General features: G+C 40.0%; 3 protein-coding genes across 3 annotated transcripts; 1 reads left to right on the forward strand and 2 right to left on the reverse strand.

Annotated features, from left to right (window-relative positions):
• Positions 1–68,452: 68,452 nt before the first annotated feature.
• Positions 68,453–71,077, forward strand: LOC134224367 (UNC93-like protein). Its single transcript, XM_062703698.1, has 6 exons — positions 68,453–68,814; positions 69,013–69,305; positions 69,505–69,905; positions 70,012–70,276; positions 70,706–70,868; positions 70,941–71,077. Exons 1-6 carry the CDS (start codon positions 68,534–68,536, stop codon positions 71,023–71,025), a joined length of 1,488 nt encoding a protein of 495 aa, XP_062559682.1. The 5' UTR covers positions 68,453–68,533; the 3' UTR covers positions 71,026–71,077.
• Positions 71,078–88,363: 17,286 nt separating this feature from the next.
• LOC134223129 (protein nubbin-like) lies at positions 88,364–237,441 on the reverse strand. The gene is made up of 12 exons (XM_062702268.1): positions 237,397–237,441; positions 237,166–237,237; positions 145,240–145,438; positions 144,863–145,156; positions 143,307–144,162; positions 128,530–129,125; positions 113,849–114,029; positions 113,069–113,125; positions 112,155–112,238; positions 111,849–111,997; positions 89,879–89,973; positions 88,364–89,434 (listed from the first exon to the last, which is right to left on the reverse strand). Exons 1-12 carry the CDS (start codon positions 237,439–237,441, stop codon positions 89,417–89,419), a joined length of 2,646 nt encoding a protein of 881 aa, XP_062558252.1. The 3' UTR covers positions 88,364–89,416.
• Positions 237,442–268,486: 31,045 nt separating this feature from the next.
• On the reverse strand, positions 268,487–270,610 carry LOC134223130 (uncharacterized). Its single transcript, XM_062702269.1, has one exon. The coding sequence runs from the start codon at positions 270,608–270,610 to the stop codon at positions 268,487–268,489; it is 2,124 nt and encodes a 707-aa protein (XP_062558253.1).
• Positions 270,611–287,734: the final 17,124 nt, after the last annotated feature.

Raw genomic sequence — 287,734 nt, forward strand, 5'->3', positions numbered from 1 at the left:
ACAGCCAAGAGCAAAACGCAAACAGCTAAATTGAATTCGTTCCAATTTGATTAGGTGGCACTCAGCTGCTGAGAGGAAGCAGAAAGAGCCATACTCTAAAACAGAGAGAATAGTCGTTTTATATAGTTTGATGAGGTCTTCCGGGTGAGCGCCCCACCAAGTTCCAGAGATAGAACGGAGAAAATGGATCCTTTTTCGGCATTTCTCTAACAAATAATCAATATGGGTTTTCCAGGTACACTTGGAATCAAACCAGACCCCAAGGTATTAGAAGATAAAGATTGGTTGATGTCACCTTTCAACAGCTTTAGTTTCAGTTGAGCTGGGTACCGCTTCTTAGTAAACACTACCAATTGAGTTTTTTGCGGAGAGAACTCGATCCCAAGCCCAAACAGTCAGGTTATTTAGGGAATTTGCAGGTCTTTGCAGGACATTTGCACATGAATCTCTTAGGGAGATCACGGCACCAGTTGTCTAAGCGTGCATTGTCCTTCCAAACAATTGTCAATATCTTTAACATAGAAATTGTAAAGCAAGGGACTTAAACATAAACCTTGGGGAAGGCCCATGTAGCTATTTCTGGAAGTTGTCAGAGTTCCGAGAGTAAAGTTCATATGTTTCACTGACAAAAAATTGTACAAGAAATTATTCAAAATAACGGGTAATCCACTACTGTGCAAATTTTCCGACAGTACTTCTATGGAAACAGAATCAAAAGCGCCCTTAATATCCAAGAAAACTGAAGCCAGTTGCTCCTTGTGCGCATAGGCCAGCTGTATATCTGAAGAGAGCAACGCTAGACAGTCATTTGTTCCTTTACCTTTTCGAAACCCGAATTGAGTATTTGACAGTAATTAATTTTGCTCGACCCAATGGTCAATTCTTGAAAGGACCATTTTCTCCAATAATTTCCTCATGCACGACAGCATGGCAATCGGTCGGTATGAATTGTGATCAGACGCTGGTTTCCCAGGCTTTTGAATAGCTATTACTTTGACCTGTCGCCATTCAGGTGGCACAATGTTGTACTCCATGAAACAGTTGTACAGGTCAAGTAATCGTCTTTTTGCGATATCTGGGAGGTTTTTAAGAAGATTGAATTTGATATTATCGCATCCCGGAGAAGGATTGTTTTTTTATGAAAGAAGAGACATAGAAAGTTCCAGCATTGAGAATGGTCCACCCAAAGAACCGGGATCAGTGACTGATTCTCGAAATAGCGGTTCTGCTGGTACGGAATCTGGGCAGACCTTTTTTGCGAAGTTGAATATCCATCGATTGGAGTATTCTTCACTCTCATTGGTGGAAATGCGGTTCCGCATGTTGCGGGCCGTTTTCCAAAGTGTTGTGATTGAGGTTTCTCGTGATAGTCCCTCCACAAAACGTCGCCAGTAGCTACGTTTTTTAGCCTTGAGAAGATTTTTGAGCTTTCTTTCAAGCCTCAAATACTCTTCAAAAAGCTCGGACCTTCCGTGTTTACGAAAGGCCTTGAAGGCATCAGATTTACAACTACAACTTAGTACATTCATCATCCCATCCAGGAGTGGCTGCTCTTCTTATGACAGATGTACTTGGAACGCGTCGTTTCTGAGCTTCTAGTGCGCTTTTATGAATCAATTCGGTAAGGAATCGATACTCATCCAGTGGAGGAAGAGTATCAGTTGATTCAATACCAATTTTTACCGCCGATGCAAATATTTGCCAGTCAATGTTTTTCGTGAGGTCAAAAGGAACATTAACTGGCACTGATCGTTGATAGCCGCTTTAGATTGTGGTGACTATCGGCATGTGGTCACTACCATGGGGATCTTGGATTACCTTCCACGTGCAATCTAATGATAGTGAATTAGAGCATAAAGACAGATCTATTCGACTTTCCTGACCTTGAGGTCCTATTCGAGTTACTTTGCCTGTGTTCAAAATATTCAAGTTGAAATCGTCGCACAAATCATAAAAAATAGGCGCTCTGTTATCGTCTCTAGTTTCGTCCCATGCAATACCATGTGCATTCATATCACCCAGTATTAAAACTGGGGATGATAAAAGAGAGACTGCGCTCCAAAGATGCCGACGATTAAGTGAGGCATTTGGGGGAATATACACTGAAGCTATGCAAAGGTCTTTATTCTTTACATTTCCTTGGCAAGCGACGATTTCTAAACCATTAACAGTCGGAATGGGAATTCTGTAGAAAGTGTGACATTTTATGATTCCCAAAGAACGCCACCATAATGATCATTCCGATCTTGGCGAATAATGTTAAAATCGTGGAAGTTGATTTCATCTTCAGAAGAAAGCCATGTTTCACAGAGTGCAAATATATCGCAATCGGAGTTGCGAATTAAAAAGTTAAACACGTCCAATTTATGTTTCAGACTGTGACAGTTCCACTGCAGCACAGTGATTGTATCTTGTATGGCCGTATTATCCATCGAAAGATACAAGTCCTGCAAGAAGGGGCCATGAAACAGTCAATTGCTTCAGATAACTTTCAACTGTTGGAAGGTCAATGATTGGCCTCAATGAATTTGGAATTTTGAATAAGTTCAAAATACGATCCACAAGGTCCTTAAAGGATATCAATCCTCGCTTGGACGAGATTCTTTTCTTGGAAGTGCGAGTAGCAGTTTTCTGCTCAGAGATATTCCTTGATTGATATTTCTTTGTAACATCAGTTTTAGGCAATGGCGGGAATGTCTTACTGCAACATGGGTCAAAAGGAGCAGTATAGACAGGCTGCTTCGGGATTTTAAATAATCCCCCATTACCATCAGATTTCGGCAAGCTTCTAGGGATGATTTTTGTTTTCTTACGGCGCAATCCCGGGGAAGAGAGTTTCTTCCTCTTTTCGGGTACGTGTACCTCCGCAGAATCATCCATATCGGCTACGTCAGAGTCCGATTCGTCTATGGAAATGACATCATAAAAATCACTAACTTGAACGGCAGCTGAAATAGCAGCCGTTGCGTTGGCAGTTGCGGATGTGTCTTGCGACTTCACCATTTCTGCATACGACTGCTTAGAGCGCTGTACTAACGAGCGCTTCACTTTTTGGGTGCGCTTTTTGTACACCGGGCATTCTTGCAAACCATGGGGAGGGTCCATGCCACAATAAGCGCACTTTGTAACTTGTTATTGGCAGGACTCCTCCCTATGCTTTTCAAAACATTTGCCACAACAGGGCTTGTTGTCGCAAAACTCGGCAGTGTGCCCCAACTGTTTGCAGTTGGTACAATTGAAAACGAGTATCGAACCGGCAAATGTTACCCGTAGCGAACCTGACTTCGAATATACTTTTTTACCATCTACCATAGCTGCTGAATGCAATTCCTTGCAGTCCAGAATATCCACGGTAGACTGCAGGGCATTCTTTAAACGGCCTTTTCCTGCAAGTACATCCTTGCAAGTCAGGCTCGCTGCGTTAATTACGCCTTCAATCTCGACCTCCCGCGAGGGGACATAAACCAAATATTCCACATTATAGTTCTGGTCTTTTGCGATAGCATTTGCATCCTGGTATGTAGGTGCGGTTACACGTAGTTTGTTCCGATTGATCTGATGAAAATCAGTTTTCGGAAAACGACGCGTCAAGTCACGTTTGATTCCTAAAAAATCAATACTTTTCACTTTCTGCCGAAAACAACCCAGGGACCAGGTGATGTGGCCGGAGACGAGCCAGCCTTGGGCTGAAAGTCTCCTTAATAAAGACACAAAAAAAAAGATAAAAAAAACTTAAATAAATTTATTTAAGAAAAAAATATTTTTTTGGACCGGGCTAATGCCCACTCTTTCTGCACTGTCCGATTCTTTCTGTCGAGAAAAAAGTGTACCCAACTCCACCGCATGCAAACAATACAAAGCGAATAGGTACTTAGCCGTTTTGTTGCTGCCTTTGTAGGTGCCTACGAACGTCGTCGTACGGGGATGGATGATGCTCTGTCCGAATGCTGATATCCACGGCGCTGTAATGATTACCGGTTGGTAATTTACCAATTACAGCCCGCTTCCTTCTGGTCGCCAGGAATTCACCTTGCGAAACTTCGGTGCCGTTTATTTGGCAACTTAAAGGCTCCCCCAGACCTAAGCTATTTCATCGCCGCGACGGCGACAACTAGTCGCCACGATTCTATCGTTGGGTCGCTGCAGGCAATGTTCTATTCACGCTTCCATATCAACGGCGACAGAATCGCTGTCGCCAAGCGATAGAATCGCGTCGCGACTGTCGCGTCGCGTGTGTTTGGGGGAACCTTAAAAAAGCACTTGATCGAGTTCGCGTGAGAGATCCAAACTAAATGCGTCTCGTCTGACTCGGTTCGATGCGACACAGGGAATGAAAGAAAGGACATTTCATCGAAATGGCATTTAATCGAAAGTAATGTGCACCGTAACTTTGCTTATGCTTTTTATGAATACTCTTTCATTCACTTAATATTCATACAATAATTAGTTCACCAAAAAATCACTTTCAACCTTAATTTCCGCCAAATAGTCATACGACCTAATGTCTAGTCGACGTAATGTCTTTTTGACCGAATGTAATGCGACAAAACACCTAAATGTCTTTTGCCCAGGTCGAGGTAATATCCTTTCGACCAAACGACCAAATGTACGAAGATTCTTCATTCTTAAATGTCCTTTCGATTAAATGTTAATTTGATCAAATGTCTTTCTGTCGTAGTGTCCTTTCGAATAAATGTCATAGTCTATTATTTATTCAGACTAAGGCCGAAGTGGCCTGTGCGGTATATAAGAGTCTTCTCCATTCGACTCGATCCATGGCTACACGTCGCCAACCACTCACCTTGCTCGCTGCGCACCTCGCCTTCTTGTGCCCCTTCGGATCGTTGGCGAGAACCATTTTTACCGGGTTACTGTCCGACATTCTGGCTATGTGCCCGGCCCACCGCAGTCGTCAGATTTTCGCGGTGTGAACGATGGATGGTTCTCCCAACAGCTGATGCAACTCGTGGTTCATTCGCCTCCTCCACGTACCGTCCGCCATCTGCACTCCACCATAGATGGTACGCAGGACTTTCCTTTCAAAAACTCCAAGTGCGCGTTGGTCATCCACGAGCATCGTCCAGGTCTCGTGACCGTAGAGGACTACCGGTCTAATGAGCATTTTATAGATTGTCAGTTTGGAACGGTTAGACGCTCCTTGCGGAGTCCAAAGTACGTACGATTTCCAGCCACTATGCGTCTCCGAATTTCTCTGCTGGTATCATTTTCGGCAGTCACCAGCGAGCCCAAGTGCACAAATTCTTCTACCACCTCGATTTCGTCACCACCGATGCAAACTCGAGATGGGTGGCTCACAATGTCTACTCTTGAACCCCTTCCTATCATGTACTTCGTCTTCGACGTGTTGATGACTAGTCCGATCTGCTTAGCTTCCCTCTTCAGTCTGATGTAGGCTTCCTCCATCGTCTCAATGTTACTTGCCATAATGTCTATGTCGTCGGCGAAGCCAAATAACTGGACGGACTTATTGAAAATTGTGCCACTCGTGTTAATCCCCGCTCTTCGTATTACTCCTTCGAAAGCGATTTTGAATAGCAGACACGAAATACCATCACTAGGGTGGCTCAAAAAACACTTTTTCCATTTTTTTGTGGGCCGCCCTCTAATTCGGTTCTATTTGATTCCCTGATGCTCTGGACAAAATTTCAGCCAAATCGGTCAACGTTTGGGCGGTGCTAAACTCGTTGGAAGGTTATATTGAAAAATGTATGCAGAAACATCCAAAAACAGTGATTTACAGTTGGACGGCACAATTAACGATCGAGAACCATGATACTCATTCAGTTCTTGTAGAATTAAAAACAGAATGTTATGCTGAAAACCGCGAGGAGATTAGAGTTTTTAGGCAAAGATATTAGCATTTTACTGGAGTGTTGTAGGGGTGAATTTATTTCTTTTCAAAGGTAAAAGAAACAAAATTTGCTCAAACTCCACTTCAGAGAATAACTGATAAATTAGCCGGGAAAACTCTAATCTTCTCGCGGTTTTCTGCATAAGATTCTGTATTTAATTCTGTTTATAAGTTTAGCACCACCCAAACGTTGACCGATTTGGCTGAAATTTTGTCCAGAGCATCAAGGCATCAAATGAAACCGAATAAGAGGGCGGCCCATAAAAAAATTGAAAAAAGTTTTTCCCGTACTAATTTGAGCCACCCTTACCATCACCTTGCCGTAACCCTCTGCGCATTTCTAAGGGACTCGAGAATGCCCCTGAAACTCGAACTGCGCACATCACCCGATCCATCGTCGCTTTGATTCACCGTGTCAGTTTATCCGAAAATCCGTGTTCGTACATTAGCTGCCATAGCTGGTCCCGATCGATTGTATCATATGCGTCTTTGAAGTCGATGAATAGATGATGTGTGGGAACGTTGTATTCGCGGCATTTTTGCAGTACTTGGCGAATGGCGAACAGTCGACGGCGAATGATGCTAGTCGACGGCATAGAATTTGGGAGAGTACCCTGTAGGTGGCGTTCAGCAATGTGATTGCGCGGTAGCTGCTACAATCCAGCTTATCGCCCTTTTTGTAGATGGGACACACGACACCTTCCATCCACTCCTGTGGCAAAACTTCCTCCTCCCAAATCTTGGTAATCACCCAGTGAAGCGCTCTAGCCAATGCCTCACCACCGTGTTCAAATAGCTCTCCTGGTAGTTGGTCAACTCGAGGGGCTTTGTTGTTCTTCAGCCGACCAATCTCCTCCTGGATTCCCTGCAGATCCGGAGCCGGTAAAATTATATCCTGCGCGCGTTCTCCCAGGTCTATCACCATACCGCCATCTTCGTCTGCCACATTGCTATCCAGGTGTTCTTCGTAGTGCTGCCGCCACCTTTGGATCACCTCACGCTCGTTCGTAAGAAGGTTCACGTATATGTCCTTACACATATCAGGCTGTGGAACGTGGCCCTTACGTGAACGGTTGAACTTCTCATAGAACTTTCGTGCGTTATTAGCGCGGTACAGTTGCTCCGTCTCTTCACGGTCTCGATCTTCCTGCTGGCGCTTTTTCCTCCGGAATTCGAGTTTTGTCTGCTCCGCGCCCTTTTCTATCGTGCCTCGTTCGCCATCGTGCGGTGTTGCAGCAATCCCGCCCATGCTGCATTCTTCTCCTCAACTAACTGCTCACATTCAGCGTCATACCAGTCGTTTGTCTGATCCGGGAGCACCGTCCCTTGGGCAGCGGTTGCGGTGCTTCCAATGGCGGACCGTATATTTCTCCAGCCATCTTCGAGAGACGATGCGCCTAGTTGCTCTTCCGTTGGGACTTCCAGCTACTGCGCGTAGTCTTGGGCTGAAGAAATGGTTCAAACTCGATTTAATGGATTGTGTCTTTTCTCTGAGAATGATAAATAAACAACGTGAAAATTGTTGCTTAGATACGACAGCGTCAAATACAGTTCGGCGTCGGAAGCAGTTACTGTCAGAAATATTTATATCAGTCGCCATTATGGCGAGCGTGGAAAGCTGGATTGTGCCTCGTTCGCCCTCGTGCAGTGTTGCAGCAATCTCGCCCATGCTGCATTCTTCCCTTCCACTAACTGCTCACATTCACCGTCATATCTGTCGTTTCTCTGATCCGGGGGCACCGTGCCAAGTGCAGCGGTTGCGGTGCTACCAATGGCGGTTCGAATATCTCTCCAGCCATCTTCAAGAGACGCTGCGCCTAGCTGCTCTTCCGTTAGGAGTGCCACTTCCAGCTGCTGCGCGTATTCTTGGTCTAGTCTACCGTCTTGTAGCCACTCATTGTTAAGCCGCGGCGTCCGACTTCGACGCGTGTTGTACACCGTCGAGAGTTTTGAGCGCAGGCATACTGCAACGAGGTAGTGGTCGGATTCAATATTCGCACTGCGGTAAGTGCGGACGTTCGTGATGTCGGAGAAGAATTTAACGTCGATTAAAATGTGGTCGATTTGGTTTTCCGTTACTTGGTTAGGTGATCTCCATGTGGCCTTGTGGATATTTTTGCGTGGAAAGAAGGTGCTTCGGACTACCATTCCGCGGGAGGCTGCGAAGTTTATGCATCGTTGGCCGTTGTCATTCATTCATCATTGTCCTTTTTTTCAAATATCCATTCGACGGAACGTCAATAGACAACATGTACCAAGATTATTCACATTAGAATTTGCTTTCCACTAAATGTCCATTCGACCAAAATGGTATAGATTCATCCTGCGAACCTTACGAAAAAAATAATTTTGTCAATTGGTATTGCGAACGATCTTGGCTACCGTATATACGGTAAATACTTCTTGAGAAATGCGTCGAATTCACAAGCCAAGCTACACTGGGTGAAATAAAATTAACACTCCCATATTTTCCTACAATATTATCGTAATTTATGAAAAAGATTATGATAATTTGTTGTTTGGACTATTAATACTATCTGTTTTGCAAGTTTTTAGTCCCATCTGTTTGTATAAGTGTGGACCATTTACCATCCACGAAGAAATAAGCGAAATGAAAATTGCTGCACTCAGGGACGGGAATGGTTGACATTTCTTTTTACCATTCATTCTTCCATGCAAAAAAAATAAAAACAAAACCACGGCAGCCGCAGCAGCAGCCACGCCAAGCAGACGACGGTCAGCTCATGGTTTTTTTATTTTCTCTCCCCACAATTAATGTTTTCGTACAATAATTTCACACCGTATAACCGTTTTTGGTGGGAAATATTCATTTCATTACTCCTCGCTCATTTTAGAGATAAGAACAAATAAATCAGTACCTACGGATAGCACTCCTTCTAGGATTTGCGCCACATGTAAATAAACTCGATTCTGTGCTGTTTACGCTGCGCACGAGCCGAAACAAAAAATCTCATGCAAAAGCTTACCGCACGCCGGCACGACTATAACGTAGCAGCAAACAAACAGTTTGCTTTATCGGAAAAAATAATGTCACGAATAAAAATAATGTCGGCTTGTTTGGTGCATGAAATTTGACTGGATAAAATGTAAATATTCGCATAATCAGAGTGTTTTAATGTACATTTCCAACACGGGCTGCACTTCAGTTTTTAGTCAAATTTTTGTAACATTCCACAAAAGCCATCCTGAAATAAATGTTGAAGTACTTGCATACGTCACCGTATTTGATTAAGCTTATCTCTAACCTTCATCAATCATTAAAATTCACACAAATGGAGATTTACTCAAAAAAAAAGCTTTGTAAACCTCCAATACATTTCTTAAGCTCCAGCTAATTTGAAGAGCTGGTTATTTGTGGAGATCGTGCAATTACTATTGTCAACCATCTGGGCCAACAAGATTTGACTTTCCAACCGAAGAAAAAACATTCCACGTCTGCTCAGGAAATGTACGTTTCAGCTTAATTGAATCGATTAGGTTCATGCCCACTGACTATTTAGTCTAGCCGAAACTTCTTTACCGCCCCAATATTCTGTACCTTGACAGAATATGCTGCACATGTCTTGCTGTGACTGGATGTTGCATTATATGTCAATTTGTGATACTGTTCACATTTTATTGTATGCTTTCTCAAAATTTATCCATTAATCTGACTATATTGGCAAATAAAAGTGAGGTTAAAATCAAAGGATAATCATTCTATAAACTGATGATTAGCGTGCTCTATGCACTACTTCTTGTGTTTAAAATGGGGTCCTGACATCAAACCCCACCGAAGGAAGTGGTTACCTCCAATACATGTCTCGTTCGAACTACATCAATCTTTCACATGTTGTAGATATGCACAAATCGAGTTTCAGACACAATAATGATAGTTTTATACTAATGGCAACACTTTCTATTGACAAAAGATTCTTCAATGCGCCTAATATTATTCTTCTTGAATCTATGTATATCTATTAGGGTTCTTTTTTCGGCGATAGCAGTCCAAATTTTGTTTCGGCGTTTCGGATAATTTATGTAACTGTCGGATGTAGGAACATCAAAGTATTTGCTACTTATAAAGATTGCTATCGCCGAAGAAATCAATCTCAATAGAAAAACTTCAGTCGTCAATTCCCAGATAAAAATCTATTTAGCGCGATTTCGTCCGGTATCAAAAGTTCTAATAGAAAGATATTTGCTCAACTTTTACATATATGGTTTGTAATATTATTTGAGCCTTACGGTAAATCTAATCTTTACAAAAATAGCCTCCTTCTATCTGAGAATGCTTCAAACTATTCCTTGTTTTTATGAAAGATAGCTAATGTGATTTATCATGGTTTCGAATGCTTTTTAATTGATCGGCAAATGCTTATCTAACCAGGCCCATCTAACATAATCACCTTGCAGCAAAATAAAAATTGCCCCCCTTTCCCCGCTGTGTAAAAATTTGCAACCAGAAATTTTCCCTAAGTTCATTTCAATACCGACCGATCCCTAAAACCGAAATTCTTCTCTTCATTTTCTAGGAAAAGGAAGCAATCACAGCCAAAAGTAACACCTACATATACTAGCAGTTGGAATAATATTTATTTGTAAATTTCTAAATTAATTAGGGCATATTTTACTATAAGCTAGTCAGTTCTCGAGAAAAGGAAGAATCGAAATCGAAAAATCAATGTTTCATTAAAAATGCTTCTTATTATCATCGACATAAGTTTTCACCCTTTGATCAAAGTCGAAAATCGAGGGAATCACAATATACCGTTTCTGTTATCATCGTTGTTGGAGTAAATAAAATTTACAATTTTTATTTTGCACACATGCCAATCTGTTCTATTCGTTGTTCATTGCTGTTATGGTGTTTAACTAAACACGACTGTTTGTTACTAAATTAATAATAAAATAAATTCACATTTTCATACGCTGGAAAGATGCTTCCTAGCTTGAGCACGTGGTGATTTGGAATTGTAAGTAACAAATTTTTGCCAGAAATTAGTACAAAAGCAGCCTGATGCTGATTGCTATCTTGTATGTGTCACGTGATTGAGGGAAATTTGAGCAACTTTTCAAATTTCTCATTTCTTCGAACAAACAGCCACTGCACGACATCGCAGACGATCTGGTGTACGCCGACCTGGACGAGAGCAACTACGGTCCCATCAACTACAAGGCCGCGTCCATCTACAACATGGTGAAGTTCAAGGGACGAACTCAGAACTAATATTTCGTTTGATTGGGAGAATGGGAAGGGGTGTTAAACTGCTGTGCTTTTGTAACTTTTTGAAAAATTGAAAGAAAATTTGCACTCATTGCAAACTATAATCCGTGAAGTGACGTGACTGTGTTTAATAAAGCTTATGCGTATACTATCGAGGATCAAAATACGATACTTCTATGCTTTTTTACATCCGAAACAATTCATGTCTTTTTGAGAGCAAAAAATCATTAAAGCAACGGATGGCGTAGCCAGAGGGAACGATGCCTTCTCCCATAGCTTCGTACAACACCTATTGAGTACGCACTCGTTAACAGGCTGTAATACCTTTCTACTCAGGAAAGTTGAACGATCCATCTACTGGGTAAACGCGCCACTAAGTGTATAGAACAATTTGACGCTTTCCGGACCTGGAAGGCCAAACCGCGGTAACATTATCTTCGCCAACCTGTTCTACAAAGCACACCTCTAAAGATTTGTTAATGAAGTAAAGAATTGAACGACAGGGTCCAAATTTCCGAGGAATTGACTCCAAAATATATGTGTAGTGTTAAAGTAAAATAAATGTAGTTTCTGTTAAATAAAGTGTTGTTTAAAAAGCCAATGTAGTGTGATCTGCAATGTACTATGATCCTTGAGCAAATAAATATGTAAATGTGTAAAAGACCTCAAGGTCAAGTCAAGGTCAAGTCAAGGTCAAGTCAAGGTCAAGTCAAGGTCAAGTCAAGGTCAAGTCAAGGTCAAGGTCAAGTCAAGGTCAAGTCAAGAAGAGTCGAGGTCAAGTCAAGGTCAAGGTCAAGTCAATGCCAAGGTCCAGTAGAGGTCAATTCAAGGTCAAGTCAAGGTCAAGTCAAGGTCAAGTCAAGGTCAAGTCAAGGTCAAGTCAAGGTCAAGTCAAGTCAAGGTCAAGTCAAGGTCAAGTCAAGGTCAAGTCAAGGTCAAGTCAAGGTCAAGTCAAGGTCAAGTCAAGGTCAAGTCAAGGTCAAGTCAAGGTCAAGTCAACGTCAAGTCAAGGTCAAGATCAAGTCAAGGTCAAATCAAGGTCAGGTCAAGGTCAAGTCAAGGTCAGGTCAAGGCCGAGGTCAAGTCAAGGTCAAGGCCGAGTCGAGGTCAAGTCAAGATCAAGTGAAAGTCGAGGTCAAGTAAAGGTCAAGTCAAGGCCATAGTCCAGTAGAGGTCAAGTCAAGGTCAAGTCAAGGTCAAGTCAAGGCCTAGTCAAGGCCAAGTAGAGGTCAAGTCAAGGTCAAGTCAAGGTCAAGTCAAGGTCAAGTCAAGGTCAAGTCAAGGTCAAGTCAAGGTCAAGTCAAGGTCAAGTCAAGGTCAAGTCAAGGTCAAGTCAAGGTCAAGTCAAGGTCAAGTCAAGGTCAAGTCAAGGTCAAGTCAAGGTCAAATTAAAGGTCAGAGTCAAGGTCAAGAAGTGTAGAGGTCAAGTCAAGGTCACAGTCAAGTCAATGCCAAGGTCCAGTAGAGGCCAATTCAAGGTCAAGTCAAGGTCAAGTCAAGGTCAAGTCAAGGTCAAGTCAAGGTCAAGTCAAGGTCAAGTCAAGGTCAAGTCAAGGTCAAGTCAAGGTCAAGTCAAGGTCAAGTCAAGGTCAAGTCGAGGTCAAGTCAAGGTCAAGGTCAAGTCAATGCCAAGGTCCAGTAGAGGCCAATTCAAGGTCAAGTCAAGGTCAAGTCAAGTCAAGGTCAAGTCAAGGTCAAGTCAAGGTCAAGTCAAGGTCAAGTCAAGGTCAAGTCAAGGTCAAGTCAAGGTCAAGTCAAGGTCAAGTCAAGGTCAAGTCAAGGTCAAGTCAAGGTCAAGTCAACGTCAAGTCAAGGTCAAGGTCAAATCAAGGTCAGGTCAAGGTCAAGTCAAGGTCAGGTCAAGGCCGAGGTCAAGTCAAGGTCAAGGCCGAGTCGAGGTCAAGTCAAGATCAAGTGAAAGTCAAGGGCAAGTCAAGGCCAAGGTCAAGAAAAGGTCAAGTCAAGGCCGAGTCAAGGCGAGTCAAGTCGAATCATGTCGAGTCAAGTCGAGTCAAGTCGAGTCAAGTCGAGTCAAGTCGAGTCAAGTCGAATCATGTCGAGTCAAGTCGAGTCAAGTCGAGTCAAGTCGAGTCAAGTCGAGTCAAGTCGAGTCAAGTCGAGTCAAGTCGAGTCAAGTCGAGTCAAGTCGAGTCAAGTCGAGTCAAGTCGAGTCAAGTCGAGTCAAGTCGAGTCAAGTCGAGTCAAGTCGAGTCAAGTCGAGTCAAGTCGAGTCAAGTCGAGTCAAGTCGAGTCAAGTCGAGTCAAGTCGAGTCAAGTCGAGTCAAGTCGAGTCAAGTCGAGTCAAGTCAAGTCGAGTCAAGTCGAGTCAAGTCAAGTCAAGTCGAGTCAAGTCGAGTCAAGTCGAGTCAAGTCGAGTCAAGTCGAGTCAAGTCGAGTCAAGTCGAGTCAAGTCGAGTCAAGTCGAGTCAAGTCGAGTCAAGTCGAGTCAAGTCGAGTCAAGTCGAGTCAAGTCGAGTCAAGTCGAGACAAGTCGAGTCAAGTCGAGTCAAGTCAAGGTCAAGTCAAGGTCATGTCAAGGTCAAGTCAAGGTCAAGTCAAGGTCAAGTCAAGGTCAAGTCAAGGTCAAGTCAAGGTCAAGTCAAGGTCAAGTCAAGGTCAAGTCAAGGTCAAGTCAAGGTCAAGTCAAGGTCAAGTCAAGGTCAAGTCAAGGTCAAGTCAAGGTCAAGAAGAGTCGAGGTCAAGTAAAGGTCAAGTCAAGGCCATAGTCCAGTAGAGGTCAAGTCAAGGTCAAGTCAAGGTCAAGTCAAGGCCCAGTCAAGGCCCAGTAGAGGTCAAGTCAAGGTCAAGTCAAGGTCAAGTCAAGGTCAAGTCAAGGTCAAGTCAAGGTCAGGTCAAGAAGAGTCGAGGTCAAGGTCAAGTCAAGGCCAAGGTCCAGTAGAGGTCAAGTCAAGGTCAAGTCAAGGTCAAGTCAAGGTCAAGTCAAGGTCAAGTCAAGGTCAAGAAGAGTCGAGGTCAAGTCAAGGTCAAGGTCAAGTCAATGATAAGGTCCAGTAGAGGCCAATTCAAGGTCAAGTCAAGGTCAAGTCAAGGTCAAGTCAAGGTCAAGTCAAGGTGAAGTCAAGGTCAAGTCAAGGTCAAGTCAAGGTCAAGTCAACGTCAAGTCAAGGTCAAGAAGAGTCGAGGTCAAGTCAAGGTCAAGATCAAGTCAAGGTCAAGTCAAGGTCAGGTCAAGGTCAAGTCAAGGTCAGGTCAAGGCCAAGGTCAAGTAAAGGTCAAGTCAAGGCCGAGTCAAGGCGAGTCAAGTCGAATCATGTCGAGTCAAGTCGAGTCAAGTCGAGTCAAGTCGAGTCAAGTCGAGTCAAGTCGAATCATGTCGAGTCAAGTCGAGTCAAGTCGAGTCAAGTCGAGTCAAGTCGAGTCAAGTCGAGTCAAGTCGAGTCAAGTCGAGTCAAGTCGAGTCAAGTCGAGTCAAGTCGAGTCAAGTCGAGTCAAGTCGAGTCAAGTCGAGTCAAGTCGAGTCAAGTCGAGTCAAGTCGAGGTCAAGTCGAGTCAAGTCAGGTCAAGCTGAAGTCAAGTCAGTCGAGCCAAGTTCGAGTCAAGTCGAATCAAGTCGAGTCAAGTCGAGTCAAGTCGAGTCAAGTCGAGTCAAGTCGAGGTCAAGTAGAGGTCAAGTCGAGTCAAGTCAGGTCAAGTCGAGTCAAGTCGAGGTCAAGTCGAGGTCAAGTCGAGTCAAGTCAGGTCAAGTCAGAGTCAAGTCGAGTCAAGTCGAGTCAAGTCGAGTCAAGTCGAGTCAAGTCGAGTCAAGTCGAGTCAAAGTCAATCGAGTCACGTCGAGTCAAGTCGAGATCAAGTCGAGTCAAGTCGAGAGTCAAGTCGAGTCAAGTCAAGTCAAGTCAGGTCAAGTCAAGTCAGAGTCGAGTCAAGTCGAGTCAAGTCGAGTCAAGACGCGTCAGGCGGAGTCAAGGCGAGTCAAGTCGCGTCAAGTCGAGTCAAGTCGAGTCAAGTCGAGTCAAGTCGAGTCAAGTCGAGTCAAGTCGAGTCAAGTCGAGTCAAGTCGAGTCAAGTCGAGTCAAGTCGAGTCAAGTCGAGTCAAGTCGAGTCAAGTCGAGTCAAGTCGAGTCAAGTCGAGTCAAGTCGAGTCAAGTCAAGGTCAAGTCAAGGTCAAGCCAAGGTCAAGTCAAGGTCAAGTCAAGGTCAAGTCAAGGTCAAGTCAAGTCAAGTCAAGGTCAAGTCAAGGTCAAGTCAAGGTCAAGTCAAGGTCAAGTCAAGGTCAAGTCAAGGCCTAATCAAGGCCCAGTAGAGGTCAGGTAGAGGTCAAGTTAAGGTCAAGGTAAAGTAAAGGTCAAGGTCAAGTCAAGGTCAAGTCAAGGTAAAGTAAAGGTCAAGGTCTAGTGAAGGTCAAGTGAAGGTCAAGTGAGAGTCAAGTTAAGGTCAAGGCAAGTCAAGGTCAAGTCAAGGTCAAGTCGAGGTCCAGTAGAGGTCAAGGTCAAGGTCAAGGTCAAGTCAAGGTCAAGTCAAGGTCAAGTCAAGGTCAAGTCAAGGTCAAGTCAAGGTCAAGTCAAGGTCAAGTCAAGGTCAAGTCAAGGTCAAGTCAAGGTCAAGTCAAGGTCAAGTAAAGGTCAAGTAAGTTAAGTCAAGTGAAGGTCAAGGTCAAGTAGAGGTCAAGTAGAGGTCAAGGTCAAGTAAAGATTAAGGTCAAGTGAAGTTCAAGGTCAAGGTCAAGTCAAGATCAAGTCAAGGTCAAGTCAAGGTCAAGTCAAGGTCAAGTAAAGGTCAAGTCAAGGCCAAGTCAAGGTCAAGTCTAGGTTAAGAAGAGGTCAAGTAGAGGTCAAGTAAAGGTCAAGTCAAGGTCAAGTGAAGGTCAAGTTCAAGTAAAGGTCAAGTCAAGGTCAAGTAGAGATCAAGTAGAGGTCAAATCAAGTCAAGGTCAAGTCAAATCGAGTCAAATCGAGTCAAGTCGAGTCAAGTCGAGTCAAGTCGAGTCAAGTCGAGTCAAGTCGAGTCAAGTCGAGTCAAGTCGAGTCAAGTCGAGTCAAGTCGAGTCAAGTCGAGTCAAGTCGAGTCAAGGCGAGTCAAGTCGAATCATGTCGAGTCAAGCCGAGTCAAGTCGAGTCAAGTCGAGTCAAGTCGAGTCAAGTCGAGTCAAGTCGAGTCAAGTCGAGTCAAGTCGAGTCAAGTCGAGTCAAGTCGAGTCAAGTCGAGTCAAGTCGAGTCAAGTCGAGTCAAGGTAGAGTCAAGTCGAGTCAAGTCGAGTCAAGTCGAGTCAAGTCGAGTCAAGTCGAGTCAAGTCAAGTCAAGTCGAGTCAAGTCGAGTCAAGTCGAGTCAAGTCGAGGAAAGTCGAGTCAAGTCGAGTCAAGTCGAGAGTCAAGTCAGGCAAGTACGAGACAAGTCGAGTCAAGTCGAGTCAAGTCGAGTCAAGTCGAGTCACGTCGAGTCAGTCGAGCCAAGTCGAGGTCAAGTCGAGTCAAGGCGAGTCAAGTCAGATCATGTCGAGTCAAGTCGAGGTCGAGGTCGAGTCGAGTCGAGTCAAGTCGAGTCAAGTCGAGTCAAGTCGAGAGTCAAGTCGAGTCAAGTCGAGGTCAAAGTCGAGTCAAGTCGAGTCAAATCGAGGTCAAGTCGAGTCAAGTCGAGTCAAGTCGGGTCAGGTCCCGTCAAGTCGAGTCAAGTCGAGTCAAGTCGAGTCAAGTCGAGTCAAGTCGAGTCAAGTCGAGTCAAGTCAAGTCAAGTCAAGTCAAGTCAAGTCAAGTCAAGTCAAGTCAAGTCAAGTCAAGTCAAGTCAAGTCAAGTCAAGTCAAGTCAAGTCAAGTCAAGTCAAGTCAAGTCAAGTCAAGTCAAGTCAAGTCAAGTCAAGTCAAGTCAAGGTCAAGTCAAGGTCAAGGTCAAGTCAAGGTCAAGTCAAGGTCAAGTCAAGGTCAAGTCAAGGTCAAGTCAAGGTCAAGTCAAGGTCAAGTCAAGGTCAAGTCAAGGTCAAGTCAAGGTCAAGTCAAGGTCAAGTCAAGGTCAAGTCAAAGTCAAGTCAAGGTCAAGTCAAGGTCAAGTCCAGGCCAAGTCAAGGCCCAGTAGAGGTCAAGTAGAGGTCAAGTAAAGGTCAAGGTCACGTCAAGGTCAAGTCAAGGTCACGATCAAGTCAAGGTCAAGTCAAGATCAAGTCTAGGTCAAGTCAAGGTCAAGTCAAGGTCAAGTAGAGGTCAAGTAGAAGTCAAGTAGAGGTCAAGTAGAGGTCAAGTGAAGGTTAAGTAAAGGTCAAGTGAAGGTCAAGGTCAGGTGAAGGTCAAGGTCAAGGTCAAGTGAAGGTCAAGGTCAATTAAAAGTCAAGGTCAAGTCAAGGTCAAGTCGAGGTCAAGTCAAGTCAAGGTCAAGTCAAGTCGAGTCAAATCGAGTCAAATCGAGTCAAGTCGAGTCAAGTCGAGTCAAGTCGAGTCAAGTTGAGTCAAGTCGAGGCAAGTCGAGTCAAGTCGAGTCAAGTCGAGTCAAGTCGAGTCAAGTGAGCCAAGTGAGTCAAGTCGAGTCAAGTCGAGTCAAGTCGAGTCAAGTCGAGTCAAGTCAGGTCAAGAATCGAGTCAAATCGAGTCAGAAGTCGAGTCAAGTCGAGTCAAGTCGAGTCAGAATCGAGTCAAGTCGAGTCAAGTCGAGTCAAGAATCGAGTCAAGTCAGTCAAGTCGAGTCAAGTCGAGTCAAAGTCGAGTCAAGTCAGGTCAAGTTGAGTCAAGAATCGAGTCAAGTCAGTCAAGTCGAGTCAAGTCGAGTCAGAGTCGAGTCAAGTCAGAGTCAAGTCGAGTCAAGTCGAGGTCAAGTCAAGTCAAGTCGAGTCAAGTCGAGTCAAGTCGAGTCAAGTCAGGTCAAGTCAGAGTCAAGTCTCGAGTCAGAGTCGAGTCAAGTCGAGTCAAGTCGAGAGTCAATTCGAGTCAAGTCGAGTCAAATCGACTTAAGTCGAGTCAAGTCGAGTCACGAGTCCAAGTCGAGTCAAGTCGGAGTCAGAGTCGAGAGTCAAGTCGAGTCAAGTCGAGTCAAGTCGAGTCAAGTCGAGTCAAGTCGAGTCAAGTCGAGTCAAGTCGAGTCAAGTCGAGTCAAGTCGAGTCAAGTCGAGTCAAGTCGAGTCAAGTCGAATCAAGTCGAGTCAAGTCGAGTCAAGTCGAGTCAAGTCGAGTCAAGTCGAGTCAAGTCGAGTCAAGTCGAGTCAAGTCGAGTCAAGTCGAGTCAAGTCGAGTCAAGTCGAGTCAAGTCGAGTCAAAGTCAAGTCAAGATCAGGTCAAGTCAAGGTCAAGTCGAGGTCAATTCAAGGTCAAATCAAGGTCAAGTCATGGTAAAGGTAAAGTCAAGGTCAAGTCAAGCTGAAGTCAAGGTCAAGTCATGGTCATTTCAAGGTCAAATGATCACGTAGTCAGCTCACTGGTAATAGATTTCAGACCTTTTCCCAACAAATGCATTCTCTTATCTCTTATATATTCTAGTGAAACATAGGTACAGATTAGACATGTGTCGAACAGGGATTATAAGTTTTGCTCATTTGTGGAACATAAGAAATTCTGACGTTCAACCATCGGTTTCTTGGACGCGCAAGGAGGATTGGATTTGTTTTCATTGTGAAAGGCATCCGAAGTGTTTCCTTATTAAAAAAAATCCTATCCTCCTTGCACGCGTCCAAGAAACAGATGATTAAACGTCGGAAAGCCTTACCCAAGTAATATTTCAAGCTTGATAACGCTCTTGTAGATCATAATTTAATCTTCAAGAGTGTTATAAAACCAGCATGAACCCAAAATGTTACTAAGCCACTAAGGTATACGATCATCTCATCGGGCGGCCCTATAGCTCTATTAGTGGAATGTCTTGAACTGTCATTAGACGAGTTTAGTACTTTTCATTTGATTCCACCACGTTTTGTAATCTTTGCAGATACGTATTGCGACCTCAACTATGAGGCCGTCTTCAGTGTCATGACTCGACTGACAGTTGAAACAAAAATGGTCGAGCTAAATCCAAACAGAATTCCAGTATGTTCTGGCATCAAAAATAAATAAGTACGATTGCAATAAACATAATGTTAAATTTCAAACGACCATAATCTATTTTAAATCAAACATGCATTTCGAAATGAATCATTTGTTTGAGAAACAGCAGTTATCAATTTAAACAATTACGAGAATTCAACGAAAAGCTGTTTGTCAAAAATGGTACTGAGTCTTTTGATATAGATTAATAGCTTTATTTTATTCTAAGATAGTTTATTTATTTTTTATACCACAGATAGTTTATTGTAAGCTACTGTCACCGAAATAAGGTTCACATTCGATTTTATCGTCAAAGCTTGTGAAAAGTAAAGTTGAACGCCATGCGCCGGAGATCGAGTGTAATCGAGTATTAAATTAATTATTTGATAATGTCTTAAGCGCTTCATCATAGCCATAATAATAGGGATTTGACGTTTGAAGCTTTCTTAACATTTTCCTTTAGGAACGCCATTAAAAGTGGGCTGCTTATTATGGTGATTGTTGTCATTAATCCGCAATAAGAATTGAATAAAACTAAGAAGCACTAAGCATCTAAGAAGTAGTTGTTACTTAGGATAGCCATTACGTACTTAGTGTACGATAAAAGCAGAAACATAAAGCTTTTTATCTCGGTAGTTGGTGAGCTATTGTGTAATTTATTGTTGAAATTTGTTTTACCCAATTTTTTAAAAAGCTTAAAAAGTCCAACCTTTCTTGACAGTCTGTTCGAGCAAAAGTGACGACAGCGACAATCATCCTCTTCAGTTTACTATCTCTATAGGTTTGTATCATGCCATATGCTTCAATCAAGCTATTATGTGATGCTCTTTTCAAAGTGGCAAGATATCTCGCGAGAATTGAAATGTCACCCCACCATAATTCACTTGGCAGTATTTTCCATCCCGAAAGGAAATTCCCTACGGATAAATCCACTCTACTAACTCCATAATGCAAATGCCACCATCCGTTTCCCTGGCCGGCATGTAGCTGCAACAACCGGTCGCAGACATTTGCGCAACATCACCACACCGACCGTCCGCGCGATTGCTTATAAAAGTCCCCCATCGCGCCGAGTGTCCTTCCAGAACCTCATCAGCAATCGGATATTCCTCATCGCTAGTGCTGGCACTTTCGTTGTTGCAACGGGTGTCGGGGAACGATGAAGGACTAACGTAGTCTGCAAACATCTTTCAAAAAATAACTATTTTTGACCGCTCCTCGGCAACAGAGAATTAAATTTCCTGGCTGGGGAGGCATCTTCTAAAAAAAATAAAACTTTTTGTGTTTGTTCTTATAAGTTGCACCGAAATGTATTGAACATAGACAGTTCAGTGAACAACGTGACGCAAGGAATACAAAGCGCATGTCGGACCACCGGAGGATGACCGTTACGCTTGGATTAATCGTCAAAGATGGTGGATACGTCCCCCACTATGTGGGGATTTGCGAAAGAAAATCAGAATGGCTGCATAATTTCAAGTGAACAGTGATTTGGTGCAATTAATTGCATATTATTCGGCAACTCGGCCGAACGAAAACCATTTTTTTGTTAAATGTGATTTGGTGCTTTAAAATGTTTCTTTTTGTTTAAGTTGATTAGATCAATGAGAATTTCAATTGTCAATGTTATATCCGAAATTTTATTGGAGTAAAGAAGTGGCTTTCAATTATCAGAAAAAAATATTTTAAACTATTTTTAGTGGAATGTATTCAACCGTCTAAGACGAGTTTAGACTCTCCATTTAATTCCACAACTGTGTGGTCGAAATACGTATCTGCAAAGATATCAAAATAATCGGTGGAATTAAATGGAGAGTACTAAACTCGTCTTAGACGGTTTTCAATTATCTTTACACAGTATGATTGTCTAAAACTGCTATTGAAACTTTTAACAATAAAGTGAATTTTAAATTTTTCGACAAAACGGATAATGTGATTTTCAATGTGCAGGGATTCAGCATTAACAAATTGAGTTTAGTTTTATAGCAGCATAGACTGATGTTCACACAAAACGATCAATAAATAGCAGTGTTGTTTAGGCGATGATCTAAAAATAGAGTTCAGGAATTTTAAAATCTACAATTTTCCAATTACGATGATTGCACTCCTTAATAAGTAATAAGTCGAAAAACGGCAAAAGTTTTGCAGTTATTCAAAATTGTCTTGGAACTATGACGTTAAGAAACAAACCACTATGGCAAAGTAATTTGTCTTTGTTTCTTTGATGGAGAAAGCGATATCTAATTGATTATTATAAACTTCGTCGGCCTGAAAAATAGCACTCAACTATGAGACTTTATAATTCTTCAATTTATTTCCACTACACCCAGGTTTTTTTTACACGGTTTGGTTTTAGTCGTTTAAGACTTTCAGCGTCAATGAAACAATGAGTTAACCCCACGAAAAAAATCACAAAAAATCAAAGAAAATTCAGGGGGTATTTAAAAAGCTGTGAAAGTTCAGGTTAACCGAGAAATTAATGAATTCCAACCGTGTAAAAAAAACCTGGGTGTATAATAAAATTTTGTGTATCAACAGATACGTACCTATTTCGTTTTCTACTTGAAAACTTTTTCAGTGATTTGTTATCGACGAACCACTGAAGAAATTTTCAAATAGAAAACGAAATACGTATCTGTTTGTACACAAAAATGGACTATAGTGGAAGTAGATTTAAGATTATAAAGTCTTATAAGTGTGTAACATTACTCATAAAACGCTCTGAAATAGTAAGTCAGCACTCAACTGTTAGATCATCAAATTTAAAATTGAAGATGTGTGTAATCCAATATCATATCTTGACTTCCAGAGCACAAATAATGTTCATAAAGAGAAAAGTTTGGCAGTAACTTTTCCTACAACTTTGATGTATCTGTATAATTGGAAGAAGAAGAATTTCTATTACACTTTTAGGGAGAATTAACATAAAATAATTTGAATAAATAACATGAACTCCTGGATTAAAAAAACATGGCAACGTTTTGACGAGGAAATTGTGTCTTTTTCCCCGTTTCGAAAGATTGGGTAAAGAAAATACTGGTTTTGAAATTATAAGATTGAGTGCCGTTCAATAAATATAATAAAAGTACAGTTCGTCAGGAATTTCCTATGAACTTTCTCCAGGAATTTCCTCGAAAATTTCCTCTAAAAACATCTCAAAGAATTGTTTTGGGAATTCTTTCCGAAATTCCATTGCAGATCTTTTTGGAAATTCCATTATACATTTATTTGGAAATGTTTTTGAAATTTCTTTTGATAATTCCTTCAAGAGTTCCTTTGGAAGTTCCATTAGAAGCTTCTTGAGAATATCCTATTATTATGAGAGAATGGAATTGTAAGCCCTTAATCATTAGTAGAATTAGAAATGTGTTCGATTTGTGTGTGAATTCATCTTCGGTGTTCTTTTGCCTGCCAATCGAATAAACAGAAACGATAAAACAGCAGCACGGGAGTGACGGAATTGAAATTTCCGTTGCTTAAAAAGTGAAACACCGAAGGTGTAAGTATTTATTTGTTATGTTTTAAGTACTTTGATATTAATATAAAATAAATGTAGCTTTATAGCATGATGCAATATAACTTGTATTTATTGCCGCGTTGAAAGATCGGTGACTTTTGTGCTGTGCGCAACACTTATATAAAAAAATCATCCAGAAATTCTTTTGGAAATCCTTACAAATCCTGACATTACAAATTCCTTTGGATTTTTTTTTGAAGACATCTTCCAGAAATTCTTTCCTTTTCCTACAAAAATTCCTTCACGAAATTCTTCGTAAATTTATTTACGAAATGTTTTGCATTTTTTTGGGAATTCATTCTGAAATTTATTTGAGAACACTATAAAAAATCTTTTTAGGGATTTTTTCCGGAAACATTTTCAGATATTCCTTTGGAAACTCTTTCACGGATTTTTTCGGAAATACTTTAAGAATTTTTTTTGTGAATTCTTGCAAGAATTCCTTCTAGAAGTAAAAATTCTTTCAGGAATTCTTTGGATGTTTTTTTAAACAAATACTTCACAAATTCCTTAAGGAATTGCTTTTGGAAATCTCTTCAGGTTCTCCTTAGAAAATTTCTCCTGAAATTTGCTTTGAAAGACTTCTAGGAATGATTATGAAAATTCCGCCAAGAATTTATCTAGACACTTTTGTGATTTTTACGGAAGATCCTTCAGGAATTCCCCCGTAACGCCGGATAGACACCTTTGCGTGGTGTGCAAGATAACGTGCCCCATCATGACTTAGCTCAACTTTACCAGTGCACTGCAGTGTGCTTAATAGAGATGACCGCCCACTCTCGAGTTGTTTTAAAGATTCGATTCCTAACATTGAGCTGATGAGCCATGGTTCTTTTTTGAAGAAGCCTAAAGCCTAAAATTGATGTTAGATATATCATTGTCATAAACTGTAAAAGTCAAATACCGTGGCGCATCGAAACCCGTACATTTAAGCACTTCAGTATATGTAAAAGTCTCTAGAAAATACAAATCGAATGCAAATCGAACGTTCGTCATTGATCTAACTGCACGAGGGCCTCTATTTTTTGTGTGCTTCACTGTATTGCGTTGAAAGTAATGAAAAATATGATAAAATTACAAGCAAAATCAACACCTCCTGAATCGAAATCCGTCCACCGTGGACGGACTTCGAATCATAGAATCATAATCCGTACAGCTATTTTCTATTTATCATCAGACTAAGGCCGGAGTGGCCTGTGCTGCACATAAAAGACTTCTCCATTCAGCTCGGATCATGGCTGCACGTCGCCAACCACGCAGTCTGCGGAGGGTCCACAAATCGTCCTCCACCTGATCGATCCACCTTGTCTGCTGTGCACCTCGCCTTCTTGTTCCCGTCAGATCGTTGTCGAGAACTATTTTCACCGGATTACTATCCCGACATTCTGGCTACGTGCCCGGCCCACCGTAGTCTTCCCATTTTCGCGGTGTGAACGATGGATTGTTCTCCCAACAGCAGATGCAACTCGTGGTTCACTTCCGCCTCCCTCCACGTACCGTCCGCCATCTGCACCCCACCATAGATGGTACGCAACACTTTCCTTTCGAAAACTCCCAGTGCGCGTTGGTCCTCCACGAGCATCGTCCAGGTCTCGTGTCCGTAGAGAACTACCGGTCTTATAAGCGTTTTGTAGATAGTCAGTTTGGTACGGCGGCGAACTCTATTCGATCGGAGCGTCTTGCGGAGTCCAAAGTACGTACGATTTCCAGCCACTATGCGTCTCCGAATTTCTCTGCTGGTATCGTTATCGGCGGTCACCAGTGAGCCCAAGTACACGAATTCTTCAACCACCTCGATTTCGTCACCACCGATAGAAACTCGTGGTGCCACCCACTCTTGAGCCTCTTCCTATCATGTACTTCGTCTTCGACGTGTTGATGACCAGTCCAATCCGTTTAGCTTCGCTTTTCAGTCTGATGTAGGCTTCCTCCATCCTCTCAAAGTTACGTGCCATGATATCAATGTCGTCGGCGAAACCAAATAACTGGACGGACTTCGTGAAAATCGTACCACTCGTGTCAATCCCTGCCCTTCGTATTACTCCCTCCAAAGCGATGTTGAATAGCAGACACGAAAGGCCATCACCTTGCCGTAACCCTCTACGGGCTTTGAAGGGACTCGAGAATGCCCCTGAAACTCGAACTACGCACATCACCCGATCCATCGTCGCCTTGATCAACCGTATCAGTTTATCCGGAAATCCGTTTTCGTGCATTAGCTGCCATAGCTGGACTCGATCGATTGTATCATATGCGGCTTTGAAGTCAATGAATAGATGATGTGTGGGCACGTTGTATTCGCGGCATTTCTGCAATACCTGACGTATGGCGAACACCTGGTCTGTGGTAGAGCGTTCACCCATAAATCCCGCCTGGTACTGCCCCACGAACTCTCTTGCAATTGGTGTTAGTCGACGGCATAAAATTTGGGAGAGTACCTTGTAGGCGGCGTTCAGCAATGTGATTGCGCGGTAGTTGCTACAATCCAGCTTATCGCCCTTTCGTAGATGGTACACACGACACCTTCCATCCACTCCTGCGGCAGAACCTCATCCTCCCAAACCTTGGTAATCACCCAGTGCAGCGCTCTATCCAGTGCCTCACCACCGTGTTTAAACAGCTCTCCTGGTAGTTGGTCAACTCCAGGGGCTTTGTTATTTTCCAGCCAGCCGATCTCCTCCTGGATTTCCTAGAGATTCGGAGCCGGAAGTCGTATGTCCTGCGCGCGTTCTCCCAGGTTCATTACCATATCGCCACTGTTGTCTGCCACATCGCCATTCAGATGCTCTTCGTAGTGCTGCCCTCACACTCGTTCGTAAGAAGGTTCCCGTTTATGTTCTTACACATATCGGGCTGTTGCACGTAGCCCTTACGTGGACGGGTTAACTTTTCATAGAACTTTCGTGCGTTATTAGCGCGGTACAGTTCCTCCGTCTCTTCACGGTCTCGATCTTCCTGCTGGCGCTTTTTCCACCGGAAAATCGAGTTTTGTCTGTTCCGCGCCCGTTTGTATCGTGCCTCGTTCGCCCTCATGCGGTGTTGCAGCAATCTCACCCATGCTGCATTCTTCTCCTCAACTAACTGCTCTTATTCGCCGCCATACCAGTCGTTCCTCTGATCCGGTGCCACCGTGCCTAGTGCAGCGGTTGCGGTGCTTCCAATGGCGGATCGAATATCTCTCCAGCCATCTTCAAGAGATGCTGCGCCTAGCTGCTCTTCTGTTGGGAGTGCCACTTCCAGCTGCTGCGCATCCTTTATTCGTCGCCTAGGTCGTTGCCGATTGTATCGAGTCGTATTATCTTCAAAGTCGTTCGTAATAGTTGTTTAGGCGGCTTATTGGGCCTGCGCAAACCTCCTGTCTCGTCGGAGGGCCGTCGTGTCAGAGCTGTTTAGCGTCCCACCTAACACCAGGACTTGGGCTTGTGTGCTTTGAGCGGCACACGGTCGCTTTGGCGGAGCCTACTTGCGGATACATGCAGCTTTTTATAGAGGTTTAACAGGGCCCACTGTCAAACCCCACCACATCCTAGGCAGCCGCCACAACTCGCAGATGGCCTGGGGAGGGATCGTCAAGCCCTTGGACATAGTCCCTGCTGCCCTCAATTTGCCTTCATGCCTGCCGTATCCTAACGGAACTATCAATTCTATACTTTCGCCTCTAATTCTATCATGAACATGTACGTCCAAGTTTGGAAGATGATATTAGCATTTCCATATCATTGTAAATCGTTTAACTTCACGTAGAAGTAACACACACGAAATCATTAATTTAGTGTACACCCAGGTTTTTTTTTACACGGTACCCTTGGTGGGGGCATCCATCAATTCAGCTGTTATTGGTCGACGGTACAGCAGCAGTGCCTTTCTCTGCTTTGTTCTCTCCGAGGCAGCCAAGTTGGTTGCGACGAGACGGACGCAATGAGAAAACAGAACTGTGCAATAAAAATCCTATTCGACTAAATGCTGATGTCATATTAGAAATTTGGAGACAGCACTCGTCGATAGAAAATCCTTCCGCACGCGATGGCATGTGAGCAAATCAAACCACCTTCCTTTTGCCAGTGGAGATATATCAGCTTCCACACTGATATTCTTCCCTCCCCCTTCATACGGGAGCTTGGCAGAAGGAAGGTCGTGTGATATGTGCCATCACAAATATTGCCCTCCGCTCGTTTCTATAAAAAACATTCTTAATGCCTGCCGTATTCTAACGGAACTATCAATTCTATACTTTCTCCTCTAATTCTATCATGAACATGTGCGTCTAAGTTTGGAAGATGATATTAGCATTTCCATATCATTGTAAATCGTTTAACTTCAAGTAGAAGTAACACACACAAAATCTCGCGTAACTTTTCAAAAGGACCTAAGTAACATTTTTTTCATGAAATAATTTGAATAGCGCAATCAACAGAAAAACATGAAAGCTTTTGATTGCAGTACTCAAATTAATTCATGAAAAAAATGTTACTTAAGTCCTTTTGAAAAGTTAAGCGAGAAATCATTAATTTAGTGAACTGTTTATCTTTTTTCACATTGCAGTAGTCGAATATAATGCTCGTTAACTCTAGTTTCGTAAATATTACGTCAATTGTGCTAAACTTATGTTGCTTTGTTTTTACTACAATAAAAACAAACTACCACAATAATAGGACGCAGTTGCCTATCGTTGCAATATTTTTTGAAGGTCAGTCCTATTGTTGCGGTATTGCCTATATTTCTTATGGAGAGTGATGCCACACTAATAGGACCTTAGCACTACCGCAATGATTGGCCCAAAGGACTCAATTTTTTAATGAAAAATGTTGATTTTTCATCATTTTGAACGGAATTGTATTAAACAAAAGGTGCTCTAGTGGTTGAGTCGAAGAGTTTTAGCGGACCCACAATTGTTTTTGATGCTATTGTATCCAGGATGGACTACAGGCATACTACAGGCGTACATTTTACCTCGATAGTACGTACACAAAAAAACATTTTTTTTTTCGTTCAATTTTCTTTACGATTTTAGTAAAAATTTGAATATGCTTTGATCATGGCACATGCGAGGGTCCTTCATATGTTACGTAATAATTTAACAACTGATTTAAACACCATCGTGAGCTTATAAGGAATTTAGTAGCACTTTGAAAAAGCAGCGTGTCATAAATGTTTTCCAGTCTTACGTAACACATATTATACTATAATTTTAAACAATTGAAGGAACATCTGAAACAGCTGAGCGATGCGGAGCGCGTCCAAGCCCTCATAAGCAGAATATCAGCAAGAGGAATTCTTTTATCTTGGACGCGTTGGCACACGCACTCGTGTGAGTATGTCAATTTTATGGGTATGATTGTCTTAGAAAGCAGATTAGCTATCAACTTAATTGAACAATTATTATGTTTATGAATTATTTTATCTGTCAAGGAAATTAGTTTCAGTTCTAGAGCCCTTCCCCATGCATTAGTTCACCTGATAGACCAGAAAATATTTTCCCGAAGAGTAAATTAATTCCATCATGGGAATCGTGATTCATAAAATAGAATTTTCGGCAAGATATTCTACTGTTTAATTTAGTTTACGTTAAGTTTAGTTCCATTCTATCCACTTGTCGGTAACATTTTTTTCTCTTGAGAAACATATTAGCAGCGTTACTAAAATTAGGAAAATTTTTGGTGGAAAATTTCCTCTGAGACGTCTTACTGAGAACTCCGAAGAAGTTTATCATGGAACAGTAGTTTCTCCCAAGGGTTCTTCCTGGGATACGTTGGTAGTTTGGTCGAAAATTCCATACATGATTTAACTTGATATTCTATCTAGACCTGTGCGCCGATTGAAATTTTATCGACCGTGAGGCGTGATAGATCATTTTCAGCCAGTGCTAGTGGCGTGGTGGTGATTGGCGGCGGCGTGAGTCAGCGTGAATCAATTTCGTGTATTACAAGTTTTCCGGAATTTATCTGGATGTTCCTCCAGGAATTCCTCCGGAAGTTTCTCCGGGAATTCCTACGGGAGTTTTTCCCGATATTTCTCTGAAAGTTCCTACAGGAATTCCTCCGGAAGTTCATCTAGGAATTCCTCCGCGATTTTTTACGAAATTCCTCCCGACATCCATCTTAAATTATAGCCAAATATTATCCAAATATATCCAATTATACCCTCCATTATTTTCGCGGTAATTTCTTCAGCAATTAATTTAGGAATTCTCTTAGAAATTTCCACATCCCCTTTCCCAGAACTTCCACCAGAAAATCATTCAGAAATTCCCATGTAAACTCCTCCGGGCATTCTCTCTGGAGTTATTCCAGAGATTCCATCAAGATCTCTCCATTAATTACTTCGAGGTTTTTCCGGATTTTTTTCAGAAACTCACGTGGAAGCCCTTGATACTCACGCCCCAGAAATTCTTCCAGAAATTCCTCCAAGAACTCTCCCGGAAAATTGTTCCCGTTTTTTTTCTTCGGGAATTCTCTTGGAAATTCCTTGCAAAATTCGTCTGCAAATTCATCTGGCTACAAAAATTAAATTTCGTCAAAACCAGTGCTGGAAATACTCGCTTCACGAGTAAGAAAAGAGTGTAATTGGTCCTACCAGAAATGCCATACTCGCGCGAACCTACTGCCTGCATTGCTTGCTTTGTTCGCGAGTACGGGCAGAGCAAAGACAAAAAGCAGGGCAGAATTTTTTTCGCGAGAAAAAATCACGATCGCGTGTATTTGTGGTTACTTCGAACAAAATGGATAAATTTCATAAACACAGTAACAATGAACAAATGTGTTCTTGCTCGAACATCCATGAGAATTATGTTCCGATGTTGGTTTATGACATTTTGTAAATTAACCCGAATGACTCGCGAAGCTCCACGAACATTTTTCGGGGTTCGCTTTTCTGTTTTCTCTGCGAGTAGTAGATAGGCAAGAAAAGGCAAAACAAGTGTTCGCGAGTATTTGGCATGGCATGGGATTTGTGAACAAGGTTCACAGATATCCACCACTGGTCAAAACTCTTTCGGAATTACCTACAAAAATTCCCCTTGAAATTCCTACGGAAATTATTTGAGGGATTCTCCCGGAAGATCCTGCAGCCATTCTCGAAATTTCTACGGTACTTCGCTTAAAATTTCAATGAAAAATCATCCAAAATGCCCTTCAGTATTTTCCGAGATTTTTTTCCAGGAATTTGCAGCAATATTCTGGAGATATTCTCGAAAAAAAAACCTAGAAGAATATCTGAAACAAATCTAGGAGAAATTTGAAAATAAGAAGTTTTTTAAATGAATTCCCTAAGGAATTTTCAGAGGAAAATAAGAATGAAAGTCAAAACAAATTTCAAATAAAGTTTTGAAATAATTTCAAACTAAAACACGAGAAAAATTCTAGTAGAATTTCAGAGGGTTCTCATTGAGTAATTTCTAAGTTTCCTGAAGAACAAACACACATTTTTAGAAAAAAGTATCTTTATGTTTGGCCGAGAATGTATTGAATAGTGGCCATGTTGCCAAAAATTATCCCTCGTCGCACTTTTTGTTGTTATCTTTATACTCATCTTAGTGTAATGTACTTATGTACACAATTACGAATCATAATGAAGATTCCTTAAAACCAACGCGATGCGTTTGTTGCTACAGCTGGTAGTTTGCGCTTTGGTAAAGAAGCGTCAATAGAGCCAATAAAATCGCAACGATAGTGACAGCGCAGGACAACCTTAAAGCTTTTCATTTACATAAAATCTATACTGCCTATAACCGCATATCAGTCCCATATGAAAAAATAGCAAATCGAGAAAACGATTATTTAAAATATAATCAATATTTTCTTCAGCAATGCTTGATTGAAATGCTTTTCAAGCATTTTTCACGCCAGTGTGGTGTAAAAATATGTATTTTTTACTATGCCTTGCATTATTAACATAATTTTCGCTTATTTTTTACGAAAATAATCCATGGGACAGGATATGCGGTTACTTTGCCTGTTGGAAAGGAAAGTAATCGCATAAGCTGTCCCACTACGTTGAATTATGTAGGAAGTTACATCAAGAATTACAAATCGTGCATTTCGCATTACCGTCGTGTACATGCACCGAAACGGTTGTAATTGCTATCATACTATCCTGTACTAAGAGTTTTAGACTATTTTTATAGCCAAATTATAAAAATGTTCATTTTTATCGTGAAATGAGAACACGAAAGTTGTGAAACATGTGATTCGACAGAGCAAACCAAACATCCTCTGGACATTCAAATGATAATTCCTTATTCATCCTAAATGTTTACCGTATTTCAAAAACCGTGTGATTTTTCTTTATTTATGATTTTTTCAAAACATGTTCTAAATGTGTTGGTGGCAAATTGAAGTTACACCCGATGATGGTCACGCAACCGAGTGAAAATTAAGAATCAGTAATCTGATAAGTAAAAACAGATACATTTTAATGCTAAATTAGTATATCCACAAAAGGTAATGTGACATTGCCGTGTTTGCATAGAATTCTGGTAGATCAAGTCTTTAGTAAACTTTTGGGAAATAATATTCAATGGGTTTCTACTCCATTCAATTTCAATTTGGTATGACCGGGCCTTTAACAACATCCGTTGGCCGAAATAACAGTTCGAAGAATATTTACCATAATAAAAACAAGAAAAGCAAATCTTTTTGAACCAGAGTCAGTTAAAATTCATGTTTATGGGACATATTATACGGTTACTTTCACAATGGGACTCAAATACGGTTACTTTCAAGATGGGACAAATCGACAAATCGTATTTTTTTTTCAAATTTTTTAGAACAAATTACACAGTTTTATTTAAAAGCATACAAATATAAACCAAAATATAACCATTGGTCATCAAAACTAAAAAATTATAAAAAGTCATATGGGACAGTTATGCGATTACAGGCAGTATAGGTGGAATCCATAAAATACGTCACGTAAAAATGTTGTGATCAACTACTTTTTGTAGTAACATGCATAATTATGCATGATGTGTAACATATCTTTAAAACGTCACGAATATCACGTAATTTATAGATGCTCCGAAGCATTAACATACAATATTTCATAAAAAACAATAGCCTCACATTTACAAGGACGATAAGTTTGCGCAATGCTATATGTAGGCACTATTTCAAGAAAAATCTGAGTCATACTGGTCCGTTGTGTATAGTACACAAATATAAATTTGCTTAGAATACAGAGCCTTCTATCGAAATTTTGGCTTCCGATCAGTTTTAAAAACATTACACCACTCCCATATAAAAAGAAAGGCAAAAAAATTATTTTTTGTTCGGTATTTTTTTGCTTCGATAGTACGTACGCTTCGATAGTACGTACACTAAAATTACGGAGGTGTACGTACTATCGAGGTATGCCTGTATTTAAACACTACCGCAACATTAGGACATACCACAACGATAGGACGTTTTACCCTATAGCCTATCGGAACACTTAGTGTACGAGAAAAGCAAAAACATATTAGAGAGGTCAAAATATCACTTAAGGACATAGTTGGAAGAATACCACGATGGCCGCCAATATGGCACCGGACCTTCCACGGACCAACCCCACACCTCCCGCACTCCTCTCCCACCAACATTCGAATGCATCGAACAGCATCGAACAAAAGTTTAATATTCAAATTACTAACCTGCTCACAGCATATTTATTCACTTCCCGTGATAATGAACATGTTTATCCAAAGAGTCCCATGCATTTCGGCTCGAATAATATCATAAATCAGCAGTTTCGTGCCAACTTATTAGCCGTTCGCGATTTGGTGGGCTTATCACTGCACTTCACTTCTTCTCAAAGGGCACTGAAAAAATCAAGTTTTCACTCACTTCTCCGTACATGAGGAGCCCGAAATGTTGATGGAATGCAAATTAAACATCACTTTTCGAAATCAGTCACTTGTTTAAACCGAAAACTTAATATAAACTGCTATTTTTGCCCGAAAAAAAACGATTAAAAACTGATCGCGGAGCGAATGTCAACAACGGCACCGGCAACAGCAAACTAATAATTAGGGTGGCTCGAAAAATAATTTTGCTCCCGCTCAGTCGATTGTGCTTTATAATTTGGGTGTCATCCAATGGTTGGGGCTAGTTTGAATAGAGGCTTACCGTGCACAAATCGTTTCAGGCTTGTATGACAGTTTATATGGCGAGATTGAATTTAACATTATTTTGATTGTGGTGCTTTGTCATTGGGCCCTGGCGAGGGGGGAGACCATATGACTGGATGAAATATTCAAGAGTTTCAACTCCATAGACAATCCATATTGAATGGTCGTTCCAATAGTTGCGAGTCGATTTTAATCGAGGTTGCGAATCTTTAGCATGATAATTAGGCTTCTCAGAAACGTGAAACGTGCAATTCAACAAAATACCCAGAATTTGTCTGTGATATCCATCGCACCAGGGGCAGATACTGCTAGTCTAGTCTAGTCTACACTATCGCACCAGGGGCAGATGCTTCATACAAAAAGTGTGACATGGGGGTGAGTGGGGTATAAAATTCTATTTTTGCGTTACGTAATCAATGAATCTTTTCTGCGGTGCGGTTTTTTTTTCAGTGAAGTCTCTGGAATGTTGCTTTCAGCTATGTGGATTCTCTTTTCGCCAGCGTGTGGAGGGGAGGCACTGTAGCCAGTGTAATAAAAGGTTTAGTTTCCATACTAGTTTTCATACAAACTTGAACCGGCATGCGCTCAACCACTTTTTGTTCAAATCGGTTTTTGGAGGACAATCGGAGCATGGGACGGAATCGAGTGAGCGTGGTGGTGCTGGGTCGTTTTTTGAACCACCCTACTAATATTCTTTGTTTTTTTTAATACGACATCAATACTACTACAGTATATGACAGTTTTTATTGTACAAATACTTTCAAAGCTTTGTTTTGGTACTCAACCCACCTTCACCTTAAGTGAGATAGATTCCATTATTTCCATCAGTTAAAAGTTAGTCTCTAAAAATGAGCGAGTTTTTTTTGAGACATACACACATGCATATGCACACACAAACAAAAACAGACATAACAGATTTCATTTGCGTTTCCAAATGAAATCATTCGGCGTTGAAGAATAGAATCCTTCTGCGGCTCCCAACGGAATTCATCTGAAGTTTGGAACGGAATTCATCTGCGATTTCGAGAGTTAAGGCCTAGCTACAATTGTGAGCGCAGCGACTCGCTAACGCTAACCATTGTGGCTGGGCCTTATATATATGGAGATATTTTGTGATTTTGAACTTTAGTCCGCGATATAGAAAATAATTATTCTTTTCTAGATTCAAAACGGATTTTTTCGGCAATGCGATTCCAAACAGGTGTCTTCTTCGATTACAAAAGGAATTCTGTTGCGATTCCTAAAGAATTTTTTTTTTTGCGATTCCGCATGTTATTCTTTTGCGATACCGAACATAATTCTTCTGTGATTCCTAGCGGAATTCTCTCGCGATTTCATACGAAATCCTTTTGTGCTTTTGAAAGAAGTTTAATCCGAGCGTAATTCATTGCGATTTCGAGCATAATTCTTTTGCGATTCCGAATAAAATCCGAACGGAACTCCGCTTTTAGATGAAATCAATCTGGAGTAATTCTCGCTGAAACCGGGCCACTATTTGCACGAGGTTCTTCAAAATGCCTAAATTTATATTCTTTCGAAAGCTTTCGGCGAGTATATTAAGGATTCGAGTTAAATTCTTCAGAAAGATGAACCCCTCGCTAGTTAGACACGAAATCATTTTAATGGACCCCTCGATTTTTGTCAATTCTTGACTCACCAAAACTGTCATAACTACAACATTTCTCAACCGATCATAGAGATCAGCATATCGTTGGAAAGATGAAGAGTGTATCCTCCATTTGCAATAATAAAAATATAAGCAGCCATATTGAATTTGGCCGCCATCTCGGATTTCTTTTTGAAAACTATTTTTTCGCCAGGTTTGCAACCACCAATTTTGAATATTAATACATCGATGGAAAGCTTAGCTTATATTGTGCATTGTGTCCGAAAATCTCAGGTGTATGTTTTTTCTATCAAAAGTTATGTACGATTTTTAAGAACCTCGTGCAAATAGTGGCCCGGTTTCAGCGAGAATTACTCTCTGGCATTTCATTCTTTTGTCCCTTGTATAGAAAATAATTATTTTACAACCGAAACTGCGTATCTGAACGGTGCTTTTTTTAAACTTTATTATAGTTATATGTCTTGTTATGAAGTTCATCACTTTTAAAGGTGTATTTTTCGTGTCCAAACGTAGTCATTGTTCGATACCGAAATTGAATCGAATGGAATCGCATGGAATCTAACGGAGTTCCTGAAAAATCGCTAAGACTTTTTCCACGCGTTTTTCCCTAAACCGTATTTTGGCCAATACTTTCCATCTCATACTCCGATCCGACCAATATGCAAAAGGAAATAATGCGACTCCCAGTCTAATGCATCTTCTTGCAAGCAAATCTGTTAAAATTAAATGCCTAAAAAATAGGATTTACTTTTTGCGCACATACATGCATACACACACAGACATCACTTAAAGTTGATTGGTAAATAATACGATGGGTCTCCGGATCTCCTATAAACAGTTTACCTTTACGTATACTTTGTATATGATAAAGGCAAAACATCTTTAACAAACCATACGAGAAGTGCCCACCATCGACTTAAGGGGCCCCACACACGCTCCGACATGTTGTACAACTTTGACTCCACCCCCAGCAAAAAATTGTCCATAACGCGAATCAATTCAATATCTTGGATCGGTACAGGCCGATTGCGCTAAAATTTTGACACAAATCGTAGAACTTTTTGGGGAATCGTGCTGTACGAAGCTGCAAGACTTCATTTTGCAAGACTGGAATTGAGTCTCTGCGGAAAATTGTTGAATTTCTAAACTTCATTTGGCGAAAAAGATTTTCTGGTAGAAAATGGTTTATCGGTACGACTGAGCTGGTAATTTGGCTGAAGTCATTTGTCCAAAATAATAATTTGGCCGATAGGTCGTGGTCGAAAATTTAATTTGGTAATAAATGGTAATTTGGCAGGAAGGGGTATTTGGTCGAAAATGTCATTTGCTGAACAAGTAATAAGGCCAAAAATGTCGGCCACATGGATTTGTGGCATTTCGGTCCTTCTCGTCGATTGACGATTGATTTTAAAAGCCATTAGGCCAAATAACATGTTAAGGAAGGCGAGAGTTATCCAGCAAACTTCCATTTGGGCGAAACTGATAATTTTGCCGAAAAAAATGTTTTCCGTAACAGATTTTTTGTTCGAAAATGACGTTTGGCCGAACATGTTGTTTGCCATTTTGTCATATGGACAAAAATGTCACCTCGTTCGGCTAAATGACCCTTTATGCTAAATAAGCATCTCAACGAAGCGGTATTTTTGGGCCAAATGAACTATTCGGCTAAACGAATTTTCCGGCAATATGAGCAGTTCGGTCAAACAACACTTTCGGCCGAATAACCATTCCGGTTAAATAACATTTTCGGCAAAAAGACTTTTGTCCCACGGGAATTGCACTGGTTCTGCGGATTTTAATCGGCGTGGATAATTGTAGATCAGCGGCGTGATACGTTTTAAACGGTGGCGCATCGCAAAAATGTCGGCGGCGCACTGAGGAGTATTTCAGCCCAAATCCTGGCCAAAAGTCAAAAACAATTTTTTTTAGATATTTCCATATTATATTTCGTTTTCGAATTCTCAAATAGTGATACTAATTTGCCATGGGATTTTTGAAACAATATTGTTTACTTGTAAGCGATGCTGGCTGTCAAAACTTCACCATAATTTCAATGCTAGTTTTATCGCAATTGTGCATTGGGAAATGTTCACGTTTTCTTGTGTTTTTCTTAATTTTTAAGATGAAAATCAATATAGGTATCAATAATGAGGGTATTAAAAACTTGTTCAAGCATGATTCGATCTGAAACGTTTTCAGGTGATCCATAATCATGATATTAATTGCTAGCTTTTTTCTACCTTTTTACAATAATATGTTTTACAAAATTAAGCCAAACCAGTCCAAGCAATAAAATTGTCAGCGTTGGAAAGATTGGAGTTTCCTTAATAAGCTCCATAAAAACATTTCACGCATACTCACGCAATCGTGACTTATTTTTATTTTAATATAATGAAGTTTGCTTAAAAATCCTAGAAAAAATCATGGTTTTGAGTGATTTTTGCCAAACCTCACATAAATTCTGTTTCGCTTCCAAAGATAAGTGAAACTTTGATGAACACATCGATCCATAAAAGCGTACGCATTTTTCGAATGTTAAGATTATTAAGAAAAATAGTGGTTGAGTTGCATTTCGTATTTATTAGACCTGCTCCATTTGATATTACAAATCATTATCCAGGGACTTAAACACGATCCGAGGACAAATTTATATAGTTGAAGTAAACAAGGAACATCTTTTCAGAAAATTTGGCAGATATTAATCAAAGAATAAAGATTAAAATAAGGAAGATCATACTCACTGACGAAGCCAGATGTGGGCACCACTCGTTGCAAGCAGGCAGTAGTTCTCAAAAACAGCGTTCTTGCGCCAAGTGGTGCTCTATCAAATAACAATAACTGACGCCGCCAGTGGTCATACTTCAATGCTAGTAGAATGTAAACAACATAAGAACAACAAATATACTTCACTGTTTCTATTTAATGCATTTACAGACGACAAAATTGTTGACATAGTTTTGGCCACGCTTTTACACTGCGTACCTACTCCTATGTGCGGCGGCATGATTCCATAATCTGATGGCAGTGGCGCCCACCTCTAACCACCGTGTGGTCGTCCGGAAGATCAGGAGGATCCCACAAAAAGGCAAATGTGCGAATCGAGAAACCACCAGGATTTTTTAAATGCATTTGTTTTCATATTCTTAAAATGGATTTGATGTTGTGGCTAAAATATGTTTACTGTGACCCTCCGGAAGATCCGGAACATCCGCAAAGCACCATTTGTGATAACATTATTAGAATGGAAATTATTACATTCCATTTATTCAAACTAAGGCCAGTAGTGCCAGGCCTCTGCGATACAAAACATCCGTCTCCCTCCATTCATCTTCACAAATCGTCTTCCACAGATTCATTCCACCTTGCTCGCTGTGCACCTCATTTTCTTGTTCCCGTCGGATTACTATCGAGAACATTTTCCATTGGGAAATTGACCGACATTCTGAGTATGACCCATGTTGCGCATTTCTATCGAATCTGGAATACAGCAATTTGATTGTGACTAAATTTAATATAAGTTACGGCAACCAACCTGGAACATGTGTTCTTCTACAACATCCATTTTATCGTGAGTTCGAGCACAATTTTTCTTATTATGAGTATGGAGCTGGTTTTGTAATTCATGCATGGCACCAGTGGTGCGAATTATCAATCTCAGTGACTGAAATTTGTTGAAATTGATACCATATCCTCTTCACACTCACTTCCTAAAAGTGAAAACTGAAAATGGTTAGCAGCAACAATCAAAGAAAGAGTAAACAAAAGACCTCTCTTCTCATTGCACACGCAGTCCGCAGTGACAGTCCATTCAGTTCACTCGCTGCTGCGTGAATGCGACGGCCCTATATAAATGCATGGGTGAATACTATCACTTGAAAGACAGTGACAGGAAATTTGTGCCAATTGATCATCAGCTTCAGCCCGCTGTTGGCAAACCGAGTAAGCTAATCTACTCCTGCTTTGTCTTACTGACTGAAAGACACCGTCATAGGCGAAGAGGAGCAGAGAAAAATACAAAACAGAAGAATCACACTCAGCAGGCATTGTTGATAAATTGCACCACTGCATGACACACCTTAAGTGGTTAGCCATTTTTTTTTCATATAAATATTCAGGAAGACCATTTGGTGACATTAGTAACAAAACCAATGCCGTACTCAGAATGAACTTACAAATGTTTCTAAAAAGTCTCGGTGCTTTGAAATGAAGTTAATGAATTTGCCACTTTTATGAAAGTTTGATTTTGTATCCCTTAGAAAAGCGAGAAAGGCACTATCACCACTAGGTGCATTAATCTGGCTTTTTAATATAAGTGCTAGACACATTGGATACGTTACGGCTGCGTACGCCTTGATTTTGTGTTATGTTGTGAACAAACACGGCTAATATTTTTAACTTTGTATGATTTCGGATAACCAAACCATTTTCTCCGGATAATCAAGTCCGCCCTGTAGTTAGAAAATAATAGATCGTGGGGTAAAATGGGCAATATTTTAGCTTCTTTAGTCATAGTGTGGACAAAACTAACTCCACTAGATTCCCTGGAAAATTCTAGATCAAACTAGTAATGTGACATCGTGCAGTAAACAGAGCTCACATAACACGATTTTTGGCAAAATTTGAGGTCAAATATGTTATGTTTTGTCGATTATCTGTAACTTCGAACTTGACGAATTACATAACAAATAAGGAACATTAGGATAAAACAAGGTCTTGCAGCTTTGTGCGGTGAACTTAACCACCTTAGCACGCTTGTCCAGAAAGTTCTACGATTTGTGTCAACATATCTGCGCAATCTTCCCATACCGAACCAAGATATTGAATTTTTTGGAATGTCTTTTCTTTTTTTTTTCAAGTTCGTTTATTTGGTAGGCTCAGGCGTGTATAACACTTTACGGAGCCATATTTCTTTGTGATATATACAATAAATGTCATTTTGTTCAGTTAGTAAGAGAGGGATAGGAGCCAGCGTACTCGTGGTGACTCGAGGTTAGTTTACAATATTTAAGGATGGACGAGGCTTAGGATTCGGAATCAAGGAATTTCGGCTGCTCATCCGGGCATTTGGCGTCAGGGACGATGTGGCGTGTCGTCGTGCTCGAGGATTGGTTCTACTGGGAGCGTCTTCCGGATGGCCTGAGTAACGGAAATCTACGGAACATAGAGACAGGAAATGTCTTTTCTTGTCATAAGACGAGTTCGTACAATTCCATTTAATTCCTCCACTTGATTGTGCTTCAGTGTCTCGTATTTCTTGTCTTTCTTAATTGGTCGACTTAGTTGACAAGTCGAGTCAAACAAGATACACTGAAGACGGCCTAACTGATGATGTCGAAATACGTATCAGTCAAGGCATAATCAAGTGGTGGAATAAAACGCGTCATAAGACGCGTTCGTACAATTCCATTTAATTCCACCACTGCAGAATTGTCTACAGCTAGATTTTTTTTTACAAAAATTTCAAGATTTTTTTTTCTGGATGTACTTGAAATTAAATGTCTACAACAAATTTGTGACCACTCTGTCTATCTCTCTTTGTCATTTTAATTATTCTCAGCTTTCTAAATAACGACACAATTAAAACTTTCGTACATGGTTAGATTAAAGTAGCAAATTTTTACTTTTTTTCTCTTGCATCTCCCGACCCTTTGTTGTCATAATATGAAGAGCAAAACTACTCTACAAGGGCAGTAAAGTTTTTTTTTTTTTTTGTGTCTTTATTAAGGAGACTTTCAGCCCGAGGCTGGCTCGTCTCCGAGGGCAGTAAAGTGTGGGAAGCCAACGTTAAGTAATCTCATGCATAATCTCAAAAACAAAGTTAAATTTACCTAACTTTCTGTCAGTTTCTATTTAAAATTAAGTATATTTCAAGAAAAAAATAGTTAATTTACGGTGCCCGCTCTCGGTTTGAGAGTAATATTAGGTAGGGGAACTGTTCCGATCTCAATCTCACTGTACATATATCAATCTCATCGCTAAACAAAGAAATACGGCACCAAATTCGTCGCTTCTTTTTGTCAACACGCGTGCTCACTGATGAAAAAAATCACAAAAATAATAAACAAACCAAATTTCTTTCCATTTCTTTGTTTTTGATGGGATGAAAATAGGAGCTATGAGATGAAGTGGCGAACCGTTCCCCTACTTTTTTTCTAACCGTGTAGGATTTCCCATATTTGCTTGATTAGCAAGAGTGAGGCAAACTTAAACAAAACAAGAGTTCATTGCTGGGAGCAAACGTTTTTGTGCGAATCGGTGTGAAAGTGAGCCGATTGTTTTTGTAAATCGTTTTTTTTTTGTAATTTGTATGCATTTAGTTGAAATCATACATTGCAAAGCTTAAACCAAAGTCATTTTGTGAATTCATATTTTAGAACCAATTCCAACTCCATTAACCACCAGGCTCAATCAGCCAACCTTATCACCAATCCGATCATAATTCATCAAACCGCCACCACCCACAATCACGCTTCATAATTGCTTAATTCGCGGCACAAGCCAATTCCATCGTGATGAATCTCTGTTTTGCTTCCCCGCATCACTAGGGCATGTGATAGATACTTTCTACATTGGCGATAATAAAAACCCACCGAAAAAGGGAACGTCAAGCTCCTAAGAACCATAACCCCTGTCTCCTTGCACCGTCTAGAAGAACCGTAAACTTCGGTTGAATGATTCACTATTTAAAAGCTAAAAAATACCATCAGTTTTTTTAATGAAAAATATAGCGTGATGAAATGTTTCGCAGTACCGCATGATTTCTAAATATTATAAACAATATTTCAAACTATTCCCATATGCAATATCACGAAATTCACCTTAACAATAATCGTGTGGCGAAGCTAGGTACATTGATACCTGGGACAAAGAATTTAAGAAACAAAAATAACGTTTCTATATTCAACACCAGTTGACGGTAACCTAAGTGCAGTACCCTCCTCTGTTGGCAGTAAAGTGCGACACAACGCTGCCTCCAGGGAAAACAAGATTGATAACATCTCTTTCTAGGTGGGGTGAAAGTACCCTCTTTGCAACACATGGACCAAATGATACTTTTGCAGGGGATGACTGCCTACCGCTGGATATTCGCTGGAGAATGTCTGGAGGTTGTTATTACAATGATAATAATATCGGGAACAAGTGTATCAAAATGAAATCAGCTACAGAGGGGGACTAAAAGCGGTTTCCTGGTCTTTCCGTCAAAGTATTGGCGATGCACTTAAGATGAGTTTGAATGGTATGCATTAAGAGACATTAAACTTAATTGGATTATCTTTGTTGATAAATAAATTGATCGACTGTGGAAGGGCACACGTGTAGTGGGCCATATGGCGTGTATCAATTGGTGTGTTAGCGTTAACCCATTCAATAATTAAATTTGAATTCTCAGTAGTAACTCTATTATTACACACGTAATCTTCAAATTATCAACACAAGATTAGTATCAGATTTTCACCAAAGTTCTTCAAGCGTCGACTACCATCCGATACCGAACCGCTCACCAATGCTAACGCGAACATAGTTCCATCTTCATAAATTGGCCATTAATCTTGCCAGACGACCGTAGTCCGTAACTTTTGTACGGCACTTCCTGGTTTCTCAATCGACACAATCTGCGGCGGCTGCTGGCTGTGGTGAAGTTAATGCAGAAATTATCTACGGATATGATGGTGACCTTACGCCGGATGGCTCGGTGTGTTGGCAAACATGAGAAGTGTTTTCACCCGGCACGTGCCCCGGCTTTGCGGATGGGTGATTCCGATTCGAGGGCGCCACTCTGGCAGTGATAAAGTCAAAAATGTAAGAACGTATCAATTTGATGTGGCGTAGTTTCTCCATTGCTTATGCAAAAACAGAGCTATCCAAACTATGGTATATTAATTCTATATTTTGCTCTATCACGTGGTCGAATTGTGATGGTTTAATTAAAGATGGATAAAGCTGGATTAAAGCATTTTTGACATTTAAATTAACGTTAAATTTCGAATGTTACATTAGCATATAAACGTCGTTCGCAACGAAAAAAAAATTGAAAATATTGTATTTTCATACAATTATTTTGCACAAAACTGAGCTATTTATCAATGTTCATGCTGTAATAGCGTTCTCTGTGCGTCATGCTCATGCAAACACATCGTCACTATCGTCGTCCATGCTGCCAGCTACCGTTCGACCACCGTTGCTTCATACATTTAGCTCCGCCTACTGTTTTTGCCGTTTAAATCGCACCATTCGCTTTACACCGTCCGATGGCAAAGAGTGCGTTTAGTGCTTACAATGCACAGTGTTCGATTTCGTGGTTTCAACGATCAAAATTGAATAACTTTCAAACTGTTGGTTTTGGATGTTTGGTATCTTCTACAAAGTAATGAGACATGAAAAGACATATCTTTTGATGTAATGAGTTTGATGAAGTGAGATGAAAATGTTCTTTTCACCGCAAACATAAATAATATATTCATTTCAACAGAAAAGGTTGGAGTTCGATATTCCGAGAAATTTTGTAAAGCATTCCGAAGCTCTATCTATTAAAGGTATAGAAATATGAGCGTTATCTGAGGGTGACCCTCTTAAAAACAGTTTTTATAATATAACTTTTCAACCCGTGGTCTTCAACAAAGTTTTTCGGGCCAAAAAATACGCATTTTGATCACTACAGGCTCTGGACATGGCCAAGAAAAGGAATATTCTTGCTATTTTCCCATGAACTTATCACAAATGATCCTTAAATCTTTGGAAAATGACTATATTTTGATCCATAAAAGTTCCAAAATGCTCAATTTTTATCGTGCTGATGAACCATAATTTTGGTCATATGATCCATCATTTTGGTAATATGATCCATCACACTTGGAAAGAAGGGAAATAAAACTATATTAATTGAGCCTCAATATTTTTGAAATCCCATAGATCATCTGGGCAAATTTAGAATTATTCTCTATGGAGACAGCAGACCCGCCTTTTTCAGGAGAAGAAACGTCGCCTGGAAGAAGCGGAGTGCGAGGAGATGGAACAGCTGTGCCGTTCTCAAGAAACATGCAAGTTCTATCAGAAGCTCAACGCATCCCGCAAAGGCTTCGTGCAGCGAGCCGAAATGTGCCGGGATAAGGATGGGAGCATCTTGACGGACGAACGTGTGGTCATCGAAAGGTGGAAGCAACACTACGAGGAACATCTGAATGGCGCTGAGAGTACAGGCAGTGAAATTCAAGGCAGCGGAGGAGATGACTACGTCAGTTGACGATGGAAGCCAACGAGCCCCCACCTTGAGGGTAGTTAAGGATGCCATTCAACAGCTAAAGACCAATAAAGCAGCTGGTAAGGATGGTATCGGAGCTGAGCTCATCAAGATGGGCCCGGAAAAGCTGGCCACTTGCCTGCACAAACTGATTGTCAGAATCTGGGAAACCGAACAGCTACCGGAGGAGTGGAAGGAAGGGGTTATATGCCCCATCTACAAGAAAGGCGACAAACTGGAGTGTGAGAGCTTTCTAGCGATCACTATCCTTAATGCCGCCTACAAAGTGATATCCCAGATCATCTTCCGCCGTCTATCACCATTAGTGAATGAGTTCATGGGAAGTTATCAAGCCGGCTTCGTTGACGGCTGCTCGACAACGGACTAGATTTTTACTGTACGGCAAATCCTTCAAAAATGCCGTGAACACCAGGTCCCAGTGCACCATCTGTTCATTGATTTCAAGGCGGCATACGACAGTATCGACCGCGTAGAGCTATGGAAAATTCTGGAGGAGAACAGCTTTCGTGGGAAGCTTATCAGACTGAACAAAGCAACGGTGGATGGTGTGCAAAACTACTGTGTGAAGATTTCGGGCGAGCACTCCAGTTCGTTCGAATCGCGCCGGGGACTAAGACAAGGTGAGGGACTTTCGTGCCTGTTGTTTAACATTGCGCTAGAAGGTGTCATGCGGAGAGCCGGGTGTAACAGCCGGGGTACGATTTTCAACAGATCCTGTCAATTTATTTGCTTCGCGGATGACATGGACATTGTTGGCCTAACATTTGCAAAGGTGGCAGAACTGTACACCCGCCTGAAACGTGAAGCAACAAAAGTTGGATTGGTAGTGAATGCGTCAAAGACAAAGTACATGCTTGTGGGCGGAACCGAGCGCGACAGGGCCCACCTGGGAAGCAGTGTTACGATAGACGCCCAAGTAACAAATCGGAAACCATTTGAATTTATTCATAATTTGAAGTGGTTTTAAGAATGATTTCAAAATACTGATTTGTTTTAAAGGAGCTCTGAAACTTGATTATGCATATGTACAACATGTGATAGCTTTAGTTCGGAAAAGGTATTGGAGGGTAACCGCCCCTTCGGTGGGGTTTGATCCCACGACCCCAGTTCGCATGACAGGTGCTTTCCCTACTAAGCTACGAAGGACCTCCGTCGTCCACCGCAGCTTAGCGGGTACTGATGAAACCAAATTCCCAGCACCAGGTACCAGCCGATCTCTCGCAATACATTTTCAGAACTAACTCTCCCAAATGTATTTTTGTACACATGTCAACCAAGTAGGATGAGTATTTAGTATTGTCCGGCTCCTACACACTTGTTTCATCAGCAACGGCGCTCAATGAAGTAGGGTTGTGTGAGGTTGTGCCAGTTCATCCTCATCCTACTTGGTTGACATTGTGTACAAAAATACATTTGAGAGAGTTAGTTCTGAAAATGTATTGCGAGAGATCGGCTGGTACCTGGTGCTGGGAATTTGGTTTCATCAGTACCCGCTAAGCTGCGGTGGACGACGGAGGTCCTCCGTAGCTTAGTAGGGAAAGCACCTGTCATGCGAATTGGGGTCGTGGGATCAAACCCCACCGAAGGGGCGGTTACCCTCCAATACCTTTTCCGAACTAAATCTATCACATGTTGTACATATGCATAATCAAGTTTCAGACATAGTAATTAATTTCCACTCCGGGTGGCTTAATACCCGGCATATAGGCAATTAACTTTGAATGTACTTAAAAGAGCTATCAATAAGAAAATGATGCATTAAAGTTTTATGATTTTTAAAATAGTGTAGGAAGTCTCTTCAGTTTATCAATAAAAACTATGACTGATCTAGCGCTGAGGCTTTTATAAATGTTTTTAAAACACTCTCCAAGATACAATAAAAGTTTGAACAATAATTTCAAAACAATGCTTCTTATAGAGTTCTTTTGATACACTGGAATAAAATGTTACTTTTTAATGAACTCACATTAAAACTGTAATGAATCTTTCAAGTCTGTTTTAAATTATTACGTTCTAGAATAAAACTAATTGATATCTGTCAAAAATGGAACCCAACCGATGGAAAAAATTCAAGTCAAGTGGATCTTTCAAAAGAAAAGTTAATGATAACTTTGAAAAAATAGTTAATTATTCTACAGTTCCAAAAACTGTTAGCTCTTCGACAAAAAATATTCAAAAATGTGAAAATCAAACTTCCTCTATAGTCCCCAAATCATTAATAGCCGAACAGTCGGCAGAATTCGCACAGTTTTATGACACTGAACAAGCTACACTAGAAAAGTTGGAGGATGAGTTTCTGCAAACAGGATACGAAAATGTTAACCGGGACGAAGATGATGAGGACGATGACGAAAATGAGGATGAAAAAAATGAAGAACTTTCAACAGCGCTTAAAAATTGGACACTTGAACACAATATCAAACACAGTGCTTTGAAAGACTTGATCACGCTTATCAACAATCGCTTGCCAAACGTATTACCCAAGGACCCCAGAACGCTTCTTGGAACTGCTCATGATATTTCTTTATCTCCAATGGGTGTTGGTCAATACTGGCACCATGGTATACGACAATGTCTGTTAAACTTGTTTCCGGATTTGAATGAATCTATGTTCATTTCAATCAATGTAAATATAGATGGGTTGCCAATTTACAAAAGCTCGAAGGATGAGTTCTGGCCGATTCTTTTCAACATTTATGAATTACCACATATACAGCCAATGATAATCGGAATATATAGTGGCAAGACCAAACCAACCGATTTGAATGCATTTCTGACCCCTTTTGTCAATGAGCTTATCGATATTATGGAGTGTGGTTTACCTATTAATGGTCATAAAATCAATGTGAAGCTTCGTTGCTTCATCTGTGACTCCCCCGCCAGAGCCTTTGTAAAAGGTATGTATACTCTCACATATTTTAACAATTGTTTCCTTAAAAGTGATACCAATTTATTTCAATTTACAGGTGTAGCCTATTTCAACGCACAGAATGGGTGCCAGAAATGTACTGTATCCGGAGAATATTCGTACGTTTCACACTGCAATTTTTTTCCTCAAGCAAACAACCGGAAGCGAACCGATTTGGAATTTCGGAATCGTACTTATGGGTCTCACCACAAGATAGATTCTCCTTTACTGCGACTTCCGATTGACATGATTGCTGATTTCCCTGTTGGAGATTCTCTTCATTTGATCGATCTAGGGCTAATGAAAAGGTGCCTGCTTGGATGGAGAGACGGAAAGCTTGGAAACTATAGGTGCAAGTGGTCTGCAAAAGATACGTTAGACATTTCGCAACTTCTAGTGAAAATTAAGCTACCTCGTGAAATTCATCGATCTGTGAGGGGACTTGATTGTTTAAGCCACTGGAAAGGGTTAGAATTCCGGTCATTCCTGTATTATATTGGCATTGTTGTACTGAAACCATTTCTACCCTCCGATGTTTATGAACACTTCTTGACATTATTTTGTGCAGTTACTATTTGTTCCTCCGATGCACATGCCAATCTAGTCGAGTTAGCACATACGATGCTTATACACTATGTAGAATGTTATGCAAAGATATATGGCCAGGATTATATCACTAGTAACGTCCATAATCTGAATCATTTAGTTGAAGACGTGAAACGATTCGGTATTCTTTCTAAATTTAGCGCCTATCCCTTCGAAAACAAGTTATATAAAAGCGGAGACGAGCCAGCTGAAAGTCTCCTTAATAAAGATAAAAAAAAATAAGTTATATAAAATCAAAAATATGATTCGAAGTGGGCATAAACCATTAGCACAGATTGCAAAGCGCATCAGCGAACTGAATCAGGTGGTGGTTGAGGATATAACGCCAAAAAAACAGATTCCAGTTTTGAAGAAAGCTATTCCGAGCTATGGTACTGATACAGGTTCAAAAACATATTCCAGAGTAGATTTCGATAAATATTCCTTGAGCAATGATTCATCGAATCAATGGTTCTTGACAAAGTCGAATCAAATTGTAATGTTTGAAAGTGTGACCCAATGTAACGAATCTCTAACCATTTCCGGATTTCCGTTACAACATATAACTGATTTTTTCAAAACTCCTATCAAATCAAGTCATTTGAACATATTTCATTCTACTTGTGCAAAACATCATCTAAGTAAATTTGACATTTCTACAATCAAATGTAAAATGGTTCCAATACCATTGAATGTAACAGAAATCGTATTCATACCATTACTTCATACTATTTTATAGATAGATCAATGTTGAACAATGTCAACAGTAGTTGAAGGAAACCAAAATTTAAAAAATCAATAAAAAATATAAACCCTAGTATAGAATTACATTACAGCATTACAAGAATAACGTGTTTTTGTAACTTTCTTTGTTAAACAAAATTAATTAGATGTATTGCTATTACTTTATTATTTCAGCTTATTCAATTCAATCGATTTCAAATTATGATTTCGTTTAATCACACATATGTTAAAGGGCGTCGTCGGGTTTGCTTGCATCGCACGAAGCTGAGTTGTCCTGTCGGTTTTCGTCATTATTCTTGTTCGTCTTGTACTTCAAATTTCTCGGCCGGTTCTTATGTTTCGATGTAAAGCTTTTGGCCGTCGTCCTCTGTTTGCTGTTCTTCAAAACCGTTTTGAAGAATTTTTCACTTTCCAGCTCTGAGAAGTCCTTGTCCGCACAAATAACGAGTTTCAAAAACAGTTGCCGAGTTTTCTTGAAAAATTTCAGTGGTACCTTTCCGACGTCTGATGTAGGCGGTCCAATCTCGTTCTGTCCACCATTTCCATCGATCAATTTTGCCGCACCTGTCCAGGAGCACTGTGTCAAAAATTGTCGCGTGAAGAAGTAGTCAACCAGCTTGTAACAGCAGTCCATTCCCTGTGCCACAAATGAAAGCCATACTACATGAAAGCTTCTGCATCAGAAAAATATATTAAGCTCTTTTAGTGGAATGTATTAAACCGTCTAAGACGAATTAAGTACTGTCCATATTAACTGGTGGAATTAAATGGACAGTACTTAATTCGTCTTAGACGGTTTAGCTTCTGCATGTTTTTTTCGTCGTTCAAAAATTGCTCGAGATCGTTTAAATCCTGCAAACAGCTCACTGGGGTAATAATATTCTCGGTGTCCTGCTCCTTCATTAAGTGCACCTTCCGCGGAGCATCACACTGAGCCGTTGATTCCACTAAGAAGTCCAATGTAGTTTGCATACGTGCAAATGACTGCATAAGCTTCGTCTGGTTATCCATGATTGTTTTTTGGTTTCCAATCAATACCTGAAATTTTTCAGAATCCGTTCCGACGACTGTTCCGTTGTCAGTGTTCAAGTAGATTATCTGCGATGGATCGTTAAGACCGCCTTCCGTAATCGTGCATTGTGGCTCGAGGTAAATTATCTGTTCTTCTTCAACAGTTACTGATGGCTCCGGATCAACGATGTTTTGAACGACATCTGCCTGTGTTTCGGTTGGGAACGATGCAGTAGCAATCAACGAATTGAAATTTCTGGGTTGAAACTTCTCCGAAGACTTGGACGGCTCCTCATGCCGAATTTTCTTACTTGCTGAAACCATGACAATGGAATCCTCTACTTCGGTGTCGGGTAGGTTTTCCATTCTGGCGATTTCAGACTCCGCTTCCAGGCGAGTTTTGAACTCACGCTTGCAGACGCAGTTCATCTTCTCCCACTTATCGTCCGGCATCGATGACTCCAATTGACACAGCTTTCCCACCAGGTGTTTTTTCGGCCAACGGAGGATGCCTTTAGCTTCCCATCCACTGGGGATGACACTGAGGCAGATTTCTCCATCCTCAATTGTTTGGACCACCTTAAAAGGCATGCTAAAAATAGAATTCACGTCAAAATAATAGACGTCAAAATAACCTACTCTTACTACCTACTACCCTACTCTACCCTACTCAAGAGTGCCATAAAAGCGTTGGTACTGGAAATGGATTTAAACTGGATATAACGGTTTTATCAGAGATTTTTTAAGAGAGAATTGTTTTATTCAAAACTAGAATAATTTGTAATGGTTTTATTTAGAGGAGATAGATAAAAATGGTGATTTTGCTATTGTGCTTGACTGAAAGTTGACAACCATATTAAGGGTATGTGATAACACCCTTTTTCCTAACGAAACGAAACGAAACGAAATTTCAAATGTCTATGTTGATTCGAAACGAATCGAAACGAAATACAGATTTACTTTCGAGATTTCGAAACGATACGAAATCAAGGTCCATTGAATTCGAAATTTTACGAAACGAAACGAAATTTTATTTTTTTTTCCGCGGATTTTTTTTTTTTTGAGTTAGTTTTACATTATATACGCAATGCCCATGATCGCATATTTGTAACACTCGCATTTTTGTTCATTTTGTAAAAAGCCTGTGAATAGTTAAGAAAGCTCAATCTACTGCATCTAATCCCACAACAGTAAAATAGACTTTACTATCTTGTTTATCTGTGGTAAGCTGGAAATGATTAAGTTTCTGGGGATGATTGACAAACGATTTACAAAATCAACCAGAATGCAAATGTTCCAAGTATGCGATCATGGGCAGCGCAATTCTATTTTAACTTTTTCGAAGTTAAATATCTGTTTTGCAACCAATAGAGCTATAATTACAGAAGAAGCAGTCTATGATAAATTGCCGCGTTCCCGTTTATATACTATTGGCGATAAGGCGATACCCCAGCATTTTTGTCGCTTTCAAATGAATTCATCGTGGAGCGAGTGGTCCTGAATTTGATAAATTTTTTTATCAATTAAGTTTTATATCAGTAAGTACAAATATAGAAATTGTTGTAAGTTTGTCCTTGTATATGTGTGTGCATATGAGGCATGGAAAAAGCTCAAGACTCCGCAATGTTACTTACATATTGTACAAATAGTAAAAAATGGCGTAGCTTAGCTTGACTAGTTGTACACATCGTAGTTGCTGAATATGATTGGCCGAGAAACAGCGAATATGCATAGTAGAGTGATTCAAATTTTGACTTTTTTGCCCACCGATGCTTTAACGATTGCATTTGCCATTTTAATAATCCTCCAAGCAATTTTGGATGGAATTTGACTGTGCACACGTCATTTGAAGTTTGTATGGGAATTGCTGTGAAAACTGACCCTTATGTGGAAGATCGTTCCGAGAGGTGGCCCATGAACTATTTAAATATGATCAACACATTGCCTACGCAGAATACTTCTCAAGCTGAATGGCAGTTGTTGTTCCGAAGCGATTTCTCGTTTAGAAGCAAAGTTATAAAGAAAACAAAAATGTTATTCTTTTACGTGTTAAATTGAATTTCCCACGAATCAGTATTTCCTTAATAACTTTTCTTGCGGGCATCCAATCGTTTCGCAACAAAGACTATCTGTTTCCTTGTAAAATTTCTTATGTTGCCGATGTACTCATATGTTGTTAGAGCTTAAAGAGAAGCGTTGGGGAACGGTTTTCCATTAAAGTTATTGTTTTCGTAGTAATTTTCATACAAACTTCAAACCGCGCGTGCTCACTCAATTTACATCCAAATTAGCAAAAAATTTAGGTGGGTTAATGAAAAGGCAAATGCAATCGTTTAACCATCGGGGGGCAAAAAAGTCAAAATTTGAATCACTCTATTGCATAGCTTACCAATTGAATAATCTGCTTGGGATAAAAAAAATCTCATTGTACTTGCTTCGGAGTTTCCAATTCATGACCAACAACGATAATGGCCACGTCCTTACAGTCAATTAAGGATTAGAAGAGGAAGATTAGTTTCCCGAGCACATGATGCACAACAACTTATGTGTCTTATACTCGGACTTATATACAACCGAATTTGATTACATTTGAGTTGCTGCATTACCAAATCGCGAATAGTTGGTTAGTTGAAAAGGTAATTCATGTGAAGCCACTTTGGTAAGCGACTAAACGAGGTTATTTTGAAAACCCGAAGACGAAAACCGTGTTTCAAATCAACCCGACGCACAATCAATGTGCTTCGATTAATAATCCTTTACAACACGATCGATTCTGCACTACATAATTTTGTGCTCTTCGATGCAGACATTATTTTTTTAATCTCGTATTCTCCCGCACTAGCTAGCATGACCAACATCAAGCGATCGATAGCACACCGATTTAAAAAAATCTGCTCGCGAGGCAGAATTTTTTCAGTTTGCGTTTCCTAGACTAGTTGACGTCCCGTGACCAGCAGCAACACGATCGATTATGCACTCATATTGTGCAAAAAGCCAAATAATATCACAGAGTTTAAATCTAAATCTTGGGGGTTGTACGTACATTTCGAAGATTCGCCGAATATTGACTGTTGTGTTAAGTACCTTCAATCCTCTGAACTTTTTATGCTTACCTTTAGGTAAGATTCTGATTTTTGCTTGAACGTAAAACGTTGCATTATGTTTTCCTTCGGGCATTCCTAACTCTTAAGCGGTGCTTACTCATGCGCTTAAACCTGGTTTGAGGCCTAAGCAGAGGTGAAGAAATTGGCCTTTAATAAGAAAGAGGCGCTAAAAAAACTTCACAAGGGCCCTAGGAATCCACACCACGACTTTGACGCTCCAACAAAGTTAAACTGATCTGATTTATAACCAATTAAATTTACACTCTGAGCCTGACGTTCTAAATATTGAGTCGGATCACTTTTGTAAAACATAGGATAGAATAGTTAAAGATACTTTTCATTTTCTTTTAGATATTTCTAACAAAACACTGAAGACGTTTCATAGAAGAAAACTAAACACGTATTTGTCGACTCATAATGGGATTACTAAGCGTTAAAAGAAAAAGCTGTATAACATAAAAATATAAAATCAAAAAGCTGTATTTTATGATTTTGTTCAGCGGCGCAGCCAAATTTTTTGATAATACAAAGCATGGTTCAAGTTCAAATTTGTTTCGAAATTCCGCGAAATTCCGTTAAATTTCGTTAGAAGCTAGTTTTTTCTAGCGAAATTTTTGTAATTTTACGAAACGAAACGAAATCAAAAAATCAGATTTCGCCATGCTCAAATTCTGCGAAATTCCGCGGAATTTCGTTTCGAACCACCTGAAACGAAATTTTACGAAATACCGCATATGCTTAAACCATATACGAAATTTCGGATTCTTTAAGAATAACATTGCAAATTACAGCTCGTATAAGCTGAAATTCATTGTCACACTAAATTTATTCCATGTTACAATGAACTCTTTCACAAATTCACTCTATATGAACAATTTTTACGTTTTAATTTAAGATCGTATTGATTATCGTAATATCGGTGAATGGAAAAGTATTGGGTATAGATACTAAATCGTGTAAGTTGATATACGATAATACAGAGCAGTTCCCAAGGTCTGCCATTCTTATTAATGGGAATGTTAACATAATTCCCATTTCAGAGTTTGTTAAACGAGACATTGTAGCAGCAGCTGTGGAAATTCCCACCACACGTGGAAAAACGGAGATTTACATAGCGTCTGCATATTTTCCAGGGGACGCAGACAATGTCCCTCCCCCTGAAGTTTCATCATTCGTGACCTTCTGCAAAACGAGGAATAAATCATTTATTATTGGCTGCGATGCAAACGCGCATCACACTGTTTGGAACAGCACTGATATCAACGCAAGAGGTGAGTGTTTATTAGAGTATCTAACTTCACATAACGTCGATATTTGTAATCAAGGTGATAATTTTACATTCATGAATTCTATAAGACAAGAAGTATTGGATTTAACAATTTGTAGTAATACAATCTCAGAAAAAAATACAGAATTGGCACGTTTCCGATGAAATATCGTTATCTGATCATAAGCATATACTATTCGAATATAAAATAAATGATATCATTAAAGAGACTTTTAGAGATCCCAGGAAAACAAACTGGGAGCTCTTCTATATAAACCTCGAGGCCGGAGGAAGTTTTCATGAAAACTCTATCAATACATGTGAGGATCTTGAAAATACAGCTAATCAAGTTACAAATAGAATAATTCATGCCTTCAATAACAGCTGCCCAATTAAAGAACGATCAACGGATAGAGATGTCCCTTGGTGGAATATCAGACTAGAACATCTAAGGAAACAAGCTCGCAAAATGTTCAATCGAGCTAAGCGTACTTTACAGTGGGATGACTATAAAAAAGCTCTTACTTCGTATAATACAGAGTTACGAAAATCAAAACGCAAAAACTGGAGGCACACCTGTGAAAATATTGAAAGTACTCCAGTAGCAGCTAGGTTACAGAAAGTTTTATCGAAAGATCATTGTAATGGTCTTGGTACCCTCAAAAATAATAATGGATGTTTTACTTCTAACGCAACAGAAACTTTGAATTTAATGATGCAAGTACACTTCCCAGGATCTCTACCAGTTTTGAGTGAAGAAATGACTACCAAGAGTATTCATACTGGGCAAGAAAATACCAGGTCAAGAATATTTGTGGAAGCTGATGAAATTGCGGAAAGCACTGCACAGCAAAAGAGTCCTAAATCTTTTAGACCTATTAGTCTTTCGTCATTCATGTTGAAAGTGATGGAAAAAATCATTGACGACTACATTAAATCAAAATATCTAGTTTCGATTCCATTGAATAAGTACCAATTTGCGTATCAGCATGGAAAATCGACAATAACAGCACTTCATACACTGGTAACAAAATTGAGAAAACTTTTGATGCCAAAGAGATTTTGTTGGCTGCATTTCTTGATATTGAAGGAGCATTTGACAATGCCTCTCATACTTCCATGAAAATGCGATGATCAAACGTAACTTTGATGAGTCTATAGTTAATTGGGTTTTGGAATGTTAGAAAACAGGAAATAACTTGTAGCCATGGGAATTCATTAATTACGTTTAGAACAGTAAAAGGTTGTCCACAAGGGGGTGTGCTTTCACCTCTATTGTGGTCATTACTAGTGGACGAACTACTATCAAATCTTGAAGCGCTTGGATTCGAAATAATAGGATTTGCAGATGATATAGTAATTAAAGTACGTGGTAAATTCGAACAAGTGATTAGAGACAGAATGCCATACGCTTTAAATTTAACTTTGCATGGTGTAAAAACGATTATCCGTAAGCCCTCATAAAACTATTATTATTCCTTTTACACAAAAAAGGAAATATAAAATACCTGATATTTTCTTAGAAGACACAAAAATTCTGCTGTGTTTAAAGGTTCAATATCTGGGAGTAACTCTTGATAGCAAACTAAACTGGAACGCACACTTAGATCAAATATTGAGTAAGGCCACAAACGCCTTATGGATAAGCAAGAAAAACCTTTGGTAATAAATGGGGACTAAAGCCAAAAATGATCCACTGGATATATACGGCTATTGTAAGACCCAGAATAACATATGCATCATTAATTTGGTGGCCAAAACTAAAGCTAAATTCATTCAAAAGAAGTTGGAAAAGCTACAAAGATTGGCTACAATTTCTGTTACAGGGCTATACGTAGTACGCCTACTAAAGCACTAGATGCAATGTTGAATCTTCTACCCTTACATTTATTTGTACAACTAGAAGCTGAGAAAAACGCACTAAGATTGACAAGAACAAAAACACTGTTTGATGGAGATCTTAGGGGTCATCTTAGTATTTTGAAAGATTTTAAAATCAATCCTTTAGTCACTCATGAAGACTGGATGGAGAGGAGATATAATTTCGAACGACTCTTTAATGTGACTTTCCCAAGTCGTGCTGAGTGGGAATCTGGGGGGCCCACTATTCGACCAGGTTCAGTAATCTTTTTTACAGATGGCTCCAAAATGAATGACAGGGTTGGAGCTGGTGTCACAGGCCCTGGAGTCACCATATCAGTATCTATGGGTAGATATCCGACTGTATTTCAGGCAGAAATACAAGCAATTATTGAATGTGCCTCTGTCTGTTTACAGCGTAACTATAGAAATGCAAACATATGTATATTTTGTGACAGTCAAGCTGCCCTAGAAGCATTAAAATCTTTTACATGTACTTCTAAACTAGTTTGGGAATGCATTCAATTACTACACCAGGTGGCTAAAAATAGTTCTGTAAGTCTATTTTGGGTACCTGGGCACTGTGGAATTGAAGGTAACGAAAAAGCAGATTGTTTAGCAAGACTTGGATCATCAAAACCTTTCCTAGGACCAGAACCATTTTGTGGGGCCTCAAAATGTACCCTCAAAATGGAACTAAAAACCTGGGAAAAAATGTGATTGATGAAATCTGGAAAAAAACAATAACAGCAAGGCAATCTAAAAGGTTTATATCACCCAACAACACTGTTACTCAAAAACTGCTCAGTCTATCTAAAAAAGATTTAAATACCTTCTGCGGTTTAATAACAGGACACTGCCCGAGTAAATATTATTTGAAACAACTATGTAAAGTTCAAGATGATACCTGTCGTTTCTGTGAAAGGGACACGGAAGATTCGGAACATTTATTGTGTAACTGTGAAGCACTTTTCCAAAAAAGGCGCAAATTTTTCGATAAAGGACTAATACAACCATCAGATGTATGGATGACTTCTCCCAGTAAGGCAATACATTTCATAAGATATGTTATACCTTATTGGGAAAATGCCTACAATCAGCAAGTGGAAGTCACTCAAATTCATAGTGATATGACACACTGACAAGGCACAAACATTAAAACGGGGCCTGCCACAATAGATCAACCAACTGGTCGCAGTGGAAAATGTACCCAACAAGGAAAAAAAAAAAATCGTAATTTTTGTATTACCATGATTCCGCAATATTTTCACGGCGTTAGTCGATTTTTCGTAGTTTTACGTAAAAATCGAGAGAAACTTTTGAAGCGCAAGTCGTTTCTTTGTATTATTAAACTAAAAGTTCCAAAAATATAAAATGCATTATGAGATAAGAGACATGGCGATAATATTTTTTGTGAAGTGTTTACATTGTATTTTTCTCTATGATTTCCCCTTTTTGTTTTTATTAATAAATATTATTAGACCTGAAGTGTTCTCAAATGAGATTATAATAAATTAGTTCGTGATTAAAAAGACTTTGAAGTAGTTTTATGAAAGAGTAGGAAACCATGATAAATACATTTTGCATGAATCTTAATAGTTTTAAGATATTCTTATTCTATTTCTCTACCACTTCTTGTAGAGTGGGCCAAATTGATCTTATAGATGATTTACGATAAGTTTATTAAGGTGTTGAAAGAATTTTAGATTTATTTGTGGTTTTATCAAGTGGTGCTTCAACTCTACTTCAGATGTGGCTTAAAGCAATATTTGTTACTTGGGCGGGGATACCTTCGAGGTGGTCGAGGAATTCGTCTACCTCGGATCCTTGCTAACGGCTGACAACAACGTTAGTCGTGAAAAACGAAGGCGAATCATCTGTGGAAGACGGGCCTACTACGGGCTCCAGAAGAAACTGCGGTCGAATAATATTCGCCACCGCACCAAATGTGTCATGTACAAGACGCTAATAAGACCGGTTGTCCTCTACGGACATGAAACATGGACAATGCTCGAGGAGGACTTGCAAGCACTCGGAGTATTCGACGGGTGCTGCGGACCATCTCAACCACGAGCTCGCCCAGCTCTACGGCGAACTTAGTATCCAAAAGGTAGCTACAGCCGAAAGGGTACGATGGGCAGGAAATGAAATGAATCGAAGGTTGTTAAGCGTTTTCTTAGAAGTTATTAGGCATGAAGAGACACATCTTTTGGAATGAAAAAGATTAGTTATCAATCCTCCTAGAAGTAAGTTGAAAATTTTATTTTCGCAAAAAAGTAGGTACTGTTAATGTTTTTATTAAAATTGTAGAAAATTCCGTTACGAAAATTTTGAAGAGTATAGCAAAACTCTATCTGATCCAAGTGTTGAGATATGAAATGTTTTTGATCTTCTCCAAAGTTGTTTAATATGTTTGGATAACAAAACACACATTTCCTAAAGATAGTAAGCCTGTATCTTATAAATTAAAAAAGAAACAGAAAATATGCAAAGCTCACCAATTGAATAGCCTTCTTGGGATTAGAAAACCATTCTCACTGTACATTCTTTTTCTTTGGAGTTTTATTAACTCAAGACCAACGATGTTATCCCTTATGCGGTCAACAAAAAACACACGTGGATGGCCGACAGGGTGGGGTAATGGAGGTATTTTGGACCACCAGTTCGACGGCTAATATTTTGGACCACTGAGTGCCAATTCCTCATGGTGGTCCAAAATAAGAGCCCCCGTAAGGGTGGTCCAAAATACATCCTTTACCCTACCCGTGTTCCCATAAATAGATATTCTCATAACTTCAACAATTTTCAACCGATTTGGATAATTTTGACAGTTTTGGAAACAGAAACTCGTATACTTTACCAATTGTCATATATACATACCAATTGTCAAGGTTTACAGCTCATGTCCATGGTTATACAAGAAATCTTTGAAGTAAGGCTTAATAGTCCACACGCGTAATTAAAGGCCATTCAACCGGTTTCAAATATGCTACAAGCTGTTTGCGCTTCTTAGAGTTAAAAGTGTTCACAGCATATGCTTCAGGTAATGAAAAAAATCCATTAAGTGAGGTCTTAGTCATCCGAGAAATCTCTGGAGTAAAGCCTAAGGATCTACTCGCGTAACCAAAAGCCCATTATCCAAATTCAAATACGCTACATGCTCTTTGTGGTACTTAGCATAGAATGCGTTCACAGTATATGTTCCGAGTCATCCAAGAAATCTCTGGAGAAAGGCTTTAAGGTAACGTTAACGTAACCATGGACTTGTCTCAAAAGTGGTACATCCTCTTTGTGCTCCTTGAAATCAAATGTGATCACTAAATGTTCTTCGCTATCGAAGAAATCTCTCGGATAAGTCCTCAGTCATACAAGAAAACTGGAGAAAGGGTATAGGGTAACGCGTAACCGAATGTCTGTCAATTGGTTTCAAGAGTGGTACATGCTGGTACATGTCCTTGGAAAATAATACGATCACAACATATGTACTGCGATACCTCTTTTTGCCCCCAAAAAGGGGGAGCGTAAATTGATTCAGAGCGTAAAAAGAAGGGAGCACTATTTGGAATTTGGAGCATAAAAAAAGCTTGCCATCTTTTAGGTATGCACAGTTTGATATTTAACTTACTTTAAGTCATAAGGTGTGTCTTTTGCCAATTTCGATATAAGGGTCCTCCAAATTGTTTTCGTTATCATGGTCGTCCAAAGGTTTGAGTGCTGAGGCCTTAAGATGTTCTTGACATGCCGAGAAATCAAGAAGTCATAAGGGGCGCAGATGCTTGATGACGCACAGTAAGACGTTCAGCATTATTTTCAAGTATTTAAAGTTTTTCGAGATCCTCCTGGAGCTTGGACCTATGTGTTTTGTGTTTAAGATCTACACGCGTAACCAGAGTTCTTTTAGATTGTTCCAAAATTGGTACTTGCCCTTTGTGGTACATAGAACAGAACGTCTTCATTGCATATGTTCATGGTCATCCAAAAATGCCTTAAGATCTACAAGCGTAATCAGAGTTCTTTTAGATTGTTTCAAAAGTGGTGCATGCCCTTTGTGGTAAACAGAATAGATTACGTCCATTGCATATGTTTATGGTCTTACTAGAAAAAAAAAGAAATGCTAGAATAGGCCTCATGATCTTCACACGTAACCAGATACCTTTCGGATTGTTTCAAAAGTTGCATATGCCCTTTGTGGTACATAGAATAGACCGCTTCCTTGCATATGTTCAAGGTCTTCCAAGAAAACCCTTGAATCTTTAGGATTGAACTTTACGGAGCCCACGACATCGAAAATAACTACTTAAAATACAGTGAACTCTCCCTAACTCGATGTTTTGTAGCTCGATATTTTCCCTTACTCGATGAAATTCGAAGTCCTTTGAATTTAGCATACTGCGCTCCCTCCGTAAGTCTATATCTCCCTTGCTCGATATTCTCTAAGTCGAAGTAATTTTCCAATGTATTTTCATCTCGATAACTCGATGTTGTCAAAAACAGTACATGCACGATATAGTTAGAAGTTGTAAGTAAAAAATAATAAGCGAGAAGTGAGAAATAAGTAGATAGAAGTAAGAATGGAGAACGGAAACATGAGTAGTGAGAATTGAGAAATCACAAATTCTGAGTGAGAAGTGAGAAGTTAGAAGTGAGTAGTGGACAGTGAGAAATGAGAATTGTCAAATTTAAATTGCGAAGTGAGTAGTGAGAAGTGAAAATTTAAAAGTTAGAAGTGAGAAATGAGAAGTCAGAAGTGAGATATGAGAAGTTAAAAGTAAGAAGTAACAAGTATGAAATGATAAGTGAGAAATGAATAGCAGGATGTGAAAAAATAAAAGTGAGAAGTAAGAAATTTGAATGGAGAAATGAGAAGTAAGTAATAGGAACTTAAGAAGTGAACACTGAGAGGTAAGGAGTGAGAAGTTCGAAGTGAATAGTGAGAAGTGAAAAGTAAGAAGGGAAAAGAGAAATGTGAAACTTTAGAAATTAGAAGTGACACGTGATAAGTTAAAAATGAGAAATCAGAAGCGAGATATAAGAAGTTGTAAATGAGAAGTGAGAAATAAATAGTAAGAAGTAAGAAATAAGAAGAGCTAAGTGAGAAGAGGGAAGTAAGGAGTAAGTAGTGAGAAGTGAGAAGTGAGTTGTGAGAAAGGAGTAGTAAGAAGTGAGGTACCTGGAATCAATGACAACACCAAGAACTACTTGGATTGCAAACATGGTTTAAGAAGAGGTCATTGGATGAGATTCATTGGATGTACCGTTTTTGAATTTGCACGATAGACCTTTGGTTACGCTAGCAGACCTTAAGATCTTATTCCAGAAATTTTTGAGGTCTTACTCCAGAGGTTTTTGAAGACCTAGAACATATACTGTGAACTCCGACTATTCTAAGAAGCGCAATGAGCATGTAATATATTGGAAACTAGTTGATAGTCTTTTGGTTACGCGTGTAGACTCTTAAGCCTTGCTTCAAAGATTTCTTGAATAATCATGGTACTTGATGGGCTACAGCTCTTCGATGAACCTACGCCGAATGGAGTATCCTTCTCCACTGGACTCGATCCTGGGCCAATCGCTTCCAGTCGCTCTGAACATTGAGCGCCCTCAGGTCCTCTTCAACTGCAAAAAGCCATCGTGTCTTCCACGAAGCCTGCGGCCTCTTCCGGGTTGTCTTCTAAATATTATCTTCGCTTGACGTTCTTCCGGCATACGAACAACGTGACCAGCCCACCGTAGTCGTATAAGCTTGTGTTGTATAAGCTTAATAATATCCACCCCTTTATACACCTGGTACAATTCGTGGTTCATGCGACGCCGCCAGATACCGTTCTCCTGTTTACCGCCGAGTATTGTCCGCAGCACCTTACGCTCAAACACTCCGAAAGCTCTCCGATCAGCCTCCTTTAACGTTCATGTTTCATGGCCGTATAAAGCCACCGGAAGAATCAAAGTAGTATACAGCGCGAGTTTTGTTTTCGTTTGCAGACTACGGGACTTAATCTGATTACGAAGTCCGTAATAGGCCCTAGGCCAGCTGCAATACGCCTTTTAACCTCGCGGGAAACATCATTATCGCACGTCACTAATGTTCCAAGATACACAAATTCTTCCAGCACTTCAAATTTTTCATCATCCAGCACCATTTCACTACCCTCACCACTAATGAACCAACGTTGATTGCCAGCGACCATGTACTTCGTTTTGCTGGTATTGATCGTGAGTCCAATCCTCGCTGTCTCCCTCTTAAAAGGCACAAAAGCCTCTTCCACGGCACGTCGATCAATCCCGATAATATCGATATCGTCCGCAAATCCCAGGAGCATATGCGATCTTGTGATAATGGTACCGCTTCTTTGCACACCAGCTCTCCTAATCGCTCCTTCGAGCGCTATATTGAACAGTAGATTCAAGAGTGCATCACCCTGCTTTAATCCATTCTCCATTCAGACTAAGGCCGGAGTGGCCTGTGCTGCACATAAAAGTCTTCTCCTTCTCTCTTTATCCATCTAAGGTAACAAATGACGTCGATATTTCATCCGCAACTGTTACACTTGATTTCGATCCGTCCAATGTTATACGAATCAGCCGTATCAGTTTCGCCGGAAAACCATGTTCAAGCATAATTTGCTGTAATTCATTCCGATTCACTGAATCGTACGCCGCCTTGAAATCAATAAACAGATGATGTGTCTGCAAGTTGTACTCCCGGAATTTATCAAGGGTTTGTCTCCAGGGTAAACATTTGATCCGTCGTTGATCGGCCCTCACGAAAACCTGCTTGGTATTCGCCGACGAAGGACTCTTCAAGCGGTCTCAATCTGTTGAACAGAATACGGGACATAATTGTGTACGCCGAATTAAGGAGGGTTATTCCTCGGTAATTGGCGCACTCCAGTCTGTGCCCTTTCTTAAAGAGAGGGCAAATGATGCTGCTCAACCAGCTAGCAGTCATTTCCTAGTCTTCCCATATTTTCGACATAATATGGTGCTATGTTTGAGGAGTTGAGCCGGGAGCTGGTCCTTCCCCGCAGCCTTATTGTTTTTCAGCTCTTTAACAGCTTTTTTAACCTCATCTAGTGTAGGCGACTCCACAGCTTGTCCATCGTCGTTAATATTTCTTCTGTTCACCGATACACCGTCACTTTCACTATTCAACAAAGCCTCGACTTGTTGCTTCCACCTTGCAGCCACTTCGGTTTTATCTATCAGCAAATTCCCTTGTTAGCCGTTGCACATGACTGGATATGGCGCTGTCTTTCTCCGCACGCCATTGACAGACTCATAAAAGCTCCGCATATCATTCTGCTCCATTTTTTCCTGCGCCTCGCTAATCACTTGTTCTTCATATTCTTTCTTATTCCTGGGTTTATTCGGTGGGTTCGTTTTTCAGCTGCTCTTGCTCCCTTGTACCGATCTCTATTCGATCGGGTACACGACACCAACACCCAGTTTCTGGCAACGTTCTTCCCGTCTGTCACTCTCTGACACTCCACGTCAAACCAAGCCGTCTTGGGTCGCCTCTGTGCAGTGCCTACCATTTCTCGTGCTGTTGTGCTCACCGCTCCATGGATCGACTCCCATAGATCGTTGATGTTGTCGCTAACGTTGATTGCAATTATCCGTTCGTCGAGCTTCTGCCGGTTCTCAGCCGATACTCTTTTCACCGACAATCGCTGGATATTGTTACGCGGCGTTCGCTGTGATCTTTCGTTCAATACAGTTGACAACCGGGATCGAATTTTACTGACAATGAGGTAGTGATCAGAGTCAATGTTCGGACCTCTAATTGTCCGCACATGGATCATCCAAGAAATTGCGCCCATCCACCAGAACATGGTCTATTTGGTTGCAAGTTTCACCATTTGGGTGTCTCCAGGTGTGCTTTCGGATGGTCTATCGTGCAGAGTAGGTGCTACTGATGGCCATCCCTCTGATAGCAGCGAAATTTACTAGCCGTAGGCGGTTGTTGTTGGGGCCCTCCTTAGCCGTGTGGTAAGACGCGCGGCTATAAAGCAAGACCATGCTGAGGGTGGCTGGGTTCGATTCCCGGTGCAAGTCTAGGCAATTTTCGGATTGGAAATTGTCTCGACTTCCCTGGGCATAAATGTATCATCGTGCTAGCCTCATGATATACGAATGCAAAAATGATAACCTGGCTTAGAAACCTCGGAGTTTGTGGAAGCGCTTAATGAACACTAAGCTACGAGGCGGCGAGGCAGTGTGGGCATGTAATGCCAATAAGAAGAAGAAGAAGGCCGTTGTCATTGATAGCGGAGTGGAGGCTCCACCTACCAATTATGGGACGAAAAAAGTCTTTTCTACTGACCTGAGCGTTAGCGTCTCCGATAACAATTTTCACGTCATGCTTTGGGCATCGGGGAGATTTAATTGTGGGCACCGTTAGGTTATGGGACCCCTACGTATCTTTTTACAGATAACAGATGCTGACATTCTGACGGCTTTGGGACAGTTCGTCGAATGACATTTCGTCGAAGGGACATTTAGTCGAATGGACATTTAGTCGAATGGACATTCAGTCGAATGGACATTTAGTCGAATGGAAATTTAGTCAAATGGACATCTAGTTGAATGGACATTTGGTCGATTGGACATTTAGTCGAAAGGACATTAAGTCGAATGGACATTTAGTCGAATGTTGAAAGTGTAGAGTCGGTAATTTGTAGTTAGTTAAATAGATAATTCTTCAATAGATGTTTGGTTAAATTTGAATAAATAATCCAATAGATACATCCACTGATTAGAGGAATTCAGTGGACGTGAGGAAGTTCAATCAGCAGCGGAAGAAACGAATACGGATGCTGATGAGGATTTTTCACCTGAGTTAACAGAAACTTCTGGAGAGCCTGGTGGATTATAGAAAAATTAAAAATCTACAGAAATAGCAAAATATTAGGTACTGATGGTGAAATACCCTCTATTCTATTTTTCGGCACATGGTAAAAAACTAATGATTTTAATGTTATTTTGCCAATACTTCATCGTAGTCGGCTTTGGAACATTTAGTCTTTAGTCTAGTCAAATGACATTTCGTCAAAAGGACGCTTAGTTGAGGGGACATTTGGTCGAATGGAAATGGTTTTCTTATTCTTTTAATTGAATATGTATCTTTCTTTCACTCAATATTTATTCAATAATTTATTCAGAATAAAATTGTCCTCCAACCATAATTCGTAAATTATTGTCCGAAAATTTAATTCCGACCATTTCTGCCGTTCTTCGCATGCTTATACCAAATTCAAAAAACGACAAATGAGAAAATGGCATTTGAAATTGAACCCTTATTTTCATTGCTGACGTTTAATCTGAATGAACTGAAAGAATATTACATCACATAACCATTCAGAATACTTAATTTCATTGAGTACATTCTTATTTTCCACCCACAAATATAATTTGCAACAAAGATCATTAAAATAGTTTTGCGGGACAGTTATGCCAAGAAATAGAGCACTTCTTTTGTGGTTTCTACGCATATCAGCCCCGTTCAATGCATGATTTCGTGAATGACTACTGCGATTGACATATGTCTCCACATGCTTTATCTATGGAAGTGAGCCAACCACGTGGTTGAAGTGATTTTGTCGCTTAGAATGAGTATTGTACAAATTGCTCCCATTGAACCAGTGGGACAGGCTAAGATTGGAAGATCTAAACAGAAAATGGTATTTCAATGTTTGTTGCTCCATAAAATAACATCCGCCATAATGATGAATTTAATCACCGCAAGACAATAATGCGTAAAAATTAAGTAATGGGATAAATAGACTTGATGTTGAACAAAGTTGTTTACTTTTGTTTACAAAAGTTTTACTTTTGTCCCATTGTTTACTTTTGAAAATTTGTCAGATCGGACTATGGGATCAAAATTTATGGCCAAAGTATTAATTTTTGTAATAAACGAGAAAGGCACTTTTACCGCTAGGGTGAGTCTACCTCTCCGAAAGCCAAATTGCTCGCTCGATAATCCTCCTACCTCCTCCACGTACGGCGACAGCCAGTTCAGGATAAACTTCTCCAGTAGCTTCCCTACCGTGTCTATTAAACAGATTTATCTGGTACTGGCGTGACCAGCATAGCAGCAACACGATCGCAAGATTTAAATTTGAATCTTGGAGGCTGTACGAATATTTCGATGACTTGCCGAATATTGACTGTTGTGTGGAGTACTTTTTATTCTTACTTTTAGGTAAATTTATATTTGAACGTAAAATGTTGCTTTTTTAGGGCCTTCTTAACTTTTAAGCGGTGCTTATCAATGGTGAAGAAATCGGCCTTCAATAAAAATGAAGCGCTCTGAAAGACTTCATAAGGCCAAGGACTTTGCCTCTATGCCAAAGTCATACTAATCTGATTCATATCTGATTATATTTACATTCTAAGCCTTTTTGCCACTTCTGAAAAAAATGATAGTATAGTTATAGATACCTTTCGTTTTCTTTGAGATATTTCTAACAAAACACTAATTACGTTTCATAGAAGAAAACTAAATACCTATTTGTCAACTTAGAATGGGATTATGTAGAAAAAAAATGTATAACATTATGTTTTGCAAATAGCTTTATAAATTTGTTCAGCGGAGCAGCAAAAAATGTTGATAATACATGACCGTACGAGACATGGTTTAATTTTAAATTTGTTTCGAAATTTCACGAAACTCCGTTAAATTTTGATAAAAGCTAGTTTTTTCTAGTGATTGTTTTGTAATTTTCAAACAAAATCAAAAAATCAAATTTCGCCACGCTAAAATTCCGCAAAATTCCACGGAATTTCGTTTCGAACCAACTGAAGCGATTTTTTTCTTCGAAATACCGCATATGCTTATTTCGCGCGTATGCGGCGTTTTTGGTAGGCCAAAATACATTCATTTCTTACTCGTGAAGCCTTATAGTGAATGATTTGCTTGTGCATATTTGCGCTTTTACGAGAACGCTGCATTAAAGCGTAAACATTTTTTTCTGAAAATTGTGGTTTTTATTCTCTATACCTCGTAATGATTAGAAAATGAACAACATTATTGCAAGTAAAGATGTGAACAATAAAAAAAATCGTGGAGGGAAAGGGTTCCTTTATATAATATATGTTGCATAGCAACAGTTTTTATTGAAACAAATATGTTTGGCCACCCAGTTGTATAAGAATTCCTCTTAGTGCAACTCAGCATTTGCCATGTCATCATCATCTAAGTATGTAGATATATCCATGACTAAAAGGTTGCTTTTAATATCGACTCTTGGAGGGTTGTCTATACGTCCATACCATGTTAAGTTGTTCGTATACACTGGGGTCACTTTTTTACGCGGTTTGGTTTTGCTTGTTTCTGGACTTAATACAATGTATAGTTGAGCCGATGAAACATTTCACAAAAAATCGAAGAAGAATCAGACGTTATTAAATATTAAATTGAGGAGACCGGAAAAATCCATTCGCGTAAAAATTTCCATCTCACATGAGTTTCACTTTTCTCAAGGATCCTCTGAAATTGATATAATCCCTACTGGCACATTGCCGCCGCGTTGCTTAGTTTAGCATTTCCACTGTAATTAACCGCGAGGTTTCTAAGCCATTATTATTATTTATTCAGACTAAGGCCGAAGTGGCCTGTGCGGTATATAAGAGTCTTCTCCATTCGGCTACACGTCGCCAACCACGCAGTCTACGGAGGGTCCGCAAGTCATCTTCCATCTGATCGATCCACCTTGCCCGCTGTGCACCTCGCCTTCTTGTGCCCGCCGGATCGTTGTCGAGAACCATTTTCACCGGGTTACTGTCCGACATTCTGGCTACGTGCCCGGCCCATCGCAGTCGTCCGATTTTCGCGGTGTGAACGATGGATGGTTCTCCCAACAGCTGATGCAATTCGTAATTCATTCGCCTCCTCCACGTACCGTCCGCCATCTGCACCTCCCTCCATAGATGGTACGCAGCACTTTCCTTTCGAAAACTCCAAGTGCGCGTTGGTCCTCCACGAGCATCGTCCAGGTCTCGTGTCCGTAGAGGACTACCGGTCTAATGAGCGTTTTGTAGATTGTCAGTTTGGTATGGCGGCGAACTCTATTCGATCGGAGCGTCTTGCGGAGTCCAAAGTACGTACGATTTCCAGCCACTATGCGTCTCCGAATTTCTCTGCTGGTGTCATTTTCGGCAGTCACCAGTGAGCCCAAGTACACAAATTCTTCTACCACCTCGATTTCGTCACCACCGATGCAAACTCGCGGTGGGTGGCTCACATTGTCTTCTCTTGAACCTCTTCCTATCATGTACTTCGTCTTCGACGTGTTGATGACTAGTCCGATCCGCTTAGCTTCCCTCTTCAGTCTGATGTAGGCTTCCTCCATCTTCTCAAAGTTTCGTGCCATAATATCTATGTCGTCAGCGAAACCAAATAGCTGGACGGACTTATTGAAGATTGTACCACTCGTGTTAATCCCTGCTCTTCGTATTACCCCTTCAAAAGCGATGTTGAATAGCAAACACGAAAGACCATCACCTCGCCGTAACCTTCTGCGGGTTTCGAAGGGACTCGAGAATGCCCCTGAAACTCGAACTACGCACATCACCCGATCCATCGTCGCTTTGATCAACCGTGTCAGTTTATCCGGAAAACCGTGTTCGTGCATTAGCTGCCATAGCTGGTCCTTAGCTGCCATAGGTTTCTAAGCCATGCTACCATTTTTACATTCGTTTATAATGAGGCTGACACGATGATACTTTTATGCCCAGGAAAGTCGATACAGTTTCTAAACCAAAAATGCCTAGACCTGCAGCGGGAATCGAACCCAGCGACCCTCAGCATGGTCTTGCTTTAAGCCGCGCATCTTACCGCTAGACCAAGGAGGCCCACACAGCGCTAGCATTAAATCTCAGCTCTGTTGCGCGTTGCTGTGCATTTTACCGCTGAACTACAGAAGACCTCATTTTGGTTACATAAAAGCTCTCTTGTCTAAATCAATCAAATAACAATCGAATAAAAGCAAAGCTTGCTGAGCGTTCACAAAGGAGTACACATATGTAATATTTTATAACCTTCTTCTAACCACAAAGATGAATCTGTTACAAACACAAACCTGTATGCACAAAGCGTCATCATATCAATTTGTGTATTCCTTCTTCCCAAATGCAGTCTGGAAAAACCGACCAACTAGACTCTTTCTACCGTTTATCTTTAATTCCTCACTCTCGGCGCTGTCCAAATTGAATGATCTTCACCCACTGGATAGCCCACAATCAAACAAACAAGCATTTACGATATCACTGATTGTGCCGCGCTCAGCCGTTCTCGACCAATTCACGTAGTAGACAGGTTTAGCGTCGCACCCGTCGAGATTGAAACCAGTTTCCGTATTCTGATCACTAATCGAGAGACACCCTAGCGGTTTCAGCTCATTTCGGTACACTGCGGCGCCCACTTAGTAGGGCGCAAGACGTTAAGTAGAAAGGAAGTGTTTGAGCTGAAGTGTCCGTAGGCCGCATTTGCACGTCATGGACAACGGGAACCTTGCCGAAGGCGAAAGTAATGGATCTGCCGTTACGGCTGTAGTTGCCGGAAAGGACGCGGAATTCGGACCGCGGGAAGGTTATCGGATAATCAAGAACATTGCGATTCTTGGGTTCGCCTTCATGATCCATTTCACGGCATTCCATGGCACGTCCAACCTGCAGAGTTCCGTGCACAGCGATGGATCGCTGGGGGCGTTTACGCTAGCGTCCATCTATGGGTCGTTAATTTTGTCAAACATCTTTCTGCCGGTTATGGTGATCAGGTTTGTGTGGTGTGATTAATTAGTTGAAGCAAAGCCGTTGATCGGTCATCTGGCGAATGAAACTTGTTTGCGGCGTGAGCCGTATCGAAAGTGAATGCAAAATGCTGTTCTATTTGTTTTTATGTTTCGAATGTCTCATGTGCAAAATTTCAAGGCCAATGTGATTGATCGAATGTTTTGTACTCGTTGAATTTCCAGGTGGCTTGGATGCAAATGGACTATCGTCGTATCGTTCGTGGCCTACATGCCCTACATTGCGGCCCAATTTTACCCACGATTCTACACGCTGATCCCGGCTGGGTTGGCAGTTGGCTTTGGTGGAGGTCCGTTGTGGTGCGCAAAATGCACTTATCTGTCGGTGATTGCCGAGGCTTTTAGCTCCATCAAGAAACATAAGGTGAAGGCTGATTATTTGATTGTGAAGTTTTTTGGGCTGTTCTTCGTGTTCTACCAGTTGGCTCAAGTGCTTGGAAATTTGATTTCATTTTCGGGTGAGTCATTAATAAGTGATGAAGCTTCAGAAACAAGTACAAATAATTTAAATAAACCGTGATTTACATGTTAGCAAAACTGCTGAAGTGCTATATCTGTAATTAGATTTTTTTTAATTCTTTATTAGAGTGTTTTTTTTTTAAATTAAGCTCGACACCAGTAATTAGATAACTCAAATAACTATCTCGTGTATTTCAGTGCTTTCGTATGGAGACGAAATCGAAGTGGCTCAAAATGTCACCACTGCAAATACCGTCAACATTTCGGAAACATGCGGAGCCAACTATGTTGCTCCGGTTGATCGTCAGCTCCAAAACGATTCAAATTCGAACTTCCATCGACCAGACACTGCCAAACTGAATGCGTTGACTGGCATTTTCCTGGGCTGTATGGCACTGGCTAGCATTTTGGTGGCAGTTGGCGTGGATTCGCTCAAGCGATACAATAGCACCCGAACTGGGTCAGGATCGGGAATTTCCGGCGTCCGAATGTTGGTGATCACTATGAAACAATTGGGGAACAAGTATCAGATTTTGTTGCTTCCAATTACCATGTTCATCGGTGTCGAGCAGGCATTCATTGCAGTTGATTTCACAGCGGTATGTTCGAATTTATTTTCAATGTAGGAATGTTGGTTCAGTGGATTGGCATTCACTTGAAATCGTGGCTTGAACCATTCTAATAAAATGTAATTATTCAAACTAGTCGTTCGTCGCCTGTGGACTCGGGATCAGCTATATAGGTTATGCAATGATTAGCTTTGGACTGGCAAATGCATTTGCAGCGGCAGTTACCCCATCGATCACCAAAGCGATCGGACGCTTCCCGATGATCATTGTGACGGCAATCTTCCACCTGGCGCTGATTGTGTTCATGCTGCTATGGAAACCCACCGATGATTACTACGCCTACTCGATTATCGTCGCTTGCTGGGGTCTAGCCGACGGTGTATGGCTCATTCAAATAAATGGTGAGTATTTTCAGTCCAGCGCTTGATTAGTCGAGTGGAGTTACTACTCATTACTAATGTTGGACTATGCTTGAACTCTATAGTAACCACCATTTTTGAACTATAATAATCATAATTTAAATGTTTAAGCAGCTTTCGTATTCAGGACATCAGTTTTCAACTATGAATGTTTTGGATATTATTGCACATTGCACACCAACACGCTTTTTCACAGGATATGTCTCACCCCAATCGTTAATTTCTCCCGCGCTGAAATGTGAACGTATGTGATGCTAAGCTTTAGATAAATTTCCCCTCTTGCTTTTTTTGTGAAGAACGCTAACTCCATCTACCACATTTCCATCACAACTTTTCCCGAAAGCTTCCCACATATTTATCCGTACATTGACTGACTGCGTTCTTCTTTTCCCATCGCTTTTATTCATTCAGCATTGAGTGGAATTCTGTTCCCCGGCAACGAAGAGGCTGCGTTCAGCAATTTCCGTTTGTGGGAGGCAACCGGATCGGTGATTATGTACGCAACCAGTCCAGTATTGTCGACTTTCACGAAGCTTGTTGGAATTATGTGCGTTATGCTGGTTGGAACTGTTGGGTAAATTAATTTAAACTTACAACGATTCAGTCACGATTGAAATCTAATGATTTTATTCTGTTTTCCTTGTAGCTATACAACTATCGAGGTTATGGAGTATCGAATAAAGAAAAGTGCTGCCGGTAAACGTTTCGAAATGATACAGCAACAAAACTAATGTAAATAAGATGATACGTATTCCAAATAAAAAATCCAGAATAATCCACCTAGCGGTAAGGGAGCCTTTCTCAAGGTTATAAAAATAGTATTTTGGCCATAACTTTTAAGCCCATAGTACGATATGGCAAATTTTCAATTGGAAACAATGGGAAAGGATTTCACGTCGAATGCAATCTGTTAAGGATAAATGCCATAAAAATGAGTGAGAAATTTTTACGCGGTCGTTTTTGGCATAAAAAAATGGTTATGGTTATAGCTTCTGAGCCCATCCGGCCAATTTTCAACAGAAAACAATGGGGCAGGATTCTACGTCGAATTCAACAGCGGTTAAATTGGTTAAGGGCAAGTGCCTAAAAAATGAGTGAGTTTTTTGGCGGGTTTTGCTCACAGACACACACACAGACATCACCTCAATTCGTCGAACTGAGTTGATCGGTATATAACCCCATAGTGCCTTCCGGGCCTTCTATAAAAAGTTTGTTTTTGGAGCAAACATATAGCCTTTACGTATACTTTGTATTCGAGAATGGCAAAAACCAATTTAATGAATCTTGTAGTGATATTGCCTTTCTTTCATTTAACAATTTTTAAACAATGGTCAATGGTTATCAAATTCAAAAGTGATCAAGGAGACTTTGCCCTCTGTAAAATGCAACTTATTGCAAGAAAATCAATTGAAGATTACAATATGAAAAGTTGGTTAATGTTTCCCTTAGCTTTTGTGCATACACATTTAGAGAAATGGTAGCCTTTCGGTTGTACTTTGTTGTACGAGATAGGCAAAAATACTTTCGTATAAACTATTCTTCTCTTTTATGGCTAATTTTTTTGGCTAATGTTAATAAATCTGTAGAGCTGTAATATACTCGAGAATATTGTATGGCAGTTAGACTAAGGGCGTTTAAGGACACGGAATACACATTTAAAAGTACTCGTGTTTTCAAGGGCACGCCACTCCGTGCCTTATTTTCCTTATGTTATGTTTCCTTATTGAGTGGTGTGCCCTTGAAAACGCGAGTACTTTTAAATTTGGATTCGGTGAGGAGTGTCCTTAAGTGTGATAAGTTGAGAGTTGTTTAGTAGGCGAAGAGTTATGTGAAAAACAAACGAACGAATAGACGCGTGGAAGTTTGCTTGGGAGACTAGATTCAACAATTTGGCGAAGCCGCCGAGCGCCACTAAAATAGGCAAAATAATCTGGAAGATATACGTAGCGCAAAAAAAAAGTTAGTCCGGAATTCACCGGAATATGTCGAATTTGATCATTCGGAAATTTGCCCGTAGCACGAAGAAAGATGCAAGTCCGGTTTCATCGTGGCGTCAATATTCCGATATTAGTTACTCCCGATGTGAATATAGTGATGGCGAAACATGATGGCCTGATCTACCTGACCATCTTTGTAACGATCGTAAAGTAAAAAGAAGAAGAGCATAGAATTAATCGTAAGGAAATGAATATTATATAACAGGAATAACATGCCAGTCGAAACGATCTCTACCACTATGGGAAATAAAGACGTTGAACTAGTTAGTTAGCTTCGGGCTTGTCATTGGTCACCGTTCATAGTCATAGTCAATCAATAAAGACCAACGTTTCACTTGCAGGATCATTCAATCGCAATGGGCTCGTTTAATTACAAATCCGCGTTGTCAGGACAAGAACACAATTTGTTTGTCTCTGGTTTCGTTACGTCCCAAGCCATGTGCGGTAAGACTCTTCGCTGAATGAGCTCGTCTCGTTATCATGGATGACGAGAACGATGTTTACCAGAGATTGACCCTCACTGGATAGATAAAGGACGGTCGCGAAGCACAATGCAGTGAATAAGAAACCTATACGGCATGAAGGCTATGTTACCTGTAATTTATTTGTCATTTCATACCGTTACACTGTGCCACCAAAGTACCCTTTAATGGGTAAAATAGTACCCATTATGAAGTTAAATAGTTCAACTCATTAAAAGAGTAAACGTCGTTTACTCATTAATGAGTAAACCGCTTGTACGTCAAATTAACGAGTGATTTTTACCCACTAATGAGCAACAGCTTTCCTGGACAATGGGTAAAATTTACCCCTTATTGTTTTCAGAAACAGCTACAAAAATCAAATATTCCATCAATCGAATTGTAAAAGAAATTATTTATGGGGAATATAATCGTAATTTTTATTAAAAGTATTTATTAAACGGCATAATGATATACATGAACTACAACATTTGTGTATTGTTGTTGCACTGATGGATTGGGACCTCACTTTCACTTTCCCAACAGTATAAATATGATCTGCCTAGAAGGCGATTCCAAAAAATCCACCAAACAGGCTCCTTTTTTATCACCGGATCCAGCGGTTTACAGGTATGCGGTTGATACGGGCTTCATCATTCATCGCGAAACCAATCCTGTGAGGCTCCAACATTTGTATACGGCGTGGCCCTAACATTTGTATATATCCTGTCCGGTGATGTTTTCTTTTTGTTCCCCGACGACCATAATTTAACAAAACAAATTGAAACGCCGTTAGCTGCAATACCAAATGATTTAATTCTCTTGAATAACGCAAAAAAAAACTAAATTGAGCAAAAATAAAACTTACATTTAATCCACACGAAACCTCTTAATACAGCTCGTTCAGCTTCTCCGCTTTTGCTCTCGATTTGGTTGTCACAAAAATATTTAAGTAGATTTTCACCCGTTAATGGGTAAAATCTTTTAACTCCCAAATGAGGTAAAAGTACACATTATCAAAAATTTCAAAGTACCCATTATTTTGACAGCTCCATATATCATAAAAAAATGGGTCTTTTCAACTCTTTAATGAGTATTGTCGAGTTTACAGTGTATAGTGCACAACCATCACTGATCTGAATTGGTACAAAAGCTAGCGTTTAAGCCAGCAGATCTGAATTCGATCCTCAAATATATTTTTAATCAATATTTTTTGTTGTTATTATTTTAATTTTCGAATGATCCTAATTTTGATATATAGTCGGGGTTCAGCGAAACCGCAGCAAGCGCCTTTTAGACTGACTTATGCTATTTTGTTTGTAGAATGAAAACGGGAAAGAATTCATATTTTTTTTTCGTATGTACGCAACCAGTCCAGTACTGTCGATATCCAACAATATCCCCGGTTAGGGTAGACAGATTGATATACGCTATTTGTGGCCAATTGAATCTACTACACCCCCTAGGGGCCCTCCTTAGCCGCGCGTCTTACTGCACCCGCATGCTGAGGGTGGCTGGGTTCGATTCCCAGTGCTAGTCTAGGCAATTTTCGGATTGGAAATTGTCTCGAGTTCCCTGGGCATAAAAGTATCATCGTGTTAGCCTCATGATATACGAATGCAAAAATGGTAACTTGGCTTAGAAACCTCGCAGTTAATAACTGTGGAAGTGCTTAATGAACACTAAGCTGCGAGGCGGCTCTGTCCCAGTGTGGGGATGTAATGCCAATAAGAAGAAGAAGATGAATCTACTACACGAAAACTTGTGCAGGAAAATTGATACGATTTGACAGAACCCCGGAATGGAATGAAATAAGGTGTGACTGGTTTGAAATGCTAGTTGGGACCCGATATACTAAATATGTTCATATCCGGGAAAGTAACATCGGAAACACCAGCAGCACATTTGGAAGAGTCATATAATGTGAAACAAGTAGGACAATTATTTTCTCAACTCAATTCATTGAAGTTTTGGTCTTCAAACCTCTCGCTTTGTTTCAAATGTAATTTCCTATTACAGAAGCAAAATATGACACAATATCCATCCAGTTGCTAACAACAATCGTCTTTGCGACGTAGCAACGAAGTAGAAAGCAAACCGGTTACTAATAATACGCATCACGTGTTTGTCTTTGCCTAGAATCCAATGAAAGGATTCAAATCAATGATGTAGCACAGACAAACAGACATAACACATTCAACATTTACTCATCAAATTCATCGTCGTTCAAACACTAACGACATCTGTTGATTTCAGTTAGCTGGGCAAATCGCGAACCAGATGGCGGTAGTCAGCAAACGTCAAACTCGAGCAATAACGATGCGCGCGCCACCAGTGATCGATTGGCCAACTAATGATTATTTGAATCGACCAGTAAATCAGTAAACGATTGAAATTTGACCAGTGTTATGTCTGTTTGTCTGTGGATGTAGTATTTTCCAAAATGATGCAAGTGCATCAAAGCAATGATCACTTGACAAATAGGGAGCATTCATTCTCCTGCTCCTTGGATTTTGCATCAATGCAACGAATTGCAAAGGAACTTTTGAAGACTGTTTTTAGTTTATATTGATTAGTTTTTTTTTCAAATGTTTGTTTTATTAGGCTCAATTGTTTAATTTAAAACTCCACGGAGCCAAAGACTGTTTACATATTACATAATATTATTCTGATGATGTTTCAGACAAGCGTCGTGAAACATTTTTACGAGATGTCTTCTTTGGAGGCGACCGATCTATGAGTGTAACCTCAGTTGGTTGAATTCTCAGCTGACTCGTTGTTGGCTTTTGGTGCTTCTTATCTCCATTTTCAATTTATTCAAACAGTCCGTGTATCCCATTATGCCTTTTTTCACGAACCACATCCGATCTGTTTTGTTTTTGAAAGTCATAGTCTCCGCCATTTTTTCCCGCTCTATCATTGAACATGGGATAGAATCTGGATCCATTTGACGTGTTCTCCTTGTTTATTTATTTATTTATTTATTATTATTATACATCAACAGGCTTGTTGCTTCCCCAATGATGTTATGGATGAAATACAATATAATACAATATTAATAATAAAAACATACAGATAGTCAAGTCATGGCAACACACATTAATATAGCTAATAAGCTTGGTCATTGAAAAAACAATAAAATTTACGCCGGAGAACCTCTCGGGACAAATGGAAATCAAACACTTGGGAAACTTGATTGAATATCCGCTGCAAATCGCCTAAAGCTCCTTCCTGATCGTAATTTGTTCGATGGTGTCTTGGCCTCAACATTACATAGTTACGAAGAGCTCTCGGATGGGCGTTCAGGTTGATAAGCTCAAGAAGAACCTTTGACTCAACCCTGCCTTGTACGACGTCAGCAATGGTCAATGCTCTGGTGACGTTCCTTCTAACTTGCAAAGTGTCAAGGTTGATCAGGCGACAGCGGCTCTCATAGCTTGGTAACTGAAAAGGGTCACTCCACGGCAGCCTTCGAAGAAGAAGAAGCCTTGCGAACCGAAGAAAACGACGCTGAACGGATTCCAATCATTCCACACCATTGTTGTAGTATGGGCTCCAAACGGCTGAACAATACTCTAGAGTGGGGCGCACTAAAGAGCAATATAGCGATTTCAAGCAATATATTGCAGAGAAAGTTTTAGCGATTCGAAACACAACAGCAAGAGCTCTTGAAGCCTTATCGACGACGTATGCGATGTGCTGCTTGTAAGTCAGTTGTGAACCCCGAGATCCTTCACGTGATTCACGCGCTCGATTCTCGTTCCTCTCAATTCATAGTTATACATGATCGGCTCTTTCTTTCGAGAAAAAGTAATAACGGAGCACTTTGCCGGGTTGATCACCATTCGATTCAATGAACACCAATTTGCGACGGCGTCGAGTTGGCGTTGCAGGTCTACGCAATCTGCATATGAGCGGATCTTCAGATAAATTTTGAGGTCGTCTGCATAGGACAACCGTGGGCCTTCGATAACAGAATTCACATCGTTGAAATAGAGCAGAAAGATCAATGGTCCCAGGTGACTGCCCTGCGGAATGCCAGAGGTGGCACTTAACATAGGTGAATAACAGTCTTCTAAAATAACCGTTAGTTTCCGATCCGTAAGATAGGAACGAAACCAGCTAAGAAGATTGCTTTTCGTTGCTTTTTAAGGTAATTCCAAAAGGATTTTGGATGTGATCGGAGCCTAGATTGAATTCCCTGTTCGTATCGGTGATAAGAGGTCTTACTCAAGCGTTTGTATTCGTAGTTCAGCCTGACATAGTGTTGTTTTAGCTGGAGTGTACGATATTTGGTAAATCTTTTGAGTGCGGCCTTCTTTATTCTTTTTAGCAAACGTAATTCATTTGTCATCCAAGGAACGCGGCAGCCATCACGAACAATCTTCTTCGGGACATGCCGATCTATAACATAAGCCAAGACTTGCGAGAAAGTTTGTGCAGCGAGATTAACGTCGTCTGAATCCAGAATATGCTCCCAATCCAAATTAGACAACACAGCTTCTATACTACGGTGGTCTGCCTTCCGAAAATCGTACGAAACTGCCGATGAAGTGATGGAGAATTCAAGAGAACCATAATTCTTGACTGCGATAACTAATGCGGGATGATGTGGAACGAGCTTTACTAATGGTGCGGGTGCAGTTGAAATGAAAGGGGCAGTGTCGAAGCCGTTAACAAAGCAAAGATCCAAAATGCGATTGTTGTCATTAGTCACGTTGTTGATCTGGAACATATCTGCAGAACTATAGCTGTCAATAAACGTGACGGCTCCAGTCGGTTGGGTGATGATGATGATGATGATGATGGTCCCGCCACATACCCCTACAAAGGTTTGAGCTAGACGAGTTATCTTTTAGATAATTAATTAAGATCAATTTAATCAGATTTGCCAATAACAAAAAAACGATCCGATTATTTTACAGATATAAATTCTAATACTGTCCATCGCTATACAGCAAAAAACTAAATTTAAAAAAAAATGAACTGCAGTTTTGATTCATCACTTAGCAAACACCGGTAGTGATACCTCGAGGTCTACAGAAATGCAAAACTTGTGATACCTCTCGCACAGATTTCAAAAGCTTCGCCAGGAACCGCTTTACGTCTTATCAACAAAACCGCGTTCTACATCTCGGAAGTATCTTTCAGCATTTATTTTGATTTTCGACAACAAAACGCCTAAACTTGTGATACCTCTCCGTCGATATCAAAAGTTCGTCTTCTATCGCGTACAAAGACAATCTACCAGGTAGCCAAGGCCAATCATCTATTTCCACTCATTACTAGTCATTCAAAATTCACTTTCATCCATCACGCAAACAGCTCAAAAATGTCAATGATTGGAATAAATTATAAACAACTTATATCTGTATTGCGCGCGCGAGGCCCAAACTTTTGTAGACTACACAAAAAAAGATTCAATTTAAAATTACGTCAACAATATAAAATCCATCATCATCATCGAGGCGATCGTTGTAGTCAATTAATGCCTCAATAAATAAGAAATAATTCAGATTACACCTAAACATCCGTTGGTCACAACTTCGTCAAGATTTTAAATTAGTCAATTATAAAAACTTGTCGAGCAGCCGTTCAAAAAGCAGCTTTGATGTGTGAAATACATTGTCTCTTAAACTGTGTTAGTGTTGCTGCACGTTTGATCTGTGTAGGCATCGAATTGAATACATTTATACCCTTGAAAAACAATGAATTTTGTGAAGCACCATGTAAAAAGAAAGGCGTTCTTACTTCATCCGCGTGTCTTGTATTATACCTATGTATGTCACTTCCTCTTTCAATTCGATCACACAAATATCGAGGCAGCAAACCATTAATTACTTTAAAAATGAACACCATAGTTAAATATACAATTCTTTGCTTCACTGACAGCCACTGCAAGGCGTCCAACAAAAATGTTGAAGAAGTGAACCTATTGCATCTCAAAATCAAACGCATTATTTTATTTTGCAAACGCTGTAATCTCGATATTTGTGTTTCACTAGCCAGAAAAAGTATGGAAGGGCAAAAGTCGAGATGAGGGGAGATGATTGATTTATACAAATATATTTTACTAGCAATCGTTAAATCTTTTTTCAATCGGCATAATATTCCGTACTTCTTGGCAATTTTCTTGATGACATTGTCAATATGGGTACCAAATTTTAGTTTGTCATCAATAATCACGCCAAGATATTTAATTTCCCGCACGCGATCAATCGTATCATCATCCATTACAACAGAGACGTCTGCATTTAATCGATTCCGTGAAATTACCATGAACTTGGTTTTACTAATATTTACTTAGAGAACGTAAATCTTCATTCAAGTGTTGGACGGCGTCATCTAAATTCTTAGCTGCAATGAATATAACGGTATCATCAGCAAACAGATTTATGTCACAAAATCGTAAAACTCGCCGCATGTCATTGATGTACATCTTCTTCTTCTTCTATATACATAAAAATGAATTTCTGTCTGTCTGTGCCTTATAGACTCGGAAACTACTGAACCGATCGACGTGAAAATTTGTATGTAGAGGTTTTTGGGACCGGGGAAGGTTCTTAAGATGGTTCGAGACCCCTCCCCGCTTTGGAAAGGGGGGGTCCCATACAAATGAAACACTAATTTCTTCATAACTCGAGATCTAATCAGAAAATAAATCAATTTTAGGCGAAACGAAGTTCGTCGGGTCTGCTAGTAATAAATAAAATGGGCCCTAATACACTTCCCTGTGGCACGCCGAGAGTGTTCTCCACGGGACTCGAAACAAAATCATTAAAGGCAGTCCGTTGAGTTCTGTCAGCCAAATAGCTTTCAGACCATTTGTATGCAGAACCCGAAATTCCAAAGCGCTTGATTGTTTTCAACAACAAGGGCCGAGAAATTGTCTCAAAAGCGCGTTTCAGATCCAAAAACACAGCAACAATCGTATCTTTACGCTCCATTTGTTCTTTCCATTTTGCCAATACCAAATTCAATGCGGTTTCACAAGAATGACCTTCTCGATATCCCGATTGTTCCGGTATCAGCAAGCTATTGGTATTCAAATAAGTTAATAGCTGGTTGGGTCGGTTTGCAATGCAACCACTTCCTCCTCTAGCAATTCTATCACGTCGTTCTCCGAGACTTCAATGTTTGGCTGTTCAGCTACTGTTTTTTCGTATCCAATTACAACTCCGGAATAACTTTTCTTTCCGTTTTTCGATTGCCTATTATTCACCTCTCCGTTCAGATTTTTGTTCCTCAATTGTGGACACGAGTCTTTTCGGTGTCCTTCCGCTTGACACACGAAGCACTTATTCCGCAAATTTGGATAGTATATCCGTGCCGTCCATTTGGATACCTGGAGCGACGGAGGAACTTCCTTTTCCACATCAATATACACACCTCTAACTCCGGTGTGCATATGGTCCAAACCTAAGTCTGGTGGGAATTTCTCCCTGATAATCACCCTTATTCTTGTTTACGTACGAACGCGCTTTCGAACGAAAGCTGATGCGCATTCTCGTTTACGCCAGCAAAATCAAATGGGGAAACGATTCAAACGAACTGCATTCGTTCGAAAGTTTCATTCGTCCGTAAACATGAATAGGAGTGAATACTTTCTACTTTCCCGTATTCTGCAAAACGTTCTTTCAACTCGTCGTCCGGTAATTCTGGTGGCAGATCAAATACTCGAATGTATTGTACGTTGCTGCTTGCCACCACCATCTTCACTTCCACGGAATTCCCACTAGAATACTTAGTGGAACTTGCGGGGCTCCTTGTTCCTGACAAGCGAATTTTTCATAGCATCTAATGAAACGAATTTTACAAACAACGAAATAAGGACTATGATTGGAATCTCGGTACCTGAAATGTTAGGATCCTAAATGAACCAGGACGAGTGAGCCTTCTGGATCGTAAACTGCAGAAGGTTGGAGTGAACGTTGCCGCTATTCAAGAAGTCCGATGGCCGAGTCGTGGAAACCACGACCAACACTGCATTCAAATGTAATATCTACCACAGCGGCGGCGGAAAAGCAGAGCATGGAGTTGGTTTTGTAGTGATGAGCAAGCAGATGATGAAGCGAGTGATGCGGTGGGAACCCATTAGCGAACGAATCTGTGTGTTGAGGATACGGGGCAAAAACTTTAATTACAGTCTATTAAACGTTTACGCACCGACAAATGATGATTCCGACGACGTAAAGGACACTTTTTATGAATGTCTTGATGAGGCCTATGATCGGTAGAGAGGACTTTTTCCGTCCCATAATTGGTGGGGAGAGCCCTCACTCCGCTACCAATGACAACGGCCTACGCCTAGTCAATTTCGCTGCTGTCAGTGGGATGGCCATCAGTAGCACCTACTTTGCACGAAAGAACATCCGAAAACACACCTGAAGACACCCAATTGGTAAAACTTGCAACCGGATAGACTATGTTCTGGTGGATGGGCGCAATTTCTCGGATGTTATCGATGTGCGGACATTCAGAGGTCCGAACATTGACTCTGATCACTACATCGTTGTCAGTAAAATTCGATCACGGTTGTCAACTGTATCGAATGAAAGATCACAGCGAACGATGCGTTACAATATACAGCGATTGTCGGCGGAAGGAGTATCGGCTGAGTACCGCCAGAAGCTTGACGAACGGATAAGTGCAATCAACGTTAGCGACAACATCAACGATCTATGGGAATCGATCCATGGAGCGGTGAGCACAACAGTACGAGAAGTTGTAGGTAAGCATATGCGGTATTTCGAAAAATTTCGTTTCAGGTGGTTCGAAACGAAATTCCGCAGAATTTCGCGGAATTTAAGCATGGCGAAATCTAATTTCTTGATTTCGTTTCGTTTCGTAAAATTACAAAAATTTCGCTAGAAAAAACTAGCTTCCAACGAAATTTAACGGAATTCCACGGAATTTCGAAACAAATTTGAACTAATCCATACTTTATATTATAAAAATTTTTGGCTGCGCCGCTGAACAAAATCGTTAAGTTGTTTTCAAAACTTTAGGTTATACAATTTTTTATATTAACGCTTACTACATAATCCCATTCTTAGTTGACAAATACGTAAGTAGTTTTCTTCTATAAAACGTCTTCAGTGTTTCCATGAGTTAAATTTTGTGATATTTTTTAACTATTTGCACAATATGAATACAGAATCGATTGTGTTGCTGCTGGTCATGGGACGGCAGCTAGTCCGGGAGAACGCGAAATGAAAAAAATCTACCTCGCGTAGCAGAAATTTGTTTAACCAGTGTGCAATCGACCGTTTTGATGCTGATCACGCCAGCTAGTGTGGGAGAATACGTAGTGATAAAACTAATGTCTGCATCGAAGAGCACAAAATTATTTAGTGCAGAATCGATCGTGTTGTAGAAGATTATTAAACGAAGCACATTGATCTTGCGTTGGATTGATTTTAAACACAGTTTTCGTCTTCTTGTTTTCAAAATAATTTCGTTTACAATAAATATTTTGTCGCTTATCAAGGGGTTTCACATGAATTACCTTCTCAACCAATGATTCCTTTTCCGTAGCGCTCAAGGAGATGCAGAGCATTCCTCGGTCGCTTAAAACAATGAGTGTTAAACTAATTTTCCTCTCCTAATCCTAAATTGACTATAAGCACGCGACCAGCATCGTTATTGGTCATGAATTGCAAACTCCGAAGTAAGTGTACAATAAGAATAAATTTTTGTATCACAAAAATATTATTTAATTGGCATATTTGATGTTTCTCGGCCAATCATGATTAGCAACTATGATGTGTACAGTTAATTAAGCTAATAACAAATATACTCTATTACCAATATAGTCCACTCTGGCTGATTTGAAGAGAACAACGCAGTAGCGCCGCGGTGTCACAAAAGGCAAGCAATGTAGTGAAGAGGTATTCCGGGGGGTGCTTAAACGTTCATTTTAATATGCAGTATAACATTTCGGAATAATATGCTAGAAACCATACCATTACCCCATTTTGAATTCTGAGTAAAAAATAAAATTTTGAAAAATGTAATTAAAATTAAAAAAAATTAGTGTAATTTTTGCAATTATCGCACCCCTTGGTTATCGTTTTCAGGCGTTAGTTACCTTTTACGACGCAAGATGGTGTGAATGTTCTGTGTCTTGCCTAATATATGGAGATTTACGAAGTGGACTATATTGTTAATATACTATATTTGCTAATAAGCTCTTCTTTGACTATTTGCACAATATGTGAGGAACATTTTAGATTTGTGGGCATTTCTAGATCTTCGCATTAAATTTGCGAAAAAAAATTCAGAGCGGATTGAAAGATCATTAAAATTGTTGAGAATTTTTTACTTATGATTGCTTTTAGCACATACTGACCATAACAGCTGTTGTCATATGCCAAGGACACACACAATAACTCAGTTTGTCGAGCTGATTGTATATAAGACTATGCTGCCGCTAACCGGTAGTCGGATATGGACGCCCATATACAGATATGCTCGACTTGCGGTTTGCGGCAGTATGGGTCTGTGAAATTCAATCTGAAATACATATCTTTCAGGGTGTCTATTACCTGGAAAAACCTGGAAAACCTGGAATTATCAGGGAATTTTTGACATAATCAGGGAAATTTAAATACCCGGTGATCATGAGTGAAATTCTTTCAAAAGATGAAAAAAATCATTAAAAATGTTTGAATAAATATACCAATCAAATCTATTGAAAATGTAGTGAACGTTGATGGATCTTTGTTCCGCAAAAAAACGTTTTGCCATCTTCAAAAGAATTCCTGGAGAACTTCCGAAGCTATTCTTGATGAAATCTAGGAATTTATTCGGGACATCAATAAGGGATTACTTTGTAATTTGTTTTGAGTATTCCCTCAGAAATTCTTTATAAATGAATATATTAAAAAATACTAAATTAGTTAGGATTTTTCAAAGCAATTCCTGGAGGAACTTCCGAAGGAATTTCGGGATCGGTTTTCCAAGGAATTTTTCAAAGAAATCACTAAAAGAGTGTCTATAAGAATGATTAGCTATTTTCTCAATTATTTCTGGAGGATGAAGACCGAAAAGAATTTCCGGAGGAATTTCAAAACGAATTTCCGGAAGATTTTTCGTATGGTTTCTTTAAGAAATTCCCGAAAGGGAACCTGAAGGGATTTTCAAAAAACCGACTTAATTCACCGAGTGGTGATACTGCTTTTCTCCAAATATACTCTATTGCCAATATAGTCCACTCTGGCTGATTTGAAGAGACAACGCAGTAGCGCCGCGGTGTCACAAAAGGCAAGCAATGTAGTGAAGAGGCATTCCGGGGGGTGCTTAAATGTTCATTTCAATATGCAGTATAACATTTCGGAATAATATGCTAGAAATCATACCATGACCCCATTTTGAATTCTGAGTAAAAAATAAAATTTTGAAAAATGTAATTAAAATTTGATTTTTGCAATTATCGCACTCCTTGGCTATCGTTTTCAGGCGCTAGTTACCTTTTACGACGCAAGATGGTGTGAATGTTCTGTGTCTTGCCTAATATATGGAGATTTACGAAGTGGACTATATTGTTAATATACTCTATTTGCTTTCTCGTATTTCGCCAAGACACCAACCTTATATGGCGCTAATATAGTTCGATTCCATTTTCTTAATAACTTTTAAACGCAATAATCGATCGTTATCAAATTCAATAGTGATCAACAATGCTTTGTCCCCTGTCGAATGCAACTTGTTCGGTTCGGCAACAAAATCGATTAAGAATTACTATATGAAAAAGTGGCTAATGTTTTTCGGTTTTTGTGTGCACACTGCACACACACAGAAATTTGTTCAGTTTAAAGAGCTGAGTCGATTGGTATATAGCATCATGGGTCTTAGAGACTTCCATAGAAAGTTAGATTATGGAGTGAAATGATAGCCTTTCGGTACAACTTTGTTGTGCGAGAAAGGCAAAAAGTGTAAAGTGATTTGTGAAGGGTTTTTGCTAAAGGAATTCTTGAAAGAATAGCCGAAAGAATCCCGAATGGATTTTTCAAAGGAGTTTCTAAAGGTATTCTCGAAGAATTTCTAAAGAATTCTTGAAAGCAAAATTTCCGGAAAAACTCCTCCAGGTGTTTTCTAAAGTTTTCCTCAAGATTTTTCTGAATGAGTTACTCAAAAATCCCAAGGAATTTCAAAAGAATATCCGAAGTATTTTCCGAAGGTTTTTACAGTAAAGCAGTAATAGAACGCTAGTGGCCGTTTGACACTTATAGTACCGGTACCTTGACTGCTAGGTCCAAGCAAACTAGATGTTGGTCACGCGAACAGGTATAAGGACGTTAGGCATGAGTACGTTAGGCATAAAGGATGTTAAGCTTAAAATGCCCCAAAAACAGCCCACGACATTAAGAAGGTATTATGCCTAACGTCATGGACCCAGTAATCTCTTGAAGGAGTTTTTGTAAGAAGTTCTGAAGGATTTCCTGAAGAAATTCCCAAACATAATTCCGGAACATTTCCTTGAGAAGTTTTCTTAACTTTCTTAAAAGAAGAAAAAAGCTAAAATAAAATTCAAAGAAATTTCCGAAAGAATTCTTAATCAAATTTCCAAAGAAATTCCTAAAAAAAATTTTAGAAGAATATCTGAAGAAATCTGCAAAGTATTTTTTAAAGGTATTTCCGAGGGATTTTCACAAGACATTTTTGAACAAACACCTAAAGGAATTTAAATAATCGTAAAGTAATCGCCAAATGCATCTCTAAGGGAATCTCTGGAACAATTCCTTGAGATGTTTTCTAAAGTTTTAGCAAAGAAATTCTGAAATTAAATCCTTAAATCCGGAGAATTTTCCAATGGAACCTATGGAGAAATTTTCAAAGGAATACCTGGAAGAATCTCCTATGTGATTCCTGAAGGAATTTTGATTGAATGGCTGAAGCAATTTCTGGGTGAACTTGCGAAGAAATTCCTGGAGGAATTTCTTAAGTAATTTACAACATTGTTTATGTGAGGCTACCAAAAAATTCTTCAAAAAATATTTTTCGCGACATTTACTTTTTTGATTTGATTATTTTGCTGCTAAAATCTATATATGACACGTTTGTTTTTACCTGGAAATTAATGTAAAACACCTGAATAAGGAATAAGTTTTGGCAGATACGCCCTTTTCAAATGTTGATTTAGTAATATCAAATATATAACTGCGTATACGCCTGGCAGATGTGGATACATAATTAAGTATCCCACTAAATAAAAAATAAATCTAAGTTTTCTTTTTCAAATTTTGACTAAGTCAATACTGTAAAACCACGCTGACAAGACAATATGAAGTAAGCTTCAGCATAATTACATAATTCTTAGGTGAACTAAGGTTTTAAACGAAATTTGAATCCGTATATGAAAAATCCCACAATTTCTTTATTTTTATATACTTACTGATATAAAACTGATATAAAATAGATCAGATTCGGGAGCACACGCTCCACGATGAATTCCTTTGAAAGCGGCACAAATGCTGGGATATTTCCTTATCGTCAATTGTATATGTGGCGATAATGTGTCGATTTATCAGATTTTTTTTTGTCTTTATTAGCGATACTTTCAGCCCTGGGCTGGCTCGTCTCGACCTATCATAAATTGCCTTTTCAGTTATTATAACTCTTTTGGTCGCAAAACAGTTATTCGACTTCGGAAAAGTACATAATGTAAAACCAATTCAATAAAAATTCCGCGGAAAAAAAAATCAAAATTTCGTTTCGTTTCGAAAAATTTCGAATTAAATGAACCTCGATTTCGTATCGTTTCGAATTCTCGAAAGAAATCTATATTTCGTTTCGTTTCGATCCGAATCAACATAGACATTTTAAATTTCGTTTCGTTTCGTTTCGTTAGGAAAAAGTGTGTTATCGCATACCCTTAGTTGTAGGCACTGCACAGAAGCGACCCAGGACGGGTTGGTTCGATGTGGAGTGTCAGAGCCGGATGTTGGTGTCGGGTACCCGATCGAATAGAGATCGATGCAAGGAACCAAGAGCAGCTGGAAAGCGAACCCATCGCAGGAAGAAGAAAGAGTATGAAGAACTAGTTATTAGCGAAGCGCAGAAAAAAATGGAGCAGAATGATATGCGGAGGCAGTGAGCAGCTTTATGAAGTTCTGCACCATATTATGTCGAAAATATGGGAAAACGAGGAATTGCCTGTTAGCTGGTTGAACGGCCTCATTTGCCCTCTCTTTAAGAAAGGGCACAGACAAAACTATGTCCCGTATTCTATTTATCAGATTGAGAGCGCTTGAAGAGTCCTTCGTCGGTGATTCCCAAGCAGGTTCTCGTGAGAGCCGATCAACGATGGATGATATGTTTACTCTGAGACAAATCCTTGCTAAATTCAGGGTGTATCCTACCATTACATTCTTTTCTACTCTTGGATCCAGTTTTTCACGCTTTTGTTTTTGCACCCAGGTGAAAGCAGTTGAACCGAAAACACGCATCCTATCTACGCTCGGCTTTCTTTTGTACCACATTTCATATGGGGTCTTTCTTTCTTCCAGAGCACCTGTTGGACTTCGATTCATAATGTAGGCAGCAGTGAGGACAGCTTCACCCCACATACTCTTCGGCAAACCAGAATCTTGCAGAATGGATCGAGACTTGTCTAACAGAGTGCGATTTAGGCGCTCCGCCACACCATTCTGCGGATACATTCCGTGCGGCAAAACTTCTTGAACAATTTTCCAATATACTCCCCGCCATTGTTGCACCGGAGTCTCGACACCCGTGTGCCGAAGAAGATGCTACCTACTTTTCCTGCGCCTCAACCTTCGATTCGAGCAAATAGACCATCGTAAAATGGCTATAGCCGTCCATGAATGACACATAATAGCGCTTACCGTTCCACGTTGTATGGATAAACGGCCAACACATGTCAGAGTGGATGAGCTCCAATGGTCTAGATGAACGTTTATCCACTGCGTTGTTGAACGGTTGTCTCGTTTGTCTACTTGCCAAGCAAATTTACACAAACATCTATAAGGCCAATATTGAATTTTTGATTGCGTTTCGATCATCTTGTGCTTCCATAGGTTCTTCAGGTTCGTCTCTCCCAGGTGGCCATACTGTCGATGCCACAATTCAAAGCTTTCATTCTTCTTGTCATTGTGCTTGCTAAATTCTTGCTGTCATGGTAACACACATCCAAAGCATAGAGTTGGGAGAACCATCCATCGTTCACACCGCGAAAATCGGAAGACTGCGGTGGGCCGGGCACGTAGCCAGAATGTCGGATAGTAATCCGGTGAAAATGGTTCTTCACAACGATCCGACGGGCACAAGAAGGCGAGTTGCGCAGCGAGCAAGGTGGATCGATCAGGTGGGGGACGATTTGCGGACCCTCCGTAGACTGCATAGGTGGCGACGTGCGACGTGCTTTTATGTACTGCACAGGCCACTCCGGCCTTCGTCTGAGCAAATAAATAAATAAAGCTTTATTTCCCATTACATTGCTCCTGCGTCACGCTAAATAAAAATGTGTTCCAGTTTGGGTTATGGTTATACTGGGCATGCATTTATGATTCTCCAGCAAAAGAATTTCGGAAGTAATAAATATAGTTCCATATTTCGTAAAGTTTTATTTATCGAATTCCATACAGCATAATATCCACAGGTTTACTCCATACAACTATTTCCCCAAACCCATCCCCATTAGTGCATCGTCGCTTCAACTCAATCACCGGCTTGCTTTCCTTCTACTTGGACTTATGACAAATGCAATTGAGTGAGTACTGAATGTGACTTGTGTGAGTGAGTTTACTTTGATCTGTTTTGGTTTCTGAAAAGTAATTGTTCTGTCTGTTTTACCACCGTTCAAAATGTATGCAAGTATTGTATATTTTACATATCACATCCAATATGTTTTTTTTTCTTTCCGGTACAGGGATACTAAACACTCATCTTAAACAACTAAATCTATGAGGCGCGTGTTTTCCGTATTCTTGACGTTTAAATATTCTATTTCAAGTAATCTCTGGCCGGTATGTTACAGGATAGACAAATTTACACCGGTTTTGTGTGATAACAGCGTTAGGATGATTTTTTTTCTCCGATTCGTAGACTATTTACATTTCAGACGCAGTGTGAGATATGAACCGATTTTGTTGGCTGAGATCCTACCACGATGAGCTGAATTCCGACGATCAAAACTATGGTGCAGTTACAAAAGCTATCATTTGATGCCTTTTCGTAGAAATTTTTCTAATTGTGATGGTACATACACGTTTACGGGCACATGACACAGGGAGCATCGGTGATTAGGAAGAGGGAAAATTTCGAATCAGGGACTGTTGCCAATTGGAGAGACCATTGAGAATCTCGTTTTTTGAGTACTGCCAATTTATTTTCACTTCTTAGGATTTTTTGAAAATTCTTATCGTGTTCATCGCTTTCTACAGCTCACTATACATAAATTTTTTTTTGAAAGTCTGACCTTTTTATTGTAATTTCAATATTAGAAATAATTCTTCTGTTTGTTTCCGGTATACATGTCATGTTAAATTCTCATTTAGTCATGTTTTGTGTTTTGGGCAAAACGAAACTTTGAAAATATTTCTGTTCCATAAATTTCTTATATAATTTCAACTAAAACTATGGCACGTTCAGCTGACGTAGATGAAGATTTTTTGGCACCTTTCTTGAGTCCGAAACTTTGTTTACTGAGTAATTTTCAACTGTTTGAACAAAGAAGATGTGGAAAAGTTAGAAAACGTAAATCGATCAATATCATACAACTATTACTATATTTTCGCTCATTATAAAATGTATTAGCATCATCTGTTTTTATAACTCTTATACTTAATTTCATAGGAACTTTGGTTGCATCATTTCTAACTCAATTGAAAACTAGTAGAAAGTACATTCTTAGTACGTTTACGCTGCCTAATTGAACTAATAAAGTGATGAATATTTCGTTTTCTTAAAATAAATAGCAACTTTTATTTCTCAATCAATAAATTCCACTAAATCTCTCGAATAGTTTAAATAAAAATAAAATATTCAAACAAATGGCACGTGTTTGCAATGAAAATAAGATGAATCACTTCAAAACCGAAACAGTGAAAAACAAATCCTTCTTATGAGCTTTCCATTTTGAAATTTTTCGACATCATTCGTACCGTGTTTTTCAGGGCTTGCCGTTTGTTGCAGAACCAGATCCGAATCACCTCCCGCTCGTAGCCTAGCTGGTGCGCCAAACCAGTGATTTCCGTTCCTGGAAAAGAAGATATAATTAGTTTAGCGCTCTATTTTTTTAGTGTAAATATAAGAAATCGGGTTTTTGGGTATGGAAAAATCAGATTTTTTTATTATTCATTTTATTTATTAGTTTTTAGACCCTTTTTAGGCTTCGAAGTCGGTTTTCGCCGAGCTAGTTACATGTCATAATTTTTCATGGATTAGATTTGATTGCTGGATTTCTCATGTAGGTAGGGGAACGGTTCGGCACTTCATCCTATAGCTCCTATTTCCATCCCATCAAAAACAAAGCAATGAAAAGGAATTTGGTTTGTTTTTTATTTTTGTGATTTTTTTCACCAGTGAGCACGCGTGTTAGCAAAAAGAAGCGACGAGAATGGTGATGTATTTCTTTATTTTGCGATGAGATGAATATATGTTCAGTGAGTTCTCCTATATTCTTCGAAAATATTATACAGGGTGTTCAATAAGTTCGAATACACTTTCAAAAAATGTTCAAAAATTGAGATTAAATTATTTCTTATCCCTGTTCCATTTCATTGAAAGTATTGTTTATAAGGAACGTTTGTAATATTTCTTTTGGAACAACCTCTATTTTGTACTTCTTCACGAGCTTCAAACGTTTCTAAAATCCATCGCAAGCGGCACGCACGGTCTGCATGGGCATTTCGTTCCAGATTTTGAGAATTACGTCTTGAACTGGTCCAAGTTCTTCTTCTTCTTCTTATTGGCATTACATCCCCACACTGGGACAGAGCCGCCTCGCAGCTTAGTGTTCATTAAGCACTTCCACAGTTATTAACTGCGAGGTTTCTAAGCCAAGTTACCATTTTTGCATTCGTATATCATGAGGCTAACACGATGATACTTTTATGCCCAGGGAAGTCGAGACAATTTCCAATCCGAAAATTGCCAAGACCGGCACCGGGAATCGAACCCAGCCACCCTCAGCATGGTCTTGCTTTGTAGCCGCGCGTCTTACCGCACGGCTAAGGAGGGCCCCTGGTCCACTGGTCCAAGTGACTGACCTCGTATTCGTACAGCTTTAACATAATAAAGGACCAAACAAGAAAGTTGAGAAGGTTCGAATCCGGGAAGCTGGGAGGTCGCAAAGTTTTGTCCAAAAAGTCGATTAAATTGTCCCCATATAAGGCTTAAATCGCATTTTTCGTGTATAAAGGATTATCGTCCTATTGGAACATGTAGTACTGATCTCCGTCTTATCACCGGGCCACTGGGGGCATTAATCGTCCCCAAAACCTGAGTTTTGTAGTACGCCGCAATGATTTCGACCTTCAAAAACGGCTGTTTACGATGCCTCAATCCATTTTCAACGCGCGTAATAAACGAACAACAAAAGACAGAATCTCAACACCACACACATCCGTTAGCGTATGTATACCGCTAACGCTGACACCAATACTAATACAGACTATGTACATTGGGCTTACAAACACAATGATCAAACATTCGTATTCGAACTTATTGAACACCCTGTAGGGCACTGCACCAAGGGCCTCATACGCCTGTCACTGGCGAACAAAGCTCGTGTACTCTGCATCGAAGATTAGAACCGGTGTTAGGGCGCAATCGTTAAGGTGAAGGTGGGTTGAGTACCAAAACAAAGCTTTGATAGTATTGGTACAATAAAAACTTTCATATACTGTAGTAGTATTGGTGTCGTATTTATAAAAAAACAAAGAATATTAGTAGGGTGGTTCAAAAAACGACCCAGCACCACCAAGCTCACTCGATTCCGTCCCATGCTCTGAGTGTCCTCAAAAAACCGATTTGAACAAAAACTGGTTGAGCGCAAGCCGGTTCAAGTTTGTATAAAAACTAGTATGGGAAACTAAACCTTTTATTACACTGGCTACGGCGCCTCCCCTCCAAACGCTGGCGAAAAGAGAACTCACATAGCTGAAAGCAACATTCCAGTGACTTCAGTGAACGAAAACCGCATCGCAGGAAAGATCCATTGATTACGTAACGCAAATATAGCATTTTATACTCCACTCACCCTTATGTCACACTTTTTGTATGAAGTATCTGCCCCTGGTACGATAGTGTAGACTAGACTAGACTAGAGGTATCTGCCCCTGGTACGATAGATATCACAGACAAATTCTGGGTATTTTGTTGAATTGCACGTTTCACTGATGCCTTCTGAGAAGCCTAATTATCATGCGAAAGAATCGCAACCTCGATTAAAATCGACTCCCAACTATTGGAACGACCATTCAATATGGATTGTCTATGGAGTTGAAGCTCTTTAATATTTCATCCAGTCATATGGTCGCCATTGCCCAATGACGGAGTGCCAGAATCAGAATAATGTTAAATTCAACCTCGCCATATCAACTGTCATACAAACCTGAAACGACCTTCGCACGGTAAGCCTCTATTCAAACCAGCCCAAACCATTGGATGACACCCAAATTATAAATCATAATCAACTGAGCGTGGCGAAGCAAAATTATTTTTTGAACCACCCTACTTATTAGTTTGCTGCTGCCGGTGCCGGTGCACCGCGGTGCGGTGTTTACATTCGCTCCGCGATCAGTTTTTAGTCGTTTTTTTCGGGCAAAACTAGCAGTTTATACTAAGTTTTCGGTTCAAATAAGTGACTGATTTCAAAAAGTGGTGTTTAATTTGCATTCTATCAACATTTCGGGCTGCTCATGTGCGGAGCAGTGAGTAAAAACTTGATTTTTCCAAAGCCCTTTAAGAAGAAGTGAAGTGCAGTGATGAACCCACCAAATCGCGAACGGCTATTAAATTGGCACGAAACTGCTGATTTATGCTACAATTCGAGCCGGAATACATAGGATTCATTGAAGAAACATGTTCATTATCACGGGAAGTAAGAAAATATGCTGTGAACAGGTTAGTAATTTGAATATTAAACTTTTGTTCGAAGCTGTTCGATGAATTGGAATGTTGGTGGGAGAGGAGTGCGGGAGGTGTGGGGTTGGCCCGTGGAAGGTCCGGTGCCATATTGGCTGCCATCGTGGTACTCTTCCAACTATGTCCTTAATGTGAACATTTTTATATTCGGTTGATTACTGCAAATAAATTCTTTTTTGAGTCCCTATTATCAAGCAGGTATGCCAAGCATATCACATCGTTATATTGCTGCATGATTGAGTGTTTAATTTTGATAAAATATCAAAAACAAAAGTGTTCATAAAAAATGCCTCGCCATAACAAAAAGGTGGTAGAGAATTAACTCTGTTGTTTACAGTTTAGAACCAAATCCAGATGTCGCACATGTTGGGGTAGGGATTCAGTGCTCCACCTTCTCTCCCTGCACTGCACGGACTGCTTTGTCTCTTTCTCGCTGCAAAGAAATTAGAAAACAACAAGGCCAGTAAACGTCAAAATTTATGAGAAACGAAAGAGAAAGAGATGTTTCCGTGCAGTGCCATATTGCGTTAAAGAAGCCCAAATTTTGCGTAATTTGTTCAGAAGTGGTTACTTGAAATTTTGATTTCATGAAGATTTCGCTGGAGTCAACATGGTGCGAGTCTCGTTAACAAATGAAACCATAGCATATTTTCGACGCTCTTACAATATTTGTATCCTAATTCAAGACAAAATTTTCAAAACGACTTATCTGCTTTTGTAAACACCCAACCGGCGGTTGTTAGATTTTCTAACAATTTTGTATAAGAATCTAACAAAACCTGTATAAGAACTGGGCATATGCGAAATTGTTAGATTCTTATGCAAAAATGTAAGAATTGCAAGCTTTTCTTCAATATTTGTATAAGAATCTAACAATTTCGCATATGCCCAGCTCTTTTATAGGTTTTGGTAGACTCTTATACAGAATTGTTAGAAAATCTAACAACCGCCGGTTGGGTGAACAAAGATTCAACCAACACTCAGCGAACTGGACTAGCGAAATTCATAACTGGCGCCTTATGAAGCTTCGACTGAATATTCCACCAACAGTGCTTTTATACGCAGTTACCTTCCCAAGTCTTCAACCGTCGATGGGCATGTGGTCTACATACAGGCGTCCTGATCCCGACGTCCGTGGTTCGAGCCCAGTCTTGCTGCACTATACTTTTTTTTAATGTAAATCATCATTCATAAGGCAACATATTGAAATTCATACCGATTCCTTGTGGCAAATTTTCATAAGGCGTTTGATTGGAAATCATGCGTCCAATTTCCTCAGTGACCACCATCAATAGGTAGGGGAAGGATTCCACTACCTGTTGATGGTGTTGGTTTGCGTGGGAGAGCTATCAGATTCGTCAAATCGTCGTTCGAATCTTTGTTTACAAAAGCAGATAAGTCGTTTTGAAAATTTTGTCTTGAATTAACAAGCAGCGTCCAACCAAGTCCGTCCTAATTTTCAAGGAGCATATTAGCACACTAGAAAATTGGTTTTGTAGGGGAAGACACTCCAAACGCACAGGTAGGAAAAACCAGAATTTCCTGCATTTGCATGAAACATCTTGACAAAACATTCCACAATGTACTTCGCGTCTCCACGCGTTGTAGCAGCATAAAGTCTCACCTAATCATAGGGTCTGTTCACAAATTACGTAACGCAAAAATCCTAGTTTTTGACCCCCTCCCTCCTCCTCGTTACAAAGAGTAACATATTTGGTACCCCTCCCTCCCCCATGTAACACGTAACTGTGAAACAAATTTTCCTTCCCTGAAGCATGTAGGTTTTGGTATTTTTTTTACATAGTTAGAATAGCGAACGGCGTATGGTCAAAAATCAAGGAAATCAAATACATTTTTATTCGCGTTATGCGTAACATTTTGTAGTACCCACCTCCTCCCCACCTTTTAGTGTAACAAAGTATAACGCAAGTTGGACCTCCCCCTCCCCCCTGAAGCGTTACGTAATTTGTGAACAGATCCATACACGACGGGACCGCTTCTATCGCTTGGCGTCTGTGATTCTGTCGCGGTTGGTATGGAAAGTGAAATGGAATATTGCTGAAAGATCCAAACGCGGCGACTAGTTGTCGACATCGCGGCAATGAAATCGCTTACGTCTGGGGGAACCTTAAGAACGTTAAAGGTGCTGTTGCATTTGTGATAAACTTGATTCAACCATAGTAGCCCGGATTTTACGTAGAAGGTTTGGTCGATACCTTTAAGAGCAATGCTCAAGGAATCCAAATTTAAATCCACTCGCGTTTTCAATACAGAAGCAATGCACAATTCTCGCTTAACTTTTCAAAAGGACCTAAGTAACATTTTTTTCATGAATTAATTTGAGTACTGCAATCAAAAGCTTATATGTTTTTCTGTTGATTGCGCTATTCAAATTAAATCATGAAAAAAATGTTACTTAGGTCCTTTTAAAAAGTTATGCGAGAATTGTCATTTTCATAATTTCAGCTTTGCTACATCGCAGCATGCGTGGAATCATAAAAAATACAGTTGCGCATTGTTTCCGTATTGATAGGAGTGATCTTGAAAACGCGAGTGCATTTAGTTTTGGATTCCGTGAAGATTGTCTTTAATGTCGAACTTATTGTTTGATTTGCTTATTCTCAAGTATGAAATTTGGGCTACAGTGATGAAAAACATGTTTATCTGGCGCATAAAGTACCGTCTAGAACAAAACTTGTTAATCACATGATTTGAAACGCTATTAGCGATCTAATAGCAAGATTAGCGGGCGCGAGTATTAGCTGTTTGACAGCGCAGTATCATTACTTGACACTTTACCGGTTACTAAACGCGCTGCTATAACAGTAGCGCAACTGACAGGTGACCAAATTTGGTAGCGCGGTAAGAGTGCTGCTATTTTATCAACTGTCAAACATCACCGGTACGGAATAGAGTAACCAAATTGAGAGCCGAAAATAGTGACCGATACGGAAACGAGTGACGAAACTAAAATGAAAGCACTGCGCGGGTGATTAAAATGCTCGCGACCGATAATGATGCTCTACTGTTCATACTAATTGCTTAATATCCGTGTAGTGCGTTATTCTCTTAGAGCCGCCAGCTAAAAAACGTTTTCTGGCATTCCAGTACGAACTAACGTAGTGTCGATTGATTGTGTTTTTCGCGATCGAAAGCGTAAGATTGCCAATCTGGAGATGGCGATGTTTACCGAGGTTTACGGATAAGAAACATTCTCGACTTCCTGGGCATAGTGTATCAATTGTACATGCCACACAAAATACATGTACATGCGTACATGTACTCATGCGTTATGGCGGGCATAGAAAAGCTTTCAAATAATAACTGAGGAAATCTCGCTTAATTTTTCTAAAGGACCTAAGTAACATTTTTTTCATGAAATAATTTGAGTACTGCAATTAAAAGCTTTCATGTTGTTCTGTTCATTGCGCTATTCAAATTAATTCATGAAAAAATGTTACTTAAGTCCTTTTTAAAAGCGAGAAATGCTTATAGGGGAAGATCCATAAAGTGCGTCACGCGAAATTTGGCGATTTTCAACCCCCCCTCTCCCCTTCGTCACACTTTTTGTATTGAACCTCTAAAAATTTTGTATGAGTCGTCACGCTGCTCGAAACCCCCCTCCTCCCTAGGAGCGTGACGTACTTTGTGGATGGCCCCTAGAATACTAGGTTGAAAAGCAGGCCAATTCCAGTTGGAATGTAGAGCCATATAAGAAGAGAAGGAGAAGCGAGACAAAAAGCATCGGTGCAATTGTTAGCAGCAAATCCTTCCCGCCCTTCTGCTGCAATGGGTAGCAAAGGAAACCACCTGAAGACTGAAGCTGAAGACCAGCAACCGAGTGGCTCCAAGCGGCCGCGACATGATGATGCCGACCCGTCGAAGGTAAACGCTAGGCTACTAGCAAACAACAAGTATGCTATCTTGCCGGACAAGCAGTCTCCGACCCCCCTCTTCCCCTCATCGAAGGATGTCGCCTCGCATCGCACTGAGCAGATGACAGATTCAGCCTCTGCTCAAGCTGTACAGCGTGTACAGTCCGTAAGTAGGGGAACTGTTCCATTTTCCATCTCACTGAACATATATTTATCTCATCGCAAAACAAAGAAATACAGCTCTAATCTTGTCGCTTCTTTTTGCTAACACGCGTGCTTACTGCTGAAAAAAATCACAAAAAGAGAAACAAACCAAATTCCTTTTCATTGCTTTGTTTTTGATGGGATGGAAATAGGAGCTGTGAGATGAAGTGCCGAACCGTTCCCCTACTTGTTGACCCAAAAGTGTAAGTTTTACTCTCACAATGTTTCCTTCCCGGAACGAAGCCTCTGAATGTTGTTATTCGTGGTTTCCGGAATATACTCCGGACTCCGCAGCCATCAAGCGAGCCGATGGAATCAACCACCGTGATGTGCTGTATCTGGCGCATTTGGAGAAGGACTCCTTTACAATGGCGGACCTTCAGAAAGTAAGGGCACTCATCCACAATCACAGAGCTCACCCTGAACCTATTCCGTCGGCTGTGAAGCTTACGAACAAAGGAACAGCATATCGACGTTGCCATCTCGGATGTCATGACCTTTCTGGCTAAATATGGGCCCTGAAGGCTCCGTCAAGATCCTTAATTGGAACACTAGTTTTATCCAGAACAAAAACATTGAACTGACCGTTTTTATCAACCAATGAGATATTTACACCGCAACCGTCACCGAGACACATCTTAAGCCTGTACCTCAAGCCTGAAGTGAACGTTTACCTTCCCGACATTCGCCTTGTGAGACTCAATCGGTCTGTTCCCGGGAAAGAGTGGTTATCACATTGCGACGAAACATCGATTGCCGTCTGTTGCCAAGATTTCAGCTTTAAATAATTAAAGTCATAGGAGTCGAGGTTTCCACCGTCGTCCCAATCCAATATGGCAATATGTACTATACCCAAAACAAGCCAATATGCGGGATGGATCTATGGCCCTGATGCAAGACATCATCAAATTAACCCGGCGGTGTGGTCGGTATATCATCACCGGTAACATCAACGCGAAGCATCAAGCCTGGGGAAATAGCAGGCTAAACCAAAATGGCGCCATTCTTCAAAGAGATCTGGAGGAAGGGCACTACGCTATCTTGAGCCCAGGTGCTTGCACTCAGTCGATCCAATATCCATGCGATTCTGGACATTTTTTATCACCAACATGGACAACAACACTTTTCAACCGGTGCACAGTGTTACTTACTTTGCCGATTTCATGCGCTTTTTTAATAGCATCGTTTCTGTTAATTTTTTCGCTGTAGTTTGTTTGGAGAAGATGTTAGATACGAAAAAAGCCTTTTTTTGAGAAAATCTGAAAAAGGATCAATTCACCTAAAAACCAGATATGAGTCTAGTGTCATCAGGAAAGCCACTTTGTCAAAGACACCCCATATCTATGACTTATATAGTACGAGATATGTGACATTTTCTGTGCAAGGTCCCTGAAATCAGTTTTTTAAGCATAATTTTTTTTTTCTATTTTTCAGGCATTTTTACCATCTTCTACAAAGTTTTTTTGGCTAACAATAATTCACGTTTTTGTAGAACATTGCGAAGCTCTATCTCGCCATTTTGCGCTGGAACAAGTTACACGAATCTAAAACACACCTAGAAAAAAAAACACATTTTCTCAAATAACTTTTCAGTTTTAAGATAGAGCTTCACAATGTTCCACAAAGACGTGTATATTTGTTAGCCAAACAACTTTGTAGAAGATGGTAAAAATGCCTGAAACATAGAAAAAAGTTTTGCTTAAAAAACTGATTTCAGGGACTTTCTACAAAAAATGTCACATATCTCGTACTATATAAGTCATAGATATGGGGTGCCTTTGGCAAAGTGGATTGAAATACCATCCGCTACATTTTTCCTGAAGACTCTAGGCTCGTATCTGGTTTCGATGGTTAAGCAAAATTTTTATCTCACTTTTAGGTGGATTAATCATTTTACAGATTTTATAAAAAAAGGCCTTTTTCGTATCTAGTGTCTTCTCTAAACAAACTACAGCGAAAAAATCAACAGAAACGATGCGCACAAGATCGGCAAAAAGCAACACTGTGCGGTGGTGTACAAAGAGCTCAGCTCTGACCACTTGGCAACTCGGTAAGTCGACATAATCTCACCCGACGCAACTACCATCGTGCCAACTGGAATCGGTTGCAGCAGTACGTGGATGACAACGTAAACTATGAGGCACTATTGAGACGCCTTAGGACATTGATCGGCAACTACATTCCATCGAGGAGGCGATCTCACGGGCGCGGAATCAACACTTATCAGTGGTCCTAACCATTGACACTCTCACCAAAGTTTTGATTCGTCTGCGGAATGTTAAACGAATTCCAACGCACCAATCTGCCTTCTTTGACCTCAGACTGCAATCGCTTGACCACAATTTTCAAGGCCAGAATGGTGGGACAAAGAAAAAATGATTTTTTCTAAGATGCATAGTTAACAATCATTGCACTTTCGCATGTATTTCGAATGATTTATGGACTTACATCGCATATTTCAAATATTTCAACCCGTCACCCATTTAGTTTTGAAACATGAAACGTATCGATGTTGCATCTATAGAGTTACCTTAGTAAACGCGTAATAAGTCAAATTCGCTGAAATTTTGAATGGCTGATGGTTTGATGGTTGAAATTATTGGCCGAATGGCTCTATGGATTGCTTTATACCACCTGCCGAGAAGGCTACTGATATAGGCCGGTACTTCATAACCTCCCACAATCTTTGACGCAGCATTATCAGTCAGTAAGAAGCTACTGTCGGACAACATACAAACAATCTTGATCAACTTCCCAGCGACTTCTCGGAGGAGTTGGCAATAACAGCTGACGAATTGTCAAACTAGGTCAAAGCCTCTAAAAGTTTGAAGGCACCAGGTTTGGACAACATCTTCAACATCTTCAACTCAAGCACATGAACAAACCGTTTCTCAACCATCTTATCATGATTTTCAATCAGTACCTCCGGATTAGCTATACTGCCTCTCCGCCTGGAAGTTTTCCATAGTAATCCCAATCAAAACTCTCCAAACTCCTCAAAAGCCTTCTCTCTGCGTTATTTAAGCTTTTTTTAAAACGATTTACAGCCGGCTATTCGAAGCTGTCGAACAAAATAACATCTTGCTTGAGGATCAGTTACAGGTTTTCTGATCTGAGTCAATAACATCCTCAGTCGAAAAAAGTATGTGGCCAAAGCATCCGCCATGGCCCTGCAAGACGTCGAAAAATCCTTCGATAATAGATATCCTATTTCCTCCTGCTCAACCTTTCTTGGTATCTTGCACAGAGTGTTACCATCGGTTTAGGGAGGGCTCATTGAAATAAGAGTATCAATAACTGACCTCTTCAACTTCAACGATCACAACCACTCTCCTACAACCATGGCCCGTGAGATTTTATCAATCTCGCATTTTATTCAAAACATTCAGTGAAGAGGTTTCACACTTGTACTCTGAGATTTCATTCATATTACAGTCTCATAGACTTGACCACTGGCTCCGGGTTCCCCAAAAAGAACATTATTTCTTAAAGAGTACTTCATCCCTAAGAGTAGTGTCAAAATTCAACGAGAAATCTTTCCTCAGAGTACCAAGTATCCTTTCCTCTCAGGAAAACTTTGTGGTCCGTTTTTTTCCGACAGCAAACATCATTTTGAATATCTACCATTGGCCAAGCCATCGCTCCGAAATAAATTTTCCAATTGATCCTCGTCGCCAAAATGTAGGAGAGAAAACACGTCTTGATCGCTTGGTAGTTTGGATAATAATGATTAGTTTATTGACAATCATATTTAGTCATAGATCTTCATATAGCAATGGCTACTGGGATCCTACATTCTGGCATGATAGTATGGTGTACAAGCTTCACAGATACAATCTTTAAAAGCAATCCAGCATCTTAATTAATTTCATTAAAAAATATCTGTCGATGAGGACATTCCTGGTCTGCAGCGGCGGAGCTACATCTGCTGCGCACCGCATCAGCGCAGGCGTTCCCCAGATCAACGAGGCCGATAAAATACTTCACCACTAGGAGATTTGCATTAACGCGGCTATGACACCAGACCATCATCTTTCCCCACGACTTGTTCCGGCTAAAGATTGCAAAATCATCCTAAACTGTACACCGGTGGAATAGTCCGATACGGCTGTTCTTCTGTTAACATTTCATTGGTGGAAACACTGGCAAATTTGTCAGCGACCAGTCTACTGATACTCTAAGAATTAGACACCGATAATTATAATCTGTTGAGCGCCATGCGCGGCTGTAGATGAGATTCATGGCTTTGTTCCAAACCTTTTTTAGGATGTGACTTCAGCTTCCTTCGTAGTCCAGGCTGATACTGTGAGAAGCAAATTTTGGCAGACCGCTTGTATGAATGTATGAATGATTTATGAGTAGTGCCGTTTCAGTGACTTTCTCAAGACTACTGTTTTATATAACTACAGTCGTCGAAGACAACTAGTTTGCAACATGTGCGTGATGAGGACTATACGTCACTGTTTTGGGAACGTGTCTGTCAAGATACAGGATACACGATACAGGCAATTAACTTTGATTGTACTGATCAACCTATCGACGGGCTCTTTAAAATTTTTCTCAACTACTAAAACAAGAGCTAAACATATGAAAATTTAAATATCACCGGGCACTGTTAAAAATCAGTAGGGGAAGGAGGGGCAATATGCCCTAGCTAAGCATAGACTGCTTCTATGCCTTAACTATAACGATTTTCATGGGTGTTTCTACCTCACGCAACAGTTAAATAATATAGCTAGTTGATGCCTTTCAAAAATTGTCAAAAATCTCAATCATATTGATAATATTCACATTTCAAAAAAGTGGTAATATTCAGTTGCCGGAAAACTCATGAGGCAAAACGCCTTTCAGCTGGCAGCTCCTAGGGAACAAAGCACCATGCGTCGGCGAATCAGCATTCTGGTATGGATAGTACGTGGAGACGCAAGTAGGGGAAGAGGACCCAAAACGCCCCCCCCCCCCCAGGCAAAACGCCTTTTGTGGTTTCCCTCATATTTACCGTCATTAAGATGACCGTAACAAAACTAGATCTGAAATTAGGTTAGGTTATGTAGGTTAGGCGAAAAAAGTTTCAAAATAGTGCATGGGAAGGTCGAAAAAACCGAAAATTTCCACGTTTTGAAGAAACATCTAACATTTTGACGAGGCAAAACGCCCTAGTGGCAATAACCTACAATGTACTTGCGTCTCCACGTACTATCCATAGGGGCCGTACACTAATTACGTAAGCACTTATGGGGGGAGGGGGGGTCGGCCATTTTCTTACGCTGCATATAAATAAAAATTTATTTGTATGGGAAAAATCTTACATGGGGGGAGGGGGGGTTGAAAAACCCAGAAAAACTGCTTACGTAATTAGTGTACGGCCCCATACCAGAATGCTGATTCGCCGACGCATGGTGCTTTGTTCCCTAGGAGCTGCCAGCTAAAAGGCGTTTTGCCTCATTAGTTTTCCGGCAACCGAATATAACCACTTTTTTGAAACGTGAATATTATCAATATGATTGAGATTTTTGACAATTTTTGAAAGGCATCAACTAGCTATATTATTTAACTGTTGCGTGAGGTAGAAACACCCATGAAAATCGTTATAGTTAAGGCATAGAAGCAGTCTATGCTTAGCTAGGGCATATTGCCCCTCCTTCCCCTACATTGTAGGTTGACATTCTCAGAATTTCAACTCGAAATTTTTCGAAATTCTGAAATTTCTTCGATTTTCTACAAATTTGAACCGGAATGAAGAATTATAGGTCAGATGCGTGACAGATTTTAAGCACTGGCGTGCCAAGTGTCGGTGGCGGTGGCGCACATCTCTAGGAGGAATTAAATTCAACAGAAAATAAATTAATTGGCTTCGAGATTTGGTTTCAAGAGCTATGGACAGATGATTAAATATGATTTTGTTTTGAATTGATATTTGTTTTGTTGGATTTTGTTCGGTTTGATTTTGTTATGTGAATTTTACTGTAATGTTTACAATGGATTTGAATAGCTAAATTGCTGAAGACGTGGTTGATTTCCATATTTTTTCAATCACATATGATGTTTTGTAATATTTGAAAAAGTCTACGTAGACTTCAAGGGGGTGGGGAGGGGTTTCGGAAAAATCTACGAAAGTCTACAAGGGGGGAGGGGGGTTTGAAATTGTGAAATTTCGGTCTACCTGGTTTGTGGACAGCCCCTTATCGAGTGGCCATAGCCGACAGCAGTGAAAATTCCACGCAATGTTCAGACTATGCTTTGGTAGCTGTTGTTGATATTGAAGGCGCATTGCGGATTGAAAATCGATTCTTTGCAAAATCAACACTTTATAAAGTTTTTTTTTCTCGGAGCTTAAGGAAAGTGACGCATCCTTAGCGGGCTTGGTAGTCATATGGCTACTGCTTCTGCCTCATACGCAGGAGGTCTTGGGTTCAATCCCAGGTCCGTTCCATTCTCCTACTTTGTATCTTTCTCTTTGTTTCTCATGTTCTAGCAAACGCTTAAACTGGAAATGGACTTCCATACCGTTTCCATTACTATTCCTATACCTTCAATTTGAGTATTCTAACAGTAATCTGATAGAATTGGAAATGTACTTATAGAGCTCGTTTCCTACATCCAATTAGAAATTCCATCAGTTATCTTCTCCCATCTATCACATTGGCAGCAGAGTCTCTTAATTCTCGTGTATACATGAATGAGACAGTGTGCCATGAGCTACAAAAGCTCACGTAGCACCGATTCAGTGCGACGAGAGAAGCTAGCGCGCGCATGAAATAACTAAGTGAGCGTGTCTCAATGTACGTCTCATGAGACTCATCTCATGCGCTAGAAATGCATAGCTGGCGTTACTTAGGCGACGATATTATTGAATGAAAATTTCCCGCCCAAGCTGTTTTACGCATCTCTGCTGTTGTTTGCAAAGGTTTGCCATGGCAAACAGCGCATGAGCTGATCGCATTGAGATGTCTCAATGCGACTCACCAATGTTAATGTGAGGTACACAAGCTTCGTGAGACTCGCGCGCGCTAAATTTTATGTGCGCGTAGCAGTCGTTGCTCAATCTCATCCTTTTTTGTACGCGTGCATGATGTCTGATTGGCAGCTCGTTAACCAAGACGGACCTCTGCCTCTCCAACCTAACCCAGAAATTCCAACAAATTCCGCATGAACTCGTGGCAAGTGCAGAGGTGTATTCGGCTTGCAGTGGGCGAGTGATTGCATCATCATTTCCTCCCCCTTCCCTACATTGACTTGCATTCTGACGTGGCAGGCACCAGTATGACCTAACAAATGAGATCATCAGTACTTGTACATTGAAGATGTGTGCTAGTCCCAAGCAAACATCTGTTGGTTCCCTGTGCAAGAACAGCTGATCTGGTCATAATGGAGTAGCAACTACGAGCAGTCAATCAAGCTCAAGCTCAAGCTTAAGGAAAGTGACGCATCCAGAATATCGGCGTTATTTTGGTGGCATCGTCACCCAGCAAACTTCATCGCCCCACGCCGGTATTTCAACGAATCCCGAAATACCATCAAATACCATCGCCAACGATCGGGTTCATCCAACACATACGACCGCGCCTCGTGACTCGTACCATCCAGCTGCAGTGACAGGTCGTTCAGTGTGATTGGTTTCGATCATACCACGGGTGAGTGGTCGCCAGTCCCGTGTGTGCGGCAACCGGTAGCAGCCGCAACGTAGAAGTGTGAAAGCTAGGTACATAGGGTAGAGAACTATTTGGGCAGTACCCCCTATTCCCGTCTACAATGGTCATTACTCGAGCGTTTTACAACCGCATTACTTGTTTTTAGTACATGGTTAGTTTCTGTCGATATCTAGTGATGTACAAAAAATCAAGCCATTTGATTGGAACGCGGTCGAGTTATCAACGTTGCGGTCTTTTTGATTAGTTAGATTTTCAGATTTTTTGATTAGTTAGAATAGTTTGTTTTTTCTTAATTTTCCATCTTTCTTTTATTATTTTGTGTTTGTGTTTTTTGTCCCTGTGTTTAGTGCTAAACTTTAAATTGTGCGCGCTTCGCTGGGGTACATTGAACTTCATGTCCAATGAAGTTTTGTTGCATTCTGGTACACCGAAGCAACAGAGAATGGACACTAGCAACATTGCCTCTCATACGACCCCCGCCCCAAGGTCTATCCTCCCGACTCTACTGGGCCGCATGTTGTTTTCTGTCGACCCAAAGGCAAGCGGTTGAATATAAGTCAGATCAGCGAAGATCTGGAGAAGCGATTCTCGTCTGTCACAACCATTGAAATGGTTGGGTCTAGTAAGCTGCGCGTCACGGTCAGTGACCGCAAACAGGCCAACGAAATTGCCACCTGTGAGATTTTCACTCTCGAATATCGCGGGGGTGGTGACGGAGAGGAGTATGACATGCGACGATCTGAAACACGGTTTGGGTCGTTTCAAGAACGTTTCTTTGCCTCCTGTTGCAATACTGGAGTGCAAGCAAATGCATTCCGTGTCGCATGAGCGAGAGAAGCGAGTCTGACTCTTTCTGCGTCACCTTCTCCGGGTCCGCGCTGCCTGACTACGTAGTGATTGGCAAACTTCGTCTACCTCTTTGGCTGTATGTACTGAAGGTGATGAATTGTGTTAATTGCAAGCAGCTGGGCCACACCGCTCAGTACTGCTGCAATAAACCTCGCTGTGCATCATGCGGAGAGAAGCATGTGGAGGGCGCGTGCAAGACGGCACCGAAATGTGTCTATTGTAACGAAAGCCCTCCACATGCTCTTGAAGCTTGCCCAACGTACATACAGCAGCGAATACACCAGAAGCGGTCTCTTCAGCAGCGTTCTCGGCAAAGTTACGCCGAAATGTTGAGGAAGGCCGTTTCACCAGTAGTCTCAGACACCATCTACTCTACTCTTCCTTTGGACGATCAAGGTAGTTGGAAATGGAGTTCCCTTTGTTTTCAAAGGCTCAACGAGGAAACGAGTAAAACAGAGCCAGCGACCCTCGAAAAAGCCTAGGAAACAGCCTGAAAGTGAGCCCCTAGCCAACATGGTCAAATCCAAAGTAGGTGGAAATGCTCAAAAACGATGAACAATGTGACCGCTTCCGGGAACATCTAGAATCCCAGATGTCCCAAGTTTTTCGAATTTTCAACCAGAAAGTGAGCATAGAGAACGAACGGAACTTTCTCCGGGCACTCCTGAGTTCACACTTTCTGACATCGTGGAGCTTATCCTCAACTTCTTTAATGCTCCCGACCCCGTTAAAAACATGGTGAAAACAGTTCTTCCTATTCTGACTCCTCTCCTGAAGCAGCTGGCTTCAAAACCGCCCCTTCTCGAGTAATTTGTATCCTTCGATGGCTAGCTTCGTCAATAAGGGTAACATGATTTCGATTTAACAGTGGAACTGTCGAAGTATTCGTCCCAAATTAGATATTTTAAAATTTTTAGTTAACAAATTACAGTGCGATGTTTTTAATTTATGCGAAACATGGCTTACATCACATGTAAACCTTCATTTTCCAGATTTTAACATCATTCTCCGGGATCGGGTAAATCGATATGGAGGGGTGCTTTCAGGGATCAAAAAACAGCACTCCTTCTATAGAATAGATCTTGCCCCGATGTCAGGCACCGAAGCTGTCGCATGTCAGGTGACTATCCGAGGAAAAGACCTCAGTATCGCCTCGATATATGTTCCTCCAAGCACCGCGATACCTCGTAGAGATCTCTCGCACATCTGCTCGGTTATGCCCGAGCCACGGTTGCTCCTGGGAGATTTCAACTCCCACGGAACAGGCTGGGGGGAACTGTACGACGACAACCGTTCAACAATGATATACGACCTCTGCGACGACTTTAATATGTCAATTTTGAATACAGGAGAAGTTACACGAGTGGCTACTCCAGCAAGATATAGCCGTCTAGATCTTTTCATTTGTTCGAGCTCGTTATCGTTAGACTGCACATGGAAGGTGGTCCAAGATCCCCATGGTAGTGATCATTTGCCCATCGAAGTCTCGATTTCCAATGGACATAATCAATCCACTTCTATCGACCTCTCATATGACCTCACAAAGTACATCGATTGGGGAAAATATGGGGAGGCCATCATTGATGGCATACAGTCGATAGAAACATTTCCACCGCGGGAAGAGTACCAGTTTCTATCTCAGTTGGTTATTGACAGCGCTCTCCATGCACAACGCCGGCAGGCGCCAGGATCTTCGGTTCGTAGGAAACCACGTAGTCCGTGGTGGGACACCGCGTGCACACAGCTCTGTTACTGGAGTTACTGGAGTGCAACATTGTTCCGGATGATTGAAGGGAAGTGAAGGTGATAGCCATTTAGAAGCTCAGAAAACCCATGTCGGATTATAATTCGTATTGCCCAATCGCGATGCTTTCCTACCTTCGGAAGGTGTTGGAGAAGATGATCCTCTTCCGGCTAGACAAATGGGTTGAATATAATGGCTTGTTGTCAGATTTTTTTTTTTCCTGTTCGGGTGTGCCACTGCGACCAGTTATTAGATCTATTGTAGCGTTACCCGTATCCTTAGTGTTTAAGTGCATGTCGAATTACTCCATTGCTATTGATAAGCAATGCAGTATCGGTTTCGATACAGTTGTTGTTTTGTTTTCTCAAGAGCACCATGACAAGGTCCCGCTATTTAGACCCTTCACAGAGAGCAATCCCATTGAAGGCGCGCCCCTTATCAATAGGAAATCAATCCTGTCTTGAGAAAACATAACACTAAAACTGTTTTTGGCAATGCATCGGAGCCCTAGTCACATCCTTGTCTTGCTTCTAGAGTATCACCAGTAAAGCTACAAACCCGGGATTTAGCTCTGTCTACAAGACCATTTCAAGCAAGAGAATTTGTTCAGTAATAAGAACTTCCGTGTGTTCCTCTCACTACCATTGTTCACCAGTTCGAGAAGAGTTAGTACGTATTTAAACCCCTAACTCGATTTTTCCAGCAATCAGTTCAGCCTAGAGACGGGTACCGAGGTTTTTTTAACTAATTGCTTGAAAAGTTGTTTCCGCTGCATACAGTTTAGCCTCAAACAAGAGGAATTCGAGTCTTTCAACTGTCTGCAAGGTAACATTAATTATGTTTTATTTCTGAGACTGCTGTTGGTAGCGGGGACTAAATACGATGAATCCTTAATTACCACACCTCATTGCCCTAGCTAGAAAATGGGCTCTGTTTGGTAGATCTTACACCGCAACACACTACGTCAAAGTGATCTACCGTGTTACGTGTTGTTGTCAGATACACAGTTTGGCTTTCGTAGGAGAAAGGAGACAAACGACTGTCTTGCGTTGCTTTCTTCAGAAATTCAGTTAACTTTCACTAAAAAAGTGTAAATGGGCTCAGTATTTTTGGACTTTGATTCAGTTTACGTCGATGTTTTATCCGATAAGCTCCACGCGTGTGGACTTTTAAACAACTATGTGTACAATTTGTTGTCAGAGCAGCGTATGAGTTTTTCTCATGGTGACTTGCCAACTTCACGAATTAGCTGCATGGGTCTCCCCCAGGGCTCATATTTGAGCAACCTTCTTTACAATTTTTACGTCAGAGACATTGAAGAATGTCTCATGCCAAATTGCTCGTTGAGACAGCTTGCAGATTATTGTGTTGTATCCGTTTCGGGGCCAACAGCGGTTTATCTGCAACGACCATTGCAAGATACTTTGGACAATTTGTCTACTTGGGCTTTAAAGCTGGGTATCGAATTTTCACCGGAGAAAACTGAGATTGTTGTCTTCTCAAAAAAACATAAGCCGGCAAAGTTCCCGCACCAACTAATGGGTGAGACAATCACTCATAGCATGTCTTCTGAATACCTCGGGGTCTGGTTCGACTCGAAATGCACCTTCGGGAGGCACCTTCGGGTGTATCTGACACAAAAATGCCAGAAACGAATCAACTTCATGCGAACAATAACCGGAACGTGGTGCACTCTAACTTTCACTTACTCAGTGACTGAGTAAAATTGTATTACCCTCTCTTTTTTTCCCACGGAAATTTTACTCAGTTTTCGTCAAAAGCAGGATTACTCATAGCTATGAAGAAAGAGAAGAAAAGAGAGGGCAATACAATTTTACTCAGTCACTGAGTACGTGAAAGTTAGCGTGTGGGGTGCGCACCCCGAAGATCTCGTCACGTTGTATCGAATAACAATTCTGTCGTTTCTCGAATGCGGTAGCTTCTGCTTCCAGTCCGCCGCAAAAACGCACATGCTGAAGCTTTAACGGGTTCAGTACCGCTGTCTCCGTATCTCGTTGGGTTGTATGAATTCGACTCATACGATGAGTTTATAAGTACTTGCGGGAGTACTCCCTCTGACAGATCGTTTCGCGGAATTATCCCTCCGGTTTCTTCTCCGTTGTGAGATTCTCAATCCATTGGTCATTACCAACTTCGAGAAGCAGCTTGAACAAAACCCTCAATCTCGTTTCATGAGTATTTACCACTGGTATATGACGCTAGAGGTAAGCCCATCTTCGGTTAACACCAATCGTGCTTACTCCTTAGACTCCTACAGTTCCTCTGTATCATTTGATCTGTCCATGAAGCAGGAAGTTTATGAAATACCAGACTTTCTTCGTGCGGAGCTAATACCTCCATTATTTGCAAGCAAATACGGGCACGCCAGCCAGGAGAGAAACTTTTTCACAGATGGTTCAAAAACGGATGACTCTTTTATGCTCTTTTATGCTCAAAGAGCATTGTTCCGCGTATACTGCTGAGCTAGCAGATATACGCCAATCTCTCGAGCAGATCGCATCTCTATCTCCTGACGGTCAATGAAACCGGTTAAGCACTCAGCGTATCTTCTGAACAGGATACGGAAAGCTTCGAGTGCTTTATCAAAATGGTCTTACGGTCCCTTTTCATTGATCGACTTCGCGAAAAGAGAAAGCGGACTCATTGGCAAAGGTGGGCGCTATGGAACTTAATATTTACGATCGACAAATCACCTACGATGAATTTTTCAGTTGGGTAGATGGCTGTATTCAATTCGCCCGCAGGTATCCATAGTTAAAAAAATTTAATATGGGACGAGACGTCATTTGAACCATGTGTCGTCTAATGTCCAATCACTACTCTTTAAACGCACATCTTTTCAGAGTGGGGCTCTCAGAAGGCAATCTTTGTGTTTGCGGTGCAGATTATCAGGACATTGACCATGTCGTGTGGGCGTGCGATGAGCATCGTGGCCCCAGATCGGACCCGCTAAATGGACATCTCTGGGTCCGAGGAAAACAACGAAAACTATTAGGGAAGTGTTGGCGGGTCTTGACCTCGAATACATTTCCCTTGTCCACCAATTCTTGAAAGTAGCAGATGTTAGACTGTAACCAATGTCCCCTTGCCGTACCCCATCAAAAATGTCTTCTTCTTGTTGCTTATCAATATCTGTCGTTATTCCCTCTCGTATTTCTTCCTCTTGTTGTCTCCCGAGAAAATATTTATTTGTTCCATTACAGATGAAAGCATCTAAACCATGTAACCATTAGAATAGTAATTAGTCAATACCTTAAATCCCTTTCTTTCCCTTTGTATTATTGTATGACCAAACCTCGAAAAAAACCGCGAGTTTTTCGGTTCCCTAAAACTAATATTATTTATAGGAATCAAGATTCAAATTGTACTAGAAACAGGAACTTCATTGGCACCCTATTAAAAAAGGCTGTAACGCCTTTTTTAAATGTTGGTCTAGTGTTATATACAAGAGAAAAAGGAAATTTATTCCAAATTACAAGACACAGCCGCAGAGAAATAATGAATTCTTCTGGTCAAAAAAACACCTTTTCATTCTCTACTAATGATTCAAACAAGAAAACCGCAAGGCATTATGGCATCGATAGCGGCCACAGCAGCCTTAGCCCAGTTCCAAAATTTCAAAAATAAATAGATAATTAAAACTTTTCGGAATCCTACCCCCAACTGGCTGTCGTTCTACTTTATGCCTTTTTCTAGTCATAGAAAAATGCCGCTGAAGAAGTATAGACATTGTGTTCGTGCTTGTTGTGAAGAGAACCTAACAGAGGGTATCAGAAGTCAGAACGTCGGCTCCAGGGGCACGTTCACCTCAATTTGGGTGATTTGTGCCATCACCTTCACAGCTTTTTTCGTCACACACATGACGGAAAGAAAGTTAACAAAGCCTTGCTCGTCGTAACTGTCAGCAAATTGTGGAGGCAGACCAAATTGGGGCGTGATAAAAATCGAGTCATCACTGTAACTTGTACATATACGATATTGTACCGCTCATGAAAAATCTACTACTCCGCTTATTTTCAACCACAACAAAAAATGAGCGTCAAATAGTCGCCTAATTAAAACATACCTCCAGGGAAAAAGCCACTTTGATATTCTAGAAAATTCGGCCGCCACGTAGTGGATTGTGGCGATGAATGCTTTGATAGCACGTGCTTTTTGTACTGCGGATGAATTTCCCACATCTATGAGAGCATTGGAAATAATCACAAGAGTTGTCATTTGGTTGCAAGGCACAATATCTTGTAAAGCAGTAAAAGTATTCTGATTTTCAGCATTTTTATTTGAACAAATATTCAAGTCCAAATGTGCTCTGTTTCGATAGAAGCCAATACTATACTGCCGCTAACCGCAAGTCGAGCACATCTGTATATGGAGCTCCATATACAGATGTGCTCGACTTGCGGTTAGCGGCAGTATAGTGCTTTATCAATTGATAAGAAGTATAATGATGTCAAAGTTCACATATTATATTATAGTGTTATATTGTATCTAGTTATAAAGCTTGTAATTTGAATAGAATATTAGCATCATTATTTCATATATCTAAACCATCCAAATGGTAAATAAATTTGAGCAAAACAAAGCTATCAAGAAAAACTTAAAAATAAAATATAGTCATCAGCTCATCAATAACACTTACCAGACGGATGAGTATTCCGCTCGAAATGTCCATTTAACAACTCCAACGCCTGAGGCGTAAAAGAGGTTCGCCTTTTCCGCTTCTTCGATGGTTCCACCCCAATGAAGTCGGTCAAATGGTTCTGGCCTGACTTAAACCTTGAAGAGTGGCTGTAAAACAACAACACGCGACGGGTTAGAAAATTGCATTCAAGTTTTAACGTCAGTAATCAAACACAAAAGACACTAGGCGAGATTTGAGTTGCACATCGAGAGTTTTTATGTATAAAAGATTTGGAAAGATTTGCAGAAATTCAAACAAACGTACCTTTCCTCGGCCTCCTTCATCCAGCGCTCCAGAACGGGCTTGATCTTCTGGGCGCTTTTCGGGGTAATGTCAAGTTTTTCAAACCTTCGTATTTTCAATTATTGAATGGTTGCCCGTAAAGGGTGGAATGGGGTGCAAAACAGCACAGACAATCGTGTGTTTGTGATTAGGAACATTATTACGTTTGAATGTGATTTTATTAAATTTCCAACAAATGAAAGGAAGAAAGAACAAGACAAAAATACATTAGGAGAAAAAGTTAAATCAAATTAGTAATCCGTTTTCGAATCATCTTTGATTAATAGAGTTTCCAATCAAACAAAAAGCAGCCAATAGATTTCAGTATATTTTGAAGAATGTTGATTTTACTGTTTCGTAAAGCATTGGAATTTGCCAGGACATTGAAATTTCGGTAATTCTTGTTGCTTAGACATTTTTTTTTTTGAAAAATAAACGTTTTACATAAATAAAATTTAAAGCAAAACAATGCCCTGGCCAATTCTTGGGATGATGTAAAAAATAATAAACGAAGCATTCCATGCACTTATTAGACTAAGCTATGAAGTTAGACACATTCCATCGAATTACTCACCTGAGGGTCTATTGTTACATATATTTTACTAAAAGTCTACTTATGCAAAAAAGCTAAGTAATTTGTGAGAAAGTTGAACAATGCCATGCCGCAGTGATTCATGAGATTAATATCCTTTGACCAAAAAGGAACTAAATGTTGATCCCAATGATAAAACTTGATGCCAAGCGGAACAGAAAGCCAATAAAAGTAGAGCAGACGGAAAAGCAAACAAACCAAACAAATAAATGAATGAAAATAAAAACTACAACCTTTTCTACACATTTATAAGGATAAAAAATGGAAAACCGAACGAAAAAGTAAGTGTTGACAAAATACATACATTTGCTGCTGCTGGGACGAGAGTTGAGCTGCACAGTACATCTGAGCTGCAAGGGCGCTGCACATCGGAGATCCCACGTCAGAGGAAAATTTGCATTTTGGCACAGTGGCACACACAGAAATAGTAGGCGACGGGCGGTGGTGACCATGGTGATGCGGTAGGCGGAGGCGGGAACGATGGTGTGTGACGTAGTAGCAGTTTGCATTCGTAAACGAAAACATTATGATGGAGCAAGAAGATATGATGTAGAGGTACGTATAATTCCGAATGCGGTGACAACGAGAAAACACAAACGTTGCCCGAAATCAAAATGAGCGAAAGAAAGAAAAACGAAAATTAATCCGCTAGTCCATTGATTATGAATAATGATTAACGTAAATGAAACATAAACAAGGAAGAACAATGTCCTGGCACCGTTTTTACTCATTCTGTCTCATTTTATTCTGTCGTAATCCTTTGCCGAATTTTCGCTGAGAGCTTTCCAATTTTCCTTTGCTTTCACCTGTGATTTTTTGTTCACCGGCGGCGTCTGCTCAACCTCAACCACCTCCACCCCCGTACGATTATTTAAAATTATTCGCAGCCTGTAATTTACGGACCTTGTGGCGATTTAATCAAATGAGGACGACGAAAAATATGCAAATTACGGGCACGAGGACGGTGGTGGTTGAAGGCGTTAAACAAGGACGGAATCGAAACTTTCGGGCGAGTCAAGAATCGAGCGTTGCGATTTGGGTTTGTGGAATGAGCAAATTAACGAGAATTTCACGGCGCATTTACCTGCAGATGGCACTTTGGCTGTAGGCCGGCCCCTCGGTGACGGATAGCGCTTGGCCCACTTGGGTTTGCGTGAGGCCTAGTGACAACCGGCGCAGTTTGAAGGCCTTCGCGAACTCCTTGATGTCGTCCAGGTCGATCCCGTCGACGACGTTGCAGTTGGTTTGGTTGATTGTGAGTTCATCTATTTGGGGAAATGTATTTTAATGATTTGATTTTGATCACTGGTGTTTGAGTTGTGTGAAATTATTGGTTGTGATGTCGTATAGATATGTCATAAAGTCATATAGGGTGACGCGACTCATAGCTGAGTATCAGAGCAAAAGGCGTTATGTAAATTCCTAAATATCAATTGAACTGTTGGATAGACATATTCTTATTTTGAGTGCTTCCAACTCATATGTTCCAAATCAAATTTATTGATATTACGGGGAAACAACTGCTAAAGATCAAATTTAATAAACAGGATAAGTTCCAGCAGGCATGGGAAAAATCAAATTTTCAAATAATCGAGGATGAGCAACACTCTCATGCGATCACAAATCCAAATTATCAATGAATTATTGGCAGTGCCTGATTTTCTATCCGCCGCTGTCACATCCAGGCGCTATAGTATATGCGTAAAATAGCCAGCACGAGTAAATCGCCAGAAATTTGTATGGCGAAAGACATCTAATGCAGGTTTTCTCAAAATTAGGAACTTTTCATGAAAAAATATTTGGTACAGGTGATATAGAAAGGTGTCCGCTACTACGCACACCAAATATTTTTTCGATGAAGGTGCTTAATTTTGAGAAATCGAACCATAGATGCCTTTCGCCATACTGATTTCAGAAAGTTAACTCCTAGTGTGCCGCTGTAAGCACGCTCAAAGCAGGCGATTCACTGATAAAAACTCGCTAGCGAGTGAGAATCGTTCGACAATGAATCGACTGCTTTGAGCGTGCTTACAGCGGCACACTAGGAGTTAACTTCCTGAAATCAGTATGGCGAAAGGCATCTAAGGTTCGATTTCTCAAAATTAAGCACTTTAATCGAAAAAATATTTGGTAGGCGTAGTAGCGGACACCATCCCTCATAACCGATACCAAATAGTTTTTCATGAAAAGTTCTAATTTTGAAAACCACGTTAGATGTCTTTCGCCATACAAATTTCTGGCGGTTAACTCTTGCTGGCTATTTTGTGCATATACTATAGCGCCTGGATGTGGCTGCGGCGAGTAGAAAATCATCCACTGCCAATAATTCATTGTATCTCGATTTAAGCACTTACCGTTACTTTTTGAACTTATTTCTCTACCTAACAATAAAACACAATGCCAAGCATCAGAATGACCTTCATTGTTGACATTAAATTTGTATTGGAAAGGTTTAAATTTAATTGATAATTTTGTGTTTATTATCAATTGATTCCAAAATTTGAAAAGTTATCGCTAAGGCAAACTCGCCTACTTTTCACACCTGAGATGTTATCAAATGATAACTCCAATCATTATCGTGTGAGAATGATTCAACACAACCCTGAGTTCCAGTATGAATGTAGAGCCATTGAAAAAAACGATGTAAGTCAATAATAGCTGCACAACAAATCAAAAGTAAAATATTTATTATTACCAAGCCGATCTGAGATTTCTCAACCATCGGCCCTAATTAGCCATGCAGCGGGTTGCATTCGACTGACGGTGTTAGGTTAGCAATCAATGTGTGATCCCAATAAACGCTCCATTAGGAATCGATTTAAATATTCTGTCCTCAATACCATTATGAGCCGTTGACGTTTACGAAGAATGCATCTACCACACACGCCAGTTGCTCTCGCTCTCTTTCTGCTCGCGCTTCGGTAATAACGAATAAAGCACCGCACTTAGACAACTGTTTAGCGTAAATTAAGCGTTAATGGAGAATGTCAAATTAATTGACTCGGAAATTGAAAAACTGTGGTGTTCTTAAATTGGTTGCTTCATCATCGGCGGTCTCGTGCTTATACACACACTGCAGTAATCGGAGGGTTGTATGAGCAGGCAGCGTTCAAGTGTGACAACATCAACCGTCTTGGCTAATTCGAGCTGCATCATATCATGCTGCGTACATAGGCGTGCCCAACGAACTAGCTGTGCTTAGTGTTTCACGACCGCCAAATTGTTCTCACATAATCATAATTCCTGGTAAAGTATGTGCTAACGATTTGTGTCATTCATCGATAGTTCTATACATAATAAAATTTGTCCCAGACAATTATTTAGCTGACAGGAATTTAACCAAACATTTCGAATGATTTAACGCTCATGATTTAACTATCAATTCACGTTTAATAATTCAAAATTATATATGTTTGTTGCATGAAGTTAAAGATCGGATCATTGCCGGTATGGTTTCTTTTTTTTTCAAATTGTTTATTTATTAGGCTCATTTCTTTACTACAAAAGTCTATGCCGAAAATGGTAAAAATGATGAACATGTCATTTGTTACTCCAACTATTAAAAAAATTAACTTATCTTCCTATGCACGCACTTCTTTTTCGGGCGCGAACTTTTTTATTACTCTTTATTAAAAAGACTGGCTCTTCCTGTTTGGCGATAATATAACATTCGATTTTACATAAGTATTTTAAAATAAATTGAGAGGCAAATAATACATTAAGTGTGGACTGGACGGACTTCGTGAATATCGTACCATTCGTGTCAATCCCTGCCCTTCGTATTACTCCCTCCAAAGCGATGTTGAATAGCAAACACCAAAGACCATCACCTTGTCGGGGTGCATCAAATGCATCTTGAACATAACATGAGCCAAGAGCGTGCCTTGGTGTGTTTAGTTTCGAACTCTGAACACAGTTCAGTGTGCAGTGGGTTGGTACGCATGCAAAAACGATCAACCTCTGTTTTGATTGGGTTACGGCTAGAGGAATTTTTGATATAATTTTTGTTATATTAACAACTGACCAGGTTGTTAAGAAAATTATTTTGAGTTTTTTAGTGGAATGTCTTCACTTGTCATAAGACGAGTTTGTACAATCCCCTTGAATTCCATTACTTAATTGTATCTTGACAGATACGTATTTCGACCTCAACAGTAAGGCTGTCTTCAGTATCTCGTACTCGTAAGTCGAGCCAAGTAGTAGTCGAGAGTAGCGTCACTTTCATCCGTTACCACAGATATTGATTTGGGACTAATCACTAACTTTTAGATGGAACCAATGCACTCTCCAATAGTCCAGATCTGTCCTGGCCACGTCCTTGCGAATGCTGGGGAAGGGGAAGGATGGTTAGTCGGACACCTACTTAAGAAAGATGCAGAGAACTCTACGACCTCTCATAGGTGCCACGGGAGGTTCTGGAATTGTTAATGTGGAAGGTTATAACAGTAGGTAGAACGTAGTAGTAGTTGGTAGAACGTGAACCACAGAAATAACTACGATAAAAATACAAAATAGGAAAGAGGCGAGCCTGAAATTGAACCCACGACCTCCTGCTTATAAGGCAGAAGCGGTAGCCACTAGACCACCGAGCTCGTCTAGTGTTAAAATTTTGTTATGCATTATTTATCGGGGAATGGGATGATTAGATGACATATGAAAACATATGGGGTGAAAACTTTTGACGACAGAGGTCCTTCGTAGCGTAGTAGGGAAAGCACCTGTCTAGCGTACTGGGGTCGTGGGATCAAAGCCCACCGAAAGGGGCGGTTACCCTACAATACCTTTTCCGAACTAAATCTATCACATAATGTACATATTAGGGTGGCTCAAAAAACACTTTTTCAAAAATTTTGATGGGCCGCCCTCTTATTCGGTTCTATTTGATACCCTGATGCTCTGGACAAAATTTCAGCCAAATCGGTCAACGTTTGGGCGGTGCTAAACTCGTCGGAAGTTTATATGGAAAAATGTATGCAGAAACATCCAAAAACAGTGATTTGCAGTTGGACGGTACAATTTACGATCAAGAACAATGATACTCATTCAGTTCTTGTAGAATTAAATACAAAATGTAATGCTGAAAACCGCGAGAAGATTAGAGTTTATTAGGCAAAGATATTAGAATTTTACTGGAGTGTTGTAGGGGTGAATTTATTTCTTTTCAAATGTAAAAGAAACGAAATTTGCTCAAACCCCACTACAGAGAAATGCTAATAACTTAGCCGGGCAAACTCTAATCTTCTCGCGGTTTTCTGCGTAATATTCTGTATTAAATTCTTCAGGATCTGGATGAGTATCATAGTTCTTCTTCCTAAGTTGTGCCGTCCAACTGCAATTCACTGTTTTTGGATGTTTCTGCATACATTTTTGCATATATACTTCCAACGAGTTTAGCACCGCCCAAACGTTGACCGATTTGGCTGAAATTTTGTCCAGAGCATCAGGGCATCAAATAGAACCGAATAAGAGGGCGGCCCATCAAAAAAATTGAAAAAAGTTTTTCCCATACTAATTTGAGCCACCCTAGTACATATGCATAATCGAGTTTCAGGCATAGTAATTATATTCGATTTACCAAATTATTTTTTGAAGGCCCATCTGACCAATGAACATTATTTTGATGGTTAATATGATACTACGAAGTTAGTTCCTTGATTTCATACACTATTCTAAACCAAATATGTTTCGAAAATGAAAAACATATCTACAACAGTATATTATTTGTAGGGCTCACAAGTTTTTGAGCATAACGGAACCGTATTCAAGTTATTGATAGAAAAAACATACACCTGATATTTTTGGACACAATGCATTAGCGGAAAAATAGTTTTAAAAAAGAAATCCAAGATGGCGGCCAAATTCAATGTAGCTGCTTTAACTTCTATAGGGCACTGCACGGAAACATCTCTTTCTCTTTCGTTCTTCATAAATTTTGACGTTTACTGGCCTTGTTGTTTTCTAATTTCTTTGCAGCGAGAAAGAGACAAAGTAGTCCGTGCAGTGCAAATTGAGGATACACTCTTCCTCTTTCTAACGATATGCTGATCTCTAAGATTGGTGGAGAAATGTTGGAGTTTATGACAGTTTTGGTGAGTCAAAAATTGACAAAAATCGAGTGGTCCAATAAAATGATTTCGTGTATAACTATAGAAAGGTTGTTAATTGACACGATTAGCGCACCTTAATTTGATCATTTCCCACTATCCCCAACAGCCAACGGTGAGTGTGATAGGAGTACACTCAACTGATAAGATACTTTTGCACTCATATGAAAGTTGGCGCGAAAGGTAATGAAAACAAAAAGCGAAATAGGATAGACAAAACTCTTTCAACGTGTTCAACATCTTTCCATACACTATTCCATAGCATATTAGTATAATTAATAAAATACCAAGTGAATTAAACCATACAAATATCGGCTAGCGATCAGATCATTTGCGCACACCCGTAGACTAGAAGTCCGTCCGGCTCAATTAATACCCGTAGCGAAGGCCAGTGAGGATACTAAATGAAAATTATATTCTCCAATTCATCAACGGATTACGTGCGTATCAAACTCATTTCCGTGACGGAGAATTATAATTCCGGAACCTCTCGTTGAAACGACTTTCAACATAATATAATTTTCGTTCGGACGATTCGAGCGTAAGTCGGGCGATAAGAAGGACAAGGGTGCGCGCAAAAAGTCATGTGATGGTGGTGCGGTAGGTGGTCAAAGTGCTGGTGCTAGTGAGATTCCAGAGGTGGTAGTTGTGGATGAAACTGTGGAAAGATTTTCGTGCAAGACGTGTAGAGGAGTGGATACCAAGGAGATGGTCCCAGGTATCTGGCACCCCCAATCCTACCCATTATGTTTGACAATAGCCAACATCTTTGATTTTCCCCTTGTTCGGCTGAAATTGGGTATCCCACTGACAATTCTATTTTGTAATCAAACCACTCTTCCGAATTGATTTTTTCCAAATAGACGTAATTATTTTTCATCATTTTTCGAGAACTTGTGCGAAAGATTGAATGTGAGGTGTATTTCAACCAGAATATTGATGCCTTTAATAAATTTTCATATTTCGATCGGCACCAAGCGCTCAACTTCGCCAAAATATCATGATATTTAAAATATATTTTCAATGGCAGATTTTCGACGACTATGATTACGCCTTCGTATTAAATTATTCGATGATTTTGATGCTGGCATCAGAAACATGGCAGCTTCGCAGACCCCTGGATGGTCCAGTGTGACAAATGCGACGAGTGGTTCCTTTTCTCCTTTGTGGGTGTATCCGGAGACATCGCTGACAAGAACTGGAGTTGAATTAACTGCGTTACAGCGACATGGGTCCAGCGAACTAAGGCGGCTTCGGAAAACGTCGCCAAGCAAGATGACGACAACCTGGATCGCAGGTTAACGAGAAACCAGCCAATTAGTAACATCTAGGGTGGTCTAACCGGTAGTACCGAAACCGGTAATACCGGTATTACCGGCCAATTTTGGGTATGGAAAGCACCGATATTAGAGACGGAAAATATAGGTATTTTCGGTATTTTAAATTTGGCTAAGAAATCTCAAATAATTTTCACCTACTTTTATCAACTTAACTGCCTGTAAGGGCTCGTGGGACAAATATTCGGTAACAAGCAGTAAAGACTCATCATCGAGCATAAAATACATCAATTAAATGCGCGCATGAGTAACTTTGCCCAAGTAAGCATCATTGACGAAGTTTACGCTACAACAAAATTCGATCATTAATCGTCATCAATCATACCTGTTGCTTTATTATCTTAGCCATCTGTCAACCTCATGTGACCAGGCGTCCCGTGTTTCGCGAGACGCTGCATTTTTCAACCTCGTTTTACAAATTTATTACAATTCATACAACCTTACAAATGTTTTCCAATTTTTTGTGCCAAAATCTATGCGAAATGCACTTTTGAAGGATCTATTTTCAAGCCAGTGACGTAATCCAGATAGGCGTCCCACGTTTCGCAGGACGCTTGCATGTCCCATTAGTCAAACTGCGAATGACTTTTTCTTCAATGAACATTGTTGATATCGTCGAGAATTTTCCCGCAATGTATGACATTGTGAAAAAGTATGAGCCGTAGTAGTTCTTTTCCGGAGACCACCTGTGAAAAACGATTTTCTGCAAAAATATGTCCGTTCTGAATTCGGACGTGGCGTTCCAATTTACGTAGGAACAATTATCAAATCAAGCCACTATTTCGATGCTTTTAACTTTAAAGGAATAAATCCAAGAGAGACGCTTCAAATACGCCGATCTTTTTCTTTTTGAATAATTATGCCGTGGAGCAATTAATCAGAAACGATTTTGGCATTTTCTTCGAGGCATCCAAAGCTGCTTTGATTAAGCAAGCGTATGGGATCTTGAAGCGTCTTAGGCTCGGTGCACACGTAACGTCTTTTCAACTCTGCGTGCACACGGAGTTAAAAAAAGCAAGTGTGTATCGGAAAAAAGCGTTAACGCAGCGTCACCTGTGTGCACGCTGCGTTGAAAAGACGCTACGTGGGCATCGGGCCTTATGATTCTTGATGCGATCGTTGGAACAGAGACAACAATCATACCTGACGATCGGTACGAAGAAGATGCCTCTATGGATTTTTTTTTCTGGTTTATCGGTTTAAGAACAAGTAGTGAAGAGACTGTAGCAGAGCAAAACACTTACGTTGCTGGTGGCAAATACGTTAAAGCCAGGATCCTTGCATACAATCCGTAAGGAATTTTCCTACTATGAATCGGAAGGGATTAAGGGCAAGTATTTGACACTGATTATTGATAGTCTTGGAACCATTCGTCCTACTTCGGTTGAACCAGAGAGGGCATTCTCAGTATTTGCAAACATTGCTAACAAAATCCAATGCAGATTGGGAGATGAGTCGCTCAGTACGTAATGTTTACTTTAGTTTCGCTTTGCCCAGCTCAACAAGCAATGATTTTAACATTTGAAATTTGTCAATAAATATTGTTTTTCATCCAAAAGTCCAAATCTAAAGTTTTTCTTTTACCACCTGAAATTTTCACAAAAACCGGTATTCTACCGGTATTACCGGTATTGATTCCATCAAATACCGAATACCGGTATTTGACAAAAATGGCCAATACCGACCACCCTAGTAACATCGTAACAAGTACGCGCACGAATCTAGTGATTCCTCCAGCAAATGAATTTCGAAAATCCGCATATCTGGATCAAAATCCAATCAACAGTGCGCCAACATTCGCGGCCGGTCAAACAAAGACCGATCAGCAGAAGCAGCAGTGGGAGTTTCCGGGTGGAAACAGTCGGATTATGGACCTTCCGGTTGTGGACGCCGTCAAAGCACTGTCAAAGTGCTCCATTTCGTCAGCGGTAAAACGTGCAAAGCTAGGGCTTATGCGACTACAGGAGGAAAGAGAATTTCAGAAGCAGCAGGAAGAGCAGCGTAAAATCGCCGAAGCGAAAGCAGCGGATGAGCATCGCAAGTACCTGGAGGAGAAGTATCGATTGCTTGAAGAAGCGTTGAGTGAGAAAGGATCAAGAAGAAGTGAAAAAGGATCGAAAAGTCACAGTGAAGCCTCAGGTCGAGTGAATGAATGGGTAGAAAGAGCTTGTCAAGTACAGCAGGACGAATCAGAAGCAGATGGTTGTCTCAGGGGTAATGCAGAACTTCCCATAGGCAACATGGAGCCAACTCACACTGAAGGGTGGTTCGGACAGCAACGCATTCGCTTCGAACCAGATGCTCAAACCGGATATGCTAGAAATGCAGAAATCGGTGTGCGATTCAATCCCCGTTCAGCGAACCAGCCGTTTCATTCAGCAGCCGCAGCTGCAGCGCAGTCATCGCAACCTAGATTCTCCAATCACTTCCGTCAAGGACGGCCTTCGTATCCAGTTGGCAACCTATATCCTTCAAAGCGGCATCCACGCCTTCCCCGGATCGTTTCACAAGGTATCTCGAGACGAATTCCAGCTTTCTCGGTCTCAAGTGGCGGCCAGACAAGCCGTTCCCAGGGATTTACCAACGTTTTCCGGAAATCCTGAAGAGTAGTCAATACTCCTGTCGATGCTCAATCGTACGACCATGATGTGCGGGTTTACCGAGGAGGAGAACTTAGTTCGGCTACAGAAGAGTCTGAAAGGCAAAGCTTACGAAGCTGTAAAAAGTCGTCTAATGTTCCCCGGGAACGTAACAGGCATTCTGTCCACCCTGAGGATGCTGTTTGGGCAACCCGAAGTCATAATACAGTCGCTGATCGTGAAAGTGAGCGCTCTACCGGCTATTAGGGAAGACAAGTTGGATTCACTGGTCGATTTCGCCGTACACGTACAAAACTTCTGTGCCACCGTAGATGCGTGTGGATTGCAGGAGTATATATACAACGTCACGTTGCTTCATCAGTTAGTTAACAAGCTGCCACCATCGCTCAAACTCAATTGGGCGCAGCATCGTTTAACGGTGCCTGCCGCCAACCTGGCGATTTTCAGTTGCTGGATCTACGCCCTAGCAGAAGCCGCAAGTATCGTGCAGCCCAAAAAGCTTTCCCGTAGCGAAGCTCATGGCTCCAAAAAAGACAATGCGTACCTCAACGCTCATTCCGAGACACCGTCTACCGAGGAGACTAAAAAAACTTCGATGAAGGAAGACTCTACCTCAAACCCAGCTCCGGTGAAGCAGGGTTTCCCAATCTGTAAAGGTAAATGCAAGTCCGCCGACAATTGTAAGCGCTTTTTGGAACTCTCCCGAGAATCACGTTGGGCTGTTATTAGAGAGTTTGGGTTCTGCCGTACCTGTCTTCGTACGCACAAAGGGAACGGCAACGCAAGCCATGCGGCAAAAATGGGTGCACCTACCGTCATCACGAGGTGCTGCACAAAGATTCGAAGGAGAAGCCTCAGAATGCCGCAGTCAAGATCAGGAATGAGAGTATGCTATCTGCTTCACCCTGTTCGAATCCATCCGGATGCAACACTCATCAGTCGGCTACCAGCTCAGTACTGTTTCGTTATCTTCCTGTCGTACTGTACGGCAAAACTAATGTAGTTCGCACGTACGCCTTCTTGGACGAGGGTTCCGAGCTTACTCTGCTCGATCAAGACCTTGCTGATGTGCTACAGCTAGATGGTGCCGAACGACCGCTATGTTTGCGGTGGACCGGAGGAACTGAACGCTGTGAACCGGATTCCCTAGCCTACAATCTTCAAATTACCGGAGCCAAGGAAGGAAGCAAACGTTTCGATCTCAACGATGTGCGAACGGTGAAGGAGCTGAAGTTACCGCAACAAACGTTGGACATGACCAAGTCTATAGCCCCTCTATCTATTTTCTCTATTTTGAGCTTCCTTTCGAAAATTCTCTAACATTTTACCAGCATTTACTCATTCAAATTTATTCTCTTTTCTCGAGCTCGTGCTTTCTGTTGTAGCCCACAGTGTCAAAGTGCGATTGTTTACCAGCCGATGATTGCTACAACGACTCAAATTGATAGCGTATGGTTATTCCATCCAAGTGTAGTAGCGCTCGGCTTGTCCCACACACTCATAGGACAATATGTGACGGATCGCCGTAAGGTTCCCACTGGTAGGCAGTGGATATTCTTGCATATTTCATAAATATTATAGAAATATTTTAGCTTTTTCAGTCTGATATATTCAAACGGGTTTATATTTGCATTGCCCGACGTTTCGGCCCGTTTATTGGGTCTTTTTCAAGGGAAAAGCCGAAACGCCGTGCAATGCAAATATAAACCCGTTTGAATATATCAGACTGAAAAGGCCAAAATATTTCAATAAACACCCCAGTCGAACTGTTATCAATAAATATTATATCTATCCCAAATGAAAAAATATAACATTCCTTCAAAGATTCCGATGAGAATCCTGTAGTGATTCCGACAGAAATGTTCCAGGGATTCTGACGAGAATCTCCAGAGATTTCGATGGGAATCCTCCAAGCATACCAAAAGAAACCTCCTGGGATTCTGAAGGCAATGCACCAGGGATTCTGACAGGAATGTTTCAGGAAGTCCGAAATGAGAATCTTCTAGGGATCCTACATCCTCCAGGAATTCCGACGGAAATTTCCAAGAATTTGAACAGGAATGTTCCTGTGATTCCGACGGGATTGTTCCAGAAAATCAAACGGAAATGTTTCAGGAATTTCAATGAGAATCTTCTAGAGATTCCGAATGGAATCCTCCAGGAATTTCAACGGAAATGTTCCAGAAATGCCGTCGGAAATCCTCCATGAATACCAAAGTGAATGTTTCAAGGATTTCGTAGGCAATGTTCCAGGGATGTAGAATCAAATCGTAGAAGGATTCCAAAGCAATCTGTTGAGGGATCCCGAAGCAAATAGTCGGACTTCGAATTAATCCTCCAGTGATTCCAAAAAGAATTCTCCAGCGGTTCCGAAGAGAATCCTCCAGGGAGGTTGAAGCAAATCGTTGAGGAAATCATCGAATGATTTCTAAGCAAATCGTCAGAAGGATTCCGATCGTCGAGTGATAAGCAAATCGTCAAAATATTCTGAAACAAATCGTCAAAGAAGTCCGAAGCAAATTCGAACGATTTCGGAAGAATACCGAAGCAAATAAACGAGAGATTCTGAAGCAAATCCTCCATCCATCTGGTATTGTGAAGTACCACGATTGCTTTGATTGATATTTTAGTGGCTCTCCATTGCTGTTCATATCAAGCTTAAGCTTACTTTCATGCTTCCAAATCAATTAGGCAGGAATTGATTTCGGCATGCAGTCTTTAAAGTAAGCTGAATGCCGAAATATCTATTCCTGCTTTAACATAAATCAGTCGATTACAGTAATGATCAAGTCAATTAGAAATTGTCTTTTTATAATCAACACCAAGTGCAGTTTCACTGATACACAGCCACAGGAATCTTTCTCAGAAATGAGAAACAAGCTCATTTGTTTTCCATTCATTTCATTATGATAGGGTAAATATGGGAGACAACATTTTTGTATTCAAACTTTTTCAGTAATTCATTATGCTATATTTTAAAAATTGATATCACTGCTGACTAACTTTTCAAATCCCCCCCCCGCCTCCCATAATTTACGCCAATGGCAAAAATCGACTAAATATATGGGAAAATGCATACTTTGTTATAAGTTGTTACACTAGGAATAGAGGGAGGGGGTGGACCAAATGTCACGCATTACGCGAATTAAATTTTATTTTAAAAGTTTTTTGAATTACTCAATGGAGCAATTGCGGACATGCCTTGATTAAGACCATGAATCCGCATCCTCATCTTTACGTCTTCTACGCATAATTGTACCATGTTAAACCGTCTAAGACGAGTTTAGTACTTTCCATTTAATTTCACTACGTTTTACGTTAAACGTAGTAGAATTAAATGGAAAGTGCTAAACTCGTCTTAGACGGTTGAATACATTCCACTAAAAAGAGCTTAAAATATCTTTTCTGTGTACCATGTTAGTTTTTGTAGATTTTGACTTTTCATCTCGAAGAAGGCTATTTCTATGATTTTTTTTTAATTCTCAAAGATACCGAGCTTTGTTAGATTGCCATATTCCAACGCATTTTTGTCTCCACATATTAACCATTTCTGCAGATTGTATTATTTATGGAATAACGCTTATTGGAATAGTGTTTGCTGTGAGACAATTTGCTCAAAATTAAGTTTAGTTAATATTTGGTTGTTTTGGTTGAAATTTTGCAGAGTTGCTTCGTATTCAATCAGTAAACGTGCAACGGTTCAGATCAATGGAAGAATAATTAGAATAAAAAAATCGGCTTATTTGAATTCTCAATGCAACTGGTATGTTGGTACATACCAGTTACAACAAGGTTGGTTTGGTATTGTTCACATTCTTCCCAAGTCCCATTTTTTATCATGTTAAATGGGAGTGCATAATATATGATATATTATGATAATTAGATAAAATTGAATGCTATTCACGTAGTGAATTCCAAAGTGACGAAAACCCAATTGTGACTGATATGCGAGAGCGAATTTAAAGTTTTTCTTATTCCATTCAATGGTGGAAAAGATTCAAAACGAATTTGAAAATTGGAAACTTTTCGAAACAATGCATTGGAATTCAATCGAATTTCGTTCCATTCTGCTAAAGCCATTTTTGCTAATGATATGTTTGGAACTTGGAAATTGTTGATTCAGTCTTATCTGTTTGGATGTAAGCTAAATAAATGAGATAAATGTTTGGAACTTGTTCTAAATGTTCTCCCAAAGATATATCTGGTAAGCCTACTTCACAACATTTCCCACAACAGACAAGCGCAGGTACAGCGCCATTATCTGCCTGAGATGTTGCGTCACGTCACCGTTCTCAGACATCCGGAGAGGTATCAGCTTCTGCACCACTTGAATTATGTTTGAAATTAAAGAATGTTAGTCGTAGTAGTCCTTCAGAGCATCCCATCAACTTTTCCATTACATGGATTAGATGAGTGTCTTCAAGTGCCAATCCGATTAGTGCCTGCTTCTTATTACCCTTACTGGTTCAGGACGCATGAGCATTCGTAGGCCACACCGTACAATACTTATCATGCCCCCAAAAAGATAAGGAAATAAGATTTGCAATGAGCCCTCTTCGGCATGGGATTGCATGCTCATAGTCAAATAATAGATTGAACAACATACATTCATACATATTACAAGAAAGCGAATATCCATAGCCCATAGGAGGGGGTTGCCTAAAGTGTGACGATCCTTACAAGTTTTTTTGGATGGTTCATACAAAAAGTTTGACATAATGGGGAAGGGGATTAAAAATAATTAAGTTTTGCGTAACGTAATGAATGGATCTACCCAACATTAAAAAGCAACTTTAATTTCACTTGTCATAAGACGACCTTGTACAATCCCATTTAATTCCACCACTTAATTGTACCTTGACAGATACGTATTTCAACCTCAACAGTAAGGTCGTCTTCAGTGTCTCGTACTTGACTCGACTAGAGTATCTGTCAAGGTAAAATTAAGTGGTGGAATTGAACAAACTCGTCTTATGACAAGTAAAGACATTCCACTAAAAAGCTCAAAATAATTTTCTTACCAACTTTAATTTACTTTTAAATCGACATGATGAACGAAGTGCAATCTTCATGAAATTGTTAGGAAACACATTTCAAATATGGTTCAAAATTTTAAAAATTCTTTTGTGGCTTAACACTCAATTAATTTTTATTCACTTTTTTCGGCTTGCAAAATATTGACAAAGAAAATTCCTTATTTGCTCTTCGAGCAGGTCGCTTCACAGAACGTCTTGATTGTAGACAACTGGTCAACCTTCTATGACTTTACAAATCTGTCTCGATCAACATTAGACAAAGTCACCGAAGAAATGAGCTGGTTAACCATTCACGGTATCCCACGAGTACTAGTTAGACAACGGGCCGCAATACAGTCCCCTTGCGTTTCAGAAGCTTTCAGAAGAATGGATGTTAGAAAATCGCACTTTGAGTCAACTACAAGTTGAGTAGAAAAGGGATTCAAAATGCGTCCCTAAACATTGCCTCACCACACTGACTTCACTCTTTCTTGAACGCGATCACACATATTATTATGTGCATATCGTCTGCTCATATTTTTCTAAATTAGCTATAATTGCCTCAAGTGTTCGCAACCCTTCTACCCTCCTCTTCATTCAACCCAGTCCAACTGATCTTTCGATGTCATGTGTGTTGAAGTGTGCATGTTTGTGAGTGAACTTGCTATTTTACTTAAAATCGGAATAAAAACGAAACCTTATCGCTTACTTGGAGAGTCATCCAGCTCATGGTTGGCGGAATGGTTGTCCTCGTCCTCGCCGTCGTCGTCGTCGTCATCGTTGTCGCCCCGGTGCGAGTGCTGTATCGATCCCGCAGGACTCATCTTTCGCGGTGGGGGCGTTAGACTTCGATGCCGCTTGGACGACGACGAGCCCACCGAGTGGGGGGAAATCTTCTGCTCCACGTCGTCCAGGGTGAGGGAGATTACACCGGGCGTGACGGCGGCGCTGGTGCTGGTGGACGACGCGGACGGTTTCAGCTGCAGACCCTGTTGCTCTTTCGCTAGGTGGTGGTGGTGGCTGTCGCCGGCGAGGAGGGCACAGGACGACAATGACGACGGGGCGGACTGGGTGCTGACTGTCAGCGCCGAATGTGTCGAGTTGTGACTGGATGGCACTGAGAGCTGATGGTGTTGCTGCTGTTGATGCTGCTGGTGGAGATCTCTCGCGTGATGAATCAGTGGTTGGGGCGAGATGGATGGATTGAAGTGCAACGATGCGGGATGATTTTTTTGTACTGATAGGGGTGGGGTGGGAGGTGCTTGTGACTTGGTCACCGTGATTTCGCCGTTTGACGTTGAGATTCTGTTTGATTTATGAAAGGGAAAAGAGAATAGAAAATATATGAGTAATATACCATTAGGGTAGACAGCTTTTTATATATACTATTAGTAATACACTTTTGACTATTCTGGGTCAGTAAACGATTTATTCTTTTAAAATTCAACAATCAATAACAAACTTTGGATTTATTCATGATTCAAACAAAGAAACCAAACTTCTGAAGAATTTCTCTTGAGTTTCAAAAATGTACTAAGATAGTGAATGGCTGACAGATATTTTATGTCTAGTTCTTATTCATCCTCACATATTAAAAATGCAGGAATGTATTAAAATCATTATTAGTAATCAGTTGTGTATTTTATACATTTTTGGTTCAAAAAGGCAATGGAAAGCTTATTTTCGAAAGAAACATAAAGAGAGTCTATGAGCCACCTCGCCATGGCCATTCTGCAACGCCATTTAGTGTTGAAAAGTCACATAATAAAACCTGGTAATAAAACCAAGTTACTATTTCTGCATTCCTATATCATAGAGTCAACAGTCAACACGATGATACTCCAGGATCAGGGAAGTAAAAGAAATGTCACATCCACTACCTTTGTGGTCGTGTATCTAATTGCTAAATCAAAGAAGCACCATGTAGAAGTTCTCCCAAAGCAAATTCTGGAGAAATTTCATTAGACATTTCTGAAGATGCAATCCAAGAGAACTTGTTGGAAAAGATCCGGAACGAAATTAAAGTTTAGAAGAACTTGCTTTGAAATTTGGAAGAATTTTCAATAGAAACGCAAAATATTTTCTGGTGGAAATTTAGAAGAAGATTACTCGCTGAATTTTGCCAGAGAATTTGAAAGAAATTTCCTTAGGGAATTCAGATAAATTTTCGGTGAAATATCAAAATATTTTCCCAGGGAAATTACAAACAAGTTGACGTGGAAGTTAAATATGCGAAGACATTAAAAAAGAAACTTCGAAAAATCAGAGGTGAACCACACAAGGGCTGAAAACCTCTTAAATAAAGACGATAATAATAATAACAATAATAATAACTTCGAACAATTGTCCAGAAAAAAAAAATAAACCATTAGGGTAATTCGCCAAATGTTGAACGGCTAATTTCTTCGCCTATTGTTGAACGCACATGCATTTCTTATGGGAGTTCAACAATAGGCGACATAGCCGTTCACAATTTGTCGGTTTCCCCTACTCATGAGAATAATTTTTCGAGAAAGCTTAAAAACCGTTTGAAAATAAGTAATCCTTGCTCACCATAGCTTAAAAAGCAATCGAGACAAGCCAGCTTCGGGCTGAAAGCCTCGGTAATAAGGAATAAAAAAAGGATAAAACATTATTAAAGTATCAAAGGCCAGCACTTATTTCAGTGGGATTGCCTTTCCGGCATACTTAAAGTTACTTCAGCAGACACTACAAAACCAATTTTTTCTCGTTCTCACCATCTCTCAGAACGGTAAAAAGTGACGGCGTGTAATGACGTTTTTTTTTTCAAATCGTTTATTTAGTAGGCTCAGTTGGCTCAGTAACAACTTAAATTAAGTAGTAGGGTTACTGCTCCTGGACTTCATCTCATAGCTCCGATATTCATCCCACAAAAAACATAGCAATGAAAAGGTGTTTGATTTGTTTCTTATTTTTTTATTTTTCAACAGTGAGCACGCATGTTAACAAAAAGAAGCGACGAAATTGGTCCCGTATTTATTTGTTTCACGTTGAGATGAATATAAGTTTCAGTGAGATGAAAAACGGAGCAGTTCCCCTATATAACAATTATTTTGCTTTGACACTTTGATTTGTATGCAAACTCTATACTCTATTGTAATAATTCTTTTTTTTCCAAAAGAAATAGGATGCGAATTTGTTTTGATTTATGTATTTATAAATGAAATAAAACAACATAAAATGAAAAACGAAGGGAGCGCATTTGAAAACTCCTTAATGTTCTAATTGAATTCCTTTGCCAGTGAAACAATAGCCGATGTTGTTGTATATCAGATTACGAATAATTACGCCCTCTTAGTTACACTGGAATCGTGTTTTAATTGAAGAAAACCTTGTACGCAAATTTTCTCTTTGATTATGCGTATGCGAATTTTATGTTTTATATGATTACTAGCAGACCCGACGAACATCGTTTAGTTCGTTATTCTCTTTTTAGTTCTCGAGTTATGTAGGAATTTCAGTTTCATTTGTATGGGAGCCCCCCTTTCCAAAGGAGGGACGGGTCTCGAACCATCTCAAAAACCTTCCCTGGCTCCAAGAACCTCTGCTTACAAATTTTCACGCCGATCGATTCAGTAGCTTCGGAGTCTATAAGGTTCAGACAGACATAAATTCATTTTTATGTATATAAATTTTATGCGAAAGTTATTTATGCTCAGTAAATTTTATAGCACCCAAAATAACAATAAAAATTTGACAAAATTTGTATACGAAAACCTTAAAAATTGTACCCTTCGTAAATGTTAATTGAGTTCAGATTGTTATTGTCTACTTCCTCGTTTTTTTTTGTCTTTATTAAGAAGACTTTCAGGCAGCTTCATCGTCATTTGGCCGAAAAAATCATTGGCCAGAATGCCATTTGCCCAAATTGTTAAAGTTTAGTTTTCACTGGTTGTGGATCTACTGTACGTTTTAATTAGATTTATTCAACGGCTACTTAGTATCACAATATTACAACGAGTTTATTTTTTACCCAACGTTTCGGCGATTGTACCACGTTTGGTATAAAGTCGTTTGGCATAATGCCGTTTGGCATAATGTCGTTTGGCATAATGGTCGTTTGACAAAACGGCCGTTTGGCTTAATGGTCGTTAGGTATAATAATCATTTGGCATAAATGTTATAAGAGTTGTGTAATTGATGAATAAGATTAAGCCTTTCAGCTACGTTATTCCTACCGAATCTTTGACAAAAGGTCGAAAAACAAAAATCGAAAGGACAAAAGGTCGAAAGACAAAAGGTCGAAAATACAAAAGGTTGAAAGGACAAAAGGTCGAAAAGACAAAAAGTCGAAAGGGACAGAAGGTCGAAAGGACAAAAGGTCGAAAGGACAAAAGGTCGAAAGGCACAGAAGGTTGAAAGGGACAAAAGGTCGAATGGGACAAAAGGTCGAAAAATACAAAATGTCGAAAGTGACAAAAGGTCCATAAAGAACAAGTTGATAACAAGACCTAAGGGTGGATTCCAGAGTAATTTGTTAAATACATTCAATTTCAAGCAGAATTAACACACTCATCTCATCAATCAAAGTTGAAAAATGAGCAATTTTCTAAGAAGGAGTAATTACTATGAAACACTATTATGAATATCTAGATAGTTCTGTTGGAGATAGAAAGATTGTTGATTTAGAAAATGAATAAAACCAGTATTGCGCGAGACTGAGATGTCGTAGTTGGCAAAAAATTGCTCTTTTATTTTTCACTATTTTTAACAATTAAATAAAATTCATTTAATGAGTGCAAATAATGGATCTAGGTTTTCTGAATGTCACTTCGATCTGTCAAAATAGTGCACGCCTCAGCCTTTGAAAATACACCTGTGTAAAGGCTCCTCCAGACCTAAGAGATTTCATCGCCTCGATGCTATCGTTGGTTGAGTGGATGCTGGTAATGTTCCATACCAACGGCAACAGAATTGCTGTCACCAGTCGATAGAATCGAGTCGCAATTTTCTCGTCGCGTCTGATTGAGGGAATCTCAATAAACGCCGATGTATTTGAAGTGTGGTGTGCGTCATTTTGAGAGAACGAAGTGACATTTAGAAAACTCAAACATCGATCTATTAGCTGTACTCACTGAATGGATTTTATTTAATTGTTAAAAATTGTGAAAAATAAAAGAGCATAGTTTTGCCAATTGTGTAGGGTAACTCTGGTGCGAGATTGATTCTCTCCGTTCCAGTTTATTCCTTTCGACCTTTTGTCCCGTTCGACATTCTGTACCGTTCGACGTTTTGTCCTTTCGACTTTTTGTCCCTTTCGACCTTTTGACCTATTCGACCATTTGTCCCTTCGACCTTTTGTCTTTCGACGTTTTGTATTTCGACCTTTTGTCCTTTCGGCCTTTTGTCTTTCGACCTTTTGTCCCTAACCCATTCCCATTTTTATGTAAGGCTATGCAGGAAAACCAGTTCATTGTGCATTTCTCTCTTGTTCGCTGGTTGCGAAAAGTGTTTTTTTAAAAGAATCTCATACGATCATACATAAAGACATTACTTTTATTTGTCGAGCTTAGTCACCATAAACACTATATGCTTTATATCCTACCTTACCATCAGTCGGGTAAATGCATTCCCCAAAAAAAGGGACCATATATCTTTCTTTTCCTTTAACGAAACGAATGAACAAATACCTTAATTGAAAAAAGGAATCATATTCTTTCTTGCCATATGCCGGACAAAAGCATTCTTCGTAAGAAGGGATCGCATCTGCACTTGCCTTAAGCCGAGCATATGCCTGAATTGAAAGAATGAATCATATGGGGCCGTCCAGAAATCACGTGGTCATATATGGTGGTAGGGGGGGGGTGTATTTTGGAAAATGATCCCGATAAGCCACATGAAGGAAGGGGGGGTGTTGCCCCCGAACCACGTGGTTTTTTTTTACACGAAAAACTTTTGGTGAATAACAATAGCGGTGTAAAAAATACAAATCATTAAAATTTAATGATTTAATCATTAAACGCGAAGCGCATCTTGTGGCCTATGCCCACGTAGCGTATTTTCAAATCAGCGTTAAAAAGACGCAGGTGTGCATCGAGAAAAACCGGTAACGCAGCGTCGGTCGTAACGCCGATGCATATCTGCGCTATTTGACCATCTTAGCTTTAGATCCTTTTTCCATAAAAAAATAAACGAAAAAACGATTCAGTCTCAATTTCCACAACAAAAATTTAGAAAGGAAAAATGGGAAAATATAAAAAAAATTCCGCCACGCCACCACCGCAGATGTTTTTTGGCATCACGCCGCCGACACTTTTGCATCAGCGGACTGCAGCTACAAATTTGAAAAATATTCATGTTTTTACAATAATCCAAGAAAAAAACTTCAAAAGAATTTCTTGTGGATATTCAGGAAAAATCCAGTAAAGAAATTTCCTGTAAAAACTTTGACATTACTTCATATAATCCTGATAAAGTGCTGGCATTCAGAATGAATTTTGAACAATTCTCTTTGAATAAATTTTGCTTGGAAATTTTGCTACAAATTGTTAATGAAAAAAACAAAACATCTCCAGTGTAAATTGCGAAAAAAATTCCTTAAGACTCCGAAAAAAATTCCATGTGAATTCTGTCTGAAAATTCAAAACAGTCCCGTGGGAAATACATATAATTTTCGGTGGAAAAAAATGTTCAAATTTTCATATATTTTTTTTACATTCTAATGAAATTTTCTACGACAAGTTCTTTCGAATCTTCACCAGAAATTTTTCTTTATTTCCAAAAAAGTTTTTCAAAAATTTTAAGGAGTGCACTTCAAAATGTTCAGTCTCCAGTTAGCTTTGCGAGCAAAGGCGTAGGGTTGCCAACTCGGAGATGACGAGTTCGATTCTCGTTCCTGTCTAGGATGTGTCTGGGTGGGAAACATTCTCGAAATCCTGGGTATAGTGTATCCACCGTACTAGCTACACAAGATATATAATCGTGCAATGGCTGGCATATAAAAGCTTTCAATTTATAACTAAGGAAATACTAATAGAATATACTAAGTTGAAAAGCAGACCAACTTCCAATTGGAATATGGAGCCATAGAAGAAGAAGAAGACTTCTAAATTTTTCAATAAAAACTCTTCTGAATTTCCGAAAGATATTAAACAGCCAATGCCACATGAAACACTTTGATATTTCCGTTGATTTTTTGTTTTTGGATATTTTTTTTCAAATTTGGAATTTTGAAATTAAATTTTTTCGGAATACTTTTTTACGCTCTTTGTGAATTCTATCACATTTTTTAAAAATTTCCAAGTGTTTTTTTATTCGAGGCATTATTTAGAATTTCCTCGGAAGAGTCTATGGATTATCTTAAAAAAATTCAAAAAAAAATTCAAAAAATAAATCTTTAGAATTCTCGAGATTCTTGTTTTTTTTTAATTTGTTACCATAAATTCTTCCAAAATTTCATCGGGAATTCATTCTTCTTCGGGAAGTCATTTTGATTTCTTTGTAGGTTCAGCTAAACATTGCTTCAAATCTTTACCATGCAAAGATGCACAGGAAATGATTTAGAAATTTTAAGGAATTTCCACATCAGAAAATCTTTAAAATTTTGATTTAATTTTTTAAGGAATTCCTTCAAAAGTAGGGGAAAGGTGGTAAAATGAACACGTTAAGGACCTGCGTTGAATTAAATCATGAAACGAGAATAACTTGCTAGTTTAACCACTTAGACCAACAATTTAACTTATATTCTTATTGCACTGAACATTGTTTTCGCTAATAAACATAGTTTTACATAGTTTTTCTTCGAAATAAAAAGCATCGAAATTTCGTATGTACAAAAATAGTGCGGGTAAAATGGACACTTCCTGGTGGAAAAATGAAAATCGATTCTAAAACCCTTTTGTAACATTTAATTTTCATTTTTTCAACTCCAGAACCGTAAATATAACCAATTAAGATTACGAGAGCCTTTTGAAAAATCTGGTATATCTTTTGAAAAGCTCTTAATTATCAAAATAATAAAAAGAAGAAAAAAAGTTTTGGAATATCAGTTATTTTGAAATTAAATTTAGATATTCAAAGTTATATCTTGATTATTTGATATGGTTTGTTTCTTGAACTTCCGCTTCACAATTGCACAACTTTTATCATAAATTTGCATAAGTTTGATACAAGTGTTCATTTTACCTGCATACATTACATCAGACCCAATTTTCACGACTTCGATTGTTATTTTGGATAGTAATAGCTATTCGCTCGGTATCAAAACCAAAATATTAGCTCAGGAACCTTATGTTGTCTAGAAGAAAACTTGTGCACGGTTAACATACGCCTAATTAGTGTTTTAATCTCAATATAGCCAACTGTTCATTTTACCAGCTTTTCCCCTACAATTTTTTCGTTAGTTTCACTTGTAAAAACAAAGGAATTTCCTCGGGAAATTCATTATTGGTGTTTCAGATGAACTTTTTTCGATTTTCTACTGGAAAATCTTAGGAATTTCCATCGGAAATATTTTGGCATATTCCGAATAGTTTGTTTTGGAAATTTAAAAAAAAAACTGCTGAAAATGTCTAAGAATTTCTTTTGGAAAACGAAAAAAATTTCCATTGGAAATTTAGAAGAATTTCCTTTGAAGATTCATTAAAGTTGCCCAGGATTTTGAAAAAAAAAATCTTTAGAGATTCTGTAAAAAAAGTAAGCTGGATTTTTTTTCTAATTTATACTGAAATCTGTTAATAGCTGTTAATATTGGAATGTAAACTAATTTGATGATCCTGAAAGCAAAACTGAAATTTCTACAGAAATGCTACTCAAAAGAAAAAACAGTAGGAGGTTTTATTTGCATCTCTAGGATTACATATTAACTTTGTGATTCTCTTTTTGTTGTAAGAGTTCAGTTCAGATGCTTCGCTGAGGTTAATATATCTTAAGAATTATTTTAAAAAAAAATCACTGATACAGAACGGTTTAACCATATGTTTTAGTTACATAAAGTTTTTTTTTTTATTTTTGTACTTGTGAAAAAACCACGTGGTCATAGGAGGAGGGGGAGGGGGGTCTGTCAAATGACCACGATAAGGCACATGGGGGGAGGGGGGGTTGAAAATCTTCAAAAATATGACCACGTGGTTTCTGGATGGCCCCTATCCTCTATTGCGTTCGGCCGGGCAAATGCATTATTCGAAAGAAAGCACTTATTGTTGGAAGAAATCATAACTTTCCTTGCCTTATACTGAGCAAAACCAACATCTCTCTCATTATGTTAAAGCGACAAAAATTATAAACAATTGAACATATTTTATATTTTTTCCGAAATTGGCGATTACACAACTATGACAAACAGCATTATGCCAAACGACCTTATGCCAAATGATCTTCCACCGTTTCAGCATAAGAGTTGTGTCTTTTACGAGGGTAAAATATTTCTGTAGTTTATCGTTGTGTTTAATTTAACTTGAACAAACAGATTGAACCGTTGGACTAAATGTACGACGACAAACATTAGAAATATTTTATCCGAAAAAAAACAAACGGGTAAATAATAAACTCGTTGTAATATTGCAAGCTTGAGCGGCCGTTAAACAAATACAAGGAGAATCTCAAGAAGTCGACATTGTCGTACGCTGGAATAGTTAGTGGAAGCCAGGAGCATGAAGAAGATATAAATGACGGAGTCATCGAAGAAGTAGCTATCGAAGTTTTGGATGGTTTGATGCAGCAATCTGTGGAAGAAGAAGAGACAGAAGAAGAAGAACAGGATCCAACGAAACTAGTATTTAAAAACAAAACGGATCAGCTGTGGTATGAGCGAATATTTTGAATTATTTAAAAATAAGGAGCATCTACGAGAACAAAATACGCGGCTCGCAAAAAGCGCGAAAAACAGCAATATATTATAAGCAAATCGGTTCGGTAAAGTTTTATATAAAACAAACGAGCCTCAAATAAACGCATTAGAAAAAACGCCATTCGGCCAAATCGCGTTTAACCGAATGACATTCTAAAAACAACAACTTCAAACCCATCCAAAAAAAGATAATATCCCACTATTATAGAGTTGAATGACTTCTAAGAGCAAAAGTTTACGCAGTGCGGCATTTTTTTAATAAGCCATTTTATGAGACAGATTCGAACAGCTGATCGAAATTTTGAGTGGACGGCTCGGTCTTTGTTTTGGTAAATTTGCATGTAAATCATCATCATTTCGTCATCATTTCATTTCATTTTCGCAAATGTTCCTTGTGAAATGTAAATATTAGTGTTTGGTCTCCTGTCATTTGAGCTTTCTATAAAATGGCTTATTTCAATGAAAAAGGTGATGCGACTTTTACATATTTGCCCCTCTCATTCTCAATAGAAACACAAAGGCATGCTACAATAATTTCTCCAATTTTTGACGTAAACTACGTATAAGGGGAAGCCTCGGATACAGGGTGCAAAATGAAAATTTCCAAATTGGGGCCGTCACGAAATCATTTAAAATTTCAGGCATAAAAAACGACTTTATCTTTCGATGGATTTTTAAGATTTATATATCAATCAATTCGTAAAGTTTCCACCAATTTGCTAATTGTATTAAACCTATTGATTATCTACGTCAAACTATTGAAAAATTGTGTTCTTTCACGCCTGGTAAAAAAAAGTAGAAGTTTGTTTTAAAGACACGACCGCAAATTGAACGTAGAATTGCTTATCTTTCGATAGTGGATGCGAAATTCATTTTTGCCTTTCTCGTACAACAAAGTTGTACCGAAAGGCTATCATTTCACTCCGAAAACGAACTTTTGATAAGAGTTCCGGAGACCCATAGTGTTATATACCAATCGATTCAGCTCGACGAGCTGAACAAATGTCTGTCTGTCCGTGTGTGCGTATGTGTGTGTGTATGTGTGTGTGTATGTGTGTGCACAAAATGCCATAAAAAACATTAGCCAATTTTTCACATAGTAACTCTTAACCGATTTTCTTGCAACAAGTTGCATTCGACAGAGACTATAACGCTGTTGATCACTATTAAATTTCATAATAATTGCTAATTGCAAAAAATAGATAATATTAAAATAGTGATGAGACATAGTCACATAGAACAATAATGTGTTATGAAAAATGCCTTGCATCTATGAATATTTTTAAAGTTTATCCTTGGCTTGCTCCCATTAAGAGTTTCATCGTACTATAAATATGCTCCTGTTGCACGCATTTAGGCGTAAGTATGTTCTTCGTTCAGTTTCATAGTACTTTGAAATTGTCCGAAAGTCAAAATTCGAACATAGGAAATTCGAAAAACTTTTGGCAGCGCCATCTGTCGTCTACTAGTGTAAATTTTCTATCATAACATTAGACGGTGTAACTGTTTTGCCTTTCTTGTACATCATCGAGGTGTTAGCGTAAAGGCTACATTTATTACCTTTTTACTCGAGAAAGGCACCATCACCGCTAGGTGGATTAATCTGGGTTTTTTTTTTGTGAAAAGTGAAATTTGAACACTACCTGTCGAAATTGGATTTTCAATAGTTAAATGCATTGAAACAATTGTTTACAATAGTTGTATGAAATCTTAGAGAGTTAACTGATCGATTCATACCAAAATCTCCAGAATCCGTTGAAAAACGGCTGAGTTATTGGCTCTTACTTCCTGACCTCTTTTCGTGACGGTCCCAAATTTGAAACTTTGGAATGAGCACCCCCTCCCCGGTAGGATACGAAAGACGTGTTAAAAAATCAGAGCTAATCAATTCCGTTCATGCATGCCCAACACGGACATCATAAAAAGAGTCGTGTCTTGCGCGCGCGTCATTTTCGTTCGAGATTTCACGGCGAGCGGACCGCTCCGCTAGAGCGTGGACCGTCTGGTAGCGGTCTAGTAACAACGGCTCGGTGGCGTTGGCGTTCGGTGGTGTCTGTGGCGATCGTGGCAGCAGCAGCAGCGCGTCATTTACGATAGAGATTTCACGGAGCGTGAATCATCCGGCGTCCGTTGAAACGAATCGTCGGACAGCAGTCGTGGTGCAATTAAAATTAATCGGTCCTTTGTTAGAAAACCAGAAAAGAATTTGTTTTACCGAAAATGTCCACCAAAGTGAAAATTCCTTTAACAATGGCGGCCAAAAAAGAAAACTCGTCATCAGTAAGAACATCACTCAAGTGAAATCGTTGCTCACATGCTGTCAGTAATTAAAAAAATCGGTCCTTTGTCAGGACCATTTACTATACAAAGAAAAGGGTTTGATTTGCCATGTTTGATTGTGATGCTATATTTGCGAAATGATTTCTCTTTATACTGCTGAATGGTTAAAGATGATAGCACACCAAATAGTTCTTATACCGCAACTCCGACGCCATAATAGCAACTTTCAATATGAAGCGACAATTCGTCTCAGATCAACTATCTTTCGATCGAAATGGGGATCATGAAAGAAAGCGATATACGCGACTTGATACACCTTTACAACCACTGACAGCAACCAAACGGTTATCAAAATCTGAAGAGAAAATTTCATTTCCTACCGCTAAATGGCTGCAGCAGCTACCAATGCTAATACATTTTCTTCACCTTTGTCGACGGCCATCACTGATGCTGTTGGGATCGCTAACGACGCAATCCCCAAGCAGCACAACTTGTTTCACTACTGAACATTTCACTGTGTTGCAACTATTCGGAAAGAAACAATCTTTGCGTATGTGCCATTAAACATAACTCTCTTAAAAAGCGCAAGAGGTGGAGCCTACGGAAACATCCTTCGATTGCAGTAAAATTGCAAAAATGTTGCAGAATACTACAGCGGAAAAAAAATGAAATAAAAATATAAAACTGGATTCGATTTATGGATCTTGTGATTGATAGTCCTTCACTCTATCACAGCACCATTCAACACTTCGAAGGGACTGCATGTTGACTCACCATAAAAACCATACGATTATGAAGTTTGGTATTCGGATTTTCTGTTACTTGATTGCACCATCACCTGGATAAATTGCGAGTTGTCAAAACGTTGAACGATGCTAAATTAAACATGAAGACACACTCAACTTATCTGCAACTTAATTTAAACAAACAAATAAATTTTTAAAGACGCATTGAAGTTACATGGTAAAAAAATGCAACTTGATGATTTTGTTTCGTGTTTGCAACATAAAGTGCAGTATTCTTTGGTTGTTTGTTTCCAAATGTCAAACACGTACTGCATTGCAATGTTAATGAAACATTGATCACAACTCGAAGGTTTTTGACATCTTGATGCAACTTTTTCGTGCTTTGATGTTTTTCCAATGCCTTTAATGAAACTGAATAGAAACAAGGTGCTTTTTGGAAGATGTTGCGTGTGTGCCATTTAATTGTATGTCTCTTCAAAGAAAATGCAGTTCAAATCAACTCTTCCGTTTAAAATTGGGTTCTGAGAAGAACTAATTTATGCTTCTTAAGATCTTGTTGAGCATTCACAACTACTAACAACAGCAAGAGCAAGTTTAATGAGAAGTTTCACCACATTAAGACGCACATTCTCATGGTGACAGACTCCGACGACTGCCACTGATGCCGATGCAGGGACCGCTCTCCAAGGAATCTCGAACATAAGAACTCGCGCGCGCGGGAAAGCTGCTTTCTTGTATTTAATATAGTGAGCCCGATGCCCAGCCCCTTTGTGTGTGCAAATTTTATGTGCACTCATTACTAATAACAAAGGGGCGAAGCTTACTTCATAAGATACAAGAAAGCTGCTTTACTTCGAGATTCTTCGGAGAGCGGTCCCAGTATCGACATCAGTGGTGTTCGCTCGTGTAATTGACGGATGCTGCAGATCCGGTTTGATGTAAATAATCTGCAACATCATCAAGATATCGAAATTCATCCAACATTGATGACCGTCGGCGGTGGTTGCTGCAGAAATCTCGTCGTCGGTGGGAGCAGTACTGAAGCGAAATTTTCTCGCATACTGATAGTGAATGGCGCACTTAATCGGTCCTTTTTCAGGACCATCATTTTATAAAGAAGAAGGTTTTGTTTGCTGTATTGGAAATTGTCGCACAAATTAAATTTTCTCGCAATGTTCTTACTTTAGTTTTGCTGCTGCTAGTGACTGGGAAGGGGCATTAAGAGGAATTTTGCAGCAGAATTGTGCAAGTGCAATTTTATCTCTCATTTTTACTGGCTGTCGACAAACCTGCTACTAAAAATTTTAAACTAATTCTTTTGAACGCTGCCAATGCTGATGATGATTTCAATTGATGATTTCAGATGATTTCAAGCAAAACCGCAAACGCGCGCGGGAGAGCAGCTTTTTGGATTGACTTGAGACGATGTCTGCGAAGGTAGCGGTCCAAGTATCATCTGTGATAGTCGTCGGTGGTGATTGAGAAAAATGTTTATGCTGAGAAAAGATTATGATAATTTTTGGTTCAATAGTGTTATGTAAATAAGCTAAAATTAATATTATATTACGATTCTCATTGCACCAAAAAGTTTTAGGGTCGGTGTACCAATTGTCGCCATACATAAGAACAACTATTTTTTAAAAAAATAAGTAAAAGGCATGTGGGTGGACTTTATATATCAAGCGAAAGGTTTTACTTTCTGCTCCTTAGAACGAACGGGTCGTTTAGAAATGACTTCCACAGTTTGAGAGGAGATGGGATCAAGAGTTTGTAACAGAGCGTACTTTCGGTATACAAAAAAGCGTGATAGGGGGGGAGGGGGTGGCGGTTGGATCTTAAAATCTCAAAAAGTAGTTGACGTCATATTTGAATCATGCCCAAATGATTCGTTCAGCCAAACGACATAAAAACCGAAATTCAGAAGATTAATGGGTGAATATTAAGGGTTTCGCTTTACAATCCAGGAGAAATTTCTCGCTTTTTTCCAATTTCCTTCTAAACTACAACACATAAAAAGGGTTGATATGTGGTTTAAATTCCGATATTGAAAAGATGTTCATCGCAGTGTTCAATGGGGCCTTCCTTAACTATGCGGGAAGATGCGTGGCTGCAAAGCAACAAGGCCGCGTGGAAGGCAGCGGGGCTTGATTCCCAGTTTTCTCGACTTTCCTGAGCCTGAATGTATTATTGTGTTGGCCTTATGATAAACGAATGCAAGCATAGTAACTCGGCTTAGTAAACTCGTAGGAATAACTGTGGGAGTGCTAAATGCACACTATTCTGCAAGGTGGCATTGTCCCAGTGGTGAATGCCAATGAGAAGAATATGAAGAAATAGCAGCATCAGTGTCTTACGGTTTATTTCCTATTTGAGCCACCAATTGAAAAAAATACGGCAGTTACAATCATTTTGAAGCATTTAATCCTTTTGAAATTTGCCTAAAAGCAATCATAGTCCGACAACGGACTGATTGTAAATGAAGCTTGAGGGATAAAAATAAAATAAGACAAAGTGCAAATAGTGACAGCGTCTATGCATTGTTTATGGCGTGTGCTACATTTGTGTGGTTTTTAACTTTTAATTCAAATGACCCCCCCACCCTGAACTGAAATACCATCACCAAAATATGGAACAATTTTGACGTACACTCACCTACTGATCGCATTGTCCGACGGCGAATGGTGCGGGCTGGTCAAATTCTTAGCCACGTGAATCTGCCCGTGACCGATGCTGCCGCCGCTGCTCAGCCCGCTTATGACGCTGCTATTGCTGCCTCCGCTGCCGGTGCTGCTGTTACTTCCGCTGCATGCCGCTATGCTGGGCGAGGAAGTTCTTTTCATTTGCGGCGATTTCTCGAAAACCGACGCAAAACTGTTGCTGGGTGGTCGCGATTGGGGCGTGAGAGTAATGGGCGACGGCACCTTCGGGGACTCCAGCTTGATGCGCATCTCCGGGGTGGACCGCTCGGATGGCGTCTTTTCGTGGGTGGATAAATTTTTAAACTTGTCCGCCACGTGAATGGCCGATGACGTCGAAGAAGATGACGCCGACGAAGGTAGGCCCGCTGGGAGACCAAGGTGCAGATGTTTCGTCTGCTGCGATTGATGAAGTGCAGCCTGTTGCTGTTGTTGTTGGAGCTGATGCTGCTGTTGTTGTTGCTGTTGCTGATGCTGATGCTGGTGGTGATGGTGATGATTGCTATTAGCGGCGGCGGCTGCGGCCAAGGCCAGTTGATTCGTAAGTAGACTGGTGGTATTTATTGCACTATTGACTGTGACGGGGGACTCGCGGGTTGCCACCGCGGCGGCCGCTGCAGCCGCTGCCGCAAACGCCGCATTGCTCGGATGATGCGGATGATGATGGTGGTGGCTTGATTGGTTCAACATATCGTTGAAGTTGTTGCTTGCGACGGTATTAAAATTTAAACACTGCAATAAATTCTCGCTGCTCATGCTTGATATCACCTGTTGGCCCACGGGGATTGTCAGGATGGTTTGGGTGGCGATTCCTGTGCGTGTGTGCATGAGCAGTGGCACCAATTGATGGGGTTGGAAGAAAAACAAATGGGAAATTGGTGTTAATATCGGATAAGAGATGAAAGCAGATACAAACGTAAATCGCACTTGAGTCGAGTAAAAGGGTATGCGATATGAACTTTGAATGAATATTCGAATAAAAAATCAAATTGAGCCACATTTCGAAGCATAAATTGATCAAAATTTCACCTAACTGAAGGAATAACAAGAAAAATGTAAACGACATTTTGGTAAAAATTGACACAAGTTCAGTAATATTTATTTGGTTCTAGAACATTTTGGCATTATAACACTTTTTTTTCTGTATTCATAATGCAACAATGATAAAATTTGTCTTCTAAAAATGCAAAAGCTAGTTTACTGATTACTTTTACTAAATTTGCATGGTGATTTTGCTTTTACTAACAATAATACTAAAATTTCTACTAAATGATTACTATAACTTCTTTATGATGAATATTGCCCATCAGCGCTGGTTATAGCCTCTTCTATCAATTTATTCCTACCCTGTTACAAAGCAATGAAAAATGCTAGAACAGTTCCAATGGCAAGATGGCATAACATAATCTATTTCAATTCGATTAAATAATAAATCGTTATACAAAAATGCTATACTTTTTTATTACATTTTACGTATTTTCATAATGTCTTCCCGTGTTCATGTTGACTCACCTTGTGACGTTGGTATGAGCAGTTGGGCCCCTTGAATTCCTTGGACAATCTGTCCAGACGCTAGAATCATTTGAGGCATTTGGGCAGCTGCAGCTGTCAGAGGTTGTGAGGCGGCCCCCAGTGCCCCCATCACAGGAGAATGGCTTTGCGCTCCTAGACTTAGATTGAGTGGCGAATTATTAAGTAGTGCCGACGGTAAACCAGCCGTCGGAAGTCCTAGCCCTGGTAACACTCCCGCTCCGCCGGTCAGCTGCGCCAAACTCTGCAGCTTCTGTAGGTTCAGCATATCTTGCACTGGGGACGAAAAAAGTATGACTCATGTAGACCATAGTGGAGTTCTTTACGAAGGGTGGTTTTAGAACTCGATATGTACTCACTAGTTCCATTTAGATGCACCTGGGCTGCAGCGGCGGCAGCTGCAGCAGCTGCTGCCTGGTTGGTTACCGGGGATCCACCCGTCGGCAGGGATAGGGGCGACATTTTTTCGCGGCTTCGTAGCGCCGCGGCTACTTTCGCACGGCTTGACTCGTCCAGTGGACTGTTTGATCGGCTACAATTATCACTTCTTTCACGGTCCTGCAAATTGAAAGAGAACATAGAGGAAGGTGTGAGTCGAGCTGGGCTGATTGGATGGTTGAGTGAGTGGTACGAGCTGATTCGTCGTGTAGCGGTCATGAACAAAACTGACGACAACGACGGTGACGACGACGATGAACGACCCGTGACAACGACAAGGCGTAGAAAATCGTAAATGTCGTAATTAAGGAACGGAAATTAAAATTGACAAATTTCAAAAACTCGTAATTAGTCACAATTATATTTAATTACGGTGGCCAAAAAGTGGGGAAAATTCAATGTCGTAGGAAGCGTTAGTCGGTTGGCGAAAACGAATGTTGATATGTAATGATGACCAGAATGTTTTCCAGGATCTTTCCATCAGGAACATAACCAGATGCAGTGACATTTACCAAATATTTTATTTAAAAATCTGAAGTAACAACATTACAACATATTGCCGGTAAAGGTAACAGTTCCAAACTAATACTTGGTGAAGAACTGGATTAAATACATACAAAAGTTCTGTAAATATTTTTTCTTTTAAGTTGATGGGAAATTATTTTGGGGAATCACAAACAGTGTCACGATCATGTGTCATACATTTTGCATTGCATCTTCGATAGTGTTATAAACTTATAGTTTGGGAGTTACATATATTCAGAAATTTTGCTTCCAATATTTAATATCGAGAATTATACTGTTTTTAGACTAAATATTATCATCGAAGCAAATTTTGACTTATTTATCTTTTTGAGTTACATAATATTTATGTTATCATCCTGTATGCGAAGACAAACATAACGGTTTTCTGATTGAAAAAATAAGACGTTTCGTGCGCTAATGGGATTGTTAACGGATGACTCAATTTCGTCTTTTAACAAAATCAAGAAACATTTTTTCAATGAAAAAAATCTTTCCTACATTGACTTGCATTGTTGCGTTTGTTGGTAGTTAACCAAGCTTTAGCTCAAGCGCAAGCGTGTTCTTTCAAAGTGTTTGCACAAAACGTTTTGCTACCGCCATCGGGGGTGAGAATGGGTCAGCGGCCTCACCGACAGTCTAAAGGTCGCATAACAAAATCGTTCAAAAAGGTCTCTTATAATTCTGTTTTCTTGTCCTCAGAAGTATTAAATCTATTCTACAAGCATTCTATGTAGTTGAAACAGTGACAGTGACCATTTGACCCAATGTCACCACCGACGACGGTACTATTTTTGCCTTCCTCGTTAGTGTGCGTAAATGCAATAACATTAATCATGAACAACTCAGATAATACCCGGCTGCGGATCTACAACTCTAACAAGGAGTTCTTTAGCGATGGAATACTTCCTCGAAAGCGTCAACCGGTTTCCGAGGAAGGGAGTTGCGTAATCCGCACTACTCCTACATCTCGTTGTATGTTCCAGATCACTGCTCATATTTTACCACTTCAATTGGATTGTAGAATTCGGGGAAGGGTCACTATCTGACCGAAACTCATTTGACCGAAATACGGCCGAATATTTGGCGGAATAGAGTCAGTGTTTAAATTAAATGGTGCATGATAGGACACACAACATTTGAGAAATCCGAGTTTGTGCTTGTGCTTTATTCGATCAATAAGTGAAGGCCTGTTTGTGCGTGTTCTCGAAAAGGATGCAGGATGATCGCGCGATCATACATAATAATTTGTTATGCTTTGTGCGGCCGGTAAATACATTAAGTTGTGCGGACTTGGTTGTATTTGAGGTTGGCACATCGGTTCGATATGAAGGAATGTAGTAGAATTTTTTAAATGTGCTTAATTATCCCATAGATCGCATCGCTTACCAAAGTGAATACAGATAAACTATCCTTTGTTAACTATCCCAAGACAATCGTGGAGATGCAGAGGTATGCTTGGTCTCTAGTGGCAACGAGAGTCAGATTAACAATTCTTCCTTTCGTATATGACCGTAAGGACGTGGACGGCACCGTTATTTAGCATTAGATTGGACACTAGTGATACTAATCTTTTACTTTTGAGATCCTTATCTAGAATGCTATCAGAAATAAAAAAATAGTGGTCCTTGATTCCAGTATTAGACAAAAATAACAAAAGCATGAGGATTACTACTCCTGGCAACGCCCATCTTCACCGTAACTAGGGAGAAGAAGGAAGTGTTGATGTGGTACTTACTTAACGAGCGGCCACCGACTTAGCGACACCCTCATAAGTACCACGGAGTTGGATAATGAAGAAAATGAGTCAGGTATTCGTTGGGTCAGGATTTGCCTGTAGCTGACAATGTAACCGTGGTACATTTTACCCCGTAATACACCATGTAAAGGTGTCTACCCAGTGTTATTTGGTCCCATTATTGGACGTGGACAAGACCGTTATTGACTGAAAATATTTGAACTTTTCCGAAACGACCTGTACATTGAGAATGGATGGTTAATCCCAAGCCCCAAATGACGTATTCTGTACAATTCTTGTCAAACAGACCTATTCTATGAGCATTATGACGGTACAATTCATGCTCATAGAATAGGCCTGTTGGCTGAAGAGATTATTTGGCAGAATACGTCATTTGGCCGTTTGGGTCATATGGTTGAACAGGTCGTTTAGCCGAAAAGGTCACTTGGCCGAATATGTCATTTAACGTCTTATCATCTAACCCTTATTTGGAACCATTATTGGAGTTAGATGATAAGACGTTATTGCCAAACAATTGATATTACGGGGTAAAATCTTACATTGTCACGTTATCCTTCAATATTCCACTTAGGTTCCAATTTAACCATTATTTCTCTCTTCTCACAGCAAAAAGTAAGAAATGAGAGGTTGGAATTGATGAGTGAGATGAGTTCTTATTTCGCTCTTCTCACTTTTTACAGAGAGAAAGGATGTGAGACGTCTCACTTCTCAATTCGAATTACTCATTTATAACTTCACACTGTAAAGAAGAAGAAGTGCGAAGTGAGCAGATAGAGATACGTCTAACTTCCTATTTCATACTACTCACTTTTCACTGTGGGAAGTGAGAAATGATAAGTGAAAAGTGAGATGTCACATTACTTACTTCTCACTTTATACTGTGAGAAATGATAGATGAATAATGCAAAGTAAAAAGTTAAAGGCATTACTTCTCACTCATCATTTCTAACTTCTTATTTCTCACTTTTCGCAGAGAGGAGTGAGAAGTGGAAAATGGTTATTGAGAAGTTAGAAGTTTGTTTTTGTCTTATTGTTCTGTGTAATACGAAGCTATGGCCATCCGGAAGATGCTCCCTGACGAACCACAACTCGAGCTCGACGCTACGCCATACCGTTAATGACGTCAAATACCCGGATGAGCAGCTATAATACCTCAAACCTAAATCCCAACCTAGTCCGTCGTGAAATTACGCAATCTAACCTTGAGTCGCCACGAGTATCTTGATTTATACCCTTTCCCCTTACTAACTGTTGATAATAAGATGATATCGATTGTAAATATCATAAAGTCTCGGCTCCGTTAAGTGTTATACACGCCTGAGCCTGTCAAATAAACGCAATAGATAGGAGGAAGAAGTGACTTATTTGACGAAACGACAAATGCTGCTGAACAACCTATTCAGCCGATTGATCTATTCGGCCAAATGACCTACTCGGCTGTATGACCCTTTCGGTCAAATGACTTCGGCCTTATGGCCTGTTTGGCCAAAAGTTATATTCGACATAACAACTTTTGGTCTAGTGGCCTTCGACTAAATGACATTCAGCCGAATGCTTTTAGTCCAAAAGGCCCTTCCCCGTCGAATTCAGTCTAGAGATTCGGGATTAACTCAGTCTAGTCCTCTGCGTTAAATCTTGACTATTCCGAAGAGAATTTCCCCTGCTGCGGAATGCCTCTGAAAATGGTTTCCTATGTCCTTGATCCATTTAGTTTCCAGCTTGATCGCAGACTACTTAGGGAGTGAGTGCTAGTAGTGGACCCCGTACGTATAATGGACCCCCTGAACAAAATCCCAAATTAAACGCTGGAATCGACAATTTTCTGCAATCTTCCGTCGGGTGAAGTTGCTTCATGTAACAGGACATCAGTTCCATACATTATCTATGGACAGAGAAACAGAAATTTAGTTATATTAACTATTTTGTTAATGTAAACATGCTAAAGGGTCCTTTACTAGCACACAAGGGGGGGGTGTCCATTATAGGCAAAATGAACATGGAACATGTAAATCAAATGGGGGGACCATAATACGTATGTAAACAAACTCGACCCTGGGGTGGCCATAATAGGCATGCTAGCTACATAGTTTTAAAATGCTTTTTTATTGGTAATAATGAATGTTTTGGCTAGTTTTATGTACGAAACACGAAGCTGGTAACTGTTGCTTGTCATCTGGTGCAGCAGAACTACAATTTGTCAAGAGAGCGAGCCTAGCGAGTAAAACGACTGAAGTAAATTTTAGTCGTTAAGGGGTCCATTACTAGCACTCACTCCCTAGATATAGATATAGTAGATAGATATAGATAGATATAGTTCGGAAAATCCCGGGACGAAAATCCCGGGATGTAGTGCATCCCGGATCCCGGGATTTTTTAACATGCATCCTGGGATTTCTCGAAAATGACAAATAATATGCATGATAACAAAACGATTTAGGATAAATTAATGTATGTTCTGCATAATTGCACGGATTCTAGTTTGTTAGCCCATGGGCTTTCATTTTGCACACATGTCTTTTGGTGTGCAAACATATGTACATAACAAGCACACACAGCTATCTTCTCAATTCGTCGAAAGAGTGATTTGTTTTTGGGGCGAACATACAACTGATAAAAATAAGAAATCATCTTTCCAGATTTCACAATAACCGAGCCGCCATCTAATGCAACTGCGGCTATGAAATTTTCTTTAATGTCGAGACTAATTAACAGTTGCTCCATGGATTGTTTTATCTTGGGATTGCGACGGATCTGAAACATTGTTCGAATGTCCCGTCGATCGCCAGTGAAGAACACAATGTTTCAGAGAAAGGTTGAAAACGGTTAGGAGAACAACTTCATATCGAAGGCGCTGGGCGGTCATGACATGATGCTGTTGACTACAATTTTCGCTATTCAAACATAACAGCTAGCAAAACTCCTTCACCTCAAAATTGCACAATGCAATTTAAAAACGGGTAGATGAGCGCCGAGGCATCAAGCTTGTCTCACTTATGAGATGGCTTCAAAGTGAAGAAAGGTAATTTTAGAATTCAGCTGAGCCTCCGATCGCTTCCCTTTACTAGCTGATTAGGTTTGTTAAAGAAGAGTTTGGACGGTTTCATAATACTCCATCAGATACCCTGCTGATCCACACACCATTTTCAGAATCTGACAGGAACTAGGCATCATCTCTCAAAGAAGAGTTGAAAGCTATGATTCAGAAACAGGCTGAGAAGTCGTAGTTTGAATAATTTTATCTATAAGGAGCATGCTCCGTTTGAATTAACTGGAGAACTAGCATCGAGTCTGGAGAAGTTTTTCATGGCATTGAAGTTTATTAAACTCCCTTCGATTGATAGCGAGCGGCTATGCTCTGATTTTGATTCTGAAATAACTCCACTAAGAACGGGTTGTCTTCATTGTCGGATTCAAGCATCAACGCCTAAATATTTATTAAATCGTATTGCGAACAGGTAGACAAGCAGCGATTCGTTCATAAATTAAACTGATACATATATTACCATTCCCGAAAATTCAATAAATAATGAAAATGAAATTTGCAAGTATTTTTATTTTATCCTGAGATCCCGTGATATCCAGGATAACGAAAAATTAACCCCGGATCCAGGATTTTTATAGTCTAGGAAACAAGACCCTCTACTTAGATAGTCACCGGTGGCAGATCTATCCTACACACAACCAGCCAGGGTGGCAGATTTTAAGACGTGATGAACTTATAATCCTAATATAAAAAAATCACGGAAATAAAGCACATATAAAAAAAATAGCAGGTTTTAATACAATTTTGCATAAGAACCTGTCAGAGACTGTACAACATTTGGCATACAATTTCGAAAGATTTCAATACAACCATTGTTTTTATAACTATCATTTATTTGGAACTAGCTTTATGTACCCGGCCTTGTCCGGGATTGCCAGTTTGATTCCGCAGCTGTTGGAATTGCAAATTTTATTTCGCTAAAACCAGTTGGTAATTGATAAGCCCCGTGTTTTCTTGTTGATACTGCCCCAATTGACGAGAAGATCAAAAGATTAGTTAGTCACTTTAAAAAAACATTAATTCTGACAAACAAATTCTTGTTATATTCTAGAAAGTGATATTACCGAGAAAAAAAAAATTACCGAAACTGTCATATTCGGAGAAGTGTCATTTTCAGGGAAATGTCATATTTGGGGAATTGTCATATTCGGGGAAATGTCATATTTGGGAAAATGCCACATTCGGGGACATATTATTTTAAAGAAATTGTCATTTTGGGGAAACGTACATTATGTTCGGGGAAATGTCGCGTTCGAGATAATGACATTTTCAGGAAATGTCATATTTGCGGATTTTTTTTGGGAAATGGCATATTCGAGGAATTGTCGTTTTCAGGCGAAATGTCATTTCCGAAGAAATGAATTTAAGGATATGATATTTGCGCAAACTTATGTTTTCAGGAAATGTTATTTCCGGGATAATATTTATTTTTTGTGATTTTTTCTAATTAAAAGGATTGGTTTCGGATAATTTTGCAAATTACCTAACAAAAGAATCGGAAATTTGAAGTATGCTCAACATTAGATATGCATATCGTACGTGTCTTACGTTTTCACGCCTGACGTACTGATTCTTAATCTCGCGCACCTTACTCCTCCTTTACACCTCCTGTTTTCCATTCTACTCCATCTATAATCGCCTGCTAAGGATAAAGAACATATGTCCCAATTTTTTAGGATATTGATAAAAGGAGTTCAGAAGTTTTACCGCTTTTTTAGTGACCCTCCAACACCTCTATAATCGTCCCCTTAGGATTGAGATTATGTGTCGCAAATTTGGTTCGAACGGACCCATGCATTTAAAAGGTACGTAAAACGTTCATTTCATTCACATGTCCCTCCCTCTTTTCTCTCTTGACCCTCCCATCTATTATATAACCTTATGTTACAGAATATGTTTTGGTGGGGATATTCATCGATTTGTTTTCGGCGAAAAATTACATTACTACTGTCTGTTAGAAAATAAGTGATTGGAAGATTTGTCCGCAGAAGATGGTCGAAGGCCAGTAAATCTACCTAAACGTCCGTCCGGAGTTTTGTTTTGTCATTTTTCGCCGAAAACAAATCGATGAAAATCCACCAACAATTTCATGACGATTGATCCATTGTAAACATCAGAATATGTTTTGGTGGAAATCGGTTGAGGTACTCAAAAGATACAAAGATCTTAGAAAATTATTTTGAGCTCTTTAGTGGAATGTCTTCACTTGTCATAAGACGAGTTTGTACAATCCCATTGAATTCCACCACTTAATTGTATCTTGACAGATACGTAGTCGAGTCAAGTACGAGATACTGAAGACGGCCTTACTGTTGAGGTCGAAATACGTATCTGTCAAGATACAATTAAGTGGTGGAATTCAATGGGATTGTACAAACTCGTCTTATGACAAGTACAAAAGATCGTTAATTGAACAATACACCCCGTAAATCCTCCCCCTTTTCCTAATGACTCTCTCAACTCCTTTGTTATCTTCCCCTGGGGATAGAGAATGTTTGTTCCAAATCTGGTTGAAATCTGACCTGGGGTTAACAGTTATACTATTTTTTTTCGTATTCTAATGAGTCCTCTTCCCCACCCAATCTCTCTTTCTACAATTACCTTCCCTCCCCCTTTGTTATCTTCACCTGGGAAAAGAGAATTTGTGTTTCAAATTTGGTTGAAATCAGACCAGGGGGTTAAAAAATACAATGTGTTGAAGCCACTTTCCCCTAATTTGAGTTCCAACCCTTGTATTATAATGCCTATGTCAGTGCCAGTATTTTGGACATAAACCCCTCCCCCGGAGACAAAATTTTTAGAAGAAATTTTTTAAAAAAAAAAAAAATGTTCGGAAAATCGCCCTCCCCCCCCTCACCAATTTTCTGGCTACGCCACTGTCCCTAAGTATAACATAAAACCGAGCATGATGAAAAGCTTTTCGCGGTATCTAATGCTTATCAATAGGCCAGTTGTATATATTCTGAAATCCTTTGCGGGCAGCATGAAAAGGCTACAAGGACCGCACTTTGGGGATCACTGACCTAAAAAAGCAACTCAAAGCAAAAAGGTACTACCCCATGCGGTTTATCGACTCTGCACTTTCAGTATGGAACGATTAGTCCACATACCTTCGTGATGGGCCAGCTCCTGTTCCCTACTGCTCTTCAACTTTTTTATTAGGCTGATAACTTGTGCATGTATCACTCTGTTCTATGTAAAGCCTGTAGAACTCTACTTTTAACTGCAAGTCCTTAGTCAGATCTGAACTTCGAAATATTATGATGATATTCGATTTGACAACGTTCCGATGAAAGGTGTTTTGAGCGCCATCGTTACTCAACACAACTTAGCTACGCCATCAATCAACATTTGTCCCCAGCCCCATGCGTTGACAACTCATGTCATCTACACTGAATACTAATTTCCGAAACGCCGGGTCTCATGGCAGCCTGTCGCCACATTACTGGGGCGATCACGCATAAAACTTTCCTCGCAGGCTGGTGTTGAGTATCTATGGCCTTCTACTTGCTTCCTGCCCTTCCTGGTAACCGTCTGCCAGAGACCATCTAACCGCTGATTATCTTGGTCACTCTTATTCATTGAATCTGTAGAAAGGGATGTATTTTCCGTCATTACGCTCTCGCGACGGTTCTTCGCTTTGGGTGTCATGCGTCCCTGATGCTATTTTAACACTAAGTGGGTAGGTGATCGTCTCTTGTTACATTGTTAGTGTTGCTGCCAACACTGTTGACGGTTGGCAGCTGCCACCATAAGAAAAATTAAAAGATGAGAATGATGAGAAGACATATTAATACATACATACTAAGGACTAGTATCACATGACGTGTTAATTGGGAAAGTAACTAAGTGAACTGCTAGGCCTTCCTAAGCAGAGCGGTAAGATGCGCGGCTACAAAGCAAGACCATGCTGAAGATGGCTGGGTTCGATTCCCGGTCCGGTCTTATTTCGGGTTGAATTTTTGTTTTAATTCCCTGGGCATAACAGAATCATCTTGTTAGCCTCATGATATACAAATGCAAAAATGCAGTTATTTACTGTGTAAGCGCTTAAATAACACTAAGCTGCGAGGCGGCAATGTCCCAGTAGGGGATGTAATGTCATTAAGAAGAAGAACTGAGTAAACTAAATAATAAAAGATTATTTATATTTATTACATTCACTATAATTGGTATAACATCTAAAGCACCTTTGTTTAGTAAGTAGTGGTCGAATTTATTGGTAATTACCAGGAAATCGATTTTTCTGAAATGCACTTGCGAAACAAACGATAAAAGAGAACCAACGACAAAGCTTTGTTTTTGTCGGAGATAATAATGACAAAGATTCGAAACATTTTGTCAGCAACAAAAAAGAAGACAATCTTGTTGCTAACTTTTCATCCCGTTATTTTGCATTATTTCTAGAGCAAATATTTGTTTTATGCTATCATAGTTTCTAGTTTTATGGACATATTCGAGAATCGAACAATGATTACAAAATTAGCATCGTATTCTCGGAAATATTAGAGCATGCAAGGCAAATGATTCTTGTCATATTGTGTTCGGGTTCTGATAAAGGTTTGTCGCTAGGTGCGTTTGTCAGTAACAAACTCTGTTGATGACAAAGGGTATATTGTTAGGCGTTGCTCGAATATTGATTCCCTGTTTGATACTGATGAGTTTGGCAAAAAAGTGTCTCTTTCATTCGTTTTCGAGACTATGACGAAGGGACGAAAATGCCTGCCTCAACCCTAGGTGTTGCGTCGTGCAATGTTATGACGATACGGAGGCGACGGACAACTGTCATTTTTGTTGATTCAGCTTTGCTGCTTCGCAGCATGCGTGAAACATAAAAATGACAGTTGTGCGTTGCTTCCGTATCGAGTGGTGTGCCCCCGAAAACGCGAGCACTTTGAAACTTGGATTCTGTCAGGAGTGACCTTAACCGGTGCAAGTGAGGTGGATTATGGTTTTAGATTGGATTGTAATTAGTAATTAGTAATTAGTTTAATTATTTTCTATATATTGGCAAAAAATACTCGACGCGTTTCTGTTAAATTGAAATGTTACCGGGATTAAAATACGTACTTCAGTACTGCTTATAGTGTAACCTTACTCGGATGCAATTAAATTCATCTCGTTTTTGTCTAACGGTAATGTGGTGAGTAATACTAATAATACTGGCAATGTGTACTATAAAAGAACAAATTATTTCACAATTTTAACAATATGCAGACACTTGACTTATCAACGTTGACCCCATCATCCGTAGACAGAGAGGGAAGGAAGGCCGAAATTGCATCAAAAAGAGCATTTTTTTATGAATATTTATTGAAAAGCTTTTGCGCGTAGAGGCTTACAAACATTTATTGCCTTCAGCCGCTTTTGATTTGGCGACTAAATTAGAGTAATTTACTAAGAATATGAAATTTGCATTTTCACTGCATTTGACTTAACCGGTGGATTTTATACCTACATATTTCCTCTAGCTATATCCAACGGTTATGAATTTCTTCCTATTTTGCCCATAATCAGAAAAATGGAAAACTTAATTTCCATTCAAAAGAATCGAACGATGCATTTATTGAATGCGACATCATCGGACAACGGAAAATCGAAAACCATCATCATCATCGTCAACCAATCGGCATTGTCCGTCTATTTCGCGTCGCGATTTGCAAAACAATTCACCATTCAAATAAAGATTGAAACTGTCGATTCGGTGTTAATTATTTGATTTAATTATTGATTTTGTTTTCATACCATGCTACGCCGCCGCCATCATCGTCCCCGAAAGACTATCGCGGCCCGTTGACGGTGCATCCAATCGCAAACATTATTCATTATTATCGTTACTTTTGTCCATTGTTGATTTTTATTGAAATCCATCCATTCACGGAAAATTCGTCCAGGTAGGCAAACGATTCTCCAGCTCGTGGCAAGCAGCATCAGGCGACGACGATTCGATCCTTTCTGCGGACACCACCGACCGCCCGGTCGTAGACTCTGCCACGATTTTCATTTTGTGACTCCTTCTTTGCCTGCTTCACATGTCACTCTCCAGGTGATGGAAACATTCGTCCCACAAAACTGCAGAGACGACCGAGCTGCAGTTTTACACCCCAATCCGGTTCAATTGCAACGGAGGGGTCGTCGAAAGAACCGAAAAAAATGTATATCAAGTGCGCTACCATCCGAACTTGACAATGCAGTCAGAAATAATTTGCTTTTTGCATCGTCACATGCATCGATCCCCACGACTTCCGCCGTTTTTTTTCCTCGGTCGAACCGTACCAGTTGAAAACGTAGAAGTAGGGACTAGCAAATAGGCCTTCGATGATGATGAATCGAAGTCAGGATGACATTTCCATTCTAATTTGGAGTAATTCGGTGAAAATGTTTGAACAATTAGTTGCTTTGTTCAGGTGCTAATCAAGCGTCGTGTGAATTGAATTTTTTGTGTGTAGGATTTTTTCGCAATGAAGTTTAATTGATTTGTAAATGGATGAAGCGTGATGCAGAAACAAAGTGTAGTTATCCGTGATAAATAATTTTACATCCCATTATAACTAGCAGTAGAGTTGAATAGCATTCTTATTGAACTTTTAACATTAACACATGTACTTCAATTGACTGATCAAATTTTTGAATGATGATTGATATATTTGTTTATAGAAACACTTTATTGTAGTTTTCGATCAAATAATGTTTTAACATTTGCTTGCGATTGTGGTGCAATATTATAACAATATATTTGTATTTCGTACAAATGTTGCACTGGAAAACTTCTCTCTGCTAAAGTTTTGTACAGTATACACATTGAATGCTAATTCCTTTTCTAGTGTAGTGCTTCTTTTGCAACAGCTTACTGCTCTGAAAAAGTATTTAAAATATTTGGCGTCTTGAATGCAAAAACCGAATTTAGAACATCTAAATAGATGACACACTCATTGCTCATTGTTTCAAAAATTTTATAATTCCAATGGTATTCAGATCTGCTCCAATCGATCGATGCCTTGAACCCGACTAAATTAAAAAATCCAAAATGTCTTTCCCCCGGTTGGAAACCTCTCCCTTCGAACAACTACTTCATCAATCATTCTAATTGCATGCAGCAAATTAGCTCGAAGCGAAGAAAATTCGCTCCTGTGCAGTGTTCGAATAGGAACGCAAATACACCATCAACAAAAAATCATCCACCGTTCGATACGTTCTGTTTTCATTTCCCGATTCCCGACCAATTCACCGACTTGTCCTTTTGCAATGCAAACCATTGCCAGCCCCATCTCCAAGGAAGGGCTCCCGTGTGCCGCGGTACGTCAGCTTCCAGCAGTCAGTCAGTTGGCTTCGACTCATTCAGTCCCACCTAGTTAGCATAGAGTGACGAGAAAAAAAATCACATTTACACCATCCAGTGAGCGAGCGTCTACAATTTTTTCACCTCCCTCGCGGCGTGACCCTCTTCATCGCAGCCAACGTGGTTTGTGATGCGTTCATTGCTGGAGGCTCATATTAACTGCATTGCACGCCTCTCCTAGTGTACCCCCCCAATCCCCCCTCACCAGAATAGAAGGAGTCTCTTTGGATTTAATAAAGTTATTGACACGCCACACATCGACCGTTTCGCCGTTCATCGCCGATGCAGAGCTGAGCCGAGGCTGCTGCTTCTGCTTCGGAAGGGGAACGGAACGTACACCTCGTTTGCATGTAGAACGGTTCCGGCCTCCGTTCGATGGCCAATGACCACCCGTATGGATGGGTTCGACGCCATCAGACTCCAGACGACCGAACGGTGTGGCCACCTTTCCACGCGAACCGGTAAAGGGAGCAATGTCGCTACTTGATTTTTTGATCTTCCGTGTACGATGTTCAATCTATTTTAATTATTTCACCAAATTAATGAACGTTCATTCGCTTGCCGGGCAGTCGATGGCAGAGAGCGCATTCTAAAGGAGCGTATCCTTTTGCGGGCAATTTCCACCACCACCCTCGCAACACATACGAATAGGTTCATGGGCATGGATGTTCAGCTCTGGTTGCTCAGTTGCTGGCCACTGCAGATTTGCATCATGTTCCCAACCTTTCGGAATCATTCGATGGTGATGCCATGGTACAGAAGTAGTAGATGAGTAGGAGTCATTAAGTCAAAGCTTATGCATCTTCCAATGGATTCTTCCATGCTTCCATACAAGCTGATATGTTATCATTCCGATAGATAATATTCATTTGTTGCGGAATATTAGTAGCTGGAGTACGTTGAGCTCTTCCTTATTTGTTATTAAAAAGTCGTCGAGTAAGAAGGACATTAATTAAGAGACAAAGATGTCATTTGACGAAATATTTTTCCAGATCATTTTCAATTAATTATATTTGGCAACCCCAATTCTTTTGGCGTTTTATTTTGAACATCCGTTGTAAAGCAGAAAGCTGTAAGGAAGGGTGTTCTACGTCAGAAAGTAACATCACAGGGAAAACGCTTTAGAAAATTACTTATTGGGAATTTTCTCTCAAAATTTGGGTTAAAGTAGTCAACACTGTCAGTTTTTCGAAAAAAAAAATAGCGATACCCGAAAAGCAACGTCGCGAATTGATTTTGAAGAAGCACTAAGGTCATATCCAAAACTTTCATGGAAAAAAAACTCTGGACCGTGCAGTTATCGGTGAGTTGCGTAATTAAACGATACTTCGAAACTCTGAGCATCGAACGGTAGATAAAATGCTTTCAGAATGGATGTTCTATTAGTGATCAGGATCACAAGAGTTTCGTAAAAACGGTTAACCGAAATCCCAATGCTTCGGTCAGGGATGTGGCCAAAAAGTTGAATCAATCAAACTCTTCCGTTCAGAGATCCAAGGACCGGGAGGGACTGCATACCTACAAAGTCAATAAATACGAGCTTTGGTAAATGTTTTGCTCATGTGTAAAACGGAGTGCGCCGCTCATGACTATCGGCACTGTAAACGGAGAGATCTACCTCATGGAGTGGTGTGATGTATAATATGAACAAGCCTATCATACCACATTTCCTCAGTCATATCACAGATCATAGCAGCCTTAGCAAGGTTGTCTCAGTGAATAACGATTCATTCACCCAGTCGGTCGGGCAAGCGACTGCGCGAAGACGGCACAGTATGACGGGTAATTTTCCGGAGGCAATTCAAAGTGCACATTTTGGCGACCGTGACAGGGCTTGAACCTGTATCCAAACCTCTTTTGCTCTGCGTTGGTGGGACGTCAATAAGAATGGTGCTATTGTGGATCCGATGGATCACAATTCTGCGTTGGTGGGACGCGCACATTCAAGCGTCTATTCCTCTGCATTAGTGTGACTCCACAAAAAGGATGTTGTTATTGTGGAACTGATGGATCACAATTTTGCGTGGTGGGACGACTGCATTCAAGCGTTTCCTCCTCTAGTTTGGTTGGACGCCCGCAAGAAGAATAGTGATATTGCAAATCGGACAGATCACGTGGTGTGAAGCCCGCATTCAAGCGCCTCTTCCTCTGCATTGGTGGGACGCCCGAAAGAACAATGGTGTTATTGTGGATCCGATGGATCAAAATTCTGCGTGGTGGAACATCCGCAGTCAAGAGCTACATACTTCCTCTGCGTTGGTGGGACGCCCGCAGGATAGTGTTATTGTAGATCGCTTGGATCACATTCGAGCATTTCTTCCCGCGCCCACGAGAAGAATAGTGTGGAACCGATAGATCACAATTCTGCATGGTGAGGCAATTCAAGAATGGTATAATCGTAGATTTCAAAAATCGTAAGTGGTCGAGAAGTTTTGTTTAGTTGATATATGTGATATGAGCTGTACACTCATAATTAAAAGCTCTTTATAAATATGTTTCCGGTTACGCTTTCCGTCAATAAAAGCCGGTTGTTCGATAACTGTAAAGGCACAGTGAAATAGTCGTGTTCTCGAAGAAAGTAGAGGCAGTACTAGTAGTCATGATTAGTAGGTCAAGTGAAATAGTGTTATTAGATGTGAGTCTTCCCTTGGCAGTTCGGTAAGATGCACGGCTAAAAAGCTAGACCATGCTGGAGGTGGCTGGGTTTGATTCCCGGAATAACGCAGCAGTGAAAGTCGTGGATGATTTTACAATCCTTAGGCGGATTGTGCTTAAGGGATTTGAAGTGCGGAAAGATGATGACCTGGGTCTTCGCCGCTTCAATATAGATCTTCTTGCTGGGGAGTTACTCTGTCAGGGCATCCATGTTGCGCTGGAATTGTGCCACTAGCACTCTTAACACTCTACCTCTATAGAAGAGAAAGGAGTCATCTGTGAACTGATGACAAATTCTGATGTTTCTAGCTTGTCGGAGGTGAACAGATTAAACAGCAGCCTTCGGTGAATCCCCTTTTTTTAATAGAGAGAGAGAATCCTTTCTAGGCTTCCGGATAGGGATGACTTTTATCGAATTTCAGGATAATTTGAAATAGCTGTAATAATGTAAGAGAAGACCTGGCCACCTTTGTTGATGTGCTGGCGGTTCATTTCAGCAAACATTAAGAATACCCGGAGCCGTTGCGAAGAAAGTACGACAATCCCTTGTCGAAGAATCTGGCGTTCTAAGTATCCCCGAACAATGCAGAGAGCTTCAACCAGCTCAACCAGCGCAGGCAGAGCTCGATTTCGTGCTGAAGGAAGGAAAAGGCAAATCGACTGGTCCTGACAGACTGTGTTATCCAATGCTAAAAAACCTGCCCGCGGTTTTTTTCTTTATCAACTCACTTTTTTTTATTCTCGATTAAGTTCAACCCTAACCTGACCCCGGTTGGTAAGTGGCATATTCCCAGTAGAGTGGAAAATCAGCCTAGTCGTCCCAATACCCAAGTGCCAAGGCCCAACCAACGAAGCAGGAGGGAAATCGCCCTATGTCATTGACGAATGTTGGAGCCGAAGTAATGGAGCGTCTATTGAACGGTTGGCACGTAGAAACGGTATCGCTGGACATTTCCAGAGCGTACAATCGTTTCTTGCATCCTGAAGAAGCTGGCGCTTTGAGGTATCTCCAGAAACATCCTGAACATCATCAAAACCTTCCTGCTCGACCGTTCCTTCCGGGCCTAGCTCGGTGAGCATGCATCCAAGATCTGGAAGTAGTAGTCCGAGGCTCCCCAGAGCTTAGCGGTTGCGGTTACAATTTTTAATTGCTATGCAGGAGGTATTTTATGGTAGCCTCAACAGCACACATATTTCACATAGGTTACTGCTACTCATATGTGATCGGATTCAGTCATAACCAAGTTGCCGCAACCATTTTTGTCTTACTTGTGCTGCTCGGGAGGACTTCTATGTCACTTGATGTTGCGGAGCTGCCAGGTAATGGAAGGTTTCAAATGCATTTCTAGTTTCTCGCAATGTCCTGATACTCTATAATTGATTTTTTCATGTTAGCAAGGATGCTTTGAATAGGTAATAATGCTGGCATAATTGAATAGAACAAGGACGGGTAGATGGCGATGATGAAGGCAGCAGCTGCTTTGGCCAAAATATACGAACAGATGTCCGGAAGATTACCCAAGGCAGTGCTGTTGTTTCCTCCAGTGACCCCAATGCTGACTTCTCGACTTGAAACTGATCGATTCTCATTCCTTTGCTCGTAATTGATGAATTCTATGTTTATAAGCTCGACCAACTACCTTCTGAGAGCCACAGAGAAATATACACTTCAGAAATACTGCGTTATGGAGCTGTTGATATGGCTTTAGATGAGTGCCAGCTTATCGCTTCATGCCAGTGGACTCGCGCAATAAGGGGGAGAACGACGCCGTCCATCGTGTGCAGAATCCGGTCCTCTTCGATAAGAAAAGGAATCGTGATATTATCCACGTGCGGATTGGAGTATCGTCATATCCAGCAAGATTGTGGATGTTTGGAAGAAAACACATTGTTCAAGGCAGCGAGAAAAGCGCCACAGCTCGACCGTCACAGCCAGAACGGTCCCATGGGGTACGCCAGTCTCCTCCGACAAAGTCCTCTAACTGTAGTTCCCGATCAGGACATGGAAGGAGCGCCTGTAAAGAAATTCCCAACAAAAACAAGGGTGATGCCGGGAAATCCTTACTCGCTCAACTGCTGAAGGACAAAGCGAATCCATATCCTGTTGAATGATTTTGCTATTCCAAATGTCAAACACGTACTGCATTGCAATGTTAATGAAACATTGATCACAACTCGAACGTTTTTGACATCTTGATGCAACTTTTTTGTGCTTTGATATTTTTCCAAAGCCTTTAATGAAACTGAATAGAAACAAGGTGCTTTTTGGAAGATGTCGCGTGTGCTACCTGGGAAGAGATACTAGGTCTGCGTTTTTGCCCTCGTTGTAAGCATATCAGAATGGTAGGAACTTTTTTGTTACTTTGGCGCGCCTGTAACCCACAAGTGTGGAATGGTTGCTTCCCACTCTTTTCGAGTATCCTCCTAGTTTGACAACAAATCTTTCGAAGATTACATCCAATGTAGGTCGGTTACTTCAAACCCTGGACTCCACTACATAAGTTACGAATTTTAAAGATCCGATTGTGTGAGACAATGTCGGCAAGTTGTTCTTAACGGAAAATCGGGCACGGTGTTGAAGGCGTGCCCCCTTCGGCCCCCTAGATGTCTGCGCTGACGTTATCTGAGAAAGTGACATAAGTGCCAAATTACAACATGCATGTTTTCCATTTTTCTGCTAAATAGCTTGATGAGTACTTCTCGATGACACCAATTTTGGAAAATGACGTGTACGTCACTTTTTCAGATTACGGCAGTGCGGGGTGGCGGTTTTCGGCAAACTTTGTATGGACTTGGGCTGCTGAACCTCATAGATAAAGCCGAGGAATGCCTTTATAAAAAATTGGAAGAATTTTACTAGGGTAAGAAGAACATGTATCCAAATTGTAAGCTACTTTAATCCTCTTACTCTGGTACACTCACTTTATTAGGCAAAGTGATCGAAAATCTTTGACATCCCAGATTACATAGCCAGCGAAGAGCTTCGAGACGGATTTCTTGTACCAGTGCAAACTTCCGCCTTTTTGCTCCCACCGACCCTTGCTCCCATCAGTAGACGATGGGATCGTAGTGTGCCGCGCGCGATGGATGTCAAAATTTTTCATCGCTCGATTTTTTGTCTGTTTTGGCTGACGGTGGCTCACGTAAAATGGTTTCAAAAACCGGAGGCAAATTACTATATACGCGTGATGTTTTACGATAGATTGTGTGTTCGAAGCTTTTATTATTTGTCCGGTTCATTGTTGACAGACACGCAGGAAAATTACTATGGGAATAAAAAAGGAAAGCTTTACAAAAACAGAAATTTTGGGACTCTAGTACCTATCACAATACAAAAGAAAATGGTGTCGATAAATTCTAAGTATTGATCCTAATAGAACCAAAACTTCTATACGGGTCCAGTATTGACAATTTAAGCTAGCAGGTAGCTTGGTACCCCAAAAAATATATTTTTTGAAATAAATACGCGCTCTATTATAAAATCTGGTAGTTTATTTATGGATCCATATCTGTTATCCTAATGGCATAATTTGAAGGGGCTTATTGTAAGCATGATGATCTTGGCATCATTCCCTTTAGACGTTGAGTTCTCACAGCTATCTGCCGAAAAGCTACGTCATTTGCTGCCGCCTCATCCGGAGATCACGGAATCCCTCCCCCACGACAAGGCTGACCGGATCCTAAGAAGCGTGGCTGGCACCGGTCTCCCCCAGTGGTGCGGGTCCACTGGCACTGAACCAAAAGTTGGCTGAAGCCTCCAGCCAAGATAAACAAAACCATAGCCGCACGGTTCCGAAGAGGAGACTACATTGAAGAACTAAGAAGGTTTAACCAGCACAAGCTTTCGGAACCATGAAATTCGATACACTGACGGATCCGTATACAGTCGAAGGATCAGCTTCGGAGTCCTAGGCAGGCCCGGCAGTCTGGCATCCCAGTGCAACATCTTTTCCGTCGTAGCCGCCGCAGTTTCTGTCGCGGCCAGCCACAGCCCATCCTGGTATTCACGGATTCCGCTAATGTGATTGCTGCCCTACGAAGCCTCCCAAACGTCCCTTGATCCAGAAAATTATCGCAGATATGTTCATCGGTACCACCATTTCCTGAATTCCCGGCTACTGATGCATTAGGGGAAACACCGAAGTTGATGCCCTAGTCAGTGTGGGGCACCAGGGGTTGCCTTACATCCGTTTCTTCCCGCCGGCCGACGTTAAAAATTTACAAAGAGTGTCGTCGGCCAGGACACAGTGGCAACTCACTATTTTTGCGAGAAATAAAGGGATCCACCGCCCCCTGGAAAGATCCTGCTTCTCAGAAAGAGCAGGCAATCATATACAGGCTTCGGAATGGTCACACAAGGGTCTCCCACAACTTAGGTCGAGGCCTTTCCGGTCCTACTGTGATCTTTGCGGAGTATTGAACAGTGTAGAATACATTATTTGCCGGTGCCTCAAATACGAATACCTGCGAAACCTGCTTTTCTGCTACCTGAAGAATTCTCCCGCTCACATCATCCCTCGCCAAACATAAAACAAGATATGCCGCCATATTTTCGAAAAAAAAAAAATGTACCATTATAAGAAGATTTCAAAAAGTCAATCGAGCTAAGACAGCTCTTTTCGATTATTCTTCTTCTTCTTCAATGGCTCTACATTCCAACTGGAACTTGGCCTGCTTTTCAATTTAGTATTCTATCAGCATTTCCTCAGTTATTCATTGAAAGCTTTTCTATGCCCGCCGTTGCATGAGTATGTATCTTTGTGGCAAGTACAGTGGACACACTATGCCCAGGGTGTCGAGAATGTTTCCAACCCGAAAACATCCTAGACCGGACCAAGAATCGAACTTGCCATCTCCGGATTGGCAATGCTACGCCTTTGCTCGCAAGGCTACTGGAAACCCTATTAGGATTTCTGAATATCGCCCCAACTACTGAAAGGCGACCTGATCCTTTCTAAACAAAAATAAAGGTCGAACAATCCAAAAGAATAATAATTATTATTATTATCTGTCTGGCAGCTAATATTGGCGAGGATGGTTGAAACATGGCATTCCCAACCTCGACCTAAATCCTTCAGCAGCAAGTTAACACACGACCGTGGAGCTACGGGACAATCGGTGATGCAGATGGACCTGATTCCCACCATCCTAGGATAAGGAGCCATACAAAACGTCAGGAACCCCAGGATTTCGGTCCTCATGGAGAAGCCGGAAGCTTCATACCTTACTTTTACTTTTATTATTTCATCGTTAAGTTTATTTAAATTTTCATGTCTTGCTATTGGGGAGACCTAATTCGGCTAATCTCCGACCGCGGAAAATCAATAAATAAGGTATCGACTATTTATTTCGATGCAATTATTCTCCAGTTGGCAGGAATGGCGAAAATTAAAGACAACAACCTTCCCACCACCAAGTTTACGTTTTTACGTTGTATTACACTTGCTACTCTTTGTTTTGAAATATTCACCACGAGGTCATGGAAGAATGGTAGTTGTAAATCGATCATATGTATGGGAAAAACTGGAATTGCGCAAATTTATGGAAAATGGGTGTGTTTTAGAGGAAAATGATGATCTTGTATGAAGAATGAGGTGAAAAGCAATAACCTTAAAATATTGAGTAGATATAGAAATTGCTTTTGTCAATTAATCAATCATGAATCGACATGAAATAGGTATTTGGCTCTTATGAAGAAATCCGTCCCAGAGTATAATTTTAGTTCCTAGATACAACTCCTGTTAAAGATAGGCGTTACTTTGGAATGAATAGAAAACATTAATGAAAATGGATAATTAATGTAAAGTGAAACAATGAATCAAATTAATAAGTAAAATGCTGGAACTTCAAATAGTTGCTGATTAATATTGGCAAAACTGTCTACATAAGTCTCATGCGATAAAACTCAAAAGCTCATAAATGATGAAGGAAAACACCAATATCACGTAATCAGTACATGGACAGCTTCAGCCTTGTTACCCATCAGGAATCATATCCCCTAGCTTTCAACCCCCCAAAACCAATCTCCCCAGAGTACCGGTGCAATGCTACGTGAGGTTGGGTGGTTGACTTTCGATAAGTATGTGTATCGGTCGAACCTCTTCTCCTCGTCGTTGGATCGCAATGTCGTAGCTGTACGGTGCCTGCCGTATACACTCTTCTATCGTAATCGCGCTTTTTGAAAAGATATTCCCCCCCTCCGCTTGCAGTTGCATCACAATCCCCTGCACACCCCCACCTTCTGTCTCATTTTCACATCCTCAATTACGACGGAACACGAATGGGCCCCAACTCTGAACCGTGGCATTCCGGCTGATATCGTCCATGATGTATGCGAAATGAACGGAGGACCAAGGATGAGACAAGGCTTTCCTCCTACTTTCAACTGATCCATATTTCTCCGCTGTGCAGTGCGATGAGGAGCTCGGTACCATTGCCGGTCAACCGTCGATGATGATGAAGGGGTTGCTCTGCATGATGACCTCCTCCGCCGCCACACCGTCGCTCGTCGAGGCACTATCTATCTGCCGCATTATAATCGCCAGCTATAATGATATAAGGTGTGGGTGTTTTAAATTCTGTTACCCGTCGTTCTTCATTCCGAACGGTGCTGTGGAGACTCGAGGGAGTTCGGGTGAGTGTGAGTGACTAACGGTGGATTTTTTGCCTTTGCCATCGTTCACTTTCTCATTTTATCAGTCCACACTCCGTGGGGGTGGGTGGATGGCTGACTGACTGACTGACTGCCGGCGAGGCTGACCATTGGCGGGACCTAATTGCAAAGCGGGATGGGTGCACAATTACGTTAACTCAAGGCGAGTTGGGATAAGCAAGAAACGGTTGATTACGATCAACATTATAATGACGACAACGACGACGGGAAGGTGGGGCCGCGGTGGTGGTCGGCAGCATGTCCTGTTCAGCATAGAGCGCGCGGATCGGGCACAATGTCGAACGGTGCCAAACAGGTTGTGCACATATGATAATACCTACCGGGTTCTCGTTATGGATTGTGGGTGGTGCTCCTCGCTGCGGAACGGTCGGCGGAACATAATTAACAACGCTGATGGTGATGCTACTTGACTTCGGATCGATTCCAATACGAGGGAAGTTCTTGTGTAACCATCGATCGATTATGAACGGAATCCAGTAAATATGGAAATAGTAGCTTAATGTTTCACTCTTCCATAAACAATGAAGACTTTTACACCCGTCCAGAGAGTGCCAGTTTTTATAAAAAAGCATTACCTTAATTTGTTTACCTTGATTTTACCATGTCTCTGTTGTCATCAAAGTATGTTTAGAACTTTCAAACAAAATAAGTTTACACTCACGGAAGAAATAAACTACCCAATAGTGAGTTTAATTCACCCAACCTCGAACATCCGTACGGGAAGCCAAAATTAAGTAAGTAGGGTCGAAGTAGTTTGCCTTTACTCCCATGTTAAAAAGTACCCAACGGAAAATTTATTTACCCAAATGTAAGTTTAATTCACTCAATTTCGACCTCGTTGGATTGCTTGGCTCTTTTGTTTTTGACAACAAAAGAAAGAGTGGATGAAAGAGAAGAGAAAAAATAACTCAAAAGTAAGTTTAAAAATACTCAATTTTGGGTACTTTTTTTCTTCCGTGTACGATATATCTGATTATACTTCGGTATCATAAGAAGTTACGCAGCAGAGCTAAAAGCACAAATAAACCTCTATTATGGGCGTCTTGTTGCTGTCTTGTCAGTTAGAATTTTGGCGACGCACATCGCCTGAGCGATAGTTCGCCTTTGTTCGAGGATCTCTTGACCGAGTAGCTGGCATCATTTTTCATAAAGAGGAAGGTTTATTGGATCATTTCATGGCAGATAAGGCGTACCGGACGAATCTTCTTTAAACAGCCTCTACTAGTTTAAAGATCCAGGATGAATGGTATAACAATAAGAGAATGACGTCTCAAATGTATAAAAAATAAGGATCTCTAGTGGCATGAGTTTTGTCGTACGGCGTTATAATGTTTAACGACTTTATACTGCCGTGTCGAAATTAATTTTGGTTAAAAGAAACTCCAACTAAGTGAAGGCTTTCTTAACCCAAGAAAACCAATTAATTAGTGAGTTTTATTGTTTTTCGACCAATCATGGCCAGCAATTATGAAGAGAACAGTCAAGCAAGCCGAGCAAAGTTCTCGTACTGATAAACAATCACAGGATACATACATTTATCAAAAGGAAAATCGTAGACACTTATCACACTCAATGCATTCTCAATTACTTTTGGAAGCATACAGTCAGTTACGGGTGCTAATCAGCTCTAAAGAGATTTTACATATGCTTTTGTCTCCGAACAACTGATTCAATCAAAGGCGTTAGGCCATTTGGTCGAACGAGTCGTTTGGTCGAATGCCGCTTGAGCCAATAGCAGGTATTCACGACAGGCTATTAGCACAGACAAACAGACATAACGCATTGAACATTTACTCATCAATTTCATCGTCATTCAAACACTAGCGACATCTGTTGATTTCCGTTAGTTGGGCAAATCACGAACCAGATGGCGGTAGTGAGCGAACGTCAAACTCGAGCAAAAACGATGCGCGCGCCACTCGTGGCCAACTAATGATTATTTGAATTGACCAGTAAATCAGTGAACGATGGAAGTTTGAAGAGTGTTATGTCTGTTTGTCTGTGCTATTAGGCTCACCCCTCTAATGCCACAATTGCATATTTTTAATTTCAACTAGAGTGTTGGTAAAACAATGTTTCTGTCTTGGGTTTTTTAGGTAGTGCGGGAAATTGGACCCTGTTGGGAATACCATCCGTATAACAATGACGTTCCTTCTTCCACAGACTCTCGTCCTTATTTCTTTTTGCCTTTCTCGTATACAAAGTATACGTAAAGGCTATAGGATCACTTCAGAACCGAACTTTTGATAGAAGGCTCGGAGACCCATATTGTTATATACCAGTCAACTCAGCTCGACGAATTGAGGTGATGTCTGTATGTGTGTATGAATGTGTGTGTGTGTGTGTGTGTGTGTGTGTGTTTTTTTTTCCTTCCTAAACAATGGAGGGGGAATCTGCTCAACAGACATCCTGGGTTGACCAGGAAGTGCTGGGTTAGGGGCCACCTCCAATGAGGGAGGCAGGACTGCATCCCCGACCAGCTAAACCGTTTCCATTGCCGCCAAGCCCATCGTCCCTTCAGTACAACCAGAAAGTAATGCTTCAAAGGGGGGCCAGTGCATGACGCACCCTCGAGGTTAGCTGCGTGTCCTTGCAGCATCGAACATCGTGACTCGCTTTTTTAGAAGAACACCATGGTATCGTGCCAGCGCATTGTCGGCTTTCCAGGTGGCCTTACCACGCCCTATGTCCTCGGAAGGTGGGCAGGGTCGACTTCGCGCCTGCTTCCCTCTGCACGACTGGTATCAAGAATGATGATGCCGCGTGCACCCCAAATTGACCTTTCTGCGATAGGGCCTATTCGCCAGCACACAGAGGGACTTGCCGACGCGGTGCCTACGCCTGCCCCAGCCTTGACGAGGACCCCTTTCCGTCCTCGGGCTCGGAACCCGCCCGGCTGACCGACGCCGCGAAAGCGACGATACCATGTTGTTCTTCACGCGGCCACTTGTTCGATAAAAGGATCGAGTTCGACCACAGGGCACCGGTATGACCCATGAAGCCGACTCCGAACCCCCGAGACGATTTGGACGATAGCCGATAAAACGGCGTTCCAGCCAACTTCGTCTTTACACATCCTCCGGACTAGGTTGTCCGGGGTAGTGTCCAGACCACAAGTGGCAAGCATGTGGTCGCGCATTGTGCGAAAACGCGGGCACACGAACAACACGTGTTCCGCCGTTTCCTCTAAACCTACGCACACCGGACACTCGGGCGAGGCCGAGTGTCCGAACCGGTGTAGGTACTGTCTGAAGCAACCATGGCCTGTAAGGACCTGGGTCAGGTGGAAAGTGATTTCCCCATGGCGCCTCTTGACCCACGTACCTATCTCCGGTATCAACCTATGTGTCCATCTACCCTTAGTGGAACTGTCCCACGCACGCTGCCATTTGACCATTGAGGCCAACCTGACAGTCCTACGGATGCCTCTCGTGCCGCGCATTTCGAAGCACTCTATGTCTTCACCGATAACGATGTCAATAGGCATCATACTAGTGATGACGCAAAGTGCATCGTGCGACACGGTACGGTACGCGCTCGCAACTCTTAGGCACATGAGCCTATACGTACTTTCTAACTTCGTTCTGTAGCAGTTAATACGCAGGGCCGTGCCCCAAGCTGGCCCCCCATACCTCAGTATGGACAGAGCAACGCTAGCCAGAAGCTTGCGCTTGCTGGCATAAACCGCAGAGCTATTGGACATCATCCGGGACAATGCCGCTATAGCTGTGGAGGCACGCTTGCAGGAGTAATTGACGTGGCTACCAAAGGTGAGCTTATCGTCGATCATTATCCCCAAGAGTTTGATGGAGCGTTCAGAGGTGACCGTGCAGTTGCCTGCCCTTATCACCGCTTGTTGCTCCGACTTTCGGTTGTTAACAACAACCACCTCAGTCTTGTGGTGAGCCAGTTCTAACTTCCTGGAACTCATCCACTCCTCCACAATTGCGATCGAGTGGGCTGCAGTCAACTCCACCTCTTCGATCGATTCGCCGTAGACCTCCAGCGTAATATCGTCAGCGAAGCCGACGATTGCCACGCCCACCGGGAACTTCAACCTCAAGACACCGTCGTACATGACGTTCCATAACACCGGACCCAGTATGGAACCTTGCGGAACCCCTGAGGTTATGTCAACGCACTTCCGACCCGCCTCCGTGTCGTATACCAGTACTCGATTCTGGAAGTAGCTTCCGAGAATCTTGTACAGGTACTCGGGAATTCGCAGGAGCGCATCTGCAATAGCTGCCCAACTGGCACTATTGAAAGCATTCCTCACGTCGAGAGTCACTACTGCACAATAGCGAACTCCCCTCCTCTTACGCTGGATAGCTATCTCCGCGGATTTGGTAACCGACAAGATAGCGTCTACGGTCGACTTACCCTTTCGGAAGCCAAACTGGTTGCTCGATAGACCATCCGCACCCTCCGTGCGTATCAACAACCTGTTGAGGATGATCTTCTCGAGCACCTTCCCCGCCGTATCAAGCAGGCATATTGGTCTATATGCCGACGGATCCCCGGTGGCTTTCCCGCTTTTGGCAATAGGACCAAGCTCTGCCTTTTCCATGCTTCAGGGCAGACTCCCTCGTCCAGGCATCTCTGCATAACCGATCTGAACATCTCGGGAGCCTCGGCAATGGCCGCTTTGATGGCCAGGTTCGGAATACCATCCGGTCCTGGCGCCTTACCTACACTAAGGGACTGTGCAATCCCCGCAAGTTCCGCCACCGTTACTCTTCCCTCGTCGGCCACCCTGGCCCGTGGCAGCTCCACAAAGGGAGGCCAGGGACTTGGGTCGTGACGTGGGAAGAATAACGCGATGATCCTCTCCAGCATCTCTGGAGACCGCTCTGTAGGGGCCATCGCCCCACGTGTCTTGGCCATTACGACCCTATAGGCGTCACCCCATGGATTCGCGTTGGCACTTTGACACAGGCCTTCGAAGCAGGCTTTTTTGCTTGATCTAATCTCAGTCTTCAGAGCGGCTCTAGCAGCCACGAACGCCACCCATCGTTCAACACGCTCCTCTTCTGTGCGACGATTTTTTTTTCAAAGATTGCAGCAATGCATTCAAATGACCACAAATAAATATGAATTGATGGAAAAAGTAAAATCTATCCCCCTAAAGTGCTATTTCAACCTCATTTATGTGTTTTTCTTATTTTTTTTATGCGCGAGAAAGGCACCACCAACGCTAGGTGGATTGATCTGGGTTTTTTCTTTTATCTTCTTTTCTTTTTTTCTTTTTCTTTTCTATTTTTCCCCATTTTTCTTTTTTTTCTTCTCACTACTTTTCTTTTCATCTCTTTCTTTCTTCATGTTTTGCCTTTCTCGTATACAAAGTATACGTAAAGGCTATAGGATCACTCCAAAACCGAACTTTTTATAGAAGGCTTGGAGATCCATAGTGTTATATACCAATCGACTCAGTTCGACGAATTGAGGTGATGTCTGTATGTGTGTATGTGTGTGTGTGTGTGTGTGTGTGTGTGTGTGTGTGTGTGTGTGTGTGTGTACAAAAATGTGAGACACACTTTTTGATACTTAGCATTATTCGTTTTGCTCACAATAGGTTGCAATCTACGCATAATGCGGCCTAGTTGTTTCCTATTGAAAATTGGCCCGATTGGTCATTGCGTTCCAAAGTTATTGAAAAAACATTGTTTTTCTGCCAAGGGTCCCCCCGGGAATTTTTTTTTCAAAAACGAAAAAAAATTTTTTTTTTTCAAAGATTGCAGCAACGCATTTAAATAACCGCAAATGCATATGAATTGTTGGAAAAAGTAAAATCTATCCCCCAAAAGTGCTATTTCGACCTCTCTTATGTGTTTTTCTTAAATTTTTAATGCGCGAGAAAGGCACCACCAACGCTAGGTGGATTGATCTGGGTTTTTTTTTATTATTTTTCTTTCGTTTTTTTCTCTTCTTTATTCTTCTTATTTTTTTTTTCTTTTTTACTTTCTCCTATCTTTCTGCTTTTTCCATTTTGCTTCTTTTTTCTTCTGCTTTTTTCTTTATTTTTTATTTTTTTCTTCTACTTTCTTTTTTCTTCTTTACTCATTCTTATTTTTCCTATCTAATTTCTTATGTTTACATGTAAACTTCGATAGTACGGTATTACTATTTCAAAGTTGTACGTTATATCGAATTGTACGTAATGTCGCATCCTTATTTTTCCCTACCTTGATGGTGTTCCACCATATACTTTATGACCAATTTTTTTTAACAGTATTCAACTAGCAGTGTGAAACAGCTTTTTATTTTGAACAATTCCTTCAAATTTGTTCGTCATTAAGAAAAATTGTATTCCTTAAGGAAGGAATTTTCAAAAAAAAATAATGAAGGAATTCCTGAAGGAATATTGGAATTAACTCATGAAAGGACCAACAAAATGTTTGAAGGAATTTTCGTTGTAATTTTTTGCGGAATGGCCAAAGATTTCCTGAAAGGGTATCCGAAGGAATTCCAAAATAAATTTTCAAAGAATTAAATGAAAGAAATTTCTGAAGGAATTCTCACAGGTATTCCTATACGAGTTTCCAAATTATATCCCAAAGAAATTCCTGGAAACAAAGAAAAAATTTCTGAGATTTTTTTAAAGGAATTCTGAATTTCTGGAGAAACTGTCAAAGAAATTTCTGAAAGATTTACTGAAAAATTACTGAAGAATGTCACAAGTAATACTTGATGGATCTCCTGGAGGAAGTTCTGAAAGATTTGCTGAGAAATATTCTAAAAGAACTCCTGGAGGGTTTTTTAGGAAATCTAAAAATATTTTCTAAGGAAATTCCTAAAAGTATTTCTGAAATAATTTCCCTAGGAATTTCTGGTGGATTTTCCTCAATGAGAATTTGGAGGAACATCGGAAGAAATTTGAAAAAGAATTTTAAGATATATTTCCAATGTTATTTCCAGAGCATTTTTAAAGGAATTCCTGGAGAAACTTGTAAAAAAAAATCTTGAATCAGTGCCCAGAGGATGTCTAGGAAAAATCTAAGAATGTCGGAGAGTACTTCAGGAGCTCCATTGAAATTTCCATAAAAAATTCGTTCAAAAATTCCCCAGGAACTTCCTAAAATTTTGTTCCAGAACTTTGAAAGGAATTCATAAGATAAGTTCTATATGTTCTATAAGTATTCCTAAAGGAATTCCCAAGTTTTTTTCTCTAAGAAAAATCCCACAGGAATCCGTTACTGGATTCATTTCTGGAGGATGTTTTGAAGAATTCCTTTTCCTGACGTATTTTTTTGTTACCGAACGGTAACTTTTTTAATAATTGGTGTGGGATCGTAGGGTTAAATTTTGTTCAGATAGTAATCAACGGGCAATTCAAAATTTGCTCGTTCAACGATGGTTACCAAAAGCAATGATAACGAGTGGTGATGCAGATCAAATGCGAAATTGGGTAACTATGTGGGCGGATGTAGCGAGAGTGAGTACCAAGTGGGGGATGGGAGATTTTGCTCTGTGGAAAAGGTGGAAGCGACAAAAGAGATGAGGGATTGATTAGTCGTGTGCCCGAACGATGGTACGGTCGTGATTTCGTGGAAGAGGAACGTCGACAGATCACTCGTGGAGATTCCTGCGAAATTGGAAAAAAGTGTTTTTTTTTTTTTTGATAATTCCTTTGAGTCACTGTGACCGCGAGGTGGAAATCGTTGTGAAAACGCATTTGATGCCGTCCAAGTCTTGGGACGCCATCGTTTTTCGACAGCCGCCGCCAATAAAGCCACTCGACGCCGTCCTTCGATAGACCACCAGTCGGCTACTAACGATCCACCATCCAAGCCATTTCTTGCTTTCACCATTCTTGGGCCAACTATCGGCCGCCATTCAGCCGCTTTCAAGCCAGTTCCGGACCACTCATTGCTTGCTTCCCTGAAGCCATTTCATGCCGCCAGAAACTTTCGACTAGCCAACACTACACCCTTGCTAAGCTCGCTTGTAAGCTATCCGCCGCCAACGCCATCTTCGATTGAAGCCATTCGCCGCCAGTGGCGTTGCTCGACAGGCCATCAGTCGGCCATCATTGATCGCAAAGCCCACTTCACTATTACCGTCGCCGCTTCTACGTTCCCGCCGTTATCAGCTTTCGAGAAGGCACCACCCGACCCTCACCCACCGTTGCCATCTCTACCATGGTATCTCGTCAGAGCTGTGTTTCGAAGCTCACCGTCACCGGTAGCCACCGAATAAAAAGCTTAAAAGGTAAATCAACTTAATTTTTATTAGGACCACCCCACCGAAAACTCTCCTTTCCATACAACGCCCGGGAACCCGGGAGAAAAAAGGTCTTGTGTACAAACCCCGGAGGCTGTCGTTGGCTATAGACCAGCAGCTTTTGGCTTACGTCCGTTCCTTCAGGTTTTTTTTTCAATTCCCTCATGAAATCAGTAGGAATTTTTCAAGAATTGATTCGGAAATTTCTCCTAAAATTCATTTAGAAATTCTTATAGGAATTCCGCCGGCACATCCTCTGGAATTTGTTTTGGGAATTTCTCCACAAATTTCATCTAGGAGTAATTTTAAAAAAATCCTTCATTCATTTTAAGCTTGGATCTACAATTCCTATACTTTACTCGACATTGGCTGACTTAGATCTGAAAGCAATTCGATATCAGTTCTAACTTTGACAGAACTTTGCCGAATATCGACTTACATACAACATGCATAGAACCTCATTAGTAACAACAATTTGAAATTAGACTTCGTAAGATGATATCATCCCTGTATAAATGCTCATGACAATTTATAAAAATATTTCGGAATTAAAATTAATGTCCGCAGAAGCACCACATATTGAATCGAGATCCAGGTGAAGGTTGTGAACTGTTGTTCGCAAGCGAGAAAGTCCTGGATCCATGCGTGTTTCAGATGGTGGCTTTGCAGAGCAGCGATGGCACTAGCAGAATCAGTTAGGACTAGAACCGAATCGTCGGAGGGAGTTAGAAAAAATCAAAGATGTTAGACACTGTTAGGTGGTTCCCTTTAACGACTAAGTAGATCCCTTTTCTCAAAAGTAAACCGACAGTGCTCGGTTGCTAAACTCTGTATTTTGCAGCACTGCGACCGATTTTCATAGAGATTCCGTGCAGAGTGTATGTAATTAAGAGTGGCGACACTGTCAGAATTGAAACAAAATTCATCTGTCATTTCCATACAAAATCGTGTTCCATACGAGCAGGAGAGCTGCTAATGGTGGCACATGTCGCCATTCTTAATTACATACACTCTGTTTATAACGAATTGTTTGATTCTCCAACCACCAGCAGCTTAAGCGCCACTCTCGACAGAGAGAGGCTGCTGAGGCTTGTTTAAGAATCCGGCCGAGGCTCTTTCTTAGGGTGGGACAATATACTTCCTCAAACACCAGAAATCACTCATATCTACTTTCCGTGGAGCAACGAAATCTAAAATTCTTCATGAACCGAATTTGAACCAATGGTAATATTAGGGTTGAGAATAACGGCGGACTCAATCATCAAACTAGACTATAAATAAGACTATTATGAATATCCAAACAATAACTAGCGACTCGTAAACCTTGCGGAGAATACTACGAGCGATTTAGTTTCATCATCGTATATTGATTAAAACATTCGATATATAGGGCTATCGCTTTCTATCTTGGGATGACGTCACGCAAACTGATTTTCCTAATTCTGTTTAGATTTCTTATAGCTAGATGCAATATAATGAAACAGTCTGACCTTAGTTTTCTGCTTCAGGCATGTGGCTGATCTTCCGGCAGGAATTCCCGACACCTCCGAGTTCTAGTTGGCCGCTTTTCGTCGTGATACGGAACACGGTTTGCTGTGTGTTCTCCACTGTGTCACTGCCCGTCGTCAACGGCTATTTCAAATTTCCTTCCACAATTACGACGTCTCGCACGGTGAAATAGCGTACGGAGTATCGCTTCGGATCCTTATCAAAATTACGCCTCAAACACATGGCGTCTCACTCGAACTGATGGTTTTTGCACACGCTTTGACTAACGCACATCACCGTGACGTTTGGGCCCGTTGTTGGCGTTGGCCGAGGATTGACGTCACTACGGAAAGCGGGGGGTCGTATTACCGCTTGGAAATCCCAATGAAAGCACGTTGTAAAGGGGATACTATCGTTTTGGGTTCCCAACAGAACACCCGCATTGAGCAGCGGGTTTTATTGCCTTTTGGAAGTAACTAGCTGCACATGATTTAGTTAGTCGAAGGTACATACAAACTGACCTAACTGGAAACGATTTCAAAATGGTGATTAGTTCACAAAAGATCACCCAAATTCTCATATTCAGCACTCACGATATAATAATCACCGTCCTAGCTCACGTGTTAAGAGATAATTGCCAAATATTTCTGGTAGGTCAATTTAGGTACGTACAGGTCTAAGAGCCGGATAGAAATAGTTTGGGGCTTTTAAATTATATTCTGTCTACCCAATCCGTGACTATCCACTTTTAATATAAAATCGCTTTTCTGTATTCACCCATCTCTTTTTCACACATTTAGGTCCCTCTCTGCTTCCCACTCTTACTCCCCAACACCCAGTATACTTTTTTGTCGTTAAGTTTTTTGACTTAAATAGATTTTTTAATCCACTTCTAGCCTATCTAAATGAGATCAGAGTGGAGGTTCTCGCTTACATTGTTTTTTTCGCGAAAGCTCAGTGGTCTCATTTCCCACAACGAGATGCTTCATGTTGATGAAACTTTATTCAAACCAATATTAGAGATGCCTATTTTCTTTATTAGCTCACATGTTTATGTTGACTGTTTAGAATATGAGATTCCCTTGAACAAGAAGAGAGATCCTGTGAGTTCCGGATGTAGTTTTGGTAGAATAGGAGGACACCTGATTCGGCGTAGGCAGCCTCAGCGGGTGTGGAAAGAAGCAGTTCGAAAACCTTGCGAAGGTACTGGTTGTAGACTACAGGGAAATTACGCTGAAGCTCCCGACGCAAGTCAGCTCTAGTCCATACAGCAGTCTGCTGTCAATCAACGCTTGGCCGTTATATGAGCGATGCGGTCTTAGTAAGGTTTTAACAACGTTAATCGTCGATCTACAGCCGGTTTTGGCCGCTCTGAAATGAGGAATGAGCCACAATCCTCGGTCGATGAAGATTCCGAGGACTTTAACTTGTTTTAGGTTTGGGATCGATTGCCGTTTTATCTTGAGCCTAGGACCACTTTTTTGTACATATGCCCGGCCCACATAACAAAGTCGACCAACGAGACCCACCGAGGAACTGCACCAACCACTGCCAGTTGATTCTGGAACGAGCGAAGGAAAAAATCGCTAACCATTTAGCGAATTGAATTTCCCCCATAGTTATCTTTTTCGGAGCATAGTTATTTCTTTCGGGTGCCCAGAGAGAAGCCTCATTAGCGCTCGGAGGGCTATTCCTTCTGACCTTAACAGCATGATGCGTTTCGTCGGACCATCAACGAAAAGCTTTGTGTCCTGGCCGAGAACTTGTCGGAAGGATAGAAAGCGTCGAGGTTTGAAGGCGGAAGGCGTTTCACAGCGAAGGTAGACATCCACAATGATTATAAAAATGCCTAAAGAACGATCCGAGGATCTTCTGGAGGATTCCTATGTCCGTGGAGTGCCGGATGTTTTTACCTATCTTGCAATCCCATTTGTATTTGTCTTTAGGGAAGCGATCCTTGGAGACGTCCTGGAGGGCTAACATCCATGGTGAACTATCGTTGGTCAACAGTTCCAGGTTGGGCAGATTGTTCCAAAAGTCGTTGATAAAATCCAATGAAAACGTAGGAGAGGCGGGGCTGTTGTATAGATCCGTACCCGACGCAGGTAGTGGTGATGATAACGACGTATCAGTTGCGTTGCGCTAATCATAAAGAAATAGTGTGCTTTGGTAGTCGGGCTTAGGAGGTATCCGAAAGGGTACTGCTGTAGAAGGTAATGTCTTGAGTGGTCAAGCCTAGACCAATGCTATTAAATACCAATTTCGTCTAGAGACATAATTCCCGACAGTTTATTTTTATAAAAAAAAAACTAGCTTTGCAATGCACTTTACCAAAGTGCCATCGCTCAGCTTTTATTGTTTAAGTGCAGGAAATGTCACAACAAAGCAACAAACTATGGACAATTTCAGTCAAAAGCCGAGCGCACAGAAGCGTAGGGCGCAGACACAAATTAATTAACGAAAAAATACTTCTGTAATAAGATAACGTTTATCATCGTGTATGCACCGGGTGGACCACATGCACATGGGACGCTTTTAATTTTGTATTTGTCCTTTTCCGGTATTCATTGCTTCGGCTGAAGCTGCCGGGAATAGAGTCGACGTTCAAAGATACAAAAAAAAAGACAAATAAATTGAAGTTAAATAAATGGCATTTGTGTGTGCACCGACCAGCGGAATTGCTCCTATCGGGACACGGTGACCGGTGCATATGCGTTCCGTAGCCACTGTAGAACGGCGTCGTTTTACGAGAGGTGTGCATACGTATATAATATCATTAAAAAATCCATTTTACACTGCCACCGCGAGAAAAACATTTTTTTTCGCAGCTTCCGGCAGATTCTACTGCAGAACGAGGGCTTCTGAATCCGATTTCTCTTAGCGATATAAATTCTCTGGAGGGTGCCCTCTTTCCTTTCGTTGTCCGGTTCTAGTAGCAGTCACTTTCTGAGGCTCTGCTCTGGGTCCAATTTCCGTCATAGGTGGTTAAACTGTTGAAGTTCCATTTCATAAGAATATGTCCCCAGATTCGATGAAACTCTTATAGCAAAATTTGTTTCTTTCAATTGATCTTCTGATTGATCACGAAAAAAGGATTACGACCAAAAATATTTCCCGTAACCCTACATATATGTGTAATGCCAATAAAATCAGAACCAATTTTTGGCAATTTTTTTCTGCCCCCATTTTGCATGGAAGCGACGCGTATATTACACTCAACCTTAAACGATGTCTGCTGGGCGAGAAGGTCCTTCTCCTCCCTACACAATAATGTACGCGGCTTAAAAAATAAATTAAAACCCCGAAGCATAACTATGCGCGATGTGCAAACGGTTGTCTCCTCTGAGGACACCGACTGAAACCACCACTAGGATTGCTTCTCGGTAGTCAGATGGCTTTTGCGAACAATTTTGGCACACCCACCAGCTTTTTTTATAATCACCTGCCCCTGCACAAGTTACTAGGGGAGGAGGTCTCACCCTTTCCAGAAATCAAACCGTCTTTTTTTTCCACGCGATGAGCAGGCGCCAAACCCCACGTAATGACATGGTCTCCTTCGACGGGCGATGGTCAACGATGTTCGTCAGGACCGTCATCCTCGTCGGTCGCAACGCCATAGGAGACTCTGCCAAGCGTGAAAAAGTCAACCCCGTAATAAAGCATAAGCATTGCACACATTATGAACATTGAACGACGGTGGTCGTCGTATCAGGCAGCGTCGCGTCGTCGCGAAGCGCGAAATGATAAATATGTGATGTTTTCACGCTCTTATGGAAGGGACAATCCTTCTAACGGGCTCACTGGAGTGAGGAATGAGCAAAATGCGTTAAATTTTTGTACTGCCTAATGAAACTTTTTCTATAGAATGGGTGCAGATGAAGCAATGTTTTAGGAAGTTAGATCACTTTGTTCAAAAACTGTACTCTATTTCTACTTTATTGGCGGCACATTTTACCTATCCGGTTTGCAGCTATATGTTCATAAAGCATTTTCAAAGTTATTAACCGCGTATTTTTTTAAAAATAAGTAGAAATTTTCTAATTCTTCTATGGCTCTACATTTCAACTGAAACTTCACCTGCTTTTTAAACACAGTATTCATTTGGCATTTCCTCAGTTATAAATTAAGGGCTTTTCTATGCCCGTCGTTGCATGAAAATGTATCTTGTGTGACAAGTACGATGGATAGTCGAGAATGTGGGACACCCGAAAACATCCTAGACCTGACCGAGAATCGAACTGGCCATCTCCGAGTTGGCAATCCTACGCCTTCGCCTTACAATGGTGACTGGAGCAAGTCAAAATGCTTGCCATAGCAATCCGTGGAAAATTCCCTGGAGCATTATTATCATGTTATTGAATGCAGCTACTTGAAACTTGATGCAAATAGTGTTTGTTTTCAAAAAAATAGTTAATTAATGAACACATTCCTTGGTAATAACAAAAGTCTCGATATTGCAGTATTCTATCAATTGAGTTTGGTGTAGCTACTAATATTCTAGATAAAAAAATAATAGTTCTCAATTCTGTGTGCTGAATTTAAATTCAAATTTTCTCCATAAAATTATTGCCTTGCCTAATACACTTTATCATCATGCCTCGTCTCTCCGCAGAAATCATATTTTCAGTATCTCCATCCAGTCTGTCATACTATGAATGTCCGTTAAAAGCCATCCAATTGAATCGAATCAAATACTTTTTCATCCGAAACTAAAAATACGCGGAAGATATGTACCCAGCCGTTTCGGGGGTGCATCAGTTATCGTATTTCATATGCAGAAACTCAGGAGTCCACCCCTCATCCGCTCATCCTCACACCACCATCGGTTAGATATTGAGGGTAGCAACTTGAGTCAAAGCTCATAATTTCATTTTTTTTTGCGAATGCTCACCAAACCAAATTTCCGAATACCCCAAAGTTGGCGAAATGACTTGTTTGGCAGGTTATTCCGTACCGAATTTCACATTCCCCGATAGCTTCCGATACGGTGCACTATCCCCCGCTGCCGCATCCCAGAAGTATGATTCATTTTTGACGAGAGAGCACACTTGAAGGAGCGAAATTAATTTCCCCATTCGATCATTTTAGCTTTAGTTTTTTTAATTTATTAAAATAGTGCCTCTCTCTTATTTCACACATACACGTCGCTTGTGTCCGCCGAGTTCGAGGGAATCGAGTTAGCATCGGTTGGCGCTTTTTTATCCTCGACTTGGGGACTGGATTCGACGGTCGCGAAAATGTTCTCCCGCACCTCCTCCTCATTGCTCGACCAAATCGAAGCAGGCTGTGCATCATGGTAACCGTTTCGCGGAAGTGAACTTCTTTTTTTTTGATTCGCGGTTGTGTCCACTTGCTCTTTCGCGCTCACATGTGGAATATACGATGCCTATGAACCATGTGCTCGTGCATGGAGGCAAACGCAAACTTAACTCCGGGTGCACCGTAGATGATCACCGCTGTTCGTTCGGCCAAAAGTAGAACCCGTTGCTGTAGCGAGGGTTTTTGCCATTACCAGATTTTTCCCGAACTGAAGATAGATATTCGTGATTTCTAGACTAACATTTGAAAAGGACGTAACAGCCAAAATTGATTCCTTCTGATTCTGTGTCTACATATAAAGCTATATTTGTAGACGAGGAATCAGAAGGAATAAATTTTGGCTGTTACGCCATTTTCCATTGTTGGTCTAGATTTGTGATTTATTTTCTTATATACAAATTTTATAATTATTGCACAAAATTTTGGCAAATACAATTCTGCATGGTTTTAATACAAAAAAATGCAAGCTTTGAAACATACAATGATTTTACAGCTTCTACTATTTTGACTCAAATCCCAAACAGGCTCATATTCCGAACACTAATTACATGAAGATTTATCTGAAGCACATAAATAAACGAATTTTCTCGACAGGCATGCAGATCAAGGACTTTACAATTGTCCAACATCGGAATAACGTTGAAATTTTGCATTTTGGTGCTTTTAAGATGGTGTTCGGAATTTGAATCAAAGTGTTCGGAATTCGACACCATTTTTAATATGGGTGCTTGGCCTATTACATCATTCAGTATTAAAAGTTCAAATTAGTAAAATGTGAATATCAAGCGTTTATATGAAAGTTCTATTCTTTCGCTAGCTGATGTAAACTATTGTTCTACAAAAATATTTTAATTCATGTGCCAAAAAAATCTCCGAGAAATGTGTTCAAGTGTTCGGAAAATGAATCAAAACGGTTAAAGGGTTCTTATGCAGAGCTGTATTAAAATCTGCCATTTACTTGTTGGGTGTATATTTTCACCATATTAAGTTATCAGTCTTATATCAGCTTCATTCTATTGATACTATTCGATATTTAAACTTAGCTTTAAAGCTTGGTTTAACCCGAATGTAACAATTAAGCTCAGTTGGACACTGTTCGTATAAATTAAAAATAGAAAAAGCCAGAGCCAAGGCGGATACAGACCTGTTCTGGGTTAGCATGTTCTTGACTCGAGAACGGTGAGGTGAACTGGTGAACGGTCACATTTTACCGAATTCGGTAAAATTTTACCGAAATCTCAACAGCAGAAATGTTCGGTAAATAATTTTACTGATTTTCGGTTATTTTGACAGTTGAACAATGGAAAAAATTACAAAAAATCTGTAAAATAATTACCAAACTGTTTAAAACTCACAAAGTTATTAACTGCGAGGTTTCTAAGCCAAGGTACCATTTCTGCATTAGTATACCATGAGGCTAACACGATGATACTTCTATGCCCAGGGAAGTCAAGACAATTTCCAAACCGAAAATTGTCTTGACCGGCACCAGGAACTAACCACCACGGCTATGGAGGGCCCGGACTATATACAAATAATTCTATGTACAGAATATGCTAGAATACGATTTTTCAATTTTTTTTCTATGGGTCAATGCCCTGTGCGCCATACTGCAAACTGTCATGCACATACTGGTATCGTATTCTGATGTGATTTGTTCAGGGGTTGTACGATCCATTGTTTGCAATGCTGATTTCCTATTGATTACCGTAATATACTGTAACGCTCATAAAAAATCTACTCCTCCGCTTATTTTTAATCGCAACTGAAAATGAGCGCCAGATAGTCGCCTAAGAAAAACATATCGCCAGAAAAAAAGCAGCTTTATTATTTTTGAAAATTCGGTCGACACGTGGTGGATTGTGGCGATGAATGCTTTGATAGCACGTGCTATTTGTTCTGCGGATAAATTTATCACATCTATGAGAGCCTTGGAAAATGATCACGAAAGTTGTCATTTGGTTGCAAGGCACAATACGGAAATTTATTTATTTATTTCTATTTATTTATTTATTTCGTCAACCGACGTAGACTAGTACATATACAATATACATGTTTTTCTTTATTTTCTTAATGCTATAAATACGGTATTATAGTGTATAAAAATAAAAATAGTTTGGTTAAGTAATGTTTAATTCTGCGATTTAATGTAAATTTAGATGTGTAGGTTTCGAATTGTGACAAAATATTTTTTTAGGTTCTGCCGAGACATTGTAAAGTCAATAGTTTCGCAGTGTTGATTATAGATAGCCATCATCTGATTGAGAGGTCCGAATTTTGCATAATTTGTACGGCAGTGATTAATTAAAAATGTATGTCGATGACGCAGTTGTCGAGATGGTATGTAGAAATTTAATTTCGATAAAATGTTTGTTGAATCAATACGCTGCGAAACTATATCGTTAATAAATGAAACCATTGCAGTTTCACGACGCTCTTTCAAAGATTGAATGTTTATAAGCTTGCAGCGTGCCTCATATGATGGAAGTGGGAATGTTGTCCAACCTAATTTACGAAGAGCAAATAATAGGAATTGTTTTGTACTGATTCTAATCTTTCTTCGTGTGCTATTGAAAATGGAGACCATACAATGCTGCAATATTCCAGTATCGACCTTACATAAGCAATATATAATGTTTTAATTGTGTATGGGTCATGAAAGTTATAGCAGAAACGTTTTATAAAACCCATCATATTATTTGCTTTATGAATAATGGTGTTGTAATGGTCGATGAATGTTAGTTTGGAGTCTAAGATAATTCCTAAATCCCTAACTCTATCGCATTTCTCTACAACCTGGTTTCCTAATGTAATTGAGAGATTTGATGCTGTTCTTTTTCTGCTGAATGATATAAGGTTACATTTTTGCCTTTCTCGTACAACTAAGTTGTACCGAAAGGCTATCATTTCACTCCAAATCCGAACTTTTGATAGAAGTCCCGGAGACCCATAGTGTTATATACCATTCGACTCAGCTCGATGAGCTGAACAAATGTCTGTCTGTCCGTGTGTGCGTGTGTGTGTGTGTATGTGTGTGCGTGTGTGTGCACAAAATGCCATAAAAACATTAGCCAAATTTTCACATAGAAACTCTTAACCGATTTTCTTGCAACAAGTTGCATCCGACTGAGACTAAAACGCTGTTGATCACTATTGAATTTCATAATAATTGCAAATTGCAAAAAATAGATAATATTAAAATAGTGATGAGACATAGTCACATAGAACAATAATGTGTTATGAAAAATGCCTTGCATCTATGAATATTTTATCCGTGGCTTCCCATTAAGAGTTTCAACGCACTATAAAGATGCTCGTGTTGCATGCATTTAGGCGTAAGTATGCTATTCGTTCAGTTTCATAGTATTATGAAATTGACCGAAAGTCATAATTCGAACATAGGAAATTCGAGAAACTTTTGGCAGCGCCATCTGTCGTCTAGTAGTGTAAATTTTCTATCATAACATTAGACGGTGTAACTGTTTTGCCTTTCTTGTACATCATCGAGGTGTAAGCGTAAAGGCTACATTTATTACCTTTTTGCGCGAGAAAGGCGCCATCACCGTTAGGTGGATTAATCTGGGTTTTTACATTCAGTTGCAATAGGCTTTTATTGCACCATTCGTAGAATGTGCATATTTCGTTCTGGAATATGTTGAGGTCATTTTTATTCCCTATCTCCAAAAAGAGCTTCATGTCATCTGCATAGATTAACACTTTAAGTTTGTCAAGAATGAAGGAAATGTCGTTTACATATATTATGAATAATATAGGCCCCAAATGAGAGCCCTGGGGGACACCGGAAGTGGCTTGAATGGGTTTTGATCTATTGTTGTTAAATTTTATAATCAATTGGCGATCAGTTATGTAGGATTCAAGCCATTTGAGTAGTCCCGGCTCAATTCCAGTTTGTTTAAATTTGAATAGAAGCATGGGTATATCTATGCGATCAAATGCTTTACTGAAGTCAGTATAAAGAGCTTCTACATGGTTTCCTTTATCCATTGCATTCAGGGTATAGTCAACAAATTCAAGAAGATTAGTTGAACTTGAACGCCCTTTAAAAAAGCCATGCTGTGCGTCTGTTATTCGGTTTTTACTTGTTTGAATAATTTTCGTTTACTATGGCCTCAAAGAGGTTGGGAATGCAGGTGGTAATGGCTATTCCACGATAATTACGTATGTCTGATTTTTTTCCAGATTTGAAAATGGGTATCAAAAATGAGTTTTTCCATATATTTGGGAATTTTCCTGATTCTAGCGACATATTAAATAGCCAAAATAATGGAGTGGTTAGTTCCACTGCTAGGGTTTTCATAAATATAGGAGGGATTCCATCAGGACCAGGACCTTTCGAAGCATCTAAATTACGTAGGGCCTGCAAAATGTCATGGACATGAAGTTGATTCACTCCAATATCATTTGAAAACTCTGGAAAAAATGCAAAATAGTCGCGGTCACGATCATTTTCAGAAAATGTAGAATAGGTTTCCTGGAAAAAATCTGCAAAAAGATTACAGTTCTTTTCCGAGCTATCCCCCGCGTTTTCGTCTAGATGCATAATTGATGGAAAGTTATTAGATTTCAGCTTTGTTTTTACGTAATTAAAGAAGTTCTTTGGACAGGACTTTATTTCGCTCTCAGTTTTTGAATTGTAATCTTCCAATGCGTTACTGATAGCGTAATTCAATTGATCGCATACGTCCAAGTAAAATACTAAATTTTCATTACTGTTATGACTTTTGTAAATTTTGTGTGCTTTTTGTTTGCGATTTCTTAAATTCTTGATTTGCCGGTTATACCAAATTGGGTCTTTATTATTGTTATGACGTCGTTTTCGTTTTAGTGGAGTTTCTTGCGAGATTATGTCAGATAATAATCTGTAAAAAGTGTTAACAGATGCTTCGACATTTTCTTCATTTCTTAAAACTATTTGCCAGTTTACACTACTTAACCTACCTCGAATATTTTCATAGTTCGCTAAATTGTATTCAAAGACATCCTCATACTCACAATCGTTGGGTCTTTGTTCTTCATGAATGAATAACGAGTATTCGATTGCAGTGTGGAACGCTTCATTTTTCCACAATGGATTGATAGATTCTGTTACACAGAAATCTTCATAGATATTTGTCAGCAAGAGGTCTAAATAGAAATTTTGATTGTTTTTTATATGATTAATTTGGTTTAATCCTAAACTTGCAGACTTGTCAAAAATTAGTTGCAAAGTTTCGTTATCCCCAACGACTGGCAGTAGGATACATTCGTTTTCTGAGTCTAAAATAAAGTCAGCATTGCGTTGGTTAAAGTCCCCATAGATGTGAACTTTAACCTCCGGTGGATGTTCTGATAGTATTTGTTCAGCGCACTCAAAAAAAGATTCATAGTTGTGCTTACAAGCATGATTAGGTGGGAAATATACCGATGCGAATATATGCATTTCTCCAGCTATTTGGGTTTTTACCCAGACATGCTCAAATTCATTGAATTTATTTGTTGTGATGATTTTTGAATTAAAGTTTGCTGAAATAGCTGTTAGAACCACTCCACCGGACTGAGACACCGGTGAGAAAACTCCTGTCATCTCTAAATACATTAAAGTTACTTCCAAAAATTTCTTCACTCCTAACGCTTTCATCCCAGCTTGTTTCAGTTCCCAGAATAATCGAAAAGGATGAGCTTAATAAATTTTTAAATATATCCTTCATTTTGGCTGGGCTTTTCATCCGATTGAAATTCTGACAATAAATTAGAACTTCTGTCGAATTCTGTTTCTGCGAAGAAGTTTTTGGAAGTATGACGGTCGACGAAATATTTACCTCTTCTGATGTTTCATGTAGCGTGTTATCTTCACTTGTTAATGTTACTTCCGGAGAGTGCGTCATTGCCGATGAAAATTTGGTGGGCTGTAGAATTTATATACGGCCTCCCTAGTGCGTTGTAGTTGTTGAGTGCGTTCACTGGAAAGGAACGAACGGTGTGATTGAAGGTCTGCCAAGGCGTCGTTGCGAGATATTCCTAGATCCTCGTGTACATCCAGGAAAATTTGACGCAATAGTTGTAAGTCTGTTGGTAGTCCTTCAGATGCTAGCATTGCAGTGGCGCTGGTTTTGGTGGTTCCACGAATGCATACTGTAGGTGGCTGGTCGTGCAAGTATGACAGGAACATACGCACAATGTCCATAATTTTTGGGTCCCGTAGTCGTGCTTTTAAAAAACGTCGATCACCAGACGCAGATTGCTCTGTGAGTCTTACTATAGGTGGTCGCATTGGGTCCAGCAGAGGAGGGTGCTCGATATCCATTTGAAGTCGGCTTTCACTGCTGCAAGAAAGTTGTGCTGGCTGTTGCTGTTGTTGTTGGCTTTGTGACTGTTGATAGTTTTCTGGTTGATGTTGTTCTTTTTGAATAGGTGGTTCTGCTCGATATGGGTTGATAGTTTCACCCTTTCTAAAATTAATTAGTTTTGGGACCGATAGACCAGGGATAGGATGGTCGGTGATAGAGGGTGGACCAGCAAATTTAACTTTAGCAATAGCAAGTAGTTCCTTGTCTTTACCCATGTGTCCTTGAGTATGATCTTTGAAAGTTGCAGGTGGTTTGTTGCTAATACGAACGGATTGTTGTTTTCTTCGTTTCCTTCGTTGTCTAGCCTTATCAACGGCTTTTTCTTGGAGCTTTTGCCTATTCAGCTTCTTGTCGTATGTCGACCAGTCTGGCCTCCAATACCATTTATTTCCCAGCATTCGCCAACCAGCGGAGGAAAGGTCTTTTTCGATTGAGCTTCGTTGCTCAATTTAGAGAATTTGACTCGACGCTCAGCAAACAGGTCCATGATTGCATTATTGGTCACGTCTTGCTGGGATTGTCGATTTTGTTGTTGTTGTAGATGTTCTGATGCCTTTTGCCGTTCATTGGAGTCTTGGAAAGATTGTTGTTGCTGTTCTTGTTGTTGATGTTGTTGGTGTTGATGCAGTTCTTGTTGATGTGGAGACAGCTCAGTAGTCGAAACGTCCATATAGCTCGTCGGCCAAAGTGTTGTGGAAAGGAGGTGAATTTATTTCTGCACTGTTACTTAAGTTGGAAACAGCAGCAGAAACATGTTTCACTTCATCCAATATATCATCCAATTTGGTTGATTCAGTGAGGACTAGGGAAGATGGCACCAGGTCGCTTTTGAGGTCATTTATTAGTTGTGGAATAAGGCCCATTGAAATTGTTGTTGTTTCCATCGCCTCCACTGCTGCTGCTGTAGCTGATTTAACCGCCTTTTCTACTATGAAGTCGTCCGGAGGAGGTGTGTCCAAAAATGCTGATAGCTTGTTTTTAAATTTCTGTAGCGTATGCTCTGTTGTTGTTGGTGACATTGATGACGCCCCGCTCAATGTTGGTAAGCATTGTTTCGACGTGAGCAATCGCCTCATCGTGTGTGTTGTTTAAGGTCTCAAAATTTGTGAGCACCTTATGATTTGCCACTAATGTGTGTTCAATGTTCTCAGAAATGTTTTTCAGAGACATTGATAATTTATTTAGATTAAGTTCTTGCGCGAACTTTTCTTGGCAATCATTACAGAGAGGCAGCATAAAAGTGCGTAGCACTTCTTCGTGATTCCTTTGGACGCCTATGCATGCTGCATGAAAGGTGCGTTTGCAGGATCCATAACAGCGCCATAAAAAGTGATTGTCACTTTGCGCACAATTTCTTATTCCACACTTCATGGCACAATTTAACGCGAAATGCGCGCGGGTCAGGTCAAAATATTTAAAAGATAAGCACGGCGGGGTAAAGTTGAACGCGAGGAGAACGCGCGTGTATGTAAAATAAAAAATATTTATCACGTCAAGTTTAAATGTTTAAAAATTGTTTAAGACGCCGCGATACGAGTGGCTACACGACGAGAAAAAAAATAAAATTAAATACTTGCGGAGCGCAACGACACACAACCGCCTTCGTCAACCACTCGTGATGGAAGAAAAAAGAACAAAATGAACATAGAAGAACTGTGATTGAAGATTTTTCCACCACATAGCCTACTAATAGTGCAAGACATGGGTAGGCCAAGTATTCCACTTCGCAGGATAAGATAGCTACTGTAGGCTGCTTCTTGGCGTTCCATGAGATTGCCCCTCCTTGCATCATGAAAACATAACCAGTTGTAGATTTCCGATCGTCCGTATCTCCCAATCGGCATGGCTGGAGCCAATTATTTCCGCTGGACCGCTTTCCCAATATTCGAGCTTTTTTGTGATAGAGCTTTTTAGATTACGTATTATCCGTTTCACCGCATCCCAGTGAGGACGTCCGGTGTTGGCACTCTACTGACTCACAACGTTCACTGCGAATGCGATATCGAGCTGGGTTACTTGAGCTGCAAACGATAAGCATCCAACTGCTTCTTCATATGGAACTTTTTTGTCATCGATCTATTCAATGTGTAGCTTGGATCTACTGGTGATGCCACTGGATGGGCATCTATGTAGGTTTGTTAATCCAACCAAAGCATGCCTTTGTTACGCCTTCTTGTGATTCTGATACCGAGGCATTGTTGCGCCTCGCTCTTTCATTTGGAAACGATTCTGAAGATGGGCCTTCAACTTTTTCTTTAGCCACTTGTCGTTTGTGAAGGATAAAAAAAATCGTCAACGTAGATAGTTATAGACATATTTTTCCTCCGCGTATGTACCAATACAAGTGGGGGTCGATGCTTGACCTCTTCAGTCCAAGCTCTTGCAGCACTACATCCAGCTGAGTACTCCTCACTCTACTGGATTGCTTAAGACCGTAGGGTGCTTTGTTTAACCTGCACACCTTTCCGTTAGGTACAACAAACCCCTCCGGTTGGAGCATGTATAATTTCTCGTCCTCTAGTTCGTTCTGAAGGAATGCTGTAATAGCGTTCATTTGATCAATGTTGAAATGCACCGCCAGTACCATCAAATACCATACAGTTGCGTACCGCACAACCGGAGAATACACTTCGTTATAGTTTTCAAGTCGTTAAGAGCAACTCTTTACAACTAGGTGAGCAGTGTACCTCTCAATGTTTCTGTCAGGCCCTCTTTTTGTATGCAACATCCATTTGTTCCGAATTGCTTTCCGCCCCTCGGGCAGATCAGCGAAGGTCCAAGTGCTGTTGTTACTCAGGGACATGATTTCTTCTCGCATTGCAGCAATCCAACATTCTCGGTCGGGCGACCGCCAGACATTGCAATTTATCCCATTATTCGATCTGCTGAGCAAAGATACTCATGATATGCTGGGATATCGATCTTAGTTATCTATCTGCTAGTAAACAAAGTGCAATGTTCGCCATGGAGAAAAGTTTTTTCACTGCTTTTGTTGTAGCAACGCCCTCGCAACGTGAACAAACCCCGAACCGCGCTGGCTATCAGGATCATCATCAAATGCTCAAATGATAATACCTTTCCCGAGTGCTCTTTGATTATTATCCCTAATAATGCACAAGCAAAGATGATATCATGTGCTCAGATGATATTGCAATGCCTGGCCACCGCAGCACCTCTTCGTATCTCATCGGATCATCCATTTCGTCATTGTACGTCTTGTTTGAGGGAAACATGGAGGAGAATGGATACCACCAGGAACCGTAACTAATAAAATCTTTTTACTTGCCTGGACAATGGGGCTCCCGACCGCTGCGCCTTGACTCTTGCTGTGTTTCATCAGCTGGTCTACTGAGTTGCGATGGGAGCTCAGGCGTTTTCAGAAGCTTCTTCTTCACTGATCTATCTATCAAAACCGACGGCTCCCTTCTCTACCTCAGCATTATTAGGATTGTCACTCATTTGGTTGAAATTTTCTTCTTACTCGATAGCATCAGGAAGTAGATCTTTGTTACAGTTCTACGGATAAGTGAATTCTTCTCATCATAGCTCCATGAACCCCACCGGCTTGGTTCGGAACCCTTCTACAAACGTAGCGTTACCTTCATTCAACACTATGATATCTCTGCTAACATTGAAACGACCATTCACAGGATTGTACACTCAGGGGCCTTTCGTATCTTCACAATAGCCAACAAAGATTCTATAGTCAGATTTGACATTTTGCTTCTTTATTTTAGTTTTCGGTATTAAGGTCATTACACTAGAACCAAAAATCTTGAGGTACTCCAGGTTTGGCTTATTTCCGGTCCACGCCTCTTCTGGTGTTTTGTCTTTCAGTGAACGCGTAGGACACCAGTGAACGATCTCATCTGGCTGTGAACAGTCGCCTTTGTTCACTTGCGCGTTTGTTTCGGTAGGACGTTGTTAACGTACGTCCGCCTCAATCACGAGAATATGTGGGGCGCCCTGAGACGCAAGGGGGCTCCTGATAAAATCATCGGCCTCATCGAAGCACAGTACGAGGCCTTTTCGTGTAGAGTGCTGCACAATGGGGTTCTGTCCGACCCTATCCGGGTCGTAGCTGGTGTGAGGCAAGAATGTATTTTATCATCATTACTGTTCCTCATCGTAATCGATGAGATTCTGTTAGATGCGATTGACCGTGAACCAAACCGCATGCTGTTATGGCAGCCTATAACCATGGAGCACCTAAACGACTTCGAATTGGCGGATGACGTTGCACTCCTCGTGCAACGGCGCTCTGACATGCAGAGTAAGCTCAACGACCTTGCCGAGCGCTCCTCCTCGGCAGGTTTAGTCATCAACGTTAACAAAACCAAATCGTTGAATGTTAACACACATGCCTGCGGTATATAATATCTCAAACAACGAGCTCCATCGTCGTTGTCACCAGAGGCCGATAGTAACAGAAATTCTGGATCGGAAGTGGGGCTGGGTCAGCTTCTACATAGGGGCGGAAACGAAATCTATAAACAAGCATTAGACTGAAACCTAGCGGGACATCGCAGCAGAGGTAGACCCAGAGGCTCATGGCGGCGAAGCCTCAATAAAGAAATAAAAGAAGTCGACCGAAATCTAACCTAACAACAGGTTAAAGCCGATAGCCGGGCAACGCTCAGGATGGAGATCTTTCAAGTCGGCCCTTTGCACCACCGGAGGTGTACAGGATCCTTAAGTAAGTACTCTAAGTAAGTCCCCTACGTTGTTTGTCGTTAGTGGTAATAGATACCTTCTATCAAAATGTGCAGCGAAGCAACGGTCAAAAGTACGTTGGCTTTTCTCTTTCCGGAGAATGCTGCCCAACCGACTTTAGTTGATATGGTTTGTTTTGTTAAAGCGCTAAACGGTGATGTGTCCCTGATGGAAATCGCTTATAAAATTTCCGATCAAAAGTCGGTGTTTATTCGGTTTAAAATCCCTAGAAAACAATAATCCTCACTATTCACCTTCCATTACTCTAATGGTAGGAAAGTTATGGTACGCATGTCCATGGCGGGAGGCAATACTCGCTACGTGCGGGTTTTTTTAACTTTATTAAAGTGTTTTTTTTAAATCTACAGAGTTCAACACCGCTCCGTGCGGGTTGACGACTTACAGCCAGAAGTAACAGACAGCGATCTTTCTGCTGTAATCTCGAAGTTCGGTAACGATTTCCAACGGAGTACCAACTGGATTTGTTAACAGGTGTGCGTAAAGTTTATATGAATGTCGAGCAGGATATCCTTGAGGTGGTTTTTTTTCCAACACTGAAAAGGTAGAGTCCACTACGATGGAATAAAAACGAAGTGCTTCATATGCAAATCGAAATTGGGCATTTGAAAAAAGTTTGTCCTGCCTTCCAACAGCGACGAAGTAAAATTATAAACCAACAGAAGGCAAAAATGGAGCTTGATAGCGTACTGCTGGATGAAACAAAAGAAGCAACAACATCCACCAGTGATACTGGATCTAACTGTGATATACAGCACATGTTAAAATCAAAACAGAAGGCAAAAAACTCTGATGAAGCGTCAACAATTAATGGATTCCGATACAGCAAACAATGCAGCTAACTTTTCAAAATAAGCAATAGACGACAGCCCTGTTATATTGCCAGCAGAATCGTCTCCGGAGAAGAGAAAGTTCCGTATCCCAACATATGAATTGATTAGTGACGAAAAGAGCGCAAGCTGATAATAGAACAAGACAGAAGCAGAATAGTAGCCGCTTTTAATAATGTCGTTGATCAGGTTGTTGTTTACCATGATTAGTTTAATAAATTAAATTTTGTAAAACTACAAAAAAAAACTTGATGTTGACTCCGCGAAGTGTTACACAAGACTGAACCTACTAAATAAATAAATAAAAAGAAAACGCGTAGGACAACGATTCGTCACATAGACAAAGGTCGAAATAGCTTCTGCCCAAAATTTCTTATCAGGCTTCGCAACGTTCAGCATGCACCGCGCCTTGTTGCGGCCAGTTCATCCGCTCTGCTGTCCCGTTCTGCTCGGGCGTGTACGGGCATGATACTTGATGTCGAGTTCCTCCCGACTCCAAAAGCTTCCGAAAATCTGCGTTCACATATTCCGTTCCGTTGCCTGTGCCCAAGATTTTGAGCTTTTTACCACTTTACCTCTCTGCTTTGGCCTTGAAGTACTTGAATGCTTCGAGTGCTTGACTTTTAAGCTTCAGAAAATAAACCACCACTCGCCTGCTTGCATCGTATAGAAACGTAATACAAATCAGAATTGTTCTGTACAAGACACGGACAACGTACAACGTAAGGATATTATGGACAACGTAATGTTGGACAACGTAAGGATATTATTGTTACACAATACGCATTGTAGTTTATTATGGTTATGATTTTAGTGATAACTAAAGAATTATTGTTTTGTTGGTTAAAGTATGAGTATCTGAGACACATTTTTCTCGAACATGTTGTAGATTGTGGAATATTCACGTCACAATTAGGTTGATCTTTATCTTCCTTCAGATTTTTTTTTCTTCGGTGAAATTTGTTTCGATTGGTGTTGTACTGTAAATCCATTCCGTCTTGAAAAAGACCTACCTTGAGTGGAAAGCATTTCCTCGATATTACACTCCCTCAAATTACGTAACGCTCTGAGGGGGGGGGGGAGTGGGGTTGAGCGAAGTGTGACGATCCATACAAAAATTCCAGATGTTTCATACAAAAAGTGTGACATTTTTGCGATACGTAATTTATGGATCTTCCCTAATACAACAACTACCGTAACACTGAAATCAGAAAGCTCCATGTGAAATGACTTTCTCCGACAGCAATTTATTATGGATATCGAAATGGATTTGGATTTCTTAAATCAGAAAATTTGTGTACCAACAAGTACAATCAAATACGCAGAGTATCAATATCGATTTAATTGTGCAGAGAAAATGTTTGCAAAATCATGATTTTACACAAATGCTTGAAATCCATGATTTTGCACAAATTGTTAAATTATTTCTCACATATTTTCTACTCAGTAGTCCGAAATTCGTTAAACGCTCAAAAGCACATACGCTCTATTGGGGACCTAAAAAGAAATTGCCTCTCTATCAACGCTTTATTCCTCAATTTTGATGTTTGTGTTAGGCGAGCGCTTCAACATCAAATGGTTTCAGGAGGCATGACTTTCTCATCGGCCACTGCCAATTGTAACCATTGTCGGGGTGGAGCATCTGGTTTAATTTTATTGGATACTAACAAAGCGATCTCCTACTCGCGTGTTGAATTGTTGAACATTTCGAAGCGATCAGACGCGTTTTTTTCTTGAAAAATGCTTGGTCATAAGCAGTAGAAGCGGAAGAAGCAAGCAGCAGTTGTAGATAACAGCAAGCGGGAGCGGAAGCGTTGGCGGAGAAAACAATTTCCTCACATGCCAACAGCATCCGAGTTAAATTTAGCTTGATGCCGCTGATCTATTAAACCACTGGAATATAATCACGATATTACCAATTTGATTTTTACACATTGTGTGAATTGATTGAAAACATCCTATTCTTATAAAAAAAATATTGTCGATCATCATCACTCGAATCACAATCAGTTCTTTAGTTCTTTTAAGGACCGAAGCCACTTAAAGTTTTCTATCAGGCACACATATTGTCTCTTATGTTAATTTTTTGCCCATAAAAATAACCAATTTACTTTTAATCATGCGCCTTTCCAATCACTAAATCAACACTTTCCATCGTTTCATTTGTTAGTGATTGAAATCTAAAATCAGAATCTGGCGAGAGAACTTCACTTAGTTGCTATTGATGCCAACATCATCCACTCGAAATTTGCTGATGAAACCCTATAGACGCTATCCATGCGAATACATTTTCCTTCCGATGCGCGTTTGTGATATTGTTTCTGCTGTCGCTGCTGAACTCTTCCATAAAATTGTGGTTATGAAAAGAACAGAATACATTTTTGCAGCTTCTACTTCTGACGCGCACTCGTGATTATGCTGCCGATGGCAACTTTCTGCAGTCACCAAGCGATTATGATTTGCACTTTAAACAAAATTCGCCTCGGCTAAGCCTTCACTTCCATAAAATTGTAATACTTAAAAGAACCGATTGATTTTCAATAATTAGCCTTCCCAGTCACAAACAGTAACACCTAAATAAAGAATAAAAAAAAATCACAAACAGTAACAAAACCAAATCAGAATCTTGAGAAAATTTCACATGGATGGCATCGGTGGCAGCAGATGAATATTTGTAGCATCTCCCTCCGACACGCGTTCGTGATTCTGCTATGGACGGAAACTCTCTGGCGTCCCAAAGCGACTAATTTGCGCATTGTACAAAATTCTTCACGCAACAATCTTCCCTTGTAAAAAACGGTAGTCCTGAAAAGAACCAATTTATTGGTCATGCAACAAAACCAGATCCAGAACCATATAAGAAAATTCCTCTGAAATGCCGCTGAATCGCTGCAGATGCAGAAACCACCGCCATCGATTCTAGGAACGCTACCAACGCCATCGTTCTGTGCGCTCGCCGTTCCGTGACCACTCACCATGGATCATACCCGGAGATAAGGCCCGTAACCTACATTATTCTGATGTCCGTGTTGGGAATGCATGAGCTGGATTGGTTGGTTCTGATGTTTTTACTGTATAGGACAAGAATTGAATTTTTATATTAATTCATTGTAAGTAATGAAAAGTTTCAATGGAATTGACAGATTGCTGGAGTGTTTCTGAGTCAATTGATATATAAATCTCAAAAATCCATCAAAAGATAAAGGCTCTATTAACGTTCAAAGTCTTACATGATTTCGTGGCGGTTCCCAATTTTAGATTCTGATTTGACACACAGTACCTTCGGGTTTGACGTTGGCTAACGTCAAAAACGTGGTACATGTTGGCGGAATGCCAAGATAACTTAGCAGTTGTAGAAAGAGGGGGACCGGAGGTGATTTGATTATGGTTGTCAAAAATCGGAGATAAGACATTGAGAAGGTTGCGGTATACAATGCAGGTGGGCTCTAGTCCATAAAGTAGCCAGCAGTCTAAAATGGCTTGTCAGAGTACTTTTATATTTTTGAGGCTGAGGATGACGTGTTCCCCCGACGTCAAAATAAGATATGGTCAGCGTCAGTTAAGGTTCACCTGTTTCTAATTGGTAAATTCTTGAAGATTGGTTTCCGATGAGAACATGAAAGAAATGCCCAGAATATTGGCCGAAAATTCTTATTCGCTGAGGTGCTGCAATACTGAGGATATCCACGTACGATTGAATGCTTTCGAGATGTCAAGGGATACCTCCTCGAAGCCGTTTAAAAGCACGTCTCCTAAACCGATGAAGTAGGACCCGGTTCCGTATCCAGCAAAAAAGTATGTTGTTGCCGAGTCTTTCGTCGAACTATTGCTTCTTGCGTAGAAACATAGGAGGTTAGCGAGATTGAGCGGTATTTAGACACATCTGGGAGGAGACGCTATTGTTCGGTGCTGGGATGATGTGGTTGAGCCGCCGTTTGAAAAGTTTGATTGTCACGAAATGATGGATATGTGTTTGAACCTACCATGGTGACCCCTAGAGATCCATCCATGCAGTCTGGAGAGAGCCGGTTGACTCCCTCAAGGCTGATAATCCAGTAAGAACTGTTGTTTCAAGTTGGCCAGATTGTTCCAGCTCTAGTTGATGTTCTGGAGACAGAGTTATCCAGGAAAGTCAGTTTCAGATGAAGGTAGGGCTATATAGGGGAAATACCATTTGGATATTGTTGGTTTAGGGGCAAGAGACCTTCGGTGACATCTGAACAATACGCTTCCATTTGAACATCAATATTTCTTTTATTAAAATGTTATGTTCGTCCAAGATCTGAATTACCATTAAAAATTCTTCTTAATTATCACGACAAAATCCACTACTCGGTACTCGGATTTTTTAATTTTCTTCTGAATATTCACGGGACATTCCTTAACTAGCTTCTATTTTGAATAAAAAATTCTATTTATTTCGTCCAACAGTCGAGATCTGCTTTGAGAACCTACTTATACCGATCCTTTCCGTAGAAAATCAAATTAATTTCCCTTGAAAATTCTGAATTTACCTTGGAAATACAGAATCACGGAAATACTGAAGTTTCCTTTTTAAATTTTAAAGTATTTCCTTTGTGAATTTGGAAGAATTTCATGCGAAAATTTGGCTCATTCTGGAGTCTTCTTCTAGCTACGCCAATGGCAACGACAGCGCCAAAGCAACAGCATCTAAAGCCTCAGCTGAGCGTTTCTGCAACAGCAGAAAGAAAAAATGAATGATTTTTCCCGTAAATAAAAAAAAAATACACACACAGTATCCTTTTTCGGGGTGTAGTTTTGTTCGGTTCTCTCGCTCCGATCCGCGAGGATGGGGTGGTGCTGTTCCGTTTTGTTCGGTTCGACTCGGCAACTGGACCGGTTTGGTTTGGCTTTGGCTTGGCGGTTGCAGTTTGGCTCAGAGCTCAGCTCAGATGATTCGCCGCGCGACCGGTCAGTGCCGGTGTGCACCAGCGAAAATGGAAACGTCCTCCGTAGGAAAAACGACGAAAAACTTAAAAAATAAAAATCCGCGTTGTTGATATATTTTCGTCGTTTGTTATGTATATTTTTTGCTTCACGACGTGGATTTTTTACTCCGCTCATCTGCGAAAGCTCGGTCTTTCTGCGAGGCGCGCGGGCTGTATCCACGCGCGCGATGCACATCACCCATGGCGGTGCTGATCGGAGGACAAAACCGACAAACTTCATGGATGCCAAGAGGAGGGTGGCAAACAGCGGGGCACTGGTCAGCAAGCCGGCGTAGATATTTTTCTCTATTTTTCAATAAAAAAAAATAACACAATTTGGATACTGGCTATACGATTGCTTTTAACTTTATGTGAGACCTTCTCCCGTCAGTGGGTTGGCGTGGTGTTCTCTGTGCATAAGCCATCTCTTGACGTGTCCTCGTGCTGTGATGTTGGCCTTACCACCCTCGGGAGCACATACACAAACTGCCTGGCCGGTCGCGGTCATTTCGCATTCTCAGTTTTTATTTTCTGGTTGCCTCTTTAGGAGAGGTCGATGTGAGTGGAAAACAATACATCCGTGCACTCACACACGCATCAACAACGCGTTTATGCTTTCGGGCAGGACGAGGAAATAGGGGGCCTTCTATCAGGACGATGAGTGTTAGACCCCTTCCATTTTTATGTGTTACCTGTTTGTGCGAAATATGCCAATAATCTTTTTATTTAGGAACTGATAAAATGCACTTTACTTCGTTCACGAATAATGACATTTTGAAAATCTAATTTTTCTGAGTTTATCCATGAGTTAATTTGTTTTTCATTTGGTGCATGTGAATCATTATTAGTGCAAAATACTTCTGTCACAAAATTATTTCTCGATTAGATCTTCTCTCCCTTCTAGATTTTGGTCTGTTTGAACTGAACTTTGGGAAAGTTGACCTTAAATAAGCCAAAGAATCGATTGAGCGAATAAAACTTTTTGACGGGAAAGGTCAATTTAATCCTGCCTCCACAACCAGCACAGAGCATGCATGAAGGGCTGCGGAACAAAAAATCAAACGACAAAACGTCGAATGCGTAAAATTTAAACATCTTTAATGTAATCTACCTGATCTAAGCTGAATGTTGAGTAATATGCTGAGAGTATGCTTTTGAACTAAGATCTAGTTTCTTGAGGTCGAGACGAGGCAGCATTCGGCTGAAAGTCTCGCTAATAAAAACAAAAACAAAAATAGAATCTTAAGGATCGCAAGTCTACTTTTATTTTCTAGAAAAGCTCTCAATGCCTGCCATTGCATGAGTATGTAAAATGGATACACTATGCCCAGGGAGTCGAAAATGTTTCCCACCCAAAAACATCGTAGCCCGAACCGAGAATCGAACTCGCCAACTCCGGATCGGCAACCCTACGCCTTTGCACGCAAGGCTATCTAGAGACCCCGGTTACTTCGTTGCAAGAGGATTAGAAGCAACCATTTACGCTCTCCTTTCAAAATGTTCACAGGCCTTCTTTCAAAAATATTCGAAACTTGGAAGCCTCCTTTCAAGAGGCTCGGAAGCCTCCTTTCAAGAGGCTCGGAAGCCTCCTTTCAAGAGGCTCGGAAGCCTCCTTTCAAGAGACTCGGAAGCCTCCTTTTAAGAGGCTCGGAAGCCTCCTTTCAAGAGGCTCGGAAGCCTCTTTTCAAGAGGCTCGGAAGCCTCTTTCCAAGAGACTCGGAAGCCTCTTTCCAAGAGGCTCGGAAGCCTTCTTCCAAGAGGCTCGGAAGCCTCCTTCCAAGAGGCTCGGAAGCCTCCTTCCAAGAGGCTCAGAGCCTCCTTCCAAGAGGCTCAGGCCTCCTTCCAAGAGGCTCAAGCCTCCTTCCAAGAGGCTCAAGCCTCCTTCCAAGAGGCTCAAGCCTCCTTCCAAGAGGCTCGAGCCTCCTCCAAGAGGCAGGCTCAGAGCCTCCTTCCAAGAGGCTCAGAAGCCTCCTTCCAAGAGGCTCAGGCCTCCTTCCAAGAGGCCTGGAAGCCTCCTTCCAAGAGGCTCAGAGCCTCCTTCCAAGAGGCTCAAGCCTCCTTCCAAGAGGCTCAGAAGCCTCCTTCCAAGAGGCTCAGAGCCTCCTTCCAAGAGAGGCTCAGGCCTCCTTCCAAGAGGCTCAGAGCCTCCTTCCAAGAGGCTCAGGCCTCCTTCCAAGAGGCCTCAAAGCCTCCTTCCAAGAGGCTCAGAAGCCTCCTTCCAAGAGGCTCTCAAGCCTCCTTCCAAGAGGCTCAGGCCTCCTCCAAGAGGCTCAGGCCTCCTTTCAAGAGGCTCAGGAAGCCTCCTTCCAAGAGGCTCGGAGAGCCTCCTTCCAAGAGGCTCAGGCCTCCTTCCAAGAGGCTCAGAGCCTCCTTCCAAGAGGCTTGGAAGCCTCCTTCCAAGAGGCTCAGAAGCCTCCTTCCAAGAGGCTCAGAAGCCTCCTTCCAAGAGGCCTCAGGCCTCCTTCCAAGAGGCTCAGGAAGCCTCCTTCCAAGAGGCTCAGAAGCCTCCTTCCAAGAGGCCTGGAAGCCTCCTTCCAAGAGGCTCAAGCCTCCTTCCAAGAGGCTCAGAGCCTCCTTCCAAGAGGCTCGAAGCCTCCTTCCAAGAGGCTCAAGCCTCCTTCAAGAGGCTCAAGCCTCCTTCCAAGAGCTCAAGCCTCCTTCCAAGAGGCTCAGAGCCTCCTTCCAAGAGGCTCAGGCCTCCTTCCAGAGGCTCAAGCCTCCTTCCAAGAGGTTTGGAGGCCTGTTTCTAAGAGGCTTGGAAGCCTCCTTGCAAGAGGCTCAAAGCCTCCTTCCAGGCTCAGAGCCTCCTTCAAGAGGCTCAGAAGCCTCCTTCCAAGAGGCTCAAGCCTCCTTCCAAGAGGCTCAGGCCTCCTTCAAGAGGCCTGGAAGCCTCCTTCCAAGAGGCCTCAAGCCTCCTTCCAAGAGGCTCGGAAGCCTCCTTCCAAGAGGCTCAAGCCTCCTTCCAAGAGGCTCAGGCCTCCTTCCAAGAGGCTCAAGCCTCCTTCAAGAGCTCAGGCCTCCTTCCAAGAGGCCTGGAAGCCTCCTTCCAAGAGGCTCAGGCCTCCTTCCAAGAGGCTCAGAAGCCTCCTTCCAAGAGGCTCAGAGCCTCCTTCAAGAGGCTCAGGCCTCCTTCCAAGAGGCTCAGGCCTCCTTCCAAGAGGCTCAGAAGCCTCCTTCCAAGGCTCAGGCCTCCTTCCAAGAGGCCTCAGGCCTCCTTCCAAGAGGCTCAAGCCTCCTTCCAAGAGGCTCAGAGCCTCCTTCCAAGAGGCTCAAGCCTCCTTCAAGAGGCTCAGGCCTCCTTCCAAGAGGCTCAGGAAGCCTCCTTCCAAGAGGCTCAGGCTTCCTTCCAAGAGGCTCAAGCCTCCTTCCAAGAGGCCTCAAGCCTCCTTCCAAGAGGCTCGGAAGCCTCCTTCCAAGAGGCTCAGAAGCCTCCTTCCAAGAGGCTCAGGCCTCCTTCCAAGAGGCTCAGAGCCTCCTTCCAAGAGGCCTGGAAGCCTCCTTCCAAGAGGCTCAGAGCCTCCTTCCAAGAGGCTCAGAAGCCTCCTTCCAAGAGGCTCAGAGCCTCCTTCCAAGAGGCTCAGGAAGCCTCCTTCCAAGAGGCTCAGAAGCCTCCTTCCAAGAGGCTCAGAGCCTCCTTCCAAGAGGCTCAGGCCTCCTTCCAAGAGGCTCAGAAGCCTCCTTCCAAGAGAGACTCAGAAGCCTCCTTCCAAGAGACTCAGAGCCTCCTTCCAAGAGACTCAGAGCCTCCTTCCAAGAGGCTCAGAAGCCTCCTTCCAAGAGGCTCAGGCCTCCTTCCAAGAGAGGCTCAGGCCTCCTTCCAAGAGGCTCAGGCCTCCTTCCAAGAGGCTCAGAAGCCTCCTTCCAAGAGCTCAGGCCTCCTTCAAGAGGCTCAGAGCCTCCTTCCAAGAGGCTCAGAAGCCTCCTTCCAAGAGGCTCAGAGCCTCCTTCCAAGAGGCTCAGGCCTCCTTCAAGAGGCTCAGAAGCCTCCTTCCAAGAGGCTCAGAAGCCTCCTTCCAAGAGCTCAGAAGCCTCCTTCCAAGAGGCTCAGAAGCCTCCTTCCAAGAGGCTCAAGCCTCCTTCAAGAGGCTCAGAAGCCTCCTTCCAAGAGGCTCAAGCCTCCTTCCAAGAGGCTCGAAGCCTCCTTCCAAGAGGCTCAGAAGCCTCCTTCCAAGAGGCTCGGAAGACTGGTTGCAAGAGGCTCAGAAGCCTGCTTCCAAGATGCTCAAGCCTCCTTTCAAGAGGCTCGGAAGCCTCCTTTCAAGAGGCTCAGAAGCCTCCCTTTAAAAGAGGCTCGGAAGCCTCCTTTCAAGAGGCTCGGAAGCCTCCTTTCAAGAGGCTCGGAAGCCTCCTTTCAAGAGGCTCGGAAGCCTCCTTTCAAGAGGCTAGAAAGCTTTCGTTAGACCACTATTGAGAACCATTAACTAATTAAACATTATTGTTGTGGCTATCATGAACTTGGATGAAAATAAGTCTAATTAAATATACTTAACAAATTAAAAATATGTAAAAAAGAAGCTATTATGTACTTAAAGTTTTCGGGTCCAATTTTGCCTGACCCTTCATTTTGTTTTTATATTAAAGTAAGTATTTGCCACCTATGCCATAATATGGCATCATCAGTAAACTTTATTCTCTTTAAATAATGGCTTATTCGCAACGCGTGGAACCATCTCACTTCTCACTGTGAAAAGAGAGAAATAAGAAGTGGGAAGTGATGAGTGAGAAAAGAGGCATCTTCCTTCTCACTTTACTTTTCCCACTTTACGCAGTGAGAAGTGTTAATTGAGAAACAAGGGGTGAGAAGTGAGACGTCTTAATCCTCATCTCATACTTCCCACTGTGAAAAGTGAGTAGTAAGACGTTCAACTTCTCACTTCACATTAGTCACTTTTCACAGTGAGATGAGAGAAACAAGGAGTTAGAAGTGAGTAGTGAGACGTATCACTTCTCACTTCTCACTTTCCACAGTGAGATGTAAGAAATGAGAGGTGGGACGTTTCTCTTTTCACACTTCATTTCTGAACGAATGACCTGTTCGGTCCAATTACCAATTCGGCCAAATAACCTGTTCGACCAAATGATCTGTTCGGCCAAATTACCTATTCGGCCAAATGTTCTAATCGGCCAAATGTCTTAATCGGCCAACTGTCCTATTCGGCCAAATGACCTATTCGGATGACCTGTCCGGCCAAATGACTTTCGGCCACATGGGTTTCGGCCTAATGGTTTGTTCAGCCTAGATTTTTTTTTTCTTTTCCATGATTGATGTCAATAAAATCAAGATGCATCGACCCAACCGGGGTTGCACAGCATAATGACTGAATTATGAGTAAATTATTTTATTTTGAATTTTAAGTTTAATATGGATAAAATTTGTGCACGTGGATTAAGGCGTAAGATCAAATTCTTTTTTTCTTTTTTCTCCTTTTTTCGTGGCATTTGGAAGGCTTCAGTAAGCTTCCTTACCAGGGTTACGTTATCTACATCGCGCTGGTGGGGCTACAGCCATCTATTTGCACTAGACCTCTTCATTTTATGAAAAAGTATCAAAAATGCAGCCGGTCACCCCAGAATCACAATTCTTAAGCTAAAATAAGCCTCCTGTAAAATTTTCAGCTGATTAAGTAAAAGCATAGTAAAAGCATACAGACATATGGTACAATGAACCAAATTTGGCGTTGTAAGCATCAAACATCATCGAAAACCAATGCTTCTTTGTTCGAATAACTTGTTTGAACAAATTCTAACGTGTAAATTTATGACAAATGTCCAGCTTCTCATTTTTAAGAATTTAACGGTAAATCGCACATTGGCAATAATATTACTCAAATGTCCAGAGAAAGTAGAGAAATAATAATATAAGCAATGATTTCTAATATATTTAAGAATTAAGTAGAACAACGATTCTTTGTCTTTATTTACTTTTATCAATGATTTTTTCATCACTCATATAACGTATTAAACAGCATTTAGAGCTTTTGAAATATAAGACAATTTTTTCTTTGATTGAAAGGTTGCAGCAGATTGCAAGTTGAGATGGATTCTCATGATTGGTTTCTGTGATTACTTGAAGCTTCAAGTCCCTTCCCAAAAAGGATTTTTTTCTCTGTTAAATGCCTTTCAAATCGAATAAGTGTTGCTTAGCGGCACATTTGTACGTCGGACCTAGTTAGTGATATCGATCCAGCGTATTTTTTATTCTGTTCTCTCCAGCGGATTTCATTAAATATGTATTGTGGCCAAATACTTCTTCTATGCGACCAACACCACTGTTAACCATCCACGAGAACCTGCAGAAGAGGCTTGCAGCGAAAAAATACAGCATCATATAAAAAAACACACTACGAACGAATCCTTATGTATGTTTAGTAATTAAAATCAAATCCTACATGGACAAGTGGACAAGTGGCACGGCAAATGCTGGGTAAAGCGTACCATTGGTACTTCGCGTACCTGAAGGAATAAAATAGACCCCATCTCGCGGTCCTTAGCCTCTTACCCAGCAACTCCTATCTCTACCTCCCCGCGGTGCTGGCCGGGATACGAGCAACCTTAGGGAAGATCGGGTAACCAACCCCGGTGGGAACTATGGTCGTATGCTGACAGGGAAGGGGGGGTTTGCTCCTCTCCGGAGGTGCAAATCTTATTGAGCGTCTGTTCTCCATGTCAGGATCGGCTCACAACAGCGTCTGTTCCCCATGTTAGGGGCGGCTGATCATCGTCCGAGTGCCAGCGAGGGACTCTAAGTGAAACTGTGCACCATGGTCCACCGGAAATAAGGAGGAATGGTCCTCCGGAAATTTAGGGGGTTTGGTGTCAGGCCCTGCAAGCCAGCCTTTAAAAAATCATAAGCAACGAACAATCAACAAGAGAGTACGGACCGGAACCATCGGCGAAGACCACTGCGACGAAAAGGGACTAGCGATTGGAAACTCGGTTCGTGGAACTGCAAATCTCTCAACTTCATCGGGAGCACACGCATACTCGCTGATGTGCTCAAGGACCGTGGATTCGGCATCGTAGCGCTGCAGGAGGTTTGTTGGAAGGGATCAATGGTGCGAACGTTTAGAGGTAATCATACCATCTACCAGAGCTGCGGCAACACACACGAGCTGGGAACAGCTTTCATAGTGATGGGCGATATGCAAAGGCGCGTGATCGGGTGGTGGCCGATCAATGAAAGAATGTGCAGGTTGAGGATCAAAGGCCGGTTCTTCAACTTCAGCATAATCAACGTCCATAGCCCACACTCCGGAAGCACTGATGATGATAAGGACGCATTCTACGCGCAGCTGGAACGTGAGTACGACAGCTGCCCAAGCCACGACGTCAAAATCATCATAGGAGATTTGAACGCTCAGGTTGGCCAAGAGGAGGAGTTTAGACCGACTATTGGAAAGTTCAGCGCTCACCGGCTGACGAACGAAAACGGCCTACGACTAATTGATTTCGCCGCCTCCAAGAATATGGCCATTCGCAGCACCTACTTCCAACACAGCCTCCCGTATCGGTACACCTGGAGATCGCCACTGCAGACAGAATCACAAATCGACCACGTTCTGATTGATGGACGGCACTTCTCCGACATTATCGACGTCAGGACATATCGTGGCGCTAACATCGACTCTGACCACTATCTGGTGATGGTTAAACTGCGCCCAAAACTATCCGTCATCAACAATGTTCGGTACCGACGACCGCCGCGGTACGACCTAGAGCGACTGAAGCAACCTGATGTCGCCACTGCATACGCGCAGCATCTCGAGGCAGCGTTGCCGGAAGAGGGTGAGCTCGATGGGGCCCCTCTTGAGGACTGCTGGAATACAGTCAAAGCAGCCATTAACGACGCAGCGGAGAACAACGTCGGGTATATGGGTCGAAGTCGACGGAACGATTGGTTCGACGAAGAGTGCAGACAGATTCTGGAGGAGAAGGACGCAGCGCGGGCGGTCGCGCTGCAGCAAGGTACCCGGCAGAACGTGGAACGTTATAGACGGAAGCGGAGACAGCAGACCCGCCTTTTTCAGGAGAAGAAACGCCGCCTGGAAGAAGCGGAGTGCGAGGAGATGGAACAGCTGTGCCGTTCTCAAGATACACGCAAGTTCTATCAGAAGCTCAACGCATCCCGCAAAGGCTTCGTGCCGCGAGCCGAAATGTGCCGGGATAAGGATGGGAGCATCTTGACGGACGAACGTGTGGTGATCGAAAGGTGGAAGCAGCACTACGAGGAACATCTGAATGGCGCTGAGAGTACAGGCAATGAAAGTCAAGGCAGCGGAGGAGATGACTACGTTAGTTCAGCGGACGATGGAAGCCAACCAGCCCCCACCTTGAGGGAAGTTAAGGATGCCATTCAACAGCTAAAGACCAATAAAGCAGCTGGTAAGGATGGTATCGGAGCTGAGCTCATCAAGATGGGCCCGGAAAAGCTGGCCACTTGCCTGCACAAACTGATAGTCAGAATCTGGGAAAACGAACAGCTACCGGAGGAGTGGAAGGAAGGGGTTATATGCCCCATCTACAAGAAAGGCGACAAACTGGAGTGTGAGAACTTTCGAGCGATCACCATCCTTAATGCCGCCTACAAAGTGATATCCCAGATCATCTTCCGTCGTCTGTCACCATTTGTGAACGAGTTCGTGGGAAGTTATCAAGCTGGCTTCGTTGACGGCCGCTCGACAACGGACCAGATCTTTACTGTACGGCAAATCCTTCAAAAATGCCGTGAATACCAGGTCCCAACGCACCATCTGTTCGTTGATTTCAAGGCGGCTTATGACAGTATAGACCGCGTAGAGCTATGGAAAATTATGGACGAGAACAGCTTCCCTGGAAAGCTTACCAGACTGATCAAAGCAACGGTGGATGGTGTGCAAAACTGTGTGAAGATCTCGGGCGAACACTCCAGTTCGTTCGAATCGCGCCGGGGACTAAGACAAGGTGATGGACTTTCGTGCCTGTTGTTCAACATTGCGCTAGAAGGTGTCATGCGGAGAGCCGGGTGTAACAGCCGGGGTACGATTTTCAACAGATCCAGTCAATTTATTTGCTTCGCGGATGACATGGACATTGTCGGCCGAACATTTGCAAAAGGTGGCCGAACTGTACACCCGCCTGAAACGTGAAGCAACAAAAGTTGGACTGGTGGTGAATGCGTCAAAGACAAAGTACATGCTTGTGGGTGGAACCGAGCGCGACAGGGTCCGCCTGGGAAGCAGTGTTACGATAGACGGGGATACCTTCGAGGTGGTCGAGGAATTCGTCTACCTCGGATCTTTGCTAACGGCTGACAACAACGTTAGTCGTGAAATACGAAAGCGCATTATCTGTGGATGTCGGGCCTACTACGGGATCCAGAAGAAACTGCGGTCGAAAAAGATTCGCCACCGCACCAAATGTGTCATGTACAAGACGTTAATAAGACCGGTAGTCCTCTACGGACATGAAACATGGACAATGCTCGAGGAGGACTTGCAAGCACTCGGAGTATTCGAGAGACGGGTGCTTAGGACCATCTTTGGCGGTGTACAAGAAGACGGTGTGTGGCGGCGAAGAATGAACCATGAGCTCGCCCAGCTCTACGGCGAACCCAGTATCCAGAAGGTAGCTAAAGCCGGAAGGGTACGATGGGCAGGGCATGTTGCAAGAATGCCGGACAGCAACCCTGCAAAGATGGTGTTCGCTTCCGATCCGGCAGGTACGAGACGACGTGGAGCGCAGCGAGCGAGATGGGCAGACCAGGTGCAGAACGACTTGGCGAGCGTGGGGCGTATTCGAGGATGGAGAGATGCGGCCTCGAACCGTGTATTGTGGCGTCAAATTGTTGATTCAGTGTTATCTGTATAGATGTAGACTAAATAAATGAATGAAAATGAATGGACAAGTGGACGCTCTCATTCCCCATCGTTTCATTATCCCGTGCACCGGCAATGGAGTGCAAGTGGAAGCAAAAATATAGACGATGACCAGCATTCGACAAAAAAGAATCATCAATTTCCAGAATTTGGTTCGTGCGATATCTACGAGAATAAAAAGCAACGATATTTGCGCTTTCATAACTTCATACACACCGAAATCAGCGTCCCCCTTTGCTGTCCACCCCACCCCAATATGGTTCTATTGCAAATGCGAAAAAAATCCTCCAACAGCGCCCACTATTCCCAGACGCGCCCCAGAAGATTAATCTATGTGTCGTACATTTTCGGACCCAGAAAAAGCACTCATGAGAAGCGTGAAAAAAAATCGCAAAAATTTCTCGAATGTACGTAAATTTCCTGCAATAGAAAAAACAGCATCGCCTCGCATTCGGTACACTTTCTCTCTATCTCATTTCAGCTAAATCAAACTGTATTTATTCTCATTCCACAGTGCGGCCACGATGCAGGAACCGTTTCGCATGGCATAGGAGGCGGTGGCTATTTCGCGATGTGCTTTTTTCCTCCAAGCCACTGCACTGCGCAGCGAGAAAAAAAAAACTTAAGCCACCCATCATACTTATGGTCCTTGTAGTCGCAGGACTCTCAAGCGTTCACATTACGCTCCACAAATGTGTCCCTGTCCACATGTCATCCCTCCCCCTCCCTTCCCCCGTATGCATGGTTCCGAGTGCAAGTAGAAGCGCGTCCAACGTCGTCCTCGCAACTGCCTCGAAAGTGCGAGAGAAAATATACACAGCGCAGTAGGCGACGTGCAGAAAAAATGAATCAACTGGACGACGATTGCTTTGGTCTCACCTTCCTACGTCGTCGTGGTCGTCACCCCTTCGGAGCTTATGTGATGGTCAACTCGATGGAATGGTTCCAATACAGGAACTAGACGAGCGTTCGGAAGCGATGCCAAAATACCTCTCGCAGAAGCCTGGACCCAGATCCTGGAGACGGGACGCGGCGGAACAACTGCCGCTTTCCCACTCCAAACGGGGGCCCCCGAAATGGGTGTCATTGGAGATTGGAATTTCCATGCCGCACATACGAGAAGCGCTGCTGGGAGATAGAGTATTGGGAAGGAAAAGTGAGAAAAAAAATAATATCGTTTGGAATAACCATCGTCGTCGTCGTTGGGTTCTTTTTGCATGTTTACGCGTTGGTCACTTGGCCGCTGATGATGGTCGTTCCTACTGGGGACCGTGCCTAGCTGGAGCTAGGCTAAACATGAAAAAGTGCTAGCTGGCGATAGAAAAATTTATTCAAATATAAATGCGCTCGGTAGGGTTTTGCGCTTGAACGCAGTCTATGTACACTGCATTTAGTTCGTAGGAATAGTAAAGAACTCGTTGTTCACGCATTGGTACAGTGCATGCTTGGCGATAAGGTTTCAAAATATGGCGACTCGCCACTTTGCATGTAGAATGCGTTTATAAGGAAAAGTACGACTTGTCAGAACCGTAATCTGGGGAGAAGCGGTCACTTAAATAAAGTATTACTTAACAAAACTGCCGATAATCCATTTAATATTGCAATCTGAGATGGAGAAAAGACTTGAGGTGACATTTTAAGAATGGAAAAACAATTCATGGACCCAATTCCATACCCAATATATCAGAGAATAAAAATCCTTAAAATGTTTGAATAAATACTCAAATTCATGCAATTCCTTTTGAAGCAAAATGAAAAACTATTAGCCCATAAATAGTTGTATGAAAAGGATAACCTTTGTGTGAAGCTCACTTATCATTAGATGGCCAGCACAATTTAAAACGGTTCTTCTGTTTTGGAATTTGTACACTAGCAAGATGATGTGATGAAAAATGCTTTACTAGATATTCTACTAAGGATGAAGCTACTTGCGACGATAGAAAATTATTGTAAGAGCTTGTTTAGTGAAAAGTGATCATCTGTCAATACTCAGTGGCGTGGCTCTCAGCACCTTTCGTGAATCCTTTATTGCATGCCCTTTTCTTACTAAGGAAAATGGAATTTATGCACTTTAGAAAATAATTTGATTTTTACCTAAAATAAGCTACAATACATTATTGTTTTAATATATTCTGTTACTAGTCGACCCGGCAGACGTTGTCCTGCATAGTAGGCGAAAATGCGCGTTCTGAACAACTCATGCAAAATGCCCATACGAATCTCAAATTTAGTTTTTCACGGTTTGCTCAATTTTACTCGTAATTTTCGCATTAGGAAATATCATATTAACCCGTCGGAAACTATAATGAACGTTTCTGCTGAAGAAATGAAAAAATCCATCAAGCCGTTTTCGAGTTATGCGGATACGAATACAGACCATTTCATTTTTATATATAAGAAGATAATCAAAGTATCCCCAGGCCTCAGCGCCTCAGCTTAACTACAAAGTCTTTAACACTGGAAACTACGTCCACCATTGGGTATAAATTACAGACCTCTGTACGAATTACGACACCCCTAAGCATAACATGAACCAACATAGACTAGGTAGGTCGCAATACCTTGTATAGAATTTAAATTGCACCTAAAAGAAGTGATTTTAACAAATATTGTGGTTTAAACATTTATTTGTATATTTTTAGACGCAATTTTCGAATTTTCCAATTTTTCAGCTTTTTTTTTTTTAAATTATCTAACTTTTTTTCCTAAATCTTTGGAAGGCGAATAGGAACAAATTACCGTAGAGACCAACCGACTAAGATTGGTCTAGCCGTTCTCGAAGTTTATTGTCACTAACAAACAGACATTCATTTTTTATATGAGGGGTTAGAAGCAGAGAGGTGTAAGTGACATTTTGGTCAAATTTGAGTTGAACACAGCAAGAACTGCTTCGGTTCTAGAGGCGTTGCGACAATATATTGATGTAGTTTGTACGTTGTTTGTAACAAATGTGAAAATTCACAGAAAATTAGTATTTATTCGAACTGCCATACAAATTGTATGAAACGAAAAAATAGAGAAAAACTTCGCACCCATTTTTCTTGAAACTAAGTTTTTGGCACTTACACCTCTTCGCGTTTAACCCCCGAAGGCGCTTTTTTTAATACTTAAATTTTCCTGCTTTTCCTTGAGTATATGTAAACTTTTCTTTTTTTTTCTAATCCATTTTTGGGCAAAAAGGAACAAATCATCCGAAGAGTTTCGTGGAGAACATCTTGCAATTTTTTTCCGGCTTTGCGTGTAAATATTTTATCTTTAACCGTTTTTTCGAATTTTACAATTTTCCAAAGCCGTCAAGATTGGTTCAGCCATTCTCGAGTTCTAGCGTCACTAACAAAAAAACATTCATTTTTATATAGAGAGAAGATGCCGGTTTTTCGAATTTTCAAATTTTCCTTCAGAATATTCTAACTTTTCTTTTTTTTTCCTAAACCTTCTTTGAACTAAAAGGAATAAATCATTCGAAGAGACCGTCAAGAGTGTTTTGAATTGGGATAACTAAATAAAATTCATAGAAAACCATAGCGATTTGAACGAATCTTTATAAATTTGCAGGAAGCAGGTACTTGGCTCAGCAGGTTCAATAAAACGTTCATTGCTGAAATCGTCATCGGACCTATTCGAATAAAGAAATTTCCAGTTCATGAGAGGATAAAATCCAGCTCAAAAGTGGGTTGACTGTTTCTCGTTATTGTCAATGAAAGAAGGCTAAGAAAAAAATCGAACTCTGACCAATCTAGATTTGATTAATATTTTACGAAAGAAAGACAAAACACTGATAGATATTGAGGATTAACTTTGTTCTTCCACCATAGTACTCGTAGAAATTTCGCTGGAGTGGAAAATTTCGCTGGCTCAAACGCGGGCATAATAACTTTTTTTTCCGGATCACCAGAAGAATCCATCGAAATTAAAACAACCAATTGAATCATTTCAAACCAATGAATTCGACAGTAAATTGTCCGCACTGCTGTAATGATTATCTATTTTCCCATACAGGTGCGGCATAAAATAATGCGAAAATGTTTAAACTTGAATATTGGGTTAATTCGAATAGCTAATGACTGGCCACAGTTTATCGCCTTAGAAGCGGTGTTGAACTCAAGACAAAATTTTCAAAACGACTTATCTGCTTTTGTAAACAAAGATTCAAACGACGATTTGACGAATCTGATAGCTCTCCCACGCAAACCAACACCACCAATAGGTAGGTGAAGATTTCCGCAACCTGTTGATGGTGTTGGTTTGCGTGGGAGAGCTATCAGATTCGTCAAATCGTCGTTTGAATCGTTGTCTACAAAAGCAGATAAGTCATTTTGAAAATTTTGTCTTGAACTTAATCTGTAGATTAATGCAACCAAAGTTGGCATGTCAAGGTTTTTGAAGTCAAGAAATGTTTCTGTGGTGATTCGTGATCCCTCCCCCTTCTGGAAGGGGGAGGGGGGGCTTTCATACAAATGAAACATAAATGTCAGCATAATTCGGAAATTAATCATGCAAATTGAATCAAATTTAGCATGTTAGGGTTTTTGAAGGCAAGAAATATTTCTGTGGTGGTTGGTGACCCCTTCCACCTCTGGAACGGAAGAAGGGGCGTCATACAAATGAAACAGGAGTTTCCGCATAACTCGAGAACTAATCAAGCAAATGGAATCAATTTCAGCATGTAAACGTCTGTGAAAAATGAATTGGCTGTGGAAAATCACAGAAGAGAGATAGGTCACCACTTTCTACAGCAAAACTGTTGGCTTTGCAGGAAAAATATAAAAAGTAAAGTTTGAATATACTCTGAAAACCCTGATATCCGAAACCTTGGGAAAATTTCGCTTCTGAGAGCATGCAAATGAATCTGTGTGTGAATCCTAAATCACATTGTTTGATTGTTCGTTTTGCCTGTGATCAATTTTCTTGAATACGAGATGCTCAAGGTACTCCAAAACGATCTGGAGTTCAGCCCACGGTATCTTTTAGATCATTCAAGGCTTTTGCAATGTTCTCATCGTCGGTATTCAACTTACCTAGTTCAGTAAGCACATACGCGTCATGCATACTCTATTTTCTAGAATACGAGATGCTCATGGTACTTCTAAACGTTCTGGAGTTCAGCTAACGATATCTACCGGATTAATCAAGGCTTTTACAATGTCCTCATCGTCGGTATACTCCTAAAATTCTCTTGAGTTTAGTTCATAGTATCTTCCAGATCAATCAAGACTTTCGCAATATCCTCATTATCGGTATTTACCCAATCCTGTGTAATAGGCATATGATCCTTATTTCCATGAACATGAGATCCAATGTCCAAGGTGCTCCAATATAATCTTGAGTCAAGATGCACAATGACAATAAGCTTAACCTGCGATTTGTTCTGCGTACGCGGTCTTGGATGATCAAGTACAGTCAAACTTCCATGAGTCAATGTTTTATGACTCGATATCGACTCATTTGCTTCCATGCCATATTAAAAAATATTTTCTAGGTTATTGTGATGGTTCCTTCAAACAGCTTTCCAAGGATTTTCTCTTCCACATTTTGATATTTCCATGAGTCGATGATCTCTTCAATATCGACTCATGGAGGTTTGGGTAGCTTGTATGAATAATGAACCCACTGGGATATCATATCATACACCATTCATTAGTTGGTTTATTGGATAGATCACATGATCCGAGATAAAAAGAATCTATAATGCAGCCGATCCTCTGTGAGACGCTTATGGAAGGACCATCGGCCCAAGGTTCCTTGGAAAACTGTTCAAAAGAACCATCAGAGTAACCGAGAAAATAATTTTAGTATGGCAATTTTAGTTAGTCGATATCGAGTCGAAGAACATCGAATCATGGAGGGCCTATTGTAGTTTGTGAACCTGCTGTGATGTTTTGCTCTAAACAGATACATCGTTCAGGACTTGGTTGATCAGGTAGATCGCACGTTCTGAACTCCATGCTGGTTTGAAGAACCATAAAGGCCTGTAGTAGCTAGTAAAAGTGTTGAGTGAAATCCTTTCGGCTCAATTGACCTGCTGGGATGTTCATCAATGCACTGATACAACGTTCAGGACTTGGTTGATCGGGTTGAAAACATGCTTTGAGCTCCATGGCGTTTTGGAGAACCAAAAAGGCCTGTAGTAGTTTGTAAAAGTAATGAGTGAAATCTTTTCGGCTCAATGGACATGGGATGTTTAGCGCTACATGAATACATCGTTCAGGGCTTGGTTGATCAGGTAAATCGTATGTTCTGAACTAAAGACCATTTTGGAAACCCTGAAATAGGTTACGTTAATTCAAAACTCGATAATTTCATGTGTTATGATCACATAGATATTTTTAGACATATTATTAGCTTTGGACATTCTGTTTCTAGAGATATTTTCTGAAGCATTCGAGGATATGTACTGCAGAACAGTTTGGACGGCCTAGGACATCCGAAAAATATATTTCAACACCTTTTTAGCTCATTCAATACTAGTCTTGGCAGGATCGAGCCCAAATCTGTACGTAAAATCAATATAAAAAAATTCCGGAAAGGGTTAAAAAAAGTTAACTCAGTAGCTGCTTAAAAGAAAGCTTGTACATGTGAAACACAAAGTCTCTTGAACTGTGATATTGTAGTTGCACGTTTGATATGTGTAGGCATCGAATTGGATTAATTACAAAGAATTTTGTAATCTGTTAATTACTTTGAAAATGAATACCATTGTTAATTACACAATTGCTTCACAGAGAGCCACTGCAAAGCATCCAACAAAAAAGTTAAGGAAGTGAATCTGCTACATCTCAGAATCAAACGCATAATCTTATTCTGCATACGCTGCAATCTTTATATTTGTATCTGATTTGCTAAAACCAGAATAGAAGAACAAAAGTCCAAGTTAGGAGAGATGATTGATTTGAACAACTGTATTTTACTTGCAATATTTAATTTGTTTTTCAGCCGACAGAGAAGTCCATACTTCTTGGCTATGTTCTTGATGACATTCTCAATTTCAATTTATCATCAATAATCATGCCAAGATATTTAATTTCTCGTACGCAGTGTCTTGTCATCACTTTTCACCGAGACATTTGAACGATTTCGCGAAATAATCATATACTTTGAGTTATTAATAATCAATTTTAACTGATTGTACTTCTACCATCTACTTAAATAATGCAAATCTGCATTCAAGTGTTCAATCGCATCTTCTTAGTCTTTAGCTGCAATGAATAACATTTGTATGAGAGCCTTCCCTTCCAGCAGGGGGAGGGGTCACAAACCACCAAAGAAACATTTTCTGATTTCAAAAAACTTCACATACCAAATTTGCTTCCATTTGCTTGATTAGTTTTTGAGTTATATGGAAATTTCGATTTCATTTGTATGGCAGCCTCCCCCCTTCCTTCCATGGAGGGGAAGGGTCACAAACTACCATGGAAGCATTTCTTGTCTATTATACCACATGCCAAATTTGGTTCCATTGGCTTGAATAGTTTACGAATTATGCATAAATTTTTATTTTATATATGAGAGCCTTCCCTTCCAGAAGAGGGAGGGGTCACGAACCACCACAGAAATATTTCCATACTTCAAAAACCTTCACATACCAAATTTGGTTCCATTTGCTTGATTAGTTTATGAGTTATGTGTAAATTTCGATTTCATTAGTATGTGAGCCCCCCCCCCTCCTTGCAGACAGGGGAGGGCTCACGAACTATCACGGAAACATTTCTTACCTATTATATCCACCACATGCCAAATTTGGTTACATTTGCTTGATCAGTTTCCGAATTATGTTGACATTTATGTTTCATTTATATGAGAACCCTCCCTTCCAGAAGGGGGGGATCACGAATCACCACAGAAACATTTCTTGACATCAAAAACCTTGGCATGCCAACTTTGGTTGCATTTGCTTGATTAGTCCTCGAGTTATGCCCCCCATTCAGAAGGGGGAGGGGTCTCCAAGCATCATAAAAACCTTCTCGACTCCAAAAACCCCTGCAATCCTGCATACTAGTTTTTGCGCCGAATGGTTCAGTAGTTTCCGAGTCTATAATGATCAGACAGACAGACAGAAATCCATTTGTATGTATATATTATATAAAACTATTTTACCCCATATTCCCCTAAAACTAACATACTCTCCAGATAAAACACCACTGCGCTTACCCAACAATATTCTAATCATTCAGATTCAATCATAAATATGCCGTAAACTGCTTATAACGGCTGCATTCCGTTCATAATACTAAAGTTCTGGGGGAAGTTGGGGAAAAACGTCCAAAAAGTCCTATTAGGAATAGCGTGCCGACTCCGAAATTACCCCCATTCGATTCCTGGGAAAATTTTGTTTAAGAAAAGTTCTTGGTCACAATTTTCGTTCAGCGGCCTTTTGAGTTATTGAATTTTGCCCGAAACATGCAACATTTTCCCCATTGTGCAATGACTGAAAAACAACATGAAATTTTGGTCGAAATATTTGTGGCCGAAATATTTGCATTCCGAATCTTAATCCGTTGGGTTATACGATTGGTGCAAACCATCGCACCCTTCCGTGAAGACCCTAACGTCAGCCCTAACATGCACATGGCAGTCGATGTCGGAGAACTAGGTTAGAAAGGCGTATTTTAGCTCCGGCGTCGGCTTGAGGACATTTTTAATGAAAATAGAGCACACATTCAGCAAATTTTATTGAAAGGACCTTATAATGATAACTGAACTCGAAAATGTTGATACTATTGCTTGGAGCAGTTCAAATGGGATTTAAAAGAAATATAACCAATTTTCGCATTATTTTTTGCCACACCTTGTATTCATACAAATAAGGCAAGCATAACTAAATATTCAACAGTAAGTAAAAAACAGCTTAAAATATTTTTTTAGTAACTACGATTTTTATCTTTTGTTTTCTTATCATTATCTTATCATGTTATCTTATGTTAGAGATATTCATGTCCATATTATTATTATTATTATTATCGTCTTTATTTAAGAGGTTTTCAGCCCTCGACTGGCTCACCTCTGATGTCCATATTCTAAAACGTTATGCCGGTGACAGTAGACTAGGACCTGCGTTACAAAAACATAATTCAGGGTTAAAGCGTTAGCACTTTCACTAACTATCTAAGCAAGTTTCTTTACGATGTTTTTGTGTTGGACGATGTAAGGTTTGAATCTTGGTCAATTCTGGGTCTGCATACAAATAAAACATCTATCCATAAGTACGGTTGGGGCAAGAATGACTTTTCTATTTATTAAGTGTTGCTTAGATGCATTCTAGAATCATAGCTTACTATTACATGTTCAGACCTACAATCTCCCCTTATTTTTATTAAAAAGAATCGAACGTTCAACATATTATATTTTAAAGCAAACTAACAATTGTTAATACGGTACATAATCCTTGAAATGCTGTGGCTCTTCACGTATTCTTTTGCTAGAATCTTCTTCTTCAACATCTTGTAACACCAATCCTTTTCATTCTCATCCTCATTTCCTATTCCCTTAAGATGGGCCACATTTCGTCGATATTCCTTCCCAGTTTTAATTGATTGCAGCGTGCAATCCGCTCCATTTTTTCTTGTCACCAGAAACTCTTCGTTAATGTAATCAGTATCCAAATTATTTTGTTTCTTCATCCTTTTCATCAATACTTTATCTCCAACATCAATCTTGCTGTGATTAGCTTTTCGTTTTCTGTCACTATACGCTTTTCCTTTTTCTTTTTGCAAACGATCCATATCTCTAACTTCCTCATCTTTTAACTGATACATGGGTACTTGTGGTAATTTACTTCGAATACGTCTTCCAAACATCAATTCCGACGGTGATTTTCCAGTTGTGGGATGATTTGTGGAATGATACACTAGTAAATAATGACTCAACTCCTTCCTCCAGCTCTTACCCAATTCCTGTGTGATCCGAAGCCTCTTCAATATCGTTCTGTTTTGTCGCTCTACTTCTCCGTTTTGTTGAGGCCAATACGGTATCGTATTGACCAATTCGATACCATTCTCGATGCAAAAACTTTTCAACTCATTACACGTTTCCCGCAGTTGCGGTCCATTGTCTGCTCTAATTGAAATAGGAATTCCGTAACGACCGAAGCAAACGCAAAGTTCTTCAATTACATCTGTGGCAGTTATAGTCGACATTTCCTTCACTTCAATATATCGACTATAATAGTCAACTACCACAAATAAATACTGACCATCTGGTAACGGCCCAAGAAAATCTATCGCGACATCTTCCCATGGACCTGACGGCATTTCTTTCCTTACCATTGGTTCAGGTGCGTCAGGGGCAGACACCAAACAGCAACCTCTGCAATCCTTCACGAATTTTTCAACATCTTGATCTAGTTTTGGCCACCAAACATTCGTACGCAAATGGGTCTTCATCATTCTGCTACCAGGATGACCATCATGAGCTATTTCCAGTACTCTTTTTCGAAGCTTCTGAGGGATTATCAATCGATCTGTACGGAGCAAAACTTCTCCGACTTGACATAATTCCTTTGCAATGACTTTGTATGCTAAAGGCAGTTCTTCAAATCCATTTATTCTTATCATTCTCAGTACATTTTGAATCTCTTCATCCGCAGTAGATGCCGCTTTTATTTCTTCCCAACTCAATGCAATTGAATTTGCTGCAGCTTCTACTATTTCTCGGATTATCATTTCTTCGCTGCTATCAAAAGGCTTGGGATCTAGAACCGCTAGTCTAGACAGTGCATCAGCTACGTTGTTTTCACCAGAAATATGAACAATATTATATTCAAAAGCTTGTAACCGCAGCACCCATCTTTCTATTCTAGCACATGGTTTTGATCTAGGAGTAAACAGGAATTGCAGTGCTTTGCAATCTGTAATTAAATCGAAAGACCTTCCCAATAAATATACTTGAAACCTTTCAACAGCCCAGACTAGAGCAAGCGCTTCTTTTTCCGTTTGGCAGTAGCGCGATTCTGTATCGGTCAAGGATTTACCAATAGGTGCCTTCACAGCCAGTAAGTAAGTATTTCATCCATAATACGTTGGAATGCTTCTGGAGCAGTTACCAACCCAAATGGCAGTCGTTTGAATCTGAACAGACCAAGACTTGTCATGAAAGTTGTTACATCTCTTGATTCCGTTTCAAGCTCCACTTGCAAAAATGCTTCTCTAATATCTAATTTACTTCGTATCATTTTTCGACCTAAACGTGCCAAATACTCATCTACTACAGGCATCGGATGGCGTTCCCTTAATACCGCTTCATTAACTCGACGCAAATCCAAACAAAGTCTAACATCACCATTCGTTTTTCCCACAACTACTAATGGTGATACCCAGCTCGTTGGTCCAGTCTTGACTTCTATAATGTCTCTCGATAGTAACTGTTCAAGTTTTGTTTTCACAGCAGCTTCTAACGGTATTGGAATTCTCCTCAACGGTTGAAAAACGGGTTTGACTTCGGGATCAGTGAAAATTTGTACTTGTATTCCAGATATTTTCGAAAATGGTTTCATGACCTTTGTGACCTGATTGACGTCTACTCCAACTTTCAATATACCCAACTGCTTCGATGTCTCGTCTCCCAACAAACATTGTTGTCCACCATTCACAACGAAAAATTCAGCCTTAACACTTCTACGACCTACGCAAATATCAGCAACAAATGTTCCTGTTACATCCAACAATCTCTCGTTTCCGTATGCCTTGAGTTTTCGAGCACATCCCTTCACGGACGAATGAATCTTGACGCCAGCGTTTTCAACTTATTCCAAACTTCTGGTGTAATCAAATTACAATCGGCTCCTGAATCCACTAGCATATCCTGAGCAAAAATGGCAAGGAAAGGATGAACGGCAAGATCGTAGAATCAGCGACGGATTACCGACCTTTGGTAACCGTCATTACGCCACCAAACGAGCGTTAATTCGGTCTATATAAGTTTGCAGGTTTGTAGAACTTCGATAGAATTGTTTTTCAAAATTTTAATATAAATAAATTTTGGAAAACTATTTCATTATTTAAACTCTGGAAACGGAAACAGAGCATTCCAACATTTTTAGGTCATTTTATTTTCGTCACTCGTTTCCGTATCGGCCACTATTTTCGGCTCTCAATGTGGCGTTGAAATCCAGGATACCGCGATTCGGTTGCGGAAAGGTTATGCTGGAACGCAGGTTGCCTCATTCCAGGTACCTGTGCATGACGCCAAGAAGGTACTGGATAAGGCTGAAGGTGGGTTGGTCGGTATGCTCGGTGAGCGCAAACCAACAACCTCCTCAGGCATGAGTTGCATACAGATTGTGATCGAACATACATAATTACATTACATAATTATCTTGATAAATAGCAATGTACTTTAAAGTTGTTTGTCTCCCTGTTTCAATTTTGTATCCGTTCATCGAGAAACTACACAGAAAAAAATAATGAAAAATAAACAGCGCGTAAAACTTGACATGCAAAAATTTACGCTATTCTACGCTGAAATGGTCCTCTTGCCAACAAGATTGCTTACAACTTGTATGCAATATTGACGATTTACGTCGAATATTGTATACATTCAGGCTATATCCCGTATGGAATTACGCTAATAATGGCGTTCCATTTATGTGCATTCTTTTTAGCGTAAATTTCAGTGGATTTTTCTATCTGTGTATAATTTGCGGTTAATATATTTGCCTATAGTATAACCATTACAAATTCATTTCGGCACATTTGAGTGTTACCAAAATATCAACTTTTGTCGAAATTCTGGAAATTTGAACGCCTTTCCAATCGTAATGTAGTTTTGAACAATAATACTTAAAATACATTATTTTCTATATTTATAATATTATAATATTTATTATTTTTAATATAATATTTTAAATAATAAAACAGAAATTTAAAAATCTTGAATATAATGGTGGGTATAATGAGGAAAATGAAGATTAGGAATTTTTGTATAAAAATCTATTATAAGAAATTTAAATAATACATACATAATATTAATACATCTCCTGGGTATTTCAAAAGTATTTCATATGTAAGAGTTCTATTCTGATGATCTTTGAAACGGCATTGAAGGTCAAGAGAGTAATCATTCAATGCGAATCGTCCTTTTCTGGTTATAAAACCGGTCCACCACAGTTTTATTGATTATCTGCGAATTAAAATCTTTTTTCTCAAGTATTGATAAAAACATCAGGGTGCATTTTGAGGTGCATATTAGTTTTAATCATCATACTTATGTTATTATGTTTATACTGCCTTCCGTCTTCTCACATCATCTTTTCAGGATTCAAGAAATCTATTTCAATTGAAGCAAAACCTATATGCTGATTTTATCAAAGATATTCCTCGAAGGACAATTGGTTTTCCCATCTCTGAAGACAACAGTTAATCACAAAACGAACTGATATTGAAGAAAGGATCTTGGTCAAACGGTTTTAAATTTGGTGAGAAAATTCCATTATATTTATTATTAACGTATATTGAAACTTTATGACTATATATTCAAAACAAACCATCAGGGCACCCAATTGAATCGATTTGGATAGGAAGCGTGGGATTGCCAACTTCCTATTGTTAACATTTCGTGGATCAAGGGCGGGCTCTTCTCCCCATCTATTGGGTCAATCTGGGAAACAAGGGCTATGCTATATTCTCTATTCACCCCGTGGATACGCATTAGTGTCTCTGCTTGTGGAACCACCCCACCCATTTTTGGCCCTTCATACAGGAGTTTGATGAAATACAAACAATAATATAATCACCTGTCATAAGACGAGTTTATACAATCCCATTGAATTCCACCACTTAATTGTATCTTGACAGATACGTATTTCGACCTCAAAGGTAAGGCCGTCTTCAGTGTCTCGTACTTGACTCGACTTGAAGAAAATGATCGCAGGACAGGTGAAAACATTCCACTAAAAAGCTCAAAATAATTTTCTTATCAATAATATAATCATGATCCAATCGTTTGTCAGATATGGCCAGTGCTATCGGCAGGTGCCTTGCTACAATAGATGGTAGTATCATCATCATCATCAAAAATATCGTTTGGCCGAACAATAGTGGATGTAGAGGAGTGCACCACCGCAGACAGTTTTTGGCACGACGCCGCACACTGGGGCAGCCCTGGTTTAAACATGGAATAAACACCTCAGTCATTGAAATGATGAAATTGACGATAGGTGTCTTCGGCGAAGTTTCAATATACGCCATACGCCAAATTGGCCAAACAGCGTTTTAAAAGTGTAATTTCTTCAGATAAATTGCTTATCACTCAATTTCGATGAACTTTGCTAAACATTTCAAAATTGCAGAGCCTACTGTGATGATTTATTTGCTTATTTTGAAAAGAAAGACCAAAAATGATATTTGATCAGTAATTGTACTTTTTCTACACTTTTACCATTGAATATTATCCAAAATCATGGATAATGGTAAAATGCACGATTCATGGCTGTGATCCAGTCAAAAAATGATTTCTGGCGATTAATCGCGGAAAAGGCAAATTTATGTCGTTTATGCGAAGGGGCAGAGTCGGGCAGGTGTTTTAATCGGCAATGGATACAAACATATATACACTTTCCAAAGACATACTTTTCCGTTTTTTTTTTTTTCAAATTGAATTTTACTGAATGCCAGTATCATACGTAATAAAAATTTCCTCCTAATGATTTTCTTTTAGTTGGGGGGTTAATAATTGAATAACATGGTACTATGAATAAAATTAAAATTCGCATCGCATTTGTTAGAAAAAATCAAGAACTGATGAAATATTATTATTGCCCTTTTGGAAGATAAAGTTTAGAAGACATATTCGTATCGACTAAGAAGAAAATAGAAAAGAGCTATTTGTTTAAATAACACACAGATATATAGGACACTTTTGCAAATATCACATTACTTACAAAAAGTGAATATGAAAATACTAGTATTCACTTGTTTAATGTAAAAAGCTCATGGACAAAAAGTAATTCATAAAATATTTAAAAATCTAATCTTTATCCATTTTTCTCCTAAATCATTAGGAAGTATTTTTTATTAGTATTGATACTAAAGAGCCCCGCACATAGGATACGTTTGCGTTGCATTTGACACACTTCCCATGGAAAAAACTGTCAAACGCAACGCAAACGTATCCTATGTGCGTGGCTCTTAACATTCAGTGAAATTCTATTTGAAGAAAAAATATCGAAAAGTATTTCTTTAAAAAAGGGTTGTATGAAATGGCATGAATTTTTCTATCCATTGCCGATTAAAACACCTGCCCAACTCTGACCCTTTGCATAAACGACAAATGTGGAAATTACTTTAAATATTCCTATTTTCCGCGATTAATCGCCAGAAATCATTTTTTAACTGGATCACAACCACGAAACGTGTTTTTACCATTATCCATGATTTTGAATAATGTGAATTTTTCACCAGTGAGCAAGATGTTCAGTGAGATGGAAATCGGAACAGTTCCCCTATATCATTTTTTTCCGGTTCGTCTGAATGTCGTTCTTGGCTGTCACTTTCGGCCAAACAACATTTTTCATTTTCGACGTGAAAGCAGTTTCGGATATACGTTCAATTTGGCCTCATGGAATTTGATTAGATGACTTTTGGCTTGAAAGCCAGTGTAGTAGGTTACAAAATTTCGTTCAATGATTATTTGACAAAAAAAATTACATTTCACCTTAAATGTCATTTGACCAACCGGTGGACATTTTGACCATATTATCCATTCAGTGATTGACATTTGGCCGTACGACGTTAGGTCAAACGACCATTTCGGTCATACGTCATTTTCGGGCTGACGACCTACTCGGCCAAACGACCTGTTAGAGAAAACGACTTTTTCGGTCAAATCACCAGTTCGGCCGTGGATGGATGGAACTTCCCAAGAATTGCTTATGGACAATATGCTAGTCGTTAGATAACTGCAACATGTTTACGTTTCAGTTATCGAATGCCATTCGATAACTGCAACGCATTCTAGACGTCAAGCGATTGCCAGTTGACGTCAGATGCAATAGAAGTGCTCAGCTATAATCGACTTTGACATCGTTTTGAAGTTCAGCGGTCCAAGTACTATCAAACTTTTTGAACAATCTTCCGCGGATAATTTAAAAAATCCAGAGAATTTCCGTTGAAAACTTCTCCTCTCCAGCGGATATTCTGAAGCATTTTCTGTTTTAACATTATCTGGGAATTGACGACTGAAGCTTTGCTATGAAGATTGAATTTCTTTCGGCGATAGCAGTCTTAATAAGTAGCAAATACTTTGTTGCTCCTACATCCGACGTTTCGGTTAATTTATTTAACCTTCTTCAAGGGGTTCTAAAATAAACAAAAAAGTATTTGAAAGTGAACAATTTTTTCCGATTTACAAAGATTTTCCCACTTTTGCCCTACTATTCCTTACTCACAGAAGTATGTATTTTTGTTGGTGTGTGTAGTGCCCTACATTTAGCTGTCGTGGTTTTTAATGGCGTCCGCTTTTACTATACGTGAAATATCGTTATTCGTTGTTTAAATTTTGGTTAAACCGTATTTTATAATATGTTTTTCTAGTATACTCACTTCATGCGTAGCGATTTTTGCGTACGACACTGTATTAAGTTTTTATAGCTATTTCAAAAAGCTCTCTATCCTTGGTTAAAGTTTAATTTGTACGCTTAATCGCGACACCTCGACTTTCGATTATGAAACTGATGACTGTTTAAATGTGTGTGAGTGACAGTCTAGTCATATTGTTAGTGTTTGTACTATCCGTGTTTTCAATAATTTCCCGTGTGTTTACAATGTTTATGTTTGTTTTCTGAATATTTCCTATTTTGTGTAGTATACCTGCATATATTGCATTCAAACCTTCTGTATCTGTTCTATGGTTGATGCAATTTTCATTATTAACAATATGACACATTTCTAGATATGGCAATGTATGTGTTTTGTTTGTTTTGTCTAATATTTTCGTTTTTTTCAGGTTGAAGCGGTGATTTTCGGTGATGCTGTGTTCTAGGAGCGCAGTTTTCTCTTTTAGCTGCATAATCCGTGGATCCGATGAGTTAACTTCGTTTTCCTGTAGTTTGTCCAGAGTGTTATAATGAGTCCCGTGACCGCTGATACGTGTTTTTAATCTGTTTTTTTGTCATTCCTATGTAACAGGCAGGGCAATCGTTGCATGGAATGGAATAGATGACGTCCGTTTGTTATTCCTCTGGGATAGGATCTTTCACGTTAGTAAATAACCCTCCTACTGTTCTGCAGTTATATGTTGCGAGTCGTATGTTTTTGTAGTTCCGTTTTATTTCCTTGTCGACTCGGTTCGACAGGTGAGGTATGTGTGCTATTGATCGGTAAGTATATTCCAGGTCTCCGTTATCAACTGTTCCGGTATTTGAGCTATCATTTCTTTCATTCATTCGGTTCTGTAGTCTGTTGCGTAGTGATTTTGGATAGTTATTCAATTTTAGTTGTTCATCTATTATTTTGTGCTTGGTATTGTCGTCTATGTTTGTTGATAGCTTATACACTCTGATAATGAGATTTCTTGCCGTATTCAATTTTGTCCTAGGGGTGGAACGAGCGGTAATTCAAAAACCTGCCACTCGCAATGGGCTTTTTGGTACCATCGTGTTGTGACCTTCTGGTTTTCATGACGTGTTAATAGCATGTCCAAGAATGGTAAAACAGTTGTCCACTTCCAGTTCATAGGTGAACTGGATGTGGATGTCATAACTGTTGAATGTTTCCAAAACGTGTTGTAGCTGGTTTAGTGGGATTGCGGTGAGCAGATCGTCCACATATTTCTTGACGAACGGTAACGGAAAGTTTAATTTTTCAATTACCGTGTCTAGAAGGGTTTCCATGACCCAGTCCGCGATAGACGGCGAGAGTGGATTCCCCATTGCTGTACCGAAAATCTGGTGATAGTGCTGACCATCATACCGGAAATAGCTAGAATCTATACAATATTCTACTATCTCAAGAAATAGATCGAGATTGATGTTAGTATTGGATCGAATCTCGTTCCATTTCATGATCACGTTGTGCATGACTAACGATTTTGGTATCGATGTGAAAAGGGCTTTAACATCGAGGGAAATCAAAACATAGCTTTCAGGTAATGTTATGTTGTTGATAAACTCGCAGATTGAGTAGGAGTCTCGTATGTTATATGCGCTTATCAGTGACTGTTGAATGATTTTTCCCACGAATTTGGAGAGCTGGTACGATGGGGCTGTCATGTTTGAAACAACTGGCCTCAGTGGAAGACATGGCTTATGAGCTTTCGGTTGCCCATAGATCCTGGGACATACAGCCTTGTATGTCCTTAATCTTCTGGCGGTTGCGTCGTCGATCAGGTCTAGATTCCGAAGCCTGTTGACGATGTTGTTGTTTTGCTTTTCGTATCGTTTAACGTTAGCCAACCCAAACTAGCCGTCCTGAATCGATCTTATTTCAATTCAATGAATAGACCAAGTCCGTAAAATAGATATTTTTGAGCTTGAAATATTTTAAGACATGTTTTGAATTGCAACTCCTTTTGCTGATAGTTTTGCCCAAAATATCACATCCACATTTTAACTGTCAAAAGATTAAGTGTGGGTTTTTGCTTGTGCGTTTGGTACATATTCTTGTACGTCAAACAAGACCAAAAATGTCGAGTAAGCATTTTCTATTAATTTTTGAATTTAAACATTGTTCCTCTCGACTTCAGAGTCGGAAACAAATCTGACGCGTTTGGGATGATTAGCTTCATAGTTTCCTGAAAGAAAATCGAATATCGATTCTTCACGTTTGAATCCAATTATGAAGAATTTTGCTGTGTAAATTTCGAAAAATACTCAACAGGAACTTTTCGTAGTTTCTTTCCGAATATTTTCGAATAGGGTATCTGTTCCCATATTAATAACAGCCCGTATATTAATCTCAACCGTCGATAAACCAAATAAAAAATCAATTTGATAACAATTCCTCACATCGTATGTACACAATAATGAATAGACCACCTTCTCCAATGTTTGGAATATTATTTAAAATTCTGTTTGAGTAATGTTTTAGTTCACAAGACTCAAATTATTAAAAACAAAATTATAAAACACATTTATTTTCATTTTCCTACCTCTGAACTGTTGATTTGATGCACTGCTCGATTGCTACTAGCAGATTCATCTCATTTCACGCCGTTGTTTTCCACTCAATTTTAAGCTAAAACAGATATATCCTTTCAAAATACACTTCACAACACATAGAGCACATCACATTTTCACTATAAATATAATCATATTTGCAAAACATCACGCGATTTCCTATAGTTTGATATAGGTTTATTTCGAACAACGTCTGAAATTATTCTTGTCCGTATTCCAAACTATTTACATGGCCTGCAGCATCTGCAAGGGTTGCCGACCTAGATTTTTATTTCAAAAATGATTGAATGTAATTTCATTGTGAAATTCAAGTCTTGTGATTGAAAAAACAAAGGTATATCAGAAAGATAGGATATGACAAACATAAAATTGAACGGATAAGTTGGGAAACTACAACAAAACTGGAATTTTGTAATTATGTTTCAACTTATGTTTTGTATCATTGAAGAATTCAGCATCACTGCATTCATATCGTTACGTATACACACAAGTAATAGTGTGCGTATTTTTATGTTGGAAGCAGTATTATTGATATAGGTACAAGCATAGGATTAACTGTTTTTGAATGTTATTGATATAGGTACATGGCGGGGATGATGTTTTTTAGCTAAATACTTCTATAATGTGATAATAATTTCATTTTTGAAGTTATCAAATTGTTATCAATTAAAAATTACGTTAGCCGAGCATAATTATTCTGATATTACTTGATTATTGGGTGAGGAATAAATGCATTTCATATGCGCATTGGCTTATTGTTATTGATATAGGAACAGATACCCTATATATTTTTTTTTTATTATATAAATTAAAATTTAATGTTAATAAAAGAGATTCATTATGATAAATAGGAAACAGGGTTATTTGGGCAACTCCCGCTGTTCCCGTCAGCAACGTTTATTACTCGGCCGCATTACAATCAAACATTACTTGAAATTTGCAAACTTTAACCACGTACTGAAACTCAAGTAATTCGGGTAAAATGCGCCCGAGTAATGAACATTTCGGACCAGAAAAGAAGGTTCATCACGCTACTCAACAGAAACATATTCTTATATTGATTTTGTTTCCCATTGCACGTTCTGGCGATTTTAACATATACAATAAAACCAGCATACATTACAATTGAATTTCATATAACAAAACACCACGCACAAAAATAATCGAATACATATTTTACTTAGGTCAAGATGATGGCAAAATCTTTTGAATTGTGCTTCCCAGATACTCATGTATCCAATACTGGACTTGCATAAATGTGATTCTTGTTTGACTCTTTCAAGACTGAAGAAACTTATTACACCTAAGTGGTTGGAAATTTCAACCACGCAAAAAAAATGGATTAAAAAAGCACGGAACAGAATTCTATTTCCAAGTTTGCTTACTACATACATATTTCTGCTACTTATGTGACAGCAGTCATATCAGTTTTACACTTTCACTTTAGTAGTTTCTATAAGGCGGAAAAACAAACTCATTCAACTCGCTACCAATGTGGCTGCGATATACCATATCGAAGATCACCAGCTTCTCAACAAAATTATTTTAAAATAGCCTCCTTAGCGCCAACTAACTATAAGCCGAAAGTCATCCGGAGTAGAAATGGTTGACGAAAATAACACTCTGTGTAAATATTTCGACTTGTTGCCGACAATCTAATGACTTGCGGCTTATATTACCAAAAACTTAACCAGGAAATGGATTATGTTTGATTTTGTACTATGCGACCTGCGTTGGTCCTTCTTCAGTATATTTCATCTCCGGACGTTATGCGCTCTAATTTTGAAAAGAAATTACTCTCATACAAGACCCCCCCTTAGCCGTGCGGTAAGATACACGGCTTCAAAGCAAGACCATGCTGAAGGTGCCTGCATTCCGGTCTAGGGAAGATAAGTAATCCTAGATAAGTAATTCTTCAAGTGAAATTAAAATCAGGGAGCCCCCCTCCAGAATTCTTGGATAAGATTTTCACAGAAATTGTTGTAGAACAAACTTTTCAGAAGACCTGTCGAAGAAATTCCCTAGAATACAAAGAGAAGATAATATTTGAGCTGATGTTAGAAGAAGGAATTCCTATCATGGGAGAGGGTAGCTATGAAATTGGTGGAAGAGGAATTGCCCTGAACTTTTGTAGAGTTGGAGCATCGACTGAATATAATTATAAAAATATTATGCATAAGTTTTTCATTGAATTTCTATAGAAGGAATTCTTGAAGCAAGAATTTCTCTGAAGAAGAAATTCTCCTAAAATCTTTAAGAAAGAATATTCCATAATTCTTGAAGAACGACTGCATAGAATTTGTGAAAAGCATTTCTCCAGAATATCTGAAGATTTTCTGAGAGGTCGAATAAAAGGAAAACCTGTGATGAGGGAAGGTAGGCTGAAATTCTTTAGATTTTCTGGTGGAAGAATTTCCAAGAATTCCTGGAGATGGAAGAACTCAGAATGATCGGAAAACCAGTTTCCCTAAAATCCTTGGAGGAAGACGAACAGTAACTTCAATAAATAAGATTGCATTGAAAAAAAAATAAAGGATTGATTGACACTTTTTTACTAGCTTTTCCTGTATCTAAGCCATCAATCAAAATCTTATTTTTACTTCAAAGCATAGAGATTAACCTAATTTTGATTTTCTTGAACGTTTGAAAAATCGTGAGTATAATCCGCAACTCCAGAACCTGTCATACTTATACTTTTATCAATATGCAAGGGGAATAATGGTAGAGAAATGCAAATGGCTGTGTTTGCTCACTAAAAGCGTATGAGCCACCTGGATTTCCAAAAACGCCTAAAAAGTTCTGGATTGGAAGACATTAATTTCTTGAATTTGGAGCGAAAAAAGACTACACCCAACCGGCGGATGTTAGATTTTCTAACAATTCTGTATAAGAATCTACCAAAACCTGTATAAGAACTGGGCATAAATATGCGAAATTGTTAGATTCTTATACAAGTATTGTATAAGAATCTAACAATATTGTTAGCTTTTCTAACAATATTTGTTTGAGAGCTTACATTCTAACAATTTCGCATATGCCCAGTTCTTATACAGGTTTTGGTAGATTCTTATACATAATTGTTAGAAAATCTAACAACCGCCGGTTGGGTGTGTGTATTTACTACATATTTTTTTCAGCAGGCAGCCGACATTTTTCAAATGTATTCGGGTTTGAACGGAATTTTTCTTCTTTCCTATTAATTAATCCTAAAAGCCACCCCAATGTTAATTATTTCAACGCCACCCTCTAAAATTATTTCAACGGCGCACGGTGGAGTAGCTAGAACAAATGGCTGGCCAAAAACCCTTTCTCGTTTTTCAAACTTTTGGATGGTATTACATTTTTAGAATATTCTTCAATATTATCGCCATTATGTGTCATTGAAATTTTTACGTTTGTTTCTTATTAGTATTAATAAGAACCTATCAAAAATCATGTTAATTTGATGGTTTTTAGCGTGCCGTAAGACAAAGATCAGCTACCATTGCTGACAAATCTAAACAACACATATAATGTTAGGTTTATAGTACACAAAGCATCATTTATAGACTGGCCTAGGACCTCAATGAGTTGAAATGAATTATATTTAACATTAGGATATTTTTTCATAAACATAAATAACATGGAGTTTTTGACATTTTTTAACAAACTTCATTAATCAAAAAGTAGAAGTACTCCCTCGTATTCCGCTACGAGATTGTACACACATGGAAAATATAGGCTTTCATCTTTCTATTGCGGGTTAAAGATCATCCGCACTCGTCCGCAAACGAATTTTGCGAGTAACTTCAAAATATGTTGTTTTCATATTTTCCGCCATTGTTTTCAACAGTATATAGGCAAAAAAATTTGGCAGATAACTTTTTCTGGTTTTCGAGGCATATGACACATAGACATGATTGAATACAATAGTAACATACTCTGTTATTTGTTATTTATTCGTTCATTTGGTAGGCTCAAATGCTGTAGGGCGTTACGGAGCCGATTTAAAAAAAAAACTTTTTAATACAATTTTGTAACCTAACGCTCAAATTATAATGTTAGTTTGGGGCATCTGCTGCTCATTTAAATCTCTACAAAGCATGGCGCATGCTTCATTATCTTTCATCTCATTCCCACTAACCAATCTTATGAAAAATCAAAATATCAATTGTATTGAATTTGGCGATTGCATTGACAACAGATATGTAAATATCGATATAACTTAAATACATCATAGTTGATATTATGTAGACAAGTTGGAGCAAAGATATAATATGGGGTAGGGGATAAAATGGGCAAGTGCCATTTCAAGCTAAATAGAAACAATTCGAATAAGCAGTCTACTTGGTCTCAAGAGAAGTAACCACTTGAGGCAACATTGTATATAGGACCAAAACAGGAAATAGAAAGAAACATTTCCTCTCCAAAAATAATCGATCCTATGTTTTTGTAAGATGAAGATGATTTAAGCAAAAAGTTTATGAACGACCCATAAGGGCAAAAACAATATCAGACTTTTGTTTAATCAATTTCAAAGTTTCAGATGCAACTGATGTTATGCGTGAGTAATCAGTATTGATTGTACGTACGTTCTGGGTAGCTTTCGCTGCTAAAAATATAATAAACTTGTGAAATGGGAGCGGAAAATCTAATGTTTTGTTTTAAATCGATTAATGTTTACCTTTCTGTAATAGGCGAGATTTTTCATTTTTCACGTTTCCCACGCGAATTAAGGACAAAAGTGAGTAAAAAATGAACTATCATGGAGCTGTCGCCTCTGTATCAGATTATAATTTAATTTTGAACATATCAAGAGAGGTAATTTATCACTGGTAGGTGAATTTGCATCTTAAAATGTTCGAAAATCGTTTGTTACTCTGTTGTTGCATCATAAATGCAAAACCTACCAGAAAACGCCGAAATATAATTATGGCCAGGATTTTGGTCTAGTTACTCCTTAGTGCGGCGCACAGTGCTTCGAACGTATGGAGCTACGGGACAAAAATCATAACTTACATTCTACACGTTCTAACTCAATGGTGTCTTTGGGAAAATGGTTGTAAACTAGTTTTTCTACTACATAGTTGTGTTACTGACCTATGTTAAATTGATAGAGGCATAAGTGGCGTAAATGCCAAATTTCATAACATATAATATGCTTCGTATAATCGAGATCCATTTGGGAAAATTATCACTTATGATAAAAACTAATATTTGCGGAATTGACCTATATTGAATAGATAATTGCATAAATGCCGTAAACGCCAGATTTTACGATATGCCTCAAAGAATAAGGATCTTTTCACGGAAAATATGAGGTATGATAACAGTTTCTATTACAACAATTGACCAATTTCCAATTGATCATCTCATAAGTGACGTAAACGCCAGCTCTAATGTTTTATACTATAGAATCAGGATATCCTTAGAAATGATTTGAGGAATTGTTTTTTTAACGACGGTATCAGAAATCATTGGAATTTGTTATTTTTTTTTTCAAGTTCGTTTATTTTGTAGGCTCAGGCGTGTATAACACTTTACGGAGCCATGGTTATTGATACGTACAATCAATATCATCTTATAAAGTTAGTAACAGAGGGGTAGAAGCCAGCGTATTCGTGGTGACTCGAAGTTAAGTTTACAATGTTTAAGGATGGGCGGGGATTAGGATACGGGAATCATGGAATCATCATAATCAAGGAATTTCAGCTGCTTATCCGGTCATTTGGCGTCAGGGACGATGTGGCGTGTCGTCGTGTTCGAGGAATGATTCGACTGGGAGCATCTTCCGGATGGCCAGAAAATGAAGGATGTCTGACATGGCCGCGGATTTGACCAGAGGATAGTGTTGTTTTTAATGTCGATAATTTTTAATGGAACTAGAGCCACGACAAGCAGGCTCTCATATGAGCTCTCAGCCTTCGACAATTTTTGTATGTAGGTGCTATGTCCTGAGCTTCTATCAAAATCCCATTTGCATACAAGTTTTACCGTCCTTGAGCTCTCTACCGAAAGTTGTTGCATAATGCTTAGCGAGGTACAATTCATTAGATCTTGCGAATCAACCTCAGCTGACGTTTCAACGCGTAAAGCCTAGGAAGCAGATTTGCATGTACCTCGTTTAAAGTACTTCGAAGCAGATTGTACTTTCTCTCGGATAAATCAAAGTCAATATACAACGCCAGTGCTTGTGCCGCTATCATAACCTATTCCTGATTTGCGCATGCGCTACTTGATATATTGGTCCTCAGGTTCATTATTATTTATGAGGTCTTCAACACGTTGCTTCTTTGCTTTATTTGAACATTCCAGAAACGGTTTCTGAGGTCTTCCCTTCGCGATGTTGAATGAAGACTCGGCAATTCTTTCAATATTTGTATTTGGATTGCGTGGAAGATTTACCAACAAAGACAATCAGCGAGAGTTTTGCTTCTCAAATTTCTCGGATGATCGAAAGTTCTGTGACCATTTTTTATCAATTCTCAAACAAACGAATTTGCAAAACTGCTTTAGTTCTTTTTCAAATTTTTTAAAAAAATTATCTGGGTTATATGAATCCGACAGAAACTTCAACACATGAGCTTTTAGTTGGGACGGATCAATGAAAAACTATTGTTTGTATATATCTTATGTTATTGAGCACCTAGAAAATCGTTAACAGCTATTAATAGAGTAAAATTCACTTCCATGCTCTTATGAATACTATAAGTGAGCTCTGGTGCGATTTTCAGAGATGTGTTTTGATGTACTTTTTTTAAAAAGCTGTTTGAAGTTGTGGATTATTTCTTCCTATTTAACTTCACACCCATGACTTGGAAGCTTTACTCATCACAATGATCGAAATATGTCCAACTGATACACTTTAAATTGGATCTTACTTACTTGATTTTACGTTTTCCATATCGATTTTTTCAGTGAAAGGTACCGTTTGAAAACTTAGGCAATGCAAAAGATGCTTTTCACTAGCATGTGATAAATCATCCACTTTCAGCGATGGAAATGGTCACAAACACGAATTGTTTTGATCGTCCCAGTAACCTCACAAAGATACTAATGCGCACACATCATAATTGAAACATATGTTACTATCATGGTCTACTTGATTCGACTAAATACGAGAGTCGATTTTTCCATTTTTGTCCAAGGGACAAAGCACTGTGCGGTGCGCCTAAAACTCACCGGCGGCGTGGTCAAAAAATTGCAGCGGCGTACCGGTTAAAAATGCTGGTGGTGGCGAAGGCGCTTAAAAATTGTCGACGGCGCGGCGTGGTGGCGCACAGCTTTTCGCCGGACACCTTCCGAAAGCAATCATTTCTTGAAACAATACTTGCACAAATCCCAACATAATTTGTAGTGCAAAAGACAACTATTTGAAAGTCCTTTACCAGCATGTATCTCAACTTTTCAAATGATGACTTTTCAATGATGATCAAATATTGCTAAGGAAATATCAAGAACATTTCATACCGTACAAAGCGATAGTTTTGACATTCAAGGCAGACGAATGTAGATGCTCTTAATTCTGAATAGTGACCAAATTTTGTTTGAATTTTAAACTAAAGGTAGCTTTCTAACTCTTTTGCAAGACATCAATTCCAAAACTAGCTACATCGATCTTAAAGAAGGGTACAAGAAATAAGTAAAATGTGGGTTATTTCATGCATGATGGCATTGAGCATAAATGTCGTAAATTTGAATTGACTGAGCATTCGAGAGGATTAACATTAAACATTTTTAGCTTCTTCCACGGAAAGGAGGATTTGATTCGTTACTTCATGTATTTCATATTATTCTGAAGGTCCTGCATACAGATAACTTTGCAGAAACATGCCTTTCAAACCGTTGGAAATCATGCACCCACTACACACTGTTTTCTTAAACTCAAATCCGCAATCCACTCATCGATATTGCCATGGGAAAAAATCGAACGCTCGTTTTTGTGTCACCGACGACGAATGTCGATGTGAACCAGCACACATCTAAAACCTGAAGCACGAAACCGGGAAAATCATCCACGTTCACCATCAGCATTTGTTCCATGCTGAGGTTCATAAAACCGGCCAGCCAGCTGTTGGATTGCTTTTGTTTTGTTTTCTTTCACGTGGTGCCGAGCCGAGCGAGTGTAACAGTGCGGTGTAGATGTGCGCGTGTTGTGCGAGTGGGTGGTTGGAAGCAACATCCATCTCCATCACATACCGGAATGGAAATCACCTCCACCACTCGAGAGATGGAGCGAGCGTGAGCAGATTTTTCTTCAGAAAAAGCGCGCGCTTTTGACACACGCATACACAGATTGCGAGACCGAAATCACTTGGCATGTCAGCGAGCTTTTCTAACGATATTTTACTACTGATGTGAATATCTCTTCTGCATTTGGACATTAGTGAAGATATAAGACATAGAACAGAACGACATTTATGCATTTGAAGGCAACAATAACTTGCCAATTCGTTTGGACAAATCGAAAATGGTCTTGCTAAAACTTGGCCTCACTTTTGTATTACAGTTCAACGAGTAGCTAGTTTCTAATCGAGATGCATATTTCGAAAAAAAAAACCCCATGCAATGTTGGCTGGAATTCTTTTTAAAATATAACTCCAATGAATAATCTTCTTAATAAATATCATTTCAGGAGCCTGAATCGTCCTAACCTATCTCACGACATTTTTCCACACTGCTCTAAATCTGCCACTGATAAGAGATTGGAACAACATACAAAAGCAAACCGCACAGTCGAGATGCTGTGCATGTACCAACATCGCAGCATCCCACAGTCATCGTCGTCATCGTCATCATTTTTCTCGCACTTGTGACGGAGCGAGTTGCAGTTCTTTTTCCATTCATTTCGAAGCCAAAGCCACCCCACTCTCTACATAAGCTTTCCCTCCTCGCCGTCCACATCATCGTGAGACACTAAGCAGCACACATACACGTGTGCCGCTTCGGTGCAGATGGTACATAGACCATGCTCCCCCACACAACCACCGGCGAGATGAGAAGGGGCACGCGCGAGGATAATATTTTTTACACGCTGCTGCTGAACTGCTCCACCGAAACTCCTCCATCGAAATGTGCTGCTTGGGCCGCGATGATTTGGACTCTGCGAGCGAACAAACGAGACGACGAACAAACGAAAAAGCGAGACCAAGTGACACACACCGCAGCAGACGAAGAACAAATCGCGCGCGCGAACGGCCGAAGCCTACTGTGTGCAGCGCGCGGTAGCGAGTTGTTGTGACAGAAAAAGATTTCAACGCACGATTTTATGGGAAAGCTTGCTCCCGGTGCCGACCGACGACGTCATGTCCAATAAGTGCTAATCAATTGATTGGGCGAATGGAAGCGGGTCCCTCGCGCGCTACTGCTGCAGCAGAACGACGATTGACTTACGGGCCTACGGATTTGTGCGTTTTTGGTGAGGCTGTTCCCGGGGGAAGGCACTGGGAAATATCGTCGGTCAAGACAATATTATTCTACGAATTTGGGACGATAGAGAAGAGGACCGAACAATCGACGCAAACTAATTCGAATTGAACTAACTTGTCCTTCGACCACACTTTGACGGTGACAAACGCGAGAATATTCGTTCGTTTCGAGGAAAATGTGTATGAAGATGCGCCTGGGGACGCACTGTTGAAATTTTCAGACATCTCGTAAATCGGGAACAAGTGTCCTGACAAAATATGACAGAATTTTCATGACATATAAGAATCATATGCTGATTGGCGGGTCCATAAAATTATCTTTACATATTTTCTCCAAAATTAAAAAAAGAATAGCAGTATACTTATAAATACGTACTTATGCCTAATGTCTGTTTTAGAGTACAGCTCATTTTCCTTCCTCTCAGCAGCTGCTTGTCACTTAATCAAATTTAAACGAATTCAGTATCGTTGTTTGTTTATTGTGCTTAGCGGTTGGCAACGCATAACATGAGCCTTGAGGTGCTTGCTGGAGTCAATCCTTTAAAGTACCGTTACTGGGACCTCTCACTAAAAATTCTAACCAAATGTGGAACAAGAAACACACTTGCCTTAGAATACTTCGATAAAATGCTTGAACTGATTCGACTCTCAGGATTCCTGAGAGTTTATCTCTACAACATTTCTTCAGATATTTGTCTTCTGTGTTGTAATCCACCTCGAGTTCACTTCACCAACAACAATTCCTTAATTCAATACGATCTGTCCTTGAAACATGCCATTCAAGGATAACCAGATCATCTTTGACAAATGGATATTACCTCCCATTTTTCTGAAAAATACGAACATGCCAATTGCAACAACAGATGCAACGAGTCTATGACAAAAGGTCGAAAGACAAACCGTCGAAAGGATAAAATGTCGAAAGGACAAATGGACGAAAAGACAAAATGTTGAAAGGGACAGAAGTCGAAATGACAAAAGATCGGATAGGTCAAAAAGTCGAAAGCGACAAAAGTTCGAAAGGGACAAAAGGTCGAAACGAATAAATAGTTGAAAAGGACTAACGTTGTTGTTTTGGACCATTTGTCTCTTTCGACCTTTTGTCCCGTTCGACGTTTTGTCCTTTCGATCCTTCGTCTTTTCGACGTTTTGTTCTTTTCGAACATTTGTCCCTTCGACCTCTTGTCTTTCGATCTTTCGTTCTTTCGACCTTTTGTTCCTTATGGTTTTTGCATTAACGAATCCGCTGGCTTCGGTGTTTTCAATGTACATTTGACAACCTTCCAAAAAATTCAGGAACCGTGTTCAAAATTCGGTTTGGAGATTATTTCTGATCGGTCCATGGACCATTATTTCATTTTCTCGGATAGTCTTAGCTCTAGCCGAAAACTATTCGACCGAATGACTTTTGACCGTTGGCTACAAGGCCGAAAGTTGTTTGGCCGAACAGGCCTTTAGGCCGAAAGGGTCATTTTGTCGAATGGTAAATTGGCCGAAAAGGTCATTTGCCTGAACAGAACATTTGGCCCAATGGATAATTTGGCTGAAAAGGTAATTTGGCCCAATAATTCGTTTGGCTGATTAGTAATTTGGCCGAATAAGTCATTTGACCGAAAATTATATTCGGCCGAAACCGTCGTTTAGCTGAAAGAGACATTTTGGTCAAAAATGTCGTGTGGCTGAACAAATCATTTGGCCAAATAGGTTATTTGGTCGAAAACGTTGCTGGGCCTTAATGATCGTTTGACAACCGAAAGTGGAAACTAAGAAATAAGGAGCGAGAGTGAGGCCTTTCACTTCCAATTTCGCACTTCTTATTTTAAACAGTGAAAATAAAAGAATGAGGAGTGAGAAGTAAGGAGTGAGACAAATCATTTCTTACATCTCACTCCTCATTTGTTACTTATCTCTTCTCTCACTGGAAAAGTGACTAGTGCAAAGTGAAAAGTGTGATGTCTTACTACTGACTTCGTACTACTCACTTTTCACAGTGAGAAGTGAGAAATAAAAAGTGGGAAGTGAGACGTCTCACTTCTCATGACTTATTTCTCACTGAAAAGTGAGAGGTAAGAAATAAGAAGATAGAAATAAGGAGTGATAAATGATGAGTGAGAAGTGATACATTTCACTTCTCAATGCTCGCTCCTTACTTCTCACAAAAAGTGAGGAGTGCGAAGTACGAACGGAGATGCCTCGCTTCTCATCCATTATTCTCACTTCTCATCCATTATTCTCACTTCTCATTTCTCACTTTTCGCAGTAAGAAGTGAGAACTAAAAAAATAATTGGGAAGTGAGAAGTGAGAAGAGAAAAAAACTTATTCAGCCGAACGACTTATTCGGCCGAATGACCTATTCGGTTAAATCAGCGGTTCTTAACCTACGGTACATGTACCCCTGAGGGTACCTCCGCTGTTCCCAGGGTATACCTCGAACAAAAATGCGTAATGGTGAATGTATTAATGTTTCATTCAGAACTTATTGTTAAAGTCATTTTTATTCTCAATCTTCATATTGTGCATCATGTACATGGCTATTAGTAAAGCAAAGACATCTGAATCCTGCCCACCTCGGAAGCTTTCTTTCAAGAGGCTCGGAAGCCTTCTTCAAGAGGCTCGACAGCTTTCTTTCAAGAGGCACGCAAGCCTCCTTTCATGAGGCTCGGAAGCCTCCTTTCAAGAGGCTCGGAAGCCTCCTTTCAAGAGGCTCGGAAGCCTCCTTTCAAGAGGCTCGGAAGCCTCCTTTCAAAAGGCTCGGAAGCCTCCTTTCAAGAGGCTCGGAAGCCTCCTTTCAAGAGCTCAGAGCCTCCCTTTCAAGAGGCTCAGAAGCCTCCTTTCAAGAGGCTCAGAAGCCTCCTTTCAAGAGGCTCAGAGCCTCCTTTCAAGAGAGCTCAGGAAGCCTCCTTTCAAGAAGGCTCAGAAGCCTCCTTTCAAGAGCTCAGAAGCCTCCTTTCAAGAGGCTTGGAACCCTCCTTTCAAGAGGCTCCAGGCCTCCTTTCAAGAGGCTCAGAGCCTCCTTTCAAGAGGCTCAGAGCCTCCTTTCAAGAGCTCCAAGCCTCCTTTCAAGAGGCTCAGAGCCTCCTTTCAGAAAGCTCAGAAGCCTCCTTTCAAGAGCTCAGAAGCCTCCTTTCAAGAGGCTCAGAAGCCTCCTTTCAAGAGGCTCAGGAAGCCTCCTTTCAAGAGGCTCAGAGCCTCCTTTCAAGAGGCTCAGAGCCTCCTTTCAAGAGGCTCAGAAGCCTCCTTTCAAGAGGCTCAGGCCTCCTTTCAAGAGCTCAGAGCCTCCTTTCAAGAGGCTCAGAAGCCTCCTTTCAAGAGCTCAGAGCCTCCTTTCAGAAGGCTCAGAGCCTCCTTTCAAGAGAGCTCAGAAGCCTCCTTTCAAGAGGCTCAGAAGCCTCCTTTCAAGAGGCTCAGAAGCCTCCTTTCAAGAGGCTCAGGCCTCCTTTCAAGAGGCTCAGAGCCTCCTTTCAAGAGGCTCAGGAAGCCTCCTTTCAAGAGCTCAGAGCCTCCTTTCAAGAGCTCAGGCCTCCTTTCAAGAGCTCAGAAGCCTCCTTTCAAAGAGAGCTTGGAAGCCTCCTTTCAAGAGGCTTGGAAGCCTCCTTTCAAGAGGCTCAAGCCTCCTTTCAAGAGGCTCAGAAGCCTCCTTTCAAGAGGCTCAGAAGCCTCCTTTCAAGAGGCTCAGAAGCCTCCTTTCAAGAGGCTCAAGCCTCCTTTCAAGAGGCTCAGAGCCTCCTTTCAAGAGGCTCAGAGCCTCCTTTCAAGAGGCTCAGAGCCTCCTTTCAAGAAGGCTCAGAAGCCTCCTTTCAAGAGGCTCAGGAAGCCTCCTTTCAAGAGGCTCAGAAGCCTCCATTCAAGAGGCACAGGAAGCCTCCTTTCAAGAGGCTCAGGCCTCCTTTCAAGAGGCTCAGAGCCTCCTTTCAAGAGGCTCAGAAGCCTCCTTTCAAGAGAGCTCAGAAGCCTCCTTTCAAGAGGCTCAGAGCCTCCTTCCAAGAGGCTCAGAGCCTCCTTTCAAGAGGCTCAGGAAGCCTCCTTTCAAGAGGCTCAGAAGCCTCCTTTCAAGAGCTCAGAAGCCTCCTTTCAAGAGCTCAGAGCCTCCTTTCAAGAGGCTCAGAGCCTCCTTTCAAGATGCTCAGAGCCTCCTTTCAAGAGGCTCAGGCCTCCTTTCAGAGGCTCAGAAGCCTCCTTTCAAGAGGCTCAGAGCCTCCTTTCAAGAGGCTCAGAGCCTCCTTTCAAGAGGCTCAGAAGCCTCCTTTCAAGAGGCTCAGCCTCCTTTCAAGAGGCTCGAAAGCCTCCTTTCAAGAGGCTCAGAAGCCTCCTTTCAAGAGGCTCAGGCTTCCTTTCAAGAGGCTCAGGCCTCCTTTCAAGAGGCTCAGGCCTCCTTTCAAGAGGCTCAGAGCCTCCTTTCAAGAGGCTCAGGCCTCCTTTCAAAGAGCTCAGAGCCTCCTTTCAAGAGCTCAGGAAGCCTCCTTTCAAGAGGCTCAAGCCTCCTTTCAAGAGGCTCAGAGCCTCCTTTCAAGAGCTCAGGAAGCCTCCTTTCAAGAGGCTCAGAGCCTCCTTTCAAGAGCTCAGGCCTCCTTTCAAGAGGCTAGGAAGCCTCCTTTCAAAGAGGCTCAGAAGCCTCCTTTCAAGAGGCTCAGAGCCTCCTTTCAAGAGGCTCAGAGTCTCCTTTCAAGAGGCTCAGAAGCCTCCTTTCAAGAGGCTCAGAGCCTCCTTTCAAGAGGCTCAGAGCCTCCTTTCAAGAGGCTCAGAAGCCTCCTTTCAAGAGGCTCAGAAGCCTCCTTTCAAGAAGGCTCAGAAGCCTCCTTTCAAGAGGCTCAGAGCCTCCTTTCAAGGCTCAGGCCTCCTTTCAAGAGGCTCAGAAGCCTCCTTTCAAGAGGCTCAAGCCTCCTTTCAAGAGCTCAGAAGCCTCCTTTCAAGAGGCTCAGAAGCCTCCTTTCAAGAGCTCAGAGCCTCCTTTCAAGAGGCTCGGAAGCCTCCTTCCAAGAGGCTCGGAAGCCTCCTTTCAAGAGGCTCCGAAGCCTCCTTTCAAGAGGCTCGGAAGCCTCCTTTCAAGAGGCTCGAAAGCCTTTTTTCAAGGGGGAAAGTTTCATGTCCGCTTTTCATATGTTTTATTTTGAGGAGGTTCCTCAATGGGTGCAAAAGTTCTAAGGGGTACCTTTCAAATGGCCTATTTGGCCGTATAATTCGTTCGGCTAAATGACCTTTGGTCTACTGCCGTTCGGTCTCATTGCTTTCATCCGAATGAGTTTCGGCCAAACGGCGCTTCCTATTAGTTCTATCGAGGCGCTTCAGTCGATGAAACCAGTTAAGTAAGATGCGTGCTTAAGAGAGCGTGATTTTGTCAGAAGATCTTTCATGATTACCGTTGTTTGGAGCCCACTGGTCAATCTGCGGCAATGAGAAGATGGACTAGCGGATGATATACAATTTTTTTTCAAAGTGGTAAAGGAATTGGACATACATTTCTGGGCGAGCGTGGTTCAGAAGTGGGAATTGAGTCGAGGTTTCATTCGTTTCGAGGCTTATATCCAATCAATATTGTCGATAGCAACTTATGTAGGTGCAGAGCCGGTTATAATGACATCGATCACGCAGTTTGGTTCTGCTCGGAAAATTACGCCTCCAGAAAACTTTTTGATAGCCTTGTGGCCCGAGGTAAACAAGCCTATAGGTAAAATCGACGTGTTTTGGGGGATTTTGATGTGGTCGATATATACAGACCGTTTATAGTTTCCTGTGAACTTCTGATATCAAAATCTAATACTTTTGGTGTTTTCTCCAACGTTTTTCTTTGTGTTGCATCTTCCTTTCTGTTCCGCAGAGCTCCGTAGTTCTGGCCATCCGGAAGATGCTATCAGTCGATCCAATCTTCGAGCAGGACGACATACCACATCGCCCCTGACGCCAAATTCCTGGATGAGCAGCCAAAAGTCCCTGATCCCGAATTCTAAGCTCAGCCCATCCAAAAACTTTGTAAATCGAACCTCGAGTTACCATGACTACGTTGGATTATATCCATCTCCTATTAGTTTAATAAAAAGATGATATCGATTGTATATATCAAACTGTGGCTCCGTCAAGCGTTAAATACGCCTGAGCCTACTAAATAAACGAACTTGAACTATGGTTTGTTTGGCTTCTACACAACAGGTACAGTATTCAAACAAAAACTGCACAAAATCTATATATTTTTGTTTATTTTTGTGTGTTCCACAGAGGTTGTGGCTGTGAATGTGACAGTTTTGTGGCAAATGGCCGCCTGAGCACGGTAGAGAAAAGAGAAGATTTCTTTTTTCGTAGCTAGTAGACTCAGCAGGTGTGGAAGAAAAAAAAACTGTTTTTCCCAATTTGTTTGTTTGGTGGGCTCAGTCGTGTTATCAACACTTTGCCGAGCCGCAACAAAGATCAATTTCATTCTAATTTTATCTTACGCTATCAGCAATCGTTTTTCGTTCACATCCTCGATCCTTTCATCCGACGCGACTTTATGTCGTGCCTTTCTAAGTTACAATATCAGTAATATGATTATGAATTCATCCTAACATGATGATGATTTGTTTGCATCACGTTGTCTATTGTTGCTATGTAATTTTTGCATTCTTCACCAAATATTTCTTTTTTTCTTCCTACGAGTCGAACCTGCCTAGGGCCTCGTTAATAAAGACAATAATAACTTTTATTTCCGCATGTATTTTTTTCTGTTGATTTGGAATTGTTCTGTTGGAATCTTCTTAAATGCAAATGTGCTTTGATGAAGATTGATCAGTTGCATGCCTTGTTTTAGGAAAAATAAAAATACGTAAATAAAGACTAAAAAACCCCTGAAAGCGGTTCTGGTAGAAATTTTAGAAGGTAAATGTCAATTGCAAATAGTATCTTTTGAGCTCCAGATGTTTTTTCATGAAGTTTTAGCAGTCATATGCTTAATGTCATGGGGCCCTCCTTAGCCGTGCGGTAAGACGCGCGGCTACAAAGCAAGACCATGCTGAGGGTGGCTGGGTTCGATTCCCGGTGCCGGTCTAGGCAATTTTCGGATTGGAAATTGTCTCGACTTCCCTGGGCATAAAAGTATCATCGTGTTGGCCTCATGATATACGAATGCAAAAATGGTAACTTGGCTTAGAAACCTCGCAGTTAATAACTGTGGAAGTGCTTAATGAACACTAAGCTGCGAGGCGGCTCTGTCCCAGTGTGGGGATGTAATGCCAATAAGAAGAAGAAGAAGAAGATGCTTAATGTCATTGTAATGAATTTTAGGGCCTCGGCTATACCCGTTGTGACCCCCTGAATCCGACTTTAAATTCAGATAAGAAAATTATTTCAAGCTTTTAGTGGAATGCATTTATTTGTCTTATGACTTGAATTCAGTCCAATCTGTCCTATTCAGAAGGTAGAAGGCATCGAAATCGACTATACATTTTTACAGATATGTTTTCAAGATAATTTAAAGGTTGAGTTTATTTTCACAATGAAAGAAAAAAAACCCACGCACATTTATTTCTAGCGATAACTCGGGTCTGAAACGGAATTCTGGTCTGAAAACGTATTGGGGTAAAAATATAGCTATTTCCATTGAGCACAAACAAAACCCAAGAATTTAATTGGAGGAATGGGTAAGCGAGTGTGAGGCTGTTATGCCGGCGATGCTTCGCTAGAAGATCGTTTACGTCACGAGAAAATGTTACACTTGGGAGACCACACTTTGAGGGAGCCTATTAAGTTGATGAAACGGAGATGAAGAGCATTTCTCATATGACGTTTTCTAGTACAGACCCATTCGATTTTGACAACATTCTATTTTAGCAACAAAACCATTCAATTTTGGCAACAGAATTTTTTAAATTTTATTTTATTTTTTAAATTGTATTTAGATCACGTAAATCTCATAATCCGCTTAAAAAATAACTGGTTAGACCCCTAAACCGACGTAAAAACAAATAGTTAAGAAATCGGCTAAAAAAAATTCAAGGAAAAATGCTAAGATTTCAAAAACTGCGTAAAAAATCGTCACAGTATGTCTAGTGTCACAACTAACAATTAGTGAAGAACCATTCGATTTTGGCTACGTAAATGTTCTGAACGTGCTGTCAAAATCGAATGGGGTCTGTATTAACTTTTAGATTATTAAAATTTACCTGACTGCTTTTTTGTAATTTTACGCATTTCGATCTTTGGAAGGCCGTCTAAATATCGTCAATGGATTATATTATTGCAGTTCATCTCATTTATAAACATGAATTTGCGATACAATTACTCATACTATCCACCACAAAGTCAGTTATACACGCACATACCGCAATCGTAGTTCAAGCGCACGAATAACCACGGTCATAATTGGATACATCTTCTCCCAGACTGCATCTTATCCCCCAGCCCATCGGTCCAACATTAAACTATTCGATCCAAGAGCATTGCTACTCCATTTCGACATCCAACTGCTTGGGTTGGGTTGGGTGAGATCGACGTGACAATCGCAGAACAAGCTTTGCATCACTGCATGCAGTGCGGCTCTTCTCTGGGCATCAAACCAACCCGGAAGGAGCACGACGCCAAGCGGATGGATCAACGCCAATACCGAAAACGACGACAACGAAAGTGTCCGAGCCTAGACGGAACGCAATTCGAATGCCAGGCTCAAAACATAAAATATTATACCTGCAACGGCAGTCAAGCTCAAAAATGAAGCCACCACAAATGCGTCTTCCGAAAATGCAGCTTCCCAATTCCCCGATACGTATGTGGTGCGGTGGATGGATGAAGAGAGTGCATCATCGTCATCCATTTGGCCTCTTCAGGAAGGAAACTCATCAAGAGTAAGGTGGAGGGAGTGTGCGGACACCACTCACATGCATAATTTTCGCCGGGTGTTATTAGAAACCTGGTGCTGCACTGCTGGTACTTGCTATCTCTCTCAGACCGATGACGACGATGACGGTCAGAACAATAGGATTAACTCGGAAAAACTAATACATAAATGTATAAAATTTATAATAAACGATTTCGAGTTTAGATTTCTGATGCGAAATTTTCCAAAAATTTCATTAGAATATAATAAATGTACAGCCAAGTACAACGCTGAGGAAATGGGCACCTTGGGTGGATGCTTGCAACGAGAAAACACAATTTAGCATTTCTGTAAGGAAGACCCCATCCCTTGGCCCGGTCCTAGAAGGCAGTATGAGGTAACGAACCTTATATGAGTTGTGTGAATTTCGGATAAAATAGACACCCTCCTTCGGACAGTCGGCTCGAGCTGACGGTTCTGCATGTTTGGCATTTGCCGTAGAAGGTAGCCAGGTCGAGAATCATGACATTCGAAAGAAGAGAGCATTAGGCAAAATTTTGTGCAGGTTGTAGTTTTGAGCTGTTCCACCTCATCCTGCTGCAAGGTTCACCGTGCGGTGCGGTATCTACATAATGTAGGATTCCTCACTTTCCCCCCACGTTCAGTACCGAGCATTTGATAAGTGAACCGAATGTAGGCGACCGTAACTTCTCGTATGAGACATGAGATGGGCGATGATTTAGTTATATTTATGGAATTAAATGAAACATTATAATAGTTCATTTCGGAAAATCTGACTTGGCCGGTGTTATATGATGCATCCACTTTTGAGCCTTCGCCCATGTACACCCTCGGTTCTAATCCGTCCACTCACTGGCTGTACGATTGAAGCCGACCGACGGTGATCTCATAAACAGAATTAAATTATTTAAATTGAATATGGAACAAAGTGGAGTGGTATGGAAAAATTAAAAGTTTCGCTCGGAAATGGGCTTCACCGAGTGGAATGGCTACGATTGTTGGGAACAAAGCTAATGTAGGAGTATACGAATAATGGGATTGCGGATTCTCTGGTTTTATTAAATTGTGGAAATAAACATAGGAAAAATACATTTAGCTTATTATCCATAGTGGCACAGCATTGAAATGGAATGAACAATAACTCGTTATGAAACTTATGACACTAAAAGTAAGTACCTATCAGTTTCATCAACATTTAACTTAGATTGCAGTATTCAAAGTAGTAAATCTTCTTTAACAATATGACTTCTTTTGATGTTCTATAATATGAAGCAAATACTTCTTGGCAGATATTTGGTAGATCAAATTAATTTCCAACCAAACAATAGAATAAGGCAGGACTCTGAATTTTGTCAATCGAACTATTTTTTAACTGAATTCGATCGTTCTGCAACTAAAAAAACGATGGACCTTGTACAACTTAAAGATATATTTTGTTTGGCTTTTTTATACAACACAAGCCAAAACCACCAAATTCTATCATTCTACATCGAATATTGTAATTTTTTATTGTAAAATATTCTGTAAACAAAGGTCAATCATCGAGCCAGGTCTGTTATAGATTCCATTGTTAGAACATAAAAAGATGTATGGTATCGGCAGGTACCCGGCAGGTCATTACGCTTTGGCACACCCCAAGTTCAATTTCAACTAGCTGCATCATGACCAGTAACCAACCAGTAACAACACACGATTACGGGTGATTTTTTTTACGATATAATGTTTTCGTCTTCGGTTTTTGGGCCTTTGCCGGGAATCAGATTCTGCCGGAAATACCATCTGTAACCCTACTTGAAACATTTTTCAAACAGAAAGGTCATTTCCGATTGAGCATGAACATGGACATGATGACTGTACATTTTGTTGTTTCTACTCCGTGTTTGTTCAGAACAATCGTAAATGCACAGACAATACGAGAACTCAATGTTGAATTAAAGCGCCGACCTCGTACTAACGGTCTATCGGGGATGGAGAAAAAATGATGCATTCACCACCCACTGCAAGCAGACAATATAACATTTTCACTTGCCACAAGATCATGCGGATTTTTTTAAATTTGGGGTAAGGAGGTTCTATGATTCTTGGATCGAATTCTCTGCTGAATGTACTAGGAACGAATTGATTATTTACAGGAAACAAGCTATTCCGTTAATTTCCAAATATAACTGAGCTACTAGAATAGTTAGTTGAGCAAGGATGTTAACGATCATTCAGTAATTTGCGTTCGATCATTTAGTAGTTTGTCAATAACACATTCCAGAAGCTAAATTTCGAAATATGTTGTATGGTGGACCTCTAGTGCGAAAGTTTTTCTACAACTTTGCTTAATTGTTCGTTTTGAGAATTCAACTAACAACGGAGTTAGAGCGCTAGTTGCAGTAACTTAAACTAAATGATTGGAATTTTGTTATCATTTAGTCTAAGTTACTGAAACTGTAACTATAACTCCGTTTCTAGTAAATTCAAACAACGAAGCGTTAGGCAGAGTTGTATAAAACCTTCGCATTGAAGTCCACCATACAACATATTTGAAATTCAACTTCTGGAATGTATTGACAAACTACTAAATGATCGAACAAATCATCGATAACATCCTGATTGAAAAAACAGTAGAGACTCCATTTCCAATTGTGTTAGTTGAATCCACAACCTCCTGCGTATGAAGAAGCGATTGCCATATGATCACTAGGTCCGTTGAAAACAGAAAGATCGTTTCCGAATAGAGAAAACACAAAGGCTTCAACACTGACCCCTGTAGTATGCCGGATATAACTTCAATGATTTGAGAAGTTTGGCCTTCAATGAAAACGGCTTGTTTGCGATCTTGAAGATACGGTTTGACCAACATGATTGGTCCGACTCCTCAAACCTAGATCATCTTTGAGTGTGACCAAATATGTACGAGTATAATCTCTATGTTTGGTAGAGAATATCGGTAGGCCTTAAAATGTCCAAAGAAGTCAAAATCATGTCGTGCTTATTGAAATTACTTTAAATTACTTAAATAACTTAAATTACTTAAATTACTTAAATTACTTAAAACTACTCTGAAGCAATTTCAATTTCTTGATTAAAATTGCATACATCGTTTGTGTTGTTGCAGAGTAGCAAATCAATCATGACAGTAGGTTGGTTCTTGTCTGATACAATGCCTGTTTGCAACCAAAACATGTCATGTGACAGCTCATTCTTGATAAGAAAATTATTTTGAGCTTTTTAGTGGAATGTCTTCACTTGTCATAAGACGAGTTTATACCATCCCATTGAATTCCACCACTTAATTGTATCTTGACAGATACGTATTTCGACCTCAACAGTAAGGCCGTCTTCAGTGTCTCGTACTTGACTCGACTTGAAGTCGAGTCAAGTACGTGTTTACTGAACAACAAATAGAGCTAATAACTCATTCATGATTACTCACGAATAAACAGCTAATAAGTCAAGTACGATACGAAATACCTTTTTTTTCTAGTTGAGTATTTTAATCAGATCTATTGTGATATATGCCCCATTTGATATAGCTTTGTCAAGTTGACGCATTATTGCTATGTAGAGCAATCGCATCGCCTTGACTTGAAGCGTTTTCCCAATGCAGTATTATGGTTCCGATGAACTTTACTACCGTATTGGGATGTGTTCTCCAAACTTCAGAGGGTTCTATCAGCCCCTTGTCTCTTTTTAAAAATTGCCGGACAATGGCAAAATAAATGTTCCCAGGATTTGAGTTCCATTCTAAGAGTACCGTCAACTGGGGAGAAGATGATCATTGCGGTGAAGATGATCATTTGATGTGTCAGTCAAAAGTGCCAATTTTTTTTATGAAACGGTAGTCAACAATATTCTCCGTTCAAGTAATGTTACCGCTAGGTAGAAATCCGTGTTTTCGATTATAATCATGAAAATGTATTTTGTGGAAGAAAGAGAGAGATAGTCACAAATGACGCTATTTTCGTTTCAAATATTGACTTCGTAGACAACAAATTCAACATTCATACAAATAACCCTAGTGGATTTTGACTACTAGGTCCTAATGATTTAGTATAGCTTTCTTGATCAACTTCACGCCAAACCAGATTACTCAAAAAATGTGTGATAATTTAATTTATTTTAATAAATGCGAATGCATTTCAGAAAACTAAAATTATTGATTATTGCAACGTATAGCAGTACATGTTTTGAAAATATTTGTTTCGATTTAAAATGTAAACACACATTGTTATTGCATGTTTTGTCTTGAAAATGATCATCTTCCCCCCAGTTGACGGTACACGAAGATACATTACAAAATTGTTCCGGACCTATTTTCTATTTTCGAGATGCCACAATGACCGGAGTCCAATACAGGATCACTTTGTTACGACAGGCCAAGGTTTGGAGTGATTGAACACATTCCCAAACAAGTTTAGATGGCATGTCGCTGATTTCAAGGCGTTCAATGCTGCTTGACTGTTAGACATTATGCAAATATACGAATGCCTATAATTTCGACGTAAGCATAATTAAAGCATTCCAGAATGACGAAAGACCTCATTAGACCTGTAAGAACGGTACCAAATACCTCATTGGCCACTTCTGGATCATCACGGACTGCCCTGGTCTTCCTGTATGGGACATTTTCATGTTTAGACCAAAATGAGTCATGCTACAGCTTATACCTAACGGTTTCTCGCAGAACAAAAAAATCTGTTGGCTTTGTAAACAGTGAAAGATCTCATTGGCCACTCCCGGAACATCACGGAGCTCCCGGAGGGAACCTGTGGGAAGGCCAAAAAACCATGCGACTTCTCATTCTTCATGAATTCATACGAATAAACATCCAATGAGGCTGTAAAACACAATAGACCTTAATTCCCATTCAAGGACCTTCACAAAATGCCCCAGGAGAAACTCTTGGGGTGGAAATTTTTGTTTTCAAGCAAAAAAGTGTCATGCGACAGTCCACGGTTTCTCACGAATAAACTTCTGGAGTTTTTTGTAAAGACCTCATTGACTATTCCCAAACTCTTACAGAGTGCCCCAGAGTGCTTGTACACCCAAAAAACAAATCTGATAATTATTGTAGAAAATCTTAGCATAAACAATTCTGTAAGCTTTTCATACATATATTGTATTAAAATACACCAGATTCTTTTTTTGCACGGGGGATGCGTTCCATGTAAAAAAAGTTTTTAGTTCAAAATTTGAAAATCCGTGTAAACATGTTTTATGATTTCTCGACAAATCATGGAAAATGGAGCAACTTTGCAAATGGGATTTTGGGATTTTTTTTACACGGCCGTGAGTGTATGAGAGGGTCATATCCATTTGCACACTAAAACGTGTCTTGCGATTGCGATTGATTATGAGTCACTTAAGAACATCTGATCACACACGTATTTTCCGGAATACGGAGTGTGTAGGCAGAACCTGTGGAAGGGGACGTTTCCGTTTTAAAATCCAAACATGTTATGCTACAAATCATTTTGAATGATATCGCATTTTTTCGCACAAGGAAGGCACGAGCACCGCTAGATGGATTAATCAGAGTTTTTTTTTTTCTAGTAAGTCCGAAATGATTTTCATTATCTTCTTCTGTCTCTGCCCGTCTCAGAACTTCGTAGACAAGTTTAATTACTTGAGGGAGATCTGAAATACTACACGAAAAAAAATAATAAAACCTTGTTACAAAATTCTTTGTAAACAGAAAGAAACTGATGAATTTTTCGATATTATTAATTTATTAATTTATTTTTAATTTTTTTCATTTTTTTCTATATGACCGAATTGAACATCGAATACGGTTTGATCGAATATGCCATTTGGCTGAAAGTGACATATACCGAACCGGTATTTTGTCCGAAAACTCCTTTTGCTTTAGGAGGTCGTTTCACCAAATTGGTCGTTCTGCACAAAGGGCCAATTATCCAAACGGGTCATACGGTCGAAAATATCATTTCCTGAACGCGTTATATGGCCAAAAATGTCACCAAATGGCCCTTTCTGCCAAACGACCATATCAGAACAAAGTGACTTATTCTGCCAAATGACGTTTTTGTACTGAACTTTTTTGACCTGAAATTTTCGGCAAATGAAATTTTCGATCAGAAGAGTATCGCCCCAATGGCTTGTTCGACAAAATAACTTTCGGCCAAATGGCCCGTTGCATTTTACAACGCATTTAATTTGATTATTTTAAATTATTACTTGAACACCCCTTTTAATTAGAACGAACAGTGTGGACATTAACAGAATGTCTTTTCCTGCTGTAAGCATCGGGTTTTACGCGCTTGTCCATGCCTCCCGTAACACGGCCTTTCCCGTTGTTTTGAACGAAAGTCATTCGGCGGAAGCCATTTGTTCGAATGCCACTTAGCCGAATAACACGTGAATCCGAAAGTCATCTAGCCGAATTCAATTTGGCTGAAATGAACGTTTGACCAAAACAGTTATTAGGTCGAAAATGGCCGAAAATGTTATTTGGCCAAAACCGAGCCGAAACTAACATACAGTCTAAAGGGACATACGGTCTAAGGGTGCATACAGCCTAACTGGCCTGAAGTCGTTTGCCCTAATAGGTCATTTGACCGAAAATGTCGATAGGCCGATCATGCCATTTGGCTAAAATGGCTGTACGAGCCTAACGGCCATTTCGGCCACACGAACAACTTTCTTGGTCAAAAGACGTAAAAGACGCCGTATTTCATTTCTGAAAAATGACATTTTTAGACAAAAAAAAAACTTTTGGCCAACTTGATAATTTATTCGATAAATTATGTGTTTGGCCAAACAACTTTTGACCATGTGATATTCTTTGGATATCAACAGAAATCCTTAGGAGTTAACTCGAAAATTCTTCGAATTATCCAAAGGAAATTCTTTGGAGTTTGGATCATTTTCAAAAACAATCCTGAAGGAATTTCTAAAATATTTTTTTTTGTAGAATTTAAGGAACTCCTTTAAAAACTTACAAAAAATTCCGTGGTAATTCTTGAAGAAAGTAAATAAGCACAATTTGGACAACTTTCTTATGAAATTATTTGAAATATTTCCGCAGAAATGCCTGGAGGAATTTCCAAAGAAATTCATGGGAGAATTTAGTAAGGACTCTATGAAAGAATTTGATAAGGAATTTGCTTAGGAAAAAATTCATATAAATAGGGATCGCTTCCGAGGTAGTTCCTGAAAAAATTCTAAAATGAATTTCCGAAGTACCGTCGTTCGGGGTGACATTGGGCCTAGAGGGTAAGATTCGGCCAAAAACGAAAAATGTTTCAACTCCTAATATCTCAGAAACTGTTACGAATTTTGATGAAAACTTCAAACGGTTCGAAATTATATTAAAATTCACGTCTAGGAAATCACAAAACCAATTCCAAGAACTAATTGTGCTCGTACGATAATGCTTGGAATTTGAATGTAAAACTATTGAGCGAATGAACCCGTATTAAAATAGTATCAGTAATGGGCCACAAATCTATTACATAACTAGTTTTTAGATCGATGGATACCTGGTTATCATGTTACGATAATCTGTCGTTGTTTTATTGAATTTTATTAATATTTATATAACGGTTCTGGTTTTTCGTAGCAGCGAGCAATGCACGCAAAAAAGGGGTGAGATTGGGCCAAGCCTTCAGATGATTTGCCTTACATAGTTGGTAAGAGCCGTAATGTAGGCAATTATTTTGAATGAACGATTGAATCGATTCATCGTCACCGCTGAAATATTTCATTTGGCCCAATGTCACCCCCTGTGCGGGGTGAGAATGGGCCAATTTTGAACAACATATAACATTGAAGAATTTCCATAATTCATTATTTTTTTCCCACACAGCGGTAAAGTTATTATTCAAGTATCAAACTAATTAAAACTTAATTCCAATGTTAACTACTAGAGCTTTGTAACATTTACTTGGAACATACCACATTTTGGCCCAATGACACCACCGTTGGCGGTAACTCTGAAGAACTTGAGTAAGTGGTTGAAAGAATTCCTGGGGGAATTCCCATTAGAATTATGGTAGTAATTTCCGAAGGAATTCGTGGAACAATTTCCGATGGAATTTCTGAAAGAAATTTCGAACAAATTTCAAAAGGAATGTTCTATAGATTTTTTGGAAGAATTTAGGAAGGAATTTTGAGAAGAATTTCCGAAAAAACTCTGGGAAATTCTTGAAGGAATTTCTAACTTGATTTCATATGGAATTTCTGGAGAAATATCTGAAACAATTTTTCGAAGGGATTCCTGGAGAAATTTCAAAAGGAATTTTTGAAGAATTTTTCAAAGTAACTCTTTAAATCCAGTATTAATGCTTCACTAAATTAAAAATGTCAAGATTATAACAGATCTTTAAAAACTAATCCACACAGTGATTTTTATATATTTTTTAAAGGGAACCATAAAATACCATAACAACCACATTCATAGATCATGATGTGATACCAGCATTTTGATTGCAATTTTGTTCAAGACTCTATTTGTTACATTATATCCTATTTCTCCACATAATTTTATTGATAACATCAAACTGCATTATTATTTCTTTATATTGTCATGTAACCTGCATTATACTCATCGTGTTTTCATTGACAAAATGCATATATGCATTGCATATGTATATTTTTTTTATTTGTTCAACATTGAATGGTATGCTACATTTAACATTTATTTTGTGAAAAGGCAATAACTTCCAGCATTCCCATTCTGGCCCTTCTTACAGCAGTACATTTAAAAAAGAATGATAATTTAATTTGTGTGTACTTTTGGGGGGAACCAACAGTATGCAGAACAATACTTTAACCGGGATGAATTGCCCATACACAACAAAAGATTTTTGACGTAAACTACGTCTAAGGGGAAGACTCGGATACAGGGTGACAAATGATAATTTCAAAACTGGGGACCGTCACGAAATCATGTAAGATTTGTAACATTAATAGGTCCTTTATCTCTCAATGGATTTTAATTATTCGTATATCAATCGATTCGTAAACTCTCCACCAATTTGCCAGTAGTATTGAAACTATTGATTATCAACGCTAAACTATTGAAAATTTTAGTTCTTTCATGCATCATGCATCCCCTATACAGCGCGTTCCAATCCTTGGTAATTGCCTACTATTAGGGTATTATCTATTATTGAACTGGGTTGTATCAATGGGGTGGCCCAGCCGCTAGACAGTGGAGTCGTAGAGTAGGAGATGCTGCTAAAGCTGGGTAGTATTGTCGTGGTTGTCGATGGTTCCTTCTCTTCTATATAGAGCGGAATAGTTGGTTCAGTGTACTATATTTGGTTTTACGTAGTTTACGTCGAGCGGTCGTGTCTTGTATACAACCCCAATTTTTGACGTAAACTACGTCTAAGGGGAAGACTCGGATACAGGGTGACAAATGAAAATTTCCAAATCCGAGACCGTCACGAAATCATGTAAGATTTTGAACTTTAATAGCGCCTTTATCTTCCGATGGATTTTTGAGATTTATATATCAATCGATTCGGAAATTCTCTACCAATTTGTCAATTATATTGAAACTTTGGGTTATGAATGTTAAAATAGGGTATCGGATCATTTTGGCAGCATCATCTTTTCTTGTCCGCAAGAGTCTCGTTTCGGCCGTCGCCGTTCAGTGTGGTTGGCTTTTGGACTCTCCTTTTTGTGCGGTGTTTCGCACAAAAAGTAGAATAATGGAGCCGGACCAGCGACCGCGGTCGAAACAAATGTAACAAAAATGCGTAATGTAGTGCATGGTGTATAAAAAGTGATCCAGATAGGGGCATGTTTGTGCAGGCATGAGACGATCAATTGTTATCAATGCCAATGCCCTTTCTAGTAATGCAATCAATTTATATTAAAAAACGACTTTGGAAAATGCATTTTTTTTTGCAAACTGAAAACTAATAAGGCCGTTACACATATTTATTAAAATATGGTCTCCCGCAAAGTCAAGGGAGAGAGGTAATCTTCTTCTTCTACTGAATCGAGCGGCATGAAAATTTGAATGCAGAGGTTTTTGGGGCCGGGGAAGGTTCTTAAGATGGTAAGAGAACCCTCTCCTCTTTGAAACCTGGCTCATATACAAATGAAACACCAATTTCATCATAACTCGAGATCAAGCAAATGGAAACAAATCTGGCGTGTGGATGTTTTGGAAGAGAAGACATGTTTCTGTGGTGGTTTGCAACGCCTCCCCTTCTGGAAGAGGGCTCCCATACAAATGAACCAAAAATTTCTGCATAACTCGAGAATTAATCAGAGAATAAATCAATTTTAGGCGAAGCAAAGTTCGACAGGTCTGCTAGTAAAAAATAAATATTAAAATGAAAAAAAGAAATAAAATAAAAAAAACTCCTCGGATTTGTTAAAGAATGTTTTGAAAGTTCTCAAAATTTACCGGAATTTTTGTTTGTTTTGTTTGTTGTGAGCAAAATAACAATGTGGGTGAGACATATTTAAAAAAAACATTTATATCGGCCTAATAATATTTTGTCCAATAATATGCGTGCCTGAATCAGAAGGATTTAACTTTGATTCAGGAAGTGTGAATGCACTTAAGATATTTTTATAATACGTGGGTGCAATAATGCGGTACTTATTGTACACGACAAAAAGCTTGGAGCGCATACGTTCTTGAAACAGGCTATATGAGATACAATAGAGCTATCACCTTCTTGCTCCCTGATTCAAAAGTCTTGCAATGATATTAATAAAATGTTTGCACGAATATTTTATCCATAATGACACTCAGTGTAGAATCATACTCAAATCTGAATCATCGAGGTTTCATGCACGAGCTAACTCGCCTGCGATTCTGTAGGGAAGCATCGCGCTTGAGTTTCTCAGCCAGAATCGCATCCTTCGCTCACTCACCGAAAAATGATTTTTGTTCTAAAAAGCGTCAAAACGTAATCGAGACGTATGTTTTGTTTATATATAATTATTAGCCATTGTTTAAGACGAAAAATAGTTAATTCAATGCATTCAACAATGAAGAACACGTAAATATCATGCAATGCACTATGGTCCAGGAAACAGATTTTCGCGGAAAGATGAATTTTACGCCAAAACTATATTTTTTAGAAAAAAATTTTGTTCTACAAAATTGTTCGAAATAGTAAGGCCATCATTATGGTTCTACCGAAAAATAGGGTGGCTCATCATATAAAAAAAATTAGAAAATATTTTTTTTATTTCTCGGAATATTGACATGTTATGTTCTACAAAGTTGTAGCGCAGCTTATTCCAATCAATTTTGCTAAGAAAACTTTTTCTGTAGCTCTTAATTTGGCTGATTTAGAGCAATTTTACCTAATTGGATTAGGGTGTACCTCAAAAAAACAGTATTTTTTATCTACTTTTTTTGTTTTATATCTCTCGAAAAAGTCGTCTTCAGGTGACTTTTAGAGCTCAAAAAAATGCATCTTTTTATTGGTAAATATGGTCAATATCTTTTTCCGATAAAAAGTTATAATCGTTTTTCTGTCAAAATTACATTTTTTTCATAAGTTGATATCTCCTGTTAGGGCAGACCAAAAAAATATATTCACACGGCATCTGAAAGAGGATCTCATATTCTTTATTGTGTCAAAAAATTGGGGATATGTTATTTTTTTATCTCAAGTTTAACCAATTTTACTAAAATCATGTTTTTTCAAATAAATTGATTTAACTCGACAACGAAAGAAGATACAGACGATATTCTTATAGCAAAACACGCGTTTTAAAAAGCCCCAAAAGTCTTCAGAAGGTGACATCCGTGAAAAATAAAAAATGAAATGAGCAGATCATAAATATTGTTTTTTAAGGGACACCCTAATCCTGGTAAATAAAATTACTCAAAATCAGTGAGCTTGAGAGCTACATAAAAAGTTTTAATAGCAAAGTTGATTGGAAAAAGCTGCGCTACAACTTTGTAGAACATTTTATGTCAATATTCCGCAAAATAAAAAAAATAAAAATTTCACATTTTTATAAAATGGCCCACCCTATTTTTCGGTAACTCTATAATAAGGGCCCAAGTATCCAGAACAACTTTGTAGAACAAACTTTGTTTCTTAAAAGTATGCTTCAGACCGAAAATGCATCTTTTCTCGTAAATCTTGCAATACGATGATAATGATAAAACTTATAAAAAGTGTTAAAGCTGTAGATTTTTTAGTTTTCATTTCTCACGAATGTCATGTTCTAAAGACTTTTGGGGCTTTTCAAAACGCGTGTTTTGCTATAAGAATATCGTCTGTATCTTCTTCCGTTGCACCCACGTATTATAATAATGTATTTGAAAAAACATGATTTTAGTAAAATTGATAAAACTTGAGATAAAAAAATAACATATCCCCAATTTTTTGACATAATAAAGAATATTAATTTCTCTTTCAAATGCCGTGTGAAAATATTTTTTGGTCTGCCTAACCGGAGATATCAACTTCTGAAAAAAACGTTATTTTGGCAGAAAAACGATTATCAGTGTTGATCGGAAAAAAATATTGAACATATTAACCCATCAATAGTTAAATTTTTTGAGCTCGAAAAGTCACCCGAAGACGACTTTTTCGAGAAATCTAAAACAAAAAAAGTAGATCAAAAATATATAGTCCAATTAGGTAAAATTGCTCTAAATCAGCCAACAGAGCCACAGAAAAAATTTTTTAGCGAAATTGATTGGCATAAGCTACGCTACAACTTTGTGGAACATAACATGTCAATATTCCGAGAAATAAAAAAAAATAGTTTCTAATTTTTTTTAATGATGGGCCACTCTATTTTCAGTAGAACCATAATAATGGCCTTACTATTTCGAACAATTTTGTAGAACAACAGTTTTCTAAAAATATAGTTTTCGAGTAAAATGCATCTCTCCGCGTGAATCTGTCTCGTGGATCATAGTGCAATGATGCAAATTGCGATTCAAATCATGAGCAAATCTCTCGGTCATAATTCTGATGGGATTTGACTCACGCATGGTTTGAATCGCCAATGAGATTTGAGATTTTGAGATTTTACCAACACTGCCAGACAGTAGGAGTTAGAATGTAAAAACACACACACTATCTTTTCCCGTCCGCAACGTTTACTACTCGCGCGCACCACTACCAAATTAATTGGGTTTTGGTACATGATTGACATTTATGATTTCTAGTGAGGCACGAAAAACAAGATATGCCTATGATTGGAATGTTTCGGAATAATAAATGCTGCAAACGGAAAGAATGCTTCCCTAGGGCTTCTTCTATTGAAATATTTCATCAAATGCTTCAAAACCCAAATGTAGGCAATTCGGATCCAAGAAAGGCATCATTACCACTGAGGAGACTAAATTTGGGTTTTCATAGTAAATTTTTAAACAATTGTCGTATCCAACAATTTTCATACCTTAAGATACGCTACTTTTGTTCGAAACCATTGACATAGGTAATCAAATGAATTTTCTAAAATATTCATGCATGATGGCACTTCAATCCTCAATGAACAAAACTGCCTGCTCCTGACGAACCACAACTGGAGCACGACGCTACGCTACAACGTTTTTGACGTCAAATACCCGGATGAGCAGCTGAAAAAACCCAAAACCCAAATCCCAACCCTGTCCATCCTGAAATTACGCAATCTAATCTTGAGTCACCACGAGTATCTTGGTCAATGTCCCTTTCCCCTTACTAACTGTTAATAATAATGATATAGTTTTTAAATATCATAAAGAGTCTCTGCCTGTTTTAAATACCACGCCTGCACATGTCAAATAAACGGAATAGATACAAAAAAAACCAACACTGCCTTACGTAGTTTACGTTGGGCGGTTGTGTCTTGTACATAACACTTCTGATTTTTTCAATCACACCACTATTTGATATTATATTGAATTTCTCTAAGTCCCAATCGTAAACAGCAAAGCCAGTAAATGTCAAGACTTAAAAGAAATTTTCCTGAAAACCCACGCGTGCAGTGCCCTGTGGAAGAACCAAAGAAAAAGAAGAAACGGAGTCGAGGAAATTTGTTTATTCGAGTCAGTTGACGTTGAGATGGATCAATCAATCAATCAATGCAATGCAATCAATGGGCCGTATGTTCGGGTATTCGATCTGTCACAAGAAGTTTGTGACGAAAGACTATCGTTGGCGCCGAGGTTGGCGCTTGTCTTCTTCTTCATTAGCATTATATCCCCCACTGAGTGATTGCCGGCACGTAGCTTAGTGGTCATTAAGCACTGCGAGGTTTCTTACCCAAGCTACCATTTTTGCATCGTTGAGCATCCCTATTGAGCCGTACTTCGTAAAACCGTGAACTGTGTATCAACACTTGACAAAATAAACTGAATTTTAAACCACAAATAAAATCATGGGCAGTAACAGGCCTTTTCGGTTCTCCAAAACGTCCTTGAGTTCAGAACATGTAAGCTAGCCGATCAACCAAGTCTTGAACGATGTACCTGTGAATCGCTAAACATCCCAGCAGGTCCGTCGAGCTTATACAATGGTACTCATTACTTTTACAAGCTACTACAATCCTATTCTGTTCTATAACACGTCCTGAAGTTCCGAACGTGCGATCTACCCGATCAACCAAGTCCCAAATTATATATCCGTGCATCACTAAACATCCCAGCAGTTCCATCGAGCTGGTAGGATATCACTTAATTTTTTATACAAGCTACAGTGGACCCTCCATGAGTTATTGTCCTAAGACTCGATATCGAATCGTTGAAACAAATGACGCCATTCTAAAAAAAAATTCACGGTTACTTTGATAGTCCTTTCGAACAATTTTCCAAGAACTTCTGTTCCACATCTCGATACCGATTCACTATTGGGCCAAACACAATTGATACGTTTGCGTGCGTTTTGACAGTTTCTCCATGGGAAAACTGTCAAAACGCCTATATCCAATGTTAGCCCTATCGAGATAAGACGGATATTAATCGGAAAATCGACTTTCATCAATCATTTTTTCACTATTTTTTTTCGAAAGTAGATACACAAGATAAGAAAACCCCAATTTCAGATCCCTATGAGTTATAGTTTTTGAGATATTAGCTATCAGAGTTGATAAAAGGGAAAAACGCGGGTTTTCTCTTCAAAATCTTGTTCCACTTCATACTAGTTTTTGAAACGTTTGGAAATTAATATATTTTTTGTTGCAGAGTCAACATGTTAGGCCCTTTTCAAAAGTTAGTCGCGAAATGACTGAGATTGTTGCCTAACAACATTTCCCTTTTATGACAACATCAAAAACATCTTATAAGCTCGAAAAAAGGAAGAAAATATTTTTGTCCGCCTGTTTGTATGGAGAGGCCCAAAAGTGCGACTGTATAACATCTTTTTAAAACGTCATGGATCTCAGATCATTTCAATATCAAATTTTCAAAACGATTTCGACCTATCCAATGATCCAACTTGTGAATGATGTCAGCTATGATATCCCAGTGAGTTCATTTAGCTTATATGACTTTAATCATCACTTGTACCAGCTATTACAGGCCTTTACGGATGGCTAAAGTATCCTGGGGCCCTCATAGTACACAACGTATACGTAGGATCTGTGTGTTCACTCCGACAAAAACAAACTTTTATAAAAGGCCTGGGCCCATGACCCATGATAGTGTTACATACCGATCGACACAGTTTGACGATTTAGCTGATGTCGGTGGGTGCGTCTGTAAAAAAAATCACTTATGTTCTAGGCACTTACTCTCCACTAGTTTGTTTGCCCTCATCCTTAAGCAAGGATTAATTTGGCATTGTTAGAAGAGTCCGTTGATTTTTAAAGAACTGCAGGAAAGCATGTCGGTCTCCAATATCACATGTTCTATGCTAATATTATCCACGGTATAAAGCATTTAACTAACAAAAGTATATGATTACTGCAACAATTAAAAAGCATTTAACAGGACAAAATTGTCCGTAGGAGTTCTTGTATGTGGAATGGTTTATGTTTAGCTCTGAATAAAACTAAAACAAAATTTTGATTTGTGTTTTACACAACACATTTTGCGAGTTTTAAAGGCCACAATAAAACATTGCTTAAAATCAAATAGGGATAACATTAACAAAACTTCATCATGGCTGTTACTAAGTTTTGTATATCAATATAAAATTGAAGATGTATAACACCAAATAGCAACAACGGTGATTGCGATAAAATTAAATGAAACAATGGTGGCTATCATGAAACTTCATTAAAATATCAATAAAGCCTAAAAATATCAATACCAGGTATGTTACTTGGGACTAGACCTGTGCGCCGATCCACTTTGAACCGGCGGCGGCGTGAACACAATTTTCTAACGGCGGCGGCGGCCCAGCCACGCCTTGACTGATCTCGGCGGCGGCGGCAGCTCAGATCGGCGCGATTCAAAATTAACATTTCGTCGAAGAATACCTTTTTTGAATATTATTTGCATGTCTCGTGCATTAATGGAAATAAGCATAATTTATATTGTATGCTGTTAAGTGATCCTTTAGGAATACAATGAGAAAATTCACCTAATCTTTAAAAATCTCTTCAGGAATTCCTTTACTATCTCATCCAGTGGTTTCTCCAGGAATTTTTCTTGAAATGTCTTCATGAATTTCTTCAACAATTCGTCCGGGAGGATTTGCAATGCCTAGTGAATATACTGCCAAAAATCCTGAATAACTTTTTCCTTAGCCTGGCGACTACAACGCAAGGCCATGCAGAAGGTGACAGGATTTATTTCATGGTACAGTGTAAGTTTTTTTGGCACTTCCCTATGCCTATGAGCATCATCGTGTTAGTGTTATGACACAGGAATGCAAAAATATTGAATCTACTTAGAAACCTCGTAAATAAAAACTGTAGAGGTGCTTGATGAACACTGTGAGCTTCGTGGGCGTACGGTTAGCGATGTCAATCGTCTAGATGCATGTGCTGTGGAATGTGAGTACGATTCCCACCCGGTAAGGAGAAAACTTTTCGTAAAGCGAAAGTTCTCACTAACCCACTAGGTGTTATTAAATGTCCTGTCCGTTGTCTCATGCAAGATGTTAAGTGCACAGTCTGTGCGACGGAACTTATTAGAAGTCCTATCGAAGGAATTCCCCATACAAGGAGAAGAAATTTCCTATAATTCATAGGAGACGATTTCCTCATAATTTGCGAGGGAGAAATTCCACACAGTTATTAGAGAGAGAATGATCTAGAATTTCCAGGATGAGGTGAGTAATTCGCCAGGATCCTCGTATTATAAATTCCTCCTTTTTTAATTTTCAGGGATTCCGGAAAATTCGAGGAGGAATTGCCCTGATCGTTTGGAGGAGCAATTCCCCAAACGTTCTGAATGAGTATTCCGGAGAATCTCTGTAAAAGGGATTCCTGTAGGAGAAATATTTATTTTTATTTATTTAATAATAATCGTCATCCGACATCTGATGTCTCAATGACCATAAGGATAAAAATGTCCCTTATATCTAATTAATATACAAACATGGAAAAACATACGCATGATAAAGCAATCAGAATACATAAGAAATACATCAACACAATAAAACAGGACCTAGCAACTGTAGAGCAACTGGCGATGGATTTAAATCAAAGAGATGAAACACTGCGTTGATATTTGAATATCCCAAACCTCTGTATAACGAGTTCCTATAATTCCTGAAGAAGAATTTCTCCAAAATATCAGGGGGAATTTCCAAGAATTTTAGAAAAAGGAATACCTGGGTTGAGGGGCGGAGGGTGCTGCAGTTCTTTAGATTCTATGGAGGAATAATTCCTAATAATTCTTGAATGAACAAATTCTCAGAGCTCCTGAAGAAGGAAATTCCATGAATTCCTCTAGATGGAAGAACCTAGAATGGTTGGTCAGTTTCCCCTAATTCATGGAGCAGGATTTCCAAGAGTTCTAGAGAAATTGTTCAAAATTTCAGAATTGAAGAAAAAGGACAGTATGCAGGGGGCCAAAGTTTCCTGAAATACTTGGAGGAAGAACTCCCCATAATTTCTGAAGGAATAAATGATCAGAGCTCCTGAGTAGAAATCCTCTGTATATTCTGTATAACCCTGTATTCTTGAAATATGAATCTCCCAGAATTCCTAAAAAATGATTTTTGCACATTTTGTGGGAGGTAGTTTTCTCATACACCCAGGTTTTTTTACACGGTTTGGTTTTAGTCGTTTAAGACCTTCAGCGTCAATGAAACAATGAGTTAACCCCACGAAAAATTCCCAAAAAATCAAAGAAAATTCAGGTTGTATTTAAAAAGCTGTTAAAGTTCGGGTTAACCGAGGAATTAATGAATTTCAACCGCGTAAAAAAACCTAGATGTAATTAAAAAATCCAAAATTCCTAACGGAGCAATTTGTCAAAATTCAATGAATTCTTGGAGGAGTCTTGAACCCCCAGAATTTATGCAAACCCAGAAATGAATTTTCCAGAATTTCCGGTGAAAAAAAAGCTACCAGGAAGGTTAGCCAAAAAGGTACCAGGAAGATTTCCTGGTTTCATACCAGTTATGTAAAAAGGTGTTCACTCATATTTTAGTGTGAAATCGCTTAATAGTTGTTTTGTCGTTGCCAAAAATGCTATGCTGATCAATGTATCGAACCTGGGACGGGACTTGCGAAAAATGTAACTTCATCTGCAACCAGCAAGTGTTGTCACGAATTGTCTGATGCAACCAGCACCTTTTTGGTATCCCTCAAAAAGTATTCCGAATGATTTTGTTTTACGAGTACTTTTTCACTTTGAAAAGTATTCTAGAATAGCCGGACAGCTTAGTATTGAACAGTTATGAATACCTGTTTTATTCCAGATAGGAAAATCTTTATAAAAATAAGTTTACAAATCCACTAATTGCAAACACTTTTATTGTGCTCAGAAGATTCTACCCGGGATTTGAAGCACTCAAGGAAACAGTTGATAATCGATGATCAACTGTGATGACAAGAAGAACACGTGTCAAAACAAGGAAAAAGAAGCTGTCTTTGCAGGTCTCGTCTCAGTATTGAACTTTCTGATGGCACATTACATCATGTCTATTATCAGGATTATCAGTTACAAAATCAGATTTCTTTAAAAACGTTGCGAGACAATATCGTCGTTGGAGAGGGGAGGGGCTTCTGTATTGAGTTCGATAAAGCAACTTTTATGTTTCTGCCCGACTTTGTGCTCCACGTCGTTCAAATACAATTATCCAGAATCTTTTCATTTTCTAAACTTCTCTCGAGCAAGTAAAATACTAAGCGCAACGGATCGTTAGAAAACACGCATTACCGATATAAAACATATACATCCCAGCTCATACGATAATTGCCTGGAATTTTGGACTTGAGCTCCTTGAGAGCTGCTTTTTTTTCGTTTATGCTGGTTGTGTCCCATTTATATTGGATGAGCGTCCAACATTTTTTCCATTACAGTTCATTCAAGAATTCCATGGAGTTTCGGCCTGAAGGTCTGCACGCGTGTCCAAGTGCATAAGCAATACATAAGCAATTATGGGAGATCATGTTTCATTTAACAAAGGGACAAATAGATTTACTAATTTTCAGGATTTTCGGCTTTCAGTCACATGAAAATGTTGATAATTTCAAATCATTGCCAACGTTTCGATCCGGGGGTTTGGATCGAAACGTTGTATGTTAAGTATCAACATTCATGTGACTAACCAATCCAACTAATCCAGTCGAAATCCCCAATAATAGATTTACTTTACCAGTATAGACTTTAAGGTCTATACTCCACAGAATTCTTGGGTTACTGATAATGGAACACATTTTGAAGGTATGTCCAGTTTGATTCAAGAGTCGCTAGGAATATTGGGGCCGAAAGATATTAGTTTATTCGTGGAGAGCTCAGAAGCAAAACTCCAGGAAATTCATGGAAGACCTGAAACATGTGGCGAACACATATTTAATTAATTAATTTAATGTGGATCCTTAGATTGCTATAATTATCTTTTTGTATCTTCCCAAAGAGTGACAATAAAAACGGTTTAAGTGTACATGTCCTTTTCATCGGCGCAGCCGAAATTTTTCAATTGTATAAGGGTTTGAACGGATTTTTTCTTCAAACATGTTGGGGAAGTAGGATGAACTCCCAAAACCATCCCCAGGCTACGGAACTGAAATTATTTCAACGGCGCGCCCAAAATACACCGGCGACTCGGTCAAAAAATTGCAGCGGCGCGCCGGTCAAAAATAGTGGCGGCGGCGGCGCATAAAAATCGTCGGCGGCGCACAGTTCTACTAGCATGTTCATGTGGCTTATGGACAGTACCTTAGCATTTAAAAATGTTAGATCCTGAAAATCTAACATTTTTTCAGCAATATATAACTTTTACTAAAATTTTAGCTAAAAAAAGTCGTCAAAGAAAATAATTCCGATTTTGTTACTGTTCCGGTTTTGTCAACTGAAACTCACGGACCGTGTTGATAAAAACGGAACATATCTATATTACGATGATACATGCCCAGGGAAGTCGAGGAGAAAAGGCGAGAACAAAGCGAAAAGCATCACTTCTCTGAGGGGGCTGCCTATCCGATTTTGTTTTTTTTTCGCATTTGTATTAAAGTTTGATAAATTTGTTATCATAGCTTGTTATGATTCGGAACAGTTTTTACCTTTCTTTTATCGTTATTCGTTATTTTTAGAGCGATTTCTGCAAACCATGCATGAAACTTATAAGTTTGATTCTCATCCTCAGTTTGATCAAGGTTTCCCGGCGAGCGGACAAAACAAAACATAAAAAAGGCTGCTGAAATCGCAATGATTAAGTTGACAGAGGCCTGAATCGGTGGCGGTCGTCGGCGATGGTTACTGCAGCTGTCGGTATCGCACTCAGCATGTTCTTTGAAGCAAATGTAAATAAACAATACCACATTTTTTTCGTTAATTAACAGTGGTACTAGATTTAAATTAAGGACAACCCTAACGGAATCTAAAACTGAATGTACTCGCGTTTTCAAGAGGACAACACTCAATATGGAAGCAACGCACAACTGTCGTTTTTATTATTACAGCCTTGCAGCGTCGCAGAATGCATGGAATGGGGTGCCCTAAAAACGCTCTCTCTCTTGCTTTCAGTTTTGGATTCCATGAGGAAAGACCTTGAAACAATGCAATGTTACACTTTTCTTTTTTTTTTTTTTATTTAATTTATTGAACGGCTACTCAGTCTTGCAATTATTACAACGAGTTTTTTATTTACCCGACGTTTCGACACGAGGATTGTGTCTTTTTCAAGGGGAACTGAAATTTATTGAGTACTCTAATTGTTTTAATTTTATAGATAATAGTCAATTAAACTTACAATATTTTTGTTGTCTGTCGTCGTATGTTTAGTCTAACTTGCACCGTCTGTTTGGTCTATTTCTCCGTACATGCTGTGAATCGTTTATTTAATTTAATTTGTTTGAAAATTGTTTATGGATATTTTGGAAAATTTGTTAAAAATTCTTACACTTCAGGCTTTTATTATCAACTTTCATTTTTTTTCCTTAGCTAATGGCGCAAATTTTCTTTGTTCCTCCCTAACATGAACATTCATTTTGGTAGCCAAAATGCCCTATTGAATAATTTGTTCCTCTCCTACATCGTGCTCATTTTCTCTCCTGCTTCTGCGTTCATTTATGGTTTTGATATTGTGTAGTACGGCTGCGTATGTCGTGCTGGGCTTATCTATGTCTGTTCGCTTATTGACTGTGTTGTTGGTGTTAGTTATATGACACATTTCTAGAAATGGTATGTAGTCTGTTTGTAGCTATGATCTACTATCTCAGTTCGATCCAGATCCGAATCTGTGATCGTGTTCTATGCAGTGTTGGATGAGTGCTGTTGTTGTTTCTACAAGCGATGCGGTAGCTGCTTCTGTGTTAGTGTTGTTTTCCTGTATCAGTTTCTCAGTTTGTTTTACATTAGCTCTATGCCCTGATAGTCTTTTACTTAAATTGTTTCTCGTCATTTCCTATGTAGTAGTTATTACAGTCATTGCATGGTATCTTATATATAATATTACTAATTTCATGTTTGTCTACAGGATGTTTTACTTTAGTGTGGAGATTTCTAACTGTACGAAGTTGTTTTGATGTTACAGTTATGCTGGAAATCTGTTTTTAAGTTTTGGTTATTCGTTCTGTTAATGCGGGTATGTATGGAATTGATCTGTATGTCTTATCTTGTTTTTCTATTTCAGGTTGCGATGGACTGGATGGAGATGTTTTGAACTGCAGGGATGATGTTTCCTTGATTTTGTTGATCTGGTGGCGGTGTTTGCTGATTGTGTGGGGTGGGATGGGCTGGCATTATGGCTGGTTGGGTGGGATGCTGACATGATGGTTGGCTTTGTGTAACTGCTGGTGGTTCGGGTTCTTGTGTTTTGCTGGTGTACAGATGTAATAGCCGGTTTATTAGTTGCTTGGGGTAGTTATTGCTCTGAAGATGGCTATGAATTATTTTGGTGATCTCTGCTATGGATTTGTTGTTTGTGAGCGAACACACTCTGTGTATGAAATTATTCGCCACGTTAATTTTGTGTTTTGGTTGGTGAAACGACGTGTAGTTCAGCATTCGTCCTGAAGCAATTTGTTTGGCGTACCATTCCGTTGTTAGGGTTTGATCTGGTTTGCGGATGACGGTCATATCCAAGAAAGGAAGTCGTCCGTTTTCCTCAATTTCAAGTGAACTGCAATCTTGGTTTCGATATTGTTGAAAGTGTTCCAGGATCAGTTGTCCAGAGTCCCGTGGAATCGTCATAAAGATGTCATCTACGTATTTTTGAAAATAGTAGTCTCGAAAGGTAGAGAACTCATAGCTTTGCTGATGACTGAATCTAATACGATATCCGCCGCGATGATAGGCGAAAGTGGGCTGCCATTGCTGTTCCATACGTTTGCTTGTGGTACTGTCCTCGAACAGAAATAGCTGGCCTCCATACAAAAACTCCACTATTTCTAGGAATAGATCTAGATTGATTTGGGTGTGGATTTCATTCCACCGGTGTATTATGTTTCGAATGACCAGATGTCGCGGTACGTTCGTGAACAATGATGTGACGTCAAGGGAAATCATTATGTGGTTCTCTGGGAGACTCATGTTGTTCACCTGCTTGCAGAATTCAAATGAGCTGTATGGGCTGTGGAGTGAGGCTTGCAGTAAATTGGCGACAAACTTAGCTAACTTGTATGTTGGAGCTGTTATGTTGGGAATGACAGGGCGAAGTGGTAGTTCTGTCTTGTGTGCTTTTGGCTGGCCATAGATCCTAGGACATATCGCATTGTTTGAGCTCAGTTCCTTTGCCGTCTTATAGTCAATGAGCTTCAGGTCTTTAAGACGTTTGACTATGTTGTTATTCCCGATCTGGAATCGTGTTGTGGGGTCGTATCGCACTTTCTTGTACGTGGTAGTATCATTCACTAACGTTCGCATTTTCTGATTGTAGTCCTCCCTCACCATGATAACAGTCCGATTGCCTTTGTCCGCGGACAGTACACATATTTCAGGATGTGTGCTAAGATACTTCCTGGCTATTTCTGTCGACGTCACGCAGAATTTTGTTGTACTGTCTCGAGTCTCGACCATCGAATGAAAACCATGAATGAAATTTTGTGTTACATTCACTATTTTGCATCGGTTCCTGTCTTGTATCTTTCTATCAGTACTGGTCATCAGAATTCGTTCCGTGTCTGCTAGAAGATGGTAAAATGGAACTTGGGTCAACGATGTAGTGGGTAACGCAAAATTTGGACCAAGACTAAGAAGGTGTTCGATGTTTGCAGGGATCGTTAACGTGGTTGCATTAAGGATTGCTTTCTCATTGAACGAAGGTGTTTCCTTGTCGTTGTTTGGTATCTGAATGATACGCGCGAATTTCTTCGATGTTGTCATATCCTTCCTGCTGTACCAGTTACTGTATGCTTCTTGTTGTGTATGAACAAATTCCTCCACAATACTCTCACTGGTCCTGGAGCGGATGCAGGTTCTCATTTCGTTCATTCGATTTCGGGTTTTCCTTATTTTATAGAACGTTTGCTTGATTTCTAGATTCAGAATAGACTTTTTGAATCTATTTATGGCTCTGTCAATCTTGTTGATGTACGGACCATTTTCCGCCAGAAGCTCATGCACGCACTTGAATGAGTTCACAATGTGCGCGGGAAATACGCCTTGTCGTCTGCACTTTATGAGGAACGATTTACGGTTTTCCAAATTAGCTAGCTTCTTATTATTTGTCGCAAATATTTTCATGGTGTGTACAGTGTCGTGTCCGAAATTTTGGTCAATGTACTGGAAGAACGATTGTCGTATGGCTGCCATTGTGTAGTTTACTGATTATGGATCGACTGTACGTTTTAATTTAATTTATTGAACGGCTACTCAGTCTTGCACTTATTACAACGAGTTTTTTATTTACCCGACGTTTCGACACAGGGATTGTGTCTTTTTCAGGGAACTGTAATTTAATGAGTACTCTAATTGTCCTAATTTTATAGATAATAGTCAATTGAACTTACAATATTTTTGTTGTTTGTCGTCGTATGTTTAGTCTAACTGTCTGTTTGTCTAATTGTCCGTACATGCTGTGAATTGATTATTTGATTTAATTTGTGTGAAAAATTTGTTTTGGATATTTTGGAAAATTTGTTAAAAATTCTTACACTTCAGAGCACTGTTAATTGCAGTTCCTTGAAAGACACAATCCCGTGTCAGCAAGCGTCGGAGAAATAAAACTTCAACGTATGTGGGAAGGTAAATTATTCAGATAGGGCATTTTGGCTACCAAAATGGAGAAATGTTCTATTGGGGGAGAATGAAAAACGAAATTTGCGCCTAAGGAACACAGCAAATCAAATTGAAACTGATCAGGCAAATTTTAACTTTTCCAAAATATCCAAAACAAATTTTTCCCACACAAATTAAAAAAATAATCAGGATTCACAGCATGTAGGACAATTGAACAGAGAAAATGTCAAACAGCAACAATTGTAAGTTCAATTGACTATTATCATAAAATTAGGACAATTAAAGTACTGTTAAATTACAGTTCCCGTGTCAAACGTCGGAAAATAAAAACTCGTTGTAATGGGAGGTGCAAGACTGAAATGTAGTTCAATAAATTAAATTAAAACGTACAGTCGATCCATAATCAGTAAAGTTACACTTTTCTAAGACGAGTGGCGCGTAGACGTATAAGCAAAAATTATAAAATTATTATCCAATATTTGGTATTGGTTAGACTTGATTTGTTCGGGGATGACAAGCTTACTCCCCCTGGTTCCTGCATGAAATTTATTCTCATCGGGAATAAGCATTCGTATTGTATAAAGAATCATTTTTTATTGTTACTGAGCTTTCTTTAATTTAACATCAAAGAGATTTCCCACTTTTTACACTTTCATGATAAATTTAAACACACATTCATGTTTAAAACTATGCAGTGCTCCGACACACGATGCCACAAAATGACATCCATTTAGCTCAATTAATTCTAATTAACCATTCAGAATGGGTCTGTTTCTTGCGGGAACCATAAATATCCTTCTGCCAGCCTGTCGGGCGCTGAAACACGTCAAACATGCTGACGGAAAGCATTCATCACCTTCTCAGCTGACTTCGTCAGGCCACACCACACCACACCGGCCAGTTAGTGCCAATTGGGGCATATAATGGAACCGCACATAACTATGTATTTATGCTCTCTGGGGGTTCGATTCCTAACAGGTGGTTCAAAGGCGAAGCATCGTCGGTGAGTGAATATATACGAAAGTGTCCCAACGCTGGCAGTTACGATCGGAAGCCGGCTATGTACACCACGCAGCTCGAAATGTTTCGTTTTGAATATGCACACACCCATCATCATGCGGCCTTTAACGAGCAGCATAACACCGAGCGGGAGAGACACACAAACACGCATTTCATATCAGGCAGTAAACAAAACTTCCCACGACTGTTTTCGCAAAATGCGTAAACCGTACGTGATCCATGTGAGCTTTGTTATTGTTTTCGATTTTAAAATTCATGTCGCAGGATATGGCGCCAAAATTCGACTCAGGCCGTACCCGATCGTTGAGTTTGATTGAACCGGTGCTGCGGTCATCATCTGATTTGAATAATTTCGCTCTTTCATCATTCTGGACGAAATTTAAATCAGTCAAAGATCTCTACCTCCATTACCCGAAGGACCAACTCCGGGATTGGAGCCAGAGACTTGGACGTACAAATTTGCTTTCAAACGGCTATTATTCCATTCCATGGCAGGAACGTTCGAAACGAAACGAAAAAAAAATAATCGGATAAATAATCTGATGTTTATTTGCTAACTCTAGTTGTTATGATTCAGCATATTGCATTATTTTGCAAATTCGCCGTGCCCGGCCGGGAAGAAACTCAGTGAAAAGAACAAGCGCAGGATGCAGAAAACCGTTTGGTGTGGTTTGATTTAACGTTTTAGTGTGCAGATTTATTGACTTATTACCGAGTCTCCGCAGATGGAGATGGTGGCGGGATAAAGTGGCACGAAAACACTGTTCTGCAGAGCCGAGGCTGCTGGCCGTAGTTGGAGAGACGGGCAGATGCGTAATGGGCAACCAACAAACGGAGACTATGCACAAACTGAAATTTAAATACGTTTTATCATTTGAAACACAGAAAGTTGAAACAGAAGCAGCAGTCAGTATAAGCAGTTGCTTTTAATTTTTAATGAATGCATAATGCCTTTGGACTGTTTAAGTACAAATTCATAATTTATGCTCAATTAATTCAATTATGTTGGATGAAAGTTTTGCCCCCGGTAAAACATCTTGATGGTTATTTGCTGGGTTGAAGTGATGACAATGCAGCTGTGGTTTATTGCTTGCGAGAGAAAATTTTGAATCAGAACTTGATTTATTGATATCCGTATAATGTTTTATCACTAACATTTTGTATCAGTTATGGGATTCTCTTAATGAAAAGTCTGCACTTTTCGTGACATATCTCCACGTCACTAACGAGTAACCACGCAACCTATGGGTAGTACAAATATCATCTTCCATCTATTCGATCCACTTTGCTCATTTTACACCACATTTTTGGTATCCATTGAATCACTATCGAGAACAATTGTTACTGGATTATTTTCCGACATTTGACTTTTTTTGCGGTATGTATGCACCTCCAACGATGGTATAGCGTTTTGTCGAATTTTTGTTACCGGTCGAATATTTCGTGGAATAACCATTTGTTAAATTAAAGTTCGCAGGTAAGGTTGGAATAGGATAGCATTTCAAGTTAATTGGACGAAGACAACAAAAAATTTGCTTGAAAACTAGCACTTGATTGCATTTCTACATTTCTGTCGTCTGTGTGATGTTTCCTGCTCATATATTTAAAAAAATGCTGATGATCATCAACAAAAAATTACTTGTTATCATCAACCGCCCATCTCACTATTCGGCAGAGGGTGGCTATCAATCGAAAAATCATCAATTTACATCTTGCCTTATTCGTATATTGTATGAAAGTATATGCCCTAGATCAGAGATTCAAAGAATATTTTATCATCACATTTATTCATGCACGTCACTTTACTGTTCTCCGTGTCATTTCCTTCTTCTTGCGTCTTGCTTATGCTCATCACTTTTCAATTTTGATTTCTCATTTCTCAATTCTCACATTCCATTTCTTAGGCTACTTACTTCACACTTCTCCCTTTTCACTTATCTCTTCCTACATCTCATTTCTCAATTCACGCGTCACTTATCTCTTCTCAAATCCACAATTTCAATTTTTGCGTCCCACTTCGCACTCCTCTAATCATCCACACAAATAAATTCGCTCATCAAATCATTAAAAAGTCAAATAGGGGAACGGTTCGCCACTTCATCTCATAGCTACTATTTCCATCCCATCAAAAACAAAGAAATGGAAAGGAATTTGGTTTGTTTATTATTTTTTGCGATTTTTTTCAAAGTGAGCACGCATGTTGACAAAAAGAATCGACGAATTTGGTGCCGTATTTCTTTGTTTAGCGATGAGATGGATATATGTATGTACAGTGAAATTGAGATCGGAACATTTCCCCTACTCAGCCATGAAAAAAAAGTTTTTACGAAAGAGATTGAAAATATTTGTTTTTGAAAAGATGTTTAATTTTGATACACATAGTTCAGTTTGCCATTTTAAGGTGTTTTTATGAGATATTGCGAAAAAAGATTCGGCTGCCGGTGGGACTTGAACCCACACTAATCCATTAAATACACGGACGTATTACGAATTATACAACAGCTGCCATTGCGAGAAGTTATTCCATAACCAGCTAATAACGATGGGATAATTCCCCGTATTAGATTCGTAGTAGATTCGATGGGTTGATTGAGTTTTGTGAATGATTTCACCAACTATGCTGTTAAGTAGGTAAAAAATAAATAATCATCAGTTTCTTTAATTTTAAAGTCCAAACTTTGACCAGCAAGTCATAATAAATATATATCACAATTACATCACAATTATGTCACAATTATATCAATGAGTGTTACAAATATCAATATCTGAAATCATTTTTGTTTCTGTCCCGGATGAAAAAAGAAAATTCAATAATTGTTATAACATGACATGATTTTAACACAATGAGATAAAAAAACGATGAATAGAAATACTTGTAACACAATTAGTGATAACTTTGTTTTTTTTTTATTTGCAATAATTTTAGTTGTTTCCATCACTTTTCATGTAGCATATCGAGTTATATTTTTGTTCTATTGAAAACATATTCAGTAATATTTTTAATAAAACTAGAAGAAATAATGTTATAATTTGTGTTATTTTAACTACTAATGGTACATGTTGCATAACAACCTCTGTTATAAAAAAATGCTGTGACAGAATAACAAATTCTGATATAAATCTTTTACCATCCACTAGTCAGGCTCTCGATGGATTTTCAAATTTTGTTGGGCATTTCGATCAAGGAAGAGTCAACGCTTCTTTGTATTGTATTGTATTGCGGGCGTTTTGCCCCAGGCCTGTTTTAAACCATTTTTAAATGCGTTAGAAAATCATGAAAACCTTATTGTTTTGAATATGAGATCATTGTGAAATGTAACTGGGTTTGTAAATTTTACACCTATACATTGAAACGGTTGGGTATTTTTGTTTATATGGGCGAAAACATCGAAAAAGCTGCATTGTGGACCGTTCACCCCTATATATCCCCTTTCTTATTTTTCCGAAAAAATCACGTTGATATCATTTGAATTGGCTTCATTATAACGGATTTTAGGACTGTTGTACATTTTATAACACGCGAGTTCTTGTGTTATGAAAAGTTGAAGCGAGTTGCGGAAGGTTAAATACAAACAACTGCCAACTACCACGGTACACAGTTCCTTTAGTGGTGGTAAAATTTATCTTTAGTTGCCATAGTGGGGCTGTTCATTGATTTCTTAAGAGACTTGTCGCTATTGGTACAGTTGCTCCATTATAAATACAACTAGGGTAACGGTACCAATAGTGGAGGTATTAGTAGATCCACAAAAGAATTTTTTTTTAAATTGATAATTATGGGAAATTTACTGCTTTATTATCTTAGTCAATAGATAAACTAATAAATTTGCTAACAAAAATGAGATAGATGTCATTAGCATCAACAATTACCAAATATTGCTTGCACCACTATGGGTACACTGTTCCTTTAGTAGCGGTAAAAAATAATTTTGGTTCCTATAGTGGTGCCATCCATTGGTTTCTTATGAGACTCGCCACTATTGGTACAGTTTCACCACTATAGGTGCAAGGGAGTCAATTTTGTTAAGAAAAATCATTGTTTTTCAATAGTTTTTCAAGCGAAATCTTAAGGAAAGTTGCATTTAAAAGTATGTTTAAAGCACGACGCACCAACTGAAACCATCGTAAAGTCTATAAATATGATAAATCTCATTAAAATCCCACTACCTCCACTATTGGTACTACCTCCACTAAGGGTACGGTTACCCAACAAGGAAGCAAGGAGTGTAATTGTCGCAGAAAATGCAAAAAACAAGCAACGAAAGAGAATAGCGATAAGTCTTTGTCCTCATCTGCATCATTTTATCTGCAACAAATACAGGTTTACTTGTTGTTGTGAACTTTTCAAACTGCGATTACTTGTATATTTCAGAAGTACAACACTTGGTTATGTTTATGTCTTAACATTGACAACCGATAGGAATTCAACCAAAAACATAAACGAAATCCGACTTCTTTTCTACATGCGCGGCAGGCGATCATTGTCCTATTCTGTTCCAGTTCGGGACAAACTCTTGTTGTGAATTGATTTTGTCCCAACATTTACAAGAGAGGACAATGTTGTTGTATTACATTCCCTGCAAGGGAGTCATTTTCATCAAGGAAAATCATATTTTTTAAAGGTTTTCTTGTTTTCTTCTAAGCAAAATGTTAGGGTTGAATTTATTGATGTTAAGCTTCATTAATATTTTTGTTTTACACATGTTTATAGCCCGATGCAGCACATGAAATCATAAAGTGTATAATTAAATATCTCTACCTTCACTATTTGTGCTTCCCCTACCAAGGGTACAGCTACCCTATGTGTAAAGTCAACACAATTATATAGAAATCATTCTAAAGACATACGTTTACAATTATTGCCAGCCCCCATATCTAGCCAACAGAAAATTAGATCGAGACCCCTCATCGGTCATACGAGATTGTCGCATAATACAGTAATAGCCCGATTTTACTTTTGGTGAATTTTTTGGGTGATAAAATTGGTAATGTGACAAAATCGGAAAAGTGTCTTCACTTTGTTTCATAAATATGAATCAGGCAAAATAAGCGAACGGAACCCGTAATTGTCGAAAAGACTCAGAAAATTCTTAAAGGTACTTATGCATAATTTATTATAAATTACAGGCGGTAGAAGTCATTTCTTGAATGTTTGCGGTAATATTACTAAAAATAAATTTAAAATTTTTTTTTGGGGCCACAAAGTCGGGTCGAAAACGTGATAAAATTGGACAAAATCAGGGAGTGCGAAAATCAAGTCAATACTGTAAGTCTGGGAATAACAAATTGAGAAAAATAACATGCAAAAACTGTGGTACTCACAATTCTGAAGAATATTTTTTATGTGTATATCCATTTTTTGATAACAACAAAAACTGTTTTTTTTTAACAAATTGTCAATTTTTCGATTATACAGAACAGCGAAAAAAAAAGTCTTCAGTCTCATCAGCTTTCTTTAACGCTTTCCGTCCCCAACGTCTGTGTTTTAAAGGGGCTTTCAAAAATCAGAAACTGCCGTAAAAATAACCGCATTTCTTGACCGATTCTTTCGCAACAAGTTGCACATTCCATCCGGATGGATCCCAATTTTTTTGATTGTATACTACTAGTTTCGAGGGGTATCCACAGCACGGTTCCAAGAATTATTCCCAGATTCCGTTGGGGTCAATTGATTGACCCGGAATGAAAGTGACCATTTACAATTTAAGTCAAAACAGAGTCGTGCGACACCTCAAACTTCGCCCATGATTTTACAAAACAATGATGAGAATGATATTTTTTGGGATTCCTGGCCCACTCGGATCCAATCCAGCCACATCAGTCCTAATCCGGGGACCCTACGGAGATAGCCATTTTCTAAATTGAAAGTTCAAAATAGGTCGTACGACACCTCAAACTTCCATGATTTTACAGAAAGCAGCCAAGTGAGGAATGATATTTTGGGGTTTTCCTGGCCCACTCCAGGATCCAATCCGGCCACATCAGTCCCCAATCCGGGGACCAACAGGATAGCCATTTCTAAATTGATTCAAAATAGGTCGTACGACACCTCAAACTTCACTGATTTTACAAGCAATGATGAGAATGATATTTTTGCAGGATTCCTGGCCCTCGGATCCAGCAATCCAGCCACATCAGTCCCAATCCAAGGGACCTACAGGAATGGCCATTTTCTAAATTGATTCAAAATGGGTCGTGCGACACCTCAAACTTCGCCAGCATTTACAAAGCAATGAAATGGGAATGATATTTTTGGGGTTCCTGGCCCCACTCAGGATTCAATCCGGCCACATCAGTCCCAAATCCGAGGACCAACAGAATGGTTATTATTTCTAAATTCAATTCAAAATAGGTCGTGCGACATTTGCAAACTTCATGAATTTACAAAGCCCAATGAGTAGAATGATACTTTTGGGGTTTCTGGCCCTCAGATCCAATCCATACATCAGTCCCAATCAGGGGACCTACAGGAATAGCCATTTCTAAATTGATTCAAAATAGGTCGTACACGACACCTCAAACTTCATGATTTTACAAAGTAATGATGGGAATGATATTTTGGAGTTCCTGGCCCTTGTCGGATTCCAATCCAGCCACATCAGTCCCAATCCGGGGACCAACAGGAATGGCCATTTTTCTAAATTGATTCAAAATAGGTCGTGCGACACCTCCAAGCTTCTTGATTTTACAAAGCAATGATGAGGAATGATATTTTTGGGATTCCTGGCCCTCAGATTGATCCAATCCGGCATCAGTCCCAATCAGGGACCAACGGAATGGCCATTTTTAAATTGATTCAAAAATAGGTCGTGACACACCTCCAAACTTCATGTTTTTACCGGCGATGATGGAAACTAAACTATTTTGAAGGTTCCTGACCCCTCAGGATTCAAATCCGACCACATCAGTCACAATCCAAGAGACCCAGGAATTTCACTGAAAATTCATGCAAGAAATTATATCGTAAATGAAATCAACAATGGAATTTTCAGAGGAATTCCTAGATTAATTCCCATTTCTTTGGGATGGGGAATTCCGGTGGAAACTTCAAGAGTTCTACTGGGACATTACTCCAGGAGTTTTTCAGAAAATTCCTCCTGGAGTTCCTCAGAGAATTCTACCAGCAGTTCCTCAAAGAGTTTCTACAAGTTTTATAAATAATTATTCATTAGTTCTGTCAATGGCAGATCTTGCAGGGTTTCCTCTTTCAGAATTTCTCCAAAATTTCCTCCGGGAATTCATTCAAGCTTTGTTTATAGAATTCATTTAAAATTTCTTCAGGAATTTATATGAAAATCCTCCAGAAGCTCACCGAGAATTTCTCTGGGAGCTCCTGAAGGTAATTTCAGGAGGTCCTCTGATGGGCTGATAGTCCTGCTCAGCTACTTGCCCCTAGAAGAGTTTCAGCTAAAGCCGAGAGATTTGTGTATGCCAGATGAATTATCCAAGAATTTTTCGAGCATTCTTCCTGACGATTTCGCAGCGGTTCCTTCAGAGAGTTCAATTGAAATTCTCCAGGAGTTTTTCGAGAATGCCCCCGGAAGTTCTATCAATAGCTCTTCGAGGAAATCACGCAGGCTTTTCGAAAATCATGAGTCCTTCTTCAGAAATTCAGCTGGAAATTCTCCCAAAGAAGTTTCTTCCAATGGTTTCTCTGAGGGTCCCTCTGGGAATTCTTCTAGGAGTTCCTCTCAGAAATTCCTCAGTAGCTCTTACAGGGCTCTTTCGGCAATTCTACGAAATTCCTCGGAAGATCACCAGCAGTTTCTATGAGCATTCCTCCAAGAAGTTTCTGCGGCAGTTCCCCAGTGTTCCTCTAAGAAAGACTCCTGGAGTAATTTCGGAGGAGCTGCTGGAGAAATTTCTTTAAAGAATTTCCGGAGCAATTATCAAATGATTTTCAGACACTTAAAATCCGGTGGAACTTCTGGAGGAATTTCTAAAGAACTACAGAAAAGAATTTCTAGAGTAACATCGTAAGAACTCTTGGATGAACTCCCCGATGAACTTCCATAAGAGTTCCCAGGAGAGACTCCTGGGAAAGTTCTCAAGATCTCCCACAGAAATTTCTCCGAGGAACTTCTGGAGGATTTTGTAGATAGATTATCTTCAAAAGCCTGAATAAGATTCCCGGAGGAGCTACTGCTAGAACACCCAGAAGAAATTTTCAGAGGAACAGTCGTTGGAATACGGGAGTTAAATTTCTAGAGAGGAACTTTAAAGTCCCATTTTCCCGTAAAATTCTGCCATATATCCTCCTGGATTTCCCCACCTTGTGAAGTTCTTGGAGTGATTCCAGAAGAACTCTTAAAAAACTCCTGGAGGAGGTCCCCTAAAGCACTTCGGAAGAGAATTCTCACAAGGAAGTCTGAACTTATTCTTGGAGAAGTTCATGGAAGGAATTTCTGGATAAATATCTGAAGGAATTCCGGAAAAAATACCAGGAGAAATTATTGAAATTTAGATGGAAATACAGAAATTACCAGATGAATTTCCAGAAGATAGTTCTGAAGAAATACTTTGAAGAACTATGAAAGATATCATGGAGGAAGTTTTCAAATTAATATCGAAATGAAATTCACAAATTGAATTTCGTGGAAGTCAAGAAAGCATTCAGGACAATTCGAGGAAAAATTTCAGGAGAAATTTCTGGAGAAATACCTGAAGCAATTCCCAGGAAAATACAAGAAGAATTTCCGAGGAAATATATGGACGAATTCCTGGATAAATTTCTGAAGAATTTTAGATGAATTCTTGAAGGATATTCTGATGTAATAGCGGAAAGAATTTCAGAATAAAATCCTAGAAGATTTCGCTATTAAATTTATGGAAGTATTACCGGAAAAAAACTCCTGAAAGTTATCCTGGAAAATTAAGGAAGAGTTCCTGAAGGAATGCCCGGAGAAGTTCCTAGAAGAATTTTCCCGAAGGAATTTCTTATAGATTTACAAAGTGAAATTGTGGAGCGAAATCGGAGGATTTCCGTCATGATTTTTGAAAAACTTCTAGCCCGGAATTTTTGGAAAATTCCGTTTGTAATCTTGAAGGAACTCTCAATGTATTTCTGAAGGAAATACGGAGAGTTTTTTCTTGAAGAATAATAAAGAAATGCCTCTGAAGGAAAAATTGGAGAAGAAAAAAATCTTTCAGGAATTTACTCCTTGAATTTCCTAAAAACAAATTTGGTAAGGTGTGTTTCTGAATAAGGAGAAAGTACAATTACATGAGAAAGATTTGTTGAACGATTTTCAGAGCAATTTGTGGATTACTTTCCGGAGGATTTGAAGTTCCCAGGGAGCTTCCAGAACGATTTCAAGGAGAATTCTTGACCCAGAAACTTTTCCAGGAGTTGTTTTGCCCCAACCTGCCCACTCTTGCTACCTCTTGTATCATTCCCCATCATTTGCTTTGCTTGTAAAATCCTTGAAGTTTGAAATTGTCCATGACCTATTTTGAATTAATTTAGAAAAATGGCCGTCCGTTATTTTCCGGATTGAATCCAGTGGGTCAGGAACCTAAAAATATCATTCCCATCATTGCTTGGCGATCATGCTGAAGTTTGAGGTGTCGCACGATTCTTTTGAATCAATTTTGAAAATATGCGGCCCATTTCGTTTGGTTTTTTCGGATTGCTTGACCTATGTGGCCAGATTAGATCCAGTGAGGCCAAGGGAATTAAAATATCATTCCATCCATTTAGGCACAGCAGCAAAATCATGAAGTTTGAGGGTGTCCCTTTGACCTAACGAATCAATTTAGAAAAGTATTACATTCCATAGGTCCTCGGTTATTTTCCGGATTGGATTCGAGTGGGCCAGGAACCTAAAATATCATTCCCATGATATTGCTTTGTAAAATCGCATGAAGTTTGAGGTGTCACTTTATTCTTTTGAATCGATTTAGAAAATAACTTCATTCGTTGGTCCCCAGTTGGGATGATGTAGCCAGTTTGAATCCCGAGTGGAGCCCAGGGAACCCTAAGTATCATTCTCATCATTGCTTTTTGTAAAATCAGGTGTGTCTTTGATCTATTTTGAATCAATTTAGAAAATGGCCATTCCGTTGGTCCCAGATTGGGACCGATGTGGCCAGATTAGAATCCAGAGTGTTAGAACCCTAAAATATCATTCTCATTATTGGCTTTGTAAAATCAGGAATTCTTTGACCTAGCTTTGAATCAATTTAGAAAATGGCCATTCCGTTGGTCCCCGGTTTGGGACCAGTGTAGCCAGTTTAGAATCCGGGCGTTAAGAGTCCCTTGGAAATATCATTTCTCATCATTGCTTTGTAAAATCATGAAGTTTGAGGTGTCGCACTTTGACCTATTTTAATCAATTTAGAAAATGGCCGTTCCGTAGGTCCTCCCGGATTGTGGCCGGAATGGATCATTCGACTGGGCCAGGAACCCTAAAAATATCATTCTCATTGTTGCTTTGTAAAATCATGAAGTTTGAGGTGTCGCTTTGACCTATCTTTAATCAATTTGATAAGCCATTCCATGGGTCCTTCGGAGTATGACCGGAATGGATCCGAGTGAGCCAGGAACCTGAAATATCATTCTCATCATTGCTTTGTAAAATCCTTGAAGTTTGAGGTGTCTTTGACCTCTTTTGAAACAATTTAGAAAATATGGCGTCCATGTCCATGGGTCCCAGTTTCTGGGACTGAGTGCGGCCAAAGGATTAAGATCCGAGTGGAATAGGAACCCCCAAAATATCATTCTCATCATTGATTTGTAAATTCATGAAGTTGAGGTATCACACGACTTCTATTTTGAATCAATTTAGAAAATAGGCCCGATTCATTTGGTCCCCGGATTGGGATTAAATCGATGTAGCCAGTTTGAATCCAGTGGAGCCAGGAACCTAAATGTCATTCTCATCATTGCCTTTGTAAAATCTTGAAGTTTGAGGTGTCGCAATGATTTGTTGTTAGCATCAAATATCATCGAAACCAATGCTTCTTTGTTCGAATAACTTGTTTGAAGAAATCCTAACGTGTAAATTTATGACAAATGTTCAGCTTCTGATTTTTAAGAATTTAACGGTAAATGCACATTGCTAATATTACTCAAATGTCCAGAGAAAGTAGAGAATAATAATATAAGCAATGATTTCTAATATATTTAAGAATTTAGTAGAACAACGATTCTTTGTCTTTTTACTTTTATCAATCACTCATATAACGTATTAAACAGCATTTAGAGCTTTTGAAATATAAGACAATTTTTTCTTTGATTGAAAGGTTGCAGCAGATTGCAATTGAGATGGATTCTCATGTTTGGTTCCTGTGATTACTTGAAGCTTCAAGTCCTTCCCAAAAGGATTTTTTCTCTTAAATGCCTTTCAAATCAGATAAGTGTTGCTTAGCGGCACATTTGACGTCGGACCTAGTTAGTGATATCGATCCAGCGTATTTTTATTCTGTCTCTCCAGCGGATTTCATTAAATATGTATGTGGCCTCCTTCTTCTATCGAAACACCACAACCATCCGAGAACCTGCAGAAGAGGCTTGCAGCGAAAAATACAGCATCATATAAAAAACACTACGAACGAATCCTTATGTATGTTAGTAATTAAATCAAATCCTACATGGACAAGTGGACGCTCTCATTCCCCATCGTTTCATTATCCGTGCACCGGCAATGGAGTGCAAGTGGAAGCAAAATATAGACGATGACCAGCATTCGACAAAAAGAATCATCAATTTCAGAATTTGGTTCGTGCAGTATCTACGAGAATAAAAGCAACGATATTTGCGCTTTCATAACTTCATACACACCGAAATCAGCGTCCCCTTTGCTGTCCACCCCACCCCAATATGGTTCTATTGCAAATGCGAAAAAATCCTCCAACAGCGCCACTATTCCCAGACGCGCCCCAGAAGATTAATCTATGTGTCGTACATTTTCGGACCCAGAAAAGCACTCAGAGAAGCGTGAAAAAAATCAAAAATTTCTCAGATACGTAAATTTCCTGCAATAGAAAAACAGCATCGCCTCGCATTCTACACTTTCTCTCTATCTCATTTCATAAATCAAACTGTTTATTCTCATTCCACGTTGCGCCGATGCAGGAACCGTTTCGCATGGCATAGGAGGCGGTGGCTTTTTCGATGTGCTTTTTCCTCCAAGCCACTGCACTGCAGCGAGAAAAAAACTTAAGCCACCCATCATACTTATGGTCCTTGTGCGCAGGACTCTCAAGCGTTCACTACGCTCCACAAATGTCCCTGTCCACATGTCATCCCTGCCCCCACCCTCCTCCGTATGCATGGTTCCGAGTGCAAGTAGAAGCGCGTCCAACGTCGTCCTCAAGCTGCCTCAAAGTGCGAGAGAAAATATACACAGCGCAGGGCGACGTGCGAAAAAATGAATCAACTGGACGACGTGCTTTGGTCTCCACCTACGTCGTCGTGGTCGTCACCCTTTAGACTTATGGTCAACTCGATGGAATGGTTCCAATACAGGAACTAGACGAGGCGTTCGGAAGCGATGCCAAAATACCTCTCCAGAAGCCTGGACCCAGATCCTGGAGATGGGACGCGGCAATCCTTTCCCACTCAAACGGGCCCCAAATGGTGTCATTGGAGATTGAATTTCCATGCCGCACAGGAAGCGCTGCTGGGAGATGAGTATTGGGAAGGAAAAGTGAGAAAAAATAATATCGTTTGGAATAACCATCTCGTCGTCGTTGGGTTCTTTTTGCATGTTTACGCGTTGGTCACTTGGCCTGATGATGGTCTTTCCTAGGGACCGTGCCTAGCTGGAGCTAGGCTAAACATGAAAAAGTGCTAGCTGGCGATAGAAAAATTTATTCAAATTAATGCGCTCGGTAGGGTTTTGCGCTTGAACGCAGTCTATGTACACTGCATTTAGTTCGTAGGAATAGTAAAGAACTCGTTGTTCACGCATTGGTACAGTGCACGCTGGCGATAAGGTTTCAAAATATGGCGACTGACCACTTTCCATGTAGAATGCGTTTATAAGGAAAGGTACGACTTGTCAGAACCGTAATCTGAGAAAGCGATCACTTCAACAAAGTATTACTAACGAAACTGCCAAAATCCACTTAACTTTGCAATCTGAAATAGATAAAAGGCGGGTGACATTTCAAGAATGAAAAACAATTTCATGGAACCAACTCCATACCCCATAAATCAGAGAATAAAATATTTAAAATGTTTGAATAAATACTCAAATTCAAATTCCTTTTGAAGCAAAATGAAAACTATTAGCCCATAAATAGTTGTATGAAAAAAGATAACCTATGTGAAGCTCACTTATCATTAGATGGCTAGCACAATTTAAAACGCCCTTCTGTTTTGGAATTTGTACACTACAAGATGATGTAATGGAAAATGCTTTACAAAATATTCTATTAAGGATGAAGCTTCTTGCGACAATAGAAAATTATTTTGAGTGCTTGTTCAGTGAAAAGTGATCATCTATCTAAAGAACATTCTATATTCAGAGGCGTGGCGTGGCTCAGCACCCTTGTGAATCCTTTATTGGGTGCCCTTTCTACTAAGGAAAATAGAGTTTATTCACTTTAGAAAATAATTTGTTTTCACCTAAAAGCTACAGCACATATTCTTTTTATCTATTCTGTTATAATCAAAGTATCCCCAGGCCTCAGCTTTACTACAAAGTCTTTGACACTGGAAACTACGTCTACCATTGGGCATAAATTATAGACCTCTGTAATTACAGCACCCTTAAGCAACATAAACCAACATAGACTAGGTAGGTCGCAATACCTTGTATAGAATTTGAATTGCACCTATAAGGAGTGATTTTAACAAATATTGTGGTTTAAACATTTATTTGTATTTATAGACGAATTTTAGAATTTTTCAATTTTTCAGCTTTTCTTTGAAAGTTATCCAACTTTTTTTCTAAACCTTTGGAAGTCGAAAGGAACTATACCATAGAGACCAACTGACTAAGATTGGTCTTGCCGTTCTCGAGGTTTATTGTAACTAACAAACAGACATTCATTTTTTATATGAGGAGTTAGAAGCTAGGATATTAGAAGCAGAGTGTAAGTGACATTTTGGTCAAATTTGAGTTCACTCAGCTCGACTGCTTTGGTTCTAGAGGCTTTGCGACAATATATTGGTTTGTACGTTGTTTGTAATAAATTGAAATTTCACAGAAAACTAGTATTTTTCGAACCGCCATACAAGTTGATAAACGAAAAATATAGAAAAACTTCGCACCCATTTTTCTTGAAACTCTTTTCGTTTCACCCTCGAAGGCGCTGTTTTGTTAATATTTCAATTTTCCTGCTTTTCCTTGAGTATATGTTAACTTTTTTCTAAACCATTTTGGGCAAAAGGAAAAATCATCCAAAAGTTTCGTGGAGAACCTCTTGCATTGTTTTAATTTTCCGGCTTTTGTGTGTAAATATTTTATCTTTAACTTTATCAACCGTTTTTCGAATTTTACAATTTTCAAGCCGTAAGATTGGTTCAGCCGTTCTCGAGTTCTAGCATCACTAGCAAAAGCATTCATTTTTATATAAAAAGTAGAAGCCGGTTGTTCGAATTTTCATTTTCAAGAATATTATAACTTTTCTTTTTCCTAAACCTTTTTGGGCGAAAAGGAATAAATCATTTGAAGAGACCGTTAAGAGTGGTTAGGATTGGGATAATAATACATTCGTAGAAAACCATAGCGATTTGAACGAATTTCTTTAAATTTGCAGGAAGTGGGTACTGGGCTCAGCAGGTTCAATAAAACGTTCATGGCTGAAATCGTCATCGGACCTATTCGAATAAAGAAATTTGTTCATGAGAGATAAATTCCAGCTCAACAATGGTTGACTGTTTTCGTTATTGTCAATGAAAGAAAAAGACTAAGAAACTCGAACTCTGGACCAATCTAGATTTGATTAATATTTTACGAAAGAAAGAAAAAACAATGATATATATTGAGGATTAACTTTGTTCTTCCACCATAGTACTCGTAGAAATTCTGATTTGCTGCAGTAAATTTCGCTGGCACAAACGCGGGCATAATAATTTTTCTTGATCACCAGAAGAATCCATCGAAATTAATTATTTCAAACCAATGAATTCGACATAAATTTCCGCACTGCTGTAATGATTATCTATTTTCCACATGGTGCGGCATAAAATAATGCGAAAATGTTTAACTTGAATATTGGTTAATTCGAGTAGCTATGACTAATTTCTGTTGAAAGTATATTTGTATGTTTACTTTCAAATGCTGCGAGATATTGAAATTGTTCTACTGCAAATCTCTACAAATGTACGCAAAGAATGGTTACTGGTTTGTTGCTCGCCCAGAAGACGTCGAATGAGATTGCTATGGTGGTAAGATGTCTTTGGCCACAGTTTATCGCCTTAAAACGTCTCTGCAGGATAAGTCCAAGCAGTGGAAGCGGGAAGCGGACTTTCATGCTTTGCACGATGCCAAACATGATAAAGTCAGCTCTTGAAAAGATTGCTCAACCTGGTGTTTCCATAAAAAACTTGTTATGGAAGTCACATTTCTGAAATTCTGCGACAACCATCAAAGAAAACTTTTATGTACCCAGGCTTGAATGAAACGCCAATTGCAAGGGCGTAGCCAGAGGGAGCAGGGGCCGTCGCCCCTTAATTTAGAAGATTGAACGGGTACGAAATAAATTCCTAACCCAATACGTAACTTC

The sequence above is a fragment of the Armigeres subalbatus genome, chromosome 3 (assembly GCF_024139115.2).
Source record: "Armigeres subalbatus isolate Guangzhou_Male chromosome 3, GZ_Asu_2, whole genome shotgun sequence".
In the NCBI taxonomy this organism is placed as follows: domain Eukaryota; kingdom Metazoa; phylum Arthropoda; class Insecta; order Diptera; family Culicidae; genus Armigeres; species Armigeres subalbatus.

Bases quoted from the DNA above. Each gene is read 5' to 3' on its own strand.
- LOC134223130 (XM_062702269.1), bottom strand. From the start codon at position 270,610: ATGGCAGCCATACGACAATCGTTCTTCCAGTACATTGACCAAAATTTC.
- LOC134224367 (XM_062703698.1), top strand. From the start codon at position 68,534: ATGGACAACGGGAACCTTGCCGAAGGCGAAAGTAATGGATCTGCCGTT. The intron at 69,306-69,504 runs GTGAGTCATTAA...CGTGTATTTCAG, and splicing joins AAATTTGATTTCATTTTCGG to TGCTTTCGTATGGAGACGAA. The intron at 70,869-70,940 runs GTAAATTAATTT...TTTTCCTTGTAG, and splicing joins ATGCTGGTTGGAACTGTTGG to CTATACAACTATCGAGGTTA.
- LOC134223129 (XM_062702268.1), bottom strand. From the start codon at position 237,441: ATGACGTCGTCGGTCGGCACCGGGAGCAAGCTTTCCCATAAAATC. The intron at 129,126-143,306 runs GTGAGTGTACGT...TAAATCAAACAG, and splicing joins TCGGACAATGCGATCAGTAG to AATCTCAACGTCAAACGGCG. The intron at 114,030-128,529 runs GTAAGCGATAAG...TTCCCCAAATAG, and splicing joins TGAGCTGGATGACTCTCCAA to ATGAACTCACAATCAACCAA.